The following is a 241,172-nucleotide window of genomic DNA, read 5'->3' as shown; positions in this document are numbered from 1 at the left end:
TGACACAGCTATTACTCTTCATGTTTATTTTAAGTATTTTTTCTCTCATTTATATTTATTTTTGTGTATTCTAAAAAATGTAAATTATCTTACACAAACATAGTCCATGTAGTTTATGGAAAATAATTGGACCAAAAAGATCATGCTACCTGCTACTTTATTACAATTTTTGTCTTCTGAAATAAAAAAAAAATTATATGCAAGGTTAAAGTTGTATGATTTTGGTTTATACACTTACTCTAATCACTGCCACTCATTAGTCATTCCACTAGAAAGTGCATTAACTATTATGTGAATTAGTTCTGAATATATTCTTGTTTGTATCCTTATCACGGGATACAAACATTTTTTTCTGTAACCTCCTAGACTAACACTGTTACGTTTTAGGATGGAAAGGTTCCATTTTTTATTTTGGGAGAGAAGATGAGAGTACCACAAAATGATTCAATTTTTCACTAACCTATTCATAGCAGAATGTAATGGAGTTTAAAGTGAAAGCTGAATTTTAATAAATAAAACACATTGACTGTAGAACACAAAATTACCAGTTTATTAGTAACAAAAATATTGTACAAAATTCATATAGAGGTGTATATTTACATAGTAAATATGTTGCTCCAGGAGAAGAACATACAGTAAAAATTGGATTTTGTTGCCCAAATAAAGAGATTTTAATTATTTTTAATTCGGGCAGGGTGTTTATTTTGATTAGATACCAAAGTACCAAGAGCCTGAGCAAAAAACACAGCATTTAAAAATGACAAGGATAATGTATTTCATTGGTGCTACATGTCAATTACACATTGCTAAAACAGCTAAAAGAAGCTGTAACTACAATGCACATAATAATATTTATACTGTTTAATGTCACATTATATAAAAAAAAAATAAAAACAAAACAACAATGCCAACAGTGTCCAGCACTGTAATACAATATTAATATTCCACACTGGAGGTCAGGGTAAGTGAGTGGTTCCTATTTAACCTCCCTTGAATGAGACCTGAGAACACAGGGATTTTTCTCTTGTCCCCATACTAAAACTGGAAAGGTACAGTACTGCAGAGTTGACAGAATGCCATCAATAAAATGAAACATTTAGACATAAGCTCAGTTCACAAAGGCAAAAACTACAAACAACAGGCTGCAGTGGTGGCCAGCTCGCATACACATTATGCACAGTAGGGTGTATTTGTTTCTTCCAGTAATGATAAATACTTTCCTGCTAAACATATTGTGAGATATTGTTTGCTTTTATGAAATCAGTGTCATATCTTCAACAAACAGTTTAGTTATCTCTCAGTTCTACTAGTCATTTAGTAAAAATGAATAAACCTGAAAAAATAGGGAGAGATTTATTAAACAGCTCATATTCAGAAGTTGTTGCCCTGTTAGTATTCCTTAAGGGATGTATAGAACTGTTCTGAAGTATGTATGAAAAAATAAAGTATAAATACAAAAATACCATGTGGTAATGAGGTGCAGTGCACATTATTTAACATTATTTTCTGTATTTCTTTATAGATTGTGGCCTCACCCCTTCACAAAAGCAGTGCTTTAAAAGTGTTCAATTCTAAGACAGTTGACTGCTGAACAGCTTCATTTCAGCCCAGGCATCCTGAAATTTCTTTCATGGCATAGTCCTAGAAAGTGGAAGAAACAGCTGTAAAGACTAAATGCTCTCATCTGATTGTAAGTCCGGCCCATATGATACTTTTTGTAACACTTTGTTAATTTCTTTCTACTCTGTATATGTAAAAATAATGACCCTTTAATCCTATTATAATTGAATAATAATTACAGTGACAATAATTACTCATTAAAGAAATTGTAATGAACTGAAGTTAAAAGTTTCCTTTTCGTAATTAACTGGGGTGTAAAATGATTTCATTTCACCCTTCAATGCACTATTTTCACCTGTATTTCAGTATAACAGAGCTGAATCCACAAAACAGAACCTCAAAAAGCAGATAACTTTAATGATTAAGTTCCACAGCATTTTTCTTACTCTATTTCAGATATGAAGCAAATTAACCAGTTTGCTTGATAAAGGAAAGAGTACTAGTGTTATTTATAGGATTACTGCAAACAGACTTTAAATTGATTATTGCTTAATATGTACAGTACATGTCACTATAGTATTTTTTCAAAATTTGTCTAGCTAATGTTTGCATATTCAAATTGAGATGTTTTGTTTCGTTATCTGGACAACTTCACCATTTTTTACTGCACCCTATTTTTAAGCAGTTATCTGATCTTAGATGAGAATGCATACTTGCATGCTAGGGTATCTTTCTCTCAAACAAACACTGAATACTTAGGGTAAATTATTAAAATTGTAAGCTTTTCTATCTTATCTATAAAATGTGCTTTTGCTGTGAAATATGAAACATAACAGGTAACTTTACAAAGGGATTGCATTGGAATTCTGTAGATTTTTTTCCTGTGCCATTCAATGAAACTGAACTTGGTGTTATAGAAAATTCATTTGTTTTGGGATTGAGAAAGATGTACTTTTTAGATAAAATAACAATGTTAAAAAAAAGGATTAGTTAGCTATATAGCCACATTTTCTGCATACACTGCTAAGATCACACAGTCATCTGGAATTGTTAGCACACTGTGCTTAAAGAAATGTTCCAGATTATAGAGGTGGTTTCAGTTCAGGTCATACTTCAAAATTAGCACCAAAATGCTCATTTTTATAAAAATGATAAACATTACAATGATGTCTCATGCTTTGATTTTTGCCAGTCTCAAGAAAGTGTTTTTGTCCTTGCTAGTAATTGTTACCCCTTACAGGGCAATTAAAGAAATCCTGCCCAATCACACGTGGGTATCCTTCCAGCACTTTTACTGTAACAGGATCAAATTTCCAGTAATACTTTCCACGAAGGAAGTGGGCGTAACCTGTGGCAAAAATAGAGACAAGTTTAGGCCGTGAGTATTTGCACTTTGTCCTCTTAAAAATAAAGCAACATAATGCAAATATTGTTTATCATTGAACGTTAGGGTAAATGTTTACATTGCAGTCTGAAAGCCTGAAATTATTTGGACTGGCTGACAGACACTGGGAACAGACATCTGCTCAATGGACAAGAAAAATTAACTTTCCAAGTTAGTAAGTGAGGTGACAGGGTAAAGAACATAACATTCTCAAACCTGCTTAATCCAGTTAAGGTTCAAGGTGAACCTGAGCCTATCTCCTGACAGCAATGGGTGCAAGACCATAGGATTCACTCTTATGCACAACCCCACCAAGCTGAGTCTTTTCAAGTTTCAGTCCTTAAAACTTAAGTAGTCTCTTCTAGTTCTTTTTTTTCTGTTTACAGTTGAGATGACTGCTCAGATCAGATAGTGTCCAAACACCTATTCTTCACCCTCAACACACTCATCTAGATCTTTTCAGTCCTTCTCATGCTCTATAAAACTGGTCTCTTCTCTATTTTCAATCCTGAATAAATAAATCTCTACTAAATCTAAATCTCTAAACTCTATCTATCTATCTATCTATTCAGGATTGAAAATAGAGAAGAGACCAGTTTTATAGAATAAAGCCTTTTATAAGTCTTTCCCCTTAAATTCTACCTGATTATGAGATTCACCTGAAATATTATTCCTGAATATTACGCAATGAAAATCAGGCAAACTTTTATTAACAATATCAAAAACTGGATTGCACCTGTGAAAGTATGATACTACTAACACCCTTTCCCTGTATATTTTTCTTGCTGTTTATCTTTATTTCAACCATCTCGTTGATCTCTTGTCTTTATTCATGAGGGTTTATGGTTTGAAGAGCAGGCATCACTGGGGGCTTTTTCTGTTTCCTCTTTATAATAAAAATGTATTGTTTTCCCATGAATTTTACTGATTTCAATACTTGAATCTTGTATAATACATGTGGATAATCAATAATTTCAAAAATAAAAAACTAGAAAGAAACACTCACACTCAACTTACACAAGGTGAATTTGAAACAAATAAAAATTGTAGTAACTAGGTTTGGGATGTTATGCAATAATAAAGTATAAGTTAAGTAATTACCATAACTGTCCTGAAAAGCTGCATCAATGTCTGTTGGGATTCCTCTCCAGTCCAGTATGTTGCGAGGGTACACCACATCCACTCTATTAGATATGGGATTGAAGCGCCAATAGTTGCCACCTTTGAAGAAGTATATCTTTTTGTTTTTTTCAGGACCCCACATTAATGCTGCTTGAACATCAGTGACAGGTAGCCCTAAGTTCTGCACAGGGTCTGGACCAGAGATCTGCCGTTCTCCATCAAATATCCAGTAGCTCTGACCTATAAACAAATAAAAGAGTTCAAATATTGTAGACAAGTTCAGTTAACAATGGCTTTTAGGTGGTTACGGGGAATATATAACATTAACAGAATTATTGGAGGCATAGAATATTTACTTCCACAACTGTTCTTCTGCAACTGTTTTCAGCTCCTTGTAGCACACACATAAATGTCCTCCTTTTACGAAAATAATCCTCAACAGCAAGAAAGGATAAGAGTCTATAAATGCTAGTACAGCCTTTATTACTGGCAACGTAGGTCTGCTTATTAAGTGTAGTGATCATCCTGACCACAGTAATGTAAGGTACACTATAAACAAGTGCTGGCTGTATTTCATGTGGACATTTGAGTACTGTTATCAATAAAAATCCCAAAGATATTTATATCAGGTTACTTAATAATTTCAGATTAGCTTGGTGTAGGTTTGCTAGAGCATGGACTGGGATATCTTGGTGACCTGTATATTAGTGTTTTTCAACCTTTCTGGTGGCACAAGCCAGCTTTTTACATGGTAGTATCTTTGAAACCCACCAAGTGTGTGTGTGTGTGCGTGTTACTCCTTGGTCAATCGAGGACAATTGTCAGAGCCTTTCATGAGCGGTCTCTATCTTGCACTGAATGTTGCCAGGACAGCCTCAGGCTTTCTACCACCCCAAAAACACAAAAACAGATCCAGAAAATGGATGCACGAACAGCTTTAAAGTTATTTTAGAGTTTGATTTATAATGGAGTCTATTTACAACAATAACAATCTTGAAGATGACAGTGGTATTTTCTTACATTCATTCCATATATATATATATATATATATATATATATATATATATATATATATATATATATATATATATATATATATATATATATATACATATACAGTGGTGTGAAAAACTATTCATTGGATTTTTTTTCTCCCTAAATAATAAAAACCATCATTTAAAAACTGCATTTTGTGTTTACTTGTGTTATATTTGACTAATGGTTAAATGTGTTTGATGATCAGAAACATTTTGTGTGACAAACATGCAAAAGAATTAGAAACCAGGAAGGGGGCAAATAGTTTTTCACACCACTGTATATATCCATCTATTTTTTTATACATGCCTTTTCCTAGTTAGTTGTACTAGGAACTGGAGTCTATTACTTATCACAAGTCTGGAGCCTGCCTAGAATGAGATATCAGTGCTTGTGCTTACTACCCATCATTCGTGCTTGGGCTGAAAGGTTTAAAATGTGTGAATGGATGATGTTTCTATTTTCTGTTTCTAAGCAGATTTATTTTGTACATAGTAATAGAAATTTCTTGGTTATAATTATCAGTTTTGAAGACTTTATTCTTTTGTTGTAGGAAGCATTTTTCATGGTGTCTTTTTAATAAAAAAATGTTTCAACTGCAGTTGATGTATTCTTTTGTACTGCAGAGTCATTTTGAAAACCCTATCCTAACAATCAGATGTAAAATTGCAGCCTTCTTTCTATGTGAAGCTTACATTCGAATCATACATTGTATGATTTCTTAACTTAAAGACAAGTTTATGTTCTTTCTTATACACAATACACTTGCAGAGGTGAATTTACATTTATCTGGAGTTTTAAAAAAGAAAAAGTAAACCACAGAAGTCAAACCGGATACATTGGGAGATGAAAAAACTATCTTGACTGAAGTAAGTCCCACATAATTGAAAAGGAATTGAACTGAATGCAATTTTAAGTTTTAGTTTCAGAAAATGTATTAGTCATGTAAAAGAAAAAGAAAGCTACAGTATATACTTTCAGTTTAACTTCCAGGCTTACAGGATGTCTTTGAGGTGAGATAGAATAATACATGTCACTCATTTGTACTTTTACTTTTAAATATGGTGCATATTTGTAAGTCTTATTAATATTTTTGAAAGACAAGGTGTAGTACAATAACTGTTATACTTGGTATAGAATGGGAAGAAAAGAAAACCTGTTAGCTGTTAAGTAAAATATGACAAATCACACTTTTTCAACACTGGGTAATGACAAAAAACGCCAGAGGAGGCTTATTTTTTGGGAAGCTGACTGACGGACTTGTAACATCCCCTTTCAGGTCTTATCATGCCCATCAGTAATTAGTAGCAGCTGGATAAAGGTAGTATCAGACAAGGTCAGAAGAGAGCCCCCCAGCCATTAAAGAGTACCTGCTCAGGCAGAAAAGCATAAGTGCTCAGAAACTCCTGAATGCTCCAAGTGATGTAAAAGGAGATCTTGAGCTTTACCACATTAAGGAAAAAAAAGTGCCACTGGTTGGCACTGCTACATCAGCTCAAGGGATACTTTGTCTTATTTGATTGGTCTCTGTGTGAATTTTGAAACCATGAATTTTTGTTTTGGTACTACTATTTCCTCTTACATCCCAAGGAAAACCTTATTAGTATCGTGGGTATCTTTAAATTTGACCCTATAAACGTACATGAGTTTGCCTACCTTGTAAAAGGTTGGTGCCTCATTTGGGGATGGTCTAGTGTGTGTGAGAGTGACTTAATATAATGAGGTTGACTTTCACATTGCATTTCTTAATGTTGAAATAAACCAATGACCTTGTTACAAGTTGAGAAAATGAATTAACAGAATAATGACAAAAATCTTTGGTTTTATGTTTACTTAAAAAAGAGAGCTGCAACAAAAATTCTACACAAACAGGCATGGGGAAAAAAATGCAAGTTCTTCACAGACTATGCCCAGGATATGATTAAAACTCATCAGTTGTCTCGTGTGCTCCTCATAGGATTCAAAACTCTTTGGTTCTGAAGCAAGCACCTAATACGGGTGCTTGAAAACAAACAGTAAGATAACAAATTTAAATACTTTTTGGGGCAAATGCAAATCATTTACAGAGCTAGACTACCTTAGGGGTTTAGTAGTTCCACTTCATGCATAATGGATGTCTAATAATTTGACAGAACAAGAGTTTGGAATCCAAACTTTATACAGTATAAAGTAAAATTGATTTTTTTTTCTGTATACATGCATGCAATCACTTTGTGTGGAGGAAGGAAAAGGGTCAGAGTGTTGGCTAATTGTTCTGATTTTTCCATTATGGCATTTCCTTTAAAGGTCATTGACTGCAAATACACTACAGTAAAACCACTTCTAAACCACAGCAATCCAAATTTTATCTTCCTGGCATGGCTCCCAGATTATCTGCTCTCTGCTTAAATGAAAAAAAAAATTATACATTGAATTTGGTAAGGCTCTCCAGCTGCTTTAATGCCCCTTGCTAAAGAGGAATTACATTTTTGTTTGTTTATTAAATATGGATTTGAAAGCATTCCTAGTAGAGCATTAAGTCTCATTAGAAAGTACAAACCTACTATTTTTGATATTAAAGGTGCATAAAGACAGTTTTAATACATAAATATCTACTTACACGCACCTATTATAATTTACTGTTGCACAAGAAAAATACAAATTTTGGGCTAAAAACTAGAAGGTGTTAGAAGTTTTGACAGGTGCAAATTAGTTGCATTTTCCATGAGGAAAATTAAAATGCTCAAGCAAAGTAATAAATTCTTGGCAAGCATCGACTTTCTGTTTAAATTAAAGACAAAAATGCTATAGTATTGTGATTTGTGGTTTATATCTCTGAGATGTACGTAAAAATGTTTTATTAAGAGCTTATTTGGATCCTCGAGCATTGATGCCAGGGTTTGAACTGACTGTGGGACAGCTTGTCTGATCTTGCCCCCAATGACATCTACAGAATAAGACTAAGCACACCAACCTTCAAAGAACCAGATATTCCCCGACCAGTCTTCAAAAGCAGCATCAATGCGTTCTGGAATTCCCCGCCAGTGACGTGAGGCAAGGGCTGGATAGCCCTCCTGTAGACGTCCATTTCTGATTCTCCATACATAGCGGGACTTGAAAAAGAAGAGCTCACCCCGGATCATTGACACAGCATCAAAGTCAGTGTCACAGGCATTTGGCTACAGTAGCGTAAAAAAGAGGAAATCTTACAGTTATGGAAGTGAAAATGGTTCAAGCATAGAAATAGGTTATATTTTCATTGCATTCTTTTCAGCTCATAAACTGTTGTTATGGCACAAGGAAACAATCAGTTACACCCATGTTACACTACCTTTGCTGAATTTTAACTGTCCATAATTTTCATTTGAGCTGTTGTTGGTAAAAAACATATGTAGTATTGTGTTCAAAAATCTTTTGCCATGAAATAGGCCTGTGTCATGTAGCTTGAGTGTTTTATAATATTGGGAGGTAGAGAGTTCAACACATACATTTTAATCATAAAAAAATGGAGCAAACATCAGATCTGGGCAAAACCAGAAACTGTAGTCAAGACAGCTAGATCATAGACCTTCTTAAACAAAACTTACTTGATTATTTATTTTTACAAAATGTCTTCTGTCATTTTTAGATAATATTCTCACAAAGTGAAAGTATCCTTAAATGAGATGGCACCTAACATGTCAAAGGAAAGGTATCTGTAGATGTTAAGCACAGCGCAACACCACAAAGTTATCAACAAAGTGAAAAAAGTGAATATAAACAATACTTTAAAAAAAGTTAAAATTAAACAAAGTTAAAGATAATTCATAACCTTAAAACTAGTCCAGAGCAATAAGAAATCATGACAATTATGTTTTGAGGACCCAGTGGCTCCATTAGATTTCTCTAAGCACTCTTCTCCCAAATTCCAAAGATGTGAATATTAAGTTGACTGCCAACTTTGTACTGTCCCTGTATGAGTGTGTGTGTCTTCCAATAGACTAGCGGCCCATTTAGCTTTAGGTCTCTGCTTTGCTACCTTAAATTTTAAACGTCCATTATAGATTAATCTTTGGAAGTGTTATAGTGTATCTGCAATTTTTCTATTTCACAAATTGCTGGAATATTTTAACTATACAAATATTAAAAAGGAAAAAAAACTGATTAATTTAAGTCATACAAATATTACAGGAAATTACCACATTAAAGTTTTCCCTTGTAAAAGCTTATTGGGCCTTTCATCAGTCTGTCTTTTTCTGACCCCCTCTTTCCAGTCCCTGTCACCGCCTCTGCAGAAGCCTTATATTGTAAATGAGCATAAAAAACAACTTCAATAGCTGTTCTGGCAAAGGTGAATAACAATCAAATATTCATCACCTTGCTTTTCTTGCAGGTATTTTAAATGTAAATCTGACCAACTATTCTGCAGTTGAATTATATTGGAACAGAATTTGAAAAGAAAGTGTTACACTGAATCAACTTCCTTAAAAGTCATAGTCGCTCTCCTTTCAATTAAATTTTAACATCACTGTGAAGTGCCAATGCTGCCAGACTGCCATTTTACTGAAACACTCATGCAGCACACCCAGGATTTATCTGGCTTCATGATAATTTGTGAAAATTAGGCCTTTTACTCACTGCCTCACTGATGATTTCATTGGTCTCTGTGTTAGGGTGATCTGTGATGGTCCGAGGTGGTCCATACAGATACTGGATTCCTTGCTTGTCATCCTCACTGAGCTCAAGAGGGTAGGAGAAGCTGTAAAAAGGAGACATCACTGCACCTGGAACGAGGGAATGTTGCAGTCCAAGAACATGCCCAAACTCATGTGCAGCAACCTGTAGGAGGTCTGTGCCTGCAACAAGAAAATATGTTTCTTAGTGTTAAAATTTCACATCCTTACCTACCTCCATCATAGCTTTCATTGAATACTTAATATTAAGCTATAGGGTTATTGTTACTTGCTGCTTAGAGAGTACATTGTAGAATTGTTGCCTGACAAGCAAAAACACAAGACAAAAACTTTATACTTTCTGTCAATGTAATCTTTAATATTACTGTAGTTTTCTTTAAAGATATATCATGCTTAAAATCTTTATTAGTGGTTTCCATAATAGATAAGTATCTACTGTATGTATGATCAGACTCTTAAATGCTATGGAAGGAATAGTTGGGTCATTAGTCCATCCATCAAATTTATTGATTTCCATGTTCTGTTATGATATTGCTGGCATCTGGAGTCCATTTGGCTGCATCTGCCCCTTTCTGAGAACTGACAGGCATTCTTGGCCAATTTACTCTCACCAGTTAACCTAACATGTATGTCTCTAAGATGTGGTAGTTACTGGAAAATATTTACAGAGAAAACATGCAAACTCAACAACAGTGATTGGGCCGAGAACTAAATCTGTGCACCCTCAGCTGTCAATCTATCAATCAATCAATCAGTCTCATTATTAGGTGCAATAGTGTTCACATAGGGCAAACAAGACAAGGCACTGTGCACAAACAGACAAAACCATGCAACATAATACATATCTAAATAGGCAATATACCAATACAATTAACTGCCACAGTTACACAGTTATCCATTTAATTCAAGTTCCACAGTTCAGTGCAGTGACTTATCATTTGACATGATATAGAAAGTGAGCTGTCCATAAACTGGACCAAGAGATCATGATCTAACATGTTATTAGTGTGGAAGATCAAGGGAAGGCCACCTTGTGTTGAGATGTCTGACAGCCTGGGGGGTTTCATAGTGAACCACAGCCTTAAAAACAATATGTGAACAAAATAATACAAATTAAAGTGCTTTGTGTCATGGTCAGATTAAAAGTCTTGCAAAGGATCATCCAATTAACTAGAGGTTTTGGAACAAAATGTGTTTCATGACACTCCAAGAAATAAGTTGCTCAAACAAACTAGCACCACTCTAGCCAATCCACAGACACCAAAACCAATAGCAGTAAATCTCAAATAGCTTAACTACTCTGTTTTTTTTTCTCTCAGATACTGAATTATGTGTAAAACTAAACTATTTGCAGACATATCTATGATAAGTAATGCTTTAGATTATCTGCATGTTCTGCCTATCACTGTACAACCCTCTGAGATAAATATGATGTACTTCTTAATAGTCTACTCAGGCACCTTGTGATGATGACAAGTCTAACAGCTACGAAAGGTGGCCAATTTTGGTTCCTGATATCACTTTTAAATAACATACCATAGGAATTTCCAAAAGATACTCTGGCAGGACTTGATTTTCATATTTGTTAGCAATATCTATTCACACAAAAAATATCAATATTCTACTTTAATATTCCAGCTTAGAAATAATTTTAGACTCGCTCCCTCTCACTTTACTGGAATTTTTATAAGGCAGCAGAAACACAACTTTTTAACTTCTGCTAATACTTCTTGGTGAAAATATAGAGCAACATTCTTATCACATTTCTTCAGCTCACCTATGTTGTTTCCAACTGTCCAGGTTTCATCATAGTCAAAATGTACATCCCCTTCACGGTGGGTTTTTGGGAAGAAAGCATGTGCCAGAATTCCTCCAGGTCCATCAAATGGAAGATTGTCTCCATGCCAGTACCTAGCACAAAAACTGCATTTAAAACTGGCGAAGTGACCATTTTTTCAAAGTTTTACTTCCAATTTTAGTATGAAGGCCAACATTTTCAAAATGGAATGAAAATTTCCATTAGTTAAGATTATAGTCATGTATTACGTTTGGCAATGATACCAATAAACACATTAATAAAATAAAGGTAGACTCCACCCATTATCAGAAGCACAGAATCAAATGAGGGCTGAAATCTGTCATGACAGCAATAGGTGCAGGGCAGTAACCCCATATAGATGTGGTGGCAGTACAATCCATGACACACTCACAAACACACACTCATATTTATCAAATCAAGGGCAGTTCTGATTACGTTTTTTGAACCCAGATTAATTTCTTTACTCAAAGGACACATCAGCAACAAAATATGGTCTAAAGCACAGTGAGATGCAATGCTCCCATACTAGCTAATTTTCTATGCTGTTCCTTAACATGCACAGATGAAATTGCATTCAGTTTCACCGAGGTAGTTGCAGCATTGTTCTGAAGACAGTTTTAACTGCTAATATAATGGATATTCCATGTTTTCGAATTCGTCTTCTGACGAAGAATAAAAGTTTGCTTCCATTTAATGCAATTTTGAATACGTACTGAAAATGCTACTTGCTTTCAACCTTATATTTTTCATGCATAAGAATACTGTATTACCAAGGAAATAGATTTATTTTTATACTTTTCATCTTGCTATTCATCTCTTTCTTAACTGTTAACAGAAAGTGGTGATATGATAATGCAGTGGTTAGTTCGTCTTTCTAGCTCCATGGACATTATTAGCTTGATTGCTGGTCTGGTTACTTACTGTCTGTATAACGTTTACATGTTCTAAATAAGTCTGCAAGGGGTTTCTCAGACATCTGTCTTTTAAATCTAAAAGATAAGCATTTTAGGTTAAGAACTATATTTAGTTGCATGTTGTGAGCTAGTTTTGGCTGTAAAATTAAAGACAAACTAATTCACATACTATATGAAGCCAGTAGGTAAAATAATAAGTCTGTGACTTTTGAGTCAGATGAGAAACCCCTTTGTTAGGCATTAATATTCGGGACTTGCTAGGGGGCAGTACCCATTGCTTTCGCCATTGTACAGCTCCACCTAAATGCTGTTGTGGTATATAGTTGGAGACAATTAGCCACACTAAAGTGCTTATTCAGTGTATGTGCTTATGTGGGTGCAGATTAACATTTAGTAGTAGAATATTAATAATATTATGCCTATTCATTGTATTTCAAAAAGTATTACCAGCTATTTTCATTAAACTATTTAGATAAGTTAAGTCATTTATTTTCCTGGCATAAAACCACCTGGTGACAAACTAATGTTATGTCCTTTTAGGTGTGTGGTTAGCACATACAGCAATGGTATACCATGCCATCCATAAGTTAATAATCAATGTTGGCTTGCTTATCACCAGCATTTGGCTGTTCTGTGTAGCATTATGTATGCCAAACTTACAGTGTTAGGAGTTTTGTCACATCCCATTAAGCATGCACTAACATGTTCCCTCATATTCTAAGACAGAAAGTTAATTTTTTCCAAAGAAATGATCGAAGGATTCCTCAGACATAAAAGGTGCATTATTTCTATTAACAGTTCCGTGTTTTGCCCTTGCCTTGAGATATCACTGTTAGGCTGTTATAACTGCATAAGGTCGCTGTGTTTTCAGTCACGTTTAGATTAGACAAAAGAACCTATGTCTGCATGATTTGGAACAGTGTAAGTATTGTTATTTATTTTCAGGTTGTAATAGAATTTTTCTAATCATGCATGAGAAAAAGGTTCCTCATGTTCTCTTATCACATACTGTATAAGTAAGGCTTTACCAGTTTTAGAAGGGGATTGGGCTTTTGGACGATTGCAATGCATAGTAATAAGATGCATAAAAAAACAAGGCCAATTAGAGAACAGTGTGGCATGAATTTACTCACTTTTACAAAATTAAAAATGGCTAAATCCTTGCCTTCATCATGGATTTACATGCAGATGCTACAGTAGGCATGAAAACCACAAAATCATTATAGAAGGGTAAAATAAGGGAAAACTAATCATCTCATGCTGTGCTTTTGCTCTTCAGAAGGAGATACTGCAGTCAGGCAAAGTGCAAACATTTAGCAAACAAAAAGCATGTGGAAACAATTCAAGGCAAAACAAAGTAATGAACAGTGCCCTGGGGATATGTATACTGCCTAAGCGATTCTGTTACACAGGCCAGGAAAGTTTTAGATGTGTAAATAATGGGGAGAAAAAGACTATACTTGTGAATGTAAGTGATACTAGCTTGCATCCCATAGCCGGGATTAACTTCTTAAAGGATAGTGACCAGCTCATATTCTCTGCGTATGATGCATCACGTGGGCATGCCTGAGCCTGAGTTGCATGAGCAGGGGATCAAATTAAACAGCATCTCACACCTATCAGCCAGCAACAGCCTGAACAGAAACAAAGAGAGTCATAGCCTAGAAAGTTTAATCATAGTTTTTATGTGTGGGGATATTTCTATAGATTAAAAGCATACCTTTTCTATTAAATGTACATTTTTTATTGTTTTCTTCTGTCTGACATGCAGCTGGCCAGGTGTTAATGAAACTGCAGATATTAAAGAGGTTTCAATAGGCCATACAAAAGGGAGTGACAGAAAAACAACAGCACGACATGGATGAATAGAAAAAAATAAGGCTCGGACATAAAAATCCATGGCCATAGTTTATTTCTTGATGGTGTCTCCTGAAATGAGGACATTATGTCCTATTAAAACCCATAAAGAATGAAAACAAACTGTTAAATGAATACACCCACCCACAATTTTACTGAAACATTTATTTTTTTTATATTACCTATAAACGGATTAATAAAGTATCTATCTATCTATCTAAACAAATAAATTAATATTTTAAATCAGAGAAGGTAAGCCAGTGATAATAATTTTATATGTACCTTATATGGTTATTATTTCTAATATATATAATATTATAATAAATGAGTATCTCTTGGGGTGGACACACAACAAAGGAATTTGTAAAGAGCATATATTCTGATTATTAAAGAGTGTAGTTAAAGTATCTGTTGGATTCTCGTATTACATTTCTATTACATTACGTTAGCCTCATAGTCAGAGTTTATCTTGATCTCTCCAATATTTTTCTGATGTACACACTAAAATAATTACTTATATTTACACTACGGTAAATGGGGTATCATCACGACTTCTCCTGTTTTTGATGTGCTGTTACAATATTCATACCCACCCCCTCACTGACTGTACTCTGTACATACAGTTAAAAGCATAATGTAGTGAGTTGATGCCCATTGATGGTGCAGCAAAGTTGATATGTTTTAACAATTGGAAATCCATATGTGGCATTTGGCTAATTCTAATTGAATTCCTTAGACTATGAAATGTTGCCAGATTAGACAGCTTGGTGTTTTGGCAATTAGTTAAGTATATTTTTGTCATGTCTGTCATATAAAAAGGCAAGATCTTTAATTGGTTTTTGAAGCAAGACCCCAGCTAATTTGAAATGTGCTCAATAAGAAAGAAATAATGAAATACTAAAGAACTTAACATTTTAAGGTGTTGTTTGCTTTTACCCTTTTTTTAAAGAACATGAAGTAACTGCTGACTTCAAGTAGTTTCCATTTGTTGTAAGTTCTTAGAATAAAAAAAGATATCCATCCATCCATCCATCCATTATCCAACCCGCTATATCCTAACACAGGGTCACAGGGGTCTGCTGGAGCCAATCCCAGCCAACACAGGGCACAAGGCAGGAACAAATCTCAGGAAGAGGACACACACACACACACACACACCAAGCACACACTAGGGACAATTTAGGATCGCCAATGCACCTAACCTGCATGTCTTTGGACTGTGGGAGGAAACATAAAAAAAGATACTGATTAATGAATCGATTATTAAATTATTAAATTTAATGATGAGTTAGTGAATGCTTTCCAAAGACCTTCAAAACATATCTGTATATGGTAAATATTGTAATTTGTTTATTTAATGAATATTACTATCCTCTAACATGTCATTTTATCTTTACAACAATTTTAAACAAGTAAATTTCTTCTTTTATCTTGTAACATGACTTCATCATTTTTTAACACATATTAGTCACTAATATAAATATAACTGCTTAGGATACTATACCTTGTGAAGTCAATAATTATGTCTGCTCTTCCTTCATGAATTTCTCTGAAGGTTAGTGGAGTAACATCGCTCCAAACCTTCAAGGCCTCTGTTATGGTATGTCGAACCTTTCCTGGGTTCATTTGCCATGGAAAACGCACAATTCTATCAGTGAAAAAAGAAAACATATATATTTTTAGAAATTCCACTTTTGTGGAAAAGCATCAGAAGTAGTCTACTCCGTATTTGTATGTCTAGCTCATCATAGGTAGAATATTAAAAGCAAGGTGTTTTTTTTTTGTTTCAGGCTGAAATGTTCTGATGCTCTGTCATTATTCTGGTTCATCTGTACACATTTTAACTCTTTCTGAGTCTGTTGTATGTGTGCACCCCATCTGAGTAAATGCCAGATCTTTGTAAAGTCAGAAGCCATAACTAGACTTCCTGAAATACATGCAGGCATGTACACATACAAACACTGTTTGTAGACTGTTTTCTTTACTTTAGGTATTTATTTATCAATTTTTATTGGGTGGAGTATTAAAGAGCCAGAAGCCCCCATGGAAGCTGTTCATTCCACTGAGCAGCAGAGAGCAATGTATAGTACTGGCCCTTACTGGACTGGATATACACATCATTGTTTCCAATGTAAGTGGAATTTCCTGTAAATGTGTGGCATTAAACTCCTTCTTGACCCATAACCATCTTTGTTTACCTTGTACACTGCATACTTAATGTTCTTTGATTGTCTTTCTTTGGCTTTATTTGTCTACAATCACAAATTCAGACTTATTTACATGTTTTTTTTGTTTCCGGTGTACAATATTTTAGTATACTTGTCCAGTTTTTCTTAAGGGGATTAATAGACTGGTTAATTTTATGTAGCTCCTTGGAAATGTGTATATTTAAAATTTGCATAAACTCTAATTCTGTATTTGGACTTTTTCATGGATTACGTTCAAACTTGTTTTTTGTTCTTCCTTTTACATATCTTTTGCTCTATACCCATATCCACCTCATCTCCTTATACAAATCCAACTACTTAAATTGATAAGCAGGGATGGGGTTTCCACTGACGCCACATATTATTCTTAATTTAAACAAGTTTTATCAAGGAAAAATTTCCATTGTTACCAGCTAGATTTTATAACTTCACATAATGTAAATATTTCCAATATCTAACTTGGAGTATTTTGCCATTATTATGAATTCTTTGTTTAAACTGAAGGCAAAAACAGTTGCAAATCTTAAATTTTAAAGCTCCCATAATGTATGGAAAAACGGTTTCTTGGTATGACTTTATTTGTCTGAAGCTTGCATATTAAAATTTGAATTGCTCCAGATGAGTTTGTGCTAGCTGCATCTGAAACACAGGAGGCCTTTAAATATAGGTGCAACGCCATCCTATAAATTCACACTTTTTTGGCAGAGGATCAAAGTTGTTGTTTTCTGTAAGAAAGAGAATTTCTGGGTGGTCTACTCAAGAATAAATCACCTCATATAGCAACAAAAATATGGCCTAGCAGTTCATGGCTAGCCAACAAAATATTTTAATTTACTAGTGACCGTGACACTGAAACATGCCATTTGACTATGGGGCTCTGGACACAAGTATCCATTTTCTGAATGGCTATTGCCTACCTCAGCATTAATGAAAACAATGGTGAACACTCACGCTTAACCAAATGTAGAACTAGCAATATTAGTAACTGGAACCCAAAGTAAAAAACCACACTGACACAGTGTGAATGTACAACTTCAACACACTTAGTAATTATGCCTCAGTCTTGTGCTGCCCCCTAGGCTGACCTGTCTAATGAAAAGTTTTGTACATTTATAGAAAAGAAAGCTCAAATTGGTTTATGTATTTATCTTTTACATAACCTATATGTAGGTGCAAAACTCAAAAGTACTATATCTATGTTATGACACACAATCATAGTAACTACCATAAATAATGCCAAGGATTCTAAAATTCACAAAAAACACATTGGTCTAGAAATTACTTTAGTAGCCGCAGGTGTCCCAACATCTGTGACCTTTCTTAGGCGATGTCTGCAACATGGTCTCAACTCCTTGAAAGGGCAATCTATTACTGCTCTGTCAGTATGGGACTATAATGCTATTGTCTTACCACCATACCTTCACTAGAGCCTTGAACCTGCTAGGTCTATAGAATATTACATATTGTGTTTAGGTCACATCTCATTCTGTAGCTCCTGGGTGCTCCTATCTAAAGCCATTAATTGGTGATTTGGTACAATTATGTTGTTGATATACTGTATAAGAGCACTTCTGCTTGTAGATGCTTGCTCGAGTTCTGAGGAAGCAGCTCCAAACAGTATTCCACCATGTCAGAATGGTTTTCCTTTTCCATCTCTCTCTCTCTGTCTTTCTTTTTAAGGGCCTTGTTGCGTCTTGTCCCTACTCTTTTACCTGCTACTACCTACAAATCCATTATTCACTGGGCCACACATTACATAAAAATGATCTCTGATCCCAGAAGAAACTAGTTTTGGATTCTACAGATGTAGACAATAATCTGGGAGCAAGGCTGTACACAAATAGAGCCATATTGTATACTTACCCACTCATATACCAGTGTACTATAGAAACACACTGTTAGACATCAAAAACATATTTTTGAACTGTGTGACAAAGCTGAAAGTTCCAAAGATGGCTTAGCATTGAAATGGTATACTTTGGTTCAGCCAGTCATTCTTTATTATGTATTAAGTTTTCACACTGAACATTTACTTTAAACACTTTAGTGCTTAATTGAGGGTCACAGGTTGTAAATCACATAATGCATGGATATACTGTATAAGATCACATCTGTAGTACATGCTTACTCAAATGGCACCATGCTACACATATAAGCCAAATAATACTAAACACCGACTGGTTTGCAGTGTAAAAACACTTACTTGTAGGTCAAGTCATTTTTCTCCCAGCGTCCTCCAAATAGCACAAAGCGCTTATTTCGGTGTCTACTGGTCATAATATTTCCTTCTGTATAGTCAGGTACACCACAGCGGGGCCTTTTCCAGAACTCTGAGTTGTTTCCATGCTTCATAACCACAGGGAGCTCATGTCTCTTCAAAATTTCTTTCACAGTTTCTTGGGTTTGCAGTTGTCGATGTCCTTTTTTCGTCTTGTATAAATGGGATTTCTTTAACCATTCCTATGAAACATTTAGTTATGTTTATATGTGTCTATCATAGATAGATAGATAGATAAACAGAAATGTATGTATTTAGTTTGTGCAAAATGTAATAATGGTTCTAGTCTAAATGGGAAATGACACTGGATAATATATGCATTTCACACTACCTCAATCATAAGTATAATCTCCATTGATGAAGTGACAGTGATTCTTTTGGTAAAATGACATTAGATTAGATATACCTTGTATAAACTTATATGTTTATAAAACTTGTAGGAACTTTACAGAAGCTGAAGAGAAGAAAAAAGTATATAAATATTGTAATAAGCAAATAACAACAAAAGCAAACAAGAACATTTGACTTGGATAATGAAGAGCTGCTGCTGTCAATAACAAGCTTGTAGGTGTCAGTAAGATGGTGATTTTCATTTAAACGCATTAACGTGAATAAAGCAGGTTAGGCTTACAGTGTTCACAAACGGAAAATGCTGTTAGTTCCAAATTTGTCTGATTGAACGCATCAGCATTCAGAATAATTCACCTTTAGAGTGTTCACAATAGAGTGAATCATTTCTTTTGCCAAGTTTAAAAATAGGCAACAACAGGATGATGCAACTCCATCCTAGCAGTATTGTAATTGTATAATAATCCAACAGACAGCAAGGTTTTGCACATTACTTAAAAGTCACTGTAATGGTGTACATTACAATATAACTGTCTCACACTTGTATAAAGCATTTCACTCATTGGGACAGAAGCCTGGCCCTAATAGTGTCAGTAAAATTGCAGGCACTACTCCTGTATTTTCCCACATTTGCAGAGCACCAATTAATCTAACACACACATTTGTTAAGATGTTGAAGGAAAACCAGAGCACGAAGATGAGAACCCACACAGATATATGCAGAAAGTGCAAACTCTACACAAACAGTGAGCAAGTGAGGAATTCAAATCCAATACACTATATCTGTGAAGGAGAAATGCTAACCACTGTACCGTTGTGGAACTCCCACTGGTTGAATACACCTGTTTTTAATATTTAATATATAAGGAGCAATAACAAAGGCATGTTATTGCTTACTGTAACAAAATTATGCACAGCATGACCAAATACTATCATGTCCGAGTGGTTCAGTGCATCACTAACTTCTGAAGAGGAGCTTTTTATGAGCAAACTACTGGTAAGCCAACTAACTATGCAAGGTGAAGTTTGTCCATTTTATTTGTATTAGCAACCTCAAAGCTTCTCCAAGACTAACTATGAAAAGCTGCGATCTTCCATTTTGGGCATCAGGGCCGGACTCCTGAAAATTCAAAAACTTAGTGTCCTTTTTCTTACAGTAATAGCAGTCATCTTATTTTTTTCTGTGAATAGTGTATTTTGTCTGTATTCCTCTATCATCAACTTAGCTAACCTTAAACAGCAATGAACCAAACTTAACCATGCATGATGATAACCAGTTCATCTGCTCAACAAAATCTCCCTTCTACTTTCTTTTTAGGTTTTTATGCTTAACAGTGTGAGCCTATGCAGGTGAGCCATCTGTCTGAATAGAGCTACTACCATTGTGTATAGGAATGTCTCTGTTGGCTGCGTTAGTGTTGTGGTTCTTCCATTCATCTGTTGTTTTACAGATCTTAACTTGGCACATACTGTATATCAAGTGCTATCTTCTTCTATGACTTTACTTATTTATCTCTTCACCCACCGCATTATTTAATGGCTGTGGTTGTCATCATGAAATCAGGCTTAGTGTCCATTTAAGAAAGTACTCATATGATAACAGAATATCATTAATAACAAGATTCTAACATACTTCTGCATTCCCTTTTAGCCTGTGGTGCATGCATTTAAACCTCATCAAGTCACTTCACCCATTATATGCTGCATTCACATACTTGCAGTGTGAACAAAAGTGCTGAGGCAGTGCTTGCCATTGACATTCCTCAGCAATCCTGGCTTTACATGACCCAGATAACCTTACGGTAATTATCACAGTCAATTTCCCCTGCAGAATTTAAAGGAAATGTCTTTACTAATGGAATGGGCACTAAATTGGACTTAAAGAGGCTGGGGGAGATGGTAGTGTATTGCAGCTTTCTGAATGATGTTTAAATCCAAACATTTATTATAAACTATCTAATTATGTTTGAGGTTATAACGAGGAACTGGCTACCAGATGCTCTTTCTTGTTTCTTTGTTCTTATCTCTGCTGCTTTGTATAATGCATTAAGAGAGCAAAAGAGAGTGGTGCTGTGCGATCATTTAGACAAAGATGGATGGATTTGGTATAGAGTGAGATTTTGTTTTTGCCTTTTTCGTATCAGCCTAAAGGTGGTGCAGCTCTAAGCACAACTGACTAATGAATCCAACTTCCTGAGTTTAAATCCTATGCCTGCTTGTTGTCTGTGTGGAGTTTGGGTTTTCCTCTGCTTACTCTGGTTTTCCTCCCACATCCCCAAAGACACGTGTGTTAGTTTAATTGGCAATTGTAAACTGGCCAAAATGTGAGAAATTGTGGGTCTGTGCATGTGTGTGTGCCCTGCAAGTAACTGGCATCCTGTTCAGGGTTCTTTCTAACCTTATTTTTAGTACTGCTGGGAAAGGCCCCAGATAAATCAAGCTGGCAAATACAGTATATTTCTTTTTCCCATGGCTAGTCCATTATTAATATTAACTGGATGAAGGGTTTAATTTATTTTTAAAATGTCGATATATTTTTGTATATGTGTTTACAAAATTTCTTCTTGGTATTTTGCTGCGTTAATTGCATTGCTTTCATTATACAGGTAATATATTTGTAAATGTGTTAAATGTTTTTGGCTTATTAATGGAAGTGTGCTACATAAGAATGAATTGAATTACATACTTACTTTATACCCTGATTACTTTTTATCACTGTTTATTAATAGCCACAATGGTCATAAGTAATGAAGAATACTGAACAAATAATAAATGATTAAAAATAATGTAGTGTTACAGAGTGTTTTCATCCTTCATAACTGACTTAAAAACAACTACGTACATATCTCAGCAATAATCCATCACTGCAACAAAGGCTGGACTAGCCGGCGGCACGTTTATGGATTGGAAGTTCCATACAGAGTAAGGCACATGCTGGTCTCATTTCCTTAAAGCTACCTCTTAGGCAGCAATTGATTGTATCTGTTTATCAAATTTTAATTTTGGCAAAATCTAAAAGTAAGTATGATTTAAAGGAGTTTGGTTTTGAAAATGAATTTAAAATCCAAAATATATCTTTATAAAAAATAAATTATTGCAAACAAACATCTAGTGCATGGCTGTCTTTCTACATTAGCCTGCTGAGGAATGAGTTTAAGCAGCTTTATAAAAACGTCCCAGCTGATAAGCAGAGGTTTTGTGAAGCCATTGTTGATCAAGTGCACTTAAATGGAGTTAATGTTTTTCATTTCAGTCCTAAAATTCTTCAGACCTGTAGTTCCCAGTGCTGTTGCATTGTTATATCTGGATTGTTGCATGACTGTCTGAACAAAATGCCAGGGTGCAGAAAAAAACAAAAAGGTCTTTTTGAAATGCCTCTAGAGGAACAACATTCATCTCCACAGCAAAGGTCCGTCTGGCTGCAATTTATTACCTGACACTGAGATATTTGCCCCTGCAGCCTAAGGGGATTTAAATACTCTGCTTTCAGTAACAAATAAGGTTTGTTGTTGTGGCTTGTGTTGGCATGTTGTTATAGGTTATGCAAACACTTTGTTTTTGTAAATGCACATCTATTCTATATTCTTAAGTATCTTTATTTAATATTCTTCTCTACAAACGAAAAAAGCTTTTAAATGTCAAAAAGATCTCAAGGTTTAAGTTTAGCTTTACCCATTTAGTGCTGTGTATGCTGAAGCAGGGTTAGGGTTAGGGTTAGGGTGTGGAGTTAGGAGTAAAGGTCCATTGGGCCTAATCCAGGTACACACATAAGAGACCTGGCCTGGCTTGTGAAGAGTTTTAATGGCCTCATGTCTATTTTTGTATGGTTCTGACTCCAAATCATGACAGACGGCTCCATCCACCTTGACTTTGTTTTGACCAACATACACTGAAAAGATTATATGTTCGCCCCTTCACATTTGCAAGGGTCAGGGGCGGAAAGTCTCCCGAATGTAAAAATTTGCGAATAATACTTGGGCCACCTTAACTGTGATGGGTAGTGTCACAGCAGAATATTTGTGTAGTTTAATTTATTAATTGCTTCCAGTTTTTTTTTTTTTACTTGTTTTGCTGGTTAACTGGCACCGGCATGCATGTGCACTCACACTAATAAGTTGATTGTCGTTTGGTGGCTTGGTGAGTCCACAGCATCAGCTGGCATTGGCCACAGAGATAAAAAGGAGAGAAACAGAAAAAATGGAGAAAACTAAATTGGGGGAAAGGAAATTAAGAAGTGGGCATGAGTGTACAAGAGCCGAGAAGGATGGCTCTATGTGGGTTTCTGGTACAAGTGAGCGAGAGAGAGCAAGTGAAAACGAGAGTGCAGAGTGCGAACCAGCTGGGAGGAAATATCTGAAGGTAGCAGGTGTAGATCCTACACTTACACTAACAAATATTAAATAACACTGTATATTTTGTGATTTTATGTGTTAGAAAATTATTTTCAGTACTGTTTGTATATTTTTGGCTTAAGTCATAAGTCAGCAAGTTTCTGCAACCTTATTTGCAGGCTCCAACAATCCATTTAATCATTCACAGCCAACTTACGAATAACCAAAACCATGAATGTCAAATTTGCAAATCTGAGGGGTGTCGCAGTAGGGGCGCTAGTGCTCCCTTGAACCCTCAGGTACCACGCCAAACACCAGGCCAAACACCAGGTAAAAGTCCAATAATTATTATTTATTATAATAATTAAGTGCACAAAGCACCACCACTCCACTATTCTCAATAAACAATAACCAATCCAATAATAAATCACAATCCTCCACTCCCAGACGCTTTGCCCTCCTACCACCCAGCTCAGCTCGTCGTCTGGGAGCTCCCTCAGTCCTTTTATATTCCCCAACCCGGAAGTGTTCCCAATCCAACAGTCCACAAGTCCTTATTCCTTCCGGGTCAGGGTAAACAATGCTTTTCCTCACCTCGGAAGCCCATCGCTCTTCCTGTGACGAACTTCCGGGTCATAGTGCGCAAAAGAGTCCACTGGCCTCCCGACAGCGACTCCCAGTGGCCCCCAAGGTATCCAGCAGGGCTGTGCATAAAAACTACATACTCCATGAGGCCCTGCTGGAATTCGGGGCCCGTACATGCTCTCGGGAGAGCTCCTCCTGGCGGCCTGGGGGTGAGGGCCGGAATATGAAACTGGCCATCTATTACAGGGGCAAGTGTAACATAAAACAGCCTAATGGTTTACTTGAATTATGCAGAAATAGAGAGAAAAGCAGGTGGAAGCAGTGCTACAAAAATGAACAGACCATAATACTATCCTTAAGAGGAAGCTAAACGTCAGACCCATAAATAATTCACAAGAATTTGCTTTATTTACTTGTGTTGGCACAACAAGTAGTAGCACTTTCCTATTTTTAACTAGCCCCTAATAAGCATATTCACCACAGTGCTGAAAACAAAAAACATAGAAAAAAAACTGTGCTGAAAAATGGCAAACTGTATAAAAGCGCAGTTTGAAAGGAACCAAAAAACTAGATACCAAGTAGCAGGGATTATCTCAACAGATGGAGTCTACCTTATCAAAACTTATCAACTAATCAGAAATTGTGATGATTATTTAGTATTTCCAAGCCACGTAAATAAGAAACACATGGCCACAACCATGTCACATGCCAGCATACACCTAACTCACAATAGCTCTCTACAAGTGTGCACTTGTCTCACAGTCCCAGCAAAGCTGAAATCCAGACAAGCACTTCAATAGCATTATAACAGTACAGCCATGTTGAAAACAGACAATAAGAGCAAGACAGACATATGTTAAATAAATAATAAAATGTATGCAAACATGAATAAAAATGCACTTAATCAGCTTTGAATTCTGGAGCAAGGAAAAGAAAAAAACTCTACATGCCTGAAATTTGTTCTGCACTTGTTAAATATGGCTTGGCATAGAAAGTCCCATTTTAACTCTGAACAAGAAGAAGCGATCTCCAGAAGTCTCCAAAAAATACGACACAGTCTTGTTTTCAAATTTAGAAAATGAAAACCAAAAATGACCCTACAAAGACCTAAGGCAGAAGGTGGCATGGCTCTACCTAACTTTCAGTTTTATTACTGGGCAGCAAACATACAAGCTATAAAAACCTGGACATGGACACAAGTAGATGAATATACAAAGGCTTGGTCCGCAATAGAAATAAAATCCTGCAGTACTTCTTTATATTCCCTGCTTTGTGCCCCTATAAATGCAAGTTATCACCAGTATACTAACAACCCAAATGTGCTTCACTCACTCAGAATATACAGCCAATGTAGGAAGCATTTTAAGATAGAGAATCTTTTATCTGTGGCACCTCTGCACGAAAACCACCTTTTTCAACCCTCGCAAACATATGCAGTTTTTAATATCTGGAAAACATTTGGGATTAAATCACTTAGAGATCTTTACATAGACAATGTCTTTGCATCCTATGAGCAATTACATTCCAAATTTAACTTTCCAGCAACACATTTCTTTCACTATCTTAAAATCAGAAACTTTGTTAAACAGAACCTGCCTGATTTTCCTCAACTCCCACCTTCCTCTATGCTGGAAAAAATAATCCTCAGTTTCGAGGACTCAGACAGCTTTTCTGCAATATATACAACCATTTTACAGTCCATCCCTTTCAAAGATCCAAAAGGACAGTGGGAAAAGGATCTCTCACTCAACATATCAGAAAAGGAGTGGAAGGTAGCAATGCAGAGAATTCAATCGTGCTCTATATGCACAAAGCATACAATTATCCATCCATTATCCAACCCGTTATATCCTAACTATAGGGTCACAGGGATCTGCTGGAGCCAATCCCAGCCAACACAGAGCGCAAGGCAGGAAACAAACCCCGGGCAGGGTACCAGCCCACCGCGGGGCAAGCATGCAATTATTCACCTCAAAATTATATATCAAGCTCATCTGTCTCGTTTAAAACTGTCCAAAATGTTTCCAGGGCAAGAGCCAACCTGCGAATGCTGCAATCAAGTCCCAGCCTCACTGGGTCACATGTTTTGGGCCGGCACCAAATTAACATCATGCTGGACCAAAATTTTTAAGTGCCTTTCAGACAGCCTTGGTGTCACAATCCATCCTAACCTATTAACAGCTGTGTGTGGTGGGCTAGCAAAGGGGCTTAAAGTGGAGAAGGAAAAACTGTGATTGTCTTTACTAGACTATTGGCACGTAGACTTATCTTGGTCAACTGGAAGAATCCTAACTCTCCTCTTTTAAGTCATCGAGTAACTGATGTTTTATACTATTTGAAATTGGAGAAAGTAAAATTGTCACTTAGAGGATCTGTGCAGAATTTTTTCAAAACCTGTCAGGATCTAATCAATAACATTTTAGATTAAGCTCTTAAAGCACCAAAGAAGCAGATTCTCTTCCCATTTCCTTTTCTTCTCCAATTATCTTTACCCGCTTATTAAACTTATCAATGTACTTATTTTTACTACCTTTACGTTTTACTCTGTAGGCCATACTCTTTTTCTCAGGGGTGGAGGTTGATTTGTTTTTAATCCTATTTTTTCGTAAAAACTGATCTATTTGTATGGAATGATTACAATAAAACCAATAAAAAAAAAGGAAAACCAAAAATGGGAAGTCACGAATACTAGGATGTATAAATAGAAGGTATAGATGTTTAGTGAGAAACAGAGCAAAATTGTCAACTTTAACATTTAGCACCAAAGCTCTATTTTAGGATGTAATGGATGTACATGCAAGTGCAGAAGGTCATGACATGTAATTCAAATGACTGCCAAAATTCTTAGTTTACAGTACAGCGTGTTGAATTCTACACATGGAAGTCCTCTCCTCAGCAGGTGCTTGTGAAGATATTATAATATTAATATTCATGCATTCAATTTAGTTTTTTTATACTGAACTGCTGGGCAGTGTTCACTCTAACACAAAAACAAAATGTTAATTTGGTGAACTGTCAGTGAGGAGTTCAGTCAGGGTGATACCTCCCAATCAGCTGCTCATTTGCCCTAAGATAGCAGGGGCAAGGCAAGAATTTGTGTCCTATGAATTACAGAGCACCCTTCTTAGCCAATGTAACTAAAATATGACATCTTTGTTACAGTCACCGACTAGGGCTTCTAATTGCGAATGTACCCTTTATGCAATAGCAGACTCCAGGCCTTCCAACCTTGTTGTACTCACCTTTCTGATTACACTCTCCTCTCCCTTGAAGGAATCAAGTTCATGGCAGGATTTTTCTCTGCTGAGGAATTCACTCAGAACTATACCCTGTCTTAGCTGCTTATTTTCCCTGAGGAGACCCTGCTGGGGTTTGAGCTTGGGGCTTTAGGATTATAAAATACTCTTCTCAACCAGTAGAGATAGGGGACCAAGGAATGCTTAAGTGGAATAATTCAGCGGCCGACTTTTTACAGTTCAGAGAAAGTCCAACAGTTGAGCCTTTACTGATCTCTGCATTGGCTTTGTTGTTTCCCTTTTCTTGTCTGTTTTGGGATTGCTTCAAATTTGAATTTGAAATTTAAACTGATGTATAGAAAATTACCATTATTTGTTTATACAATAATGTTGAACAGGTTATTATTTTCTGCTTTAGAAACCATATTTCCACATAAGGCGTTCATTTCACACAAATCATTTGTGCTGAAAATAGCAGAAATTCAATTAAGTACTGTTTCATGAAAGGTGGCGTAGAGGCACAATGGTTAGTGCTGCTGCCTTACAGATCCAGTGCTTTGGGTTTGAATCCCATGCTTGTTTGTTTTCTATGTGGGGTTTGCACATTTTATTCATTTTTCTTCCCAAAGACTTGCTTGTTTGATCGAGTGACAAATCTAAACTGACCCTGTGCAAGTATGAGTACAACGTATGCATGACTGAGCACTCCAAGATTGTAATACTTGTCCAGGTTGATTTCTTGCCTTGCTGCCCTCGTGGCTGTAAAATATCCCTCCCCACAGTGATAAGCAAGTTGGAGAATGCTGTGGTATGTTATGCCACATTTCATGAAATAAGGTTAAACTTTAAGTTAACTTCAAGTTGAATAAACACTGAGGATTGCTTTCTCAGAACTCTTTCTTTTACACTTTGTATATTAATGTCTCTATCAGAAACCTGACTGGTGCACAAAAGTGTGAAAAGTCACTAGATTAACAGGTAAATGTTTTCTTTCTAAAAGGAGCACAAGTGACATGTGAACAGGGTTAAATAACAACAGAGTAGCTGTCATAAGGTGCTTAAAGGCTGAGAATACAGAGTGTAGGTAATTTATTTCCGTACTCACAAGTCTAATGCTTTACATTACAAGCCACCTTTATTTTATTTTTCACATTCATGTTGAATGTAATATTCTTGATTTTTGCATTGCAGATGAGTGTGACTTATTCACGTTTACACAGTCAGCCAGACTGATTCACCTATTTATACATTACTTGGAATCTTATGTGATGGTATGTTTTGTGAAATGGATTATACAAAACAATTTTTGGTTAAATGTTTTTAAGGGCAGCGCAACAGTGTGGCGGTTACTGTGCTGTGTAAAGTTGTTTTAGCCTCTAGATAGGTTCTGTTTATGTGTACATTTTGTTTGGATACTCCTGTTTCATTCAACATCCTAAAGACTTGACTTTTAAACTAAGTGGGCTGGAGATGGGCTGTAGTTTCCCAGGCAGGAATCTGTATCAAAGAAGAAAGGAGTCCTTGTGGGTGAGAGACAGAGGCAGTAAATTGCTTTCTTTTCTTTATACTTTGTGTTTCCCTATTTATATCCACCCTATGTGTTTTCTTTATATAAACATTTTTTAATATGTGTCTCCCTTAGCACTGAAGATGCAAGGAGTTTGGCCTCCTTACTATGCTTTACATCATTTGCATTTATATACATTACGTACTATATTTCCACTTTCTGTAATCTACCACGCTTTTTTAGAAAAATCAATATTCTAAGGAGATACCAACAAAAAGAAATTAAATAATTACGGGAGTGAGAAGGAATAGAGAATCAGCAGTATTCTGGCGGATGAATAGATTGTGGTGCCCAAAAATAACGGACTTCTCTTTGTTTATTTTTACAGTAGTATTATGCCATGTGTCGCTGTAGGCCAGAAAAAATGAAAATGCCTTCCCAAGTTTATCTCTTATTATTGTATGAACCAATAGGTTGGTGCTATTTCCTTAAACACAGGAGGGAAACTGTGAACTGAATTCTATGACTAAGTGTTTTGGACAGTCAGTGTTGATTACAATACTATCCATCCATTATCCAACCTGCTATATCTTATATACAAATGTTTTTATACCCACCACAGACTTCAAATACTAGAAATTCACTAAACGATCGTGATGAAGTTTAGAAAAAGCTTATCACCACTCCCACCAACTTAATCCCCCCAGTATGCACAATGTTTATGAGTGACACTACAAAAATGACAGACATTTCAAGTTAGCCAGCGTATAACAAAATCATCTCCAGCCTACGAATCTGGTTCAGGAAAATATTTCTGCAGAGCCAACGTGTGTGGCTGACTCCTCCTTCTGTTGTATTTGTTTAGAATTTTTACGTGTCACTGACAATGCATTACATGTATGAAAGGAACAAGTTAGCACACGGTCCCACTGCGTGTTTCTCACAGCTTTGGTAGCAAGTAAGCAAAATGGCACGTCTTGAAAAGATTTTTTTTTTACTCCCTGCTTTTTCAGGTCATGTCTTGCCAATTAATTTCTCAAATAAGCAGGTTAAAAGTGTGTTTTTCTGTTGAGTTTTCCATTCCAGTGTTATTTTGAAGTAAGCAATCCTTCTTTGGCATCTGTTCAAAGGTAGTAAACAATTTTAAAAGATTAGTAAAAAGATCAAATTATTTGCCTAATAAAAATGCCAGACATTTCCAAAAAAAATCAAAAACTTTTTCTCCTTTTTCCTTCACAATTATTATCATTAATGTTGCTCTGTGAACTTACCAAAGGCTATTCATTTCTCTTCTTTCACGTCATTGTTATTTCAAAGTTATGGTTTTAATTTTAAGGATAATTTAATGGAGCAGATTTATAACCATTGAAGCTATTTTGGCTGAGTGCCTGGCAGAATACTTCACTGAGATAGGCTTGGGATAGAAAAAAATGGCAATAAAGTCTGAGTGGCAATTTAAAAAAAAATTTCACCGTGGCTCATCTTAACATACAATACACATATATGAAATAAATAGCATGACAAAAACACACAAGCCTTAGCCATGCAAATATATATCTTGTAGGGTAATTTGAGAACATAAGGTAGATTACAAAGATTAGTGTCATACCTTGTGTTTGACTTGCATCTAATTGACCCAAAAATCTATGCCAGTTACTTTTAAAGATCACAGAATACATGCCTCAGAAACACAATGTGTACTTTACTTCAGACCTCCACTGCAATGTAAGAAGCACCTGCTATTTGCAGTATTATGCATCTTTCTCATATTTTACACTAGCGTCCTCAAGTGCAGGTTTTACTTTGGGGTAGACCTAAACAGAAAATAACAACATCCTTATGGAATACTCATTTCTGATCTACAAGAATTCTTGTGGCCATTTTTTGCGCACTGCCTCTGAACTCAATAGGAAGTATGGCATCTGCCCCTCAGCCTTTTTTATTGGCCCTATTTTGGATTTTTGGAATTTGAAGGTAGTCAAATGCAGGATGAAACAAGAAATGGTGTATAACATGTAAGTTGTAAAATTTGGATATATATCATCTTGGCAAATCAGAATAAAGTTAAGCAGCTCTTCAAACACAGAAAATGTCAATTGATGTAGGTTACATATTAACATTGTGTCCTGCTCAATTGTCAGTTAAGCAGAGCTCAAATCATAGTTTTCTACCTGTGTGGATTTCATGTTTAACAAACTTGTGAAACAACAAGGTATAAATAATGACTACATTTGGTCTATTGTGGGGCTGTCATTGCAGCCATTTGCTCATCCATTTTCTGAATCAATGTTTCTAAGGGTCACAAAGAGCTACACCTCCTTGAAAATGGGTTCAGATTTTCACCTAGACATTTTCTCCATGCAGCTAAACAGATGGACTTTTCCCATTTGCAGGATGTCTGAAATTATAATAGAGGCAAAGAGCAGGGAACACTTATATACAGTACACACGTACAGAGGGCTAATTTAACATCGGCCATTAAATTGGAGTTAACAAAGAAAACTTCCACAGGCACATTAAAAATGTGCAGACACAAAGCAGACAGTAACCAGTGCAGGAAATCAACCCAAGTCCCTGGAGCTGAACGTATACCATCATGTCAACGCCTAGTATAGAATGTTAAAAATCCATCACATTTTCACCCAGCCGCTTAATTATCAAGAAAAATACTTTTTCTCTGATTACTTATTTCCAGCTTGCTGAGCTCAACTGAGTATGAACAAACTCACATTTAGTTAGGCTCAGTGTCAACTTAAACTGAGGCTGGGCTAATAAGCAGAAAAGTGGTTAAGTCACTTATTTTTATCTCACAGAATGTGATCTTATATATTAAACATTTCATTTTTATTGTAGTTTTGTTAGCCTTGTAAAACATCTTTATGGAAGACACCTTCCCACTTGAGCATGCTTTCCTGCTGGGGTACAAACGTGGGTTGTACCAGTTACTTAGTCATTACTTTTGAGTGTGAATAGCCAGTGAAGCTAAAATGTTTTAGTTCACATGACTATTTAGTCTTTGGAATGGAGTTATGTTGTACTCAGCACTTAAGCCCAGTAACATCACGGAAGCAAACTTCAGTGATGGATCTTGCATCAAATAAGTAGTTTACATTTTTTCCATGCAGTGAGCTGGCGCCCTGCCTGGGGTTTGTTTCCTGCCTTGCACCCTGTGTTGGCTGGGACTGGCTCCGGCAGACCCCTGTGACCCTGTAGTTATATAGTGGGTTGGATAATGGATGGATGGATTTTTTTTTCCAGTAAGGTCCCTGAGACTAATATGGAAAAAAGCAAGAAAGCCTCCTGGCAATTAGGAGCTGCTAGACAAGAACATTTCTAGTAGCAACATGGAGATAATGTGTAGTGTTTGGTCAGATAATCTGTATAAACATGCCACCTATGAAGACAGCTAGAGATCCCTGTATCAATCAATGTCTCACCTGCTTTTGTCACTGCAGCGCAAAACAAGGCTGAAGCTTATCCTGACAGCAGCAAGAGCAAGACAGAAAATAACCCTGAAGAGGACGCCAGCCTATCACTGAGCAATTAAGAATAAATATCTACTGTCATAGCGCAGTGGAACCTGGTTTGTAATATTGCTTTTATAATTATAAATCCCTAGTATTATATTGGTGTGTGATATTTATTTGTATTTTCATCATTGTGTATGTTGTCCATGTGGGTGTTTTCATTTTATCTTTTGACTAGCCGAGACTAAAGATGTTGTGCCACAGGGTAGCTGTCATACTTGCAAATCACATATTACACTGTTTGCCTCCTAGGTGTGCTTACTGGAGCTTAGGGCTTTCTGTTTTGTTCCTGAACTTAATCCTTCCCACAGGCTGTCTAGAAAATCAATTCCTTTGTTTATCCTCATTTACAGTTTGCTTTTAATATAATTCCTAATCTGGTATGTTATTTTTTCGTTGACATCTTCAGTGTTACCCTGAGTGGGATGTAAGCACTGCCCACTTACAATAGAAGAGAAAAGTAAGGCTTGAAAAGGATAACAGAGCAAGACAGAGACAGGGGTAAATAGCATTTGAAAAAATTTGACAAGTAATGTCAATTAAAAAAAGAAAAAAGTTATCAGTGCAGAATTGCAGAAGTTACATATGCTTTTGTACCTTTTGATTTATTCAGTTCAGAGATAAATTGATACAACTCAGTAAACCATATAAATTTCTGTTTTCCTGAAAGGCCAACTTTTGTTCTTTCTTTAGTGTGATCCAGCAGGTAAAATGCTCAACACATTACCTGTCACTTCTCATACCTCATCTAATCTTCACTGCCTGGAAATGAGCAGCACTAAGTAAACCTGGTAGTGTACCTGGGATTAGAGAGCTTTGAATGGTTCTGTTTACTGTTGTCAGATCTCAATCAACATGTTTCTTTATTTCAAGTCATCTCTATTGACAGGACTCGTGTCATACTGCACAGTGTATTTAGAATTGATTTGAATGGAAGCAAATAAAAAAAAGAATCTGTCACATTCAATGGGCCTCTTAATGTGAATTTCATTGGAATTGCTCACTGGGAAAGGAGATGGCATCATGACAAAAAACAACATATGAACCTGCAACTGCATTCACTCCTGGGTGAGTTTACACATCCTGGAGGGTTAATACACCCTGCAGGGCACAATCTATAACCAAGACAGCGTATTTGTCTGAAGTAACTTAACTGTGGCTGCGATTACTTTTTGACTTGATTTGCCACTGGATTCTTTTAGAGGCAATGTGGCAGGTTCCATCTGAGACCCCTGGATGATTTTGACAGTTATTGATAGATCATAAGAAGGTAAAAAGTTAATGTGCTATTTTAGAGTTACCAATCATAACAAAAATATGTAAAGAACTGTGCAGATGGTCCCCACCTTCACTTAACAGACTCTTTAGTTGGAAGCACACTTACTGTCTTCTTAAGTGTCCTGAAAGACACCTCAGTACATTTCTACAGATTCCTTCTAAAGTTTTTCCTTCTTTGATACACAGTAGAACTGCCTGTTTAAATTTTTGATTTCCCAGAGTTTCTTCCCTCCACTTGCTACATTAGCCTTATAGAGTCTGGTAGAGGTATTGCATTTAAACTCTCCAGTATACTAAACTGACTTAAAGAGTATTCAAATAGTCAAAATTACATTGCTCATTTTCCAAAGATGTCTCCAATAATGCTTTGGAAACTACCCCAAGCCATGTAATTAATTCATTAGGTAGCCAATTATATTATGGCAGTTCAACAAATGGTACCGTACAGTTCCCTACATTGATATCATTTACTTTAGTTTTCTTTACTGTTGTGGGATTATTCAAATAATCTGTGAACTGATTAGTGCTTTTTCAGATAAACTCCTGCATGGTCCAGGCTGTAGTGAAATTATAGAAGGATGTTTCTTTTGTGGAATCAAATATTAAGAAGAGTAAAAACTTAAGTTAAAGGAATACTGTACTCCACCCAAAAATGATATATTTTGAGTATGTTACTTACCCCATGTAATATGAAGTAATGACTGATAGTAATTTGTAATCTCATGTTTTCATGCAGAATGAGAGAAGAAAGTTTTTATGTAATAGACCATAATGGCAACCTGTACTATACAATGGCAAAGATTTAATGAAAAAAGAAACAAATTCTCACATTATTTGTGTTGCATAATCCTCGTGTTTGTTATCCAGTCCTATGCTCAAAATGTGGAAAAAGAATGCATGCTAAAATATTATTACCAGTCACTTCTAGGAAAGGCAGTGTTCAAAGTAAACAGGAAAGGCGTATTCTTATAATTTTGTGCTTTTGAATTGAAGACCCTCCTCTACCCCAAATTCATTGGTCAAAAGCCCCATTTAATGAAGTTTTGGTTCATTTTTCTTTGCTTCCACCTTTCACTTGCTTGCATTTGGTGCTCCATTACTATTGAGCCCTTTTAGCATGTCATTTAATTTAGCTAATTTTAGGGAACAGCTGTGACACTTCTGGATGACAATACTCAGATTACAGGTTCAATTCCCTGGGGGTCTAACACATGCTGACAGGTCACTTAGCTACCTTGATTAAATGAGACTGATGTGCCCATGGGTGAACTGGCAAACTTTCTAGCATTATGCAGGTTCCCCACAACCCAAAATTGGACAAATAGATGGAGGCAAATTTTGAGATGAAACTTGAGCTTTTAAGTGGTAGTTCCCAGTAGCCCATAGTGAAAAATGCCTATTGCTGGGCTATTTATCTTTCTCAGTGGGTGAAAATTATGTATTTGATCAGTATGCTGCACATGTTTCTCTTTTTTGTACATTTTCAAAGACATATTTACATTAGTACTAGAACATCAGCTTGACTTTGAAATGATTGGATTTAATAAAATGATTATTTGGGATAGGGGGGTGTCTTATGGTCCCCCTTGGCAAATTTCAAACACAAATTTGCACCATTTTATAACACCAGAAGAAGATGATTTGCATTGTGAGTAAAATGAAAGGCAGGCAAGGGCTCCCTGTAAATTTAAAACAGTAAACTAGAGTGTTAGTTTGCATTGCATGTTGTTTTCAGTAGATATGAATAAGTAATAAAAAGCACATCACAGTCTAGATCCATTCCCCTGGGCACAACCTGAATAACACTTGTCTATAGTAAATTAGTGTGGACATGTGGAGAGGCAAAGCCTGTCCACTAGAAATGGTCTTAAGGTATTAGCAAGGTTTAACCATACTTTCACAGTACAGAACATAGTCTCTCAAACAGAGCAAATTCAGAATTTGTTAGTTAAGTTACTCACATTCTTTGGTTTTAAGCAAAAACCACACTATCCACAAAAAAGCCATATGCATATGTGAAGAATGTTCCAAATCTAAACAGATACCGACCAGACCATTAATTGATCTTAGGTTCATGGAGCTGCGAGGCAACAATGCTCTGTTGCTTATTAATTGTAAAATATGTTCCATTTTTGGTAAAGAGTGAGAACACATTGAGATTGCAGGCTTTGGCAGAATGTTTTTTTTCTATTCAGTTACAAACAATGTATATTCTACTCAAAGCCCCCACTGAATTTAAAGTTCAAAGAAGTTCATGAAGCTTAGCAGACAAAGAACAGTGCTGTTTAAAGTTATAGATACAGATCTCACCAACCTAGCTAATTGCTAAGAGGTTTGGTTTTAGTCTATTTCTGCTTCACTGAAACATTGTGGTGTACCATTGAGTCCTAGGTAAGAATTTTATGATTTGATTGCTGGTGTTTTGTCAGCTGCATTGTTTCTTAAACCTTGATGAAGTAAGGCAGTGTTATGGTAAAAGTGTGGTTTACTTGATTTTTAGTTATTTTAAAAATGCACATCTGCGGTGGGTTGGCGCCCTGCCCAGGATTGGTTCCTGCCTTGTGCCCTGTGTTGGCTGGGATTGGCTCCAGCAGACCCCCGTGACCCTGTGTTCGGATTCAGCGGGTTGGAAAATGGATGGATGGACAAACACACATAGCTGCAATAATACGGTGAGAGTTTTGGAACAGCTTCTAATATTCATTTCTAAAGTGAATGGCATGGTGGTGTATTTTTCAGAATTAGTTCTTTTACTTTGCATACAGCTGCAGGTCCAAGAAAAACACACACATGCACACAACTAAGAATACGTGGCAGAGAACAAAACACTCAAACATTAGACAAAAACAGTACTTAGCTGTACTTTTAATGCTGATTTACCTTCTTGAAACAAACAACATGTGTGACACAGGAAAGCAGCACATCATCACAACAAGACTCTCTAGTATGATAGGATCATGGGCGAGTTTCTTGATGTGACTAAGTTCTAGGCTCTGTGCAGATGGTTTGGGTCAGAGAAAGGGTACAAAAGCTAGACGGCTTGATAAATTCCAAGAGGATAGTGTACAGATGTTTGATAGACAGACAGTATACAAGCACCAGGGTATAGTGACTTCTCTTCTTATAATCTTGTTCAAATAATATATACAAAAATGAATACAGTAAATGATAGTTATCAAAGACACTTCTTCTTTGTATTTTTTTATTCTTTGTGACCAGAATATTCTTGCTAGTTCTTGGTTATATATAAAACATTTTGTTTTTGACCTTCATGTCTATCTTGTTTTTCAGTTCTACTCTGGATGTTTACATTTTAGAAGAGCCTTCTCTCACAGCTCACATAGTACATACTTTTTTAGGCTAGGTAAAATATGTTATGTATGTGTATATATAAGCTATATATATGTGTGTAAATATGTAAATAAAGCAAAACAAAAACAATAATGTATGTGTGCATAACAGTTCAAAGTATAAATCACAGTGGCATAATACTAATTATTCATTATATATGCTGTCTCACTACTTTGGGGATCTACATTTAGTTCTCGAGTTGATCCCTGTTTGTGTATAGCTTACGTATTCTTCTGACACCTGCCTATGTTTTCTCCCGTGTTTACATGAGATTAACTGGCCACTTTAAATTGATCAGGTATGGGGTATGTGTGAGAAACTTTGTTCAGTAGTGGAGGCAATTACCTGCCTTTTGCCTTATATTTCCAGTAATGGGTAAAATCCAGTTAAGAAAAATTATTTGCAAATATTGAAAATCCTATTAGGTACTTCCTGGTAGTGCTACAGCACAGTGTGATAGGAACAGGGTATTAGGGAGGAGATACTCTGAAGAAATGTGCTGTCAGTTCAATTGTCAAATATGTTAAGATGAAGCTTATTTCTCCTTCTTGGTTCAGGTCACAATTATTACTTTTCCATGGGCTCATGCAAGTCTTGACAGAAGAGATCTTGCTAACAGTTGCTGTATACGTAGAATTCAGTGGCTGAGCCAAATTTTAACTCCTTGCACTGCTGAATTTATTGCAGGCTTGGAGTCATCCAAACAGCCAGTATACTGTCTATACAAAATGACAAGATAAAATTCATACAAATGTTAGGAAAGAAAACTAGAAACAGATGTATGTAGATCTCCAGTTTGGCACAGCATAAAGAGTTGGAGCAACTTTCTAATTCGGCTCCTCTCTTTCTGGACAGGCATGTCTATTTGCAGTTGTAACATATAGATAGACCCTCTTTTGTAAAGGTTCCCGTCTGTAGTAATGAATGGGACAATTACTTCTGACAAAAGCTTATGCAAATATTTGATCAAACATGGTTGATACATTATAGGAGGGGTTTCTGCAGGTCTCTCATCTCTTATTTAGATAATAATGCATTGTATAACAAATACCAGTCTCACATTTCTTTTTTATAGGCCTGACGGAAAAACAGGCGACTACTGAAATCACTGAAAAGCATTTCTAACCACAGAAAGGACAAACACACTGAGCAGTAATCATAAACTGAAGTCAAGAGATGGAGCCATAACATTGCTAGCTACTTAGTAGCAGGAACTGGGCAACGGAATCAGACTGGACATTAACTACAGTAAATAGTAAAAATAATGAGCGCCTCACTGTGATTTGTGCTTTCAATAGGTCTGCGGGCACTGTTTGTCTGAAGTATTTAAAAATGTGTGTTTAAATTTATATACACATATAAAACTAGTTTATATTGCAAAGTCCATTTACCTAATTGTAGAGGCTATGTAAGAAATGACTTTGAAACATTCCTATAATGCTGTAGAATAAACCTCGATTCAGGCACGAACATCCAGAGATAAGACTACAGAATACAGGTTAAGTTAAAGGACAGGCACAAGATTTTTGAACTTTCCAACAAAAAAAAAAAGTTACCCAGATACAGCTGAAGAATACGGAACTCAGCCGAACACCAGAATTTCTGGTTCTAATGACTTGCTGCCACTCTGTTCTTTAGCAGTTGTTTGTCTCCTTAAGTACAATTGACATAAAATTTCAAGCTAAACTAACGTTCTGTTATTCTGTCCATTAATTGCCTGTTGTGAGATTTTTGGTTGCTTTTGCCTTGGAAGGTTTATGTGGGTACCATTGGGTGAAACAAAAAGTACCCCTGCAAAATCCAGATATCACTAGGATGCAGTGCCAAATGTTGGCTGGTTACGTTTAAATAGCACCAATCATTGTGACTCTTTAACACCTCAATCAGGTACAGATGACCTGTATCTTTTTATGTGAAATTGCATCAAAGTTGACCTTTTCGATCTTTACACAAGGATGTTTTTTTACTACTATTTATGTTTACTACACAGGCAATACAGTAAATCAGAAATGAGGATTGTGGCTTAAACTGCAGTGTCTTAACACTAAGACCAAACTGTAAGAACCTTGTGTAAGGACACTCATTTTTAGCAGAAAGCCATACAGCTAACACTATGAAATTTAGTGAGGAAAAATGTGTTCAATAAATATAGAAATACCAGTTTAAGCAATAATATAGTTTTACAATCACACTATGTTCATTTCAATAGAGCTGAAGGGCAAAACAAGATCTGTATAACAGACTAGTCTGTCAGGGCACACTCAGTTACACTGGGAAATTTTAGAGTTTCCAGTTAACCTATAATGCATAACCTTGGGAGATGGGAGACAACCAGATTACCCAGTGAAAGCCTAGTGGAAGTAGGGATAACAAACTGGCTCTCCACAGACACTGAATAGGCCAGAAATTGATCATAGGTCAATGCAGCTGTAATACACAAGTGTAAACAATTGTACAGCTCTTTACGTATAAACCAGCTAGTTTAAGAGTCTACTTAGTAAAGAATGAGTTAAGTGTAAGTTCTTGATCTTTACTATATTAACTACATATGCTTCTCCTGTAGTATGTCTTCTAATTGAAACAATCATGTATGTATTCCTGCGATGGGCTGGCGCCCAGCCGGGGTTTGTTCCTGCCTTGCACCCTGTGTTGGCTGGGATTGGCTACAGCAGACCCCCGTGACCCTGTACTTAGGATACAGCAGGTTGGATAATGGACGGATGGATGTATGTATCCCATTTATCCTTAATAAACATTACATTGCGTAGTCCTTAACTGAGGAGAGAACTTCAGAACAGGGAATTTGGCAAATACTTAAGACTTAAAAGGGAGTTAAGTCCTCATTATCTCTCTGCATTTATGCTCTGTGTCTTTATTTCTATAAAATGTTTTCCATGTATTTTACCAGATCAGACCTGCCCCTGCCTGCATATCTGCTACTATACTGCTGTCAACATTCAAATCTTTTACACTTTGGAAAGTAGGTTTCTAGGCAATTTAAGACCAACAAACAAGAGAACTTAGATGTGTGGGTGTATTTGGAGGGCAGTACATTGGTAAGTTTCTTGCTGTAAGTTTTCAAAAAATTAATTTGGTGGGAAAGTTTCTGATTTATAGGTGAGTGATGTATCATTATTCAAAGACCAGCATTGCTGGCTGACTTTACAGGATGACGTGTGTGTGAGATAGAAAAGAGCAACCTGATGCAATTCTTTGTTTGCATTCCAGCAATGCTTGTGGCTGGCAAGCAAGTTTGCTTAGCATAACCTGGCACCGAATGAACAAGAACAGGGAGTTTATTTTTCTGTTGGTTACTTCACACTTGAGGTGAAATTTGTTTTATACAGAAACCACAGAGAACTACTAGCTGACCATTCTTGTCATGCTATAGTAGTCATTTTACTGAATGACCAGTTGTTATTATTATTAGAACATACATATCATGAAAGTGTACATGTTCGTGTTAAGTTAATGGACATGTCCATTAATTTTTCACCTGCAGTTAAGTATACTTGTTTTGGGTAACTTGAAAAATGCAGTGATATATCTTAAACCTTAATCACAAAAGAGCATGGATTGATTCATTGTTTGTGAATAAATGCATTTTAATCTTGCTTATTTAGTAAAGGAAATCTCTTAAGTCCCATTGAGGTATATCACAAATATCCATCCATCCATCCATTTTCTAACCCGCTGAATCCGAATAGGGTCACGGGGGTCTGCTGGAGCCAATCCCAGCCAACACAGGGCGCAAGGCAGGAAACAAATCACGGGCAGGGTGCCAGCCCACCGCAGGTGCACACAAACACACACACACACACCAAGCACACACTAAGGACAATTTAGAATTGCCAATGCACCTAACCTGCATGTCTTTGGACTGTGGGAGGTAACTGGAGTACCCAGAGGAAACCTACGCAGACACGGGGAGAACATGCAAAATCCAAGCAGGGAGGACCCGGGAAGCGAACCCGGGTCTCCTAACTGCGAGGCACCAGCACTACCCACTGTGCCACTCTATCAAAAATATTCTTATTGTATATTACCTCATAGTGTGCATGTAAGAGACAAGTACTACAAAAGTAGAATCAAAGTTTGCATATAGTATACTGCCACCTTGGGGAGTGTCAGTGCAAAGAAAGTGACTCCTATTCAGGTAAAATACATCCAAGCACTGTACATTATTGTTGACATGTTCTGAACTTACAACCAATATACTATGCTTATAGGGAAATCTAGAATTTAGTTAAATGTTAAATTATCTTAAAATCACCCTCATCACATGATATCTTTGCTGACTCACTTGCTTACCTAAAAGGTTGGGGTCTTTACACTTTGAAGTATTTTTCTCATTAAAGACCAAATGAGGGCACCTTTAAATGACTGGGTGCTTTCTGGTGCAAAGTAGCAACTAAATAAGATTACGATAAGATACCTTTATTGTCATTGTACAATATAATGAAATATCATTTGGAGCAAGCCTATAGATGCCTTAGATAAAGGTATATAAGAGTAGACATTAAACCACAAGAAGCACATATCTGAAAGTAAACATAAAACAATGAGAAGCATAACACATACAGTAATGTAGAACTCTTGTTCTCATCTGTTGTTATATTGTACTGTTTGAATGACTGTTTTTTTACCAAACCAAATCCAATGCCCCAACAACCCCCCATTTACTGCATGTTGTTGGCTTCCCTGGTGACATTAGTTTTTACTTTGTACATTATTATCTTATACACAACTTGTTTGGTACAGTGACACAGTGGTTAGCAATGTTGCTTCAGCTCCAGTGACCATGGCTTGTTTTAATGCCTTGAGTTTCAACATTGTACCTGTATCTTTCTCTGCATACTCTGCTCTTCTTCATCCTTAAAAATCTGCATGTTTGGTGGGTTAAAACTATCTTAAGATGAGCTAGCATGTTCATATGCATGAGCATTCCTACCTGATGATGCTGGGTTATGCAGTGGTTCCAAAAAAAGAGAATAATTCACAAATGGGTGGATGGATATATTGCATACACCTTTAACACATCTTTGATAGTGGTCATAGAATAGATATGTATAATATAATGATTAGTTCATTGATATGGTAGCATAATGGTTAATGCTGATGCCTCCCAGCTCCTGGGTACTAGTTTTGACTTGTGGTCTGAGCACTATTTAAGTGGAGTACTTTGTGTGTTAGTGTGGGTTTTCTATTGACCATTCAAAATTTTTGCTACATCACAAAGACATGTGGTTAAGATAATTAGTAACTGAAAGCTGTCCCACTGTATCAGAGTGTTGTTGCATTGTGAGTGAATATGTCATGTCCTGTCCAAGTTTGTTTCCTGCCTTGCAGCTGGAATATAGGCTGTGTCCTCTCACAATCCTGTATTGGAACAAGCAGGTTCAAAAAAGGAATGAGTAAAATCAGTAAAGAAGAAGAGTTTTTGCACTTATCCAGGAGATATAAGTAACAATATGATCATATAAAAGCAGCAGATTCTATAAATTACTTTGTTTAAAAAGATGAGGTTCAGTGGCACTTACAAAGACGTTTCACTATATAGGATACAAAGACAGAAAGAGATAGAGGTTAGGAGCATGTGATGATAACACGTTGCCATACCCACCACAATTGATTTTAAATTCTGTAAATAATAGAAAAACTATTTCTGCGTAATCTTGTAGTCAAAAACACAGATGGCAAGCAGAGTATCAGAAAAAAATTAATTCATAAAAAATCACGATTCTAACATGTGAGTGAACATTTCATGCATACTTGCCACTCTTATGCGAGGGTTTCACCTGGTACAACAATTGTGATGATCTTCAAATTAGCTACAGTAAGCATGAGTCACGTGTGTTTCTGTATGTAAATAAACAACACAACAAAGCACGTTTAAATTACTGAAATTGAATCATATTGCAGTGACTAGTAAAATGGTCCTCATTGTTTATGTCTACAGTTACTGACTGAGATAGTCACATCGGTTTCATTTTCCCCTGTGATTCCTTAAGTTTTGAAAAGATGACAGTTTATATAATTGTTCAGAAAATTTTAGAGCTAATTTAATAAATGAGTATAAACCCAAACATTCCACGTGCAACATCAACAGGATCCTCTTTACATTACAGAAAAATATACCTTTTTTGTAAAATGCTTCGAATATCAATGTTGCATCTATATAAACTGATAAAGAATCTGGATCCCATCCAAGCAATTCAGTGAGCAATGCAAGAACCAGCTCTACTGACCCATCAATGGCTACTTAAAGCAATAACCAACCCTGGAAGGGTCACCGTAGCTGGCATGGATATCTGCATATTTAAGAAATTGCAGACTTGTTTGGGATCACGGAGAAAACCCCGAGTAGAACGTGCCAACTCCACACATAAATACACACCCGGCCTCTGCTTACTGAACCGATACAGGTGTTCAAAACCAAGTGTGGCATTTATATGTAATTGCGTGTTAATTTTCATTCGTATTTACTGTATCGTTATAACCATTAACGTAACCGACGGCTGCACAATTAGCAATACTCTCTCTACACGGCGGGACAGGTCATGAACAATACGAGTTTACCAACAGTGCCATCCGGAACAAAGTGGTGCATTCGCAGCACTGAGGATTCTTCATGCGTACGGGAATGCGAGTGCCGTGTGACTGGGTTCATTGTTGTGTTTTTAAAGCCACTGAAGTGCGGCTTACTAGCTCCGCCACCGCTACACATAAGGGATTACAACAGCAGCCAATTTGAACTCGCATTAAACAATATCAGGGACAAAAAGAGTTCTCGATGCATCCCGTCGTTAAAAAAGTATTCAAAGTGCCGCTCTCAGTTATGTGTATATATTATACTAAAACTTCAGGAAAGATCAGGCACAGGTGACTGCGACACCTCTGTTCACTCACCGTTTGCGATTTGTACTCGTTGTTGTTGTAGCTGTGGGTTTTCTGCTCCAGTACCGGCGCGCAGTGAATGCAAAAGAAGTGCAGCGAGAAGACCCCGCACGCAAATCCGTAGAGCAGCAGCATCCTCCCGTGTCCGGGGCACAGTGGAGAGCAGCGGAGTGAAGCAAGACTCTTGTCCCAGGAGCTTTTATACTCCCTTGATTCCTTTGTTCTCTTTCTTCAAATTACACGTTTTTTATGGGTCGGGGCCACAATTTCTGCTCTAACTCACGTGACTACTTAAATGTTCGCTGTTCGCTGCAGGGAAGTCACCTCAGCGATCCACACGCGCACGCACAAGACTGTTTTAAAATGCTGTTAGACAACATTGTAACAAAGGGGTTAGTTTAAGAATTGTGTCCGGTATAAAAAATATTACTTCTATACCTGTTTGGCCCATACCACACAACTATTATTTGAATTTTTTTTTTGTTATTTGTATGTTGTCTAATTGTGCATTTTCATTTGTGGTGAAGTTCACGGCAAGGATTTATTGTAGACCATCCCATTTTTTTTCGCCGACTAAAAATACCAATATTGAGCCGCTACTTTTTTCGTTATAATTACTACATTACTTCCTATAATTTTTAATGAAAAAAAAATAATATTTTGACTAATTTTAAACATTTTTAACATATTGTAGAAATTTGAAGAGTTAGACATCAGTGCATCACAAGTCACACTAACATACATGTCTCACTCACCAGTTATCCTAATACTGTACATATAAGGTATGGAACACTGATGCTTCATAAGTACTAGGTTCTTGGTTCAGATCCCATGCTAGATCATGCTCTGTGTGTAGTTTGCACATTCTCCCTTTGTCTTTGTGCATTTTTCCTCTGGGTACTCTGGTTTTCTTCCCACATCACTAAAGACGTGCAGGTTGGTTCAAATGATGACTTTAAAGTGGCCCTGGTGTGGATGTATGTGCGTGACTGAGACCTGCAGCAGGGTTTTCCTAACCTTACACCCAGAACTGGTTGCCTCCAACATCTGAAAGATTTTAACGTTATTTTGATAGTTAGTGCCAAATTGAGCCTATGTGGCTGTGTGAGTAAAATCACTCTGAGACAGACTGGTGTCCCATCTATCTGGTTTTGGTTCCTGCTTATTGTCCAAATGCAGCTGGAATAGGTTATGGCCATCAGCAACCTTCAACAGAGTAAAGTGGGTTTAAGAATGTGATGTTCACATTCCCAAAGTCTAGCAAAATGTGACTGTTCTCTTATTCTTAAGTTATTTGATGCTTTCTTTCTGCTTTCTCTTCTTATTGTAGCATATACAGTAATGGTACAGATCAATCCTTTAATCTGTCAACTAGGTCCAACAGTATATTGTATGTGTAATCTAACTGTATGTGCATATTGCATTTTCTGATTTTATGGTTTGTTTATTAGTCTCTTCCACATCCTCTTTCACTAATAAATATCCTTTTAACAGTGACACTCCTTATAGGGGTTATGTGCATATCCAAGCAATAAGATGACTGGTGTATTTCCGTGGACTCACACCGACCACTAGCCATCTCAGTTCACAAATTCGTACTGTGGTAACTGCTGTTAGTTAGTGCTTCTGAACACTTCTTGGTGATGTCAGTTAAGCTGTCTCTCTTGTTAAAACCCTACCATACTACAACTGATAATAAATCTAAAACAATGCTTTTTAAAACATTGCTAGGTATTCATTGGTATACTGGCATATTTTCAGTTAAAGCATTGTAGAATGGTTTGGTTGACAATGCTTGTTTAAGCACATTTCTAGGTTGGTCAACAATGAAATCCACCACGTTATGTTAGTTATTTATAGAAATAAACCAAAAGCACTATGCAGTTTGTACAATGTTGTTATATTAGCAAGGTTTTAAGTGATTAATCAGATCCTATCCTTTGTTTGGTCTTCCAATTCAGTAATGTGATAAATCATGCATAAGTAGACCACCAGAAAACACTTTTATTTCTTGTACTATGTATTTGCTATATGAAGCTAGACTCTGACTGTGTCTGTCTTATCTATAGACTTTCTTAAATAGCTGCCTGATTCTTGGAACATCCTTCTACCTTTTTTTGTGAAGAGGAGGAGAGCACATTTCTAAGCAACAGCTTTTTCTATGTTACAAACCATACAAAACCCACAAGTTTAATTTGTTTTTTTTAATGTTGTGGGTTTTGTTATGTCATTGAACAAAACTTGAGCAGGGCTTTTCCTTTCCAGAAAAGACCCAATTTCATGTTGTGATAAAACATACCAGTACTATGTCTTTAAAGCTAACTAGTGAAATTTGCAAACCCCTTATCTGTTATTCTAGTTTTTACCTCTTCTACACTCCTGACTTAGCTGACATGGATACTATACTGCAACTCCTTTTTTACTTATAAACTGATGGTTAGTGTACCATTTATTAGCAGTAATGAGTGATGGCATGAACAGGAGTGCTCAAATTTGGTCATATGTTGTTATATTTTGTTTCCTGAAGTAGTTCAGAACACTTTTTATAAGACTCACAAATAATGGAAAGCAAACACAGGTGCAAGTAACATATTGTTCTACAACAGAGCAGTTATAGTATGATTATTACCCTCTATTATCTCAATTGAATATTTACAAATAAAGGACCAAAGTTTCAAAAAGAAGCAATTTACCACTGAATATAAACCAATACATACCAACACACCCAAAAATATGTTCTATAGTGTATAGAGGTTAGTGCTGTTGCCTCATTTTTTCAAGGACATATGTTCAGTTCCAGACCTCATCATCTGCGCATTCTCAAGTATTCCAGTTTTCTGCAACAGCCCACAGATATGTATGCTAGAATATTTGGTGACTTAAATGTTGTCCAGAGTATGTCAAAATGCCTCTGATTAAGATATTAATTGGAAACACAAAGTCATTAGTTGAATTTAATCCCATCGCCAGTGCACAAGAAGCATGGTTATATAATAGGAGAGTCAGTGAGATAAATGTAACAAGCAGTATGATATTTAAGTCACAACTAAGCGAGCAAACTAAGTGAGAGACATCAAAGCCTCATCTTTATTCAATGACTTTATATGGTATTACAATAGCTTGGTAGGTTTGCTTAGCTGATATTCACTTATTAGCAGACTTCACTGCACCGTCAATAATATACTTGATAAATGTGAAACTCTAGAATTGTGGAGTCTGCTTATTAGACTCATAAAAACAATTTTACATCTGTAAGAACTGGTGGGCAGATTTATCATTATTTTTTAATAGCAAAACAGTAACTTGTGCCAGGAAGCATTTGCAGATGTTAGTTCATAGCACAGTAGTAGGGTGCATTGGCTTATATATAAACAAAGGCACCATTTTATTCTGTCTTGAAAAATCCCCATACTTAATTTTATAAATTGCTGAGCTGTAGAATTCCCTATCTCACAGTTCACCCATGTATCACATGAACTTGGCAGTGAATCATTTACACCATGTTTACATTTCATTATCTGAGCTGTCATATGAAATTATTTCCCAACTACACTCTGTCTCTGCTTGGCTGTGTATGTTTCTACAATTCAGAGTCCATTCTTTTACTTCCTATTATATTACATGGTTAGTCAGAATAAGAGCACAATACTGAATTGTTCATGGTGATCTCAACTGCTGTAGTGTATAGTTTATACAGTGCATTTAACCTGAGGTAAAATATATTTGTTCTTTTTACATACTGTTTGACCAGGAAAGAACTGTTAACAACCAGATTTTACAACTTATCCTGGAAAAGGACTGGAACCATCGCAAATGGATGTTAATTATATGCATACAGTACAAACGTATAGTAAATAAAATGCAAATTTCTAATAAAACAACTTAGTATATGCCAGGGATTTGTGAAGATAAATTGGAATTTGACTGTAAGTAACTATTTAATATAAAACTGGAACTTTAAAGGACAACTTCTACAGTTAAAATAGATCAGTATGACTGAATCTGAAATTATTTCACATCAGCTTCATTACTGCTTTGATATATGCTCAAGGTATTATCAGAGGATGTGTGGCTAGCAAGTGACTGGTAAGAGCAAGGGCTCTGAGAAATGATTCACAACTCTGCAAACCTAGACACAAGATAGTGTGGAACGGGACCCAGACACAGACAGACGGACAACGGTTTTGCACCCAACACACTCATATTTATTTACAGTATTTACAAATAATCTAGTAGTGCACAACCCAGTGCCTCCAGCACCGATCCCCCAAAGTCCCGGCCTCACAGTCTCCAGTGCCTTCCTTCTGGCCGCCTCCACTCCTCTCTCTGAGCTCCGTCCTCTTCCACCCAACTCTTGCCCCCGAATGATATAGCAGCCCAGATGGGCTCCAGCCGCTTCCCTGCAGTCCTCTGCAGACACACCCCCGTGTGGCGGAAGTGCCGGCTGTGCACCCGAAGCCCTCCGGGTGTCCCCAGTCTTCCTCACCCCAGCACTTCCTGGGGTAGTGGAAGTGCTGAGGTCCAGGGTTCTTCAGGCACCGGGGCACCCCCTGGCGGTGTCCACAGACCCCTACAGGGTTGGGCTTCCAAGCCCTCAACCCATGGCCCAAAACACAACCAGGGCGGTCGCCCCCTCATGGTCTGGAGGAGGCGCAAGCCCTCCTCCAGTCCTTCTGGGCGTCCTGGCTGGGTACCACCCCCAGCCGCCCGCCACAATAGAGAGAACCAAACTTCAATACCAAATGTCTTGTATAGTGAATTAGAGGAGAAGGCTTTGTGGCCACCAGAGCAAGAGTGTAATGCCCTGGAAATCACATAATGGAGATTCCCTCATGCTGGTAGAATGGTAGGTCATACAGTAAACACCAATGGGGCCACCTATTTTAACTGTAGAGAGGACAGAAGACTACCTGGCCATAAGGTTGCATACATGTTCACTAGGTTGCAGAGAATCAAAATAGACAATTTGCAGAAGACAAATACTCACCGACTCAAGTCTCTAGGGTACAGCATATGCTCTATCTTACTGAGCTGAACTGGGCCATATCTTACTTTTAAAGCAAACATCTAAAAGCATAGTGTTTATGACCCAGTCAAAAGACATACCCTAGGTCCTATGGGACAGGAATATCTGGTATCTCTAGAAGGAGACCTTGTTTTACATTGTCAAGTAGAGTTTGGAGTTTTCTCTGTGAAAGCAGGTAAGGAGGTAAAATGTTTGAGTTTTATGTGCTGCTTCAGAGGTAGGTAATTGGATATGCCATCCTACTAGACAGAATGTAAGTCTCATTTTTGAAGTATTTGTAAAAGCAACTCATGAATTAATTTACAAAAATGAATAATATCATGTAGAATACATAAAGGAATTAGATTAAATATTTATTAGTTGATCTTGTTGAAAATTAGTTAAAAAGATTTTAAGTCAATATGAATAAGTCTGGTGACTACAGCTGTGTAGTACTGAGTTATTGTGAATTCCTGAGAATTAATCTAAAAGCACAAGCCCCAAGCATTCTGCATTAATAAGATGGAGCAAACAAGATGTCCGTATTAGCAGAGCCTGGATTTACAATGTGTGTATAAAGATTAATCAAAACTGATAAATAGGTTATACAGTGTTAGGTTACACAGTGGCCATGTCACGGATCCTATGACACGCATGTTGTGGCAAATGTTTGAAATTTGTCATTTTCAGATTTCTGGGGGTGGCTCTTAGAGGGCAAAGTCCACAGATCACATACTAAAAATGTCATATGTGTGATCAGCAAGCTCAAAATAACATAAAACAACACTCCACAGGCCTATATTGCCCATTTTTCCAGTTGTTTCACATTTCCCATTTTTTTAAAGCTTTCTAAAAAAGAGTGACTTTGACCCCTTGTATTCCATTAGTGGATGAACCTCTGGGGTCAGTTGATGAGGCATGCATAACTTCAAGTCCTTTTAATTATTTTTGCTGAAGACACCTATTGGGTTTCTTTTTATTATAAGAGTGTAATTTCCTGCATACAAATTTGGTCAAAAAGTTACCTAAACATGAGGGTTTTTCAGGTCTAATGGGCCAAAAAATAGGGGGAAGCCTAAAAGCTCAATATCTTGCATAACTAGACATCAAAGTAAGCCGAAGGTATATCATATGTGAGGATTTTCTCATAATGGTGAGTCAGGGAGCGCTGGAAAAAAAAAAAAAAACTCAAAACCAAATCTCAAAAACCAAGTATTTTAAAGCATTCATAAGTAATTCTTATAAGCACAATCACATGCCAGAAATTACCTGATAAGTTGGTCCTGACATTGTGTCATTGCGGGATTTCACTATTACTTTAGTATCCCTCCAACATCTGAATGGCTTGAGTGCTATGTTTATTTGTAGGTCTAAACCAACAAGGGGTGAGTAAGTCAGTGCCTTCTGTTAGATGCTGCCCTCATACTGTAACTACAAAACTGAATTAATGGATGAATGGAGCATAATAAGAATATTTGTAAAAGTATTTTTGCCTTTTCTAATGTGTAGATAAGAATTCAATATTTTCTAGAAGCTTTAATAGACTTTGTTGAATTCCAGTTACATGATAACTATAGTATGTAAGAATTATAGCTAATGTGCTTGCCTATTTTTTGCCAATCTGTTATTTTAATTTTCCAAATACCACCTTGCCAACTCCGTAAATAAAATTTATTTTTTATAGTGGGACATGCTAAAATAATGTTTTTTTTCTTCCCTGGCCTTGGACTGTCTCAAGGAACTAACAGCAAGCCAGTGCATGCCTTGACTGTAGACAATGGCTTTGAGGCAAATATTTATTTAGTTATTGAATTGCTACTCATTTTGTAATTTTGAATTTGTCTAGTGACAAGCTTATAACTGTTTGCTTTTATGATTGGGGGATAATTACCTTTAAAGTTGCTTTAAAGGGGATAGTATCAGTCTGAAAAATCCTCCTTGCTCACTAAACTAATGGCTGACCCCACCCTAACTTATAAATGATACACAGATGAGAAGTACATGAAATTGTTTGGCTATACTAACAATGACAATACATATTATGGAATCAAAACAGGGTGTCACGGTGACACAGTAGAAAGCACTGCTGCCTACCAGCACCAGGCACCATATGACTGGAAAGCCACATTTATTATTTACATATGACTCCTAAACTGGCTTTAGTGGGAGAGTTTTAATGGCAATATTAAAGAGAAATGGTTAAACTGGGCAAAAGAAAGCGGACATAGAAAAGTATATCATGGCCAGCATACTGGAGTCATCTTTTTACTGTTGTAGATAACATTGTTACTTGGCATGTATTTCATGAAGCTGCCAACTGACAACTTGTAAACTGTTTGTTTCTCAAACTACAAACTGTGATGTCCTTATCCTCATTGGTAGTTGTGCTTTTGCTCACCCACCCCATTCTTTTTCTAACGATGTAACATCTGTTTGCCTTCTTCTCTCATGACAGTGGTGGCCACCTTTCTATATGTTACGCAACTTGGCAGTCTGTTATGTGATGTTACCATCATTTCACAAAACAACAATAGGCTGACGTGTTTCTTAAAGATGCTGTTTTGTTTTGGCCATTTTATAATCTAGTATTGAACTTTAGGAATACCAGCACAATGTGCTTGCTTGATTGAATAGAATAACAAACAGATTTCAGCTGTTCTAACACAATTACAATTACAATGAATTAAGGATGAGCTAAGAGAACTTACTATTAGGACATTAGAGGAATGGATGTTGAAAATGGAGTTTTGCAGTCATGTGACTAATAAATTATATATCAGTGATTTCAAGCAGTAATGGCCATTGGCAAAATTAGTAATGTCTTGAATATATTTTTAAATCAATTCAGTGGTACCTTGATATAAAAACTCATCAAAAAACGAATCAATTTGTATCAAAAACATAAACATTTCTGAGTGATTCCAAACTTTTGAACTCTTGTGTGTGTGTCTATGTATGTATATTTAACATATACTGTATATTGTTTAACATTATATTTTGTCACTTAATAATTAACATCAAACATTTGAAAGAAAAACACACAAGTGACTACTGTTTGATAAGTTTAAACATTAATTTCTATTTGTTTACTGAATCATGAATAGACTTGAGACTCATGAATAGAATCCCATTATATTCCTTTGAACAGTACTAATGAGTCACCACTTCAGAACAAAAAAAATATTTTCTTGTCCTTTTGTTAAGTCAGCTTTTACTAAAGTAATTTACCAATGCCAAGAAAGCCTTAACACAAATGACAGTACTAACCGTAAAATGGTCTTCAGCTAAAACAAGTAATCATAGCAAGGAAGGATTTTTAATTACATTTCCCCCAAATTGTCACAATTCACAAGCCAAAATGTCAGAAGTGCTACAAAAACATTAGTTAAGTAAAATGTAGCCTACATAAATCAGTCTGCCTGAGTTCTCTCTTCAGATGGCTAGGAAAAGTGCTTGCAGGCTAATGTGAAAATGAATAAAAATCAGTTATCACAGTAAAAATACACTAAAATTTAAATAATAAAATTTAAATTAAGGTGTACTTAATAGATATTTTTAAACCTTTAGCTTTAAGAGCTGAATGTAAGCTAAAAACACCACAGTACAGGTGAAAATGTAATGGCATGGCTTGCATTCAACATGCATTCCTTAAAAAGGCGGAGTAAATGACTAATGAACAATAACTGTTTAGGACTTTTAATTTGAATTTCTTTTAAGTCTCTTAAGAAAAAAAATTCAGAATCTCCACTTTAAAAAAAATGTGGTATCATTTTTACAAAACACATAGAAAATTTTACCTCAATACTGTAGATGGATTTGAGTGCCTATTTTGGACTTTACAGGCATTGCTTTTTTTAATTCTAAATCCTTGAGAGCTCCCTTCTTTCTTGTCCTGTGTGGCTCACAAAAGGTTTGAATAGAATAGAATAGAAACATATCTCTCAATTTTTAAACTCTTTTTAAGAAAAGTCACATTGCAAAGTAAATAGACTCACACTCAATGATGAAAATGCTGCTGTAGTTTGTGCTTCACTGCCTTCCTGCTTAAAGTTAATCAACTGGGCATACACAACTGTCAGTACTTTACTACTTGTGCTTTTGTATATCCACTAAAAGTAATAATGGTATAAGAAAGTATAATGACTAACACATAAGACATGCTAATTGCATCATTGTCCTCCATGAAGCAGTAAGTAAATGTAAGGATTTGTGAATAAAACAGACACATACAGTAACAGGTGATGTTTCCTTCTTCAGGTACAAAATAATTAAAGTTACAGATTGAAAATCTTGTCGTTATTGTTGTGAATTGCATTTGTCTTTAATTTAAAGAGTAGGATCTGTTTTGAAAGTAACAGGGATTTGAGCCGGCAGCCTTCCGGATACCAGCACAGATCCTTAGCCTTAGAGCCACTACTTCAAGACTGCAGGTATATTAAAGTGTTTACTTATTTTTTTTTACTTTTCTGTACTTTTCTTTTTTTTAATTAGTTTTTACTACAGTTTAATTGCCTTTCCCAGTTTCAATCTTTGCTTTCCTTTTGAGTTCCTCTTGTCTTCTGGTCCTGTTTTCTTTTTCCTGTGCCTTCTGCCTTTGTAAGCCCAGCAATTACTACCGTTAAACAACATTTAATAGACTTTTAAAACAAAATTTAATAGACTTTAGCTACTTTAAGCTGTTTTGTGGATTTAACTTTAGGGCATCTGGTAATTTTTAAATTATGAGCCAATGTAGTTGAGGTTAGTGATGGTACACTAGCTTATCCAAGCCATATGAGACAGGCGGAAATGATAGTTCATGTTGCATTTGGCCCAAGATATAGTATTTCTTTCTATAGAAGAATCATTATACTTTCATGAAAGCATTATTCATTTTCTGTGCAAAATACATGAAGAAAAAGAGGCAATTAAAAATATGCTGTGTTGTGAGGCATTTTATATCACTTGGGAATCTGATAACTGGGTTGTGAAATGTCTGAGCATGTCCTATTTTTAGAAATATGATAAAACATGCTTATTTCATTACTTATGGTCTGGCTCAAAATAAATAAGTAGGTAATATCTGATCCCAGTCCTGGCATAAGTCTGTCATGCTGCCATTTCTCTTACTTTAAAAAATAATGTTTTACGGTTGGTGAAGACATTTCAACACATTAATTTCTGTAACTTAGTACACATTTTTAACTCTAATACAAGCACATATACACACAAGCACTCTCCTCTATTGTACGTGTGTACAGTCAGTAGCTTTTTTACTCAGGTACTCTGCCCCTTTTCATTAATAAAACTATACAGTATGTACAGTATAAGTCTTATTACACTGACCTCTTCTTTCATCCTTTACAAGGTATATTGTTCCTGGGAATGCTATTTTTTTAATTATCACAACTCCAGTGAGACTTTTAAATATGTTTTCCTTGTGCATATGGTATTGATATTAAGACAAACAGAATAAAGCAGTAGGGAAGGATGCACTTAGGTTATTTTTTTAATGCTGGCTCATACTCCAATATTAAACATCTCAAAGAATCCCATGGAACAGCACAATGCCATAGCTGGGGTCCCTAATGGTTGTGTGAATTTTTTGCTAGGCAGCAGAAGGAATAGTCCTAAGGCACAGGGGCAGAGTTAGTATAATGTCTCATCCATTACAGTATTATGTGAGTTTTAAGCCGTGCATGCTGGCTATTTTATAATGTAAGTGACTTTACTACATCTGCCTGTTCTGCAAGTATATTAAAGTAAGGTTCTGTTATTGTTCACTTAAAACATAGCTTGCTGGAAAATCCAAAGTTCTGCTTTTGAGCAGAAAGTCCCTATGGTAGCCTTCTTGGTGTTTATATTACAAATACTGTATATCTGGCTATTTCAGGATTGCACATAGTGTCTTGTTTAGTTTTGTTTCCTTTTACTTATATTGTTAAGGCTATGATGGTGACATCAAGTTTGCCTCAATTTTATGTTTTTTTTTCATATGCGCTGCCTTTTTGGGAATGCTTGGTTTCAAAGGGGATGTGAGTCTGTAGGCATGAGTTTATTACTGAGGTATGATATGGAGCAAGTAGACCCAAACATTCAGAATATAACCAAGGGAACAATTTAGGTAAGCTATTTCCACACTGAAAAAATGAAATAAATGTAGATAGTACTATTTGACTGCACCAGGTAAAGGATTATCTTGGGTAGCAATCATTGATTTATTATATGCTACAGATTATATGTACTTGGTCTTTGCAGAGATTTCTTGTATTTTTATGTTAAGCTAATTTTCCTTTCCTTTTAACATCACATTTCTGTGGATTTATATTTAACAATCACTAATTTGTGTCTGTTTGTTACTATTATAATTTTCTGTGTCTGATTTTTAGTTGTCCAGTTTTTGCGTTTGCATATGTGGATCACCATTAAGAGCTTGGTGCTGTTCCTTATTGTTTTATCTCTTGATGTCTGTTCTCTTGTCTTCTGTTCTTATCTGCCCTACTAATTCCCTGTACATGCATTAAGTTCAAGAAGACTATACTAAATTTAGAAGTGGAGGCTGGGGAAATCCTATGTGCTCTCACTTTCAAACATTAAACATTTTCAAAGCTACAGTCTCCTTAGTTATCATTGGTATATGAAACTTAGAACTTCAGTGAATTAGCTGTACAAATGTTGTTTTATTTTTTTCTTTCTGTAAACATTTATTTTGCTTTTATTCAAGTTGTTTCATTTCATTTTGAATTCATTCACCACATTTATTTCAATGTTTGCTCTTTAATTTCATACTAATTATTGTACATCTGTTTTACATAAGACTTGCAGAATTATATGAGAAGACATTTAATGCTGGGCCAAAAAGGCATGTTCTACAGGAAACTTGCCAGAAATTATCACATGCATGTGGTATCATTTTGAATTAAATTGATGTGAACTTAAATCAGTAATGGGAGATACAAAAGGACTACAGTGTTACTTAATTCTGAAACCATCAAATAAACACAAAACAGTCTTTAATATATGTTACACTATAGTTCATGGCCAGACCATCCCAATACAGTCAAGTGACTTGCTGTGTTTCACACAAGAATTTAGAATGAAATTATTACCCTGAAGTTTCCAAGTCCTATTCCAAGTCCTACCCATTAAGTCACACTGCTTTCTTTCAGTTAGCATTGTTTTTCAAATGATTAATTATGATTTAATCTGTTGTAATTTAAACAGGGAATAAGCGGAAAGGCACACAATATTAAAATATGGTTTCTTTAATAGTTTTAAACTTGTCTCAATATTAAAATACATAATCCAATTGACTTTTAAGATCCTTATTTATAATAAATAAAGTACAAAGATATTTATATAGATATATATTGTAGATGGCCTGCATGGAACTTGAAATATTTAGAGCATCAGGAGCCACATTTATTAGATGCAAAAGTACACTGGTAAGTGCTTCGATGACAACAGTTCTTTTTCTGAACATGTCTGAAAAATCATCAATCTCTATCTCAATTTCTTTCTTTATTTCTCCAGAGGAGTTTGTCTCTCCCTGATCAGAAGAATGACAGTTACCGTAAAGGAACTTCATTTACAGTTGTCAGGTCAAGTTTCACAGGATGCAAGGCAGGAAACAAACCCCGAGCAGGGTGCCAGCCCATCGCAGGGCACACACACACCCACACACCAAGCACACACTAGGGACAATTTAGGGTCACCAATCCATCTAACCTGCATGTCTTTGGACTGTGGGAGGAAACCGGAGCACCTGGAGGAGACCCCGCAGACATGGGGAGAACATGCAAACTCCACGCAGGGAGGACCAAACACATCACTTTTACCATGTAAAGCTCTAACCTGTCTTTAAATGTATACAGTGTGTTTAGCATAACCCAGCCACAGGGGATGGACAAACCAGAGTGTTTTTTCATGCCGGTCTCAAGCCCAGATAAATGGGGAGGGTTACGTCAGGAAGGGTGGAGGAGGGATTACATCAGGGATCGGCTCTGAGTCCTTTCTTATTTGCAATGGTGATGGACAGGTTGACAGACGAGATTAGACAGGAGTCCCGTGGACTATGATGTTTGCTGATGACATTGTGATCTGTAGCGACATAAGGGAGCAGGTTGAGGAGACCCTTGAGAGGTGGAGATATGCTCTAGAGAGGAAAGGAATGAAGGTCAGTAGGAACAAGATAAAATACATGTGTGTAAATGAGAGGGAGGTCAGTGGAATGGTGAGGATGCAGGGAGTAGAGTTGGCGAAGGTGGATGAGTTTAAATACTTGGTATCAACAGTACAGAGTAATGGGGATTGTGGAAGAGAGGTGAAGAAGAGAGTGCAGGCAGGGTGGAGTGGGCGGAGAAGAGTGTCAGGAGTGATTTGTGACAGACGGGTATCAGGAAGAGTGAAAGGTAAGGTCTACAGGACGGTAGTGAGACCAGTTATGTTATATGGGTTGAAGACGGTGGCACTGACCAAAAAGCAGGAGACAGAGCTGGAGGTGGCAGAGTTAAAGATGCTAAGACTTGCTTTTGGTGAGACAAGGATGGATAGGATTAGAAATGAGGACATTAGAGGGTCAGCTCAAGTTGGACGGTCAGGAGACAAAGTCAGAGAGGCGAGATCGCGTTGGTCTGGACATGTGCAAAGGATAGATGATAGGGATATTGGGAGAAGGATGCTAAGGATAGAGCTGCCAGGGAAGAGGAAAAGAGGAAGGCCTAAGTGAAGGTTTATGGATGTGGTGAGAGAGGACATGCAGGTAATGGGTGTAACAGAACAAGATGCAGAGGACAGAAAGATATGGAAGAAGTTGATCTGCTGTGGCGACCCCTAACGGGAGCAGCCAAAAAAAGAAGAAGAAGACAGTGTGTTTAGCATGTAAATTGATATCCACTACATAAAAATGAATTGAATTTAAGTAAGAATCTTTAAGTCTCATTTGGACTTAAAAATGCGGTTCACAAAATACCTCCAGAAATGGGGACTTTGTCTCATTTGTTCATAATTAATAGTTTAACATGTGGTGCATTGGTTATTCCTGCTGCCCCATGACTCCCACAACTTATGCTTATTGTCTGTGTGGAGTTTGTATTTTCTACTTGAGTTTGCTGTGAAAGGTTAAAGGGTCAGTTTCCTAAATCTCCACCTATATACAAAAATAGGCTATATACATACTGCAGCATGTCAGACGTACTCCTAAGGCCGGTATTAGAGGTTTCTTATAAGAAATACAGAAAACAAGTTGTCTCATTGAGAGAGAGAGAGAGAAAGAAAGGCAATAGAGGTCTGGCAGAAATTCTCCGAGCACCTTGACTGAAGCACAGGGTCATCAGGCAAGGAACCGTAATTGATTTTGCCCATTTAAAGAGCAGAGAAATAAAAATTCAAAATCAATTAAGAGATTTGTAGAATGGCGTGTGTTGTTGTATCATTAAGCATGTTGCAAGACGTATATAATATTCTATGAATAAATCCTCTAAGTCGTGCAACTTGTAAATATTATTTTTATGGATTTGAAGAGAGTAAAAATCATTTTTATAAACTGTTAAGTTTGAAGACAGTACTATGATTGGTTAAGCACATAAGGAGGGGCATACTGGAAACAAATAATCATGAAATATATTGATAGTCAAAGTGTGACTTTACTAATTGTCCATCTATTTATCTATTATTAAAATTGTATAATGGAATTCAGGTACTCTGGGGCTTGAGTATAACCTGGTGACTTCAGACACAAAGCAGCAGCCAACCATGAAAGAGGCATCATCAGTCCATTCAGGGCGCACTCCCATATACTCACACTCACAGTTACAATTGCTGAATATCTTAACAGTCACATTTTTGTGATGTGAGAAGAAAGCCTAGGCAGACACGGGGGAGTTTGTACATAAGCAACACTGGGACCAGGGGCAAGATTCAAGCCCATTGTTTGGAACAGTGGGAATGGAAGGCCAACCACTGTGCCACCATAATCTTGTACAAAAAGGGATATTAGTCTTACAGTTTTTGTGGTTGTTAGGAGTGTGATAATTGGTATTATTTAAAGGGTGAGGCTGAACAACTAGAAACAGGGTAAGGTTACATGGAAAGAGAATTTTACAGTTTGCAGATGAAACAAGGGGAATATGATAGAGAACATAAGGAGGATACGTTAGACTGAAAGGGTTAAAAAGCTATAAGCTAAAATAAAAAAGTCAAATGACTGACCTTATCTATCTATCTATCTATCTATCTATCTATCTATCTATCTATCTATCTATCTATCTACTTCTTTGTTACCTTCTTAATGTGATACAAAAATTTTGGATCAAGTTGTGAGACAGGTAATAACAAGTCATAAGTCTTATGGGAGACAATTGACATAACAAGAAACAGATATATGGCTCCAGACTAAATATTGTCATAGATTAAAAATAAAATGTGTTTGGAAGCTATGTTGAAATAATTCTCTTAAAAATGTCTGACTCCACAGGATAAAGAACTGGCCTGGGGCAAAAGATCAACCTATTTAGCAGAAAAACAAGAAAATAAAATTGTATCTAATACAAAAGATGAAACTCGGTATTTTTTATCTCTTTTTTTGGAGGGTTATTGTTATATATAGTTCAAGTAAGAGTCTAATAAGTAAAAAGTGAAAATCTCGGTCTGCTTCTGACAGTTAGAGGTGGTAGAGCAAAGTAAAACAAAAGGGTTATAAATAGAACTTTGCTTCTTAGAAAATTGCAGATTTAGAAGGCCCAAGGAGATTTAGAAAATTGAAAACATCTGCACTGATAGGGTTTCTCCATCCTTTCTCATTTTTAAAAGCTTGACATTTAGTGATGTTTTCTGGTTTGTGTAAGTATTAAAACTGATTTCTCCTTTAAACACTTCTATACAATTTTAAAAGCCTGTGAACATGCTTTCCTTTTTTGCTACTTTTGATATTTCTTCTTTCTGTACCCTGCAATTATACCCTCCCCAATATATATTTTGGTTGGCCCAAGATCATACAGTTTAGATTAGTAGCACAAACTTAGCTAGCTCTTGCTGGTCTTCTTATATCCATTATAATTCGCTCAAGAATGACAAATACTAATAAATGGGAATAGCTTCAAATTAGATTAACTATGAATTCAGACAATTAACATTAGTATCCAACCTATTTTTCCTTTGAAAAAAAACAAATAATGTTTTATTTTATTTCACTAGACTGAAATTCACAATTTTTTGAAGGTTTTGAAAAAAATTAAGAGACAATTGGTCATCTATTCAAACTGCCAAATATTACTTAGGATAAAGTTATCTGTTGTTTAAAATATATTTGAATATCTAGAAATCTTCATCTCATTATAGATTTGTCATACATCAAGCAAAGTTGGCCACCTTTCTTATACAAATCACCACCTTCCTCCCATTTGGACTTAAACCATCCATATTAAAAGCTCTGTGCATCTGTCCACTTGAATTAATGCATGCTTCTAACACATCAAAGCATGTTGGTGAACTGTTTGACTCCTGAATGCTGTGGGGCAGCGCTTGAATCCAGTCCTACCAATTAAAACTCACAAATTTTTCTGTGTGAACACTAAAACAAATTTTGTCAAAAAAAGCAGCCTACCACCATCTTATAGACCCACAGTAAGCATTGCTGGATTTTGAATCAGTAAAGTACTAATAGATTGTTAGCATTGTATGTTTAATGCAGGTATTAGTTTATTTTCCTATCTTTGAGGTTAACCCTTAAGATTAAAATAGATAAGGCAATTAGCGAAAGGCAAGAAAGCATTCAGGATAGGTTGTCACTAATGCATTCAGTCACACTCCTACAGGAGTCACATATGAATTACCACATATCATTGATTTCATGTCTTTGTGGATGCGGGAAGAAACCTCACACAGACATGAGAGAAATATGAAGCTGGATTGGCTATCAACTTTACCGTCATGCCATATTGTGAGTTACTTGCAGGGCTTAAGTATAATGGTTATGTTATCTTTTCTTTATCTTCTTGTAAAAATACAAATTCTCTAATCTAAAAATACATTATTCTTCAATCCTAATTAAAAAATGCAAAAGGTAAACAAACTGAGGCCAACAAATATCCTACTTTTGATTTGTGATATTATTGTACTAGTATTAGCAGATAGATTTTTACCAGTTTCCTCCATGCCCCACTTTCATGATGATGCTAAAGACAAGACAGTTATACTTTAGGTTTAGAATATAGTGTTGGGAAGTCAAGGGGCTACCTCAAAGTCTTGCCCCGGTTGAGCTTTATCTTTGCAATGTTTGTAAAAAGGCCAGAGGCAGTCTGTTGCAAGAAGACCCACCATTCTAAGGCATTATAAGTAGACACTTTTAGGTCAGAATTGTAAAGCATGAACTGCACCTGCAAATCCCTGTGCATCATTAAGCTCTGCAGCCGGCAACTTGCAAGTGAATGTTTTATGAGCTTTAATAAAATGAACAAAGGGAAACACCTCCCCACTGAGTGGAGACAAGGCAGGCTGGCTGTCTAACCTATGTCTCACAAACAGAGTATGGTTGCTCATCCATTTAAACATGCAGGTGTGGAGCTTTTAATGAATAATACAAAGAACGAAGGCAAGGAAAATGGGAATAAGGTGTTCAGAGTTATCAAAGCAGAGTACCTAATTAAAATGTGTCAACAGGACAGCCATACAATCGTGTGTATGTGTACGTATGGAGGTGCCTGGATCCTGTCCAAAGGGATTCATATTTGTGATATATTGCATTTTCTGTATCCTATGTCATAAATCATCTTCTGGCTCAAGCAGCTTTCAGACATCTTAAATTGCTCAGTCTGTCCCAGACTACATGTCAGAAGTCACAGAAGTAGTCTGGAAAAGACCACTTTTGTTTTTATCCCTAATGTTTCTCAAGGCAGGCATTTAGGAACTGAGAAAATGCACCTGTTTGTTAAGTCAGTTCTAATATGAAACAAACAGACGATTTTGCTTAACAGTTGGATGGTTACACAGATAATTCACTTTTAACTTAAGTTGTATCATCACCATAAACTAAAGTATATTACATAACTCTGCATGCAGATCACTTTTTTGTTATTGCTGAAAGTTTGCAATATATCTACTGCGATGCCAGGTCCACTGACATGTTTTACAGCATCTGTTGCCATTTTCACAAATATTCAAAGTGGAGGTAATTGCCAGCAAATTGTTGACACAATAAACAAAATGAGATTACCAGCTCCATTGCCCACCACTTGTGGATCTTATTAGACTGAATCTGAAAGCTTGTGGCCTGGCAGGGAATTCTTAGTGTGAGAGAATAATGAAAAAAGAGGGTTCATAATTTACCATACGTACACAGCTGTTTAAAAAAAAACGCAATTTTAAGCATTTTTCATGTGTTTTCATCTGCTTCATTTTCCACACTGGTCAATGGTCAACAGAAATATCAGATACCAACATTGCACTAGCAGAGCAGCTTGCAACACCATAAGTTGCCCTTTTGTAATGTACCATTTTAAGCAATTGGCCATAAAGGTATATTATTAAGTTGTGTACTTTTTGTTGGCTTAAGAGGGTCAACTGAGGGATATGCATAACCATGTGGAATGCACAAGGCAGGCCTGTGCAGAATTATACTTATCATCAAACAATTGTATCTAGTTTGGGAAGCAAACAGGCAGTATGTACTGTAATTAATATTCTTTAATGCATTACATGTTGAAGACTAGTACTACACCTGGTTTGAGGCCAACCCTGATCTTTTACCCTGACATTGTTCAGGATAAGACAAACAAACTTGTCATTCACTTTGTAAAAAGGGTGGAGAGGCAACTCTAGAAAGCTTACACTTCACAACATGAGATATCGAATTTTCCATTGAGATGCAACACAAATTGTCATGTTGAAGATTGACAGAATTATTGGGAAACAGTTCTGTGTCACTGCTACCACCATATACTTCTATTGGTTGAGTGAAAGAAAAAATAAACAATCACTGTTAGTCTTGATTTTTTAATACTGATCTCACTCTAAGCACATTACAAGGCAGACATAATACAAGGATGGCAGGTTTCTTTTATAAAGAAAGATTATTACTTATATGTTTAAAATTTTTGGTCATTGCGTAAGCAGCAGCCTTTTTACAGAAGCTCAGTATTTTCTAAACTTATTTACTGGTTATTAGTCTTATTTAAAATTAGAATAGATCTGGCTCCTGGCCTATCACTGATAGTAGGCACTAGTAATTGGATAAATTGATTTTTTTTTAAAAATGTAAATTTCCCACCAAACTACAAAACCCAAGTGCTTGCTTTTCATAACGGTACTTCAAATGGGCTGCAAACTTGGATGGAGTTGCGAAGAGGACCCAAAGGTTGTCTTATATCCGAAACACCTGAAACAGTAAGAAACATTGAGAAAATGGAAGCAGGGTGTATTAAATTCTCCTGTAATCAGCTACTTGCACTTATTAAAGAAAGAAAGAAAGAAAGAAAGAAAGAAAGACTAAGTGTAGGTCAGCTTTCCAGATGTTTTACAGAGAAAACATGTGAGATTTATTTTAATAAACCAGATACCCACTAAAAGGGATTTAGCTCTCTGGCAAACCACATCCGGACAGAAATGTGTAAAACCTCTTTTGAGTCTCCTTATGTCACTTATTTCTTAGTCCTCTGTTTCCAGTCAGTCCATGCCAAGAAGCTGTTGAACACATACAGTGGTGTGAAAAACTATTTGCCCCCTTCCTGATTTCTTATTCTTTTGCATGTTTGTCACACAAAATGTTTCTGATCATCAAAAACATTTAACCATTAGTCAAATATAACACAAGTAAACACAAAATGCAGTTTTTAAATGATGTTTTTATTATTTAGGAGAAAAAATCCAAACCTACAAGGCCCTGTGTGAAAAAGTAATTGCCCCCTGAACCTAATAACTGGTTGGGCCACCCTTAGCAGCAATAACTGCAATCAAGCGTTTGCGATAACTTGCAGTGAGTCTTTTACAGCGCTCTGGAGGGATTTTGGCCCACTCATCTTTGCAGAATTGTTGTGATTCAGCTTTATTTGAGGGTTTTCTAGCATGAACCGCCTTTTTAAGGTCATGCCATAGCATCTCAATTGGATTCAGGTCAGGACTTTGACTAGGCCACTCCAAAGTCTTCATTTTGTTTTTCTTCAGCCATTCAGAGGTGGATTTGCTGGTGTGTTTTGGGTCATTGTCCTGTTGCAGCACCCAAGATCGCTTCAGCTTGAGTTGACGAACAGATGACCAGACATTCTCCTTCAGGATTTTTTGGTAGACAGTAGAATTCATGGTTCCATCTATCACAGCAAGTCTTCCAGGTCCTGAAGCAGCAAAACAACCCCAGACCATCACACTACCACCACCATATTTTACTGTTGGTATGATGTTCTTTTTCTGAAATGCTGTGTTCCTTTTACGCCAGATTTGCCTTCCAAAAAGTTCAACTTTTGTCTCATCAGTCCACAAGGTATTTTCCCAAAAGTCTTGGCAGTCATTTAGATGTTTTTTAGCAAAATTGAGATGAGCCCTAATGTTCTTTTTGCTTAACAGTGGTTTGCGTCTTGGAAATCTGCCATGAAGGCCGTTTTTGCCCAGTCCCTTACTTATGGTGGAGTCGTCAACACTGACCTTAATTGAGGCAAGTGAGGCCTGCAGTTCTTTAGATGTTGTCCTGGGGTCTTTTGTGACCTCTCGGATGAGTCGTCTCTGCGCTCTTGGGGTAATTTTGGTCGGCCGGCCACTCCTGGGAAGGTTCACCACTGTTCCTTGTTTTTGCCATTTGTGGATAATGGCTCTCACTGTGGTTCGCTGGAGTCCCAAAGCTTTAGAAATGGCTTTATAACCTTTACCAGACTGATAGATCTCAATTACTTCTGTTCTCATTTATTCCTGAATTTCTTTGGATCTTAGCATGATGTCTAGCTTTTGAGGTGCTTTTGGTCTACTTCTCTGTGTCAGGCAGCTCCTATTTAAGTGATTTCTTGATTGAAACAGGTGTGGCAGTAATCAGGCCTGGGGGTGGCTACGGAAATTGAACTCAGGTGTGATACACCACAGTTAGGTTATTTTTAACAAGGGGCAATTACTTTTTCACACAGGGCCATGTAGGTTTGGATTTTTTCTCCTAAATAATAAAACCATCATTTAAAAACTGCATTTTGTGTTTACTTGTGTTATATTTGACTAATGGTTAAATGTGTTTGATGATCAGAAACATTTTATGTGAGAAACATGCAAAAGAATAAGAAATCAGGAAGGGGGCAAATAGTTTTTCACACCACTGTAGTTTGCTTTCAATATGGTTTTCCTTACAAATTGCTTTTTTCCACTTCTTTGACCATTGTCATTGTTGTGGTATGAATGCATTAAGAAATGAGGAATAAAGAATTGAATGCATTGATAATAACTGTAGAATTGTTTGGTAAGTGGTTTTTGCTTGCGGCTCATCTTGAAATAAATTTTTAAAATTAATTTTAACTATAAATGTGTGGCATTAAAAGAGTTTGCCTTATACTTCAGATTGCACAGATCATTATAGAACTATCTTCCATACTTAAAACTTTGGAAATTATCATTACAAATGTGTTTTGCTTGTTGCTGATAAAATATACAGTGACCTCCAATTTACTCCCAGGCTAGATATGTAAAATAGAAAATTAATGGATAAATGAGTGAAAAGAGGGCCTTTTCTTCTCACCACATCTAGAATTATGACAAATAAAACCATTGGTATTGATATTACCTGAGTTATTGTTCAAAGACAGTCATTCACTTTTGACCTGTCAGCTTTTAAATTCAGCATGTGATGTCATAAAATGAGGAAATGCATGAAAAACGTGAAAATTCCAAGGTTTGATTTAAAAATGATCCATATGTTCTTGTGAATGAGAAAGTGTTCAATATTCTCTGAGCTTAACCCTGAGGAAGACATACTTTTTGCCTGTGCACAGATTATATGCTGTAAAAATACAGTGCTTTGGTGTGACTTGAGATAGTGTAATGCAATATAAAAAAGTGATTGTTATGTTTCTTAGAAAAATGGACCTAGTCTGTTAGTAATGACATTGCATTACTCTTTTGCCATATCTTTCTCTGGGAAACTCCGGCTGTCCACTCCAACCATGTTCACTTTGTTCTAAGCCACATCTATCTACTTGCAGTTGCTTGACAAGGTAAATGGCAACTGCAATTACCTTGTGGACACTTAAAGCCATTTGGTTTCAATTATTGGTGTTTTTTTTTAACAAGCTGAGTCATTGGGGCTGTGAGATCTTCTGTTTCTTGTGTTTTAATTTTTGAATCCTCATGTTTTTTTGACCTCATGCCTTCAGTTTTTAACCACTGCCTTTGGCTGTGTTTGCTTATTAGGTCTTGCCTCCTGATTTTTAACAAATGCTGGCTTTTTTATTATCTCATAATTTTAATATTATCTGGCCTGTGTTTACTATCTGATAAGTGTCCAGGCACCCCTGATTTCTTTCAACCATATGTCCATCTTTCTGCCATATGTACATATGTACATGTGAATTAATCTTTGCAATATAATCATATGAATCTGTAATAATGTTGTTGTGTGCTTCAATCCTTCTGTGTTTACCCGAGAATACCATGCTCATGCAGAGCAACTATAGGAGCTTAGCCGTAACTGCAGAATGTCACAGACTAGAGCAGTATGACCATTTTTGTATTTTATACTTAGAATGTCTTGGTGCTGACCTGAAACATTCTACCATCTGCCTCAGACAGTAAGTTCCGTTGCCCTCTAGTGGTTTCTTAGCTGCTAGTACAGTGGGAGTTTTCAGCGGCTGTGTCCTGTAGATGTGATCTAAGTCCATGCAACATGACAGCCTGTGTCAAGCCATGCGTTTACAGCTGAAACTAGAAAAAAGAAAACAATGCCAGTGGAAAGAAAATAAAATGAGCAACAGAGTCACATCTCATGAGCTTAAGCAACAGCTGCTACTTTGACTTCCTATTGGTGTAATCAGTCAGAAGATTTATCAAAAACTAATATGCCGTAGAAAAGTCAACTACCCTTCTGATGACAATGTGCCCTTATGTCAGCTGCCTATAACAAAGGGCACACGTGGCTTTGCAAATGCAAACCAGATCTTTTTGAAACGCATGGCTGTGCGTGCTTCAACAACTTCATAAAAGCACTTGAAGAGAAACTTGAAAGGGCCTCCCAGGGGAAGTCATTACCAACCCCACCACTAAAGATCTCTTCAAGGGATTAATTCCCAACAACAACCCCAATAAACATTAGCCACAAGAAAGTGTTGTGACAAAGTTGACAGGGAAAAGAGGGTATGTCTCACTTGTTTTTATGAGCAGAATACCTTTGTAACATTTGAATTTGTTCTCCTTGAATTATACCATGAAAGCAATTAATTCATCCACAGTGATCTGGCTTCCTTACCATCATATATTGTAGCTGGGATTAGGAATTTCATGACATAATAACCCCAAACTACTTTTCTCATCTCTGTGTTCTTGGAAACACTCCATTTTCTGTCAACAGTTGTTAAATGAAAGCAAAGATCATTTGTTTTGGGTCATAGGAACCAGTATCTAAAGCTAAAGAAGGGTTAGGTAACCATCTGTTACTACTTTTACTGACAGTTTGAGACAAATTTCGTGAAAAACAATTAGCAATGCTATTGCTTTAAATGTACATTTAGTTGAAAGTATGCATCTCCATCTCCCTCCACCCTTCTCTCAGACCTACCACCACCTTTTTCTTTTTTTCTCTCAGGTGTTCAGAATCTCATGTACTACTCTAGGGGCCATTAGGGGTGTGGTTTTCATCTCTCAAAGTCCAATGTGGATGTGACTTCACTTTCTCTGGGGTGACAAATGACAGATATTGCATTGCTTTTCATTAGTGCCAGGAACCTGGGAGAATAAGGCTAAACCTGGAAATTATTTTTTTAGGAAATTGCTAAATATATTACAGATATCTTAAAATGTAAACAGCTTTGGGCGGCACGGCGGCCAAGTGGGTAGTGCTGCTGCCTCGCAGTTAGGAGACCCGAGAGTTTGCATTTATTATCCCCGTGCCTGCATGGGTTTTCTCCCGCAGTCCAAAGACATGTAGGTTAGGTACATTGGCGATCCCAAATTGTCCCTAATGTGAGTGTGTGCATGCGCCCTGCGATGGGCTGGCTGGCGCCCTGCCCAGGGTTTGTTTCCTACCTTGCGCCCTGTGTTGGCTGCGATTGGCTCCAGCAGAGCCCCATGACCGTGTAGTTAGGATATAGCAGGCTGGATGATGGATAGATAAACAGCATTTAAAATGTCCAGTAACACTTGTTCCAACATAACAATATTCAATTGTGAATGCTTTGGAGAAAAGCATCTGATAAAATGTAAACTTAAATGCTTGCTGGGATTGGCCCCTGCTCTGGATAAGCAGGTTTATAAAATGGATGGACGGGTATGTGAAAAGCTGAACTACATTTAAAGTTATCTGCCATTCATGTTGAGATATTTCCAAATGTAAATTTGACCAGGCATACTTTTTGATGGAGACATATTCAACAGTGCCTTAGTTTGGCCCAGGTCACATGCAGAAAGCAAATCTACACTGAAGGCATTCTTGCCCTTGGTGCTGGTTTTACAAATTTGGTCTGAATGGATGCTGTTTTATGGAATTCTTGCTTTCTGTGAAAAATGGAGTAACAAAAGCATTTGGTTGCAGACAAATTTTAAGCAGTGATTGTAGTTTGAAATCATTTAATGCTACTTTAAAATGTCAGTTAGAACATAATGTATACAGGCAAATATCAAACACATGGGTGCAGTGCATAATGTAAAGCTGCTAAGAAGAAAATGGTAATAACAAGAAGAGTTCAAAAAAACAGTAAAAAGATCTATAGGCATTGCAAACATTTCTCAGTATCTTTCATATGAGTAACTACACAAACACACATTAAAGTTGATGTAACCAATACTTAAGTAATGTTTTCTGTAGCATTCTTCCTTGTAAATGAAAGGCATGTGGAATCAGACCATCGGCTTGCTTATGCTGTTTGGTTTTGTTTCCTGGTGGTTCCTGTTGCTAATAGAAAAGCTTCTTTTTACTTCCAGTATGAGATGCTGCCATTTCCTAATATTCTCTGCTGAGGCATGATCAGTAACTCAGGTGCCATGCTCTTAAAAGCAAGATGTACACACTGTTTTCCTTTCTGGCTTAACTATATCTTTGTTGCAGTCATTTACAGTAGATCTATCCATAAAAAGCATCATTCTACAGGTTGTATATTTTATTTTAGAGTTGAAGGGATTATTTAAGGATGCAAGCAGATCTATTTAGAGAGAAGGCATGAGACAGAAACAATGTAGTAACTGCCTTTCTTCAAATGTTTAGGAGTGAAAATTTGAAGATAAGTCAAATTCCTAAATTTTCAATTCTTATTAAGCAGTAGAAAGATTTCACGAAGTTGTTTAGCTTAGGTTTTATGTAAAATTCTAATACGTTGCATATGCAGTGCTCCTTCTTAAATAAGATGGCTACCATAGTCGTTATGCACATAGTCATAGTTGTTGGGTTTGTGTCTTCACCAGCCTATTTTACACGCAAAGAAGCCTGCGATGTCAAGAAATGTGACATGTAAAGCATAGTCGAATAAGCATGTTTCTAAATAAATCAAAAAACGAAAATGCAAGCAATGCTAATTATGCAGAGAATCTAACACATCACAAAGTGTTTGCCGGCCGGGATAGGTAACTTGTGTCAGTTTCTTGGATGCATCCCTTTTAAGAATGAAGAATTAGGGTAATTAGGCATAACCAATAAGGTGGCTGAACTAAGGCCTCCATCAGGTCATGAAATGCTGCTTCAGCAGAAGAGGACCTGTATAACCGGATTAGGTTGCCGGCTTTTCATTTCTGTGATTGTAGTGGCTCTAAGAAATGTGATTTATAAAACTTTGCTAGTGTTCCACCGGTCCTATTAGTTTTTGGTTTTGGTCAGTCAAGAACACAATTTGAACATTTGTGACTTGAAGTATCACCACATAATACAAATGTTTTGCCTAAGATATCCCAATGTGATATTTGGTCGCATTTATATGCATTGGTAGCATTTTTTTTACTTCTAGGTGGGATTTGTGCTCTTTCCAGAATGCAAGCTCCACTGTATGCTCACTAGGGTTGTAGTAGTCTGTTCACCAGATGCTGCAATATACCTTCTTTTTTGAGCTCAAAGTCAAAATCATGGTATTGTGAGTTATCTGAAAGAGAGCTAAAAGTTGTTTTCTACTTTGTTTGGTCATTCTAAACTTATCTACAACACTAGTAAGGGTAGTCATTGATCATTTTTTAACCTTAGTTGAATTCCTGGCGCCATTACAAAAATCTCCTTACTTTGTCACAGTTGGTCCTAACTTAGTTGGATTAGTCAATAGCTTGTAGAAATTTCAGTTCTCATCATCAAATAAGATGTAGTTCAATTTTCCTCCTTTCATTCCAAATCCTCGTTTGATTTTTCTTTATCCAAGACACGGGAGTTGTTATTAATTTCATGTGAAATTAGACACAAATTAGAATCTACAACCTCCAGATGCTTACACCTAAAAATTCATACTTTTTTTGTAATTCACTGTGGGTTCTAAGACAAATTTTAAATCTTTGGTTGGTCACCAACCCATGACAGAAGTCTACTTACTTTTCATTTCTGGAATGCAAAAGGGCCACATGTTACATTTATACTTTATTTCATTTGTTGCACTTCGACAACACAAAGTCTATGAAAAGCTAATTTATTATTTCAAAAGGGCCCTGCCAGTCTGCTTACTATGAGAGAGGAATACATTCTTTTTAATGGAAAGTGGTTACTTCTTTATTGCACAGTATAATGTTTCAGTATCAGTTCATCCATCCAAACCTAATTCTGAATAAAAATCTTTATATACAATTAAGAATGATTGGTTGATTCTGTTCCTACACATATGTAACTGCTTCCCTACATGGTTCAATAAGGTTGACAGTAAAGGAGTGAAAGTTCTGTTGCGTTTCAAATGCTTCATTACTCTACTTGAAATGCAGAAGACTAAGGAACATCTGATGTGCCAAAGGACCGTAGAATTTTAAGTACTTGTCTTCTAAGAAGTTTGTGTTTTTGTTCATATTAGGATAATTAAAGGCTTCAGAATGGGTCATTACTTTGTACAAAACCCTGCTGCTGATAATAGCTTTTTTGTTTCTGCTGTATATATCAAGTTTGCTGAAAGGAGGGTGGAGCAGCTCTACAAATCTTAAAACAGTGAGGGAAATACCCTTTTGTAGTCAGATTGTAGCTCCAGTCTTTCTAGGGTGGTTTACCTCAAGTCACATTCATAGACTCTGAGACGTTAGCAGGGCTGATTTGTTTTGTCGGTTTGCTGCTTCCTCAGCTCCAGAAGAATGCAGAGGTGGAGGTTTCGGAGGGGAGGGGGGATGATGGGGGGGTTACCTAACCTCGGATTCTCCCCCTGAGGCAAACCATCATATAAACAGTGAGGGGGGAAGGGAGAATAAACAAAAAATCAACAAAAGCCAGTTTCACAGAACTACTCATGAAGCACCTGGAAAGCTGGTATTTCTGTATAATTGGCTGCATTCACTAAGATGAAATGCAAACATCAACCTGGGATAGACTGGGCTCCCAGAACATTCAAGAAACTGAGTATAGAACACACACTTTGCAAAACAAATAGACAAATAAAATTACTATGTAAAAAGTGAAATTATCATTTTAAAAATTGTTGAGTTTTTAATGCTTAAAACAGGGATTGAATTGAGGATGACAGGCACTGTATATAATTTTTCAATTATGTGGGTTTTTGTTTGTGTTTTTACTTGCATCTGCTGGTAATAAGAAAGAGATGTGTCACTGAGAACTCTTCTGCCAATTAGTTTAATGAGTACAGAAACAAAAAAATCCTCAATTACATGCGTTCTCTTTAATTATGCAAAAGCCAATCACATTCTGAGCTGCAGAGGACATCTTAAATTGAGGATCTTGTCATGGAGAAAATAATAAAGGGAGTATGCTCTTCAGGAAAATTAGAGAGGTGGTCATTACAAGTCAGCATCATTGAATTAAAAAAGAAAAATATCCACATTTTGTATAGAGAAAGTTAAAAAAGGAATTTAATTTTAGGTAATTACATTTTATGTTTGTCAGGCTGCCTTACATGCAATTTTAGATGCCTCCTGACTGCTGTACACTACACTTTGCCACTTTATCAGCTTGGATGTATTTGTTTAAAAGAAGGTAATCAGAAGTAACACTCCTTGTTTCTTATTTTTTTTTTGTTTGCTGTGACCAACAGTCATCTACAGCATATACAGCTTGTTTTGGGAAAATATGACAGGGGACTGTGATGCTGTTTTGCAGCTCCAGAATGCGGGGTTCACATCCAAGCCCACTCATTTTTTGGTAAGTTCATACTGATTCTGTGTGGGTTTTCACTAGATGCCTTTGGCTTTCACTCATGATCCAAACATATGCATATTTAATTAATTGATTTCGCTAAACTGGTCTGTTATGAGTAGATGCAGGGATGCGACAAAGAGCTGAAACTAACTATCCATATAGTTTTTTGTTTCCCAATGCCTTGCACCCAGTAAAGCTGCGATAGGCACTGGCCCTTGCATCCTGAACCGGATTAAATGCATTCAGTGTTGATTAGATGTTATCCAAAGGACTGAATGAAGAGTTTCCAAAGTTGATGTTTTCTAGTAATAATAAACAGAAAGAAGAATCTTAAACAAATCTTTTAACCACTGATTGCTTCTGTGAAAACTACAACAGTTTTTTTTGTTTACTAAATCTCCGGCAGCAAAAAAAAAAAAAAAAATATAGGGAACAAGGAAATTGTGAACTTGTGCGTTTGTTAATAGAAAGCAGGGCTGTGGAGTCAGAGTTGGAGTCGAGGAGTTGGAGTCGGAGACAATTTTGGGTACCTGGTGTTGGGGTCGGAGTCGGCAAAAATATACCGACTCTGACTCCTAATAAATTTAAATTGTAATGAAAAAAAATACATCAAGTTCAAATGTCCCATTTCACAAACAATAGTCCTAATTAAGTACTTCTCTGATGTAAAAATAAAGTCCAGTGCCTTCTTGTGTGTGCTACTAGTAGTGTGAAGTTCAGCTGAGCTATTATACAACCTGACATTCACATACAGTATTGTAATTTGGATTATGGTACATTACAAAAAGTGTTTTCATTTTATTTCAGATATAAAGTGTTTAACAAGTTAATTTGCGAGTAAACAACTGTAATGATGTAGGTGGAGGCGTGTGCTATGGCCTGATGTGTGTTCAGGGGTTCTTGTCTTTGGTTTAAACTGGCCAATACGGTATAGAGTCAGCTTTCTAGCTAGTAGTTCTGTGGTTAAATGATGTGTATGTTGCCTTCTTTCAATCAATATGGAAAATACAGTAGAATATTAAATACAAAGGAGTCAGAGTCAGAAGTACCAGTAACTAAAGAATCAGAGTCAAATGATTTATCTACTGACTCTACAGCCCCCTACTTTCTATTAGAAGGTGTGGAGTTTGGACCAGAATAGCTGATTAAATTTTGTTTTCAGTGATCTATTGGATATCTGGCTTAGTCCTAAAGTCACCTAAGGTTACTAAAGCATTTAGTATGGCTCCCTCTTTGGCATTTTGGAATATTGCATTAGAATAAATTAGTTAAGATTAGATAACCTTTATTAATTCCAAAAGGAAATTCAGATACACACAATCATCTGAACAGAGCAGTGTTATCCATTGAGTAAAATTCTCATTGAGTCCTTTTTCTGTATTTATAATTTAGGAGACAAAAATGGGCTTAGGAGGTAAAAATGACCAAATATAAAAAAGAAAGAGCAAAATTAAGGTAACTTCCCTAAGTGAAATTGTACAATTGTTTATAGTCAGGGATATGGGGATTACAGCGCTGTCATATACGGTGCAGGTAGCACATCTGGATGGGGAAAACCGTCTGTTTCAAGGCACACATACACGTGTAACCACATTGACTAATACAGTTAGGTTAATCTGCATGCCTTTGGAACTTGAGAGAAAAATTGTAGTATCTAAAGAAAAACCAGCATGAATAGAGGGGAAATGTGGACACTCCACACAGAGACAGGGCTAGGATTAGAACTAAGTGTCCTACTGCTGATTGGCAACATGCACTTGAGTTTTTAAAATGTTTTTAGTCATTAATCTATGAATGGTAAGGTCTGAATTTTTTTTTCTTATAACATCTTTAATCACCAAACAACATACATAATTGTAACATTGTTATTTAGCTTCCTCATTACATTCAAAAATTAGAAATTTTGACAAGAAAAGGTGAGTCCTATTTGCCTGTGTTTTTCAAATTTTGAAACCACACTATTTGGTCATTTGTTCCCTGTATCTATGGTCCTCTGTGTGAACACCTAACATTTGTTTGATAACTACCCTTCACATGCTTCCATTTATATCCCAATGTTCTTACTGAAGAACTTAGTTTAAAACAATAACCAGGATGCACTACAATAAATCTTTTCATAATTAAAACAACTTCTACTGTGTCATCTCTCATTTGCTTAAACTGAAAAGGTTCAGCTCCTTCATCCATCCATCCATTATCCAACCCGCTATATCCTATCTACAGGGTCACAGGGGATTACTGGTGCCAATCCCAACCAACACAGGGCGCAAGGGACGAAACAAACATACACACACCAGGGACAATTTTAGGATCGCCAATGCAGCTAACCTGCATTTCTTTGGACTGTGGGAGGAAACCGGAGTACCCGGAGGAAACCCACACAAACACAGGTAGAACATGCAGTCAGCTTCTTCAGTCATTCTTCATAGGTCATACTTCACAGTCAGCCTAGTAACTTTAGTGCTGCTGTCTTTTTGTAATTTTGTAATTACAGTGATTCAAGAGACCCTTTCTGATGTTTAAACTGATTATAGGTATTTTATATGACCTTTGCATTGTAAACAAGTATTTGCCTATATGTAACTTGGTGATCTATGATTATGACAGTTCATGAAGTTGAATTTAACTAAGAGTCTATTAAAATAACTCACAGTTAGCAGTAAAATGATTACCCTCCCTTTCTGCAACAATGTAATTAAGTAATTCAGCATATCATAATGGCAATAACAATTATTCTAATACTATAATAGATTCAAGATTAGCCAATTATACAGGGTCATCAAAAAAGGTTTCTGGAATTTATGTTTATATATATATATATATATATATATATATGGATGTCTGTCCAGGATTTTAAATCACCTGTAGCTCGCAAACCGTTTGACTTATTGACCTGAAATTTGTTACACATATACTATGTGACGTCTATTATCCGCTTTCTGGGTGATGATTTTTATTCCTCTTTTTATTTTTATTTTATTTTATTGTAGAATCAACTCTCGGCAGCGCGCAGCAGGGCGGCCGTTCGGTGCATGCATATCGGCGCTGTTCTCATCTCTACCACCTTTGCCGTCACTTCCCCTACCTCTTCACATCTTAAATCATTCTTGAGGCAGACTGAAGAGTTAAGTGCCAGGTTAAGTGAAAAATTAAAGAAAACATACTAAGTAATTACAAGACAAACACTGACTTAATCAGTTTTAAAGTGAAAAGATGCCGACGAAAGAAGAGAAGAAGCAGGCCTCTAGGGTGGAGAAGAGAAGAGCTGCTCAGGAAGCAGCAAGCGCATCAACATCTGAGCAAATAAATGTTAAACATACAGAGAAAGAGGATGAAAACTAGAAATGCTCAAGTCAAGTGTATTTACTACTCATTATCATGATTGGCTCCTTCTCTTCAGCACTAGGTCACAATGAGAAGGTAGTCCGGTGGAAGGTTGGAAGACTGAGAACAGAATTAAAGGTAGGCATTCGGTGTGTCGTTTGATTGCTTTCTGCATTCAGTGCTTTACTTTTGCCCCAGCTGTCTCTAAACAGAGGGAGATACAGGTGATATGTGCAGAAGTACCACATGTTGTAAAGCAAGAAATATATATTAACATTACAACTATTTAAGGTATGATATTAGATGTTAAGAGCGTGTATACATTGCATCACATCACCAAATTCTGTTCAGTTTTTTATTGATACAGTAACTTTACCTCAATTTAAATTACTATGCTCCCTGATGGCAGTTTCCTTAAGCCGTTTTTTTTTTTTTTGTTAGTTTGGCTCTCACATATGTAACTAAACAAAATGTTATTTTTAGTTGGGTTATGAAACTGGTCAGAACATTCAATTTGTCTGTCAACAACAGAGCCAAACCACATATATACTGTATATTTATAGCAAGAGAAAAATTGCCAGTTACTTTGATTGGATGACCCTGTACACATTTCACATGCAGGCAGACCACAAGAGTGGTCACAGTCTGAAGAAATGGAGCTGCACAGCTACTTACAAAAGATCAGAGATTTCTGTGCTCTATATTTTTTTGCTGTAGGTGCTGAAATGACAAATTATGATTCACAATGTCAGTCACTTCTCAGAGTTCTGTTGTAAAGATCGCAAACAAAAAGTAATTAATATTAAACTGAAAGCACCATAAAGGAGTACAAATTTATGATCATATTTCCATGACATAAATCTTTTGCAGACAGGGACACCTGCTCTATCCAAGGTGATCCGTATGATTCTAAACAAGCATGTCTGCAGGGTCTCCTCCCAGGTGGTCTACTCTTTTAAAAGAGACTGCAATGGTTAAAACTTGTCTCAATTAAATGCTAACAGTCTTTGGTAAAAAGGGAGATTATCACTTGGCTTCTTACTCTTTAAATGTTTGTAGAAGAGTAGCGTACTTTTAGACCTCCTTGTAAATCCAGTATATGGCTGGGCTACATGGATCAATCATAGGCATAGCTGGATAGGGGTTTTGGGCCTATAATCTGTGACATTTTCAACTGATTTTTCACAGATTAATGATTCATGTACTTTGTCATCCACTTCTGAAATTAATTCCTGGGTACGTTTTGGTATCAATTTACTGATAATAAAAGAATCTTAACTACAGAATAAAAAAAATATTTGGGAGGAGATTTTTCTAACTTTAATTTAAATTATAGGTTTATTGACTTATTATTGTCATGTGTACCGGGTACAGTAAAATTTGTTTTTGCATGTACTCATCAATATGCATATTGATTAGCACATTGTCAGGATATAAAGACTAGAGCAATATATCATATTAAAACAGTAGATTCATTTCTACCAGCATACTCCCTTACATCCTAAACAGTGCATAGTAGTATTCATGAACACAGACAGTGCAATATCAAGCAGTGTTTTACTTGTAGGCTTGTAGATCAAGAATTATGGAATAGTGTGCTCTGGATAGATGTTAGGTGTTTTGCTGCAATAAAATGCTTCACCTTTAGCGGCCTTTTGGTTTGTTTTTAGGTCCTGAGGAGCTTGCTGTCATTTCATTCAATGTGAATTGACTAATGCATGATGGACTTGCACCTCACCCAAAGCTTGTTCTTGCCTTGTCTTCAAGACTGTTGTGGTAAGACACCAGCCCATGTAACTCTGAAGTGAACTAACTCATTGGACAGTGCATGGGCAGAACAGGGAATACTTCAACAGATTGTGAAGCACTTGGAGCAAGGCAGGAGTGAATTAACCTTGAAAGAGGCACCAGTTCATTGCACGGCAGATGTACTTGCAAGCCTACACATTCTGAAATTAGGTCAATTTAGAATTTCCAGTTACTCTAAATAATGTGTCTTTGAAGGTGAAACAAGAATAACCAGAAAAAAACCCTCCATAGAATATATATATGCACACCCAGTGCTGACAGTGACCAGGTCAAGGTGCTTGGTAATTGTTAGATACCAGTGCTAACCAATATGCCATTCTGTTCTAAAACTGATCATAATTTATTCCATTTTTGTAACATTAAATTGTGCAAAGTGATTTTTTATTCTTGTGATTTTTAGTTGATCATAGCAGTTAATTCCATAATTTAGATATACTGAACTCTGGGAACTAAGTGCTGTGCAATTTTCAGCAAATTTCTTTTAAGAACAGCCGTATTAAATTAGAAGATAAACAGCGATAATTTTAGAAAACATGCTTTGATCAACATAATGAAAAGATTAAAGGAAACCAATATTTCAGTGAAGGCAGGTTTGGCTTCATAAAATGATTTGTGGCAGTGGTTCTATCCTTAAACAAAAAAAGCACACACACTCATATTACATTCCCCTTTATTCCTCTTTCTTGAATGTTTCATTCATTATGCATTAGATTTGACTTCGCAGTGATACCCTTGGCCATTTTCCTTTGTTGATTTTGGTCTGAGTAATCTGATTTTATCTGTGTATTTCTTTTTTATCTGTAAATAAATTCTTTACATTTATATAGCGCTTTTCTCACTACTCAAAGCGCTCAGCAATTGTAAGTTAAGGGCCTTGCTCAAGAGCCCAACAGAGCAGAGTCCCTATTGGCATTTATGGGATTCGAACCGGCAACCTTCCGATTGCCAGTCCCAGCCTCAGAGCCACCACTCCGCACTATAAAAAAAGCATCAAATTCTTAAACTCATATATTCAAATTTTGAATGTCAAGCATGTGAAATCTGTCAATTAGTGGCGGGTGTAAGGCAGGAATCAATCTTGGATGGAGCGTGTGTCCATTGTAAAACCATGGAAGCACACACTCAGCCCGTTTAGGATCAGGAAAAACTAGACAACCTGGTGACAAAGGAGGAACTTGCACACTTCACAGGGACAGTGACCAGGTTGCATTTCAAATTCAATCTGCTGGCTTTCTGATGTACCAGACTGGGTCTTTTTTATTGAAGATATTATATCTTGCAGTTGTCAGTATGGACATGCATGTTCCTGTGTTGCTAATACATGTCACAAGGATAGGGTCAGAAGGCTATAGACATCAACTGGCTTATACACCTTTTTATCTGATTTATGCTTATGGATCAATAGTTAGATTTTGATGGCTTACCATGTCCAGTCATCTCAAGAACAAAATATTTTTAAATCTTCAGGTCAAAAAGGAGCATTTTTGATAAAAATGTATATGTGAATCAGTCAGTGGCATTTTATTTTATATAGTGTCATCCACATCTAAAAATAACATCTTACTTGATATAGAACACTAATATAAAATGGACAACCAGTTGCTGTCTTTGGCTCTCGTCCCACTCATATGAGTTTCTAAATCATGTCAAAAACTATTGCCGCCCGCAGAGTTCATCCTTTGCTCCCACAGAGTTCCTCCTTTAAAACAAAACTAAAAACAGGGTGGTTGTGATTTACCTGTACTCGTTTTGCCCCTGAAGGTACAAAAAACCTACTACCAGGTTATCTTCAACAGTAACTGTGGCACTGCGGAACAGTAGACAGTAAAGGAGAGCATATTAAAGATAACCAAAAGAGAAAAACAAAAACATTATGAAAAGTGTTGTCAGACTGCCAAGATCCCTGAAATACCCTGGAGTCAGGAAACATAAAGCACAGAAAACAGAGATACTGTAACATTTGCAGTTCTCTGATGAGATAATGGCTTCATTTTCTCTGAAAGTACACTTCTGAAGTCTTGGCAATTTTACACTCCTAGGATGAAGACATATTCATTTTTTTATTCAGTTCAATGTGCCTGAAATCAAATATTCACAAGATGGGTGGCACAGTGGTTAGCAATACACCAGAGCCTTTGGTTTAAATTCCAGCCAAAACACTTGCACTGTGAAGTCTACATGTTCTTCTGGTGATTGAAAGGGTTTTTCTCTAGGTGTTATGATCTTGTTTCAAAAGTCAGAAGACATCCATATTATTTTAACTGATGTCTCTAAATTAGTCCAGTATGAGTAGGTATGTGCTGGAATGTGCCCTACAGTGGTCCAGGGGTGACTGCTACCTTGCTTCTAAAGATGAAAAGACAATCTCCAGTTCTATATATATTTGAAATATAATAAGTAGTTTTGAAATATGAATGGGTGACAATGAAATTCTGCCTTAAAATGGTAAAGTAATTACAGAGATACAGAAGGAAATGAAAACATGATCCACCCATGGGTTTACAAACCCACATTATTCAGCCGAAGGTCTCAGGACTGTCCCATCAACACTGTGCTCAATGCAGGCTGGAGTAGCAGTCCATGATATAGTACACACATTTACCGTAATGGAGACTGCACCTCTACCTGACCCAGTCTCTAAATATTAGAAGATCTTGTATCCAATTTTACAACCCACTTATTTTGTTATAGGATTATGGAGAAGAAAATCCCATCTCATGAGATTTGGGTACTGTAATAAGTTTATATGTTTAATATGTCACTGTGCTCTGTACAAAAAATATTTTGTAAATCTGCTTCTTCTCACATGTACAGTTAACACAAAGCCAAATTTAGCACATAGGGGCTCATCATTTAGAACTGCTAGGGAAGCATTTTAAGACAAGTTAAGAACAAGTGCAAATGAGCAACGTGCACTATTTCTGTGTGTTAGAGTCAGCATGAAGTTGTATCCTCTCTTTGTCTTGTTTGGAATTGTATTATTCATCTAAGTGGGGGCCTGCACATGGAGAAAGAGTATAAAGCCTTAGAACATTGCTCGGCACACCTTTGAAACTGACGGATGGATGGGAGATAACGTCATCCAATCCTGGAAATCCTTCCAGCGCAGTGACGAAAATGACAGACTGTATACATCGAGCACCCACTTCGGTAATGGTCTTGTCATGGCTTCCTTTATCTGTTTTGTCACATAAATCATCATTAAAGAAAGCTAAGTTATTTCTCCTATGTGATTTCTTACCGCCGTATCACTAAGGGAGGGGTATCGCCTTTTAATATCATATCTATATAATTTTGGGTTATGTAACATGCCACAATTACAAAAGAACTTATTCCAACCAGGGAGCTAGTGCTCCCTGCTGGATAGAGGTTCACAGCAGGAACCAACCCTATGTTAGACCAGGCATACATATGCACCCATAGTTATTCATACCAGTCTAATGTAGGGCTGCTAGTTAACATAATCAGAGTTAAATATCACAATAACTTTGACTAAATGAGCCAGTTTAATGTGACCAGGATAAACCCACATAGACAGAGAGAAAAGGCAACCTAATCGGACTGAAATATTAAAACTGTGTACTGTAGTCTAAATAAGCTAGGCTGATATATCCACAAGGAGAACCAACCTAATCAGGGTTAAATATTAAAACAAATCTTACTTTGCTGAAACCAGCGTCATCCAATTTGGGGCCACATGGTGCCAGAGTGAATCCCAATAGTACTGGGTACAAGATGGGAACCACCATGGACAGGGTCCCAGTCCATCATGGGGCACACTCTCCCTCACTCTCATCCTCACAGAGGCCAAAATTTATAATCACAATTTGACGTAACCCACATGTCTTTAGTGATGTAGAAGGAAAACTGAAAAACCCACTCAAAATTCCCATATGGACAATAATTGGACAAATTCCAACCCTGGATATGAATCCATGAGTCAACACTAGTAACCACTGCACCACTGTGTTAAAACATCAATAAATATTAAAAAAAGGTTTTGACTTTATAAGCCAGGCTAATATATTCCGAGAAAACCCCACACAGATACAGGGAAACATATCAACAGCACAGAGACCGGCCAGAAATCCCTCTGGAGCTGTGTGGCAATAGCCCAAACCCTCTTGTTATTTTGTACAACTAACTTTATTGGTTTCCAGGCTCCCTCTACTGCACATATATAGTAGGATGGTGACTTCATCATTGTGATAGACATTCAGTATGAATTGGTACATAAAGTTAATTCTTGTCAAGTTAGCATGTTCTTTATATGTATGACATAATCAAATCAAGGAAAAATACTGTGATGTATTGAATACTCTGGCTGACTCATTGCAACTTAGTAAAGCTCTGTCAGACGCACTATTGCTTGATTCTTCATACAGCTTTTCCCTGTTTTATTCTCCCTGCTAGGACTTTGTCTGTCCTTATTAAGATCTGTCTCCAATCACTTTATTGTAGCTATTTACCTTTTGCAGAGATGACAGTCAAGCTATGTGGTTTCAGTCCAAGTATGGTACCAGAGATCCTTGTAAGCCAGAACATACCATAGGAAGACTACATGATTTAAACACAAAAAGGTGAGCCTCTTCAATAACATCTGCAAATCAAGTTATGTGGAACTACAGTATATGAATTCCTCAATAGACCATACTGAATTTAATCAACCTGAGATACTGCTGACCTGCCCCTAACTCAGAAAGTGATTTCAGGTCTTGGCCTGGAAGTGATCTTAGCGTCAGGTTTAAACGTTGTAGGAGAGAAAGATCAGAGAAATTAGTCATTAATGGAAATGTTATCATACAAGTTACACAAAGCATTCTGTCTCACCTAGAACATCTCAAAATTGCTCTGTCACTGTCTCTGTCTTCTAAACAGATTCTAAACATCTCTCTAATTCACCCAGTCCAAATGTTGTGGACATCAGATTCATTTTCCCTATAAAGTTGAGGTTTTCAAACTCTTTCATAGAATTATTTCCAGGACAAAGCAATGAAATATTCAGGTGCATTCTCCTTTGTGAAGGAGCCTTGTGCATTAGCTTGTGCTGGCTGACACAGTGGTACACTAGTTAATGCTTCTGCTACATGGATCTACTGTCCTGGATTTTAATTATATGCCCCGCCAATGTTTGCGATAGATAGATAGATAGGTAGATAGATAGATAGATAGATACTTTATTAATCCCAAGGGGAAATTCCCATTGTGTGAAATTTACATGCTCTCCCTGTGTCTACATGTGTTTTTTTCAGGGAGTTTAGTTTTTCTCCCATTTTAAAAGATGTGCTGGTTACGTTGTTGACGATTTTAAATTTTCCCAGTGTGATTGGGCCCTATGGCAGAATGGTGCCTGGCTGGTGGTGTTTCCATTACCATCCCCTCACAAGCTTGAAACAGAGTAAGCAGGTTGGAGACAATTACTAATAAGAGTGTACTATTATTGTGGGTCAGATGTTCTCATTATGTTATTTTAGGCACCACTTAAGTAATAAATAACTGGCTTCTTATATTTAAACAAAGTCTTAGTATTTAAAATATGGGATCTTCTTACAGTTGCATAATTGTTTATTTTCCTTTGACAAAAAATTAAAGTGTTTCCAGGGTTGACTTTCTACTTTTATCTGCCAGAACAAGCTCTAAGTATTTTACAGCCCTGAACTGGAAAAAAAAAAAGTTAACAAGGGTGGGTTGGGATACCCAAAGTAGTAAAGGAACTGATTGAGACCCATCATTTTTCTTGTCATTCTGTATATTTAAGTACTGATTCACAAAGTGCATTCAGTTGTATTTTGTGTATCTTTCACACATAGTAGAGTTTTTTTCATTTTCTGAGAGTATTACCCATTTGTTTTGTGCTCTGGAACAGATTTGTACCTCATGGTCCTTCCCTGGGCGCAGTGGTAGCACTGCTGTTTCGCAGTAAGGAGACCTGGGTTCGCGTCCCGGGATCTTCCTGCGTGGACTATGCATGTTCTCCCCGTATTTGCGTGGGTTTCCTCCGTCCAAAGACATGCAAGTTAGGTGCATTGGCGGTCCTAAATTGTTCCTAGTGTGTGCTTGGTGTGTGTTTGCCCTGCGATAGGCTGGTGCCCTCCTGCGGTGGGATTTGTTCCTGCCTTGCGCCCTGTGCTGGAAAAGATTGGCTTCTGTGACCAATCTGGTCTGGGATGGATGGATGGGTAATGACTGACTGACTGGTCCTTCCTTTCTCTCTCATTTACTTCAAAACATTGTATTAACACAGATACTTAACCTTATTAAGCATATACACAGGTAAAAATGGAAGTACGTGGTTTGGAGAGCTGGTTGTCCCTTAGTCGTTTGCACCTCGTTATCAACTTGTCAAGAAAACAAACAATTAAAACCTTCATGCAGATATTTAAAACTAAAATAGGCAAGTAAGGGTTCTGAGTCATTACAAATGAGTTAAAATAAAAATGCTTTACTGGTAAATGAATGTGTTCTAATTATAAATTTGGTTACAATTTGTTTTGCAACCACTGATCTCGAGGACTGGAGTCGAGTGTGCATCTCCGAGTGGGAATTCCGTTGTTAGCTGGCTCCAGTACTGGTAATAATGCACTAGGTGGCGCACAAGCTCCACCTGTGACACAGGACTCAGCGACTTATAGAAAATACCCTCGCGCCAGTTCAAGTGATCACATTAGAAGCCAGACAGAACTTTTTAAACAAGTGACAGCAGGTGGGATGTGCCAAATCTTGTTAAAAAATATTCTATAAGGCGGCCAAAAGCTGAACTAACAAGGTAACTAAAAGATATGTTGGTAAATTTGTAAAACTATCCACTGTTTCCCCTAATTCTGATAATTCTTTTTTTTTAATTCTTTGCAACATCTATTAGATCAGCTTTTTTAAATGTGTCAACACTTAAATGCCAACCTTCTTTTACATGTAAACACCAGATTTGGCTGCAGATGTGCTAAGCCATTTAATTTTTTTAAGTAATATATTTTAATATATTAATAATAATGTTTGTTTATAAGAACAAGTATTAGTGATTTTAACTTGCTGCCTCGGCCTTATTATAAAACAATGTAATAGAACAGAGTAACTGTCATATCCTAAAATGATGATGAGTATGATATGTTAGGAGTGAAACAGATATGTAATGAACAACTGGACATTGAAACTCGCCAAAACAATTGATTGAGACACATACGTGATAGGGAGCAACACTGAAAAACAAATTGCTTCACAATTCACACATTTCTCAGGCAGGGGCCATAACAGTCTGGCATTTTCGGAACATTTCAGAGAAATAAATGTTATATTTTTAAATTTTTTTTCCTTATCATGGAATGTATTAGTATCATCATGTGTCACACTTTCACCCATGCCGTATTTGATATCTACACAGAAAAATAACACGAGTTTTAGAAGAATTCACCGATTACTACAAAAATGAATCCTGCCCTCTCTTAGGGTCAAAGTAACAACCCCTGTATTTTATAGGGCAAATGGCTACAATGGAATACCATCCCAATACCCTTTACAGCTACAGAGGCAAAAATCAATTGTTTGACTTTTTTTAAAGTTACACGTGTTTCTGATTACACACTGCGTGAGAGGCACAACTTTGGCACTAAAGTTTGGCACTTTATCCATTAGATCCCATTGCTAACCTCCAAACCAACGTGTTCATATGCTGGCTGAGGAAAGCCTAAAACAGCACCCTAAACTGGGTTGAGTATAAAAATAGGGATATGATGATAAACAGTATAACAAATAAAACATGAAACTGAAATAATTTGACCGGATAAATTCAGATGCAGAGATGGTTTATCAATTATTTTTGGTAGTTGATGATTTGTAGAACGTGTCACGCACTGATCAGAAATAAAATAATGAATACATTCCTTTCAATAAAGTAGCCTTACCAGTATATATTCTAAGAATTTGTTGTGTGTGTAGGGTTATTTCCTTCAATACGCGATTTGGGCAAATAAATGTGACACTGCGCAAAGTCCGGAAACTGTTAGAAACAAGGATTTGACAGAATACTCCAAAGAGTTCGTATCGAAAAGTAGCAGACGACGGGCAGGCAATGGGACAACACGGTTTTGCGTGCGCATGCGTTGACCCGCCCCTTTCAAGAGTTCACTGGGCTGCAAGTGTCTTTCTGCCTGCGTCATTTCACGCCGGGATTTGTCGTACAAGGTCGTCAAGTGCAGAATAAGGCACAGAGAGAGTGTTCTTGGAACTCCATAGGAACTTACTTCATCTGCCATGGCCAGAGGCAGTCGTAGTAGACCTTCTGCTTCTTATAGGTGAGTTGTTCTGTTCACGTGGGTATTCGAGTACTTTTGGTGCCCCCCGTAGCAGTGAAGTACAGAATGTGTCCCCCTCCTCTGCTGGGAGCCATAATTACCGCAAGTGCGTGTTGAGCAGAGGTCGCAGAGATTCGACCCTTGTAAGCAGGCTAACCGTTACAACGCTTCAGCGACTTTTCTGGAAGTTCAAGAGAAAATGCAGTCATCGGTTTAACGGTGTTCTGCATCCTGAATGATTTTCTAAAGTGTACTGTTTGTGGCAACATGAATTGGCAAGGTTAACAGCTAGACGTTCTTGCTGTACATTATAGCTTATTCATGTGTTTACTAACGTATGACAGAACTTTATAAATTATTATGTAATCATTCTAGGAGTCCATATTAGAAGATTTGGATTATTTTTTTAATTCTTAACTTACAGATGTAAAACATTCAGTTTACACAGTCGTTATTAATCAGAATGTGTTTTGTAGTCTTTTACAGTTTAATACCAAACTGATAAAGACATTTGTTAGCAGAAAGGAGTCTGTTGTACTTTCTGACACCATACCACAAGAATAAAGAGTAACTGCACTTTGGAAATAGGAGAAAGCCTTAATTTAAGATTAATCTATTACAGTCTGTTTCAGAGTGTTCATGATGGAAACATTTCTAGTAAGCATTACTAAATATGGATTACCAGTTTTCGTTGAAATATTTCACTTAGGGAAGGCCACTGACACTGTGACAATAACAACCCTATAAAAGTACTTTAGGTGTACGGTTGCTGTTAGAACTAAGCAGCACCAATCGGATTACCTTGGTATTGGTTTCTAGATTATCCTCTGTGTTGGAGGAATCTAGATGAAGTGTAAAGTGATTTGTTACTTTAATTTAAGCACTGTTGCCTTTTCAGACATTTGTCATCTACAGTATCTGTTAAAATCAGTTGGTTGTAGAGGCTATTAAAATCACAGATCTTTATTCATGTAGTAAACCTTACAGAAAAAAATGGTGCAGGTTTCACTTTCTAGTACAACATGTGTGATTAATAAATATCACTTTATTTGTCCCCAGGAGAAATTTGTTTTTTTTTACAGAGGCTGCATATTGTGACTGACAACAAGCTCCCTCTCAAATATACAACAGAATGACTAAAAAGAAAGAACATTTCTGACTTGGTTACATATAAAAAGTGCATTCATAGTGAGGCATTATAAAGGCATATTGCCGTTACCATAAAGGAACCTGAGTTGTGTTTCAGCGGAATAGTTTGTTGAATGAAAGTCTCCAGTGATAGAGAGTAGATGAGCAGCATTGTTCATATTGTAAATACAATATAAGTGAGTTCCATTAACAGGCTGCAGGGAGTTAGAGCTCACCCTATTGGTACTACTCACCAGGTGGTGGCACATTCTATGGCACACTCACAATTCACCCTCTTTCGATATCAGAGTAATGTAGACATAAATTAACTTAACCTGCATGTTTTTGAATGTGGGAAGACACCTAATTCTCTGCAGAAAACTCAGAGACTGGGACTTAAACCCAGGTTTGTAGAACTGTGAAGAAACAGCACTAACTTCTAAACCACTATACTGCTTCATCTATGTCTTCGATTAGAAATGATGGTTAATATATTGTAAATGGTATGTAGTTTTGTGACAAGACAGATTCTTTTTTCTTAACACTAGTGCTAGATTTTGCTATGTACTGTATTTAAAAAGAAAAAATCAATTATTTTCTGTAGCACAGGTCACAAAATCTTGAATATATCACTCTATGATGGTAAGATCACAGCAGACCACAATATGCAGAATTCTTTAATTCCCGATTTGAAGAATAGGCTTTTACTGACGATCATTCAGATTTCTTTTAGTACTGTATGTGATTCACCAGCAGTTCTTCTGCTTGCTATTTTTCCAAATGTGGGTATCTGTTTAATGTGTAGAAGGAATAGAATAGCAGGAAAGGTTCCAGAAAATGAACGGCATCTCAAACAAGCCATCTTTTATGCAGCATAATTTCATTGCAGGCACTTGACAAACCACATACCATTTTTTTGAAATTCAGCTTACTCTTTCCAGTGCTGGACATCTCAGTAAGTATGCACAAAGGCACTTTGGTTTCTATGACAAACTGGCATATCATATCCTGGTTGCATTGTGCTGTTTGAGAAGAACTATTTGCCGAGCTGAGATAATGGATCACCTAATGCATATCTTGTGTTTTCCCCCTAGCCACTCTGCTCCTTCTCCACCCACTGTTCAGCCAGCACATGCACCTCCATCTGCTGTGGCTGCGGCCTCCTCTCAGCCAAAACAGCCAGGCCTCATGGCACAGATGGCCACCACGGCAGCTGGTGTGGCCGTAGGATCAGCAGTGGGCCATGTTGTTGGCGGTGCTTTGACTGGAGCCTTCAGTGGCAGTAGTACCTCCGATCCAGTGAAATCCGGGGCACCCCAGGTAAATCAGTCTGGTCATATAAGCTTTGTTTTTAAATGAATATACTGTAAATCAGCCACAACCTGTATGTGCAACTTTTGTTAACTACATTTTGATTACATTTAATTAATTATCGCCACATTTATTATGTTTTTTTATTCGTCAGATTTGTTGTTTTACTACATTTGGAGAAGTTTAAACACTCTGGGTCTGTGCCCAGTGAGATGTCTTCTATGAGAACAACTAAAGATTAAGTAAAACGTGGCAGGTGAAATTTAGACCACTGTAGTGTAGAATTTAAGAAGTTGCATTTTAATAACCACAGGAAGTGCAGTCATGTACCTTAATCATGTGCAGAAGAATGTGTGGGTGGGAAGGTTCACCAGCATAATCCATTATCACTCCTGTGTGCTTCATTTGGAATATATTAGTGCTTGAAACAAATTCATTGAAATTAATAAAAAGTTCAACTAAGATGAGTGTTTATTAAAAAATGAATGGTGGATTGTTTTGTTTTTTTCCTGTGATAAATTAGCTTTTCTCATTTGGTTCTTTACCATTTTCTTATTACTTTTAATGTGACATGATGGATACTTCTCTTTTTTAACTCTTTTTAATCTCTTAGGATGTGCCCAGGCAGCCTGCTTATCAGCAACCCCCAAACCCTTGCCACTTAGAAGTAAAACAGTTCTTGGATTGTGCCACCAACCAGAATGATCTTTATCTCTGTGAGGGATTCAGTGAAGCACTTAAGCAATGCAAATACACCCATGGTAAACCTTTACTTCTCAAAAGTGTCTTTTATTCCCCTCTAATCTCGCGTAAAGAGGCTAAGCTTTAAATTGTTCCTGTTGCATTTATTTCGTAACCTATATGGTATACTACATAATGAAATATAAGATGATGTAACTTTTGTATTAACTGGTCAACTGTGTAGTGAACTACTCCTTGTATATTCCTTTGTTGAATTTGAAAGCCATTCTTAGTTGTCCAGTATTTCATTTTGAGGATTAAAAAGTTCAGATTTTTCTCTGTTATAGTTAATGTGCCAGATATGATCTTTAATAAAGAGTTTTTTTTTTTTTTTAATTAATGTGACATTAAATAATTTGAATTCCAAATACGAAAATTAAGTAGCACAGCATACAATATTTGACAAACCGTTTTGGAAGCTTTGTGAAAGGAAACGGTTATGGAAATGTTACTAATGTTTGCAGTAGGATGCCTTGTCTACATTAATATTTACCTGTCTCCTGACTACTCACTTTTGTTAACCCCTCATTGTTTGTCTCTGCAGGTTTGTCGTCTGTCATGATGTGAGAGTAAATTCAGCAATGGTGAAAGGAAAATGAATGTAATCTGAAACTGGCTTACCATAATGTTAGATTTTAGCAACATCATCTTCCCTTTTTCTGGTAGCTTTATTTCAATTGCTTTTTGTACAGGAAGTTATAAATTATATGAACTGGATAGTAAAAGTGTTTATTGCAGTTGTACCTTTTATGTGTGTACATTAACTTCTGGCTTTTAGAAAATTATAATTTAAACAAATCTGCCCTAATTGTTTGTGTTCTTATTTATGTTGATTATATCCACACTTGTGTAGTTGTCATGGTTTCAGTATATATATTCTAACTTCAGTAGACTAGCTGTAATGTGCAATAATACTGCAGAACAACAGACTTAAAGAATGTTTGCGGCAAAATATTTTAATTGTAGTGCTATCTAGAAAAGGTTATGTTGACTGGTTAGTATAATAAAAGTAATATGGAATCCTAATTTTGAAAATTATAGTTTTATCATTTTTTCTATGTGCGCTTAAAGCAGGTTGCTGGTGACAGCTGGGAGATGAACTAAAGAGTCCTAATTTCTACAGACCTGGGCTGCTTCATGTATTTATTAATTGAACCTTATGATCAATGAATTACTTTTAAAACTGTAATATACAGGAGTGGAGGTTGATTTGTTTTCAGTCCTATTTTTTGTAAAAATTGATCTCTTTGTATGGAATGATTACAATAAAATCAATAAAATTAAAATAAACTAATATAAATCTTGGATTAATAAATTGATACTATCCACTGAGCTACGTTTGGAAAGACTTTATATCAAAAAGGACTTTATTGTATATTTGCAATACACAAATATGTCAGAACAGTATTCATTAACAATTAAAGTTAATACATTTAAACAAATTGGTCGGGTCTTATGTTGAAATGCTGACCAAACTGAATTGAATTGCATGACACTGAAAACCTTGACTAAGCTGGACTGCTACATTTTATTCTGGTGATGGGTCAAACAAACCAAAGTATGACATACTGCTGGTGCAGATTAGGGTTATAAGGACAGACTGGAAGGAATGTTCAGGGGCACTGGGCTGTGGAATGGACTGCCACTCGGTCTGTAAGGAATTTTATTACCAGTTCTAAAGTGTCAGGTTGAGTGAAGTAAAACATGAATGGGAATTGTAAGGGGTTGAACACCAAGATGTGCTGTAGGAAAAGAAAACAAAAAGCACACAACATACTTAAATGGAAAATGTATCTATGTACTGTATGGGTGTATGTTTATGCAATTGTACAAAATTAAATTTTTAACCTTTCGTTGGGATGGTACTCAATATGGAAAAGGTGATATATAGTAAAGTGCTTTTATATTATATATTGCAATACCACACTCCTTGGAATCCTTTTTATTCAATTGTTAAATTGTTACAAATGAACAAGTAAAAAATGTTTATCAATGGGTAAATGCAGCTTAAAATCATTGTTAAAATATTCCAAAATATTTCCAGAATGCCAGGTAGTACACTCTGATCCCATTATAAAACATAATATTTGTAAAAACATGTAAAAAAAAGGCATTTCAAAAAGGTCTTAAAACGAGATACGATGTAATGGGCATTTAATAGTTCCTTTACCCTTTATTGTGTTTTATGACTTTCAATTCTTTATACTCACTTGTCCTTAGTCTTGATGTTGTATGTAATTACGCTTGGCTCTTTATTATTATGCTTAAGATTGTGAATTATATTGAAAGATGCGCTTCACTGGTTATAACATATTAGTTTAATAAAGTGAAAATAAAATCCAACAAAGACTAAGTTAAGTTGTTGAACTTGACCCTGCCAGGGGAAGTCCGTGACCGTCGCCGAGCGATGCCGTAACTTCCTCCTGGAGGCGTGTAGAGCGGCCGGCGCATTTATTGGACGGTGGAGCTCAGTCGGCAGTCGCCACTTGTCCGTTGTTCTGTTCCACCTTCGTCATGCCTTTTTTAGACCTTGAAAGCAACATTCCCACCACCAGGTTCACCGACGACTTTGTTAAAAAGCTCTGCTCCTCTGCAGCCGAGATATTATCAAAGCCCGAGGAGGTAAGTTAAAGAGAGCGGACGGTTAATCTTTGTGCCAAAGAGCAACTTCGTGAAATAGCTGCGGAAAGTCCGCAAAGGTGAAGGTAGATGGTGTTGCACTTGATGCCTTACTTCTGTTGTTTAGTTCTCCACAATCGATTTTTAAAAAAGAACAAGCTGGTCGATGAATTACAAAGTTGTGATTTGACTCGTCGTGCTGTGATCATTAAGCCGGTCTTGAATGGTCAGTGAGTGCAGTCATGTGATTAGTGAAATGAAGCAGAACTCCTACAAAGCTATAGATCTGAAAATTCACTTGACTATATTTTATATGGTAAAGTATAATTCAGAATCCTCCATTCCTCTGTCAAAAAGTGTACAGCATTACATACTTACGTTGAAGTAAAGAGCAAACCTAATCCATTAATCGATATAGTGACTGTTGGGCCAGCGTTCTTTGACATATACATACAGAATAAAACTGTAATAACAAAATTGAATATATAATACACCCTCATTAAAATAAACAGCAACTCTTTAAATAATAGCTTAAGCACAATATGGAGCCAGTCTCTGATTGTCTCCTAATCCGTTCTTTGTGTCAGAGACTGTATTTTCTTTAGCCCTCCTATTCTCTGATTATTATAACACTGAATGTAATTCTCATCTTTTCTCACAGAGGATCAATGCAGTAGTGAAGGGTGGGCTGCCAATGCAGATCGGGGGCTCCATGGAACCCTGTGTCATCCTCACAGTTTCAGCAGTTTCTGTGTTGGGCACAGCTGAGCAGAACAAGGAGCACAGTGCCAGACTCTTCCAGTTCCTCATGAAAGAGCTACAGCTGAGTGAAGACAGGTGAGTGTTAAGATACACAAGCTCTTTGGGTAACAGTGTTTGGCGGCTAGCTACATGGTCGTGGTGGGGGTTTGAGTGATCCTACCAAACTCAAAAATAAATTGTTGCTGCATGCTGGAAATTGAATTATCTTACCTTGTTAAAGGAATGTGCACCATTAAGGGCGTCACCTTCAAGTCTTTTAGAATAGTAAGTTGTTACGTAGTGTTTTGATGATGGCACCCTTGGAAATAGCATTTTTATAATGATATCATCATTTTCCAATATGTGTTTTTTGGGATTGTTAAACCTTTTTTTGTATTTAGTGAGATACTCTCACCACACATTAGCTGTTAGGAGTGAAGGGTGAAAGAGACATTTAGCCAGTAAGGGGGAGGTGATGAGTAGAAGGTCAGAATGGACAAGGTCGTGCTGGGCAATTTAACCAGGATATCGGAGTACACCCCACTTTTTACAAAGGGTGCCCAGGGATATTTTATGACGACAGAGAGTAAAGAACTCAGTTTTATGCCCATTTGAAGGATGTTGCCAATATTTACCACACTAGGGCATTGGGATCAACACACACACAGACAATGGAGTAAGCATCCCCTGATGGCCTCACTAACATGTTTTCCAGCAGCAACCCAAGCTTTCCCAAGTTGGTTTGCCATCCAAGTGCTTGCAGGGCCCGGGCATGCTTAGTTCAGGTGGATTACCTGTTCTGAAGTGCAGGGGGTATGGCTGCTGGCTGAGATAGTCGCTGAGATATGTCCTTGAAATTTTGGTTCCTGTCAGCAGTGCAGCATTATATAAAAACAACCATAGTTTGAGTTCTTACCTCAGTCGGTGAATGTGGCTTTTTGGTTCTTAATTGGATTTTCTTATTTATACAGAACCGCCATAATCAGTGGATGGCTTAGAGCATTTTTAGATATATACTCAAAGAATATGCTACTTTCCAAAAATATGCAAATGTTGATTAATGTTTTGACAGCTCTGCTCCACAAAAAAGTAACCACAGCGTTAAATGTAATACTAAACTATTAATTAATCTGCAATGGTGTCTCCCTGTTATATGAAAACTAGATATAATCTTAATTATTCTGAAATTAATGTTTTTGGGGGAGTAAGTGGAATGTAATTTTTTTCTCGTATTATTAGGTTTGTATTATATTAAAATTAAAATCAAACATGTAGTATTGTTACTATGCTTATCAAAGACAGGTCAGCATCACTCTTGTTAGCATCTTGTTTTATCATTTAAAAATGCTTTAATATCAGAAATATAGCACTGTTCTATTTAATTAATGTCTTTCTTTGTGTGCCTTATTTTGACAGGATTGTTCTGCGTTTTTGTCCCCTGGAAACCTGGCAGGTTGGGAAGAAAGGAACTGTCATGACTTTCCTTTAGAAGCCTGAATTCACAAGATTAGAATACTAAAGCAAATAAAATCCCTCATAGGGAATCTCTTGTAAAACTGAAATAAGTGAAAAATGTTAAGAGTGCCTTCATTGTGTATTAAAGCAAACACAAATATCGGGTTAAAAAAAGGCTTCCTACACTTCATTTGAATTCACAGGTACAGTAATCAAGAAGAAAATATTCTAGTAAGCAATTTAATGTATGTAAAACATTCATGATTGGACCCAAAGTTGTTTAGCTTCATTATGAATTGAGTTGCTCAAATAGCACCATTCTTAGACTATGATCAAATTGTAAAGACAGAGTAGGTTTCTTGGAAAAACACTATTTGGCATAAATGATTTAAAAAACCCTATATTGGTAAAGAAGGTTACACTTTGTCTTTAATACGCTAAGCCCTTTAAAGTTTGGGCATAGGTTGATTTTTAAGGAAATGCTGATTTCATTAAATCTTATCTGTATGTGAACGGCTGTATGATTCTCCATAAAGCTTATAATTTGAATATCCCACATCTTATTAGAGTATTTGTCAATGTTTAAAAACCAATAATGTGCATCATAAAAAAACTTTTTAGACATAGGAAAGGTGATTAACAGTTCATTACATTTCCAGAACAACTTGTTTGTTACATGTTGTATCTTAGGACTGGAGAAACGCAAGGTGTTTGCTGAGATGAATCCTTGTTCAAACACAATTCGTGGATGCATATTTATCATTTGACACAAATTATGAATGTGTGACATTAGAATTCAACTATTATCTGTTCCTTGCCATACAGAAAATGAGTGACTAAGTTTGTTACACAAAGAGAATTATCTGTGATTAAAATAGGTAACCTTCCCTTTGCAGTGCAGCATGTTTTATTACATTTTTTTTTTGGTTAGGAGTAACTATGTACAGGGTGGTCCTGATCTAATTATGCAGATCCAGATTGTCTGGAGGACTTTGATTTATGAGGGGACGATTCCAGTTCAGCGCAAAGACGATTCTTCATGTCGTCAGTTCGCACACTTCTTGATGGTCCGGGATTTTTCGGGTGATTTTCTATGTAATAAACTTAAGTTATAGCGTAATGAAAACTGCATAATTAGATCTGGACCACCCTATATAACCGTCCACTCTGCCCTCCCCTGTATAAATCTGACATTTACTGATGGTAACTTTTATTAAAACCCTTCTCCAGAACTTCTAGGATACCCTCTTTAGGTACATTTTTAAGCTCTATTATGTATTACTTTCTTGCCTAAAGTAGTGACTTGACTCTTCTCTCTATTTTGGGATCCATAATGGTTTAATACCTGTTTCAGTTATTCTCTCAGGTCATTTTTAAGCACCTCAAAGAATCCCAACAAACTGTATTGTCTATCTAAAAAAAAAAAAAATAATAATTTCAGTTGTATTCTAATCAACCATTGTGTTGGAATTTTTATGAAATGCACTTTCTGATATTGTATCAACTGTTTTCTTTGCAAGGAAACCATGACTACATTATGCCATAGTTGTTGATGTTGCAGAGGAATGCTTTTGGAATAGCACTAAACTAAACTGCTTTTTAATAGTTGTACAGAAGGGGCATTGTAGGAGCTGAATCCCAGCTGTAGGACCCAGGTTTGAATCCTGGCTCAATAGCATTCGGTGTACTGTTAGCATATTATTGCACTACTCATATGGATTTCTTCCAAGGATTACAGTTTCCTTTCTCATTGCAAAGATGGTGATATTAAAAACAGCGTTGCATGCTGCAACAGCTTGGCCCACTGTGGAAGGCTGGATTCAATGCTACCAATTATGACGGCGGGAAAAAAAAATGGACCCAGAAATAAATGAATAGGCAGGTAAAAAGATTGATGGGTGGCCAAAAATATCCAATAAAATACTGAGTTCTAATATTTTAATTTCATAAATCAGAAGTATAGTCTTTTATGAAAGAAAACGGAAGTCTGACAAAGCATTTGATGACGTAATAATTGACACTATGTGAAACACACTAGGGCTAGGCACTTTTAAGGACTACGCGCAGGCTTTTCATGTTTTTTTCCTCTGGGAAATCTAATGTGCCTAAACTGGCACGAGACAAGAAGCTCCAGCCTATCTTTGCTGTATCTGGCACACTGCAGAAAATAAAATGATAAAAAGTACACTTAATTTAAAAAGCAGATTGGGTGTGGTGTTGTAACCCAGTGGTTCTCAGGGTAAGTCCCATAGGACGCCTGGTGGCTGCAAGTGCTTGTTCTTTCTGACCATTTTCCCTATCAATCAATTTCTTTTGATACCATTGATTAATAACTACTAGTTTCTTCCTTTTATTTTGAACTTAAACTCGTTGTTTGAAATTAAGACATTCGTATTGTTTAAAAAGCTTACTTTGCATTTTTTTTTAAATTCACCTTAAACGGAGTTTGCTTTCGTTATTGTACGTGAATGTGAATGAGCAGACATCATGCAAAATGACTCTAAATGGAGTAACTACTTTCGTGTTACCCATCCGAGTAGGTATTAAGCTACTAAACATCCAGAAAAGTAAAAAAAAACAAAAAGGAAAATGTTAATTCTTGACCATCAACCACATAAATGACCGCTTCTTTCCGTTTTATTTCTGGATAAATGCAAAAAAAAAAAAAAAAGGAAAATAACATTGTGATTAGTGATTAATTTCAGTGCTGACGACCATCGTATGTTGCCCCACAGCAAACGTCGAAAGCTAGATCTCTACCAAGACACAGACTGAACAAATAAGTACTTGCATACCATCGGTCTGTAACATTCATTTGTGTGTGCCCGCGCCAATACACGCATTTTATCCAGCCTCTGTTATTCCACGCGCGCTGTTGGCAAGCTCTTTAATAAGAGGGCGTGTGATTGGTCCTGCCCTTGCCGGCACCGCTCATCCAATAGAAAGGCTTATTGCTGCAGGTAAACGCACTCCTCATCCTGAGCGTAGGATGTGACCGGTAGGATTTGTCTTTCTGTAGTATTGAGTGTTTACTTACATTTTAATAATAAATTCTTGTTATCACATAATAATAAAGGTATAAACATGCGCCAAGACAAGTTTCAAATGCATTATGTATACTTGAAAGTGAAAGCTAGATACGCACAGCGTCAACACCCGTACAGATGAATTGAAAACAAAACGCTTACGACTGTCAAACCCGGCCTTTTGCATCGTTTTGATGCAGGACTCGCTGTCTCTCGCGACGTTTGAGTGGTTTTTACTGTTATGCATTTCTTAGGAAGTCAGAATTGTCGCTTTTAATGTGTTGTTGGGTATCCTGAAGTGGAAGGTTTGCAGGTTTCTAGGATAGGCTCTGCTGCTTATTCCACTTATCCGACATCTACTATCAAAATGGACTTACGATATACATAATGAAGTCGTGTTAGGCGACATACACAAAACGAGATTAATAATGCTCTTAGTGATTCCTTAATGCGACAAAGACCAATAAAATAACATAATTCAATGGGAATCAGCAAACGGACTGTTACTGTAAACTGTACGCCTAACTTTTACATCAAAACGGAGATACTGATAACTTGATGATGACTCCTTGTTCTTGCCCAGAGCTTTTTACAGTACTCTGTGTACGTATATATATATATATATATATATATATATATATATATGATATATAATGGAGTTGGAGCCAGGCACTGTAACGTAATGGTTAAGGCTTTCTACTTCAAGCTAAGAAGTTGTGCTCCAACTGGACAAAGGAAATATAACCAGTTGTATCTCAAATGTCTTAAGTCTCCTTGGATTAAATAACTAAATAATAATCATTATGTATCACTGTCCAGATGTGTAGTCTGTGTAGTTTGTTGATTTTCATTCCAACTTATTCCTAGCTACAAGACAAGTCTTTGCTAATAATTAAATTGATATTTAACTATATGATATGTTAGTTCTTTTATTTATCCAAGACAAATTTGCATTACATTGTACAGTAGGGATCCTCACTAATGATCTTGGAGGGCCAGAATGGCTGCAAGTTTTCCCTTCCACCATTTTTTTTTAACAGAACCCATACATTTGCCATTAAAGCCATTTTTTGAGATTTATTTTAGTTAACTTACATGTTAGGATTTTTCATTTGAAAATTAACAAATGTATTGAAGGTATGAATAAATAGAGAAACCTTCTATAATATTTGAATAAGTTATGAACTGTTATATTTATTTGTATTGGTGCACACCTGTTTCCGGACCATAAGTAATCACATAATATGTACTTGCTTTGTTTTCTCAGATTAAAATAGCTGACACTCGGTAACTGCCAGTGGTTATGGAAAAAAGGATAAAGAAAAATGGTATGTTTTAATAGCACTTGTTTCTAGTTTAAGCCTTGTGTTGTATTGCCTAATGCCATAGCCTTCAGCCTTTACAAATTACCCAAGTGTTTATTTTGAATTTTTCATCATTTAAGCCAACATTTTATTTTAAATGCACACAATGTATGACTAAATATAGTTGTACCCGTAAGGGAAGCAATATTGTATCCCATCAAGTTCATTGTTTGAACTCTTTGTTTTTTTAGATAAGGATTGCAGCATTAAATGCAGCTTCTGTAACAGGAGATGAATTTGAAGATTCTCTCAAGAGTTATAAGACTCAGACAAAAGAAGCCCAGGTATGTAACACAAGGTCAAATTCAAGGTCATTTTATTGTCACATGTTCAATATACAGCAAAACTCGTAATATTTCTTACAGACATCATCAACATAAAACGTCAGCTAAATAAATGGTTCAAACTTAAATCTAAATTTTAAAAATAATCACAATGATAACTATAACATCATGTACACAGGAGTCAGAGAAGGCACTTAACCTTTTTTAGTTGTTTACAGACAGTTCATCACAAATGACAGTGGAGCAACCTTAATACCTGTGGTAACTACTCAGTCAGCAAGGATTTAGTGCCAAGTGTTCAGTGCTTTTGTTAAAACCAGTCCAAAGTGTTCAAAAACCAGTGCAGTGAAAATAATCAATAAAATCCAAATATGTCAAGTGGAGCTTAAAAAGCAATAAATACATTAAAACTCGCAGGTCTGGTTATAATAATTCTAACAAAAATAACAAAGATAAACTAGCAGTTGTTGTGCTTCAGAAAGCTGGTTTTGTTGAAATTACCTGAAATCTAATTCTCCTAAAATAAATATGGATTTTTTTTTTTTTTTTACTTTTCCTTATTTTACTTTAAGCTAATGGAGAACCAAGTAAGGTAATTTCTTAAGTTTTTTCTTAAGCACAAAAAGTACTAGCACAGCTCTCTGCAAACCTTTGCAAAAATGACTTACATACCTAAAAGATATTGCCAATGCAATATTGGCATGCAATGTCTATGTGATACTTTTAGAATTTGATATCTTTGTAGTGCTAAACTTTTTTACTTTCCAGACACATTCCTTAAGAAAAGAGATAACAACATTTTTTGATTTCAGTTTTGTTTCAACTTAGAGCTTCCCTGGACATGTTTTCACTAGGATTCTGAGGTTAAGTTTGTTTGTCAGAATGTGACTTGATTGAGAAGCTCTTAATCTGAATGAAACTTAGCAAAATGTTGGTATTATATCACTGTCACTATCCTGAGGAGATATGTAAATAAGAAGTGATCTGTAGTGTGTTCTTATGACAGTATGTTTGCATTCAACAACATATGTTTTGTGATAAAGTGAAACCTTTCATATTATAACTTTATAATGTGAAAGTCTTGTACTGGACAAATTAGATTATCTTAGAAGTTTCACAATTGCATTTTAGGCCGTGTATAATCTGAGTTGTAATCAGTGTTAATAAACTTCACTGTGTGCCCTCATTATTATTTATTTGTTTTTCACATTTTATTAGGAAGCAGAAGCATTTGCTTTGTATCACAGAGCCTTGGACCTGCAGAAACATGATAAGTTTGAGGACTCTGCAAAAGCCTACCATCAGCTCCTTGAGACACCCTTGCTCAAGGAGGTAGTACATCTGTTTTACATCTTTTACATTTTTATCTATTTGATTGTTGCTGTGTGTTGATTTAGATTTTGCTGTTTGTGTTTTTGTTCTGTAAACCTAGCTTTAGGGAACAACTTTTTCATCATTTTCTGTTTACAGTGGTGAACTTTGGTCCTTTAAATCTGCCTATATTTTAAAGAAATTTTCAAAAAATAATATCTCTTGAATGTTTGCATTATTAATTTAAAATTACATTCTGCTTTTTGACTTTAATATTTGCCTTGTTCATGGTTTACGTCAAGTTTATGCAGTTATACAAAGTTTTTAGTTACAGTGTTAATACTGAAAGTTTGGTTTAAGATAGAAATGGCACAACTTTAACTTTAAATTTTGGATTTTCTGGGTATTTTATTTATTTATTTGTTTATTACGGGGCTTTGCTCCCTGCTCGTCAACCACCCCAGCTTGCGCTATGCGCCAGCCAGTTCGCGTCTCTTCCGCTCACGTATTTGGATTTGACTTAAAATTTAAATCCGAACAATATAGTCGATCTCTTTTCGCTGTTCTGTTATTTCACTGAGTAATAATTTCTGTTTGTTAGCACTAATGTGATTTTTACTGTCAATTTTTTGAGACTTTCGAATTTTAGTACTTTCATTATCTCAAACCTGCTCTGCATGTGTATCGCACCAACACTTTTGATTTCTTTACGATGTTCTACTTTGTCATCTACTCTTTGACTTTTATTTCCGGCCCCGGTTGTGGTTAAATCTCTTGGCACTAAGTCTCGTCTCGCAGAACATGAATGTATCTCTGTGAAAAGTCACATCTCATCCCAGGATTTTTTTATTATAATAGAGAGATTTATTTATTTATTTATTGCTAAATCAGATGTAATTGCAATATAAAATATGCATATGTGTCAAGTATAAATTAATGTTTCATTTTTGTTTCATTTAAGGCCATACCATCCGAAGAAGAAGAAGAAAAAGCTGGACTTAAGCACCCAGGGTTGATGCTGAAATATTCCACCTTTAAAAACCTGGCTAGTCTCGCCGTTCAAAGGGAAGACTTGGAAAAAGCTATGGAGTTTTACTTAGAGGTGATTGCATATATGTTACTGAAAACTGTTTGACCAATAAACCAATCAAAGAGGACTAACCTCTGCAGCATATAATATGGAAAAAAATTAGATAATAGTGATTGCCATTTACTGAGTTTTCAGAAAATGATACACTGGAGTATTAACCTTTGCCACTGAATACTTTTAAAGCAAATGTTTCACTCTCTACAGGCTGTCATGCTTGATTCCACTGATGTGAACATGTGGTATAAGATTGGTCAAGTGGCTGTTCGATTGTTAAGAATCCCTTTGGCTCGACATGCCTTTGAAGAAGGACTGCGTTGTAACCCTGACCACTGGCCATGTCTGGACCAGCTCATTACTGTTCTGTATACCATTAGTGATTATAGCTGTAAGTAGTGATTTACTGGAATGTACATATAATCCACTTTCTGCTTTTTTCCAAATGAACATATAGAGTTAAAGAGGTATCAGAATTTCCAGTATAGGTGTTTTTGTGACTGCATAATGATTCGTTTGTGCAATTCTTTTTGTATTTTTGCCTTTTTTAATATAATATATGTAATAAAACAACATACTGCTGTCATGTACAGCAGTGCCATAAAATTAAGAGAAACCTCTGCAAAGCCACTGGAATCTTATACACTATCTATAATAGCACTATGGACTGCATATTGTACATGTCATACTAACAATGACAAAATAATAAAACAAACCAACTCATTTTGGAATACTGTCAAAGTGCATAGTGCTACTGATAGAATTGTTGACAACCATGACAATTAATTTGAAAATTAAATATATTCCATGGCAATTTGGAATGCCCAACCATTTTCTGTTTGAAGGTTGTATTTTTCATGCGTTGGGGGATTTTTAGTGCAGGCTTGCTATCTGGATATTGAACACAACATTTTCAGAGTAACATTCATCAAAGCCTGCACAGTGCATTATCACCTAACATTTTAATAACCACCTTGAGCCTGGTAAATGTCCTAAATAAAATGTAATTGTAGTATTACTATTATATATACAGATATGCTCAGTTTTTCATACAATTTATATAATTCATTATTAAATTAGATGTACTAATAAAACTAACATAGCAAGACACTGTGTGCAGCACTGTGCCTAGTGTAATTTCTACACAAGTTAATAGCACTTGAAATAGTTCTGGTTCAGAGACACAGGTGGTCTTACACACTGGTAAAGTCTAATATAATTTATTTTTGAGTCCAAAAATGCTTCCAATGCACTGTCTCATTCTGTTTTGTTTAGGCTGCTTGTATTATATTTGTAAAGCACTTGAAAAAGACTGTTGTTATACTAAAGGCCTAGTGTTAAAGGAGAAAATATTTGAAGAGCAGCCCTGCCTCAGGAAGGATTCTTTTCGCTTGTTTTTGAAATGGTATGCATTACAATTACACTTCAAATGTGCTATAGTTCTTTAACATTATGTAAAATAAGCACTAGCTTTAAAATTGTGTGTGTATGTGTGTTATTGTAATTTGATATTTGTCAGTATTAAAGAAAAAAATCACCATTCGTTAACATTCCATATAATTCTTCAAGTAAGTATTTCTACCCTATGTAATTTTAAGTGTAGTTTGTTTATCTTTCTGTATTTTCCAAGCTTATTTATGATACTGCCTTTTTTAATCGCAATTTATGATCAATTTTTCATAACTCCGCAATGGCACATTGCAGTGTTGCAAGTTTACAACATTTGTCGCTTTACTTGTGTCTTGCTGTCGCTTTGAGCTGTTCCTTAAGTACCTACATGGCTTATACTGTATAGACTGTCTTAGAGGAGAAATAACTTTTCAATACTGTATCTTTTTAAGTACAGAAAACACCTTACATACATTACACAATTATTCATGCATTTCTTTGCAGTGATATGTCAATTCATTCTGCGGACGTAGATGAAACTGAAGCTAAAGCAATTGTTGTTGAAGCATTGGATTTAAGGAGGAGACGACAAGAGTTGAGTGTACAAGTGAAGCAGCCCGACCTTAAACTTGTTCAACCTCTTCCATATTTCACGTAAGATGCTATTTTCGTAAATATTCAATTTTGATTTTTGTTATTTTCTTCAGAGGCTGTCCTCAATTGAAAGGAGTAGTTAACCCAAAATTGAATTTACTCTTTACCACATATATTTCCCCATAATCTTTAGTATTTTATCACATTTTTCTCCTTGTTGTTTGTAAATAAGTCTCAAAACATAATGGATGCATCTAAGTGCTCTGTATGTGGTTGTTAAAAATAGAATAAAATTGTAACATGTAGCACCTTTTAAAGTCATTCAGTAATTTTAAGTCATGGAAGTTGTGGAGGTTAAAAAATTTCCAATACTAAGAAACACAGGGTCATTAAAAAGTCCATGTGCAGTTTAAATATTACTAACCTCACTTCTGTAGTAGATGAAAACAGTCTAAGATGCTTCAAAATGGTTCTTAATTCAATCTTTATAAAAATAGATTGATTTATTCTATTTTTTCCCTTATGTTTTTTCAGTTCATAGTCTTTATGCCATACTAAATGACTTAATTAGAAGAGAAAGTCAATTGTATACAGTGGTTATCCACATTTAAAGTTCATAACAGCAGATAAAAGAAAATGTATTTCTTTATTGTACTTTATAATATCCCTGCATTTCAAATAACTTTGAAATTTATCTAAATTCTTTCTATTTCCAGAGCAGTTGCAGCTTCTATTTTGAAGAGTGGCAACATTTGAGTCTCGAACAGTCCCAAAAGTACTTGCAGTAAAGTTTGAAATATTTAAATTAACATTGCCTTATTTTGCTTCCAGCAAATGCTAAATCCGTAGCCTAGTAGTCATAAAGTAGCATCATAATTGTACACAATTTTAAGATAAGAGCTTCCTCCCTACCCTAGGATCTAAAAGTAATATCAGAATGTTCCTTTATTGAAAAAGGGACAAATTATAATTTTTGGTCAATGGAGTAAAAAAGATATTTGGTTTATTTTAGCTGAAAATGTCCTGTAACCAAAAGATAATAGCATAGTAACAAATAGATGTTGTTTCATTGTAACAGTTTATTCTAGTAGATGTGAACAATAAATCAAAAAGTAAGAGGAATGTTCTATGAAAGAAGGAAGGAAAGAGAGAAAATAAAGATCATCCCCATCTCTCTAGGTTTTAATTTAGAAATTCCATTGTTCTAATAACTCATTTTCTCAAGATGTGTGTTTGTGTATTTATGCTTTTAAATTCTTTTTTTTTCTTCGATTGGTTAACATTACTGTATTGTGTTGTAAATAAAATATCATTGACTTTTATTGATCTGCATATGGGATTTTAATACTGTAGTGCAGGTCAAAGCATCCTGTAACTTGTTCATATTATGTAATAAGTATGATAATAAAGCTTAATAATTTGCTATTGTTTAAAAATTGTAAATTCAATTTATTTTGCAGTTTTTTCTTTCACACACGTGCATTTCAAATGCTATATATGCTATCTACTCTGTGTAATAATTTAACATCATAAGTTGCAAAATTAATGATGTTAAACAAATTTAACACTTAGTTTTTTTTATTTTTTTATTTTTAATGTGTTACTGTTTGTCGAGCAATTCCATCAGTCTAGTGTATGTTTTATAGCTTAGCCTTGAAATACAGAATGCACTTCTTTGGTAATCGGTATTGAGTGCAATACATTCATTTTGCGTTACTAAATGGAAGAATACTGTGGTGGGCTGTTGCCCTACCCGGGATTTGTTTCCTGCCTTGTGCCCTGTGTTGGCTGGGATTGGCTCCAGGAGACCCCCGTGACCCTGTAGTTAGGATATAGCGGGTTGGATGATAGATGGATGAAATGGAAGAATATATGTTGAATTAATTTTTGCTAGCTCTAGTTTTTTTGTTCATTTGGGTTAAGCACACGTAACATACTACCAAAGAGAAGAGAACCCAAAAACAGTACTTTGAACTAGTGCTTTTTAGTTGTAGCAGGTCATTTTTTTCCTTAAGCCAGTTTGATTTGTGCATTAATACTTGTGTTTTTTTTTCTTTTCTTTTAGTTGGAAATGCCTTGGAGAAAGTTTGCTGGCGATGTATAAATACCAAACAAGCTGTGAACCACCTCAACCAAGTCTTGGCAAGAGAATTGATCTTTCTGAATATCAGGATCCAAGCCATCTTTTAAACTCTCCATTGTCCTTTTCTGCTGTCACTGTAATCCAGACCACAACTTCTGACATCATTACGCCCCAGCCTACCACACCACAAGTTCCAGTAACTCAGCCTGCTGTACTGTGTCAGATTGTGCAAAGTCATCATGTTGTTGAAGTAACTACAACCATAGGTGAGTTCAGTTGATGATTTTCATTTCAACTTCATTCTCTTTTTTTTTTTTTTAATTTTTCACCCGTGTGCAAAATTTGTGACTGTTGGTGGAATAAATGTTTTGATTTTTACATTAGGGAACATTTTACAAATTGCATGGTTTGGATAGAATAAAAATGTATGTTTTAAATGCTGTCACTTTTTTGAAACCGATGGAAAATCTGGAAGCTTGAACTTGGAAACGAGGCATCTTTAAGTGTGTGTGGTTGGTATATTTGGCTGCAATGAGTGGCACATCAATTGCTGTAGTGGAGAATAGTACACAGTTTAAAACTTTAAAAAAAAGTTTAAAAAGCTACACAATACTAGATCATGGTTATTTTACAATGTTTGCTTTTTGCGCCTGCAAAGGGAAAATTTTAATTATGATTCACTTCTGTGAAAAATCTGTACTGCTAAAATTTGAAAAGTTCACGTAGTTATGTACAAGCTTCAGAAGTGGGTTACAGTAATGGTTTCTATATGTGTATATTCAAAAAAAATGAGAGGAGGTAATAATCGACCTTACAGACTTTTGAATTTCACTGCTTTTTCTTCAGTACCTGGCTAGATTGATATTAAATGCAATTGATACGTAGACACATTTAAAAGATGCATTTCAAAAATGTAAAACATAATCCTTAAGCCAGAGAGAATGAAGGTCACATCAGGGAAGAGGTTTTAAATATTGTCACCATGTTTACATTGCATATCCATTTTTATTTTTTAATTGCAATATTAGGTAAACATAAAATGTCCTTTAACATCTTATTGTAGAATTTCTTTAATGTCTTAAAACTGGGGTATAAAATCAAAGAGAAAAAATACTGAATTTTTTAAAATTTAAAATATATCTTGTTTTCTTACAAGTAGAAAAAAACATTTTTTTTTTCATTGTTGTCTGAACAATATATACTCTTCATTTTTGCTCATTGTGTTTCAGCTGATTCTGCAGTTAATGACAAGGCAAAGAAAGTCACAAAGCGTAAACGCACAATTGAGGACAGCGGTGAAACCGCAAAAAGGCGTTCGGCCCGAGTCCGAAACACAAAGTGTAAAAAGGAGGAGAAGATTGATTTCCAGGAGCTGCTTGTCAAATTTTTGCCATCCAGGTTTGTTGAAATTATAGTACAGTAAGTTAGATGAATGAAGGTTTACTTTTGATGGAGGCATCTGTGTTTAGCATTGTAAATTTGATAATCTTTTGAATATAAATTTAGTAGATTTTAAAAATGGAACTGTTGTGCTTTGTTTAATTTGTGATTTTTCTTTTTTAAATAAGACTGAAGAAGTTGGGCCCAGAGGATGATGAAGAGAGTTTAAGTAACTATGAGGTTCAGTCTGACTTACAACCAGAACACAATCAACATCTAGGTTCACACTCCATGTCCTTTGACTCAACGACTTTCACAGAATCTGGTAACGTTTTTAATTTTCTTATGAGATTTTTTTTTTTAATAAAGGCATCATTTGTAGAACATAGGTGTGCATCTTCTGTAATTTAAGACTAAAACCCTATGTCCTATTTAAAAAAATAAATAAATAAATAAATAAAGCATCCACTTTGTTGTTAACTGATAAATACTTTGGATTATTTGCAGAAAGGCAAGATGTCCACAGTTTTTTGATAAATAATATGAATAATGGTGGAATACTTGAGCTGATGATGCGCTACCTGAAAGCTATTGGCCAGAGGTTTCTGGTTGAGTGGCCTCCTGGTTTGGCTATCGTTGTCTTAGAAATTTACAACAACTGGAGGAAACACAACTGTGGACTTCCTAATCCTCTGCTCCGTGATTGTAGTGACCAGCATATTAAGGTATGCAGTTAAATAATAAGTTCTAGGCACAAAATTTAACTTTTGAGAGGGAAAAAGGAGAAGAGGTAAAGTGAGGTAAAGAATACATATGAATTTTATTCAGAGATAGGCAGGGTAGGCCACCAAAATGTAGTATGGGTGTGTTGCACATGACAAATTCTTTCTAAGTATAATCTTAGATACAGGTGGGAAGTGTGCGCTCAGCTATGCTGATACATTTTCATTTCAAGTCTGCATATTACATATTGATTTACTGTACTGAAATACATCCTAAGTTTCTAACTGACTTTGGGGATTGATTTTGGATTGGTAATGTTTTCCATTATTCAACGTGACCCTGTAGTTTGGATATAGCGGGTTGGATAATGGATGGATGGATTTATAACATTTGCAATGAGAAAAAAAGGGAATGATCTACTGAAATTTAGTTTAGTTTATTATGTCTTTACACACAATTTCAAATCCTTAAATGCAGAAGCCGAGGGTTAGCAAATGAATTAAGTGGCACCAGAGGTCAAATGTCTTCATTCTGTTTAAGTTGGCTTTAATTTTATAGATATTGCTTCAAGTTTATGTAAACTTTGTCATAGAGAATGTCTAAAGTTTTTGCATAATGAGGTAATGAAATGGTGGTTTACAGTATCCAACTGCATGGTATTTCAAAAATGTATTAAGTTTTCTCTTTCTGTAAATAAAGTGAAAGTAGTAGTGCTAATTTGTTTATAGGTAGGAAGGACTATGTACATTTTGAAATGTCGAGTTTTGTAAGCTGAAATTTCATTCTTATTAGTTTTACTATTTTGGAATATAAAATCTGATGATATTAAACATTGTTACTATATTAGAAATTGGAATTTGGCACATTTTGATGGATTTTAAACTTACTTGTATTTCTGTTGTACTGTTTGTAATTTGGGCCACAGGGCAAAGCTGTGCCATCAACAAAGGTAACACGACACACTATCTTGAAAGTGTAGGTGATTTATGCTTCTTCTGACTTGACACACTTAAACTTTTGTCAATTTTAACGATTTTTTTGGTTCAAGTGTCTTAATTTAGGAGATATTTACCTTGTTACCTTTTTTACATGAAATATTCTGCAACCCAGTAAGGACAATATTTGAATTCTGGAGAAAATGAAAGCAAAATGTTAATGCACAGTACTTGGCTCCTAAGTTTTTTTTTTTGGGTTTATAAGACTATTTCCAAGATATGTGTGTTAGTATTATGAGGTATATGAATAAACATTAAAAGAAAAATTAAATTTGTTTTATTGATTACATCTAGGAAATGATGATGATGGGCCTTTCCTGCATGGAGTTACAGTTGGATCAGTGGTTAATAACAAAGGTCAATAGTAATTCTGGTAAGGATAGCTTTAATATGCTTGTTTTAAGAAATTATATGACTTGCACATCACAACAATCACTTTATGTCTGTGTTTTGCTTAATCTCTACTGTATTATGTCCTTTTTCTTAGTTTCACCACAGAAGGGACCTATAACTTCTGCAGAAAACAATGCAGATTTTCCTGGACAATACTTCTTAGGTGACCTAATGCAGATCAGCTTTGCTTCCTCCCAGAGAGATCTCTTTAAAGATGAGTGGGTCAATTTTGTTGTCCGAGTCTACTGGCTCAAAGCTCGTTTCCTTGCATTACAGGTAAAAACTATAAGCCAACTGTATTGCAATCTTGTAAATGACTTGAAGCAAAGAGATATACCAAATGTTAAACAATGATAACTGAGTAATGACAAATGCTCTCAAGGTTGCTGGATTCTGCCTGAAGGGCCAAGGAGTTCCAAATTACACATAGTTTTTGGTATCGTTTTATATGATTGTCTGCTTAAGTTTCAGGTTTTTTTGAAGAGTGGCATAGTGTGACGTGACATTTCTATCTTTATGTTTCTATCCAGTTAATATTTATTTTGGCATCTTGATCAATTACCGGGCTAATCATTGACTATGGTTTTCACCAATTGTGATGGACTTTGTTCTAATAACCATGTTATGCATTTTATTGATTTTTATATTTATAGGGGGACATGGAGCAGGCTTTGGAAAGCTATGATATTTGTACAAGTTTGCTGCAAGGTTCACCATTGCTGCAAAATGAAAATGAAGATAAGTTAAATATTCTACTTCCCAATCTTCTTGTGGATGCTACAGTCTCCATAGAAGAGGTTAGTCCTACAGATGTAATCATTCCAAGTTGAAGCATGAACATCAAATATTTTTTGGTATGTTTAGCTTCACTACCACAACCCTGAATAGAATAAGACTAGTCAAATAATTTTATGTTTTGTGTTGATTTACGAAAAGGTATCTTATTGTAAATTTAAAAATGTGTCTATTAAAAGACCATACACTAACATTTGACCATACACTAACAATTGGTGAACAAAAAGTAAAATTCTGTAAGCTTCAGTTGGCAAAATATTTATTTGTATAACGTTTCTTTTAAAAATGTATTTTCTGTAGTTGGCCTAACCTTTGTTTGAATGGACCAGTAACAGCCAGAATACAGAGAGACTTGAGTCTACAAGTGCGGTGTATGGGTGTCTTAGGTTTTTGCTGTCAGAAAGGACTGGACTACCATTAAATGTCATTCTGTGTTGATGGATGTACATTCAGTAGCTGAAAATTGTAGTTGGTTTCTATATTTACTTTTGAAAGTGTAACAAGGAATGAAAAGAATAATGTGGACATGTCGCAGAAAAGGTCACTAGCTGATGATGTATAAGGTCTCTGGTTCTAATGCTCAATTCTGGGGAGAACATGTTTTAATTGGATTCCTATCTTAAGTAAGCAGGCTGTTTTTTTTCCTCCACTTTCTCTGTTTTGGGGTCAAAGCAGAAGTTACAAAATTAAGTTTTTTTTTTTAGAATTAACCAAGCATATAAGAAGTTTATTTACATGGTGATAATTTAGTGTGTTTACATTTTTTAAATCATTATGATTTATGGTCTGCTTTACCAGGTATTATTTAATCCATTATTTACTAATGAGTAGGCTGGTGCGTCTGATGCTGAAAGAGTCCCAGCCTTTAACGTTCATTGTCATTTGTCTGGGCATCAGTTAGATGGTAATTGTCATTATTAGAATACAATTGAAAAAAAATCTAATTAATAGGAAAACAACAAAAGACTTAAGCATTTAATGCTATAGCAAAAATAAAAAATAATTCTAAATGTCTTAGAAATGTAAAAATCAAGATGTTATGCTTTTCCTAATTAGTCGAACTAATTAAATGAAATCAGAATGATCCACACATTGTAAACTGGTTGAAACAAAAATATTTGGCCACTTGAGGTCCCCAGGACTGAATATGAAAACCTGAACTAGGAAAAGATTTTGGAAGGCCTTGGTCTTTTTATCTCTGGTATTAGGAGGACGTTTTTTTGTAAAGATCTATATTAAATGGTCTTATTGTTTGGGATGTCCTGCATGGAAGAAAACATACAAAATTCCTTCTTTACTGCAGATCAATAAAAAGCTAAAATCCCTTGAGCGTTGTCAGTCTCTTGAAGAAATTCAACGACTTTTTGAATCTGGGGATTATGAATCAGTAGTTAGACTATTAAAGCCAACACTCGGTAATGGAGGGTCAGGTCGTGGCAAGCAACTGGAATTTGTCACTTCTACGCCAGAGAGACCCACTCAGCTCTTACTTCTCCAGGTCAGTCTGGTTTTTTCATAATAATATTTTTCTTTTCATATCAACAAAAGGTTGTATGTTTTTAACTACCATAGCTCACTTTAACACTGAATAATGTAGGTATATTTATTGGAGCTAGCATATGAAATAATTATTGAAGTTTGACTGTTTCATATTAAAAAGTATTAATTCACATCACCTTGAATGTAGGCTAAACATTCTGATAGGAAGAACACAACAAAGCAAAAAAATATTAATGTGTTTTCAAAATTTCACTTTCCAAACAATAGTGCCACAACCTAACATATTAAACAAGAAATTAATTTTGAAAACTACAAAGTTACATATAAAGCAACAAGTGACAAAAGTATCCTGTAGTGCTGTGTAGTAAATTCCACCCCAAATCTAATTTGAATTAAGGACTTTTACCTTTGGCCTGTTGTTCCTAGAGGTTTCTAGCAGCTCACCCTGTATTTTCGGTTTAGGCCAGGGCATTGCTTGTGAACTGGAGTTGAGTGATCTATTCAATGTGCAACTCCTCTTTTTTGAAAGAGAAAGTTTAGCCAAACTAGAGTGATGCTTCTGAGTGCAGTTATCATTTGATAAGGAAAAATAAGCTTTCTTTTTTTCCTGTTCCTGGAAGTAATGTAAAAATATGAGATGACATTTGGAACAAGCCTGTAATGCCATATAAGTGTATTTAGTAGCAAGATATAGAATGGGAATTTGTCATTTTCAATTCAGTTTTTGTGAATGCAAACAGAGTTCGTTTGAAAATACTGTAGATATATCACTTTGTTACTTCCTTTAAATATGGATATGGTATACGTTCCTTTTTAATATAATGTCTTAAGAAATGTTTTAATTCCAGAGCTCACTGCTACAACTGAAGGACTTTAAACAGTGCCTGGAGTGTTCGGAGATATCACTGAATGAAGCAATACAGCAAATGAATAATGCTGCCACTTCCTCAACTAAAGAGGAATACATTACAACGGTAATGCAGCTGCTGGATGGAATTGACCTGTGCTTTTCTGAAGATAGTAATGTATTGAAGAGTGCCTCGCGCTCCATCTGCTTAGTACGATTGACCAACAATCTTATACAGGTATGTTTTGTTAATTTTAATATGTTTTAATATTGTTTGTAGATATAGTTATGCATTCAGCATAGAAATAATTATTCTATTGGTTTCACTGCTTTGTGTAATATACTGTACATTCATGTTACTTTGTTAATATAAAAATGCTTATAGGCAGAGTGGGAAGTATGTCTGCTTTTCTTTGTTGCCAGAGCCAAGAATAGCACTACTAGGATAGCACAGGGCAGTGTAAAGTCTGCACACAGTCCCTTTGTTAGTGAGAAAAACACATTGTCAATAGGAGAGGTTAAGTGCATGCCAATATAGAAACAGAACAGCTGTAAGAGCAGTAGGCAATCCCCTGAGCTAAATAAAGACCTTCCATGACTCCACTTGGCCAGATGTGACCCTGGGATTAGATCTAAAACCATTTTCATGCCAAAGTCCATCTGAGCACAGCATGAGGAGGAAAGAGGAGGACCAAAGATCAATTTGGTATAGTAAAAGAGGATAACTGTTAAGAGACACAAGCTAATAAATAAGTATTGTATTTTTCAGAATCTGATTATTCATTTCACTGGATTGTTACTTCCTCATCCTCACAATCTGTTTATCAATATCAGAGTCTACCATTTCACTTATCTTTTTCAAGTATTAGTCCCTGGTAAAAAGTTAACATTTTCTTAGTAAAAGATATGAAAAAACTGGTATTTTTGTTTCTTTGGCATATCAAAGTAAACACGTCAGATCAAGTAGCTTGTGGACCTTGATATGTCCTTTGAGTAGTAGTTAACCTCAGACTTTTTATTTTGATGCGGCGTTTATTGTTAAAAGCTGATAGACTGCAGCATGGCCATCCCAGATGAGGCCAAAGATCCGTCTATGTCATCGGTGCTTCCCTGGATCATTTTGTATCGTATTATCAAACATGAGGAGGAAGACTTCAACTCTCTCCGGGAGCAGCACTTGCACGAGCAGGGTGGGTGGACCCTTGCTTTTAATATTTGATTGTTCTGTAGCTCATTACGATGAGATGATCACTGTATTCTTGTTAAGTTATTTTATGGCTATGTTTCATTTCAGAAAGTATTTTTATCGATAATACATCATGTGCAAAAAGAATGATAAAATAGGTTGTTTAAATCTTGTGAGCAGGCATTCATTCCTACAATTGTAAACATGATACTGCTTTATAATTTGTATTATTTTCTTAATTGTGATCATAGCCAATCTTTTTGGGTACATATGATATAAACATATGTAACATTTTATGGTTTCATCTTGGATTTTACTTTCAGATGATTCTGATACTCCAATGTTGCCATCATCCTTAATGCTACTCAACACTGCCCATGAGTATCTTGGGAGGAGATCCTGGTGCTGCAACTCCGATGGAGCACTCCTCAAATTTTATGTAGGATATGCTTTATACAATTTTTAGTTTCCTACTCTGATGTTTAGAATCTGTGTTCTATAACATTGAATATACTACATAAATCAATCTGAAGTTTTATTTTTTATTCATATTCTGGCCTTTTGTAGATAAATCTTAGTGTGTAACTAACTGATAATTCAATAAATTTGCATTTGAAATATTATAGTTTGGCCTAATGAAGACTACTTTTTTTTTGTCTAGTGTGGCTTAGTAACTATTGAAGTTATTGGTTACATTTCTATTAAATGCTTTTATTAATAAACCCGCAGCCTGTTTTTATTTTTCCAAGTCTAACATTTGTGAAAGTCTTAGCTGATTATTAAATAATCCTTAAAAGTGAGAAAAGAAACTAGTAAAATATTAGGAATTTTATATTTCAACTTTAATAAAGAAGGTCTTAAAATTGTTGTTTTTGAATTTTATTTAAAAAGTTGCCATATTTTGCTTCGTGATTGCAAAAGGCTTTTCTTTGTAAGGTGCGTGTACTTCAGAAGGAACTTGCAGCTTCAACATCTGAAGAGGCCCATCCATATAAAGAGGAGCTAGAAACTGCACTAGAGCAGTGCTTTTACTGTCTGTATTCCTACCCCAGTAAGAAGAGTAAGGCACGATACCTAGAGGAACATTCTGCCCAGCAGGTACATTCCATTACATGATTAAATAAAATACATATAGCCTTTCTTACAGACATGCTAGGTAGTGTGCTTACCTTGAAGATTATGTATTTGTATACATGCCAGAAATGTAACCTTGCAAGCTTAAAGAGAATGAATTGGTTACTCTTCTAAGGCTTCTTATACTTTTAGCTGTCCCAATGGCAAACAAAAGGAGAAGTTCAATGCAGCTTAATGTTAATCAGTCGCTGTGTGTCTCGGTAATCCTTTTCAGTCTTCATACCAATAGACAAATGTGCAATTTTCTCATAAGTGGAGATATGACCCAAATAGAGATTATATAGTTGTTTTTTATTGTATGCTTTTCTGTATCAGGTTTATTTACAACAATTTAAAATAGCCCTAAAATAAATCTGTTGATTTAATATTTGTAAATAGTTTGGAGCAAATTTCTTGAAAGCAATGTAGCCATAAGTATATCATAAACACAATCTTAATATTGATGGTTAATTTCTCAAAGCCCAACTTGCAACTTAAATGGAATGTTACATCCCTTATGATCTGTACCATCCCAGACCCACTCCTAAAATTAAGAGCTTATTAAAATGCTATCTCTTATGCCTATGTTGCAACAGGCAGAGTTTCCAAAACAGAGCTCCACACAGACATCTGTGAGGCAGCAGTATTAATCCGTGTGCCACAATGGCAACTTAAAGAAAGGGTAACAAAATCGTATATATCATTTTATTCTTTTTTTCTTAATCTTTTTCTATAAGGTTGAGTTGGCTTGGAGTGATGCACTTTTCATGTTTGATTATTTCAAACCAAAGACTCTACCCGAGTTTGATAGCTATAAGACAAGCACAGTTTCTGCTGATTTGGCTAATCTTCTAAAGAAAATATCCAGTATTGTTCCTCGTAGTGACAAGCCAGCACTAACCATTGATGAAGTTTCTGCCTACATTGAAGGGACATCAGATAAGGTGAGGATTCACCTCCAAACACTGTTTGCATTATTTTACAGGTGATCTTCATAATTTATTTTTTTTTGTTTAAAGGCAATTTAACAAGACCATATAAAACCCGCTTGAACACTTGTATAAATAGCCTGTTAAGAAAAGTAATGCTAAGGAGCCTAAATAATTATAAATAGTTTAAATCTACATTGTACTGTATGCCCTTGTGTTAGCCATATAAATTTAAAAACTGTTTGTTTTCCTTTGTGTACTTACTATAAAGAGTGGGTAAGGGATTGAAAATATGAGATACTTAACAAACATTTTGGATATATTTCTTTAAACTGCAATTAATTATCAGTTTTTCATTTTGCACATTACTTTTCAGTTTTTAGGCAAACAAGGAATATTATATGAAATTTGAAATTAAATTGGAAGAAAATAGAGACACTGTGCGTCTGCAAATATTTTATTGAGATTTGAAAGTTTACAGTTTTGTAATATAGTAAAGTTGGACATTGCCTGTACTTATATCAGTGTTAGTATGTACAGTATATTTTTTTTTAATTCTTCTAGATTCCATGTGTTCCTGAAGGAGCAGGCCCAGTACCACCACTAGTAAACGAGTTGTATTACCTTTTGGCAGATTATCATTTCAAAAATAAGGAGCAGTCCAAAGCAATAAAATTCTACATGCATGACATCTGTGTGAGTCCGGACAGGTTAGTATTATCTTTGCACAGTAACTTATTTTTTATTTATCTATATATTTATTTTTGGGGCCCATTTATTAGAGGCCATGTAGTGATGGTGATGATGCTGGTATAATATTTACAGTACTTTCTTCTCATTTGTCTTTTAGTTGGTATTGTTACTGAAGAATTTGAATTCCAACTTTATAGTTAAAAATTACTTTACTATGTGTTTTAAAACAAGTTTTTGTTTAGTTGTTTGAGATTAGCAGACAAACACATCTGAGTATGCAAAATATGACAAAAGTCTCACGGAAAAATACTTAAAAATGCTTTTGTTTGTAATGGAAGTGTAGAGTTTTCTCTAATTTATTGATAATGACTGATAGCTGGCTTGAAGGGATAACTACTAAAATATGTATGCCTTGGACTGACATACTTTCTGCAGGAAATTGTGATCTGTTTGACATATTTTCCAGTCCATAAGCCAAAATACTCCTATGTAGAGCACTTGAATAGAATTCAAATATATTGTACAATATTTACAACAACTTGGCTATAGGCTATAACTGTATTTAGTGATTGTGTTATTTTTGACCAATTTATTGTTTCTTAAGTATTGCAATGGCACTTGAGTTTTGGATTAGGATGAATTATGTGGCAATCAATATGAAGAAACACATTTTTTTTATATAATTGTGTCAGCATTTGCAAGCCTTCATATTTCCCCTAATTTTTTTTTCTTTCTAGAATGAAACTTGTAGATATTAAATGTTTCAAATAATGCATAAAACCAGTATTTGCCTGTTATGTGTAGTTTTATTTATTTATTTATTTTTCAAAGGTTTGATTCTTGGGCTGGTATGGCCCTTGCAAGAGCCAGCCGCATTCAAGACAAGTTGAACTCAAATGAGCTGAAGAGTGATGGGCCCATTTGGAAGCAGTCGTTGGGAGTCCTAAACTGCTTCAAACGTGCACTGGAGATAGATAATTCCAATTTATCTCTTTGGATAGAGTATGGGACTATGTCATATACATTACATTCTTTTGCTTCTAGACAGCTCAAACACTGTAAGACCGATCTTCCTTTGGAGGCAGTTAAACAGGTGTGTTGAACCCACTGTGTAAGTGCTCAATATGCATGACATGTAAACCTTGAATTGATATCTTTGTACAAAGTATATTTGGCTCTGTTTCCTCTAGATGGAGAGGCGTAATAGTATGCTGGAGACTGCATCAGAGTGCTTCAATGCAGCATCACGATGTGAAGGTGATGGGGATGAAGAAGAGTGGCTCATTCATTACATGTTGGGCAAGATAGCAGAGAAGCGTAAACAGTCACCCAGGCAATATCTCCAACTATATAAACAGGTTTGGCAGACAACTGAAGAGTTAATTTTATTTCACTGTATAATTGTTATCAACAATAGTGGAAGGGAGTCGGTTAGGAAGATATTTTTGTTCATTACAATATCTATGCATTTCTCCCTCAGACAGTTGCACAGCCATTTTTCTGGTACATCCAAGTTGGCCAGTTACCCCATCAGAGGGGCTGTTAGATAGTCAGAGGATACCGGAGTAAATAAATGGAAGATTTTTATAAAGGTTTCTTTTTAAGAACAATAATAGATTTCAGAGGTGTTTTGTACTAGTAATAAGTACAATTTTGCTGTATTCTACTGTAATACATATGTCATCTTTTGGGTTTTGTTGGCATTAATTTCAGGCTGCTCACCACCTGCATGAAGAGGCTGCCCGATACCCACGGAAGATTCATTACCACAATCCACCTGAGCTGGCCATGGAAGCTCTTGAGGTAGATTAAAACTGCAGTAGTAATATAAAATATGTTGTAATTACTTCTTACAGAAGCTTAATTTGACACAAATCACATGTGTAATTCAGAAGAGCTTGTTGAGGTTCAGTATAACATGGCTTCACTTAAACTTCAAATTTTACATCTGCTTTCTGCATAACTTACAACCTTCTAATTTTTCTCTTACTTAATCGGAGTACATTTTAAAGACAAACCAATTAAAAAAATAAAGAAGCAAGCTGTGATTCTTTTAGGAGTGACACTGGAGTATATTCTCCTTTTATTGCTTTAGTTTTTGTTACTATTTGCTCCAGTAAAGCTGAATAAACATATTAATCACTAATGTCTTTTGACTTTTTTTTTTCCTGTATTTCTTAGTTACATTTTAGGTTAAGTGCCTCTGTTTTGAAGCTGCTGGAGAATGGACAGGCGGAGCAGGAGTTGGACCATGAAATGTTGTTCAGTATTCTGAAGGATGCTTCTGAAGGACCTTTTGCTCGAGGGGAAGAGAAAAACACCCCAAAAGCAAGTGAAAAGTAAGCAAAGTATTCTTTATGTGATGACTTTTGACCTAAGTGAAGTGAAAATGTGTACAATGCGGTTTGTGGTACTTGTTTCAAATGTATTGCCTTGGTTTTGCTTTAAATGGTTAGGTGTGGCTGCTTAACTTATCAAGCTTGTATAAAATAGGTAGTTCATCTTGAAGCATGTGATATGTCATAATGATCATCTTAAGTCACTTGGATGGTTTTGTACTGCAAAAGCTGTAGATGGTTATGAAAGAAATTAAGATATGGCCTTAACTGCATTTGCATTTTTGCATCTTTCCTTCCACAGAACACTCTTGTTCTGCTCGTTAATACCAAACTGGAAGTAGATGTATTAGTCCACAAACCAGGGTGAAAAATGTTTGTTTTTGCTTTAGAGACAATGGAATTTTTGTGCAACTGCTTGCCCCTAAATAAAGCAAACAGACACTTGTTGCATGTAGCAGATTGTATAACATACTTTTTAAATAGCTTGTACAAAATACATTTCATAACTACACTACAATATTAAATGACTAAATATAATAATGACTAAAGCATTATGTTAAATAGATGAATTCATTCATTTTCTGAATCTCCTTCTATTGGGGAAAGATCATGGAGCAGAGCCTATTCTGGCAGTTTTGGACATCTGCCCTTTAACAAGGGCTGTACTTTTGGTGGGGAAGGTCATGTGTGGGATGGTGTATATGCAAACTCCACACAGAAGGTGCTCCAGTTAATATTCAAACCAACGTCAATGCGCTTTTGGGTGCAACGCTACTTGCTGTAAACATTAACATATTTCATTAAGCAGATGCTGGTAGCTGGGGCCTGCCCTATTAGTTGGGTACAAGGCAATAATTAATTGAAATTATTGAAGGAGAAATTCATACTTACACGTGCACATTCTAACATTCACTTCTGCCATTTTGGAGCTGCTAATTAACTTGACTTTTCTTGGCATTTGTAATATACCAGACTATATGAAGAAATCAGTGGGGACATGTACAGAGCATGCAAATCCTATACAGACATGAGTGACGATGTGGGTTCCACTCCATGCTCCCATCTTCCTTCTGGGAGCTCTTGAACCCGACACCGTCGGTAATGTCACTGATGAACTAGGCAGTGAGGCACAACAAAGCAAGGGGATGGTGCAAAAAGTGCTTTTATTAAAGCAGCAAACAAAAACAAAGTGTCCAAATTAAATAAAGTGCAGTGTATCAAATCTTCAGATAAGTTATTAAGTAAATAATCCATAAAAACGAGTGATAGGTGGAGGTTAAAATCCAATAGAAAAAATCTTTTAAAAACAACAAGGTTAAAACAATGGCTGGAAGCATTCTCTTTGCCTTTTACTGGCGACTCCCATTCAGGCTATGCACCAGGGGAGTCACCCTACATGCAGCTGACCTTCTTCTGCTCGACTGGCCTGGTGGCCTCCCGATCCCTGGCTTCGTTCAGCCCGTGCCAGACCAAGACTTTGGCTTCCCCCAATGGCCAGGACGCTCACACTGGGGATTATACTCCAAATCTCCGACTCCTGCTGCCTTTGCTGCGGCGAGCCAACCTTCTCCCAGTCGCTCCTGCTCCCAACAAGCGCTCAGCAGGAGTGACCACTACCGTCAGCCCTCGGGTGCCGGTCAAACACCCCACTCGGGATCGCCTCTTCCAGCTGTCTGCATACATCCGCTCACACATGCACCGGCTTTCTCCGTGCTGCTTCCTACTGCCTTCCTCCTTAACCTCCATCCATATTTTCTATTCTTTTTCTTTCTCCCTCCCTCTATTATTTATCACGAGGACGTGGATCAGATGTGGCAGTTAGCAGCTCCCAGCACCAATTATGGATGCGGACGACTCCTCACCTGTGCACTTAAGTGAGCACCATCTGCATCACTTGGGAAAGCCACACATACCACGCCCTCTCACTAAGCCGCAAGTGCGGCGATTATTTATTTAAAAACTGGCCTTTTTGACTTGAGCTGTGGACCCGCTACACCACAACATGTTGGTTTAAATACTGTACAACTTTATTTTAATATTTTGTATTTGCCTTTTTCAAATTCTTAACATAGCACTATTGAATATGAAATAGTCAAGTATTTAAAATATTTAAAAAAAATGTTTTTTACATTTATTTGGAAGTTGTTGCATTCATTTGCATAAAATGTGTCATCATTAAGGTAGTTTGGATTTATAATTTGGGTTTCTAATTTCCTACATAATATGGTAAAGGGGGAAAAAAAAGTAAATATGCAAAGATTTGGGTTCTCGGCTAGTAAGTTTTTATTGCTATATTGTTAAAATTTCTGAGTGTTTGCATACTACCAGAGGTCCCTATTGCACTGAACAAGAATATGGAGACATCGTTGGAAACTTGTTAAGGGCAGATTATGCGCAAATGTTTGAAAGTTTTTCTTACCTCCTCTGGTCAAGAGATATAAACTGTTGCAGAAATTTTTTGGGGTCATTGGTTTTCTTCTGGGTGTACTGCTTCCATGCTAGAGAGAACAACAATGTTATCTGTAGCTACTTTGAAACCACATCCATCGGTGAGGTTTATAATAAGATAACCTGTTGCTGTCATTTTTCATAGTTTTGTCACTTTTGTGGTCTATTTATCAACTTAAATGCTGCGTGCAATTACAAAGCTGTTAATAATGGTGTGAAGTATAGTATCTATAGAGGTAGCACAATGCACAATAGGTATTTATTCTGTCTAAAACACAGATCCCTTACGTGAAAATGTTGTATTCATAAGGCTGAAATTAATTTCTATAGTATCCCCAAATCTGAATTGCTTTCAGTCAAGTTTCCCCCAGGGACAAATAAAGTTCTGTATATCTGTCATTATCATCCTTTTCTAGGGCCATGATGTTTGATTATAATATTTTGTTTTATAAAGTGTTTTTCTAAGAAAAAACAAATGAGTTTTTACCTGGGTTGTGGGCTTAGGTGAGTTACTTGTTGGTAATTTTACTGTGTATAGGTCATGTAAAAACCTTGCTGATTTATACAATGCAGATTATTGGTTAGATGTAAGATGCAAACCAGAAAGCCTTTTGAAACATTTAGAAGCATCTAGAGTTTTCACAATGACAAGAGTCTTCTCATTCAGAAATTATCACTTGAACTTGGTACAAAGAAGGAAATCCGGTTTATATCTGACATGAAATGGACCATCTGGTGTTGAGCAGACCTTTCCAACTGTTTTTGAACATCCACAGAATCAAATGTGTTCAGTACAGCTTTTTTTATAATTCCTCTTAAAGCAGTTACATAGGGTTAGCAACTTTACAAATTACAAGAAAAAAAATCAAAATTAAGTAACATTTACATATGTTTAAGATGTTTTCATTAAAAATTAACTAATAAATGTAATCAAAGTTTAGGTCAGAGAAACCTTTTGCTTAGATCAGTGAAGTTAAGATAATCGAAGTTAGGGACATCTGAAAGTAGAGAAGTAATAAACAAAAACTTGAGGTGTGGTCCACTGTCTTTTTATTAAGAGAAGTCAGTGCTTACCTAACTTGTCAAGTGGCCACCTGCAACCTATCAGGCACCTTAAAACTGAAAAATGGCATAGTCCATATGTTGTGTGATATTACAGCTGTCGCCACTGCTACCAGTGACTCTCCATCATACTGACATCTTCTTGCATGGATAAAGGCTATAGCTTGGCCAAGGTAGCTTTAGCTTCATGTGCCACTGCATAAATATGAGAGAAAATGGGAAAGGGATTGTAATTCACAATCCCAATTTAGATAAGTGAACAGAAAGCATCTGCAGTGCATGACCAAGACATGTCCTTGCATAAGGGTATGCTTTGATAAAGTTAATTATCGGGAGCTTCTGTGGAGCAACCCTGTGTTGGCACATGGATCTTTCAAAAAGAAACCCTGTAGCTAAAGATTCCAACATTGAATGGTCTTGCTGTTATAAGAGATTTCTATATTTCCTGAGTACCTTGTATACATTAATAATTTTTTTTTGGGATACAAGAGGCTAATGTTTTCAATTTCGAGATACACGAATTGTTAAAATATTTTAAAATTAACTACCAGCTGGAAAAAGAATGGCTTGTGAAGTGTTTAGTTGCATTTGTTTTAGATACAATTGACTACTGTAGAAATTACTTTTTACCATCTTTTATAATAACAGACTGTCTTTAATTTCTATGTACCTGCGGTTTACTACAAATGTTCTTTTCCAGTGAATGCGTCTATACTGAAACAGTGGCTTTAATCGAAAAAACAGTGGGAATGTGAAAGGCACACATGCCGCATGCCCAATCTGAAAAGTACAAAGTGTCACCTATGTGGCTATTTAAGTCAAATTTGCCAATGCTAGCTTGCTTTAATGAAAGTTGGGTTAACTACTTGGCTGATATCCCACTATTTTAAAGCTGATGTTGCTGTTAGTATTTTTTACATTTGTTTATACAGAAAAGGCACAATATTGTTCACTTTCTTAATAAAAGTTTCTTTATTGGGATTTCATTTTTTGTCATAGTATCAACAGAGTTACAGAGTATCGTAAATGTCCACTGGTGTTATTATCCAGTACCAATGGGGTTTGGGGGCTAGGTCACTTTACAGAATTTCTGTAAGAATGCATACTGCTTTTGTGAAGCTAATGAAGAGTAAGAGAGAAATAGAAGAATTATTATCCATATATATTGTTTCATATAGTGTCTTGCACCGAAAAACTAAAAATATATATACATATCTGAATGGCTAATGGGATAACCGCTTTAGACAGTTGTGTAGTGACTGCAAAGAATACTTACATTATTATAGATGTTGTGTAATTTATTTTGAGTGAAAAATGTTAAAAATGGGTGTTTGACACTATGGTATTTTGAAAAGCACCACAATTTTCTGTGGTCTTGGGTGGAAATAGTTTGTTTTATGCCTTTTGGTTTAGAATGCATGAAGACAGATACACGTGTGTGATACTCCTGACTACTAGAGGCCCCCATTAGGTTTAGCACAGAAAGGCAGCATCTGCTGTGCTTTTTTTAAGATTTTCTCAGTGGTTATTGGTTTTGAACGGCCTTGAATGTTTTTTCTTGGTGTAGGGTTGTTTTAAATTCTGAGTCCTATTTATCACATGAGCTGTTGGCTAATAGGTTTTAGATATTTTGCCATCAGATAAAAAATTTGTCAACATTCATGGTTTCATTTGGGAAGAGAAACAATAAAGTTTTCCTTTCCTACATGGTGTAATCCTTCATGACAGGCCTGTCTGGTGCCTTTTTCCTTACATGATGATTTTCTTCCATACACATCTGTGTAAAATCAGTGTTGCTCTCTTACCAGTCACGTCCCTAGCCCTGTTTTTTAAATACATTTGAAAATTCTGGGACTTAGTGCCACAGTGCATAGCAGCAAGTACCGCACACTGTGGGTAGTTTTAACAGATGCCTGTGAACCCGATGTGTGCTTTTTATTTGGAAATAACATAGTGCTCCTTTACATTTCTTTTTCACATTTCACCAGTTTGAATATAGCAAATTCAGAAAATGAATGAATGGAATGGATGAAATGTATCCTGTTTTGTTCCCCCTTTTGATTCAATTAAGTAAATTTGCTTCTTAGGGAAACTTTTTTTTTCTCTCCTTGAGAGTCTAAAACCAATTACTAGTGGCCTGCAACATCAGGATAAAATTGTGTCTGTTGGAAAGTTGAATGGCATTTTCTTAGTCCTGTTTTTGATTAAAATATTCTTCTACAGCTATAGCTTTTAAAAATGACTTACATTTTGTGCTGATGTTCCTGCTGAGGAAGAACTGATAAAAGTGGCTACTGTTGTCTGATTTAATTGACCAGAAATGCAAAAAATGTTAATGGCTAGCTATAAAAACAAAAGTTTTACCAGCGGAACAATCATTTGGTGTTTAGCTTAGCTGATTGTACCATTATGCAATGCCTTCTTGTCTCAGCAACCCAAAATAATAGGTTATGTGTCTGGTACTTCTAAACTAACAAACATGCCTTTTATTTTTTTATAATTCCCTTTTTTGCCTTAAGTTTCATTCATATTGCTTATTCTTTTTGTGTTGGGTTTATGCTTTTCTTTTTCCCCTTTCATCTGGATTGCTGACTTGACTGCTTCTACTTCAAATTACTACAGACCTGGGGTGAATCGCAAGAGGTCTGTTAGCACCACACGCAATCAGTGTAGAAAGGTGTATGAAGGACCCTGGTGAGCTCTTTGTATTGCATGTCGTGCAATTTTGTATGTCCTTTTTTGCTGTTAGAGTTTGTTAGTATGTGTTATGTTTTTTCAAAATATGGAAAAAAAAAAAGTTATTTTTCAAAAGTTGCCCAAAATGTCACTTTCTGCATTTCCAAATGTTTGCAGAGATTTCACTTTTTTTGGGCCCGTAAATCCATACCTTGCATATCATAGATTTTTGGTCATACAGCCTTTGGGTAGTTCATTCATGGTCTGGAGCCACACATTACAGCTTTTGTGATGTCACTAAATGCATGTAGCTTGGCACATCATGCTCAGATAAGGAAAGTCTTAAAAATACAATGTACTAATGGTAGTCTGTTCACTGATTTATTTCATTGTGGATAGTTGCTTTAAAATGTGGACTATAGATTTAAGCTCTTTAAATGGTGGTATGCGACCCAGATATATATTTTTTTTCATCAAAAGCTGTTTAATAAAGAGAGGCGAGATTCTGTTGGTTTGGACATGTGCAGAGAAGATAGGTGCTAGGTATATTAGGAGAAGGATGCTAAGGATAAAGCTGCCAGGGAAGAGGAAAAGAGGAAGGCCTAAGAGGAGGTATATGGATGTGGTGAGAGAGGACATGCAGATGATGGGGGTAACAGAGCGAGATGACGAGGACAGAAAGATATGGAAGAAGATGATCCGCTATGGCAACCCCTAACGGGAGTAGCCGAAAGAAGAAGAAGATTTTTTGAATAATGTTATACTAGGATATCTATATGTAGTATATGTAGTATTGGAAGGTTGCTGAAATACCTTTCAAAATTGAAAAGAGTTTTCCAAGAAAGCTGAAATTGTATTAAAGAATTTCTGGCAGCTGTTTCTTAGCTAGGACTAAATGAGTGATGCATTGCCTTAAAGGTTTGCTCTCCAATAAAGTTTTTTATCTGGAATGTTTGTGTACAGCATTTTATTTCACCATCACTACATGAAAGGCCTGTGTTCTGATCAATTGTTGAGAGCCGGTAACACTGGGACAATGAACCAGTGGACTTTGTAGTTTAGTTGTACTTTGGTAAATATATTTTTTTGTCAATGCTTATACGAATAAGGTCACCATATTACTATTTAGTTAATTATTTAATTGTGCTCTTAAAAGAATCTGGACTCTACTGACATTTTTTAACTACACCTTAAGAGTAGAGCCGCTGCTCCTCCGCATCAAGAGGAGTCAGATGAGGTGGCTCGGGCATCTGATCAGGATGCTTCCTGGATGCCTCCCTGGTGAGGTGTTCCAGGCACGTCCAACCGGGAGGAGGCCCTGGGGAAGACCCAGGACACGCTGGAGGGACTATGTCTCCCGGCTGGCCTGGGAACGCATTGGGATTCTCCCGGAAGAGCTAGAAGAAGTGGCCTGGGAGAGGGAAGTCTGGGTTTCTCTGCTTAAGCTGCTACCCCCGCGACCCAACCTCAGATAAGCGGAAGAGGATGGATGGATGGACCTTAATCATTTTTGCGTAATAGTGATGATTATTAAATTATGATTTATTTACTTATTTTTTGTTTGGAGGGGAAGGGAACATCACTGTTATGCTTTTCTGTGGACAAAAAAGGTTAAGTGAATTCATTTTTGTAATGTATTTGTGACTCCCTTCTGTCCAGTGCTACTAATGTGTTAAGTATCCATTTTGGCAATTCTAATTTAACATAATGTTCTGTATATACAGTGATATATGTAAGTATTGGAATAGTGAATTGAAAATTCCTATTTTGATTCAAGAAATTTACATTGAGATGAGAAAGGTGGAAAATGAATCGAAGCTACAAAATGTTTTAACATCAGTCTGCTTTTCAGCAAGAGTAGGAATTGTTTGATTTAGATTTAGAAGCAGCAGATTGACCTGCCCACTTTTTTCTAATTATTTTTTTTAATACAAATCCAGAAATAATGCTTTTATTAGCTTCTAAAATATGTCTGCTTTTTTATTTATTGCTGACATTATTATTGTATTTAAAGGGCAAATGGTTACTTGACTCTCACCTATGACTAACAGTCAAACGTGATACCTAAACTTGAGGTAAAGTTAGAAAATGGTGTGAAACCGAAGAAAAAATATCACTTGGTTTGATTTTACATGCTTAAAAAGCTGTAGAGAGGAATGAGATGCATCATCAAAATACAAATGACTAGATCTCAGACTGAAAGCAGAACAAACAAAAGTCTCCAGTAATGAGTTATTGTCTTTAGTTTAATTTAATTTAAACAACAAGGGTCAAAACAGTTGAAAGGATGGCTGTTTCCAGACAGTCTGTAATGTTTACCAACCACAAACAGCATTCCTATGTGTGGTGATTATCGTGTCATGTTTTGTACTTTTTCCCACAAATTAGTAAATTAGTCTAATTAAAAATGAGAACAAAATGTTTTTTGTTTTAGCTCTCTCTCTAAAACCATCCCCTTTTACGCTGGCTAGATAAAGCATCTTCTTGTGTCCTTCACGAGAACCTTGAAATTTAAACATTAAACCAAGTTCTGGATAAAACTTTTGTGTAAATTATTTGTCTACTTTTACCGCCCTTGTACAGACGATACATTAGGCAAGTAAACTGGGTAAAACCCACTTCTGACCCATAACATAGTAAAAGGATTATTTATCTTGACTAGCTTAGCAGCTCACACCAGAATATGTGGACTAAAAGTGAAGTTATGTGTAGGCACAATTTATATATTATTTAAACTTCCTAAATTAGTGCTTGGTAAATTGTCATGATTTTACCAAGCAACATGTTCCTGTCAGATAAATAGCATGGTTGCCTTTTACTCAGCTGACTGTTTTACTGATAACACAACAACAACAACAACATTTATTTATATAGCACATTTTCATACAAACAGTAGCTCAAAGTGCTTTACATATTAAAGAATAGAAAAATGAAAGACATAATTATAAAACAAAATAAATCAACATTAACATCGAATAAGAGTAAGGTTCAATGGCCAGGGGGGACAGAAAAACAAAAACTCCAGGCGGCTGGAGAAAAATAAAATCTGTAGGGATTCCAGACCATGATACCGCCCAGTCCCCTCTGGGCATTCTACCTAACATAAATGAAACAGTCCTCTTTGGATTTAGGATTCTCACGGAAGAGCTTGATGATGATGATGGTCACGTAGACTTCTTCCTTTTAATCCGTCCATCATTGTTGGAGCATCATGAAGCTTTGAGTAGGTGGAGGTGGCGCAGGCCACCACCACAAAGAAACCGGAAAAAGAAACAGAAAAGAGAGTAGGGGTCAGTACCGATTTTAGAGCCACCATGAATAGTTGTTATGATGAATTGAACATACAGAGTATCAGGATTAAGTTAAATTACGATTAAAGTGAAGTTATAAAAAGGCCATGTTAAAGTAATGTGTTTTCAGCAGTGTTTTAAAGTGCTCTACTGTATTTGCCTGGCGAATTCCTATTGGCAGGCTATTCCAGATTTTAGGTGCATAACAGCAGAAGGCCGCCTCACCACTTCTTTTAAGTTTTGTTCTTGGAATTCTAAGGAGACACTCATTTGAGGATCTGAGGTTACGATTTGGAATATAAAGTGTCAGACATTCCGATATATAAGATGGGCGAGATTATTTAAGGCTTTATAAACCATAAGCAGAATTTTAAAGTCAATTCTGAATGACACAGGTAACCAGTGTAGTGACGCTAAGACTGGTGTGATGTGTTCTGATTTTCTTTTCCTAGTTAGGATTCTAGCAGCTGCATTCTGCACTAGTTGCAAGCGATTTATATCTTTTTTGGGTAGTCCAGAGAGGAGTGCATTACAGTAATCTAGTCGACTGAAAACAAACGCGTGAACTAATTTCTCAGCATCTTTCAGTGATATAAGAGGTCTAGCTTTACTTATGTTTCTTAAGTGAAAAAATGCTGTCCTAATGATCTGATTAATATGTGATTTAAAATTCAGATTACAGTCAACAATCACCCCTAAGCTTTTTACCTCCGTCTTGACTTTTAATCCTAATGTATCCAGTTTATTTCTAATAGCCTCATTGTATCCATTATTGCTGATCACTAAAATTTCAGTTTTCTCTTTATTTAAATTGAGAAAATTACTATTCATCCATTCTGAGATACTAGTCAGACATTGTGTTAGTGAATCAATAGAATCAGGGTCATCAGGTGCTATTGATAAATACAGCTGTGTGTCATCAGCATAGCTGTGGTAGCTCACGTTGTGCCCTGAGATAATCTGACCTAACGGAAGCATGTAGATTGAGAATAACAGCGGACCCAGGATAGAGCCTTGTGGAACACCATATTGGATATCATGTGTAATTCTGATATATATATTTAATTCTGATATATTCCAATAAAGACTGATCAAAGGAAAGCACTTTCTTGAAAACAAAAGACTGAGTTCCTTTGAATGAAGTATTTCTTAAGTAATATTAAAAATAATTCCAAAGCCATCGTTAGATTTTCAGAAATAATTTTCACTTTAATGAACTTGTGGCAGCAGTTCTACCAGAAATTCTTTATATAGTGTTTGATTGCCAACTGCAGACTTCTAGTCCAGATCCAAATACTTGGAAATATCTGTGAAGGTTATTAATTTAGTGTTCTGTGGCCTCATTCCTTTATATTGTGGTCTTCAACAGTTCATCCATGGTGTGGTGTGTGTATGTATTATATTGTGTATTTATGTGTGTGTATATATTTGTTTGAGCCCAGTCATTCAGTACGTTGCCTATATTTTTATTTTCACAAGTGATTTGTTTATTTGAGTGTGGCTATCTTTTACTAATGTAAATCTTGTATATTTGTCCAAGACACTGTTGACTGTCCTTATTATAATACATACACACACACTCATTCATAACTGCATCTTGAACCACAGCAACTGTCTTTTTATACAGTAGGTTTTTGACCTGATCTTTTCAACAATTCATATTTAAAGTCACAATGAAGAAAAAAAGAACACTAAAGCAATACAGTCTGTATGGTCTGATGATTTGTTTTTTTTTTTTAAACACAACGTCTGTTTATTCATTTGAACGTAGCACTTTCCAGACATTTTTGCTTATAATCCTCAGAACAGAATTTCTAACTAGGCTTTTTACTGGTTGTTCTTCCTGTTATCTTTTGCTCCTGAGGTCCTGACTATTCTTTTTTTCTTTTAAACTTTGTTTGATTTATATCCTAAGGTAATGATGATCACCATTTCTTTCTGGAATTTTTTTATTTAAATGTCCCCTGGAAAATGTATCTTCTTTAATAAAGCAAATATGTCTTGTACTTAGCTTTGTAAATACCAACCCATAATGTGTATTTTAGTCTTTGCGCCCTCATTTTTCCTGTCATTGTTTTTTTATTGTATTGCTTTCACTGTGCTTCATATTTGTAAAACACAAAGTGCTTTATTGGTGTCTGAAGCTGAAATGAATTCTTTGTTTATTTATTTGCATTTTTAAAATATTCTTTATCTTTCATTTCAATATTTTAAAGTCAGTGTAGACAATATTTATTTTTTTTCTGTTTCACAGGGAAAAGCCTTTGTCAGGGAATGATGATGACTCTCATTCGTCGACAGGAACGCCACTAGGTCCAGGGACATCCCTGCCATCCACTGGTCCAGGTCTGACTTCCCCACCTTACACAGCCACTCCAGTTGACCACGATTACGTGAAACGTAAAACCCTACGTCGTCAGCAGCAGCAGCAGGAGCAGGCCGTGGCTGATGGTATAGTCCATGTTATAGATACTGCCACTCCAGGGAGGTGCTTTTCTGATCACTGGGGTGGGGCAGCTGTAATGATCATGTCACTTGGAGGCGAAACGTATTTAATGAAACAGTCTGCAGTGGGTAATAGGAAAGTGTTAAAGTGGGCAATAAGGCTGCTTTTTATTATTCATTACTAACTATAGTGGATTTGTTTGTATTTTTTAACTAGTATTTTGGAAACAGTCTTTTCTCTATCGCAGAGCATTTATCTTTTACGTATCACTTTATTTTAACATACCATAACACTTTCAAATGACAGATTGTTATGCATTTTGGTCACTTATTTATGTTCAAACCAAATGTTTAATTAAAAACTAAATATATATACCAATGCACTTGTAACACACCTTGTTATTATATACTGTTTGGCACTAACTTTTCTCCTCTTGCTTTGTTTAGATAATTAGTTTGTGGCGACATGCAAGTCCCCATATATAAAATTATTTTTTATAATTTTTGTGTGAGTGGACAAAATTGACACCTTTTGCAAAAAATATATTTTACAGTAAATGTACAAACTCGGGTTTAAACATTGTTTGATGGCTTTGTCCACTTCAGTCTATAAAAGTACATAATGTACTTTACTAGGCAAGTTGTTAATATACTCTAAGTAAATCCATTTTTTTTCTACAAGGAATTATCAGTGCTTAGACAATAATGAAAAAGCAAAAAAGTGTATTTGTTTTGTGAGACTTCATCCATCAGATTTTGACTGGTAATGTTAGTATGGTTATTAAGTATGTTACCTTAATTTTACTATGTTGAGAATGTTATATGTTTGAAGTATATATATTTTTAGATTTTGCTTACTACATTATTATACCTTAATGTTTTTATGGTTTGTGTTGGTGGTTCAGTTTAGCAAGGCAGTGACAAAGTTAGAAGGAATTGGATGCCGAGTCAACAGGACATGAACCAGAGACAATCCATACCTTTTTAAATTGTTTAAGAGGTGCCTGCAGTTATATTATTCTGGGTAGGCAGGTGTTAGGTGAATAAATGTTCTGTATGCGTATGAGAAAGGTGATCAATAATTATGGGGAGGCGGATTTATATTTTGAGGAGCCCACATGATCGGTAATGTTAGACTCATATGTTTATGAAGTTCCTGGTTACACTGAGGACACTAGTCATTTTGAGTCTTCCTGGAGAAGTTGCCCAATCATCGGGTGACACCACAAGGTACCCGTGTGGCACAGATACAGCTGTGTTACTGTAAACATATATTACCAGGTACTTATTATACTTTAAAAAATATGCTTAAAATGAGAAAATAGTTTTCTCAAAGTATTTAAAGGTAAATATTTTGATTTATGATCTATTTCAATAAGTTTAAGGGGCTTGTTGTGATCTTAGCTTATTGATTGGTTTATTGCAAATTTGTATTTATTTGCTTGGCAGATGCTTTTATCCTTCTTAGAAAGGAGGTAAACATAATTGAGTAACATTAGGCTAGGGCCTGTTTGTTCAGGAAGTGTCATGGGACAGGTAACAAAAGTTGATTTCCACAAGTGAAAAGATATAATATCTAATAAACTTAAAAACATAGATTAACAATCGATAAAGCAAATAAACTTAATGTAACAACAAATTAAACCAACAGTAAGAAAGATAACAGAACAAGTTATTTTCAATTTATTAGACAGATATTTACAGAATAGATGGGTTTTCAGTTGCTTTTTAAATACATTGAGGGGGTCAGCAGTTCAGATGGAGGTAAGGAGCTCATTCCACCAACTAGGAACTACACAGGAAAAGTCTGGAATGAGACTTAATACCACACAGAGGTGGCATCACCAGATGCTGTTCCCTGGCAGACCTGAGTGGTCAAGAAGGAGCATAGCACCACTTCAGTTTCTCCATATACCCAAGTGCTTGACCTATTGACTACTCTGTGTGCAAGCATCAGGGATTTGTACATTATGCTATCATTTTAATAGTTTTTAAAAACACAATGGAGTTTTGTTTTAGAAAGTTTTTTTTTTTGTACAGAGTTTACAAGTGTAACATTCAACCTTGAAAAAGTTCTGTAAACATACTTACAGAAATTCCTTGTATTCCTTGTAATATTTCTTTTGGTTACAGGAAAGAATACCAAGGTGTATGGGATGTATTTAGTTTTGATATCAAGAACATATTTATCAGATTACTTCTAAAATAAAAAATCAAAAATTCTATTTCTATTCGAAAAGAAATGATATATTATCGTCTGTCATAAAAATATGGATTCCCTAAGCCTTTATTGTCCTTGTTGCAACAACAACATTTATTCATATAGCACATTTTCATACAAAAAGTAGCTCAAAGTGCTTTACATAATGAAGAAAAGAAAAATAAAGGACAAAATAAGAAATTAAAATGAGACAACATTAATTAACATAGAAGAGGAGTAAGGTCCAATGGCCAGGGTGGACAGGAAAAAAAAACTCCAAACGGCTGGAGAAAAAAAATAAAATCTGCAGGGGTTCCAGGCCACGGGACCGCCCAGTCCCCTCTGGGCATTCTACCTAACATAAATGAAATAGTCCTCTTTGTAGTTAGGGTTCTCATGGAGTCACTTGATATTGATGGTCATACAGACTTCTGGCTTTTAATCTATCCATCATTGTTGGAACATCACGGTGCTTTGAGTAGATGGTGGTGGCGCAATAACCATGAATAGTTATTATAATGAGTTGGATATACAGAGTATCAAGATTTTGATTACAGTGAGGTTATGAGAAGGCCATGTTAAAGTAATGTGTTTTCAGTAGTGTTTTAAAGTGCTCCACCGTATCAGCCCGGCGAATTCCCATTGGCAGGCGATTCCAGATTTTAGGTGCATAACAGCAGAAGGCCGCCTCACCACTTCTTTTAAGTTTTGTTCTTGGAATTCTAAGGAGACACTCATTTGAGGATCTGAGGTTACGATTTGGAATATAAGGTGTCAGACATTTCGATATATAAGATGGGGCGAGATTATTTAAGGCTTTATAAACCATAAGCAGAATTTTAAAGTCAATCCTGAATGACACAGGTAACCAGTGTAACGACATCAAAACTAGAGAAATGTGCTCGGATTTTCTTTTTCTAGTTAGGATTCTAGCAGCTGCATTCTGCACTAGTTGCAAGTGATTTATGTCTTTTTTGGGTAGTCTTTAGAGGAGTGCGTTACAGTAATCTAGTCGACTGAAAACAAACGCGTGAACTAATTTCTCGGCATCTTTCAGTGATATAAAAGGTCTAACTTTAGCTATGTTTCTTAAGTGAAAAAATGCTGTCCTAGTGGTCTGATGAATATGCAATTTAAAATTCAAATTACAGTCAACAATTAAGCTTTTTACCTCCGTCTTGACTTTTAATCCTAATGTATCCAGTTTATTTCTAATAGCCTCATTGTGTCCATTATTGCCAATCACTAAGATTTCAGTTTTCTCTTTATTTAACTTGAGAAAGTTGCTATTCATCCATTCTGAGATACAAGTCAGACATTTTGTTAGTCAATCAAGAGAAACAGGGTCATCAGGTGCTATTGATAAGTACAGCTGTGTGTCATCAGCATAGCTGTGGTAGCTCACGTTGTGCCCTGAGATAATCTGACCTAACGGATGCATGTAGATTGAGAATAACAGCGGACCCAGGATAGAGCCTTGTGGAACACCATATTGGATGTCGTGTGTCTTTGAGTTGTAATTCAGTTGGCATTCAGGCTTTTTCTTTTAGGCGAGTATCAATCGATGTGGTGGTTATCTGTAGAATACAATGTTTATTGCCATAGTGTAAATCTACAAACAACAAATAACCACATCAAATAAAAATTTTCTCATGATTGTAATGTCAGTTGTGCTAGTGGGAATCCCCTGTCTCTAAGTGAAGTTAGGCTACTGTGTTTCCACATGTCTAATGTACAACCAATTGAAATAATATTAATTCCAATAATTTTTAGCTGAAATATTCTCCACCGGCACAAATGTACAGTTTTAAAGGTCATCTTTGCTAGATTTCCACTCATGAACTACTCGCAAAATAAGTAATTTGTATGTAACATCCATGCCGCTTTGTCTTCTTATATTAGACGTCTTGCTCTAGCAATACGGTATGTCACACGTCTATTGAGTTGTTACTTAAATTCATAATGTTTACCTACATCATGCGTCTATACTTGCATTAAGTAATAAAGAAATGAAGAATTTTAGGTGACCCATTAGATTAGGGACAACATAACTGCACCTGTCAGGGAAACTACTGTTTTACAAGGTAATAAAAGAGCCATTTGTTAGTCGCTTGCATGTCATCAGATTTTGGGACTCTCAGCACAAATACACCATTGGCCTAATTCATACCTTTTGTTCTAACCCAACACATAATGCAAATATTTCAAAGCACACTGGCTGGACTGCTGTATCGATCTGAACAATGAAGCAATCATTTATGCATGCCACTGCATAAAGAACGCCTGTTTTATTTTGGAACATATTTAACAAATCACCTTTATTAATTGACATTAGTGTTAAAAAGTGTTTTTTTTCTTTAAGAGTGGCATCATTATATGAAGAGCTTAAATTACATTTATGATAGGTTTATATTAAGGTTCAATTTCAAGTTTATTGTTATATGTACAGAGTAAAATAAAACATTATACTTGATAAAGTGAAATGCAGTTAGATCCATTGTTGTTAAATTACAATATGTAGGTTGTAAGAGTAGTTACATTTTGAGTAATGATTAATGTCATCACTTGCCATTAATCTAACTCGAATCATAATAATAACCTACATTTACCATTTGTATTTGTTTTGTTTCAATTTTGTGCTGTATTGTACTTTGTGTCATCTGCTGGCTGATGACAGCATAAATAGAAGGAGAGGAGTGTTGAGGTTTTTTTGTACCGCCAGGATAATAAGATGACCAATACAATTGCATGCATGTTTCTAGGTTTTGAGATTTCCTTGTGAATTTATTATTTTTAATAATTTGTTAAATGCTTTTACAAACCGGATTCCAAAAATGTTGGGACACTATACAAATCGTGAATAAAAACAATGCAATGATGTGGAGGTGCCAACTTCTAATATTTTATTCAGAATAGAACATAAATCACAGAACAAAAGTTTAAACTGAGAAAATGTATCATTTTAAGGGAAAAATATGTTGATTCAGAATTTCATGGTGTCAACAAATCCCAAAAAAGTTGGGACAAGGCCATTTTCACCACTGTGTGGCATCTCCCCTTCTTCTTACAACACTCAACAGACGTCTGGGGACCGAGGAGACCAGTTTCTCAAGTTTAGAAATAGGAATGCTCTCCCATTCTTGTCTAATACAGGCCTCTAACTGTTCAATCGTCTTGGGCCTTCTTTGTCGCACCTTCCTCTTTATGATGCGCCAAATGTTCTCTATAGGTGAAAGATCTGGACTGCAGACTGGCCATTTCAGTACCCGGATCCTTCTCCTACGCAGCCATGATGTTGTGATTGATGCAGAATGTGGTCTGGCATTATCTTGTTGAAAAATGCAGGGTCTTCCCTGAAAGAGATGACGTCTGGATGGGAGCATATGTTGTTCTAGAACCTGAATATATTTTTCTGCATTGATGGTGCCTTTCCAGACATGCAAGCTGCCCATGCCACACGCACTCATGCAACCCCATACCATCAGAGATGCAGGCTTTTGAACTGAGCGTTGATAACAACTTGGGTTGTCCTTGTCCTCTTTGGTCCGGATGACATGGCGTCCCAGATTTCCAAAAAGAACTTTGAACTGTGACTCGTCTAACCACAGAACAGTCTTCCATTTTGCTACACTTCATTTTAAATGATCCCTGGCCCAGTGACAACGCCTGAGCTTGTGGATCTTGCTTAGAAATGGCTTCTTCTTTGCACTGTAGAGTTTCAGCTGGCAGCGGCGGATGGCACGGTGGATTGTGTTCACTGACAATGGTTTCTGGAAGTATTCCTGAGCCCATTCTGTGATTTCCTTTACAGTAGCATTCCTGTTTGTGGTGCAGTGTCGTTTAAGGGCCCGGAGATCACGGGCATCCAGTATGGTTTTACGGCCTTGACCTTTACGCACAGAGATTGTTCCAGATTCTCTGAATCTTCGGATGATGTTATGCACAGTTGATGATGATAGATGCAAAGTCTTTGCAATTTTTGCTGGGTAACACCTTTCTGATATTGCTCCACTATCTTTCTGCAACATTGTGGGAATTGGTGATCATCTACCCATCTTGGCTTCTGAGAGACACTGCCACTCTGAGAAGCTCTTTTTATACCCAATCATGTTGCCAATTGACCTAATTAGTGTTAATTGGTCTTCCAGCTCTTCGTTATGCTCAAATTTACTTTTTCCAGCCTCTTATTGCTACTTGTCCCAACTTTTTTGGGATTTGTTGACACCGTGAAATTTTGAATCAACATATTTTTCCTTTACAATGATACATTTACTCGGATTAAACGTTTGATCTGTCATCTACGTTCTATTACAAATAAAATATTGACATTTGCCATCTCCACATCATTGCATTCAGTTTTTATTCACAATTTGTTTAGTGTCCCAACTTTTTTGGAATCCGGTTTGTAGTTTTCTTAATTAGACTTGAAAATGCAGCATTGTTATTTCCTTCATGTTGTGCATTTAATGCATTGCTGTATACATATCTAAGTTCTTATTATTTTATCTGGTACTTTTATATGTGTAAAACGTTTCCTTAATTTAAAGTGTTCTTAACAGGTATAATATTTTTAAATATGGTCTTTGTAGATGACTACAAATAATAAATTGCATTTAATGTTTAGAGATTTAAGTAAACAAATTAAGATGTACATCATTGGATGTATAGATTATAATTCTTAGTATTGCAAAGGGAAAGTAGGTAAGACTGACATTTTGGCTTTCATTGCCAGATTTCAAAAATAATTGACAGCAATCATGAATCTTGTTTTTTCTTTTTCATTTATTTATTTGCAATTAAAGTTGGTGTTATATCCGGACAGTTCTGTAATTTTGCAGCCTTATTGCCTATTTTACACTTAGACCTTTCAAACTCCTACCTTTTTTCTATCTGCCTACCTACTTACCTACCTGCCTGCTTGTTCTCTGCCTGCTTGCTTCTGACACAACTTGCTTTTTCATTGAATGTGCATGATAAGCTGATGGGGTGAATATTTGCCAGACACAGTTTATGTAATACAGCTGGTGTCCTGTCCCTATATTTGCTTGCATCATCTATGCTGTAGCTTTAGATTGCTAGAGGTAAAGCACCTAGCATTACAGTAAGCCACACTTTCAAACTGGTTTATCAATATCTGTTGCACTTCACTCAATCGGGATTGTTTATTCTATGTGTATTTAAATAAAAAGCTTTATTTTTTATTAAATTAAGTATACATACTTATGCAGAATTCATGAAAATTCTAGACTGGGTCTTACAGTGAAACAATATTTTTAGACTTTTTTTTTTTCTCTCTGATCCCCAAGAGCTAGTGTAAACTATGTAACATTGAAGTTAGGTAGGCATGGAAAATATTAGATGAATACAACATTAAGATATTATAAATAAAACTAGAGAAATTTGGTGCATGTCTGGGGGAAATATATATTACAACGAAAACAAAATCGGACATTTGGAGATGTCTGGGTTGACATAATATACTGTAAATGTAAATAGCTCTGGGTAGGTAATTTTTCTGGGTGTTGAGAGCGCTATCAAAATGACATGACAAAATTGTTACCATTTTATAAATCCCACCTTCTGTCCTGTGTGTTTTAAGAAACGGTTCTGTGAGTTTGCAGAGAAGGGGTACATGCTATCATGGTACCAACAAATTTGGCATGAAGGCCTTGTTATTAGCCTGCAGTTTTGTGTACTTTTATGTGCGCTGAGCAGGATAGTTTCCGTTTTGTCTTTCAGTATAAATTCAACAAAACTCTATAGTGACCTTGCTATTGGTAGTAATAGGTAAAAAAAATATATATATAAATATCTGTAAAGGAAGAAAAAGGTTTGTTGGATACTGAAGAGAACAAAAGAGGCAGGTGAGTATTTTATTGAATTTCCCAAGGTTTCAATTTTTTTTATTGATTTTGATATGAAGCTATAGAAAGTATCAGTGAAGGGCAGTAAAGAGTTTTGCTATTTATGTTCAGTGATTCAACTCTGCATGTTATGTGTTTATCTGTAGATGTAAAAAGTACAAAAAAAGAAATCTTTCCATTGTGATTGATCCTTAGTCTGGTCAGCTGTATAATATGATGCAGTTTTATCCAATTTTATGTATTACAAAGATACTCTTTTAGCAATTGCAAAGCCTGACCACAGTATCGGCATTATATTGAAAATTTTGTATATCATAATTGATTTTTAAAAATGCATTACATCTAAAATTCATTTGCCATTCTGAGATAACATTACTTATAAAATGTGCAAGATTTGTTTTATTCATCTAGTAGATTCAGTTAGATTAGATTATACTTTATTTGTGCCTAAGGAGTATCAGTATCTGCTTCTTGGATTTGTAGTTGCATATGGGAAAGTATAACTTACAGGATTTTTTTTTAATAGAAAATAAGTTTCTTATTGTACCAAGTTACTTTTGTGAGTGTAAATTTTATGTGTAAAACTTATTGTTTGGACCATATAAATTACACATTTCTTATGTTTGGCTTACTCATCCCAAAAAGCATTTTCGTACTTTCCACACCAACATAAATATAATGTTTTAACATTTTTGTCTCAAACACCAATTTCTACTAAGGTCAATTATTATGTCATAGTTTCATCTTTTCATTTTCAAATGAATGAGACTTAAAATGTAATTGCTTGATGACTGAAAACTGAATTAGTACCCATTGCTTGTGCATATATTTTAAAATTGTTTTCCTAAGATGTATGTGAGTTGAACAAAAATTAACTTTCTATACAGCAGCTTTTTATCTGACAGTCTGCATCATCATAGTTTATGAATCTGTCATCCTGTCTGTCTGTCAAGAGACCTGAGCTAGAAGTAAGGAGTCATAATGAGGTTGAGGTTGGGAGCATGCGCTGATATAGTGCGTTGCTGCATATAATACACGATGAACCACCCGGATTGGGACCCGAGTGCAGTCATACAGTGGGTGACACCTTGGCACCACACTGGGACTGTGTGAGGTTTTTTACGGTGGCTGGAGTGCCAATCCTGCCACCAACCCCCAGGTTTTCCCTGCAAGTTGGCAGAATAGGAATATATTTTAGAAGTATCTCCCACGGGTCATATGGTAATCCAATTGTACAATACTTGTACAGGGTCTAATTATGCAGATCCAGATCGTCTGGATGACTTTGATTTATGCGGGGACGATTCCAGTTCGGCGCGAAGACGATTCTTCATGTCATCAGTTCGCACACTTCTCAATAGTCCAGGATTTTTCGGGTGATTTTTTATGTAATAAACTTAAGTTATAGTGTAATGAAAAATGCATAATTAGATCTGGATCACCCTATATTTCAGATTATGATTATTATACTCCATTTTTTTTAAAGTGGTTGACATCTGAAGGTACTGTTTTTCACTGAAGCTTTGCTACTGTTCAGTTGGGGTGAATATAGTCCTAATGGATAAGCTCTTCACTCTTAAAGTGTGTCTTGTATTTGTATTGAAGAAATCAGACACAATGAAAATATTGAAATGTGTGTTTCAGTTTTAATGTTTCATGTCTAAATATTCTCAAATGTAACAAATATTTGGAATTTTTCACTTTCTGACAGAAGTCCATAGAGGGTTATATCACTAATAAAGGATCAACAATTAAAAACGTCATCATATTCGTTATCACTGACCTTGAAATAGTCTAAAATGATACCCCATATGCTTATGTTCGAAATTTTACATTTTTATTCTTCTTGGAGTGGCCTTTAGAGTGTTAAGACCACCAGTAAATAATCAAATATCAAAAATATTAACATGTTCCTGATAAGCAACTTAGAAATGACATGAAACAATATTACACATCCACATCAATCACTTTTTAAGTTTTGTGAAAAAGAGAAACTTTGACCCCTCGTATCCTATGAGGGTGAACCCCTGGGTTGGTGGCTGTGGCAGCACAGCTTCAAGACCTTTATGATAATTTTTGCTGAAGGCTCCTATTGGTTTACTCTTTATCATAAGGGGATCTCTTCTTGCACACAATGTGGAACAATAATGACTAAATATTAGGGGTCTACAGCCCCCAAAATACGAGGTGGGGGGGGTTCAAAAAGCTTGACATCTTGAATAACTAGACATCAAGACAACTCGAATAGTGTATAATATATGGGAATGTTCTTATACTGGTGAGTCAGGAGGCACCATGAAAAAAAAAAAACAAGTGATTTTAAAGCATTCAGATGTAATATATATGAACACACTAAATCAATACAATATTCTCTAGTGTGTAGTTTATAAAACCAAATAACCAAAACGTTCCATCTAGATCTTCAAATGAGTGAGAAAGTCTGAACTACAAGCTTTAAACCAGTAACACTTAGTCTTGCAATTTGTGTAGACGCCGTCTATAAAAATAGTGCACTCTATTTAACTTCAGTGCAGTGTATAATTAAAAATAATTCTTTGTATGAACTTATTTAAGTCAGTTAAACTTGTAATTTAATAATGGAGTATCATATATTGATATAATTTATTAGTACAGAACAATTATGTCCTTATACTTGCTGTCTGTGCATATTACTGTGCAGACAACAAACTGTGTAATACATATGCTAATAATATTTCATCATTTGAATAGCTCTAGTGTGAAAACTCACGTGATGTTTATCATAATCCAGCTTTAAACAAACAAATTTTCTAAAATTAAATTAATATTCTTGAATACTATTCATGTTAAGAGAAAATGTAGTATAAAAGAAATTAAGGGAAAGAGTGAAAAGTAAGTGAACCACAGTAATTTGGATCTGCTTTTCATCCCCTTGATAGTATTCAGTCACTGAAGGCATTATGAGTGTTTGATCAGTTGAAGTGTTTTTTCAGGAAACAGATGAAAAAAATAGTTATCGTTTTGAATTGGTTAACTTTCAGAATGAGGATATTACATCTTTCAAATAATTTTTTAAATAAATAATGGAAAAATGTTGTAAAAGGATAATGTCTACTCCACCACTATCCAGTCAAATCAGGTCCTCTCCATTTCAATTGTTTCACATGGTAAAGTAGCCCCATTCAAGTATGCAAAGTATTCCTGTTCCTGTTAGAGAACTGTAATATAAGGTGAGAAGTAACAGATAAAATTTTTCTTTGTCATTTGTTATTCAAGAAAAAAGGTACTGTAAGTCAACATAAAGAACCCATGAGTTAAAAAAAAAACAAAGAAAGAAAAACAATATTTGTGTGTTTGCTGCTTCCGTGTAATTTATGGGTAATTTATGCCAGGTGTTGGTGGTCCAGTACATTGAATTAATAGATGATTAAGAATTGCTACCACCTCAATTTTGTAGTTTGATTTTGATGCTTAAGACTTGAAATAAAAGCCAAGAACAAAAGACATCTGCAGTGATTTGAGAGAAACAACTGTTGCAAAAGATTACTTCGGAATGGTTTTAGGCTATTTCAAATCTGTCATTCACTAAGAAGGATATTTTTCAAGTGTGGAGCAGCCAAGACAAATACCTGTTTTCCCAGGTGAAAGTATTGCAACAGCACTCACCAACCCTAAAATGACTACTGGAATAATGTCCTCTGGCCAGCCAAGATCAGTGGTGAGTTGTTGGCCCACTACTTACAAAGCTGCCTTTGTCAAAAGCCAGCCATATTGTGTCATTACAAGAAATTCATAACATCTGTTAGAAAAAACATTGAAGCAGTGATGCATTTGACTTGTCTTGTACTTAAAGGACCTAGATGTCTCACAGTCATTTTGTGCCCCATGGATATGAAAATGTATTTAAGTGCTAAAGCTTAACCAAAATTGGATCCTACAACAATATTGATTATAGGTGCACTAGCAAATACACAGTTGGATAGCTGCAAAAAGGTAGTTTTGGGACATCATTGAAATGTAGTAATAGGACCTTAAAAGAACCTAAGTGTAAACAAATGTCCAGAACATTAAGGAACTTATGCAGCTTTGTAAGAGAGAGACAAAATTTACCTTAAACAATGGAAGAGGCTAATAAAATATGGAAAGTGATTAGTTTAGGTTTATGGTTGCTAAAAAGTGGTTTTAGAAACGACTTAATCATAAGGCTTTTTTTTTTCTTTTTGGAATCAATGTAATAACTTAGTAAGTAAATTGCTTGCACATTTACATCAGAATATAAAAACTTTATAGATAATGTTTTGTGGATGTACATATAAATGTATTTGAATAATTGCAAACATCATGCAGAAAACTGTAGTCAGGCATTGTATATGTGTGGACTGTAAGCTGCTTGACCAAAATCCATGACTTGTGATGATGCACTTTAAATTAAAAACTGCTTTCCTTTAGCATAAGTGCTGTGGTCTGTGAGTTTTCAGATGAATGTTAATAAAAAGGTTATACCACGTGGAAAACCTTATGAATTCCCCTGTAAAAGTACTGTTGTATAATAAAATGTTACTGACATCTGACTATGATAAACTTGGGACACCTGTATTCAGGTTGCCTGTGAGCTCAGTTTGAAAATCTTAATTGAACTGCTTTTTGGCACTGTTTCCTACACAGTAATGATTTACTCCACTCTGTTTTCTACATGCATGCATTTTTCCCTTTTGTTTTCTCTGTGCCATTAGAGAGGAGCCAGGACAGCATGGCTGTAATGCTCTCTGACTCAAACTCCACACAGGACCTCTTCACTGACCCCACTAGTTCCCAGGACAGCAATCACAAGAAGCATTCTGTGAAGGATAGTATGTCGTCTTCTGAGAATGCCACTTCAGCTAAGGACAGCCAAGAAAGAGCAGGAAGACTTGGTAAACGCCTAATTCATGCTTTATATCTTGGTTTCCACTGCTGGCCAGAAAAGAAAGCTTGATATCAAAAGAAAAAAAATAATTATATCAGTTAGGACTGGAATCCATGTCCTTGGACATCTTTTCTGTGTGTTTTGTTTGAGTACTACTCATACTGTAAGTATAAAATACTCCACTGTTACATGACAAGTACTGTATTAAAACAACACATTTTTGTTTTAAGATATTCAGGTAAATGTTAGACAATAAAATCAATCCTTTGTGTATGCTTTATCATTATTGTAGTTTAAAAATATATTATTGTTTTCTCGTCTGGCCAGCATGGCAGCACAGTGGTTAGCACCAGTGCATCATGGATGCAGTGTCCTGGGTTTAAATTCCACATGCAGTTGTTTGCGTGGATTGTGCATGCTCTTTCTTCCTTTATCTGGACATATATTTGTTTTTTCTTTGTTCCTTTCTGTGTCCTCTAGTTTTTGTTATGCGCTCCTAAACATATTCAGGTTAGGTGTGTGAATTGGCCCTACCTCATCTAGTACTGATTCCTGCAATGTGCCCTGTACTCCCAGGATAGGCTTCTGTCCTTCATGACCTAAAATTAGATTAAGTTATGTTTTTAATTTCTGGTCAGTATAAGTTCTTGGTCTCGAAAGTTTCCAATAGGTTTTTCATAGTAAGTCAAATTTCATTTGTCACATACCATTATACATACAGTACAATATTTAGTGAAATGTTTAGTTGCTAAATTCTAAGACTGTGCATTAAAAATATAAAGAGACAATAAATAATATATGACTTTATAATATTAATAAAATTCATCATGTTAAATAACAGCAGTTGTATGCATTATACTATAATTTTATTACACATTTTAGTTTTGGCTGTCTGTAACCCAGACTAGTAGGGTCTCTTGCCAAATTATTTCACAAAACAAATACCTTTGCAAAAATGAATGTGTAACTGAGATCTCAGCATGCATATTTAATGGTAAATGGTAAATGGCCTGTATTTGTTATAGCGCCTAACTAGAGTTCAAGAACTCCCCTAGGCGCTTTACAACACAATAGTCATTCACCCATTCACACACACATTCATACGCTGGTGATGATAAGCTACTATGTAGCCACAGCTGCCCTGGGGCACACTGCCAGAAGTGAGGCTGCCGAACACTGGCGCCACCAATCCTTCCGACCACCACCAGCATTGAGGCAATTCTTAACAATTCTTAGGCTGCATGTATTTTGAGATGTATATCTGTAATGTCATTGGTCACTTTACCTCTATTATCGATACTATTAAACAGAAACATTACCAGAATGCAATGTCCGTCGTTCTTTATTTTTAGGCAAAAACATATTTTGCGTCATGGGTTGACCATTGTGCATCTAGATACAGAGAGGAAATGGGGTGTACAAAAAGAGAGGCCCACAAACATTCAGAGAGCATATAACACATATGCCTTAAACCTGATATGGCTGGAACTGGCTTCAGTGCTCCGTGAACCTTACTTATATTAACTAAGTTTGAGAAGGTGATGTTACATTTACTATCTAAGTATCTGTTTACTTTAGAACAAAAGCACTGCTACTTTGCTACACTGAAATGCACAAAACAAGTCCAATAAATGATATTTATCCAGCTAGGGTAATTTTTGTTCTATACTGGACACATGGACAGCAGTGGAAACAGCAGACAAGTTAGTGAGGAATGTAATTGTTATATATTTAATTGAATGTTGAGTTTAACCTGCTCTTATGTTAACATCCAGACTGTGATATCTACTTGAAGTTGATTCTATCTGTTACACATACGCCAGTTGTTTTATTGAAGGCTGCCTCTAAACAGCGCCGAGACCCTTTTTACTTCCCCTGCAGTATTTGTCTTCTTTTAATAAAACTGAATCTTCACTCTTTATTTATTTATTTATTTATTTATTCTGCATAGATATTATTATTTACTATACTAGACTTTTTCATAAAGCTATATGTAATCCTAATGAATGACTACATTTTGCACTTGTTGGTGTTAAACATCTTCAATGGACAGTGAAGTACTTTTTTTTTCTCCTAGAGGGAAGAAGTGAATGCACAACAGTGATTGCTCTTACACCATTGCAAACTGATATTTTGGAAGTGTTGGATGCAATGTCTCTTAGTTTAGTGGAAGTAACAGATCATAAGGTTTCCACTGATCCTCCACCACCTGCTGTGCCTGTGACTCCAACAAAGCTGTCCGCTGCGAACCCCACAACTCCAAGCAGTGAAGTCAGAAAGAAGTTGGATTTGATTGATGACAGCTGTGATGTACCCCAGTGTCTACCAACTGATAGGGCAGAGCAGAAGCAGGTTCTGACTGACATGTGTATTCGTGCACTCTCCCTTTGCCTCAGCCGCTTCCCACAGCACTACAAGAGCCTCTATCGACTTGCTTACCTCTATACAAAAAGTAAAACACATAAGGTAGGCATTATTTTTTTAAATAAGTATTTGCAATATTATTTTTTGTAAATTCTGGTTTAAATATGTATGAAAATAAAACAATGTAAATAGTGAGTGTTCTTCTTCTTTTGGCTGCTCCCATTAGGGGTAGCCACAGCGGATCATCTTTTTCCATCTCTTCCTGTCTTCTGCATCTTGCTCTGTCGCACCTATCACCTTCATGTCCTCTCTCACCTCATCCATAAACCTTCTCTTAGACTTTCCTCTTGCCTGGCAGCTCTATTCTTAGCATCCTTATCCTAACATACCCAGCGTCTCTACTCTGCACATGTCCAAACCAACGCAATCTCATCTCTCTGACTTTGTCTCCAGACCACCCAACCAGAGCTGACCCTCTAATGTCCTCATTTCTAATCCTGTCCATCCTCATCACACCCAAAGCAAATCTATCTAGCATCTCTCCTCTGCACATGCCCAAACCAACGCAATCTCGCCTCTCTGACTTTGTCAACCAAACATTCAACCTAAGCCAACCCTCTACCTCCTCACCCCCAATGCAAATCTTAGCATCTTTAACTCTGTTAACTCCAGCTCTGTCTCCTGCTTTCTGGTCGGTGCCACCGTCTCCAACTCATATAACATAGCAGGTCTCACTGCTGTCCTGTAGACCTTCCCTTTCACTCTTCCTGATATCCGTCTGTCACAGATTGCTTGTGACACTCTTCTCCAGCCACTCCACCCTGCCTGTGGCTCTTCCACAATTCCCATTACTCTATACTGTTAATCCCAAGTATTTAAATTCATCCACCTTCTCCAACTCTACTTCTTGCATCCTCACCATTCCACTGACCTCCCACTCATTCACACACAAGTATTCTGTCTTGTTCCTACTGATGTTAATTCTTCTCCTCTGTAGAGCATATGTCCACCTCTCCAGGGTCTCCTCAACTTGCTCCCTACTCTCGCTACAGATCCCAATATCATCAGCAAACATCATAGTCCACGGGGACTCCTGTCTAATCTTGCCTGTCAACTTGTCCATCACCATTGCAAGTAAGAAAGTGTTCAGGGCCAGTCCTTAAGGATTTGAAAATAATTAGAATAAATTTTATTTTAAGGCCAATTCACCATTAATGTGATTATGGGTCTTAGGGTAAGTTAGGACTTTGACAAAAGTTCAGAATATTGTTACTATCCACAATATAATCTTAGGAAATTTATAATGTAGAAAATAAGTTAAGAATGTTAAATATTCAGGAAGGTCTTTAAAAGTCATTTAGTACTTAGATTTATTTCCAAAATGATGTTTATTATGGCAGCTGTTTCTGTCATGTATATTTACTGAAAGATTGCGAAGCATTTGTGATATGGTTATTGATTTCTTTATGCATTTAGCTGTGCCTGTTTAAGGATCCATTTGGGATCATATTTTGCTTTCTCCCAACTGCGTTTCTTTGGTTGTGATTTAGAAAATGTTACTTCCAAAAAACTGGCTTTACTTTCTTCATATGTTGACTTTTTTGATTAGATCATATAATAGGTTTCTTTGATAAACCGCAGTATTGTGGTATCAAATAAAACATTTTGTATGTCATATGCAGTAATAGCACTTAGCACTCACTTCACCAGTTTCTCATTTGATGATTCTAACTGTTCTTTGTCACCTGCATAGAGCAGCCCATATTTAAGATGTAACATTTTCAGAGGTTAGAAGGGTCAGAGTATTAAATCCTGAAATTGTGTCAATCTTGTGTAATTTTTAGGTTGAATTAATCGGTGAAGCTTTGAGGCCTTACAGAATAATATATCAGCTGTGAGGGTGCTCAAATCCTTGCATGTATCACATTCAAGGTTTACTTTGTTCTTTACAGTCTGTGTATGTTTAAAAAATACACTGTGCATGTCCAGAAAAGTGTCATGTTTATGTTTATACTATGCTGCACTTGAAAAAATGTTGTTCACTTGGGAATTTGGTAAAGAATGCAATTTGACCCATAAAGTCAAGTCAAGTTGGGTAGCATGCACTGGTACAGTGCGTTGCCACACCCACTACACGATTATACAACTCGGGATCCTGGTTTGCAACCCCCAGGGAGACACGCGGTGGGTCCCCAACAATGAGGACCTTATGAGTCGGATCACCCTCGGGGAAACGCACCACATGGACGTAGTGCCGAAACTGACACTCCCTCACAATGCAGGTAATGTGCCTCATTGGGGACTCCATGAGCAACTGCTCATTCGACACAAAGTCAAAGCAGCAGTACCCAAGGATTTTCCGGAGAGACACAGTACCAAAGGAGTTCAGTCTTCGTCTCAGGTCACTGGATAGCATCCATGTCTCACAACCATATAGCAAGACAGGAAACACCAAAACTCTAAAGACTTGGACCTTTGTCCTTTTGCATAGATATCAGGAGTGCCACACACCCCTTTCCAGCGACCTCATGACCCCCCATGCTCTCCCAATCCATCTACTGACTTCATAGGAAGAGTCACCAGAGACATGAATGTCACTGTCAAGGTAAGTAAACCTCCCAACAAGGTTTACACTCTCTCCACATACAGACACACTGCTGATGGCTGTGCCCAAGAGGTCATTAAAGGCCTGGATCTTGGTTTTTATCCAGGACACTCACAAGCCCAGACACTCGGACTCTTCGCTCAGTCTCTTGAGCGCCCTGATCAGAGCCTCCATTGACTCCATGAAGATCACAGCATCATCAGCAAAGTCAAGTTCCGTGAATCTTTGTTTACCAATAGCTACCCCACAGCCACTGGACCCCATGACCTTGCCCAACACCCAGCACGTACAAGCATTGAACAGAGTAGGAGCAGAACACACCCCTGACAAACCCCAAAATCAACTGGGAAAAACACAGAAGTCCTGGCTCCATTCAACACAGCACTCACAGTACCAGTGTACAGGCCAGCCATGACATCCAGCAACCTTGAGGGGATCCCGGAAACACTCAGTGTGTCCCTCAGGGCAGCTCGATCGAGTCGTGTGCTATGCGAAAATTGACAAAGAATCAATTCATTTTTGTGCTTCATGACAACCCTCAGTGCCAGGATGCGGTTGATGGTAGACTTCTCAAGTGTAAAACCAGACTGTTCCGGTCGCTGGTAGGTGAGCAAGTGATCACGGACCCTATTGAGGATGACCCTAGCAAGGACTTTACCCGGTACCGAGAGCAGTGTTATCCTCCTGTAGTTGCGCAATCCAGGTGATCAACCTTCCCTTTCCACATAGGGACGACAAGTCTCGTTTTCCAGTCAGTTGGTATGATGCCAGTCACCCAAATGGAAGCAAAAATTGCTTGCAATGCCAGGAAGACAGCCTTACCACCAGCCTGGAGAAGTTCACCCTGAATACCACGGATTTCTGCAGCCTTCCCCCCCTCAGCTGGTTCACCACCTGTGCAATCTCAGTGAGACTGGGTGGTTCACAGCTAATTGGATGATCCGCCTCAAGCCCCATAAAGCTGTTCATATAAATGTATATGTAGTTGCATTTTTTTTATTCAGACTTTTTTAATCTTAGCATCAATTTGACATTTACAGTACATTATTATTTTTGTATCTGACTACAATTTGTTGTCTTTATCAATGTGTATGGTGCAGTACATTGCTTTTTAGGAAATTATTATCCTACAATTTTATATTTATTTGTTAACGTAAATTTATGCAGAGTAACTCAATTTAGCATTGTTAAATATTCTCAAAAGCATAAACCTTATAAAGTGACTGGAAATTTGCATTAATATTTTCCTTGATATTAGAACATTAGAACAATCTAGACGAGAACAGGCCATTCAGCCCTACAAAGCTCGCCAGTCCTATCCACTTGTTTCCTCTAAGAAAACATCAAGTCGAGTTTTGAAAGTCCCTAACGTCTTACTGTCTACCACACTACTTGGTAGCTTATTCCAAGTGTCTATCGTTCTTTGTGTAAAGAAAAACTTCCTAATGTTTGTGCGAAATTTCCCCTTAACAAGTTTCCAACTGTGTCCCCGTGTTCTTGATGAGCTCATTTTAAAATACAAGTCTCGATCCACTGTACTAATTCCCTTCATAATTTTAAACACTTCAATCATGTCACCTCTTAATCTTCTTTTGCTTAAACTGTAAAGGCTCAGCTCTTTTAATCTTTCCTCATAATTCAACCCCTGTAGACCTGGAATCAGCCTAGTCGCTCTTCTCTGGACCTTTTCTAGTGCTGCTATGTCCTTTTTGTAGCCTGGAGACCAAAACTGCACTCAGTACTCAAGATGAGGCCTCACCAGTGCGTTATAAAGGTTGTGCAGAACCTCCTGTGACTTGTACTCCACAGATCGTGCTATATAACTTGACATTCTGTTAGCCTTCTTAATGGCTTCTGAACACTGTTGGGAAGTTGATAGCTTGGAGTCCACTATGACTCCTAAATCCTTCTCATAAGGTGTACTCTCGATTTTCCGACCGCCCATTGTGTATTCAAACCTAATATTTTTACTTCCTATGTGTAATACTTTACATTTACTGACATTAAATTTCACCTGCCACAAATCTGCCCAAGCCTGTATGCTATCCAAGTCCTTCTGTAATGATATAATGGATTCCAAATTATCCGCTAATCCACCTATCTTGGTATCATCTGCAAACTGTTACTTATATTAATATCTAAATCATTTATATATATTAAAAATAGCAGCGGCCCTAGCACTGACCCCTGTGGAACACCACTCATAACATTGGCCAGTTCTGATGAGGTTCCTCGCACCATCACCCTCTGCTTCCTGTGTTTGAGCCAATTCTGCACCCATCTAAAAACATCACCCTGAACTCCTACTTCTTTTAACTTGATTCCCAACCTCTCATGTGGCACCTTATCAAATGCTTTCTGAAAGTCCAGATAAATAATATCATAAGCTCCACTTTGATCGTATCCTTTTGTTGCCTCCTCATAGAATTCCAACATGTTAGTAAAACACGACCTCCCTCTTCTGAACCCATGCTGACTGTTCAGAATAACTCCTGTCCTTGCCATGTGTTGCTCAATCTTATCCTTAATAATTCCTTCCATTAATTTTCCTGTGATGCTTGTTAAGCTTACTGGCCTATAGTTGCTTGGATCTGCCCTGTCACCCTCATATTGAACCTATCGGATTATCTTTTCATTATTCCTAACATTTTCAAAAACATTTTTTACACCAGAATAAATGCATGCTACTTTGATTATGACAGCAAAACTGTAAATTTGAATAATAATTGGTTTGCCAAATGTATGATTATAGAAACAAAGATTATTATTTTCTTTTTCATCGTGTATGATTGACATAAGATTGTTTCTAAGTGTCACAAATACAGAAAAGAATTTTTTAAAAGAAGAGAGGATTTACATTGAACAGTGCTTGTCATAATTGAAAATTATTTAATAGGTGGCTTAATCCTGTCATCCTTCCATCAGTGTTCAGATACAGTAGTTTCATGCTTTGTCATAGATGGAAATAAAATGCTAACCGCTGATTTCCAGGACATCCAACATAAAGAAAGGGAGCAATGTCTAGCTTTATTTATAATTGGTCAACACAGTTCTTTACATTTGCCACCAAATATAGACAAAAACATTGATCACTGATACAAGAGTGAGTACATTTTTTCACATTGTAAATTTAATCAGATTTTTGATTTGTATTATAAAGTTCACAAGAATCTTTTGTAATTTGGTTACTAAGACTTCGTATATCATGTAATACATATAATTAAATTACTAATACTTACGAAAACAGTAAGAAACACAACACCGTATATACTAGTTAAAACCCACCTAGTCCATGTCAGGATTGCAAGGAAACTCCCAAGACATAGTGCCAGTTCATTCCAGATCACTGTTGCACATGCACTCTAATATTCTCACACTCACTCACTCACAATAATACACACTGAATCATTCAGGCTTTGCAAGTGTGTAAACAACTGCAAAATATAGTGAGTGAAATTAATCATTGTAATCCATTTATTTCTAACACACTTTACTCAGTCATAATGAAATACAATCAATAAAATATTAGGCCTCACTTGTTTTTAGATTGTATCTTTCATATTATAAATCATGTTTACACATGTTACTAAGGGTCATCTTCAATTTATAATTGATTGTCTTTTCCAGTACAGTTTCACCTTACTTTTGTTTCTCAGAGTCTGGATTTTTGTTAATTTCCGAACCACTTCTTATCTTAATTTTTGCATATCAGATGCTTTAGTGTTATATTGGTCTATAGCTATGTTTACTTTTCATGGAAAGTATAAACATTGAGAATGTTTAGAGGTTAATAAATATGTTGATAGAGATAATAAGTAAAATAGTTCCCTGTGCTACAGTATAATATAATATGGGTTGAACCTAACATTAATATATTTACTTTTTGTGAAGAAAAGAAGCTTAATAGTCTGCTTGGCAATGCTTTGTAGATGTCAGAAGGACATTAATCTGTTATTTGTACTGTTGCACCAAGATTGCCACAATTTGTGTTTTTTGCTAGTGTTTCAGAACAAATTGATTTCTAAAAGGAAAATGCATAGCCATTGCAGGTACATTGCTAATATTTCTGAGAATTCAAACTTGCTACTTTTTTAAATATACATTTAGAAAAACTCCCTTATTTTGTTCTCAATTAATGCACATTAATTACTATACTGTTGTTACCCAGAGTTTCATAATGTATCCAGAATAACACAGATTAGTTATGAAACAAACTACATATGGCAGCACCATAACAGTCTAAAAACTGTATTTCAGGTACCTTGAATCCTGTACATTTATCAGCTGTGCTTGAATCACTTATTTGTTCAATATACTTACAGCTTGTTCAATGTATTCTTTAATGGATAAATTGCAACATTCTTTATAACATGTACAACCCACAGTTCTTTAAAAGGTACAACCTGACCGCATTTAAAAATTTCAAGTAATTTAACAAAATTCTGTTGTTTTTACTGATTTGTTACCGAGAAGTGCAAAATGACAACTGCCAGTATAATTTCACATCTTTGCCAGTAGGTCTTAACATACTGTCACCAAAGTGGTGACAAGCCATCGTTAGTCATATATCTATGATCCACAGTGGTTTTATCGTGATATACAGTATATTATTGTTGTATCTACAGGGGCTCAAAGCTGACAGAAACCTGGAGTGACATTGTACAGAAACTGAATAGAAGGCGATTGTTCATTTGCAATGCCAGTGAACAAGATGGCACTGTTTATTTTTGACAGCTGGCAATGAGGCCTTGTTTGATCAGTGATTTTACATTTCCTCTTGTGGGCTCCATGTTTAATATTTTTAAGACTTAAGATTCCAGATGGGAGATCATTAGGCACATCTGGTAATCCTAAACTTGGCATTTGTAGCTGCCTGGGATAAACTTGGCATAAGCAATCTAACTAGTTCAAAAGCACAAGAACAAGTAGGAGATGAATTTTTGCTGGGAAAGTAGACGGGAGAACCATCTTGTTTACCTGGCAGAGAATTTGTGTGCTGAGATAGAACTTCTTCTCTAAACAGACTTGTGGAAATCCATTATTGCTATTCTAAGCAAAGACAAAATGTTGGCAGTACAATTTTGGCATCACAGTAGCACTCAAGAATTTCAGTCTCTTTTTTATTTATATATGTATATATATATAATGAGGAAATGTTGTATAGGCTAACTGTATAACAGTGTGAATGTATGGTGGATTGCACAGTCTAGCAAAACTGTAAGGAAAATTGTTTTATTTTAATCTTGCCATTCTTTAGTTTATGTTGTTTGATTAAATATCTTTTTAGGCTTAACATTAGACAAACCGGGGAAAGAAAGCTGAGCATAACAGATCATTTTGTTTTATTCAATTCCTTCTTGTGTTAACACTTCGTATGGTGAATAAGCGTAATTAAATAAATAAATCAAAGGAATGCAGTATATCTTTTGGAATGTTCCTGCTTGTAAATTCTAGAGGTGATATTCCCTCAGATCTGTTTTCAGGACGTGTGGACGGTTTTGCTATCTTCCTCTCGTGCCTCTCATCCTTCTACTTAAGTTTTTCTATTAACTCACGGTTACCCTAAACCCTGTGCCACACCCTTACCATTTGCTTCAGTTTGGCAGCATGATCTTCCCTCATTACCTTGGAATCCTATTTTAAAAGATTACCGTATTCATTTCAAATATATGCATCATTTTTATCTTACTCCATGCAAACGTTACACTATCCAACTGGCCAAGTACTACACAATCTGCCAAACATTTATCGGTATGTTCTGGGAGTGCCCTTCCTATCTATACCTTCATTCACCAGTTTCTGCCCTCTGTCTTGTTGATTAACCTTCCCCTCTTGCTCCAGATTTTTCTCCTCATGGACTTTTATTTTCTTTCACTTTATTTCCTCTGATGATGATCTCAGGATTCCTTTTTATGTAATCCTTCAATTTATTTATTTTTTTTTTTGCAAGCTTAAGCAGGGGTTTGGGGGTGACTAGACATTAGTGGTGTTTCTTGGGATTTACTGGTTGATTTGACTTGTTTTTCGACTTTCTTCTTCATTTGTCTAAATTATTATTATTTTATTTTTACTTTTTATGATTACGTTTTCATAAAGGAATTTGACACTAGGACTGTTTTATGGTCCTAAATATGGTGCTTGATATACGCCATGATAACTGTGGAAGATTATTGTAAACCAGGTGGTTTTAATAATTATTTAGCAATAAAGAAATTACATCGCTTGCAGCTGTCTTTTGTTCTTTTTGTACTGTTTATTTTTAGAGACCCAGTTGTGTCTTCTTGTTTTACATTAGTCATGATGTTTAAGTTAACAAATTCAGGTGAAGAAGAATGAGTAATGTCTGTTTTGTACATTCTTCTCTTTAGAAAAACAATTTAAACAGGACACAGTAATGGCTAAAATTGCAAAATAGGTTTCCAACACATATCCTGTTAGTATATGGTATTGCTTCTAGCAATGCCAAAGGTGTTAAACCTAGTTAGTAGAATCTTTTTCTCCAGTGCATCTTGCCTTTGTGCACGGCTGGCAGCCTATTCTTTGTTTGCCTTTGGAGGTGCTGTGGCTTTAACCAAGATCAGGTTGCAAATGATGAACGGCTCCTCTTGTCTCTTCCATCCCCCCACCTGTTTCTAATAATGTGGGTGTCTCTCCAGGCACACTCTCTGTCTGCTCACTTTATTTATTTATTTTTCCCCCCCCTTTTTGACAGAACCTTCATTGGGCCCGAGACGTGTTGCTAGGAAGCAGTGTCCCATGGCAACAACTGAAGCACATGCCTGCACAAGGACTTTTCTGTGAAAGAAATAAGACTAATTTGTTCAATGTAAGTTTCCATTGATAAGACTTTACCTCATATTTTAAGGGTTGGTGATGGTGTGCATAAAATTTGTAGAGGTGGACGAGACAGGTAGTTTTCTCCCTGCCTTTCTTATTTAGTTGGGAGGTCAAAGTGTAAATTTAAATTATTGGACCATCAGTGCTGTGAGGAGGAATATCCTCTTTTGATAAATTCTGCTACAGGGACCTCTTGTGGAATTAATCTGCCTAACGGTTATCAATTTCTTCCCCTTCAGATAGTTTGCTTTCAGGGGGTGACATAATAATCTAAAATCTTCAATGACTGAATATGTTAGTTAATTATTCATGCTTAAAGATAGTTGAAAAGAGTGGCTGGTGGTAATTACTTGCTTTGCTATGTTGAAATACATTAGTGAACACTGTCTTTTTGACCTTCTCTTTTATACACTTTGATGTTTTGTTTACCAAAAAAAAAACCTTTCAGTTATAGAGATTCACTTCTTAAAGCTGAAATAGTTATTTTCAAAGTGTAATACTTCAAGGATCATAAAGGTGTTTTTTTTTTTTAATTTACTAATTTTTTTTTTTTATTTAAATTTATAATTCTATAGTATGTAAATCTGTCCTAATGACTTAAATAAATGGACTGTGAATGTTTTTATTTTTCTACTTTCTTTAACTAAGCTTACTCAATAGTAAATTTACTTAAGTACAAATAGCAGCTCAGTCACCTTGTACGTGAGACAAAGAATGAATAAACATCACCATCACCTTCGCAGGTAATTGTGAAATTCTGTGTTAGTGGAAATACTTTCCTGTAGCGATTATAGGACAGGAGAACAGAGCAGTTCATCCCAGGGATGGCTCTTATTGTGAGAAACACCTCATGCATAAAGCAGGATAGTCACTTCTGATAGTATTCAGAAAAATAAATAAGAGCAGTAACGACTTCATTATATGCTGTGTTTTCGACTCTTTAAAAAACAAAAAACAGCTGCTAGGTGCTGATTACTTGCTGACATCAAAATAATTCTTGTTGAAAGTTTGAGTTATGCTTGTTTAATATTAAATATATACCTGTAACTAGGGAATTTGTATAATGTATGACACTATATGATACTGTATGCTAGCAGTGGCTGCGGTTTAATGAAATCTAAGAATTGGACTTTTTTTAGTGTTTCACCAATCAAAAAAACATTTTTTTCAACAGATTGGTATATTTAAGTCAACATATATTGTTGGACCATGAATTTTAGATTTATAGTCCATATTTTCCAGATAATAAATGAATAATAGGAAACTAATGCCAACATAGTTGTTGAAAAATATTGCTGCCTATGAGACCATTGACATTTTTGGAGATGTTAATATTAGAATTGTGAACATGGTGACATCAGAGTTTAAAAATTTTGCTTTGCTAATTTAATCATTCATAACAAACCATTTCTTTTACTGCGTTTTGGCGTTCTAGTGAGCATGTTCTTTATCTAGTCCATCAGTAGCAGTGGAAGTGTCTCCATCTTACAGTCAACTAATGCAAATGTGAAAGCCTTTTCTCAAGCAACAGACTCTCAGTTTATTTCTCACATGTTCCACTGAAATGTTTGCATTTGATCAGACTGTAACAAAGGACTCTGTTTAAAGTTAATGCAATGCTACCTTACAGGTGAGCAGCTGTTTTTACAGAATATATAAATGATGTAATTAGAATAGCCTTCATATTTAATGAACCTGTTGGTAATTTTCAATTGCTGAAAACCTGCTTACTTCACTCTGTACAGGAGGAACTGCATGGGAGTTACTTTTTCTGTGGTAATGTACAATCCTCCCCCTACTCCACCACCAGCATTTGATATGTGCTGAATTATCATTGTGCGTTAGCTGACCCACTTTTTAAAATGAGGCCCTAAACATTTTTGTTGCCTGGAAAAAGTGCAGACATGCTGTATAACAGACGCACAATGCATGTCTCGTAAATCCTGGCCAACCCAGGCTTATAATCAAACAATTACGTAAAAATCACTTAATCTGAGCAAGTCTTTCTTGTCAGTTGTTTATTCACATATTCTGTTTTATCTTCATTTTATATGACTTAAAGATTGTTTTAGTTATTATTGTTTTATTTTAAAAAAGGCTGTTCACAGGTTTTACTCTTAAGGGACAACACAGTTAGCAGATGTGGAAAGAATAGTCATTCTAAAGTTAGTCCAGTAATTGAGGTGCATAGCTTCAAATGAATGACTACAGACTACACACTCTATGATGAACCAGAATATTATAAATGCCAATATAATATTCTAAAACCCAATTCATAGTCATGCTTCGGAGAAAGTCTTTCTTAGCATTTGTTCTTTCCTGACACAAGTAAAGTCAAGATGATTTATTTAAACACTTATTCATACTAAGTGGTCACTTTATTAATTCCACCTGTTCATTAACAAAAGTAATGACAGTTTCTTTGACCATGATATGATTGTTGGTGTGAGACATGGGGTTTCAGCGTCTCAGAAACTGTTGCTCTCCTGAGATTTTCTGTTATAGTAGTCTCTATAATAGTTTTCTGAGAAAAGTGTGATGATCAGTAAAGATCTAATGTGTGCTAGATGATAATTAGATAGGTCAGAGGACAATAGCCATATTTTCTGAAGCTTAAAGGAAGGCCAAAAATACTCGCATAACAGCTCTTTATAATCGAACTTTGCAAAAGAGGTATCTCTGAATGTATGCTGTGTTGGACGTTGAAGCCATGCTGAACTAGCGATTTTATTTTTATATCTGCTAGGCATTTGTACCTTTTGTGTAGATTTAACTACCCATAGCATTTTTTAAAGAAGTTATTACAAATTCCTTTATTTCTATTTGCATGCAATATTTTGATTTCATATTAAAAACCTAGTCAGTAAACATCAGAAATCCTAAATTATGTTAGTGTGGAATCTTTACAAAGTTAGATCTATCTTTATTTTTGGAGTCAATTTCTTAATAACACTAAAAAAAAATGTGAAGTTAAAAAGTCATGTTTTTAACTGACTGTCTAGCAAATTTTGTCACCCTTATAAACCTATTCCTAAAACTAGTCTATTCTGTACAGGGATGACATTTGTCTTCCTCAAAATTGTCGTTCTTGCGTCTATGATTTTTGACCTACACCATTCTTTCATGTTTGAGTTGCACCACAAAATACCTAGGATTAATGGATATTGGATGCATTTTAAAGTGCCACCAATGCTACTTTTACAACTGATCCTCTTTTGACTGTCTAGTTAATTAATGTTGTACATTACCAGAATTAACTTCAATGATGGTAAAAAGGGTGATGCTTTTATTATCATTTTTCATACCTGAAACAAAGTTCAGATCAGTCGCATAGTTACTTTTAAAGTTTCTTTAGGTAGACTATTATAGATTGTAGAGAAGAGCTGTATATGTAAGGTATTGCAGTATTGCTCAGGAATATGCCTAATTTGAAAGAATGCCTGCAAATTGTTAAGAAGGCAGGCTCTATTGTAGGATTAAAGTTGGACAGTTTAACATCTGTGGCAGAGAGACGGGCACTAAGCAAACTCCTGTCAATCATGGTGAATTCACTGCATCCACTTAACAGTGTCATCTCCAGACAGAGGAGTAGCGCTTCAGTGACACACTTTTGTCACCGTCCTGCTCCACTGACAGACTGAGGAGATCGTTCCTCCGTCACACTATACGACTATTCAATTCCACCCGGGGGAGTAAATGCTAACATTAATTTTATTTTAATTTTTTTTCATTTTTATTACTATTTAATTTAATATTGTTTCTTTGTATCAGGATGCTGCTGCTGGATTATGTGAATTTCCCCTTGGGATTAATAAAGTATCTATCTATCTATCAAATGACTGCCAATGTGTACTACAAAGATTTGAAAGGCAAAAAAAATCAAAGAGAGAAATGTAGAGAATTAGTGGGCAAAAATGGAAGTTGCTAGTTGTCTTGCCTACATGTATAATTTTGTATTTGAAACTACCTCAACACCTCTGAATAATTCAATCTGAAGGTATGTGCTCAGATTCTGTTTGTATTTTTGTCTAAAAGGCTGCTTTGTTTGCCCCTGCCTTCATTCCTTTTGTTAAGAGTTAACTGGAAGCTCTACAAACTGACACAGCAACTTTCATTCCCAATTTCTGTTGAAAATATAATGTAATAAACCATTTTAATTAACCACATCAAGTGAATGTGAGCAAGGAAAATGTGAAAAAACATGCAGGATCTGTAAGTCCCCACCCATGTCTTAAAACATGTATGAAGCAAAATGTGGATGATGAGGACTGTTAGATTAAGGGGACGGCACGCTGTATGAGTAGTTTAACAGTGTCTGCTGTTTAAAATTTAGAGTGTCTGCTTCTTTGCGGTTTTGGTTGCGCATTGCTTAGCAAATGTAGCAAACTTGTGTTTCCTGTTCTAGTTTTATTAAAAAAAAAAAAAATACGAACTTAAACAAAGCAGGTGGTTTTGTACACTTTGCTGTTTATTTCAGTGCTCATGTTACTACAGTGTTTCCATTTGAGGCTTTTAAGTGTTGGAATATTTTTATAATTTAATGTAAAGAGATCAGCATTTGGAAATTGAGCTCGCTCTCGCTCTCTCTCTGTCTCTCTCTCTACATGTTCTTTTCAACGGTAACTCTAAATTAGGTGTGTGAGTGAGTGTGCCTTGCAGTTAACTGGCACCTTATGACCCTGTGTTCGAATAGATGAGTTCAAAAAATGAATGGGTATATATTTCACTTCTTCTGACTGTATACTACATAAAACCTAGCTTGCTCAGTACTAAGGAATCAGAGGAATATGTTTAGTTTATTCATATAGCTAATTTTATATACAGTTTTCTAGGTTTAATATTGCTGTCATTTGAGCCCCCTGTTATTCTCACTTGAGAATGATTCTACTTAATGTATTTTACATTGTGTGCTACATTTGCACCTGCTATATATTTTATGCCTACCAGATTGGCTTTGCAATGTGGGAATCGTTCATCATTGCATTTGTGAAGCCAGTTTATGGCTGCTGTGGCTAGAGTGCATCCCAGCAGCATCAAATGCATGGCATCTGAAATGACTGACCACAAACGTGTGCACAAAGTCTCTGCCAGGAAGTATTCTGGGAAGCAAGTAGGTATTAGTCTGCCAATTTGTGTTGTTCACCTGCAGTTCTAACCTGGCTAAGAGCTGCAGAAGACAAAGCCATTTGCAACTATAATACAATAACAATGAATTACAGGATTTATTAACATTTGCCTAAAAAAATACACATATAAATAGTTGGACATGGCAAAATCATGTGATAATAAAATCCCATTAACAGAAGAACATGACATTAAAAGATATAAAACAAAAACTTTAGATGGCACATTCCATGGGCAGTGATTGGTCATTACCAGTGAAAACAAATGCCACAATACAAAGCTAGGAAGAGATGCAGAATTATAAGGGTTTTTTTTTAAACCTGTAAACTAATCAACATGGTTTCAGTTTTTTGTAAACTTAACTGAAAACTGATGCATATTAAGAAAAAGATTCTAATGATTCTATATTTCAGCTGGAAAAAGCAAGTTTTGGATAGCTCAGTAATGTGCTTCAGACAAGAGAGGCTGGTGTAAAACACAATGCCTGAGTTGACAACTAATTGAGAAAAATCAATGTTCGGGCCTGCCAATTACTAGAATCTCGTTTTTTCCACTAGTTTTTAAACAAAAGTAGTTATCACTCATCCAGTAATTTAACTGTAAACAATCAATTATGAAAACAATAGGAGACATGTTATTTAATCTATTGGAAAAATATAGCTGAATGAAAGGAATAAAAAGAGTAGGAATGACATTGATGAAAGATGGAGCATGTAAAAAAAAAACAACAAAAGAAAACACAGTCTTCTTATATGATATTTCTAGGTTTTCCGGCTGTGGCAATAGGAAGTCCGTACAGCACTGAACATTTATGAACACTTTGAAGTGCATACCAGTACTCGCTAGTCGTTGGAGCCTTGCTGCCTATAAGGCATGGGTGGACAAACCTTACTGCTTTAGGGCATACAAAACATTGAAAACCAAGTCAGTTGTCAAAAAATAGCATGTTTTTCTTTCTATATGCTAAGCTGGTTATAAACACAAAATGTGCAGAAATTAGCTCCATCGAAATGTAGATTCTGAGCATAATCGATATTATCCAATCTGAAAAGTATATCAGTGCAAACCATATAAATGTCCTATTCCTAAAATAATAGTAGTAGTGTAGTGTGTCATACAGAACATTTAGAAGTGAACTGAAATGTGAGAGCAAATAAATAATCAAGGAGAGTCCATGAAACTTTTATGTATACAGTATTTATTATTATGATTCTTATTTAACTTGATCCTTAATATCTGATCTCTTACCTGTGATTTGCAACTAATAAGATGAAGTTCTCTAGATGTCTTTTATTAGCAGGGCATGCTATCCTTGCTGTTTTTGAAAGTTTAATTTGGCTCTTTGTTGGGATCCTGATCATTTACCATGCTAATCCATAAAATGTGAAACAATTGGTTATTGTTCAACCGGACTGATAATAATCAAAATATGGAGTAAAGGGCCACCCAAGAGATTGCTTTATTTCTTTCTTATGTGTAAAGTTCTAGCTCGTACATTCCTTTAAATTCAGACTGCCTAGGCAAAATTGAGATAGCCTTTTGTCATAGAATCATTCTTAATCTGAGTTTGCCAACTTTTTATTTCTTGTAAAAGTCCTCCCTCCTCCCAATCTGTGATTTGTAGGAAGGTTTTTCGTTTGTTATTTAAGACTAGCTGAACATGTTAAAAAAAAAAAATGTACTTTATACCAACATGCTGAAACAATTCTTGATGCTTATCTTGCCCCCATACTGTTGTGCCTGCTCTAAAAGAACTTTTCAACATATACCCATTTTCTTTTTAATTTATTCATCCAGATTGTTGAAATGCTGTTTTGACAGAATAACAAATATTTATTGTTCATCTAAAATCAACTTATCAGTTTTATGCTTACAGAAGCAGAAAATCCTTGCCGTGTCATTGAAATCACAAATGAAGTACAATTTAAAAGACTACTTATGTTGTGGTTGTTGTTGCAACATTTGAAAATATTTTAAAGAAATGTGATTGTGGCTAAACAGGATTTGAAGAATCAATTGTATTTGAACTAGCCATTCTCTAGCCGTATTAAATATTTAGGGCTTCTCTAAAAATTATGGAATTTCTATACAGGGTCGGTTTGTCTAAGTATGTCTCTAGCTCTTCTGGTGAAAACCATCACTGTTTCTGTGATATGTATATTCGTAAATTAATCTTAATCAGCAATATGTGGACTGAAACACAAGTACCACTGGGGTGAAACAAATAGGTACAGAATCTTCTTTCACATATTTAATTTTATCTAAGATCTATTCTATCCTTAATTTGGAAAGTTTGATATTGTATCTGCAGGGCTGTCTGCATAATATGAAGGGTCTTCCACAAAGAAAAAGAAGATAGGGTGAATATGTTGAAATAATTGAGACAGTGTTTAAGTTAAGAGAAAGCCTGCATATGATTAACTGTTGTTTTCTACTTGTCCCCTCTACCATTCTTCCTGTATCTTATTTATGTTTATAAGGACTGAAGTATGAGGTGTTAACAGATCATCATCTTTTAAAATGCCATTAATTGAGTGGCATGCTAGCCTTTGTGTTGTCTCCCATATCAAGCATCCTGGACTCCGTTCTGATGCATGGTTGTTTTCTGTGTGGAGTTTGCACTTTTTTTCTTTGTTTCTGTATTCCACCCTAAAGCCAACTAAGTTCACTGGTTTTCCTTCCATATCCATTTAACAAATGCAAGTTAGGATGATGGATGTTTCCAAGTTGGCCTTTATGATGTTGTTAGTGTATTTCTTTGAAGTTGATAGGCCTCTGTGCTGTACACCAGAGCTTTTGTGTTTTACCATTAGTGGGACATGTGTATGTATTTAGTACTGGCTAATTTTTTCGTCAGGTTACTAACACTGTTAGCATGTCACCTATATATGCTGTACCTGTACAAGAGTTTAAGAACTGTATAATGCACTGTTGCCTAAATATATGGGGTTATTATGTATGAATTTGATATTTCAGGAAAATTCTCCATACGTTAAAATTGTTGTTTATTTGCTAATGAATCATGTGTCACTTCCTCACTCCCTACCATAGTACAGGAGAAAATATTGTAGTGGTATTGAAATTTCAACTTTGACTTTCCGAATGATTTTCTGTGTATTTGTTTTAACTAACTCTGGACAGAGTCACACAGTTTGTTGCATGGTGCCTCTTTATGTACAAGTGTGTATGCCAGTTCATCTTTACATCAATAGTTTATGTAACTCATGAAAGCAATCTTTTTTTTCTTGTAGTTAATGAGCTTAAAAAAGTAGAAATTTAAAGTAAAAATTTCATTTAAAGTTATTTTTTCCCCAAAACTTTTTAACAGTTTCATTCTAATTATGTTGGAATGGTTTTGACCACTATGGCAACTTTTGTTTTTTGGGACAACAGTTTACACTAAAACAATCTGGGGAATTAAATTTTTTTTTTCCATCAGTGAAAGAATTTACCAGATCTGCAGAGAGAAAGTGACCTGTTCATTGACTGATCATTGTTCCATACTTAAACATACATTACTTTTGACAAGATAGCAATGATGAAGTTTTTGTATCCGCACTGATGATTTTACTTCCACCTCTGTTGCCCTCCCCTGGGCTCCATCCTGGGACCTCTTCTGTTCTCCTTATACCTGCTGCCACTCAGCGCTATTTTTCCTTTCATCTTTATGCAGAGCACTGTCAGGTTTATTTCCCTCTGAAGCGCCAAGGTCCATGTTCTGTCCAGCCCCTGCTTGATTGCCTTATTGACATAAGGAGTTGGATGGCATTAAATTTTCTAAATTTTAATGAGAACAAGACAGAAGTCATGCTATTTAGACCCAATAGCACCAGTGGGACCCCCTGCATCGACCTTTCCACTGTGGCTCAATTTGAGAAATCCATGATCACAAAGTTAGGTGTGAATATGGATTCCAGTTTAAAACTTGACAACCATGTGGACGCAGTGGTAAAATCTTGCTTTTTCTAGTTGAGGCGGCTGTCAAATATCAAGCCTGTTTTTTTGTCTAAGCACAACCTTGAAACAGTGATACCTGCTTTTATAACATCTCGTCTAGATTATTGCAGTGCGCTTCTTTTTGGAATTAGCCAGGCCTCCATTGCTTGCCTACAGCTGGTGCAAAACGCTGCTGCTCGATTTTTAACTGGCACAAGAAAGCATGAGCATGTTACCCCGATTTTGGCTTGTCTTCACTGGCTTCCAATTCGTTTTCGAATCCATTTTAAGATCCTTGTATTTATTTTTAAATCTTTTAAAGGTTGTGCCCCACTTTATTTGTCGGTACTGCTGCACCTTTACGTACCGTCTCGTTCTCTCAGGTCAGCAGACCAGATGCTTTTACGTGTTCCCAAGGCACGATGCAAACTCCGTGGTGATCGAAAATTTTCAGTTGGAGCCCCAAAACTCAGGAACAATTTGCCGTTGCACGTTAGGCAGGTTCCTTCGCTAGCTGTCTTTAAATCCTATTTAAAAACGCATTTTTACTCTCTGGCTTTTAACCCAGTATGATATGTTGGCTATCTGTATACTTTTTATTAAGAATCTTTTTATTTCTTATGTGTTTATATGTTTCTGTATCATTTACCCTTTGGTTTAATATGTCTGATATGTTGGGTTTTCTTTTTTTTTTTTTTTATTGTACAGCACTTTGGTCAGCCTTGATGTTGTTTTTAAAGTGCTTTATAAATACAATAAATGAATAATTTTGGCTTTGTATAAATTTGTACCATGCCGTTCAGATGAATGACACCCTGGGACTGATATTTTATATTCAATATACAGCAGTCGTTTTTGCCTCTTCTCCTAATTTGTTTCAGCTTAGAATTTTAAGTTTTATGAAAACAGGAGAAATATTTAAAGGTACAGGTGTTGAGCTTCACTGCAAGCTCAATTGGATAATTGTGTTGACTACTGACCTAAAGTAGTCTTGCACTGGAAGGATTGGCTTTCTGAATTGAGTTGTTTGTGTGGTTGACCAAATGTTCAGAATCCACTGTTTATGGTGTGCTAGACTTGAGTTGTACTGTGGCCAGATCAGAGCACTTGATGATGATTGAGGTGAGTGCCACAGGGAGGTCATTTAGACATGTAGATTAACATATATATATATATATATATATATATATATATATATATATATACAGTGGTGTGAAAAACTATTTGCCCCTTCCTGATTTCTTATTCTTTTGCATGTTTGTCACACAAAATGTTTCTGATCATCAAACACATTTAACCACTAGTCAAATATAACACAAGTAAACACAAAATGCAGTTTTTAAATGATGGTTTTTATTATTTAGGGAGAAAAAATCCAAACCTACATGGCCCTGTGTGAAAAAGTAATTGCCCCCTGAACCTAATAACTGGTTGGGCCACCCTTAGCAGCAATAACTGCAATCAAGCATTTGTGATAACTTGCAATGAGTCTTTTACAGCGCTCTGGAGGAATTTTGGCCCACTCATCTTTGCAGAATTGTTGTAATTCAGCTTTATTTGAGGGTTTTCTAACATGAACCGCCTTTTTAAGGTCATGCCATAGCATCTCAATTGGATTCAGGTCAGGACTTTGACTAGGCCACTCCAAAGTCTTCATTTTGTTTTTCTTCAGCCATTCAGAGGTGGATTTGCTGGTGTGTTTTGGGTCATTGTCCTGTTGCAGCACTCAAGATCGCTTCAGCTTGAGTTGACGAACAGATGGCCGGACATTCTCCTTCAGGATTTTTGGTAGACAGTAGAATTCATGGTTCCATCTATCACAGCAAGCCTTCCAGGTCCTGAAGCAGCAAAACAACCCCAGACCATCACACTACCACCACCATATTTTACTGTTGGTATGATGTTCTTTTTCTGAAATGCTGTGTTCCATTTACACCAGATGTAACAAGACATTTGCCTTCCAAAAAGTTCAACTTTTGTCTCATCAGTCCACAAGGTATTTTCCCAAAAGTCTTGGCAATCATTGAGATGTTTCTTAGCAAAATTGAGACGAGCCCTAATGTTCTTTTTGCTTAACAGTGGTTTGCGTCTTGGAAATCTGACATGCAGGCCGTTTATGCCCAGTCTCTTTCTTATGGTGGAGTCGTGAACACTGACCTTAATTGAGGCAAATGAGGCCTGCAGTTCTTTAGACGTTGTCCTGGGGTCTTTTGTGACCTCTTGGATGAGTCGTCTCTGCACTCTTGGGGTAATTTTGGTCGGTCGGCCACTCCTGGGAAGGTTCACCACTGTTCCATGTTTTTGCCATTTGTGGATAATGGCTCTCACTGTGGTTCGCTGGAGTCCCAAAGCTTTAGAAATGGCTTTATAACCTTTACCAGACTGATAGATCTCAATTACTTCTGTTCTCATTTGTTCCTGAATTTCTTTGGATCTTGGCATGATGTCTAGCTTTTGAGGTGCTTTTGGTCTACTTCTCTGTGTCAGGCAGCTCCTATTTAAGTGATTTCTTGATTGAAACAGGTGTGGCAGTAATCAGGCCTGGGGGTGGCTACGGAAATTGAACTCAGGTGTGATACACCACAGTTAGGTTATTTTTAACAAGGGGCAATTACTTTTTCACACAGGGCCATGTAGGTTTGGATTTTTTCTCCCTAAATAATAAAAACCATCATTTAAAAAGTGCATTTTGTGTTTACTTGTGTTATATTTGACTAATGGTTAAATGTGTTTGATGATCAGAAACATTTTGTGTGACAAACATGCAAAAGAATAAGAAATCAGGAAGGGGCAAATAGTTTTTCACACCACTGTATATATATATATATATATATATATATATATATATATACACTGTATATACATATATATATATATATATATATATATATATATATATAATACTAGCAAAATACCTGCGCTTCGCAGCGGAGAAGTAGTGTGTTAAAGAAGTTGAAAAAGAAAAGGAAACATTTTAAAAATAACGTAACATGATTGTCAAAGTAATTGTTTTGTGACTATTATGAGTGTTGCTGTCATCAAGGATTTGATTATCATTATTTTTTTCAATCAGGTTCGTATTTGGAGGATGTGTTGTATTCAAGTTACATTCCGTGTTTGTCAATGTTGTAAAGATAACAGGTTTCCTTCATCGAAGTGTTCACTACCCAAATCGCTACTCGTGAATCTAAGATGTTTAACAGGCATTCCCGGTATTAACTTGTGGATTTGCCTGCAAATATTTAGCGACAGCATGTCTATTAACTTGTGGATTTTTCTGCGAGTATTTAGCGACAGTGTCTCTATGAACTTGTGGATTTGCCTGTGAGTATTTAGCAACAGCATGTCTATTTAACTTGTGGATTTTTCTGCGAGTATTTGGCGGCAGTGTCACAAAGTTGTTACCGTCTAGCTGCATCAGAAAATGTACCACAACATCTGACAAGCCTCCTTTTTACTGTTTTCTCACAGCCTGGATTTCTGCTGTCATAATCGGTTTGAGTTTCATGGTTTTTTTCAATTATGTTAGTATTTGCAGGACTTGTGTTGAAGTGACATTCGGCATCTGTCAAGCGTTGTAAGCATATAACCATCTTCATAGATAACTTTGCATCCAGCTTTTGAGAGTTGAAACATTCATAAACAACAAGTGTCCACTGCTGAAATCGTCACCTGTAAATCTAAGATGTTTAAGAGGCATTGGCGGTTCTCCAAAGGTGTAAAATATTTGGCCATTTCGGTCCACTTGAAAGCAACAACCGAACAATTCAGTGGCAGCCATCAACTCACATGCAGAAGCACAGGTGAAGGGCTTAAGCATTTCACTCTCCTAGTGCTTCTGTGTAGTATAATTATCTCCTGTACCGTCATCAGTCCACACCTTGAACCTGTCCCAGTCATTCAATACATAAGACAAAATGTTCCTCCAGATATCAAGAGTGAGCCTGATATGGCCGTGCAATAGTAACAAAAAGAATAGAAAAGGCAGGTGCCATCTCCAGGCATGGAAACCACTCGGTAAGTGACAGTTCTTTGATCGATGGTGATCACCTCGATAGAAATGTTAATGCGGATACGGTTGGAATGATAAAGGAAATGGGTACCTGAACAATGTAAATTAAGTCTAAAATACCTACACAATAACTATAATCGTAATAAACAATAAAACAGCGGAGAAGCCATGGATTAAATAAGAAGGCTGCAGTTATCAGCAGGGAGACGTGAATACCGTGGCGAAGCAAAGAAGGAAATGAAGAGACTGGAGCGACGGACGGCCTTATATGGACAGGCAGTCAATTAGGTGGGAGGCGTGGGGATGGGGGGCGCAACGCCGCCTCACACGGTGACCGAGCTGCAGGCTATGAACGTATATATGTACGTAAGTAGAATTCAATTATGACCGTTACGCGTAGAATTTTGAAATGAAACCTGCTTAACTTTTGTAAGTAACCTGTAAGGAAAGAGCCTGCTAAATTTCAGCCTTCTACCTACGCGGGAAGTTGGAGAATTAGTGATGAGTGAGTGAGTGAGTGAATGAGTGAGTCAGTCAGTCATTCAGTCAGTTGGTGAGTTGCTTTTTATTAGTATAGATGAAGAGAAAGCTTGAGGTTGCGTTGTTTTTTGTGGTTGTTGCTTTGTGGCATTCTTGATGTAAAGAGAATTGTTTATTTTGGTTTACATTTGCATTGGGCCGAGGCGTATATGTGTGCAGTTTAATGAAGTTTATTGTCCCAAACAATAAACAAGATATGCTGTAACCTTTTAGTCAAAGCTACTTTCTACAACAGTTAACAAACGTTTTGATGATAACAGCCAGCATCATGTCCAGCTGATTGTTTCTAAGTCAGAGGCTGACATACCATAACTGTTGTGTCGACCTGTAAAGACTACAGGTTCAATCTGGATCACTTGATTGCTGGCTGAGATGACATGCATATAAATGTCTTCCTATTTAAGCCACATCCTCGGGTACTAAGGTTTTGACGGTCTTCATGAAAACATATATTATTCTAAATAGTGCCTGTGTTGTGATTGAAGGCCTTATTTGGATTATTCAGAACTAAAGTAGGATAGGTTGTAGGGATGTCAAAGTTGAAAATGAGATTACTGTAAGCACCTTGTTCCACTTATAAAATTTGAATGTGCATTTGCGAATTTGCAGCAGATGATCTGAGGGAGGTCGTAATTCCACTCAAACCTCTCAGCAGTTCTGCAGGCATCCTCCTCTGTAGGAACTATAATTAATCATTTAATGACAGAACAATTAATTAGTATATATTCATGCTTCATGGTTTTTCAGTATGTGTGAGTGTCTTGAGTGTGTGGTTGCACAATTTATAAGGCACAATTAGAACTTGAGTAGCAAGTAATGTAGATGCCTTTAACATGGGCCTGATTTAATAATGGGTTGCATGAGATTCTCTTATCACTTTATGTCTCTAAATTCAGCAATCGCATTTGTTATTAATCTCCCATTTAATTTGTGGTTAACTGATTTGGCATAATAGAAGTGTGATTTAGCACTTTAGGACTTGTTGGACCCAAAATACAAACTTTTGAAACTTCCCTAAAAGTAAGTACTACATGCTTGTTAAGACCAATGTTATTTTGCAGATTATTTATACAACCATGTGTATGGGAACAAAATTGTACATTATTATTTGCTTTATTTACTCTTTTATCCAAGGTGACTTGCAACTTTTGAGGTATAATCGGTTCCTTTTATTCTATTTTTTAAAGTGGAGCACTGGCCGATGAAATGACTTGGGCATGCTCACACAGTGTCAGTAACAGGATTTGTACCCACAACGTCAGGGTTGGAAGTCTAAAGCCTTCACCGCTATGCCACTTTATTGGACAAGTTTGGAAACTACTGTAGAGTGCTTTTCAAGTCATGTTAAGCAAAAATGTCTGTTATGTAAACATTTGTCCCAATTCTGAATTTTTCTCTTGCTCAGTCTTGCTCATTAAGTTATGATGATACATTTCACTTAGGGTCTTTCTTTATCAAAAAATGGCAATGATATGCACATTTTTTTTCTCTTAGTATCCCATATGATGAATTTCTAGAAATGGAAGCACTGTCTTGATGTAGTTGTGCACTTGAAGCATAAGACACTCTCAGGCCCACTGTAGCTCACCGGACCAGGTTGTGTTTCTCACAGGTGTCTGTCTGATCTCATTTGGAGGTCCTGCTTGTATCATTTTTATTTTTTCAGCCTTAGCCAGTGATTACAGTACTCACTTTGGCTGCATCAGAGGTTGATTTTATTGCCTTTCTGAAGGTCTGTTTTGTGACTCATTCAGAAGCTTCAACATGGAGATGACAACCAACTGTCCTACAACTGACTTCAACTTGGGCATACCTTTACTTTCTAGCTTGTCTGTTCAGTCTCTGCTACAAGATGGATTAGAGTTCACTACTGCTATGTAGAAGCATTTGTCTAGTTGATATATACCCAAAACACAATCTTGGTTAGGTTTTTATAAGGTATATTAAATATTTTTGGTAGAATCATATTCTGGTTATCCATCAGTTCTTTTAATTCACTTTTGCTGTAGAGAAACTTTCTGTATTTCTTTGAAATTGACAGGGCATATACTGTACACTGGAGCTTCTGTGTTTTTAGCACCATATTAACAGAAGTTGTAAAATGTGTGCTTGATGTGTGTGTGTGTGCGCCCTGTGGTAGGCTGGCACCCTGCCCAGGGTTTGTTTCCTGCCTTGCGCCCTGTGTTGGCTGGGATTGGCTCTAGCAGAACCCCGTAACCCTGTAGTTTGGATATAGTGGGTTGGATAATGGATGGATGTATGACAAATAAAAACATGAAAAAAGCCTTCCTAAAGATGTAGATTAAAAAAGACAAATGAGGAGATATAAATCGGGGATTGTATGCCGCGTAATCCTCACTGCTCTAATCTTAGCTTGAAAAGCAGTCCAAGAGTTTGTTTGTGTGCTTAGGCTGTATTCCTGGGGAATGCACTTTCCCACCCACGCTCGGAGAAATTTTCAGATGGTCAACAACAGTGCTTTACTGTATGAGTGCACAGCATGATGGAAATGAAAACTGGCAGGATTAGATTGTAGCTTTGTCCCTAGTGAGTGCAGCACACCCTGAAATGTATGTTGAGAAGTTTTTTTAAAATATGAATTTCTGACATAATGTTTTAATGTTTTTCTGCTCTTCCCGCAACATACAACTGAAAGTTGTAAAGCCAGAGTCAGCACTTTTGACATTCTGCAACATAACAGGAAATACAACAGGTCTGTGTGGTTACCAGAGCAGTCTAAATGAAAGAAGAAAAGAATTGTGTGTAAAAGACGGAAATGGATATTTAAATAAAGCTGGTGAGCAGGAGGCATCAGCAAAGGCCCGTGTGCGGCGTACTTGCCTTCTTTTCTTTGTGTGTTCATACACACTGAGATCAGGGTTTTTTTGTTTTTAGCAGACCTGCACAAGTGGATGTGCACACACCGTGTTTCTGTAATCTGCCACATGCTCAGGAGACAGAGTGCAGTGGTTGGATGAGGAAATTCTGCTCTGTCGTGTTTGTGTATGTTTGCATGGGGGTGGTCTTGTGGGTGGATTTAAGCTCTTGTCTCATTGGATGCTGACAGCCTAGGGAATAGCAGTCGTGTGTTTTTTTTTTTCCTTCCTGAGAAGGCTTGGGTCATAGAGAGGGGGAGAGAGAGAGAGAGAGAGCGAGGGAGCGTGTGTGCGTGGGCGTGTGGTGGAAGGGCTTGTCAGGGGAAGAAGAGAACGCAAACCTGTCTGTCACTAACATGCTGTTTCCCTTTAGCTCTGACACTAGTGCTATTGCTGCTGTTGCCACCGTCTTGTTCAGCTGTTTTCTCCACGGTTGTTTGCTGACACTCGCTTTTTTGTAACGAAAATCAAGCCAAGCCCCCTGCCGACCAATAGATATTGCACAGTGGATTATAACTTCATTCTCATCACTGTTTGGAGCTGTTGCTTATAAAAGGGGATCATTTGTGGTCTCAACAGTAAGGATTTAAGTGGTGGCACTTTCATTTGTAATGGTGAGTTGTTTATCCCTTCAAATTATTCTTCCGTTTTTATGTTTTATTTGTAAACATTCATGCTTGAACAGGTTAAATGTCGAGAACATTTAGCCATGTTTTGGGGCACCTCATATTTTGGGAAAATTAGTTTTTTCATATGTTGTGTGGATGTTGTTATGCTCAGATACGCATCCCATGGGACGTAGTGCAACTAGCTGGGTACAGAATGGTGTGGGGGGGGCATTATCTGCTTTTCTATTTCTCCCCCTCCTTGAGTTTGGTGTGTTGGTCAATGTGAAATTTGTCAAAGTGTCGTGTTTATAATGTACTTCAACTGCTCTCCTTTAGTCGTTTAACTCACTTTGTCTTCCAGATGTTTAAAAATAAGTTTCACTTTCAGTCAAGACCATACCGACCACTTAACACAGTGTTGTTCTGATGTATTAGATAGATGGATAGGCTGATTACAGTGAGGATTATTAACAAAACCACTGTACTGTGATGTGGGAATTGACCTCGTGTTTCATTATTACATATAAGAGGAGGTGGGAAAAAATGTGAAGATTTGCTGTTGCTTTGAGCAGTCACGCCAGCTGTGAGATTCTCCAGTTTATATCTCATAGCAGATATGCCTCACGTTCGAATGTAAAGGACGAGTCATAATTAAATAGCAGCTCATTAAAGCCAGTCCTCATCTGCTGATGGTGGGGTGGCAAAGTGTTTGTACAGTGATTCAAACATTGACTTTAGAGCATGAGAAATGTAGTCTTGGCTGTAATTACTCATGTGTTTATTACAAGATTTATTAAGTCTTCTTTTTTTTTTCTTTACTTCTATATGTATTTTAAGAAAATCCTCTTGTCAATTTTCATGTATCACAGTTCATTTAATATTTGTTTCAAGAGTGTCTGATGACAGTGCCTGTAGGGTGGCCTTGAAAGCAAAATATTGTTTCTTAGTATGAATTATTAATACAGAGTAAAATAAATTTTTCATCAAGTCTGTCTTTGTTCATTGTAGCTCACCACTTGCTGCAGCCATAAAATTTCCAATGTTAATCTCTCATTCTTTTAGTAAAATGAGGCAAGCCTGTATAACTGTGACCAGTAAGTGACATGAAGCTCCTCTGTTTAGGGGTCAGCAAAGTTGAGCTGAGAAGCTAAGACGCAGCCTTCAGAGAAAGCAGTGACTCGCTCAGAATCTCAATCACATTTAAGCAGCGGTGGTGGTGGGGAATCCCTCGCTGTAACTGACGGGCTGGAGCTCCTGGCTCTGCAGCTCTCTAATGTTTTATTCATACAGGAGAAGCATGATCGGGTGACAAATTAGTTCTGCATGATCTGAAATATTAATTTAAATCGCCTCAATATATTTCACAATACAGATATATATGGTCAGTGTTTTATGATGGCTTTTGTATATAGCATTTTTTGTGCTAAATGTAATATAGATATCAGTTTGTTCTGGACGTAACCATTAATATCTATGAAGATTCATGTTCAGAACTTTGGAACAGATGTGCTAATGAAAGTTTTATCATGTTCTTGATTATTATGGCAAGTCTCAATTTGCTTTAGATTTTTTTTTTGCTAAATTTCCTTTGCTTCTATATCATCCTGTATTGCTTTTGAAGGTATGTTATATCTCATTATGTTTGCCTACAGTTATGGCACTGCACTGACACTCTAGTTGTTTTCTTCATAACTGAAGATGTCTTTGGTGGTCACAACATCTGACTGCCGTCTTGCAGTAGAGCACAGTGATGTAGAAAGATGGATGAATGTACATGCTTAATATCTATTTCCCAGGAAATGATTAAACCAAAAATAGTTGTATTGAATGTGACCCCCTTCACCACAGACAGGACAAGTGCAAAGATGTGAAATGATGCAATCCCCAGTGATTACTACCAGTAAGTCATCTTGCCTGAAGAAGAGGCCCGAGTTGCCTTCAAAGCTTGCATATTGTAATCTTTTCAGTAAACCAATAAAAGGGGTCATTTTGCTTGGCTTTTCTCTACATTCGTAATGGCTAACATGTTACAACACCCTAGTACTACCAATAAGTCATAACACTGTGTTTTTTTTAAATGTTTCCACCCAAAATGCACCAGAGATTACATGATAGGTTCAGCATAACTGACATCCTCCCTGTATTTTAAAGGCTTGTTGCACAAACATGAATTTAAGTTAATATTAATAGTTGATATTGTTATTTCAAACATTCTTCAAGGAGAAAACTTGAAAGACATTGTTTTGTAAAATTAGAATCCAGCTTTAGATGAATCTGAATACTATAGTAGCAAAATAAATAGGGCATAGAGCACTCAAATTATGGAAAGCCATGAGTGAGACATAGTCTCAAGTCTGATCTAGATGATTTTGATTGAAACATCACTCTGGTGTTTGTATGCAGGAGGTTAGGTCATCTACCCAGGAGTAGTTCTGGGGCTTAGCCATAGCTTTATGGACTGAGTTGTAATTTATGACATGCACTCAACCTGCAAGAGGAAGAGAGCCTAGGGTGTAGACCGGGGTCCCCAACTGCCGTCCTGGAGGGCCCCAGTGGCTGCAGGTTTTCATCCTCACCCTTTTCTTAATCAGTGACCTGTTTTTGCTGCTACTTACCTTTTTAATTGACTTGATTTTTAAGATTTGTTCCTCTGAATTGCTTTATTTCTATCCTTAAATGGCACCCAAACAGTGAAATGTGAAGTGAGTGAGCTCACAGAAGACCAACTAAGTCGGAGCTTTAAATTTCAACCAATTTCACTCCAACCATATGCTTAATTAGGCACTGAGTCTTGTTGTTAATTAAGACCATTCTTTAATTACCTGGCTTGTTGCTGCTCTCATTGTGCAATAGCAGACATTTCCAAAATTGTTGATTTTCTCTTTACTAAGACGGCTGTTAAAATGTTTTGGGGACCTAAGCTGATCAACATTCCTGAGACCTTCAGCTTTCTTTACTTTCATATATTGTATGATCGACAATCTTGGTCATGTTTTGGTTCATTTTGTATCTCATTATTATTTGGCTTCTAATTAGGGGAAAAGAGACAATTAAGGGGTCTGAGTCTTCAAGAGCAAGTTAGTTAAAATTATTTCAAAAGACATTAATTAGCAAAAACAGAAAAGGGTTAGAATGAAAACCTGTAGCCACTGGGGTCCTCCAGAACTGGAGTTGGGGACCCCGGTCTCAACTGTAAGTAAGCCATATCAGCCTTATAAAGAAGCCCATGTGGTTTTAGTTTGTGCTTATCATGTGCTTTCTTTTGTTCCTGGTGTTTTTACTTGGTGAAAATAGACATACCTTCTGTTGAAAATGCTGTACACAGTGCCTTGGTTTACTACAGTAGCCATGCTACAAAAATATATTTCTGCCAGCTCCACAACAGTTAAAATAATTTAAAAAAATAGGAAGAGTCATCAAGTTACCCAGACGTGTCAAGTATGGAGGCGTTCATTGTACATAGGCAGCATTCTCATAGAAATGTGTGACTAAAAATGTTAAAAAATTAAGAAAAATTAACATTTACAGTACATTCAGAATGAGGGTCATGATTCACTACATGTGTCATGCTGAGCCCTTTCATTGAGCACTATACCTGAATTATGGCTCCACATTAGTGTAAAATGAAGTGATTGTAACCTTTGCTTCATTTTATATGTCTTAGATCTCTTTATTTTGTTACTGTGCCTCTCATGCTGTTGAGAGCAGCATTTTCAAAACTCACTCAAATTATTTGGGCTGTTTTTGAGAAAATTTGTGTTAAATCTTTCCCAAAACAGAACCATAAAACGAAGCCTAAAACCACAAACTCAAAAAAACAAAATTGAACAGAGCAAAGCAAAGCAAAGCTTCTCTGAACAAAAGGGTTTTACAAAGGCTCAACATACAATTCTATGTTACCTGCTTTTTGTGCTATCCTGACTTGTCACAAAGTAATAGATGCCGAAAAAAGAGTACAAGTGGTCCTTTGTCTATTTTTATTATGTTATAATATTTTGTTGTGTTGTGCTACCATTTATGCCATTTTTTGTGATAAGGCATCTTCCAGAACAGATAGATCATAACTTACATAACACGCTGTGCAAATCCACCGTCTCTGTAATGTATGTTAAGGTCTGTTAGCATTATTAGCAGTACGAGGGATGATATGTGTGTGGAGTACTGTGTTTTATCTAGAAAGGCATTTTTACTGTGCACTGCAGAATTAGTTTATTTTCTAGTGTATACTGCACCACCACAGTTTAAGTACATGAAAGTCCTAGGCACATTGTCAAACTGATTCAAGGTTGGCTTTGCAGTCTCCGGTCTCCTTAGTCACTAATCCACGTAGCCAGATAGATGGCATACTTACCTTGACTCACCTTGGCATTCTCTTTTTGATGCTTCTTCTTTCTCGGTGTCTGAAGATTTGTGTTGGTAAATTTACAACCCACTAGTTGTCTCTTTTAATATACCAGTGCTGTGATTTTAGCACATAAACTGTTATTCTGTTTAGAGATAATATTCAATCAACTGTTGGTTCACTTGGTCTTGATTGAGTGGGTTAGACAATTACATTACTAACAAGCTGATCAAGTTTGTAGATTGCACTAAATGTTGGAATTATCTTCACTGGCTACAGCGAAATCACTGCAGATGGACCTGAACAGAATAAAAATTTGTTCAGATATCTCCCTGAGATTACTGTGTCCTTGGTGTGTGTGTGTGTGTGCCCTGCGGTGGGTTGGCACCCTGCCCAGGATTTGTTCCTGCCTTGCACCCTGTGTTGGCTGGGATTGGCTCCAGCAGACCCCCGTGACCCTGTGTTCGGATTCAGCGGGTTGGATAATGGATGGATGTCCCTGAGATGTTTAACAGCAAAAATATTAATGTCAGGCTGATCTCAGGTTTCTTAAGGTGCATTTGCTTCTTTTAACAAAACAGACCTTTGGGTGTGTTTAGCTTATCTAAAATGTTTTTAACAAATTATTGATTTTTTCTTTTCGTTTCCATACAAAAATTGTTATGTAATTATCCACAAAATATGCTTTAAAGTATTTGTGATTTTCAGTTACTACTGTATGTTTATTTGTGAAATATTTAACGTCTTTAGGTTTGATTTATAGGATGAAAGAGACAGGACTTCTCAAATATTGGTAGGTGGACCATTCTTGAGTTTCGGGGGACCTTATTGTTAGAGTCAGTCTCTTATACAAGTTTTATTTATTCTTGGACCTTTTAATGAGTTCTGATTGTCGGGATTACAATATTTGCTCAGAAGTATATATACGGAAGTTTTGTAAGTTAACAGGAGGGTTGGGGCTAAGATATTTATGACTTTTTAAACGTAACATTCTGGTCAGTGCAAGAGTTTGAGAACGGGCTCAGTATCCTACAGTTGTTAAAGGCATGGCCTTTGATGGTCTGCTTTGAATTAAACAAAGCAATTTTCGAGTACTGTATTAATTGTTTTAGTTTGGGACCCCTTTAATAAGGTGTCATTGGGATTGGGCTCTGCCAAAAATGCTCATTTGGATCCACAATGACAGCAGATGTGTAACTGGCTGGCTGTTGTTGTGTACGGTGGTTTCAGATTCTTTGTATTATTTTGCTATTTTTTTTACGGGTTTTGAGCAAGAGGTTCCATTTTTACTATCATTTAATATTATCAGTGTTCTCATGTGTTACAATAGATGTTACAAATGCTTTGAATGTGGTGATCGTTAATACGACTGCTACTCAATTTAGAAATGAATTCCTTACTTTTGTGTAATTCTAGGAAGTTGCGTAAAAAGTAAATTATCCACCCTAGGCCTAGTTTTAAGATAATTAAATAGGCACTTTATACATTCTCAGCTGGCTACAAGTCTTATTCATACTCTACAGTAGTTTTGTTGCTGTAGTAATTGTATGCTTACCTTTTCAGATACTGTCTTTTTAATCATTTTCCATGTGATAGATGCCCATATAAACTGACCATTGAATGGTTAAGTTTTAATGTTTATTTTAGCTTTTGGCACAACAACATCAAAAGTGAAATTACAAAAGCACGACATTTGTCAGCATTATTTATCCAAGAAAAGTGTTTGCTTTGGTGAAACAGGAAGAGAGTATCTTCATCCTCATTCTGTCAACTGGCATGTAGTGGAAATGATACGTCACTCCTCTTAAAAGACAGCTGGAGCAAGCAAAAGAAAGGAAAAACATGTGTCATTTTAGACGGTATCGAACTGTTTTGTTAAAAAAAAAATCTGCTGAAATTTGGATAGTATCTTCTTGTCAGCTGGCAGTTTCTAATATTCAGGCATTTTTCCAGGCGTTCACTTATAGTGCCAGCTCCACTGCAGTCCTTTCAAGTCTGTATACTGACAGGGTTTATCCTTGGATCAACAGTGCATGATTCATTTCCTGAAAAAGATGCTCATCTTCATCTACTCATCACCTCCACACATCCCACTGACAGCACAGAAAGCTGCATCCCCAGTGGCAAAGACACGGAGCTGGCTGGCTGGCAGATCTACTCTGTCAGTGTAATTGTAGATTTGTTAAAATGGTGAAAATTGCACTCTACTGTTGGTAACTAAGTACCACTTTACATATTACAAACTGTAAACAAGCCAAGAGTATACATTTTCTGGAACTGTCCTTGTTGAAGATGATTGTGTAGATTTGTTCGGGTATCTTTTTGGACACCTTGTGTATTCATATAGCCAGAAATCTGGCAGGAAGCTCATTTTATATCATGGCGTGTGGGAGGGAATAGAATGCCTGTATTGGAATGCACATTAGGTTTTGTATTCACTTGGCACATTTTGTTACTGCCATGAAAATTATAAAACTGGTTATTTAAATGTAACTCTACTTAGGGGCTCCATCCTGCATGCAGAGTGTTGGAGTTGAATACTTCACCCAAATTTTCAGTCTTTCTGTTACCTTCATAAATATCTATGCACTTTTTAGATAAGGGTGGTATTTCTGTAAAAGAGAGAGATTTCAAACACATATTAGCGGACATCTTTTCTTAATATACGTATAAAGCAACTAATAGCATCTATTTACAGTATATATGAACTACACCTTGTACCACCAAAATTTAATTAATTAATATTGAAAATGATTCTCTCTTTATGTCCTAATAAAGATTTTTGTTTCCTGTCTGCACATTCAGGAGGTAAAGTCAGCCTGCTGCAGTGAAGTGTGTGAAATACATTTTAAAATTTGGCTCTGAAAGAGATATAAAATTAGAGAATATTAAAATAAGAGAATATAAAATATTTTGACCTTGTGTACAGCAGAGCAAAAATACAGTACTCTTTTACAATTAAGTTTAACCAACCTTATATTTAGAGTAAATGCTGCAGTAGTAGATTTAAGCTGATCTCGTAATGTATGATCGTTCTGATTATGGGCTAGTCCGGTAGAGTACTTGAAGCTTTTAAGTCTGCGCTGAACCGCTAGCTTGAGATATTCCAGTATGTTTTTCTCAGTCATATTCTGATAAACGTATTAGTTTATTTTTCCCCTTTATGCTTTTAACACAGTACAGTGCGAAAAACTCTAAGTGGTGGCTACTTTTTACATGTTGGATATTCTTGTTTATCTTGGAGATGCAGGAATAAATAGTGGCTGGTAGTAGTACTGTATCATTCAGCAAGTTTTTCTGTCCACCCAAAACTGAAGAAATAAATAATTGGAGTACATTATTTTAAGAAAATCAAACACTTTTTTCGTTCCAAAAAACCTTTAGAAGTAGTCGGAGGTTGTTGAGATTTTATTTCTAAACAGTACTTTGAATCTGAGATGATGGGTATGGTTTTAACATTCAAGCTGTAATTTTGCCAAGCTGGGTTGTCGTCATTTTCATTTTGTTTTTCCCAGTTTACAGTCATGGTGGCTACCCTATCCCCAGCTGCTCCTGGGGAATTCCCAAACACTTGTAGATCAGTGAAGAGATGTCTGCCCTTACTGTATTCATTCGTTTACAACGCATTTTATTTTGCCCTTGGAGCCGTGGCTGAGAATTCATGTTAACTCCAGAGCTTACTTAGGAATGCAGTTTCTGTTACAACTTTAAGTACAAGAGTTATTTTGCTTAACTTGCTTATTATTAACAAAAATGTGTGCAGTTAAAAATGTTATGTTATTACTTACAGGGTGGTCCAGATCTAATTATGCAACTCTTAATGCAATGCAAGAAAACAATACAATTTCAGGCGATTGGCGCTACCAGTCCGGTCAAACATTTCGTTGATTTGGGAGATTGTGTTCCTATGCACTGCAGGCGGACCAAATTCCTCCAACATCCTGCGTTACACGTTGTTATAGCGTAATGAAAATTGCATAATTGGATCTGGACCACCCTATAGATGACTGAGGTTAAATTTTAGTTTGTTCTTTTTATTGAAAACTGAATACAATCAAAAAAACTAACTTTCATTTTTGGACTGAAGGGGTTACTATCACACTTAATTAAGTAAACATTTGTATATACTCAAAGAAATGTGTCTGTAAAGAATTAGGAGACAAGAAACTTAATGAATCAGAGAGTTATGTATTGATCACCAGATACTAAGATGGCCAGACATTGCAAATTTGTGTCTGTTTCCTATTTGTACCTTAACTATACTTCCTAAGTTAACGTTAACATAACATTGAGGAACATTCCTTTTACTGTATACTGATAATTTCCTTTGTTTAGGGAATCTGGCGTATTCCAGTAGATGAAATTGACCGTCCAGGAAGCTTTGCATCGCATATGAATCGCTCCATTGTTCTCTTACTGGAGGTTTTGTCTCAGCTAAAGGACCATAGCACTCTTCTCAAAGTGTCTTGCTTGCTTCAGAGGACTCCAGACCAAGGAAAGTAAGTACTAATGAAGTAATAAATAAATGTTAGTCTTATTATATAATATAATAAAATAAAGCGGCGTAAATTCTATTTTAATTTTGAATGAGACATATATTTCATTATTTAAGCAGTGAACTTTAAATTGTACCTGGAGTTGCCAATGTACAGTAGATGTTACAAAGAAGAACTCTGGAAGGAGACTGATGGCATGTTACTTCTCATTAATGTGTATTATGTTTAGATGTGATATTGAGAATTATTAAAAATTCTGAGTTAAAAAGCTAGGAAAAACACAATTGTTGCAAATGGTATTAACATATGTGTTTATAAAGTTGTGAATTATTAAGTAGTTCTTAATGACATGTCTTCATCAAAAATATGAACTTAGATTATGCAAATTGTGCAGTACTCTTTTAAACTGTTGGATATATATATATATTAACTTTCAGCTGGCTGGGGCCCTTAACCTTTTTTCTCTTCCATTTCCTTCCTTTCTCTCCAGAAAATATTTGCGTGATGTGGATCGCCAGGTTCTTGCTAAGCAAGCTTATTTCTTCACTGTGAAAGTCCTGCATGACACTCTGAATAAATTAACTGGGGTAATTAAATATTGTATTACGTTCTGTTGCTTCTCCTCAGTTTCTCATGCTGAGAAAGTCGGCATGTTTTCTTTTGTATGAAAGTACAACTGGTGCTCACAGTTAATTGGATTGAGTAAAAGTATTGTTCACCAAGGATAAATTGTGATTCTCCTGTAAACTGCTTTTGCATTGTAAAACTAAAAAGACACAATGAATAGAAAGATTTTTTTATTGGAATATATTTTCATAGCAAATGATCCATCTATCCTTTATGTATTGCACTTATCCAGTTCATGGTCTTCGAAGTCTCCAGCCTGTTTCAGCATCAAAGAGATCCAAATCTTATTTGGGCACATAGAAATACATTCAGTTATACTATGGACCCGTTAAACATTGTATCCAACGTGTCTTAAATTTGCAGCAGCTTATTAACATTATAGTTCTTTTTGGAGAAGTGAGAGGTTTAGCTTTAAGTTCAAGTAAAAGAAAAGTAGTATAAAAATAGTACAATTGAATGTTTTCAGTCATATTTATCAACATTGCTACTGGTTTAACAGTCATTTTTTTGGCTGTATCCATGTTAGCCAGTTGGCCCCCAAATGTTTTCCTTCCACTCTTCATTCTCTTGAAGATCATTTGAGGTGAGACCCAAGCCTTCATTTTATTGAGCACCATCCTTAATCAGGACTTCCCCCAGGTCTCATCCCCCTTCCGTCTTGTTCTTGCACCTCATCATTGAAACACCTATTAGCTTTTCTTCCAGTGCCCAAAATGTAGCTTGTTTCACCTTTACAAAACACGTATTGCCTCTACACAACTGCTTTCATACTTTTCTCACCACCACACACCCACTTAATCATTCTCATCTTTGTTCTTCTCAGCGTTGCCTCCTGTTCTTCCTTCATTGGTCACATCTCATTTCCACAGAGCATACGTCTCCTCACCCAGCTCTCCTACACTTATTACATCAGTATTCTGCACCTCTCTCGCACACTTGCTGCAAACAAAGGATACACTTGGCTCCTTGCACACTACCCTTTGCACCACCACTCTTTTTATGTGCTCACTTCTGACAAACAGTGCATTGTAGTCTGTTTCTCCTGACACCTTCACCACACAGATACACCATATTTAAGGTAATTGCTACAGTCCTAAATAATAGGTAATTGATCCTCAAAATCTTGAGCATGTAAAAGTAAGAGAACTCTTTAATGGTAATAAAGGTTTCTTCTGTGAGAAGCTCAGGGTCCTGTAATGGCCACTGGAGTAAGCTATCATAGAAAGTACAGTAGATGGGTGAATGAGTACATACTGTACCTTACCCTTAATCACCAGAGGGCAGCTTTTTAAAAGTATTGCTGTGTATTTTGCACATGTTACTCTGTCGTTCTTAGGTATACATTTGGTGTCTGCAGTTGTGTAATGGTTAGTTTTGATTATCCACCTGGACATTGTCTGTGTCTGTCTCAGGTCATTTCCTCCACAACCCAAAGATGTGCAATTTTTTTAATAAACTGTTCTGTATAATATGGCTCACTAACAGCTAACAAAGACGGATGCATGATTTTGTCCTGCTAGTGTCTGGTGTCTCATGCAAGGTTACTTCTCTGTTCCACAAAGCAGTTTTATAAAATGGATGTGTGAATGGTCAGATCTACAGTCAGAGACCCAGCATGTGTAATTATATGTAAATTATTTGTGATGAAATGTCTTGGTTTTTTTGTCTTTTGCCAATATGGCAAGGTGTCTGATCAGCCAGCTTCCCAAGACTTCCGGTCATTGATGGGCGAGATGACCACAGACGTTACCAATAAACCTAATGCGGAGGACAGTCAGCGGGTACTACCTAAAAAGCCAGCATTATCTGATGGAGCTGCTCCACAAGGCTCAGAAAATGGTCCTAAAAATGCATCTAGCGGTCATTTGCCACAAGCCATGGATACTGTTGAGCAACAAGGAGAAAGACGTGCAAGAGAAGAGAGCACTCGACCAGGTTCAGTAGAACCTATGGACTTGGATGGCAACCTTTGGGTGGAGTCAAGCAGAACAGATGCTGTGTGCAAACCTTTGGAAGTGGATTTTAACAAAGAGTCCCTTGGCACGGAAAAGGCCATAGATAACAACAAAGCACCAGAGCTATCACTAGAAGATTTGAGTATTAGTTCCAAACAGCAGCAAGCAACCACCACAATGGGGCAGGCATCACTACCCAGCAGTGGGACAGAATTGAGCAGTATAAGGAAGCCCTGTCGCAAAAGGAAGTTACTGGAGGACACCGAATCTGGTAAAACTCTGCTGCTGGATGCATACAGAGTGTGGCAACAAGGACAGAAATTCATGACATATGACCTGGGAGAGATTGAAGAAATCATGTCAGAGACGTATATGCTCATTAAACAGGTAAAAAAATATATATTGGTGATTTCAGCTCTTAAAGTTCAAGCTCATACACTGTTTTTCATAAATTATGAAAGTGAAAAAAAAATTGAAATTTGGACTTGCTGTGAATTTAACTGATTATCATTAACTTTGTGGCAGCTTTTAATCAAATCAAATTTTGTTTGTCTTTTGTAAGAAGAAACACAAAAATGCCAAGATCAGTGGTGTACAGTTGGCATACCTGTTTAATTGCGTGGATGCTGATGTAAGAGGGTTAATATAACATTTCAAAGATATTATTCTCAGTCTCCATTCTATAGTCTGGTTTGTTCAGCCTCCCGTGTCCATCAGCCAGGGTTCTGAAGATTCAGGTTCACCATTAGATCATTCTTCACTAGTGCCCATTGTGTTGATGTCAATGAGGAGATAAAGAAAGCACCAAATGAAAACTCTAGCTTCCCTTAAAAACAATAAACTGAGTGGCAGTCATACTTTAACTGGTGCTTATGCAGTATTAACTGCCTGTTATTCTCTGTCATGCAACCTTTTTTTTTGTTTGTTTTGTTTAAATAGCTATAGATTTCTGCATTTGATTGTTTGATGGCCAATCTGATTTGATTTGCTTAACTCTGTAATCATTCATGTATACTGTACACATTTTAATGGAGTTCTCCTTAAGGCGATGCAGTAGAATCTCAGACGGCTTGCTAACATATTTTGCAGTGTAAGTACAGTAAAGTAACCTGAAAGTTGTTTGTTCGTGTACTGCGTATACATTAAACCTAAGTGGTTTAGCCCAAGCCATCCTTCAACATTTTGATAATAACTTGATAAAAGTGTAAACTAAGTGCCAATGATGCATTTTGTATGAAAGGTTTTCAAACATGCACAAGCATGCTGCGCTCTGAAGAGGTTGTGTGGATGGAAATTAAACCCACTCATTTTTCTGCAGTTTCAAAAACGGTGAATACCTGATATGACTCATGCTCACTTAAGGAGAGACTGCTTTTTGAAGAATACAGTTAATGCACTGGGGTGTTAATCTGCCCTTAAACAGTTGCCTTTTGAAAGATAAGGTTGTAAGATTTTGTCCTATTTTTTTCTCCATGTAATACTCATCCATGGCAGTAAAGTAATGAGACATTTTATCTATGAAATATTAAGACAAACAGTTTTACCACGAGGCAGTGTATTTTTACATATACCCTAAACTGTTGTTGAACAGGTTTTTTTTTTTTCATCAGTGTTGTTTTTGACACCTATCTTTGGTGTAAAGAATAAACCAAAATCAAAACAAGCTTGAATCATTTCCTCACACATGCCATCTGCAGTTGTAGTCCAAGCAGAAGTGGCTATATTGACTTCATAAAGGTCATAAGTACAAGGGGATGGCACGTTTCAACTGAATGTGCCTTTAGATTTCTGCTTAGAAGTCAGATTTATTCCCACGTTCTAAATCAATGCATTTATGTTAATGGATGACCTACTTGTGTCTGTGTGAGAGAACAAATGTTCTGGACACAACACTCGTCTTTCATCCTGCAACTAAGAAGCTGGGTCAAAAAATGAAGGAAAGCTAGTGTTGGTAATAATAATGAAATGCCGTGTTTAAGGATGGTGGTGTGAATAGGATTATGTACTTCAGCAAGTATCTTAATTTGGCTACAGTAGTCAACTGTATAAGAGAATGAAATGAATCGCAATAAAATTAATTTACTCTAATTCAACAAGTAGATCACGACAAAATACATGTACTTTGCTTTTTAAATGTCAGTTTGAATTCCCCTGTGTGTTAATGGTTAAAATAGCACTTATACTGTATATATATATATATATATATATATATATATATATATATTCCCCAAATATGTTAGTGCACATAATTTGACTTGCATACATAAGGCCTGAATATACAATAAAACCTTGTTTATATATATATATATATATATATATATATATATATATATATATATATATAAAAATCAAGCTGTTTATCTGATTTCCATTTACTTAGACAAAATCAGTACTGCTAGGAAATTCATCTGGTTCTATGTAACTCACTGAAATGCTTTACAAAAAGAACACCACATCATTAAGAACTCTAAGCAGACAATAAATAAGAAAGTTGCTTGCTGACATGTGCCCTTTGGTTACACTTTAGGCAGCAGCAAGTGACTTGTTTTTTTTTACATTTTTGGAAGTTTTTTAATATACTGTAAATTATTAGTGAATAAACCATTACTATCCTGTAGTATTTTAGAAAGTGGAACTCCTGTCTATATTAAACTAATGCAGTTTGAAAGAATAAGCATCAATGGATGGGTCATAGCTTTGGATACTTGAATTAATGAAATTAATTGACACACTGGTTTGTCTTCATTTTACCACACGTTTTTCTGAAAGTGACGCTGTTGTCCTCACAAGAACTCCCGAGCGTTTGTCTGATCTTCCGATTGCTAGTGTACTCTGAGAAACCCTAGGTGGCCAATTTTCAAATCTATAGTAACAATTGCTGGCTTTGCACAGCTAAACTGTCTCTGAATCCCCACAGCAAGGAGCCATCAAGCGGTCAAAAGGACAGTAGGCACATTCTCTGTATGGACTTTTACATTTTGTTTATAAGTAAATCCTACAAATGCTGTTAGCCTTTTTATACATTAGAAAACAATCTTTTGGTGATGTCTGGTTACAACTACAGAATGTTTAGTGATTCACCTAACATTTTCAGTTATAGACAATATTGTCAAAGGGTGACTTTCTGATCCATTGACACAGAAAAAAAATGGGCTTTGTCAGTTTGTTTGTTTTTTTTTTTGTTTTTTTTTGTCTTCTTATATAATGCACTGCCGTGGCTGTTCGTTTGTCTGTCCAGGACTGTAAATCACCTGTAGCTCGCAAACTATTTGACCTATTGACCTGAAATTTGGTGCACATATAATATGTGATGTCTACTATCCGCTTTCGGGGTAATGATTGACCTCAAGAGTTTATTCCTCTTTTTATTTTTATTTTATTATAAAATCAACTCTCAGCAGGCCAGCATGGCGACCATGCAGTGCATGCGTATCGGCGCCGTTCTCATCCCTACCACCTTCGCTGTCACTTCATATCCTAAATCATTCTTGAGGCAGATTGAAGACTTGCGTGCCAGCTTAAGTGAAAAATTAAAGAAAAAGTAATTGCACCACAAACTGTGACTTAATCAGTTTTAAAGCAAAAAAGATGCTGACGGAAGAAGAAAAGAAGCGGGCTGCTAGGGTGGAAAAGAGAAGAGCTGCTCAGGAAGCAGCAAGCACATCAATTTCTGAGCAAACGAATGATAAACGTACAGAGAATAGAGCATGAAAATTAGGAATGCTCAAGTCAAGTATATTCACTGCACGTTATCGTACAGTGTGCTGTTACTGGTATTTAATAACTGACTAGTGCATACACAGGCAGATTTATTTTTGACTAAGATATAGAATTGTTAGACGTGTTAGTTCAATAAAAACCTTAGCACAGACACCTGGCTGTCTTTCACAGCCCCTAAAAATGATCTGCCTAATATTCCCCTTGGTTTTTAGCGAATTACATTCAATTTATATGCTGACCTCATAAAATCTCATATGGATATACAGATGGTAACATTCAGAGAGTCTTCAGATTGGTAGGGTCCCTTTCAGGTAACTCATTCAGTCGGTCAATTTAATGAATCCACTTGTTCTAACATCATGTTGCAGTGGATCACTAATTGTCTGTGCATTATCAGGAGCTGGGCCAATAAACATCACTGGTTCGATTCACTTGCACAACCACACCCCATCACTGAAGACCACTTGATAGTCATTGATGATTCTAATAAACCAATTTTTAATGTTTCTTTGGACCCAAAGAGAAAACACCCACACTACTTTTTTTTTTTTCTTTGGGGGAACATCTCTGTTTCTTGGCATTGAAGACGTGTTTGAATTGCTTCCTCTGAGTGATTTGTATAATGGTGGGACATCATTTGATAGTAAAGCAGATGTTTTATCAGTCATTATCAGCTTGGTTGCCTGCATTCTGAAACTGCCAAGTAACATGAGCCCTTAGCTCTCGAGATAGAATTATGTAATAGTGAAGCATGAATTTGTTTAAATACAAGTGTGCATCCTGCTATTTAAAAAAAGAAGCTATTTTTGTTAAAGGAAGTGTTTTATGTATGCAAAGCCGTCAGTTTATAGTAACTTCAATTGAGAAACAAAAACCTGACCGTTTCTCCATCTGTATATAAGTGCTTGCTCATAGCCAGTTAAATATATATTTGTTTGTTACTGATAACATTAACTTCAGCAGTATCAGAAATACTTCTTCGAAGAAATTCATCCTTTACGTTGCCATTTTAATGTTCTTTTGTTGTTTTCTTAATATTTTGTTAACATTGCCTTGTAAACCTTTTTCTTAACAACATTTTTTTTTGTGTCTCCAATTGTAATTAGATATTTGAAGCCAGGGTTTATTTATAATTTCTGAAATATTTATGAAAGGTTACTATATACAGAATGTGAAAGTATTCATGAATTATGGCTATACAAGGAGGGTGTATGGTTCTGTTAAAAACCCATTTTTTTTTTATATAGTATAAATTGATGAATGGAAAAAGTTATATACCAAATAACAGACTAATTATCATAAAATGTAAATACTGGGCAACACCCTCTCATTGTTTTTGCTGGATTGTTTCAGTTTCTTTTTTTGCCCATTCATTTGCTCAGTTCTGTGCTTGAACACCTACTAAATAGTTTGATTTGCTAGTAACTGCTCTGTGCGAGGTGACCGGACAATGACGTGGCTACTGCTCCTCAATGGGGTTAGATATCAGAAGTGTTAAAACCCCCCAAGATTGAACACTGCTTATTTATTTTTTTCCTCTGCACTAACAGCGTATTTTTATAGTTTGGTGAATACAGGCTATGACACAAAGCAGACCTGCAACTAAAATTCCTTTCTAATTCTAATGTTTTACTTAAATGTTTGAAAATCTCTCATTGAATGTAATCGGGTATGTAAATTTAAATCCTCAAAGTACATACAGCTCAAGAGAACAAACTCACTCATGGTGAATGTTGGCCTGGTCACATAACTTCAATAATGTACAGTATGTTACTTTGCATTATAAATTCTTTTACAGCAATTGTGTTTCTGTTGGAAGTTTTGTTGTAATACAAGGCTCTTTTATACGTTTTGATTTAATATTTTTCAGTTTCTTTATCTGTACAAGTAGAACTTTGCCTCCCCTGTACCCTTGGTTGTACTCAAAAAGTGTGTACGTAAGAACTAAACTTAATCCCTGAATTACTCAGTCTGTTTAAACCATTTCAGAGTTATGTGTTCCAAAGCCTACCCTTATCAACATCGGGCACACAAGACATGGGGTCACATGTAATCTCCATGCCTTGTAATTCAAACCCAGAATGCAAACCATTCTGACCTCCCAGTACAGTTAATCTCTTTTCTTGTTCAGCATATACACAAATGCTGGTGTAGGTTTGGCTGTCAGTGAAGAGCTTGTGTTATGAGAGACATGAAGCCAACAGACAGATTCACAGCTTAGCCTCCTTCTACTTTACAGCAAAACCAACATTTTTGCTCAGTATTAGAATTCTGGTCACAACATGACAATCAATATTTACTCTTAATTTTAAGTGTCTTTAGACATTCTTGAACGCTTTTCAGTTTTGTGACTGTTGTATAGTGTATTGTAAGTAGTTTTAAAATGCGTGATGTGAGTTTAATGTGAGATTCATCACTCGGGAGAGTTCCACTGAAGTAAGCTATAAAAATCTGCCTTATTGGAGCAAAAATGAATGACAAACTACTCTTGAGTCGGCTTTGAGACAGTGTGTCTCGATTGCTGAAAATAGGACATAGATGTGAGAAAAAAAATATATGTCCACTTCGTATGAAAAAGAAACTGATAGCAACCGGAAAGACATATTTTCACATTTTACGGACATTCTGTGCCACTGTCATGCCATGTTGATAAATGATTTACTAATCTGTAATCAAGGAAGAACATTTACATCATACTTAAGGACAAAATGTTTCATTTCCTATTACCAAGGTCTAACATGCCTGAATCTAATCCACTCTTGCTGGTTAAAAGAGGGGCTCCACACATCTTTTCCAGAATAGTAGGGTGTAATTTAGAAAGTCAACAATGCCAGACCACCTTGGTGAAGAACTGTGGCTTTTCTGGATCAAGAGGAGTGATCCAGTGGAGGTGTTTTGGACAAGCAGCAGTGGTCCTCCCAGAGCACAGCCCATCACTACAACACTAAAGTTGCATCAGGGACACTGTGGGGAGATTACAGTGGACCTCTTATCTTATCTTACAGTCTCAAGGAAATTCAACAGGAGGAAATGGAAGCTGCTGTTAAGGTTAGGGTGAAATATTCAGTCCAGCTTGGCTTGTTAATATAGTCACCCTCATCAGGAAGCTTTTCCAGAAATATGAAACATATACTGAAACTGAATATAAAAGCCAACAGCCACAGTCCTCTATCTGCACTCCATAAATCTTGTTTTGTTAGTTTAGGACATCTAGCTAACCAGTGTGAATCCTGCAGCTAACCTATGATACAGTATGAGAGTCTGTTCTTTTAAGTCTATGCAAATGAATATTTTTATTTTTGTTTGTATGTATGTTTATTTGTTTATTAATAGTTTAATTACCTCAAAAATATTTCAGGAGTGTAGGAACAATATAGAGGTTTACAACTTGATCCCGTTTCAAAGTTTTGATACTTTGACTTTTTAAATATTGGTTTTAATAAATAACAGAGTTTAATTGATGGTGTTGGTGTCTTTGTAAGTAAACCTTTGAACTGTCATAAAATTAATAAAGCTTTTAATTGTTTTTTTTTGTTTTTTTTTTGTCCCAGTGGATGTTTCGTATATTTCTCTACTTGCAAACTGAATTGTAATGTTTGAATAACTTAGAATGTTTTCTGCACTTCAGGTGGATGAAGGCACAGCTTTGGAGCAGGCTGTGAAGTTCTGCCAGATACAACTGGCCACCTCAACACAAAAACAGGTAAGAAATGTTTCTGACCATAATAAAATATGAACGTGAACCTTAGTTAGTACACTTGGTGTTTATTGGCATGCTGTAAAAATGTCCAAAGACTTGATAAATTCGATTTTAAAAATATTCAATCCAGTTAAATTGTGTGTAAACTGTAAAATCTACAACAGAATTTGAAGAGAAATGAATCTGTTTTGTATATGAAATGCATATCTATTATGGGAAACAAATATCAACTGGACTCAGCTGGTTTACATTCACAGAAATATTAAATAGATTTCCCAAATGAGGCCATGGCAAGGAAAGCTTGGATTAAATACAGCATGTATAAGCCAAGTTGACACTGACCGCTTGTCTACAGCCAAGTCACAGAGCTTAAAAGACATTAGAATGGATTCCGTGGTCATGAGATGCTGCTTATCATTTTTTAATTTCAACACTCACCCTTACAGATCATGGATTCCTTTTTAATTTTTGAGGATTTAAGGCACTGGATGCAAAGAAGATGGAAGAATTCAGCAAATTCAGAATTCAGGTCCTTAGAAGTGTTTAAAAATTATTGATTTGGTTCATGTATTTTAAGTATAACCTTTATGTAGACATGAAACATAAAGAAAGACTCAGTGTGATAACTGGCTGGCAGATTCATGCCCTGTTTCTACTGATATCTAAAGTGTTTAGTTTGACCTGTATGACTTGAAAAGTATGTGGATGTAGGCTTGAAGATGAATATGGGAAAGAGCAAAGACTGGAGCATAAGAGTTTAGTGTGCATAAATGAGAGTACGGTATTGAGAGGGATTCTTTACTCGATTGGCTGCTTGAGGTAACTTCATAAAAAAAGCGGTGTTTGGGATGTCTTCTGCAAACAAGCATTACCCTTGTTGTGAAAGGGATACTGGATGCTTATGTATTTGTTAGACATAAAATCTTTCAAAAATTAATATGATTTCTGTCTATACTGTTATTCTATACTATGGTACTTTGGATATTTGCTGAATTTGTAGATGGAGGTACAGACATGGTGGTAGTAGTGATCAGGAGCTGAGAGAGTTATTCTCCTTTCTTTGATATGTAAAGTTGATTGAAGACAGTATGTGAAAGAAATTACATAGAACTGAATGCAGACTATGAAACCAGAAGTGGACAATTTGAAAAATGTTGCTGCAAGGTACTCTGTTACATGAAATCTTTTTCCAACTTTCTAAAGTTAAAGTAATGACCTCAGATGATGAGAGAAGAATGTAACTTACGTTGTCTAATAATCACGGGGAGTGACTTGATAACCTGTGTAAATCAAGATTGTAGATGGTTAAAAGCTTTTTGAATTACTCACTTAGTCAGATAAGCCAAAGATTAAGACAACTCCAGAATTGTGGTGTAGTAAGTCTGCAAACTACAAATACAGATATTTAAAAGTATGTCTTTTTTTTTCTTCATCATCTTGGTATGTGAGTGGTTATCCTTTTTCACAATTTTTTTTATTTAAATGGTTACCCTGATTTGTCATAGAAACAGCAGAAATTCACAAACATTCTGTGTGCAAGCATGCATGAAATAGCTACTTGGCTGTAAAAGACAGTGCAGACAAGATGTGCGCAGTAGTTAGGTGGTGTCGGTGACAAACCACATGCTGTTTGATCGTGTAGTCAACACTGCAGCTGACACGAACTCCAGCAGCAGATGAAATAAGATGAAAGAAGAGATCCTTCCTTCCCATTGCAGTTATGATGCTCTTTTGTTGTTAAGTTGTTATATACAAACAGTCTTCTCTTGTCTGTGCAGATTTTATAGCTGCTCCTCAAAAATAAATATTTGATGTATTCCCAAAATGCAAAGAAAAAAAAATCTTATTTTATCAGACAGTGATAAAAGATAAAAGATTTTAAAAACAAGCATACTCCCTACAGTTCTTCAAGCATAAGCATCATATAGTGTTTTGATTGTCGCATAATGATGTGCCCATTTATTCCATGGAAAAGATAACGACTCTCACTTTTATGGTAATGTTCAGTTTAGACCAACATGGTGCTGTGCAGGTTGCCGTGTAAACTGATGCTGAGCGTTAGGCGATGTACATCTTCACGTAAATTCCACTACACAACATAATTTACCTCTGTGCTGGTGAGAGCCTCAGCATCTCCAAGCCTATCTAAAATAATTTAGCATCTTAGTAATGTAAAATTAAATTAACTCTCTCATTATTTCTTGAACACCACTTTCCATCTTATTAGAAACTGCTGGTGCCATCCAAAAAAGTGTCAGTCACATATGGAGGCAACGGCCACTGGCCCACACTAATTAAAATATATTTGCATGTTGAGAACTTGAAAATGAAACTGCTAAGTGGAAAATGAGAATTGAATGACAAGCAGGTGGCGCCAGTGTGTATTTGCGCTTGGCTTTTTATTTTTGCAGCCTCATTGCTGCTCAGGCTGAAAGTGAATATCCAAACAGGTACTTCGCAATTGATATTTACATTTTGAGGTTTTAATTTTGGCTCATATGTACTGCAAACCTAATGGAAAAGAAAACATTCATTTTCATTTAAATAGTTACTATGTCATGAGCAAAAAGCAAATCTAAAGCTGGGATTGCATTTGAATTATGACACTGACACACAAAGATGGGTATGGAAAAATGACAAGGTTTTTGATTTTTGCAGCATCCTTTCATGTAGACTTTGTAGGGAAAAAATTGTCAAAAGAGATCGCATTTGTATTTAAAAATTTTAGTTTTCCTTTTTTTGAAGCAAATGCCTTCCATACTATGAGAGCTCGATCACACACCTAGCCAGAAAAGATTGAACTGTATGAATCTTCAGGTGCTTGGATTTGAGAAGGAAAAGGGGGACGGATGTTATCTACTTCACTGCACATGAAGGACTAAACTTATTTTGTTAATAGAGAAGTTTTACCAACACATTTCCATTATTCAGTTTGAAAACAAGCATTTCTACTCCGTTAAGCACACTCACTGATGCCGATCAATCACCCCATGCATGGGGAGAACATGCAGACCGTAGCACTCTGCGCTGTCACTCTGCCTCAATGTTAAAACATCTCTATTAAACTGACTGAACTTTAACCTGATTAAACTAAATGTATGCATATATTGATTGTGTGCTTGAACGCTTCCTCAGTAGCGGTCGCTGGATTAGTAAGACATACATGTGCACATTTGCAGTAGGTAATATCTTCGCAAAAAAATGTTGTGCTTTTGTGAAATATTGTAAGACTTAAAAATTTTTTTTTGGTGTAGCAGGAATAAACTTCTGTAGTAATACTTTAGTTGTGGCTATATTAATATATGCTCTTGTTACTCACTGGCTTTCCGAATATCTTCACAGTTGTAACAGTCTTGTGGTTTGCAAGTCGTCAATACAACAGACCCCCAACAAAGGTTTCTGTTGCACTAATGCGCACATTTGCATTCGCTGTGAACTCTGCTTAGCAGACATGCTTCCCTTTGTGATGATATGGTTTAAGTGTCAAATTAAAAACACTTTTTCTCAAGTCAGTCCCTCTGCCCAGGAGCCTTCACTCAAAAATTAAGCTATAGGAACTCTAGCCAAGAATTCTTGAATAGTCTCAGCATCTGTTAACTCGGGATAGCCCCTAGATGACCCTTTCTGTTTAGGTAGCTTTTGTACTGCCTCATTCTAATTGAGAACCTTGTATTACCACCTCAAAGACAAAAAGGGTAATGAGTGGCATCTTGACTTGCCCTCCTCAACCAGAAGGTGTTCAGCCTTCATGCCAACTTTCCATTGTTTCTGTCACTTTGTTTCTCTTTCTCTTGGACTAGCGGGTCAGGAATACCCACAATTTATTGATTTAGTATTTAGGATGGGGGAATACAGTCATAAACAAAAGTTATGATTGTCCAGTGGCAGTTTTTTTTTTGGTTATATACACATCATGCTGCTATCCTCTCTTCATGATTATTTAATTAAGTTATATGATGATGATCATCCATTTCTACCGTAACACCATCTTTCACAGGCAGGCAGTAGTCATACAGGTTGGTGCAATAGTTGAACAATACAGAACAACAGAAACATAAAATATGATATTTGAAAGAGGACCATAAATCCTGTTGAAGTCAAATTTACTATCTCATTTATATAAATCAATATGAACAGAATATATTTAAAAATAATTTGAAGCAATGTATAAATTATGGCCCCTGTTATTTTTCATTCTTTTAGCATTTCATTTTCCATCTTTTTTACTTTAATAAGATTATTGGTAAGAGTTAATATAAAATTGTTAGACTTTTGCGCAAGTTATAAAATTGTAATTTTTATTTTCATTTTACTGCCCATCACTGTATTTTGATTTATATCAATATCTCCCTGAAAATAAGGCTTATTCTATTGTATGCTAATTATCTAAGAGAACAAGTTTGCTAGTTTGATATATTTGTTGCTGGCCATTGACAACAGTTGTTATTTTTCAAGCAGAATATCACCATTTAACAGCACTTGGAAATAGTGACGGTCTAGCAAGGGCAGGGTAAGCGATGCACCATTCGGGTCACAGTGGAGCTTGAAAATTTGCCAGGAGGGTTTGACTTTCATGAGTAGCTATGCAATTCATCAGGTTTTGTTTTGCTGAATATAAAATATGATAAACATACCAACACCCAAGAACTGTCATAGAGACAAACCGTGGATTCCTGTAAGACAAATGTTAATCAAACGTATACGGTAGCATTGTTTCCTAGAAAGCTGTGACTACAGCACAGACATTCAGTTGGCTTTGTTTGTGGAGTGGGTTTTTCTTTAGTGGAATAATTATTCAGCTGACACACAGCTTGACTTGTATGTTAGGTCATGTTAAAGGATCATCTTTTCTTTATATATAAAAATAGGACATTTTTACAAATGTCACATTTGACTTTTATTGCCAATTTGAATAATACAATTTTCAAACTTTGAGTTAAACAATATAAACAATAAAATAAATGTGAAGATAGTGAGTCTCAACCTAGTTTGTGGCTCAAATCCACATAAGTAGATTTTTGTTGTTTAATAATCTTAAGCATCAAAAGTTCACAAACTATTCAATTGTGTTTAGAGTTCACTTAACTCCAATAATGCATACTAAATAAGTATTAATTATGTATTTGATATGTACTGTATTGCTGGGTTGGAAGCCTCATTAGTTGCCTGGAACCTCTGGTAATATTTTGAAAGCTGTATTATTGACAATTGCTAATTTATAAGGTGCACTGTCCGTGTTATCCTGCTTCGCCTGGGAATTTTCCTAAGACATTGGGCCTCAGTTACAGCACAGCATAGGGTAGGCATCTAATCGAGAGACCTGGTTCAGCTGACAGAAGCCATTATGTCCTATTAGATCATTTGAGCTCTTTACTTTTGAACATGCCACGTACAGTTAACCCAGGAGTTTGATGTTCCTGTTTAGGTCAGCTTGTGCTTTTATAAGTAACCTGACTTTTGTTTATGGACATTGCAAACCAGAACATTGCAGGAGACTTTAATGTTTGGAACTGAAACGGGTAATTAATAGGAATGGGAAATTTGGCACATAAATAGAATTTGACCTTGTGGCACATCCTGTACAAATGGTAGCTTCAGTCAGATTTGTAATGTAATGCTTTGATCTGTAATCTTGTACTGTTACTAAGTGGGGAGGATTTCAATCAAAAGCAATATAAAACTTTTAACAGGCCTAGTATATGAAAACAGGAGTGGGGAACTATAAAGTGCAACAAATTTAACCCGAAATAAGTTTAAACAAAATTTTAAGACAATGGAAAGTGAAATAAAAAGTAAAGCAAACATGTAAAACAGGTGCTCTTCACTAACGCTTTGCAATAATATTTGTGGCAGACTTGTGTTAATAATAATAACGAGCTTTCTTGATATTACAGATAGAGTATGTCATTTTTTTTCTGTGTTTTCCATTTTTGTTTATTTTCTCTTTTTCCTTAAGGTAAGAAATATCCTCCGTTTCTCCTGTGTAGCTTTATACAGTTATTTAGTTATTTCACTTTTCATAATTCTTAAAGAGAGTTGAATTTTTTGAATTCTGATTGTGGAAATGATATTTCTTCTGATAGATTATGAATCGCCATTCCTGTACCACTGTCCCCAGTGAGATTCTCTTCAGTTTAAACACAACTTTCATGAGGGTCAGTTATGGATTGTCCTTTTTTAGGGCCTCCTATTAGACTGATTGGTCATGGGTACCCCTGTTCTTACTGATCATAGTGGTACAGAGTCGCGCCATACCACACTGAGGTCATGCTGTGAGGGCACACGTAGTAATATAATATGTTATATAAAACAAAGACTGTTTTACATTTTTCTATTAGGCAGTTACATTATTTACTAAGGCACATCTTTAGAAAATTCAGAAATTCTTTTGCTGTAGTACAGTTTGAGATATCTCTGCTCTGTACCAGCCTTTACATAACATGTTTCAGACTGAAGTAACTCATAAACTAAAATAATAAACACCAGGCAGATGGCCTAACAGTAGTAATGATTGAAATAAAACAGGACAGTATTACACAATATTTACAATACAAGACGTACCAACAGAAACTCCTATGATTTACATGTAAAATGTTGTTTTGGCATCCATCTGGAATATATACCAATGCATTACAAATATAGGAGAATTAACTAACAAGACAGTAAACTATCATTAACTCACTAAAGTGCATTAGCGCCCATTTCAAAAGAATTCAATGCAGCAATAGAAAATTTTAAAGTGCAAGACAGAAAAGGTGGGTGTTCTGTGTCAGCATGAATAATAGAACTGAGGAAGCCTCACCGACACAAAGGAAGCTGTATAAAAGCTGAATTAATGTTTGCCAAGTGCAGAGTGTGAAGGTCAAAGTTAAAGGACTTAGTGTATCAGATGTTTACACAGGGTAGGGGGCACAATGCAAGTTTTATTAAGTATTATAATAATAGGTTTATATGTGATTGGACAGGTGGTAAATGTTTTTTTTTTTCCCTAGCACATGGAAAAACCATTGAGAAGTAATGTCATTGTACTAATGTCTTCAAAAGCCGATTTCCCAGGAAGATGCTACCCATTGCCCCAGTGCTTACTTGTGCATCTGTGGACCAGTAAAGTAAGAAACTTTACCTGACACTGGTCAGAGCTGAGAATCAATGACAGAGCTAACTTAGAGAAAAAACCCATACACAGAACACCAGCAGAAATAATAGAATTCATCTTAAATAACCAACACAAACCAAAAAGACGTTCACATCCTCATTTAACAAAGCTGAGACTTCTTAGAACCAATATAAAACTAGTGCGATATTAGAATGTTGAAAGTATTCACTTGGAGAAAATATGAATTATAATACAATAATACATTATCTGTGCACTTTACAAAATAATAAAACTCCACAGTGTGTTTTGTACCACTTTCTTGCAATCTGCTGTGGAGTCAAGTGTTTTGTATGGGGGGACAATTCCAGTTTGGCGCAAAGATGATTCTTCATGTCGTCTGTTCACACACTTCTCGATGGTCCAGGATTTTTCAGGTGATTTTCTATGTAATAAACTTAATAAGTTATAGCGTAATGAAAATTGCATAATTAGATCTGGACCACCCTATACTTAATCACATTTGCTACAAAATATTAGCCAGATGCACAGGCCACAAATATATTGGCAACAGAGCTGGAGCAACACTAAGCATATACCGTGTTGTGAAAAAGTATTGCCTTGTTCCTGGTATTCTCTGTTTTGGCTGTTTTACACCATGAATTGCTTCAGACATTGCAATATTACAGAGAGAGAACCGGAGCGAACACACACAAGATTTTAAATCATTCATTACCTAGATGAATGCTATTTGCTGGATATCTCATTTCCTTAAATAAAGAAATGAAGTACAGTAATTAAGCACCTTTAGGAGCAATAATTGCAGCTAAACATTTCCAATAATTTGATTTATGTTGTTCGCATTGTCTGCTCTTCTTTCCAGAGCTACTTTTAATTCAGAGACATTGGTAATTTTGTGAGCGTCATCTGCTTCTTTTGAGGTCCTGACACCACAGCATCTCTTTTCACTTCAGGTCAAGACTTTGTCAAGGCCACTCCACAACTTGAAGTATTTTTCTTTGGAGCTATTCAGTTGCTGGTTTTGTCACCTTATTAATGTAAGGACCAATGATTAGGCATTCTTCTGAAGAATATTCTTGTAAAGTGTGGATATTATGTCCTGAATCAGCTAAGCATCTCCACACATTGCTTCATGTTTAAATTTTAAGTACAATGATCTCACTTTCAAATGCCAGAATTAGTGTGAGTGGTGTTGTCCAGATAGTTGTACTGTCACACTATTCCAATAGGCTTGGGGTCCATCAAGATGTTTCTTTGCAAATTTGAGATTAGCTATTGTTATTCTCTTGAACAGATGAGGTTTCCACCTTGCTACTCTCCAATGTCTCTCACCTTGACTCAGTTTCCCTCTTATTGTGTAGTCATAAACGCTGACTCAGTTGAGGCTACCAAGGCTTGCAGCTCCTTGGACAGGTGTTCTGGGGTCCACTGATTTCTTGGAGAAGTCATTTTGGTGCTCTTGCGATAATTTCTGCTGGCTGGCCTTTCTTGAAAAGATTCACTGCTGTTACAAATGTTCTCCATTTGGAGATAATCGCTCTCATTGTAGTACCCTGGCATTCCAGAATTTAACGAATAATTTTGTAACCTTTCTTTGATTGGTAAGTTTTTACAGATTTTGTTTTTCTCATTTCTTGAGGAATTTACATTGATTAAGGCATGTTGTTCTTGTTTGCGCCTTGTGAATGGTACCTCGCTCTCATGGTGAAAGTTGGGATATGATGAAGGTTAGATTAAATCGCACTGGCAGCAGTCTGTCAGCTGAGTCTTATTATCAATGAACTTTAGTCAGCTGTTCTAGAAAATAAGGGTATACAGGTGTTGGGTAACTGTTATTAATTTAATATGGTAAGTGGCAATTTAGAAATTTTGTTACAGGTTTACTCTGGTTTTCTTTAATATTACATTTATTCGAAAGATAAGTTATTCATTGTGACACATTGACATATAATACAAAAATATAGTCTATGGGAGTTTGGGGCAATTTTTCACATTATTGATTAGAAATCTTTTAAGCACTTTATCATGATTAACATGACTTCATTTTATTGTATGTGCATTTCAAAAGCTGCTATTATCCACATACTGTATATGTATTTCACATATTTAAATTCTACCGATATTTGCATATATATATATATATATTATTTTTTTTCCTGCAAACACTCCATTAGTACCTATGTGCCTGCTTTAAACAGCATACTCTGCCTAGATTATGCTGCGTTAACTGAACAGTAAGTTGTTTCTGAAGTTAAAAGACATTGGCCACTCTCTACATGTTACATTTTGCCAGTATTATAAAGTGAAAATGAAAAGTGGACATGCATAGTGCTATGAAATACGACTTATCCGTTCCAGCCTTCCTCCATTATATTGAATATATCTGATAGTGAATATTTTCAAGTTTTCAAACACAATATATTGTTAGTTAAAGAACACATGAGTAAACAAATAACACTTTGCTAATACTATTTGTTAACTTACCTGATGAACAAAGTTATCTAACACCAATTGGAACTGTGTTACAAAGCAACTGTCTCTTGATAGTACAGAGCCAGGCTTGAGCACATAATGCCACAATTAAAAGAGCTTCCTGGCTGAGCTACAAACACCATGACTTAGGCTTGTTGGATCAAACTACACCGAAGTACGGTGAGAGATAATCTCCATTCGGAAACACCCATGACAGTTAGAGGTGAATCTTTCCTGGATGGTCAGGCTTGGGAAAATTACTGCAAGGGTACAGTATGTGTAAAATGAAGCTGCAGTTTGAAAACGATGCTATAAACATCTGAAGAACTGCAGGATTCTTCTGAATCAAAGAGCTGACTCAAGAATCATTTAAGCGTACTGGCAAAACTAGGCTGGAGAGACAATGATCGGAAAAAAACTACTTACCAAAAAATACTTAGATGATCCCCTGTAATATTTTGGATGATGTGGCTCCCATTATAGGTGGTAAAAAGCAAACACAACACTGCATGGTGTACCTGGACCATAGTTGAAGTAACCATAAATTCTGCTGTCTATCAGGAAAGTACTTCAAGAGAATGTTCGGTCATCCATCATGTGTGCTGAAGATGAGGGGAAGCTGGGACAAGCAGCAAGACAATGATCCAAACCACAAAAGCAAGTCCACATCAGAATAGCACAATTAAAGTTTTGGACTGGCCTGGTCAAAGTCCAGACCTAAACACAATAGAGGTGTTGTGGCAAGATGTTTAAAGGCAGCCAATTACTTTTTCACACAGTTCTGGCTGGTACTGGATACTTGGTGTATTCAGTAAGTTACATAAATAAGTCAAACAAAATAATTGTATACTCAGATGCTCTTTATTTAACATTAGATTTTGATTAAACACCTGAACATTTTTAAATTTACAGTAAAAAAAGTAAAATGAGGAAAGGAGTAAACTCCCTTTCATGGCATGACAGTTATGATCCAAGGGCCTGCCTTCTATAAGGCATCGTAAACGTTCAGGAATACTGCCTCTTGAGCAGTCCAGCTGAAACCTCCCTGCTTGCCATGGTAACCAGATGTATGGAGAATTGAGGTTCACTGGATCAACATATCTGTAAGGGTGGCAATGGATACTGAGCCTAAGTCGAGCTAATATATTGTGATATTTTAATGTGTTTCATCTTGTAGCAGCCTAAAAAGAATCTGTTGGTTTCCCCACTCTGCAAAATATCACAGTCTCATAATACAGAATAAATGATTTAAGAATATGATATTACAGTATATTATTCTTTGACCAGCTATTCTTAATTCATAGTGTGGGTAATTTTTAATAAATGGCAGATGGGAGACATTTTTCCCTTTATCTTTAAGTAGTATATTCTTATATCATGTCTTTAAACGTGAAAGTAAAACTGTTGAGGCAGAAGTATGACACCATGGCCGGAAGCTGACCACAAAGCATGTATTAGCTAAGCTGTGGTCTGAAATATTTTAGGATGGTGGTTATCAAGTAAGGTCCTTCAGTAATAGCCAGGGTTTATAATCTAATGTTGATTTTACATATTTTAATTTAGCAAAGTGAATTATATCTAAATGCAGATTGTCCAGTAATTTAAAAATGTGGGTTACGCCAGGTAAGACTTCATATTTCCAGCAACTGGAGTGTAAAGTGTTGTGGCAGTTATTGATTTAAAAATTGCAGGTATGGTCTTCATTTAAGAAGTGTGGGAGACTCTAACAAGAGTTGTATCCATTTTGTTTGCTGCAGTTGCATGTCCTCGGTTGCTATGGTGCCTCCTTGCTGTTCACTCTTGATGTTGTTAAAGGTTTTACTCACAGAGCCCTTTTCATTGTGAGAGAGCTCTTTTAAAGGGAGGGACTGAGAAATAAGAGAAGAGGGGCAAAATGAGTTCTTGAAGAGAATGGCTACATCCTGCAGCATCATTTCTTTGGGGGGGGGGCAGCAGCAATATTACAGCTTTGTCTGGTGTGTTTTTAATTACTAACTGGAAATCAAAAACAAAGTAAGTATATGTTATTAATGTCATGGTTCTAATAATGTTTTCTTAAAGTTGAGTAAATAGAATGCTACAATATGTATGATAATTGTACACTACTATAGTAATAAAGACAGATTTGCAACAGACTTAGTACTATTGCACTACTTGAAGAAATGTTTTTGAATTTATGGTTTTAAACTTTCCTCCCAGTCAACCACAGACACTCCCACTACTCCGAAAAGCACAAAGGACCACAAGGATGCTTTTTTTCCAGTGACTCCTAGTGTAGTCACCTCCAGTTCCATGCAGCCCACTGCCGGGACGGCAGATCAAGCTCCTTCAGAGACTGTGCCAAAGCCCACTGGAGATTTACAATTGAAGCAGCTGAAACAGCCACAGGCTTCTTCCTGTTCATCAGTTCCAAGTGGACAAGTGGAGCTCAGAGGCATGGCTCACATCGGGGGTGCTCAGATAGACTCTGCATCTCCCATTACATATATCACGCAAAAAGGTAAGAAGGACGACTTTAAGGTAGGATCGAATTAACAGGGTGTTTGTTTAAAGCCTGCCTCATTCTGCTGCAGTGTATGCAGATCTATGAAAAAAGGGGCTTAATTTTGCAGCCTCAGTCAATTATCATGAAATGAAAAAGGGGGCCTGTAAGCTTTAGTTGCATTATACTGTACCTAAAATTTATGGCTTGGTATTGCAACATGCTGATTGTTTTAAAATTGGCCTGATGTCACAGAGCTCTCCATTTTAATTCACATTTTATTGTGTGGATAAGATTCAGGATTCAGTTAGATAATGTACTTAAAGTTGAACTAACAGCTTTTTGTTTTTATGCCATTGACTTTTATCAAGTACATTTGAAAAATTTGCTACTGTTGTATAAAATAATGTACTTATTAAACACGTCTGTGTTTTACCTTTGATAAATGTTATAAAGGCTATCACCATCACTATAGAGGGGTGGACTTTTAGCATACGCTGTAACGGATTTCTAGTTTACTGTATATTAGGATTGTAATGGAGTTAAGAGGATGCAATCATTTTCTGTCATTCTCACTTTGGTATTAATTATAATTTATTGTGAGTAATCTACTCAATCTGTAAGGCTACATTGTATAATCATTTGAAAGATAGTTAGTTCTCCATCTGAGCCACTAACAGCACCTCACCTCAGCCTGTTTCATGGGAGCTGATTTACAGTATGGCATATAGCATATAGTTTTCTTTGGACAATACAATTCCATCTTTGTATTCATTGCTGCCTGCAAACTTGGTACTAAGTTGAGACCATTGATTTTAGATCTCATTCCCTCTTCATTGTCTGCATGGACAGGATATAAAAGGTGCATATGAGGACTGTGAGGTACCCATCTTGAGAAAATAACAGTGACATGCCTCCTCTTTGAAAATGACTTTGTGCTCTTGCTGTTATTAGACTGAAGCCTACTAGAATGGTGTGAAGCTTAATATAATATAATTTGGATGAGAATTAGTATTTCCAGATCAGAGGTCATGGCCCTCTGCCAGAAGTGTATGACTTCTATTCAGTTTAGGTGGGAATAATGTCCCCAGGTGGAAGGTTCACCTTGTGGTCTTACTCTGAGATACAAGACAATACAATACAATACAGTTTATTTTTGTATAGCCCAAAATCACACAGAAAGTGCCGCAATGGGCTTTAACAGGCCCTGCCTTTTGACAGCCCCCCAGCCTTGACTCTCTGAGAAGACAAGGAAAAACTCCCAATAAAACCTTGTAGGGAAAAATGGAAGAAACCTCGGGAAAGGCAGTTCAAAGAGAGACCCCTTTCCAGGTAGGTTGGGCGTGCAGTGGGTGTCAAAAGTAGGGGGTCAATACAATACAATACACAGAACAGAACAATTCCTTAAGACAGCATAATAATAAAAATTTTAGAATTACGGTTTAACAGTAGATGATATGACATAATTAGGTTTGGATATTTTTAGAGTCCTGGAGACCTCATCCATCTAGCTGCATCTCCATTTGGCCATGCCACGGCTGAAACGTTGCTCCGATGAAAGGACCCCTCTTTCCCATGATTCATGTGATCCTCCATCAGGGATGACTTTACCATAGGCAGGCAAACAACTTGGCAGGTGGGCCGTGGCACCAATGGCCACATTTGGGTACCGAGAAAAGAAACAGAATAGGTGAGGGTTAGTATTCAAATATAATTATCATGTTACTTATGTTATAGTGCTAATGACTAACAACAGAGATGCAGTCTGTACAGTTAATCAGCAGCTCTAGTCAGGATATGCTAAACTGAAGTAGTGAGTCTTCAGCCGGGATTTAAAGGCTGAGACCGAGGGGGCATCTCTTATGGAAGCAGGAAGACCATTCCACAGTTTAGGGGCCCTGTAACTAAAAGCTCGACCTCCCACTGTTATTTTATTAATCCTTGGAATCCTAAGCAGACCGGCATCTTGAGATCTTAATGTGCGCTCAGGTTTGTAAGTCATGATAAGTTCAGACAAGTAAGCCGGACCTTGGCCATTTAATACTTTATATGTTAAAAGGAGGATTTTGAAATCTGCCCTGAACTTAACTGGGAGCCAGTGTAAAGATTTAAGAACTGGAGTTATGTGTTCATATTTTCTTGTTCTTGTAATAATTCTTGCAGTCGCATTTTGGATTAACTGGAGGCTGTATAGAGAACAGTTTGAACAGCCAGTGAACACCGCATTGCAGTAGTCAATCCTACTAGAGATAAATGCATGAATTAATTTCTCACAATCCTGTTTATTTAGAAAGCCTTAATTTCCTAATATTTTTAAGATGGAAAAAACATGTTTTGGACGACTTTGTAATATGCGCTTTAAATGACATGCTAGAGTCAAAGATAACTCCTAGATTGCGGGCTGATTCAGTAAAATGAATTGGGATTCCAACTGAGTTAAATGACGACAAAATATTGCTGTGATCAGCGTCATTCCCTCCCAACAATTAACATCTCTGTTTTATCTGTATTTAAAGACAAGTAGTTCTCATTCATCCATTCCTTTAATTCACTAACACAACTAATTAAAGACAACATCGGAGAAACTTCATTTGATTTAAATGAAAGGTATAACTGGGTGTCATCTGCATACGAGTGAAAATTAACATTATGTTTCCTAATGATGAATTCAGTCACTATTTTTCTAGATCACTTTGTCCTCAACAGGGTTGTAGTGGGTGCTGGAGCCTTTCGTAACTAGCACAGGGCACAAAGCAGGAACAAACCCTGGACAAGGGTGCCAGTCCATCACAGTCATAGGTTAAGTTTACTTTGATAATGTCCAAGGTATGCAGTAGCAATTTTGCAGGTGTTTGTAACTGGATGGCAGCAGCGAAGTGTGTGAATAGATCTGTCCATTTACAGGCCCCTATTCATCTCTACTCAGAAGCTTTGGTTAGTGACTGAAGGAATGAGATCTCTGGCACAAGTGACCAAAATGGGACTCCTTACCAGATTTGCTAAGGTCACTCTCCATAACAAGCTTGGCAATACAGGGGGATGTTGGAGTAGAACCGTAGTTTTTACGGATTGAGAGAAGCTACTTGAGGTTGTCCGGGAGCCTAGCTTGGGGCCTGACACAGTGTATTTATTTATTTTATTTTTATAGCAAGCCAAGCATATGTGCAATATAAATTTGAGCTGAATTAGGCAATGTTTTACACAAATTAAGTAATTACGTATTCTGTCTAGATTTAACTTCTGTTCATTAGCTTAGAATATTATGGTGATGTCCTACTCCTAGCACTCTCTCAGATGACAGAATTAATGATTATATTGTAAGCCACAGAACTACACTCCCTGGAGTACTTTGTAAAAGATTATAGAGAAAAGTTATGGCAAGAGAGCAGTGTTGTTCACGTCTGATTTGTACATAATGGAAAAAATGTTTTTGTGCAACATTATATTTACAATGATTTTGTATTAAAGATGCACAATTAATGAATACACTGAACTTTTTAGTAACTTGTAGACCTTGTGTTTCCCATATATTGAATTGTGTGTGTTTAAGATAGAAAGGAAATGTTTGGTTAGCAGCAATAACGCCTCTTCCCACCAATATCAAGTGAACAAAATAGCAAATTATCAACAAGTGCTCAACCACAGAAATTTTGCTGCTATTGCAAAACTTGTAGATATTGGTGCACAGAGTGAAACATACAAGGAGGGAATCATAGAATATTTTCCTATAGTAAGTTGATGTGGTGTACTTTCCAGCATCCCAAAGTTTAGATTTTTGCTGGAGAAACGGATGAAAGTGTTTATATGAAGATGAGTACAGTGGTGGAATAGATTTTTTTTTTTTAATTTATGTAAAACAGTACCTTCCTACACTGTACTCCATTTTAGTTTCACTGCTTCTTGTAAATTTATGATATAATAACATTTAAGGCTGCAGGGAAAGTTATTAATTAAAACACATGAAAAAAATTTCCCCCAATGAAATTGTATTTTTGCAACTAAACCATCTAATCTGTCTTTCTTGCTAATGGCACATAATCGTCTAAATACATCATGTATGAAACTCGTGAAACAAGCAAGAGAGAATGAAATCAGTTTGGGTAGATAATCTTTGTCTTTCCTGTATGATGAGTACACAAAAGGCAGCCCCCTTCCTATTAGATCAAAGGTTTTAATCCTGATCTAGGACATTGCATCAAGAGGATTGCCAGAGCCTCTGCATTTAGGAATTAAGGCTTTGAAGGAGCGTCATTTCTGTCTGAACTGTATTTTATGTACCATGGTGTAGCTAAAGCCTGGTTCTGAAGTTTAATGCTCTTTTTTAAAAAGATGAGGTTGAGGTCTTGCATTATTAAAGCATTAAAATCCTGTCAGTATTGGAGGCGTTAGTAAGAGTGGAACATCATGAAGGCTCACGTACTCTGTATCAGTAAGGCAGGTATGAGTGGGAGTTATTGTGACATCGCACATTTCTGGAAACCTCTTAAAGCGAACACCACCACCAATGTCAGATTCATAAGAAGAGAACACATAATGTGCAATGCCTTATCACCACATTAACAGACTTCATTTGAGAGTAAAGCTCAATGGTGCGGCTTTTTCATAATCTATCCATCCAACCCGCTGAATCCGAACACAGGGTCACGGGGGTCTGCTGGAGCCAATCCCAGCCAACACAGGGCACAAGGCAGTAATTAATCCTGGGTAGGGTAGAATCGCCAATCCACCTAACCTGCATGTCTTTGGACTGTGGGAGGAAACCCACGCAGACACGGGAAGAACATGCAAACTCCACACAGGGAGGACCTGGGAAGCGAATCCGGGTCTCCTAACTGCGAGGCAGCAGCGGTACCACTGCGCCATCATGCTGCCCTTTTTTCATAATCATAATCATTAATTACAAATATTTTGCTATACGATACTGCCATTTATAGCAAGGTTTCTGTGTATGTGTGTGTGCGTGCGTGTGAGAGAGAGAAATGAATCCCTTCACTTACATTGATGGACAACACTGCTGTAAGTAAGAAAGACGGGGCTTGTGTCCAACATGCATTCTGTAAGGAGTTGGCATGTTCTCCCCATTTCCATGTGGGTTTGCTCTGGGTTTGCCAGTTTCATTCTACAGTCCAAGGCCATGCAGATTGGGTGGCTTGGTGTTAATAAACTAGCCCATGTATGTAAGTGTGTCTGGTCTCTCTGAGATAGAATGGCACCCTGTCAAGGAGCTCATCCTGCCTTGTGCCCAATTATTGGTGGCTGCCCTGGATAAATAAATGTAACTGTTGTCAGTCTTGTAATCTCTAAACACTGAATACATACAAAAAGAATGTTTTTACAAGGGCAATACATGTAAAATATTTCAGTTGTTGCTCAAATTGGTGAAATATTTCCACAGGCTTACTATAAAGTAGTATCATGAATAGATACTGTTAAAATAGTGAAGTACATGTAAAATACACATCTCTCTATTATAAAAAAAAAATCTTGGAAGGAGACGATACGTGATTTTCTCAGAGACACTTTAACATCCAGTGAGACAAAAGGACAGCTGCTGCACAGGCTTTTAAATGATTAACGCGCAGCGCGACAAGCAGAACACACAGCTTAGCAGCTGCAAGCCAGCAGCTGATCCGACCGCATCTGCTTAGCGTGTGTTCAGCCAGTTCCAACACCCCCCTCCCCCCACCTTCACAACACGTGCGGCAGAGACAGCAACAACATTTATTTCTAGAGCACATTTTCATACAAATAATGCAGCTCAAAGTGCTTTACATGATGAAGAAAAGAGAAAAAAGACAAAATAAGAATTAAAATAAGACAAAACTCATTAACATAGAATAAAAGTAAGGTCTGATGGCCAGGGAGGACAGAAAACTCAAAAAAAGAAACTCCAGATGGCTGGAGAAAAAATAAAATCTGCAGGGGTTCATAGGCCACGAGACCACCCAGCCCCCTCTAGGCATTCAAACTAACGTAAATGATCAGTCCTCATGGTATTCAAGGTTCTCATGGAAGGACTTGATGATGATGGTCACGTGGACGTCTGGCCTTTAATCCATCAATGTAAGTAAGGACATCATGGTGCTTTGATCAGGTGGTGGTGACGTAGGTCGCCACCACAGAAAACTGGAAAAAGGACAGAAGAGAGAGTAGGGGTTAGTATGGGTGTTGGAGCCACCATGAATAATAATGATAATTAATTGAATATGCAGAGCATCAGGATTAAACTAAGATGAAGCTATGAGAAAGCCATGTTAAAGTAATATGTTTTTAGCAGTGTTTTAAAGTGCTCTACTGTATTAGCCTGGCAAATTCTTATTGGCAGGCTATTCCAGATTTTAGGTGCATAGCAGCTGAAGGCTGCCTCGCCACTTCTTTTAAGTTTTGTTCTTGGAATTCTAAGGAGACACTCATTTGAGGATCTGAGGTTACGATTTAGAATATAAGGTGTCAGACATTCCGATGTATAATATTATTTAAAGCTTTATAAACCAGAAGCAGTATTTTAAAGTCAATTCTGAATGACACAGGTAACCAGTGTAGTGACATCAAAACTGGAGTAATGTGCTCAGATTTTCTTTTCCTAGTTAGGATTCTAGCAGCTGCATTCTGCACTCGTCGTCACTGATTGATGTCTTTTTTTGGTAGTCCTGAGAGGAGTGAGTTACAGTAATCTAGTCGACTGAAAATAAAAGCGTGAACTTGTTTCTCAGCATCTTTTAATGATATAAGAGGTCTAACTTTTGTTGTATTTCTTAAGTGGAAAAGTGCTGCCCTAGTGATCTGATGAATATGAGATTTAAAATTCTGGTCACAGTCAACAGTTACCCCTAAATTCTTTACCTTCGTGGTCCTGGGAAGGGGGCAAAGTTGTATCAAAGAAAATAAGTGCTATGAGCTAAAAACAAATGTTAGATGCATAAAAATCCACTCAATCTTCAATATTCCATATTAAAGTAAGTATTGTTGTTAGACTGAAAAAAACATTTTATTAAAGAAACAATGAAATGTGCTAAATTAAATCCGAATGATAGAAAACTGGGTTGGTTACTTGGAACAGCAGGATCAAGAAAACAGAAAAGGCAAGAGGGGAAAAAACAGAAGAGAGTGCATTCATAATCTAAATGATGGAGAAAGGGAATCTGTTTTTATTTCAGTAAAGAAAGCAATAGTATGGAATTTGTTTTCACCCCAATACTATCTTTGTTGACTTAACAAGGTAGCAACTAATAGAAAAAGAAATCTGTGGTAAAGTAATATGTTGATACCACAGAACTGGTAAATAATGCAGTAGATCAGAGACTAAATTGGCGTTTGGTGATTTTGTTTCTGATTGAGAGTAAAGTCACGCACACGCCCGCACACACTCACAAGGAGCCATGTGTTTGGACACTTGGTACAGAATCTAAACCACAGTTACCTTGACAACATGAGTAAAGAGGTTTGCACTAGTACTGTCTGTTTTTGCATTAGTTGTTAGGGGTTTTCAATAATGAAATAACACTTCTCTCAAGCAGCATTATTTGTTAGCAAATGTTGCCCAGTTTAAGTAATATTTTTCTGTAATTTTTTTGATTTTGACATTTTTTATTAATATCAAAACTCTTTCTTCCATTATGACCATTGTTAGACGATAAGTGCTGAGCAAAATGGCAACTAATTAGTTTTCTATTATAAAGAAGGCTTTTTATTTGCTTTCAGCAGTGCACAGTCCTACCTCCTGAAGACGATCTGTCCATCTCGCGGGCAGCAGCTTCCAAAGCAAGTGTACTGCAGTGTATACACACACCCTTGTTAGGAGAGCAGGCAGCCAGTCAGAAACAGAATTAACTCTCAGGTGCTGCTGTTTACAGCATGTATTTGTTAAAATTCTGGACAAATTATCTGAACTAAATTAAAGTTAATCTGAATTAACAGCCATAAATTCAAAATTATATTTTTATAGTTAACTAATCTAAATAGATTTAGTTAGTTGGAACTTTTAGACACAAACTTGAAGTAAGATTTTGATTTTGACGATTAGATGATAATTGATATGTTCTATTTCTTCAAAATGTATACTTTTTACCAATGTCCTTATGTAAATAACTGCCATAAGTCAGTTAGCAGTGCATCATATGTCATATATAGTTATTACTGATTTAGAACACACACAGCTCATTGATCATAATGTCATTTTTTTTGGAAGTCTCTCTAGTGCATTTTTCTCTTACTTCCCTGAGTCACCTTGTCTGTTTGTAGGCTACTTGTGCGCTCTTTAGACCTGCATGACTAGCAATCTGTTGAAGGACAAACATGCAAAGATTCTTTATACCTTCACGAGAATGTAGAATATTGTACAGACACATTACACTGGTCTGCAAAACTAAACTCAAACATTGTTTTAATTGCTGTAGTGTTTTTCTCAACCCAGTGTCACTTCTTGGCGATGCTGTCCCACTTGCACAGATGACTTGTCAATTGTGTAGACCCTGACTGTTAATATGACATTTCACTGAGTTTACAACCAACTTATTTCTGACCTTTTTATCAAATAAAACAACTGTGGATTGTTTGAATTGAGCAATTTCTAATATTAAAATCCAAATTATCAATAAAATTATAAGATAAAATAATGTTAGTGCAAAAACAAAACTATTATTGACATAAAAAAAAATTGTAAAAAAAAGATACATGATGGAGGAAGCCAGTTTTCTAACAATTTTTTAATTCAGTGCTGAAAAGTAGAAAAATTACATAAAATAATCAAAACAGTTTATTCCAGTGTATTCTTGTGTTACTGGTATTTTCTAGATGTGATCTCCTTTAAGTCTCTCTTTGATGAGTAACATTGGCAGAGACATCAATAACAGTATCTAATACTATTGTACAGTTCTACGTCTCTGTAAATGAAATTGAAAATGGGTGCATTGTGAGCCTCTAGTTGTCACCACGTCTGCAAATGAGTACATTTTAAGATCAAATGACAAACACCACAAAAAGGTTTAGTTTGACTTGTATACACTAATAGATAATTATCTAATATAGATGAGTAGGAGCATACTTATTTAACATGAGCTAATGAATATAAAGAGTTACCAATTCAATGTGTTGAATGTATCTCTGGGACTTTTTTAAAAAAAAAAAAAAAAAAAAGAAAGGTTTTATTTGTTATAAATTTTAACCAATATGCATATAATAATATTTGGAGGTAAGAGTACTATTGAGAAGTAGTAAATCACTGGAAAATGTGACGTCTACCAAAGCTCACCATGGAAAAATGAAACTCTTTGATTTCCTTATCCTTGAGATTGCTTTGCTATCCCTGTCTGTCTGTCTGTCTGTGCCCTTTAGAAGATTCTGCATTTATAGGCCGGTCTCCCACTTTCATTTTACATTATTCCATTTCATGAGCTTGGTTTCACCTAGTAGTATCAGTGGGGAAAACGGCCTTGTTATAAGGGTCTTCTGTCTACTTTGGTGGGAGATACTGCATGTAAAACAGTATTTGAGAAGATGGGTTTATAAAAAATAATTATCTGCTTAGGCACAGCTATTTATCCATCTCATACATAATTTAAAAGTACTACTTGATTCTGGTTGAACGCTTAAATATGGTATTTAAAAAATAATAATTTTACAGTACAGTTTATTTTATTTTTTTTTTTAAATTTTGCACTTTATGAAGAAATGTTTAGAGCAGAGAAGGTCCAAAAGAGTGAAGACTAATTCCACAACAGAACTGCAAGAAGTGGTCATTTTTATTTTTCCTTTTCCCTATTTTCTTGGGTAACCAAGATGGAGGACGTGAGGGGCCAGGATATTGCCCGCAGGAATCGCACTTCTGCCATCAGATGAGCAGGACATCGATGAGCACAGGGCAGGATCTTTTGAACTGGCAGCTGGATAACACATTTAGCCAACCAGAAGATCCCAGTAATCCTCCACACACATCTAATCAGGGTGAGAATGCTGAAATTAAGTAAAACTAAATTAGGGAAAATGACAGCAGGGGTATCCTGCACTGCCCAGAGAAGAATAAAGTGCCAGTGTATTTACTAAGTAAATACCCCACTGGGAAAATGTTGACCCCAAAACCAGTGAATAAACCCAATGTGGTGTGCAACTTTACATACTGTTACTAAATCCTATAAATGTCTCCTTGGGGTGCTTCTCTAATAAAGCGTGGGTGCAGTTACTAACTGAGGTTCCCCAAAGGGGAATAAGTTTGGAATGATTATATAAATGCTTTGGCATCAACTTTTCCCACTTATTGGATGTTATTATTTCAGTTTTTGAAGGTGGGTTTGGATCTTATTTGACTGAACAACTCGACCTTTGTTCTATAGACAAGCAGGACATTATTAAGATGATTTTAAGTAAGGAATGCCCATTTTATGGATGTTTCTTGGAAGGGGGTTATCTGCACATATATGTACAGTTCTTGGTGCAACACCCAGGAATAAAACAATTCACAAAAGAATGCAGCTTTTCAATATCTCTTGTGAGTGATTGTGGATAATATATATCGGTACTCTACAAATTGGTATTTATATTTTTTTTTTTTAGCATCCAGCTTATTATCCTCAGAACAACTCTCTCCTGGAAGCCAGCATGCACGTCAAGACAACAGCCGTATAAGGTCTCGCATCCCACCGAATATGCCAAAGCTCCTGATTCCTTCATCCGTAACCAAATTTCCACCAGAAATAACAGTGACACCTCCCACCCCAACTCTGCTATCCCCAAAAGGCAGCATCTCTGAGGAGACCAAGCAAAGACTAAAGGTATGATGATTAAACAAAGCCATTAACAACACAGTCTTCAAGTCCAAAGTCACCAAGTGTCTCAAAGATGATTGTTGTTGTTTGTTTTAAAGAAAGAAATATACTGCTGATTTGTCATCGTAATGCCATCACACAAAGTAATGTAGATTTATTTATTTCTACAAGTATTAACTTTACAAAATACTCTTCTGAGGTTTGCACAACCAAAAACTTAAGCTTTCAGGCCTGGTACCATGTAGAAGTCTGTATGAAGCCCTTTTGAAGTGGGAATGCAAGGAATGTTTTTTTATGCTGTGGCAATGTAGCTCAGTCATCAGGGTACTTCTGTCAACAGGGCCAAATATTATGGGATCAGGTGGAACAATATCATAACTAATTAAAATCAATTACAGTTTATATTCCATTAAGTATAAATGAAAATGTAATTGGTATCTTATATGGGACTTGCACTTTTACGCTAAGTAAAAGCTTTGTATCCTGGCAGAATATATAAAAAACTATACACGATGTCAGGCAGATTTAATTTATTCTGTTGGCTGTGGCAAACTGGACAGATATTACAATTATTAACCCATTTATTAAGTCAGTAAAGGAACATTTGTGATTAAATGCTCAGTGCATAGGTAAAAAAAAAAAAAAAAAGCCAACAAAAAAATTTAAAATACTTTCGCATTTGACATAAACAAAAAATATTTCAGGAATGAACCAAAGCTTAATAAGGAGCTGTGTATATTTGTTTGCCTCTAAGTTTTATACAGATGTACAATATTTGAAATAGCCTGTAGTGTGCAGAGAAACCCTCACAAAGTGGCCTCCATCAAATTGGAGAGACATTCTGGAAATCAGCATTTCGAGCATCATGTCACAAGTTCAGTCTCTGTAGTCGTGGGTTTTTAAAATCAACTCCGACATTAAATGTTAATTTCCAAGTTTTAATACCCCCTTTAATCTATAAATTACAAACTGGTTAAAGTAGTATTTTTTTATTGAATGAAGCAAATGTGTGCACACATGTTAGAATCTGTTTTTTCATTTCAAAAATGTTATTCTTCTTTGATATTCTGGTTCTTTATATAATTATTTACTAATAAGCTCAGAACAGAACAGCTGCCATTTGACATTCAGTGGCATTCACAATGGTATCTAAAAATGTTGACAAAAATACAAACTATTCACTTCTTAAAGTGTAGATCTCACATTACTGCATTTTTCTGAATGCCAAGTAAGAGAAGTAAAGGTCTGCTATTTAAACAATACGATAAACTACAGATAAAGAGGGTCTCCCTCATTGTGAAACCTGCAGCCACAGGGGCCCCAGGACTGAACTAGAGAAGCATGAATTTCGAGGACACTGAGTACCCTTTCTTTGTACATTATAAAGTCAACTGTTGCAGGTTTGCACCGATGTCGCCGAGATTTCTGATGAAGCAAGCTGGTGTATAGCCCCTGTGATGGTAACTGTAGTCCAGTCCTGTGTATTTATAGTTTGTTTATTTGACAGAGTGCTATCCTGTCTGCTCAGTCAGCGGCCAATGTGAAGAAGGAGACTCTACACCAACCAGCTCTCGAGGTGCAGGAGACCTCCAGCCAGGAGTCCTCACTGGAGAGTGACACAGATGAAGAGGATGACTACATGGATATCTGAAGGCCAAACAGCCATTTCTAAGTGGACTTTTTAAAGTGCTCGCCCTGGTTTTTATTAGTGCAGTAAAACATATGTGGGCTTGGATACTGGATGAAGTCCAAGAAGGGGGCTTACTAAGCCAGCAGCAAATGTTTAATATGCATGCAACTCTTAAAGCACCTAGTCTAAGACTGATTTATCTTCTCTGAAGATGAATCATTTCTGTATTTATATTAACATAAACATGTCAAAGTAATTGTTGTAGATTTTGCTGTCCTCTTACTTTCTGCCTTCAAATCATTGGAATTGCGTTCCACTCCAGGTTGCCGTTTCCTCAGAAATAAACGTTCTGTGGAATTTGTAAATGGTGGGCACTAAAGTGAAATTTTAAATTTGAAGGCTACTGCCTAAACTCTGAAAAGACCAAGTGTGAGGAATGCCAAGTGCCTTTTATTAGATGGCTACATTCTACCAGAAAACATTTTCAAATTGTGCTCAGTTTCCTTACAGAGATAAAAAAGATTTGCCAAAGTGTTCGGTGAAAATGGAAGTTTTGCCTGCAGTTCATGTAAACAGAATAATCAAGTAATGCAGTTTAATACAAGTGCATGTCTGGTGAACTATAAAGTTTACATAATTTTTGCTTATCACAGTGTTAATATTTCTATATTTATAAGAATGTCTAATTTGTATAGGAATATCTTAAATATTTCTACCCCAAATAATTTCTACACTGTAAGCCAAATTTGAAAGCATTTTTTCTGTAGTAAATTAGAGTAGAATAACTTTAGCAGTACAAACGTGCATTGTACTGATCGCTTCTCTGCACTGCAGATGTTGAGGCTTCCTAGAATAGAAATAGAATTGTAAATTCTAAGTCCTCTTTAGGTACCAAATATGTTATAATGCAAGATATCTAAATATATTGTTTCACTAAGGTAATGAATTCAAAAAAGATATGACAAAGCAATGTTTTGTACAGCAGGTTTTTTACATAAAGATATCATGTTTTTGCAGTATTTTATGAACAATACTGAAAATATGCTTTTTTCCCCCCTCTAGTGTTGTAAATAATGAGCACAACTTGTAATATGTCTTGTTTAAATTACCTGAATGTTTGTATTTTTGTGTTTTTGGAAAAAAATACATATACAAGTATGTTTTGTATTCTTTCATTTTGCTTTAAACAATGCATGACTGAGCATCACTTTAATGCTTATTGGTAATGTTCCATGAACTATACCATTATGTGGCCACTAGGTGGTGATCTTGTGCTAATGCTACATCCATTTGGATTTTCTTTGTACTGCTCTGACAGTTTTTTAAATTTGCTCTTCAGGCAGTTGTTCAGTAGCAGACCAATTTATACTGCTTTCAGTGCAGAGCTTTGGGGTTGACTAAGTTCACTGTTTATGACATTTTAATTTTCCCTACTTTTTAAAGGTACCAAAGACACAATCAATGGAATATTTAGTAGGGGATACACATTTTGATAGCCCATCAAGAATACTGCAGTCCCTAAAGGTCATGGATGGGTTTTACAAGGTGAGTGTGTGTATGTATGTATGTATGTATAATATATAATATATACACATAAACACACACACACACTATATAGGTGGGACACCTATTCATATTGTTTGCTAATTATTTTAATTGCGGCAGAAAAGCTTTGAAACCTATTACTTGTTCCCTGAATAATCTGAATTTTCCCCTTTTTTCCCCACTTTCTGTTAACATAAACTTTAAATTGAAACCTCTAGTAGTTTACTTAACATTTCAGGTCATTCATTGCATTTCAACTGATTAAATTTGAAGAAAAACTGAGGTGTTCTAAACCGTTTGACTGTGTGTGTGTATATTATATGAAATATATAATTAAAAACTGGTCTGATAGCAGTATGCTGCAGGAATATTAACAAATAAATGTCCATTTTAAAACAAGACATCAAATTCCCAAAAAGAGTTCTGCATGTTTCATGCACTGTATATATGCTGGTAGCTTCAAACATGGACACACAGACATTAATAACATTTTTATTAATATTTTACTTGCTTATTTTCTATCATTTTTATATTTTGTACACAAGGAAGGAAGAAGGAATCAAATACAATCCTCCCGCATAATAGAACCAGCAAGTCTAAGATGGCTACAGCACTGTTCTCCTCACCATCCCCAGCTAAACGGAGTGACCATAACAAAGATACTCCTTTCATTTTGGGTGCAAAAAACTTTGTGCTCCAATTAGCATTGTATGCATTAATTACAGTTACTCCTTTTGTCGGATGCCTTTATTCAAATCTACTTCGAGTTGGTAGCATTTTGTTTATTTTCTCCAGTTGGTGCATACACAGGCAGGTCAAGTGACAATCTCGTGGTCACACAGTGTCAGTAGTGTTATTTGAACTCCAAACCTCAGGATACAAAGGGCTAACGGTAAATCAGTATTGAAGAATAAAGCGACCTGTTAACGGCGTGCTGTTCGTTGCATCATGCACTCAGCCATACACGATGTTTGCCTTTGAAACATCCCAGAACCACAACCCTGTTAATAAAGTATTTTAGAACAATCACGTCTTGTTTATGACAGGTTAGATCACATAAACCCAATCAGTAAACACACTAGCACAGTCTAATTAATACAGTACAAAATAGTGCTCAAGAATAATAAGAGTTTACTATTTACCAAATTCTTCTCACCACTGTAAAGTATTGTCTATTTGGCAACTGTGTCTAAAGAAGAAAGAAAAACAGTTTCAATGCTGCATTAAGGATGTTTGCATGGAAAATGGTGGATAAACTATAAAAAAAAAAGTCCTTATGATTGGACTGGTTTATAAATTTTGCTATGTTTTGTAATGAAATAAAATGATTTCTGAGAAACTCCTTAAAGAAGATTACTATTAGTATATAATGAGCAGCTTTAATATAAAAACGATTATGTAAAGTCCTAGAATAACAGCAGGTCAAGTCATGACACTGCAGTCCAAATCAAAGGTGTTCCTGGTAGGGGAGCTGACAAAGGAAATTGTCTTTTGCGTCTTGGATTTATTAATGCAAATTAATATGTTGTTTTTGTTTTTTTTTTTTTACTTGCTATTTTGTGCTACACATTATTATCAGAACTCAATATGCATTTATTTTATCCTTGTTTGTTGAATCCGACCAAGTTAAAAATGATGTAAATGTCAGTTTAAACATCAGACGTTCTTGATAGAAACATTTATCAGATGTACAAACATTACCATAGTTTAGCACATCTAATGAATATGAACTAATGAGTGTGAAAGTGTTGTCCACAAAACACTCTGCAGCCACATTCACAAACATTAAAGAATAGAAAGTCCCTCCAACGCTAGTGGGTATCAATGGAGTTTTTCCTCGGTACTTAAGATCTGCCGATACTTGCATAAAGAAATCTTGAAACACTAAAATGACACTTTTGATGAAACATCATTATTTAAAAAAAAAAATGTATGTGTATGAATATATATATAAAATAATATATACACACACACACAAAGAAGCATGCATACATAAAATAAATACACACTCATTTGGGAAAATGTGAAGGTGCCACATTTAGACTGCACTCTGCTCCAATGTGCAGGTTCTTATAGCCTCAAAACTGTGCACACAAACATTTTTCATAAGCATAGTTAAAACATTTCAAAAAAAGAACTTTGCAGTATGTTTTCAAAAAGTGCAGTTAATATTGTGTAGTATTTCTATATGAAAGTTCAAGTGAGAAAATGCAACAATCCCTCTGCTACAAAGGCAAGAAAACCATGACCTGTGCAAATGTGTCCCAAGACCCTCGACTGGTTTGGCCTGCTTTACCAGCACAACTGAACTCCCACCTTTAAGCAGTAAGTATGTGAGAGGACCATCAAAGTGTGTGTAAGTCAATTCCAATAGAAAAAGATGTCTGAGCTAAAAATGGGCAAAAGTCATTACTGGCAGGATTTCCTTCATATTTTAAGGACTAAGATGTCATGCAGAGAAAACCAGACAGGGGTACTCCATTCCATAAAATATTACATCTTGAATACAAAAATAGCTGTAAACATTTTTATGGTTGGGATTTGGTTCCATTGAGATATTCACTCTAACTTCGATGCAACCAAAAGTTAAAATGATATATTATTTGGGAGGGGGAAAAGACAAGTGTGTTGAACGCCACCAAATGATTGTGGCCTGGTGGCTAAGACACAGGATACGTTTGCTTATTCAAAGCCCACTTCTCACTCCATCACTCTGCCATGCTGCAGTGGTATTGGCCAACTAACGTGAGCTCTGCTTATGAAATGTGCCTTGGAATAATATTGACTGTATAATAATAGTAAAGGCAAGGCATCTGCACAAAACTCTCAATTTAAAATGACAAAAGGTAACCAGACAGCCTAGCAGGTTGAACTGCAGTGTTTCTTTTCTTCCCAGGCTTACCGTGTTGTCTTGTGCGGTGGAGCAGGTAGTCAGCATTAGAATTATGACCTTATGATCAGGTGATCAACTCACCTCAGATTTGCACTCTCAGAGTAGGCTGAAGGTAAAAGCAAACTTGCATTTTCACAGCCAGTCTAAACTCCACAAGTTCCAGGGGCCACTCGTTTTCAGAGATGAATTCCTTTGTGTGTCTTTCTTTTTTTAAGTTTATTTTTTCAGTTGGCCCTTTATTTTTCCCTTTCATTTCTCCAAACTTAAGCTCTCTTCAGATCTTGCATGGATTGTTGTGTACTGTATTATATTTTATTGAATTCTGTAGTAGCATTTAATAAGGAGGAGGACTTTAGAGGCCGAGAGGGCAGAGCTGCCAGTCTCTGGGCCAGATTCTGTCAAATGGAGACACAGCAAACTATGACCATTTGATAATTCTCAGGACAGACTACAGTCATTTGGGAAGAAACCAACAGCAGATGTTTACTTCAATATTTTAATTCCAGTTTAAAAGCTTTACAATGCAGATATTCATTTCCTTTGAAACTGAATGACACCAGTTGTTCATAATAAATGTCATGCTGAAAAAAAATACTGTCTGGGGGTAAATCAGCACAGGACGAGATTACACGAATAGATGCCAGTGCAAACGCGGACCTGCAATCAGAAATCCTGAAGCGCCACTGGACCTTCCCTTAAGATGAGAAGCAGATGCTAGGTATGGAGTGTCAAGAGTATATTTTGATTTTCTGAGAACTTGGGGTGTGGTGGGGGTGTAGTGGAGTTTCTAGAGCTGCCTACCCTCACCCACTCCTAGTGCTTCTGGCTCTTAAAAGTTAGTGATAGTGGCCATTTCAGCATCAAAAGAAACACACTGCATAGTTAATGGGAGTAAAAGGTGGCAAATCCCTCGTCTGAGCACTCCAATCCTCTTTATGAGCCCAGGGGGTAATGCGTCTGATCTTTGATTGGCTGCGTGTTTGCATCTGTTAAAGAGCTGCTTTTCAGCAAAAGATCACCATCGTTAAAACAAATGGTCTAAGACTGACACCTCATCGATGAAGTCCTGGTGGTAAAACACAATCAATACACACATACAGCGGCATGATGGAGTGAGTGGAACACCGCTGGCCTGCCTGTGCTACAAGACACATCAATTCAGGGACACCAATGCACAGGCACATACTGCAGCTTTACATAGAAATGCCTCACAATGTTGAATTTTCAAGCAGAGTTGACACTAAGACAAGGTGAACTGCAGATGCATACTTGTATGCAAACTGTCAACAACAGCCATATTTTAATCACTTAGACTACTGGTGAATGCCACCTCCTTGCTGTTTCTAAAGGTTAAGACCTAAGGCCTTCTTGGTATCTTGATAACAGAGAAGGACTTTTATTACATTTTTTCCTACTGGAGGTTTCCTATTCCAAAGCATTTTTATTAACCTCTGATATGGACTTTCAGCATATTTATTTTTTGTCCAATTTCTAGATAATTGTACTTGCTCACTGTGGCAGTTCTAGCAGACATATTCAATGCATAAGAATACAGAGGTGTGTGGCCCTTAGCAGAAAGCAGTGCCAAGTGGCTGGTCTCCTGGGTGGACAACTTTTGCTCAACTGTTACTGCCAAATCCCAGTGGGGTTGGCGTTTAAAGTGGCAGAAGGATATTACAGTAGCAATACCTCACAGTGATAGGAGCACGCAAGTCACAGTCCTTCAGGGGCGCAGCGCTGTGTAGGGCATCACATTTGTCACATCTGCTCCTGTGACACCTCATGATGTTCATCACATAATGTGTAAAAAGGAGCAACTTCCTTAATGAACGTGGTGAAGTCAGGCTTGAGAGCAGCCTTGGCATACATAAACAAATGTTCAACACAAATCACTGGATTTTGTTCACTTTTATAGCCCTTTACCTGTGGCTTATGAAATGTGTGTGCAAAAGAATTCAAATTATCCAAGGTCATAATCAACCAAGAAAACAAACACAACCACTCACAGGCCATACTGCTTACACACGGTCCAGGCTGGCAGTTTCTATGGTTGAACTTAAAACGGACAACATGGCACTGCCTTGACATGTGGTGCCAGAGCAGTGTCTGCTGCCAACAGATCCAGAGTTGAATAGGTTCCCTCACGTTTGATTTGCTCTACATACGCTGGCTGGAAATTACTATATCAAAGCAGTGGGCCTAAAAAATGACACTAATCAAGCAATTCATTTCCCCCTTCAGCGTGCAAATCAAGCATTCAGGCCCAAGGCCAACACACTTCACTCACTTGGAGTGGAGAGGAAGGAGCAAAGGACTTCTGGGTCCTAGGAAACACTTTAGCACCAAAGCGCCATTTCCCTAAACTGACCAGGTTACATCTACCTCTACGGGTGACAATGAACTGTTCTTGATGAAGTGTCCTGCTACCATCTTAGTGGCACTGAAAGCCAAATAATCCAAAGCTACTTCTTAGTTTTGTCTTCTTGCATTTCATACAAAGGCATGGACATGACACAGGACTGTCTGAGGAGGACTTTCCTGCACCGAGCGAGAAAGTGAACACGGAGCTCTCTAATTTAAACATAGCGTCCATACCCACTTTACACTGTGTTTTGTAAATGCTCACTAAGCTTCGCATTCATTTTCTGTAGAAACTCACCTCACAATGTGGTCAAACGAGGAGCTCTTTCTCATCTCCATGCCACAGTAGCCAGCAAAGTGAGCTAACCTTGAGGCCATAATAATGATAAGAAGGTGTGTGGAGTGGCCTGCTTTTAACACCATTTTGCTTACTTGGTCATGGGCTTTCGTTCTTTTGCCATTTACCTGTATCCCGCATTTCATGTAAAGGTCTTTGATCTAATTATATGTGGCATGACATTTCAAATTTGTGATAATTTTTCTGTTTCCTCACTAAGGTACAGTTACTTGCAATAGTCGGTCGTTCCATTTAAGGCAGTTGGCGCTGCCAGTGTAAGATCCAGTCACCCATGGCCCTCACCTTAGATAAGTCTATGTCCTGATTTAATGGTGGAGTGCTGTACATTAGTGAAGCTAACCCACATCACCTACTGAGACCACTTAATTGAATTGTGTGGTCACAGGCACAAGGTGGGAAGGAACATTAAACAAGGCAGTGGCACATCACCACTGGGCATCCAGAAACGAATCAAACAGCCATTTAAAAAATGGCAAACCAAGTCAGGTTTATTGATTGGGCTTTGAGCTGCAACCCCTGAGGTTGTGGGTTAACATCCTGCCACTGACACTGTATGACCCTGAGTAAGTCACTTCCCCTCTCTTGTGGTCCTACTGGAAAAAACAAAAGAAATGGAACCAGTTGCATCCCATGTGTTGTAAATTGGCTGGGATTAAGGCATCAGACAAATAAGGAAAAAAATAATATCAAAAGCTATGAGTACATAGCAGACTGAGGTATTGTGACTTAACCACCAATATTCTTCTTACACGCTCAGCCCAACGCGCCCCCGTCCATTATCTTACTTAAACTGCTTACACGCAGCGGGCTTTGGGCTCATCAGTGTGAAGCATCGCCAGCACATCTCACGGCTGCACGACATGGCGTCAACTTTATACAAAATACTTCTTTGCAAATCTACAAATCCATCTCTGTTCATGTATGAAAGTGTAATTTGCTCAGAATAAACCTTTAGAAAGACTTATTTTACACCAAGCCAGTTAGTGACAGAGATTGATAACAGAAAGACGTTTGCTGCCAGCATTGTTGTTTTAGAATTTATGGATTAAGAATGGAATTGTTCCATTTGCAAACATTTTAAAGGAATTCCCAGAGCTTTTAAATCAATTTTGCTTTTCCTCCAAAAAAGAGGGACATGAATCAAGTGAATGGACAATGATTTTCTTGTCACCCTTTAAAAGAGCTGAAGTTTTTTATGGTTGCTCTAGTCCCATTATAGAGACTTTTAAAGGGCAAATATCACAGACACTTAACTGCTTACTAGTCTAAAATGGACTTACTGTATGTGCAGTGTATTAACAAATCTTAACTATCCGAGCAAGAGAAAAAAAAGAAACTCCAATGTGTACTCAAGCAGGTCTTACATTTCCACAATAAACTTTCATTGACATTTATTTATTTGGCTGATGCTTATATCCAAAGTGACTTACAACATTTGAGATACAACTGGTTCAGTTTCTTTTGGCGTTCTAGTTAGAGCTCAGACAGCTGAAGTGAGTTGTTCAGGGTCACACACTGGTGTCAGTGGTGGGATCTGAACCCACGCATTTCCTCTGTGCCCACATGTACCCTGATATTGGAAATAAGCATACTTAATAAACGGACATATGGATACAACCACACTCAAAGTAGTTGAGAATTATGGGTTTCAACTTTGTTTCTCTGAACTTCCCAGACTAGATTAAGAAATGTCACAAAAAATGAAGTTTTCATTTAAAATCAACATCCTGCTGTCGTCCAGCTCCAGGAGGCCTGTTCTCCATCATGGAGGTCTCCATGCCCAAGTTTGTATTTTTCCTGGTGCAAGTCAGAGGTCAAGCTGGCCCACTGCGTGAGGGTCTGCCCTGATGTGACGTGTCACTACATCTGAGGTTGTTTCCTGTCTCGTATGTAGTAACGCACGGCTTGGCTCTGCCTCTCCATTAAACTAACTACACTAAACGGCTTACTTGTAACCATCCCACTGATAGAACGATGCACATTTAGTGGACACTTGCAATACAGACATAAAGAGCACAATTATGAGCTTTACACTTTGACCATTACATGAGCTTGTCAAATACATGGACAGACTTCATAGTTTATGAATTTGCTGTGTTGTTTTTCCAGCTTTATGAGGCACAAGACGTGAACCAAACCTGGACAGGAAGCCACTTCAGAATGCCTGTCACCTAAAAACCCCCATCGGAGCAGAGCTGCAGTAGCCATTCTGCATCTCGGGTTTCTGTCCCATTCACATTAATTATCCAGACGACTATTGTACCACATATAATATTTATTCCTATGTATATTCATTCAGTATGTTATTAGTTCTTTGTGTATATTTGTTTATGATTCTTCTAAAGTTGTTAAAATGGATACTGGGTAATTAAAGAATAATAAAAGTTGCCTTAATAAATATTGCCCTATACTACGTGAAATACATGTTCATATGTAAAACAGTTTCTAACATGGAGCACGTTGCTCATTAATTTCAAGGATAAAATCTAAATTGGAAAAGTTGGGAAGATCTTGCAAGATTTTCCTTACACAGGGCTCCTTCTGGGAAACAGAGAAACTGAAGCAATGAAAATGGAATCGGTTAAGTAACCATACATTTACACTGGCAGGTGGTAGTTTAAGGCATCTTTACAGGCACTGTTTATATACGGAGACTAGCAAGTGGGCAGTGCAGAAACAGGCACACTCGACAGCACACAGAACTATTGATAGGATTTAATCAGAATGTTGTATTCTCTCTTGTAACAGCTTAATTGTTGTCCTTCTGTAGATATGGCAATCAATAAACCAACAGCACATACTTTAAAACCTGAGTGGCACAACCAAGAGTCGTAATGGCTTCTCCTCCTGGAGATTGCAATATGTCATTATAAATGGCTCAAAATTGGAGAATTAAGAAGGGATTAAGAAAATATTTGTTATTCTGTGACTTGTTTAATTGTTATTAAATAATTGTATTTTGCATAAAAACATATCTATATAGAAAAAATCAGAAAAATGTGTTGAACCCTAAAATTTTTCTTTTTAAGAAACTGTTGATATCACACATTCTTCTCCAAAAGTCAATGAATTTTCTGAATCAGAGGGGTCTAACAGAGGGTCCTTCAGTAGCACTGTCAACCAGGACAATTCACAATGTCGGCAGAAGGCCTACCCATGTGCACGCACACACACACACACACACACACACACACACACACACACAGACAGACAGACACTGTGAGAGCGTGCACACTTCCTACACAGTGTATTTTCTCCAGTATCATTCTTCATACATTTACATGTGCGTCTAATACTAACTATAAAGTTGTCCATGTTGTGAGACACTGAATTTATCTTTTACATTTACTGATTTACCCGATACTTAAACTAAATCAATTTACTATTCAAAAGATGCCAATGTGAGTAGTTCACAGGAATCTCTTGGGATCTTAATCCTGGGTTAAGTTACAGGGACTGAGTCTACAACCTTAACAGGCAAACCACTTACATACTTACAAATGAAATTGGGGTAACTTAGTTAAAGCATCTTTGTTTTTTGATTACAGCATCTTAGTTACCGAGGTAAACGGAGGACTGATGTACACATCAAGACTACATAAATGCAATTTCTAAACTAGATGATATGGTAAATCACCAAAAACAATTAGTAGGTAATTAGAAAGGATAATAACGAGGACCAGTCTGTCTTTATAACACAACACCAACACCACACGCACACATTTATATGAAAACAATGGGCAGACTAAATTTACATCAGATGTAAGAATGTGAAGTTGGCAGTATTAGGAAACACAGTGACTTCCATGACCGTGATCACATACTAAGCCTTAGAACAGATTTTGGACATTTGATTTTTAGGTGGGGTGGTGGCTCTGTGGCTAAGGGCTGGTAACTCAAAGGTTGCCAGTTTGAATTCTGGCAGTGCCAGAAGGAATGCTACTCCAATTGGCAAGGCCCTTAACTTGCAGCTGCTCCAGGGAAACAGTGCAAATAGCTGACCCTAAACTTCTGAGCAAGTTATGGTATGTGAAAAAAATTAATTCTGTATACAAGAAATTGCAAATAAATTATAATTGTATTTCATTTAGACCATGAAGGATCCAATTTTTACAATCGGTTTATTCTGCTATTACTGTGTGCACCTTGTTCTTTTTCTGGGGTCTGCTTTGGTTTTCCCATAAGTAAACTGTAGTACTTGAGTGTTATACCATGTTAGTCATAATAGGTGCAATGAGACGTCAAGCTAAATTACACCTTTTATTGGCTAACTGAACAGAATACAATATGCAAGCTTTTAAGGCAGCTAAGGCCTTTTCTTCAGGTAACTTGTAATCACAGCTTGCCTGAAGAAGTGCCCTAAGCTGCCTCACAAGCTTACATATTATATTCTGTTCAGTTAGCCAATAAAAGGTGTCATTTAGCTTGACGTCTCACTGCATCCAAAGTCGCTCAGAATTTGTTCAGTTAACTGGTACCTCCAAGCAAAGGTATGTGCAAAGTAAAGAATAAAAAAAATGTACATGAGTAATTTAAAAACACCTTCTGTAATGTTGGCTTGACATTCAACAATGTGTAATAATCGTGCAGAACTGATAGCAGCCAAACTAGTCTGCTGCCCAAACAACTACAGCCAAAATCCCAGGGCAGTACTGCTGCACCCAAGCTAAGCAGTAAAACACCTATACAGTCCTTATTCTAAGAGAGTTAGCAAACCTTTCCTCAACAAAAGGACTCCAAAACAGCTGTAAATTGCCATTCTGCACCATTCTGAGATATTGAGAACGGTATTATTTAACTGCCTGTAAAACTATACTTCTGTTGGAGCTATTATTTAAATTTGAATTCTACATTTATATGAACGTTGCACAAATTCATGGTTATTAATCTGTTCTTTCACAGTTCTTATTTTGTGTAATGCATCATAAAAACAATTTTAACAACCATTAGCTTAACTAGCTAGTAATGTTATTGGTGTCTTCATCTTTTGTAAATGACCAATTCTTTATACTTCACATCATTGAACACTGAAAAAAAGTGATGATTCACACTTAATATTTTCAATCTGAACCAATATAATTCTTTTTAGCTTATTGATCCCACAATTTTTAAGTTGAGGCAAATCATTTAGAGTGATTGGGTGCAATTCACTTGTTTTTTTTTTACTAAAGTAAATCTATTTTTTAAGTTGTTCTTCTTTGGCAGTTGGAAAGTTTGACCGAAAGAATATACAAACGGCCCCCAAACTCAGCACATGAACAACCTAAAATATTAAGGTAAATGAAATAGGATTTTTATGTTTATTCCCTCCACCATAAATTAATTTGGTACAAACATTTTTTTTTTACTTTGATTGAGATCTGAAACCAAATATTTCAAGCTGCAACACTAAATGACTCATCTTAAGTTGCTTGAAAGAGAAAATTTACTTTGAATGAACAATCAATGTTATACTTTTTTCAGTGAAGGCAGGATAGTAAATTACTACTACTGGCAAATTAGCACAGACACTGTGTGAAATGTAGGCAAAATTTTGGTGTAGTTGTTACATTTGCTGCCACACAGATCAGTGATCTTTATTCAAATGCTGTCCCTGTCCATTGTCTACAGGGAGTTTGTAAGTTCTCCCCTTTGCCTGCATGGGTTTTCCTCACACATCCCCAAAGAACAGCAACTCTAAACTGGCCCCAATGAGTGAGTGCGAGACAAAGCAGTAGAATCTTAAGCCAGCAGACTGCTCATTGCTCTACAAATTCAGTTCCTACATTTTTTTAAGCACATGGGAGCAGACATGAGTTTGGACAGACTGTGGATTTGAATAGCACAGGACAGGGGCTGTCTGCATTATATGCAGCAGGTAAAGTCAAACAATGAAGAGCACCCAGCAGGATGGGAGAAGATAACATCTGAAAAGCTCCAACTATTGAATGAATGTGAAATTCAAGAACATGGCTTTCCTTTTGAGTCTACGACTTTCTCCTGTACTGCTAAAGAACTGTTAAGTGGCCTGCCTTTCTCCCATGACGCACCACCTCCCTTCTCCTATCTGAGAACATGAATATTACAAGTACTGGGCTTTTCAGGGAGAATATATATAATAAGGTTAACAATCAGATGTCTAGACAGCCCAATACACAAAATTCAGTCCCCACAGCACACAATACATTTGTTTCAGTTTTTAGAAATTGACTTTATTCTACACAGGATTACTAACACTACCACAAAAAATCCTTTTTAAAAAACATTTTTTCCTGGTTCACCAGGATATTAATAAACAGTATTTTAATAACACACCTTTTTACTAAAAGATTTATAAATAAATAAGGAATGTTTCTTATTATGAAATGTTGATTTCTGATATTGAAATGACCACTTCATATTTTGAATGACACTATTCTTTTTACATTTAAAAGACTGAATTTTTATATAATGTATGCACTGTAAAACCTTTCGCCCTTTTATATAAGAAAATAAAACTGTAATCTTCAATCTTATGATGTTGTCAATAAGAGATATAGTTTGCATTTTATTAAATGACTGTGTTTTTCTTAGTCCTCTAAGCAGTAACAACATTTTACAGAGCACTCAAACAAGATAAAAGAGTGCATATATCATAAACTGTAATATCAAATAATGACAAGCTAAACAATTTAAAATTTTCCTTAATATTTTTGTATAATAATTCAAGGATAAATTTTTTTGTGTGTCAATTACTGCTGATTTGAAGTTTGTTTGCCAAAAAAGGGATAAGAACTTTAGGGAAAAATAATAGATGAAAATGTTCTCAACTTTTGGTTTCATCCCACATAACTCAACAGTATTTTTCACTTGTAGTTATTATTTCAGGTATGATTTTTAGATAGTAAACAGTATTTTTAATATATATGCAATAGATAAAAATATTAAAATTATAGATGTCGAAAAATCTACACAAGATTAATAACAAATTTAAAAGCTACTGGTTTTCTTTCTTTCATGAATGTATAAGTCATGCTCATTCATTTGAGTCTTCATTAAAACGTTGAAGAAAAATATGACTGAAGACAAAAAAGTAAAATTATAAACCAGAGGACAATGTCACAGTAATTTATTCTTTCTACTACAGAAACAGCAGTAGGTTATAAAATTATCAGCAAAAATTGCTCTGTGAACTGAAGTATATTACAGTTAAATGTATGTGCAAGGAGTAAAACAGCAAAAATGCCTTAAATTTGTCAGTAACATTTAGGTTTGTGAAAACCTTTTGGAATAACATTTACATGTTTGACTATGTGATCAACTGCTTTTGTGTTAAAATTCCAACTTGAATGCCCATTTTTAAAATAAATATATAAAACAGTTACTTTAAGCACTAGTGCCTTGTGCCAGGTTTGCATTAACAACTTTTATACAATATTAATTATCCATTACATTAAGCTGTAAACTTTAAAACCAATCACAAATTATATGCATTGTCACAGTGTTTACATGAGCTTTAAATTCAGAAGACGTCCTCTTTCTCAACAAGGAATCGCCCTTCACTGTTTGTTTAAAAGTCTGTTAGCAGTTAATAAAGATGCATTTCCTCAAAGGTGCTTCCTGTGGGGACTATATCAATGCTCTGTTAAGTTTCTTTGATTTCTCTCTCCACCAATGGCAACAGCTGCTTCAACTACCATTGTGTCACATCAAAGGAAAGAAATGGATCTCGAGATCCCGCCCACATTACAATTCCCTTAAAAGTGATGCATCTCAACTTTGCAACCTAAAATCACTCACTGGCCTTTCTACAATACTTCTGGGATTAAATATACTGCAAGGATTCCTTTTGGAGAGATACGCTACTGGAAAAAGGGAGCCATGTACTAAGACTGTTCTGTATTCTTTGAAATTATCAACTAAAACAAAAAGGGATTTTTTTTTTCCTTCCATCACCACAAAAATGCAGCATTCATGCGGTAAGTTATTCTTTTATCATACTATGAAAAATATTGTTTATCATAAAGGAATTTTAAAAAATAAATTGGGCAAATATTATTCACTAGTTTATTGTAGAAATTATACATAAGGTTAAAATAAAATATGTAACTCTGAAAGAGTATGCATTTCTAAAAATTAAAGTTTATTGATAATTATTTACAGATTTAAGATAAGTTTACATTATTAAGGATTCCATATAATTACCACTCCTATGTAAAACAGTTTTGGAATTACAATAATTATATTTTTAAAATTTAAGCTGTTTTATGATATGATTTAATTAAACTTAAAATGATGAAAGCTCTTGGAGTACAGTAACTAAATCTTGGTCATTCTCGTTCCTTCTGCCAGATCTAAAGCCCAACTTTAGCATTCCAGTCCCTACCTTACCTCCGACAGCACCCGAGTCCTACTCACAAACAAATGTCAGGATGAGTCTGGAAGACTCGAACCTTTGGAAAGCCTTTCATGAGTGTGGCACAGAGATGATTATCACTAAACCAGGCAGGTAAGAAGTGAAAGCGTGCTACTCTAGTTGTAAACATTCTGCAGCACAGTGGAGTTCATAGCAGAAACAATGAAGAGCTTCTTAGCTTTCTTGCCAGTCACCTAGTTCTAGGTGCAGAAGATGATATGAACTCCATTTAGTTGCTTTTAGGCCACCCTAAAACCCTGCTAATAAATATCTTCTTTTTTTTTTTTTTTTCAAGGCGTATGTTTCCGCAGTGCAAAATAAATGTTACCGGTCTAATACCATATGCCAAGTACATCTTGCTCATGGATCTAGTACCAGTTGATGGATTTCGTTACAAGGTGAGGAAATGTATGGTTATTTCATCCTAGGATGCAAATAGACATTTTAAAAGAAAACTTTGCTGTATAAAGTTAACATTAACGTTATATAGTCTCTTAAAATTAAGCATTACAGTTCATGTGAACTAACCTCAAAAATAGAATTAAGAGACAGATAATCTTAAAGACCGTTTCTTTCCTTGTTTCAACATGGCAAGTTCACTTTCAAACAAAATATTTCAGTCAGTACAATTGTCAAAAAAAAAAAAAAATCCACTTTAACACTGCATGCCAGAGACAGAATGTGGAAGCAAAACCAGAATTATTATAATGTATATACTTTTCTCTGAATACTGCAGTTCCCAGTTTCACACTTTTTTCTGCCTTGTATTTTGTTCACAGTGGAATAAGGACAAGTGGGAGGTTGCTGGAAAAGCTGAGCCCCAGCCCCCTTGCAGGACTTATATTCACTCAGACTCTCCTGCTGCTGGCAGCCATTGGATGAAACAACCAATTTCATTCCTCAAGGTCAAACTGACCAACAACACTCTTGACCAGCATGGTCATGTAAGTCATTTCTTTATCACATCTTGAACTTTATCACATAAGACAAGATCAAGAAAATAAAACATTTATTCTACTGCTCTCTCTTAGATTATTCTACACTCTATGCATCGTTACCAACCCCGGTTTCACATTGTTCAAGCAGATGACCTTTTCAGTGTTCGCTGGAGTGTGTTTCAGACCTTCACCTTTCCTGAGACAATTTTCACTGCAGTTACTGCTTATCAAAACAGCAAGGTGAGAACTAATAGACATTTTTATCAGTGAAAATGCTTGTCTGAGCAATGTGTTCATCAGAAAAAGTAGAAATATTTAAAACAATGGTAAAATTACATTACATTCTATGCTGTCATGGCTTGCTGCTACAACATTTTATGAAAACAAAATGTACCATAAATATATTTCAAGTGTTCAGCATACTGTACAATTTCTCAATGATGCTGAAACCATTCGCCAACACCTACATTGACCATACAATAGTATGTCTGTAAGAATTAAACAATGGTTATTGTACCATCTAATGCTTAATTTTAAAATACATATTTTTATATTTTAATTTGATGGGGAAGATTTATCTTCTAATTTCTTTTTATCAATGACATAAAATGAATTACTCATTTACATTTGTGCGTACTACTTTCCAGATAACTAAACTAAAGATTGATAATAACCCCTTTGCCAAAGGCTTCAGGGAGCAAAGAACCAATACAATAAGGTAGGTGAAGCCATCTTTGTAATTTATATTAGTACTTTACAGAAAACCACGCACCATGCTTCAGGTCTCTAGATATCAATCAGTAAGAAATCAAACATAAAAATGTACATTTTCTCTTTTGTAAACCAGCAGACAACGGTCACTCAGAGCTCATGTGCGGCCAGAAAAAGCACAAAAGAGACAAAGTCCACTTAAAGATGAAGAGGAGGAAGAACAGATGCAGTCAGGTTTGTATCATTCATTAATGACTAGCTTTTTTATTTACATGCATACAGGACTGTTGGCCTATAGCTCCAAGGACTTAAATTCAGCTCCCAGCATGGTCATTGTCTTTGGAGTAAGCACATTCTCCCTGTGTCTATGTATTCATTCTACAAATTATCTTGTTTCCTCCTACACCAAAAGGAGTTTACCCAGATATGGGCTGGCATCCTTTGGTCATTCACTCCAGGATTGCTTCCTTAAACCTCCTAGCCTGTAATAGTAAAAAGCAAGTTCAGTAATTGTAAAAATGGAAACATTCAAATGTAAACCATTTAATTTCGATTATTGTTCAATTCCAGACGTGTATTAAGTTTCTGAAAATATATCAGATTTTGTTTGCCCCTGTTAAACTGAAAATGTGTTCACAATATAATATTGGTATAGATTAGTGTTATTATTGGCAACAATCCAGTCAATGTTATGTTTTGTTTTTTTTTGGTACAGAATTTCAAAGACCTTTCTATGAAGGTTATAACCAAGAAGAGGTATTGTCAAAATCCAAAGATGCCTGCCCGGTGAAAGATGAGAGATTCTCCCCCTGGGGATGTGAGCAAGAACATTCAAACAATGTCCGGACTGAATCACCACTCAGTTCAGAAACAAGAGACATTTATAATACAGAACAGCTGGTGCCAGGGCCCACCTCTTATCATCCATACAGGTATATAATTCTAATGAGTTAAAGCTTATAATACAGGAATAGATAGCTCACTTTTTTTTTTTTTTTTAATCAGAAAACTTTATATATTATTCCTGTTCTTTGAATTGTACCTTTCTGAAAGGAACTAAATAGAAATGAGGGAGCAGTATTTTTTTTTTTTTGAAGGTATATAGGTGATAAAGTTTTGATTTTCTTCTCCAACAGGTTTCACGGTTTTGGCAAATCACCCTCCCCTTCTTCTACAACCTCATCACAGAGTAGCAGGCGGCCAAGCTTCGACTCTAGACCATCTGATGTAGCCACAGTACCAGACCAAGACAACAAGAACTCCTCACTGGACACAATGCCTTCTTCTTGTCCAGTGTCACTGGCACCTGCTCCCAACACTCATCAAGATTACGCAGGAATGTTAAACATGGCTTTAGCACCAGCGCCAAATAAACCTGGTGTTATCAGTCACATTTATAATCATTATGGCGCAGAGCAAAGCCTCACCCAGTGGAATGGGCCACCTCATAGTCAATACGGTTCTTCCAGCTTCTCAGCACCCCATCATCCTTCAGAATACAGTACTCAGAGCATGCATCATGGCTATCACCATGGAAATATGGCTGACTGGAGTCAATATCCACTGTTTTCATATTCTTGTTGGTAAAACAAAGGAAAAATACTAACAACTAAAGAAAAATAGTAAATATTGCTGCTCTGATTCTCCCTTCCCACTAGCTGGTAAGGAATAGTATATGTTTGGGGGGTTAATGGTGTGTGCATCAATCAACTGAGTAAGCTTTGAATATTTGAGAAAGTTGTGCTTGAAGCAAATCTATGGACTCAAAACTTAATATAAAACACGTGACAAATAACTTTCTGGTATTAAATTTATCCAGTAAAATGTGGGTATGTTAAATGGTTAAATGTACATATCTACATAACTGCAGCTAGAGAAAAAAATAATATATATATATATGTCACTTTCAAAAAGTGACCGCTTTGCTTTTACCTTTAAGATATGCCCATGTATCAATAGTGCCAGCAGTGTTTTGAGAGCAATTTTGTTTTTAAAATGTTCATTTATTTTGTCACCTTTAAGCTGCTTTTGTATATTTTTGTTAAACTGCACCAGGCTGTTTTATTGTTATTGTGCATTGTTGTCGTTGTTATTTATTTTGCAACATTAAATATATTATTTTTGTAAAAAGTTATGTTTCACATAAACAAAAAAACCTTCTATAATGTGTGTTGTATTAGGCACAATGGCTGGGAAAAAACACAATAAAATCAAAGAGAATACAATTCTTCTGGTCTTGTGTAACTTCCATTGTTTTCCAGTTGTGCCTTGAAGAAGAGCTCATGAAACATACATACTGTAGTATGAACTTAAGGTTTGGGTTAACACGGACCTCCCAGTGAATATTCAAATGAGTTATACGTCACTACAAAAGGAAGGTAGATTATAATTACTATTGTCTTGTGTTCAATAACATTCTTACCTGCATGTCTGATCAGTATGTAATAAGTCAAAATAAACTGGTATCAAAATAACATTTTGTTAACAGCAATGTTTAGTTTAGTTGTTTAACAACTTTTTATTAAAAATACCTGTTATGACTAGTAAATTGAAACTGTTCAGCTTTGCCTTATGCACTATTAGACTGTAAAAACAAACCAAACCTGTGAAGTAATTTGATTGACCGTTGTAATTAGGGTGCTTGTGTCATATCCTAATTGAGGTCTCTACTTGTTTCCTTCTAAGATTCAACTAAACATTTGTCAGAAGGAAAAAAATACTGCTCCCTGAATTCTATTTATTTCCTTTCAGAAAGGTACAATTCAAAGAACGCAATATATAAAGTTTTCTTGATTTAAAAAAAAAAAAAAAAAAAGTTAGCTATTCCTGCGTTGTAAGCTTTAACTCATTAGAATTATATACAATTATAATAATGACATAGCTTGTAAAGATTTATTTCCTCTGTTCCTAACAATGTATACATTTTGTTTAGATCACAGTTAATTTGCCCTTTTCCCCAGATAGTAGAACCCTAATTATTTAGTCACAACCGCCATTCTAGGAATTTATGAGCAACTATTTGTGTAACAGTTGCCAACAACATTAGAAACAAACCACTTGACAATATCCACATGTATGATCATCACAAGGTTTATTTGGAAACCAAATGGTTGACCTTTGTATTCTAATTACATTAAAACATAATCTTTTAATCTAACTTTAAAAATGCTGGTAAGTTGTGGTACTTGCTTAATATACTGTAAATGATCTGTTCCATCTTTCCAAACATGTAGGTTTTATAACCTTAAGTCCACTGTGAAAAATGTGAATTGAACAGATCAATCAAAAGACCAATTATGAGTAAATTGTTTTATTTTTCAAATAAAATTGGTACATATTTCTAATGAAGATATTCTCATGAACAGGTTTCCATATAATCCATAATTAGATAACCAAGAGAGCAAAATGTCAACTAGTTGAGGCAATTTTAAATATGATAATTAACATTCAGAAAATATTGAATCTGTATGTATAATACAATAGGATATAATACTGTATATACATATTCCCAAAAGATGCAAGTTTTTAAATTTATTTTAAATTTACCTTAACAAAGAGTATAGGAGAGACAATGTTAGCTGAATAAAATAAATGCAAAGAGAATTTCCTAGAATACCATCTATAAAATGGGAGGTTTCGTTATGAAACAATCAGTAATATGATAGTTAACAAAAAGTGGGAATACCTTCAGCTCCTCATGATGAAAAGTTTCTCCTTCCATCCAGTTCTGATCTAAATCAAATCTAATATCACAAAGCTAGGCTTAATAATAAAGAATAGTGAAAGCCTCATTTACCTAAAAAAATAAAAAAGATGCTACTAAAAACAAATGAGAATATAAATAATACAACAAAAATACTTACATTTTAATATAATTTACTTTTAACAATAACAAGTAAAAGAGACTCAAACACATCTAGGTTTTTATAATTTTATCAGAGTTTGAAAGTTTGCTTTTTTTGTTTCAGTTTTGCAAGCTTACAGTGGTACAAGAATCTATTTTCAGAAGAAATCATTATTTTAGACTGCATTAATGTTTAACAGAAATTATCAGCAAAATATTCCAAAATAGTAGCATATACAAGAGTTGAATGTTAGAATAAAAGAGAAAAAAATATTTCAAGTGATAAAATACGACACCCAAACTAACAGTTGCTGTGGTACTGTACATAGCTTCAGATGGGAATGGATGGCATGGAAATAAATACAAAACAAAAGCCGTTTTTCTAAAAGAACTTCCTAATTTGTGAGGTAAAACTCAACAGAAAGGGAAACAGTTGGACTCATCTAAAAACATAAGGTGTGCAGATACAGACAAGAGAGAGAAACATTAATGTGGTTTAAACTACCTATACAAGTATAGAAAATGCATTCTAGTGTTTCATGGCAACCAAAATTAACAAGATATGTCCAAACTCTGTGCTAGGAGAACTTTCTGCTTGTCAACAACTTGATGCGATATACTACACCAGTTTACAACATATGTAGAAATTCAACTTCTATACACTCTTCCAGGATAAGATTTGATTTTCATAAGAGGTATAATTTTGACAATTCACTCAGGAACCGTATATTTCTTAGAAGATTTGCCTCCTTGCACATTGTTCTGAAAACAAACACCAAATAGGATCACAGTTGTCAAAAGTGGCAGCACTTCAGCTCAGCCATGAACTTAAATCCCTGTACATAAATCAAATACTTCTCTACTGAACTGCCATTTGTCCAGAATAAAACTAATCTATAGTGATATTATTATAAATTACAATTCTCATTTGAAAAAATTCAGAATATTAAGAGAATACAGAGTATCTTTGTTTTCCAACACTATTACCTTAATATTTCCATAATTCCATCAGGCTCTACTTTATTTAATCAAGTGTAAAGGGCTTCCATTTAAGTCACACTTGCAGTTTAAAACGTAACTACTCAAATATATTAACATTATTCTCTGTTAACTTCTTAAACTGAAAAAAAACATACGAGCTAATTTTGTTTTCCCCAATACAGCATCGAGTGCATAATTTTTCATTATAATAATCTCTTGGTTTTTTAGGGCTTTTAAAATAATGCCTTTGCCATTTTATTAATGTGTCGCCTCCGCCAACTTTCGTTTAGTATACTGCAAATCCTAGAGAGAGAAAAAACAGCGGCGCTTTCTTCTTACCAAAAACGTGAAACTAAGAAATTTCAGAATACATGTAAATGCGTGAAATGAGACCATTGGTTAGCACATCAGCATCAGGTAACATTTTGGAAATTTGTTTACCTGTAACATCTCATTTTTATTTCAAATTCTGGGTTTGAATTATGCCTTGTAAGTTAGGGAAGCTCTTCTAGGTCATTTTACATACTGTCGGGCTGGGAGTATAAAATAAAATAAAGATAAAATGCCAGACTGTAAAGATGTAGGGCAGATCTGTAAGTAACTGTCGTTTCTCCGAGTAAATCGGAGTTACCGCCTTTGTAACAAACCTGTTTTGTTTAATCTCCACGACCTAAATGACATTTTCATTGGACGCTTATTGCAATTTTATTTCCTGTAGTATTTTCTGTACGTGGTTACTTAGTTTATTTCTTGGTTAAATACGTGCCATTTCCAGATCTCAGAAGGCACTAACCATTTAATGACTTAAGCGTAAAATGAGCTGCTACATCAGTGTTAGGTGGGCTCGCTGTAACATCCCCCTTGCCCTCTGCGGAGTAATCGTGGTCCGGCCAAACTGGACAGTTATCAGCTCTCAAAACACGGCCTGGAGAGCTCGCGCTGCCGTTTAAAACTGCTTTGCAAAACCGAAATTGCAGATGCTTTACTTGTTCTTTGTTACGTTGTTGCCTGTTGAACGTCAATAGTAGTGGTCCCGAGTGCCTTTCGGATGTTTTCGGTTGACCAAAATACACTTATTCAAGACTGACAGGTTTTTGTTGCTTTTCATCCAGTTGAAAAATAATGAGCGCATAGCAGAACTGAAATGGAGATGTCAAATATAATGAATATTCGTGACCAACAAAAATTTAAAATTACACTACAGACCTCACAAACTTTCATGATGCTCATGCCCCAATATCACATCTGAATAAAGGCTCGTCTTTATACCTACAAAAAATCTACTTTTTTCCATAATTAATTTATTTGTACATATTAATACATTTACCTTCATTTTTATTTTAGAATTTTTTAAATGCTACAAACTGTAAAGCAGTTATTACATACACATAAACATCATATCAAACCAGTAGAAATATGTTACAGAAGGTAAAATATTAGTAAAATAAACATCGTTTTAGATTATGAGAATGCTTTAATTCTCAGTGTAAGAAAGAAAGAAAATTAATTAAAGCACATTTATATTGTTGGGATGTAAAGCTAAAATTCTGTGAATACTGAGAAAGTTTTAGAAAGTTTCTTAAGGAAAAAAAAAATCACATTTTTCTAACCCAGCATTTTCCAGTACAGGGTGGCCTAAAACTGGCAGGCTATCCTTGTAGCAAAGTGAACAGATTAGGAGGCCGTTTATAATTGAGGGTTAAGTGCACTCAATATAAACCAATGCACATTCATCACTAACCCAACTCATGTGTCTGGGACATGGGTAGAAAATGCACATCATTCTCTTGGTGTCTGTACAGGTTACCCTTTAAAAACTCATTTTTGCTTGAAAGGTACACACAATGTGTCTATGAAAGAAAAAAAGGCATGGATTCAAACTTAAAAACCATATAAGTTGGATATTTCATTTATGTCCCTTTTAAACCCTGATATTTATGAAGACCCCCCTCACCATATTCGGTTGCTTGTTTATAAAACACAAACAGTATACATTGTTAGAAATGATTGACACACCAAAATAACTAAAGGGACCTTCAAAGTCAAAAAGATACTGTCCATAATACCAACAAAATGTAAGTGCTCTGATTTCTTTGTTTAATGAGTAAAAAAAAAAAATCAATCCTCCTCTAAATTAACGAAAGCCTGCATACCAGCAGGGGAGCATTGTTTTAGGGACAGTAGGTCGGGAAAAACAATAAAGGTAAGTGAGGGACTTCAGAGGCAGACCTACCTGCCCCTCCCCTTTTCTTTCCATATCCTGTGTTTGTTCATTACAACCTTTTTTCCCTACCAAAAGAACCAAGTACACACAGGAAAACAGAAGAGTTAATAGCCTGGGGTGAGCGGGAATATTAGAATATCATAAATCTGTGTATTTACACATAGATCAATCTAGTTGTTTTTATAAGGTCAGAAAAAAATGACAACTTCATATGGCTTTAAAGGGTCACGTTTTGCACATGATCCACTCAAACTTTATTCATTTGAGGATTGGTTTGCATCTTCCCTTCACAGTTTATGGAATGTCGAATTAACTATATTTACCACAAACATTTTAAGAAATGGGTAACTGAGAACAAATTAAAAATTAAGCAGCCATTCATTTCCTTTATTTAGCTTCCTGTACATAATACACAGTACATAAACTATACATCTATACCTATACATTTTCAAATAATTTCCAAGACTGATCTAAATTCTGTCTGGCTATAAAATGGAGATTAGTAAATAAATTATTGTCTATTGTCTTTTTTTGGTTTATGTTGCAATTTGCTTTCTGTAGGAAGGTTAATGGAGAGGGAAAAAAAACATAAAAAAAAAAACTTACACACATAAAGAATAAAAGACTGGGAAAAAAGGTTAATGGGCCATAGCAGGAACTGTTCTTCTGTGCCAATAACCCCTGTGAACAGAAGAAACCACACTTATTCACAGAGATTTTCACATCTATTTTGGAAGGACAGAATATGTTAGTTGTTTTATTTCATGAACCCTTACTACATTGCCCCAAGTTAAAATAATATCATAGAAATTGAAAAAAATTTATAAGCTTTGTGTATATATATATATATATATACACACACATACCCGCCTCAAAAAGCTATATATTCCTAGTGTAATCTAGTCTCCAAGCCGGTCTTAGGTGGGTTGAATGAACACACATCATTTTAAACTCAAGCATTCCTGACAAAATGTGACACTACATTGAATTTTCCACATTTGCTCTTCCAACTGACATCATACATCAATAGTCATGCAAAAATAAAGCATTTCTTTAAATAATTTTATTATTTATTGTTGCAGACATCACCTGGTCTTGAATTTGCATACGCACATACCAGATGTCTAGAAAGCTGTGTTACATCACAACTTCTGCTGATTTGCCCACAATTACACCTGCTCCACCCGAAAGACTAAACTACAAAATGAAGACATTTTGGTTTACTAATTTAAAATTTTCAAAAACTATTATGAAGCCTGTTTCATCAGATTAAACTCTATACTGTGTTAAGGATGCTCTGTATATGTTCTGCACAATGCAGGCTTTGAATTCAAAATTTGATTGCACAGTGAGTTTGCCATTGAGAAAGCTATAATGCACAATGCTAGCACACAAAGTATTTTGCTCTTTTCTATATTCGTACATATTTAATGTAAAAAGTAAAATTAAAGAAGGAATGTTAAAAACTGACCAATAACTGAAAAACAGCATAAAACATATTTTAAGACCTGGTTTGCAATGCTGCCCCACCAATCCAGTGTCTTGGCTTTACATTTAGGTCAGAACACTGTCTGTGAAGAATTTGAGGTTGTTTTCTCCTGGGACACTGTTCTCCTCTCATATACAGAATGTATGAATGTTAGACTGACTGGAAAAACCAAACTGGCCTAATATGAGTGACAGTGGATATGTAACTTTGTGCAGCACTTCACCAGTAAATGCAGTGACAATGTTTACATGTACTCTTTTTGTAATTAGAAAAGGCATAGATTTATTTAAACAGATAGGAAAACAAAGTAGTTTGAAATTAACATAAACAGAACCTAACTATACTGTCTATTAAAAAAAGCTGAACTACAGCTATTTGACAATAGAGGAAAGGAGAATGTAAACTCTATAAATTGATTTGGTGTCCATGTTTGTTTTTTACTACGTACCCATTTCTTTTGGATGTACTCTGGACTAAGTGGATTTAAAAAAAAAAAGAAAAACACAACAATGAATGACTTTTATTGTTTCAAAGAAACAAAAGATACAATCTTGAACCACATTGGGAGAATCAAAGAGACTGTCATGTTGGCCAAGAGCCTGTAAATTATCACAAGCATCACAGTTGTGAAAAAACAATGTGACAA

General features: G+C 36.2%; 5 protein-coding genes across 10 annotated transcripts; 4 read left to right on the top strand and 1 right to left on the bottom strand.

The window, feature by feature from the left end:
* Positions 1-532: 532 nt before the first annotated feature.
* Positions 533-44,104, bottom strand: mmp11b (matrix metallopeptidase 11b). Its single transcript, XM_039772111.1, has 8 exons — positions 43,901-44,104; positions 18,754-19,010; positions 15,848-15,991; positions 11,531-11,664; positions 9,698-9,915; positions 8,055-8,259; positions 4,046-4,306; positions 533-2,908 (listed from the first exon to the last, which is right to left on the bottom strand). Exons 1-8 carry the CDS (start codon positions 44,021-44,023, stop codon positions 2,778-2,780), a joined length of 1,473 nt encoding a protein of 490 aa, XP_039628045.1. The 5' UTR covers positions 44,024-44,104; the 3' UTR covers positions 533-2,777.
* A 41,461-nt stretch (positions 44,105-85,565) lies between these two features.
* Positions 85,566-90,096, top strand: chchd10 (coiled-coil-helix-coiled-coil-helix domain containing 10). Its single transcript, XM_039772109.1, has 4 exons — positions 85,566-85,715; positions 87,938-88,163; positions 88,768-88,915; positions 89,440-90,096. The coding sequence occupies exons 1-4, from the start codon at positions 85,675-85,677 to the stop codon at positions 89,460-89,462; spliced, it is 438 nt and encodes a 145-aa protein (XP_039628043.1). The 5' UTR covers positions 85,566-85,674; the 3' UTR covers positions 89,463-90,096.
* A 1,225-nt stretch (positions 90,097-91,321) lies between these two features.
* Positions 91,322-94,597, top strand: ddt (D-dopachrome tautomerase). The gene is made up of 3 exons (XM_039772110.1): positions 91,322-91,517; positions 92,176-92,351; positions 93,672-94,597. The coding sequence occupies exons 1-3, from the start codon at positions 91,410-91,412 to the stop codon at positions 93,742-93,744; spliced, it is 357 nt and encodes a 118-aa protein (XP_039628044.1). The 5' UTR covers positions 91,322-91,409; the 3' UTR covers positions 93,745-94,597.
* Positions 94,598-95,173: 576 nt separating this feature from the next.
* cabin1 (calcineurin binding protein 1) lies at positions 95,174-215,966 on the top strand. 4 transcript variants are annotated; one of them, XM_039772098.1, is made up of 39 exons: positions 95,174-96,708; positions 98,004-98,064; positions 98,292-98,384; positions 99,603-99,716; positions 100,657-100,797; positions 100,990-101,170; positions 102,055-102,184; positions 102,673-102,822; positions 104,828-105,111; positions 106,075-106,243; positions 106,414-106,550; positions 106,733-106,950; positions 108,238-108,316; positions 108,431-108,612; positions 108,990-109,133; positions 110,435-110,629; positions 111,480-111,716; positions 112,524-112,668; positions 112,988-113,103; positions 113,601-113,762; positions 114,515-114,721; positions 115,271-115,416; positions 116,231-116,492; positions 116,590-116,757; positions 117,113-117,202; positions 117,581-117,738; positions 123,871-123,942; positions 129,469-129,560; positions 142,436-142,615; positions 144,686-145,074; positions 154,290-154,403; positions 180,188-180,351; positions 180,839-180,935; positions 182,661-183,317; positions 190,279-190,353; positions 202,136-202,436; positions 212,196-212,360; positions 212,967-213,184; positions 214,686-215,966. In XM_039772098.1, exons 2-39 carry the CDS (start codon positions 98,062-98,064, stop codon positions 214,827-214,829), a joined length of 6,579 nt encoding a protein of 2,192 aa, XP_039628032.1. In that variant the 5' UTR covers positions 95,174-96,708; positions 98,004-98,061; the 3' UTR covers positions 214,830-215,966. The 4 variants fall into 4 exon arrangements, with proteins under 4 accessions (XP_039628032.1, XP_039628030.1, XP_039628033.1 ...); XM_039772096.1 differs by having other exon boundaries at positions 95,175-96,708; positions 129,469-129,665; XM_039772099.1 differs by lacking the exon at positions 123,871-123,942 and having other exon boundaries at positions 95,175-96,708.
* Positions 215,967-216,071: 105 nt separating this feature from the next.
* Positions 216,072-234,041, top strand: tbx16 (T-box transcription factor 16). Of its 3 annotated transcripts, XM_039772105.1 has the most exons (10): positions 216,072-216,353; positions 229,608-229,902; positions 230,276-230,432; positions 230,635-230,737; positions 231,119-231,283; positions 231,371-231,517; positions 231,925-231,995; positions 232,125-232,222; positions 232,704-232,920; positions 233,125-234,041. In XM_039772105.1, exons 1-10 carry the CDS (start codon positions 216,270-216,272, stop codon positions 233,573-233,575), a joined length of 1,788 nt encoding a protein of 595 aa, XP_039628039.1. In that variant the 5' UTR covers positions 216,072-216,269; the 3' UTR covers positions 233,576-234,041. The 3 variants fall into 3 exon arrangements, with proteins under 3 accessions (XP_039628039.1, XP_039628040.1, XP_039628038.1); XM_039772106.1 differs by lacking the exon at positions 216,072-216,353 and having other exon boundaries at positions 228,874-229,902; positions 232,128-232,222; XM_039772104.1 differs by lacking the exon at positions 216,072-216,353 and having other exon boundaries at positions 228,874-229,902.
* The last annotated feature ends 7,131 nt before the right edge of the window (positions 234,042-241,172 follow it).

Source organism: Polypterus senegalus, chromosome 12, assembly GCF_016835505.1.
Source record: "Polypterus senegalus isolate Bchr_013 chromosome 12, ASM1683550v1, whole genome shotgun sequence".
In the NCBI taxonomy this organism is placed as follows: domain Eukaryota; kingdom Metazoa; phylum Chordata; class Cladistia; order Polypteriformes; family Polypteridae; genus Polypterus; species Polypterus senegalus.
The sequence above is the reverse complement of the archived record's forward strand: the minus strand, read 5'-3'. Positions and strand labels throughout refer to the sequence as shown.

Coding starts and splice junctions, on each gene's coding strand:
- chchd10 (XM_039772109.1), top strand. CDS start 85,675: ATGGCCAGAGGCAGTCGTAGTAGACCTTCTGCTTCTTATAG. Junction 85,716..87,937: donor AGACCTTCTGCTTCTTATAG/GTGAGTTGTTCT, acceptor TTTTCCCCCTAG/CCACTCTGCTCCTTCTCCAC. Junction 88,916..89,439: donor GCAATGCAAATACACCCATG/GTAAACCTTTAC, acceptor TTGTCTCTGCAG/GTTTGTCGTCTGTCATGATG.
- tbx16 (XM_039772104.1), top strand. CDS start 229,521: ATGCATTTCCTCAAAGGTGCTTCCTGTGGGGACTATATCAATGCTCTG. Junction 230,433..230,634: donor ATTATCACTAAACCAGGCAG/GTAAGAAGTGAA, acceptor TTTTTTTTCAAG/GCGTATGTTTCCGCAGTGCA. Junction 232,223..232,703: donor GGAAGAACAGATGCAGTCAG/GTTTGTATCATT, acceptor TTTTTGGTACAG/AATTTCAAAGACCTTTCTAT.
- ddt (XM_039772110.1), top strand. CDS start 91,410: ATGCCTTTTTTAGACCTTGAAAGCAACATTCCCACCACCAGGTTCACC. Junction 91,518..92,175: donor TATTATCAAAGCCCGAGGAG/GTAAGTTAAAGA, acceptor CTTTTCTCACAG/AGGATCAATGCAGTAGTGAA. Junction 92,352..93,671: donor CTACAGCTGAGTGAAGACAG/GTGAGTGTTAAG, acceptor TTATTTTGACAG/GATTGTTCTGCGTTTTTGTC.
- mmp11b (XM_039772111.1), bottom strand. CDS start 44,023: ATGCTGCTGCTCTACGGATTTGCGTGCGGGGTCTTCTCGCTGCACTTC. Junction 11,665..15,847: donor ATAATTATTGACTTCACAAG/GTATAGTATCCT, acceptor TTTTTGTGCTAG/GTACTGGCATGGAGACAATC. Junction 4,307..8,054: donor GAATATCTGGTTCTTTGAAG/GTTGGTGTGCTT, acceptor ATTTGTTTATAG/GTCAGAGCTACTGGATATTT.
- cabin1 (XM_039772096.1), top strand. Junction 113,763..114,514: donor AGGAACATTCTGCCCAGCAG/GTACATTCCATT, acceptor TTTTTCTATAAG/GTTGAGTTGGCTTGGAGTGA. Junction 145,075..154,289: donor CAAAAAGTAAAACACATAAG/GTAGGCATTATT, acceptor CCTTTTTGACAG/AACCTTCATTGGGCCCGAGA.